Raw genomic sequence first — 288,358 nt, 5'->3', positions numbered from 1 at the left:
ACAAGAAATATCATTTAGGAAACTGCATGGGAGATTACAGAGTGCATTTCTGTAATGTTCTGCATTAATACAAAATGGTGGTTGCCTTTTAAAAAATTGAAAAGGTCAGTGCAGAGAAAATATTCTAAAACTATGTAAGTGTGTACACCACTATGTTCCTATGTATTTCTTTGAAATACTCTCCCACAGAGGCTATTTATATAGAAAAACATTTAATAAAGCCAGAGAAGTTCTGAATGTTCGTGCTCGCCTGGTGGAAATGTACACACAAATCCAAAGACACAATTTTACTCGGGTCTGCACTGGAGGGTGACACAGCCTTACCAAGCCATGCTGTTTCTAGGTTATATGGTTCATTTCCTGCGGCAGGGATGTAATAGTTTGTAAAAAGCAAATTCTGTGCTGTGCTTCGAGTGTTCACAGTGAGGAGTGCAATATGCAGTCGGAGAAGGCAGAGTGGAATATTACTGCTGCGGTGGAGCGTGGGAGCGTGGCTGGGCCGGCACAGCCTGAGCTCCTCAGGGGTGTTTGTTGGCAGTGTTCGCTAAGGATGTCCCTGGGATGCCCTGCCATTGTGACCACCTCTCTTTTCATGGCCTGTCCCACTGTGAGTTTTGCAGGTGACCAAAGCAGTAAGAATAGCTGCAATGTTTTCAGTGTCGTATACAATTCTGTTAAAATAGTTCTCATTTCAGCTAGCTCCTAGCAATTTGAAAAAATGTCCAATATTGTTTAAGCTATAGGACTCACCATGACATTTGATGAGCCATTTCAGTGTTTACTTATTTCTACTGTTAGATTTTGAGCCCTGTTTCTAGTCTGATGTTCTAATTTCTACTCTCAGCCCTTTGTTAACAAATTTATCTTCATGTAGATTCATACAAGCTGTGATCTTCCCATTCCTTAAATTCCTCTTTATTAAATGAAATCGATTAAGCTCCTTTTAAGATATCTTTTCCAATCCTTTTTTTTTTTGCATTACAGTTCTTTTTCTGATTCTTCTGCAGGTGATTCTTCTTGATCTGTAGACATTGATACTGAATTAGCTGATACTGTAGCTTATCTAAACATGCAAGTAAACAAATCTTTCTATCCCTAGATGATATTCCCTATTTTAACAGGAAAAGATCACATTAGCTTTTTGCTGCAATGTCACACATGGGAAATCATTATTACTAGATTATTTGCCTTCTCTGAATTGAGTCCTCAACCCATCTTTTGTTTGGTAAAGAGCCAAGCAGTCTTTAGTGTCTTCAGCAGATAACCTCTAATACCTAGCTCAGGTTTGGGGCTAGGAGGAGCATTTGCGAAATGTGTCTTTCCAATGAATTGCCAACAGAACGCCTTCAGAGATCTCCCATCTCACCAGCCTAACTTTACCAGACCAGATGGGGTCACAGCATGAGTTGTTGTTTCTGGAGTCTTGTGAACAGTCAGGCTGGGGAGAAAACAATATGCTTGAGTCGTCACAACAATTTGTCTGTGAGGATGGGGGCACAAAAAGGATTTTAATCAGAAATCCTTAGAATTGTGAAAGAGATTAGACTTGAGTGAGTATGAATGTTCAATAAGCGTCCTTTATTTAAATTTCACATAGAATGCTTTTTTATTGTTCACTCTCTAGGACTTTCAACAATACTTAAAATAATTTTTACTGGCTATATTCTTATTACCAGTCCATCTTTAAACACATTCAATAAGGGATACATTCAGAGGCTGGCCTATATAATCATAGTGGTTTTGCTGGCAGGAAACTCCTGATCTTGAGGAAGAGATGGTTGAATTTGGTTGCACACAAGAATGGCCCTACCAAGCCCATTGGGGAGGCTATGAGAGGTAACAAGTTGCAAAATGACACAGATTCCGAATGAGAAAACAATTGCTAAAATAGTACAGTCAGTGTTCATCTCCATATATTAAAGAGTGTAGGATTTGGGGATATAAATCTTGTTGCTGTAAGAGCTGAGAATTAGTGGAAAAATACTAAGGTAAATGCTTTTTTAAAAATTCAGAAACTGCTTTTCATAGGAGTAGATGGCAGCAGAATGAAACTTGCCTGTCAATAGATCACCAAGCTTATTTTTTAAAGGAAATGAAATCAAACTTGCCTGTCTGACGACCCAGACTTGTGCCCTGGGATCTCTTTGTAGCATGTTAACCATTAAAACTGGTGTTGCCAGTGCATGTGCTTTTTGGTGGTAAAATAGTTTGATGTTTCTGCTCAAGCTAGAATAGTGAACAGCTCATTGTATCTTGTGGTTTTTGGAGATACGCTTCCCCAACAGTTGGCGCCTACAGTCATATTGGCTTAGGTTTATTTGGCACACCAGCTTTTTTGAGAATTTAAGAGCCCATGCTACTAAAATAAGTGTAATTATTGCTCCAGCAATTAAAATGAGGTCTCGCCAAAAGAACTCAAGACACTTGATTGGGAGAAGCTTCTTACAAATTCCCAGATCATTCCCTGTCAGCTCCCCCAAGGGCTTCGTCCTCACGGGAGCTGGAGTTGCACATCTGATGTTTGCAAGAGAGGGTGCAGAGACGTCTTCTAACCAGAGTTTTAGGTACAAAATATGACAGTCGCAGTTCCAAGGATTGTCAAAGACTTTCACTTCCTCCAGGCTGCGCAAGTTGTCCAGGGCACCGGGAGGAACCGAGGTCAGGCTGTTGTTCTGTAGATAAAGCCTCTTGGTGTTAATGGGCAAGGCAGGCACTTCTGTCAGCTTCCTTGAGCTGCAGTCTATTTGCAAACCCTTCATTTCTCCCAGTGACTTACAGTTGCAGGAGGGAGGACAGACTTCAGTTTGGGTCATGTGGAACAGGAATGATATGGCAAATCCCGCAACAGTGATGAATTCTGTCTTGTTCATGCTTCAGCTACCCAGAGAATAAGAATAATAATTTGATAAGTATGATTTAGCATAGCTTTGATATCGCATGTTTCTAAATGCAGAACTACGAGAGAGCTATTTATTTCTCAGGATTACTCATACGGTTTAGAGTTTTGGGAGAAAATCTTTAGCTTTCTGTATTTCCCACAGAGACATTCTTCTTGACATTAAGTAGCATGAATGCAGCTGGGAGAGAGCACAGCGCTTCCATTTTGTCTCTAGTTCACTGCTTTTCCTTCATAATTGTATAAAATACATTATTGTTCAAAGTTCTGGAACAGAGTACCACCAGGAGATGATGGTAAAAACTAGGTTAGTTTTAGGCAAAGATTTTGAATCTGTTTCTACATCTTCACAGGTCTAGTGTTAAAATTGCGTGTTGAAGTCAGTCTTCAAAATTTAGTTTAAGAGATTGAGTAATTGTAAGTGTCTAAAAATATTCTTTCTGAGAGATGAAGATTCTAACAAGAAAGTACACATTTTTATGTGGCAGAAAGGTCTTTTTTTTGCTGCCTTGTAGCTTCAAGCATCTCTGAGAATATATGGTTTAAGATTGGGATGAATAGAAACTTGGATATTTTGCGTATCTGATACTGCTTGTCTTGTAGGGCTTAATCCTGTTTTGGGCTAGCAGGTAATTATCGCTTTTCCTATGGCATTCCCACTTCTGTCGAGTGGATCCCACTAGACTTCCACCTCAGTCATTCTGTTTGTCAGTTTAAAACCTCTAAGCTATTCCTTTCCTATATTTCCTTCTCTGCATTTGAAAATACATAGCTAGCCTTTAGACCAGATTGGAATTTGAACTACAAACTCTCTTGCACAGGTTGGGGAATTTCCAATCTTGAAACTATCTTTCTTTACAATTTTAATACAGCCCATAATTAAAATGTATTTTCTTCCTCCTTTTTTTTTTTTCCCAATTCATTTGCAATAAGTAAGTATTGAAGCAAAAATACCTGCCTGTATATTGCCTTGGATACTGCTTGGAGAATGGCAGATACTGTAAAACGTGTTGGGTTGTTATACAGTATAGGCTTAAATAAAATTCCTTTTTAACTGAAGAAGGTGAAAACAGTTGTATAGCTTTCTTGTATAGCAGGCAAGCATTAGAAGCACATAGAGTGTGATTTTAAAATTGGACTGGACAAAGCTTGAGAAATAGCAAACGGGTAGGACAGGCCTATTAACAACAACCAAAACAGAGTAAAAGAGGTTTTTACATACTAAGATGTTAAGGAGCTTAAATTACATTAATGTAGAATGGAATTTGGAAAAAAAAAAGTTCTTCAAAATAATGTTTTCAAGTGTAGAGATATTTTAGAACTCAAAAAAAAAAAAGGTTTTCCTCTTAAAAACTTAAAATAAGCTAAGACTTTTTTTTTCTCTAGAAAGTTTCATTTAATAAAGACTAAAATTGTAGGGAAAATGGATTTTTTTTAATTAATTTGCTTCAGTTTACTTATAAGGATACTTTAATTAGCTTTTCAAAATAAAGTTAGGTTTAGATTCATAATCTAAATACTACATTCCTATATTTTAAATTGGATTAATGCTACATATAATTATAAACTTCATCACAGAGAAGCTGAAATATTAATCTAAACAATCTCCTCTGTCTTCGTTAGCAAGTCTGAATATCTTTGATCTGAATCTAGGTGCTCATCTGTTGTTTTTCAATAAATCTACTAGAGCTTTTTTTTCAAAGTAGTCATCTTAAAAGGATGTCATCTGACTAAAAACAAGTTAAGCAACATCTATAGAAAAGATGATCTCTTCTGATTAATATATAAACAGCAAGAAATTCCAAATCAAAGAGAAATAAGAACTGTGGCAAAACTGCAGAAAGAAAGAGTTGGGGAAATGCCTGGCTGACACTTACCCTTATTTATTCCCTCTTCATTCCTTTCCCTCTGCCTGTAAAGTGTTGGAGTAGATACAGCAACGGGAGCTGACTTTAAATTAGAGTCAGTAAGGAAGTGTGTTAAAGAAGATGAGCTTTTTCCTATGCATAACAGGAAACCATGCCCGTTGGAAGATGCTATATATGGTGGACATGTGTCACAGCATATAGTGCTTGGTCCATTTCTGTATTTTCTGTAGACAAGAGAAAATGCTTCTGAATTTTTTAAAATGCTAATATATTTTTGCCATTAAACCTGACGATGTCTGGAAAACCTAAAATGACTCATCTGAAATCTAGTGCTTTTTCTCCTCAGCTGTGATAATCTACTGGTATAAAAGTTAAATTGAGCTTCAGCTGCTGACACCTGCGAGCCCAAGAAAGATAGAAAGGAGCTAAAGTTAGCCCATGAAATAGAGTTGTTCTGTTTTAGTCAAAGCCAGGAGTCTAATATGTATACTGAAATAACTTATGCAAGTCAGATGAGATCATTAAGGGATAGAGAAATATTAATGCCATTACATTGAAACAGTGGTGAAAAGTCACCTAAAATACAGTATTTGATTCTGGTCACCCATGTTCAAAAAAAGGTGAAGCCAACAAGTGAGAGGAAGATTTCTGTGATGATCAGGGATTTGGAGAATCTGTCTTTTGTGAAGAGGCTGAGAGTGACCTGCACCCTGCAACGTGGAGCAGTGCAGAAATACCTGAGCCAGAACGACTCGGGTAGGTAGGTGCCCCTGATACAGCCTTGGATGTGAGGAAGGGTACCTGTGTATGGATCAATGGATCCATTCCTATTTTGATTCATGTGATATCTTGTGGAATATAATTTCTTTGTAATGTACTAGTTTGGTTTAGAGCTTAGAAATAAATTCCAGAATAGTCAGGGAAGGCTCACTGGGAAAGGCTCACTGTCTCAGTTAGCATGGCTCCCCTTAATCAGCACAGCCTGGAGGACAGGGCTGGCCTTGGCCACATACACCGCCTTTCTTCCCAGTCACAGGAGCTGTGTGTAGCTCAAAAGAGGATTATGATCCTGCAGTTTTCTCCACACTCAAGTGGCTGAAGAATATCAACTGCTGAATGATAACAATGTGACATCTTAGAACATCGCACACTCTGTGTACATTTGGCTGGAAAGCCAGTAATTCAGGATGATACAAGTTTATAATATACATGTCTCTGTTTGTCTAAGTAAAGAATGCCATGTTTGTGTAAAAGAAAAACAAAAATAGAGTTTTGTTTCCACTTTTTTTTTTTGTTTGTGAAATTTTGGAGTAGAATTGAAATAAGTTTTCCTTTGCTTTAGCTACCAAACATGAACACTCTAGAATTAATATAGGAGTTGACTTTTGAAAAGCCAGTCTGTTGTGGATCTGATGTTTAATTCAGGCCAGTTTTGGTTTAGTGTGTTGTTTTGGGCAGAGGCTTTGAGTTGGGTTCTGCGCTTGGAAATGAAACCCAGGTGAGTTTCAGATGTTGCAGATGTGCAGTAGAGCCCCGCTTCTGAGCTGTTGTTTCTTTATAACATGCTGTTCTTGGGGGAAGGGAAATTTCATAGAATCATAGAATAGTTCTGGTTGGAAGTGACCTTTAAAGGTCATCTAGTTTCCAACATTTTAAATTATTCTAATATAAATTCTTATTGTTTAATTCTTGTATTTAAAGTACTTTTCTTCATTAAGTCTAATCAATTACCAGTAGCCTGAAGTTTGTTAGGATCTTCCTTAAGAAAATGACTTAATGTGTATCTCTGCTCTTTAGTATTTTAGAGGGTAATTTAGACAGTGCTGGAGGGAGAGGACAAAAATACTTCAAACCCCATTTGAATTTCAATCTTCTCTATAAGATGAGGAAAGTGATTCCTCCCGTCTTGAAATGAGAAGTCCATCTGCCTGTCAGATGTTCAACAGCTGGGTCTGTGAGTGGACTGCTAATAATGGAAAAACCCTTCTATCACAGGGATTGTTTCTTTTCTTTTCTTTTTTTTTTTTTTTTTGAAACTACATCACTAGACCATGGATTTCGTAAATGTCTGTCTTTCCTCATGCTTGTTTCCTGCATCACGCAACCTGTGCCGTATGTCTTAAGGAATGCTGCGACACAGAGTAAAAATTTTCCTATTATATGGTGAACTCGAATGCAGCATCTTTTTGCATTGAAATGGATGCAAAATATTTGGAATCCTCTGGAATCAGTTCTCAAATTCTGTGCTATGGGTGATCCTTACAGAGGTAGTCCTGCATTCCTCGGGCTGCTGTGGCACACGTGGCTGGAGAAGTAGCTGGTCATGCTGAGTCCCTGAATGTGTTACTTGTGATGAGGGCCAGTTTCTTCAGCTCTGTGTGGAGCCGAATGTATGCAGGGAGTATCTGGCAGAAGGAAAGCTTAAAATACAAGGCATTTGCATGTATGATTTCAGGACTGTAGCTTTTTATAGGCCAAATGAGGATTCTTCATTTAAGAGGATTTATTAAGAGCCAATTTGAAAAAAAAAAGTTATAATCTGCTATAATCTTATTATAGTCTGAAAACACATTTTCCACAGAGTGAATCAATTTGAACTTTTTGTGAATGAGACAGGCTCTGTCTCCTCTCAGTGGAGAGGTATTTCTGAACACTCTTGTTTCCCAAACAAAACCTCTGTCGCTACCTTACTCCCCAACAGCACATTTCTTGGGATTAATTTTCTTTTGAGGCCTTGACTTTTCCAGTCAGTTACGTGGCTGCTGTGTCTGATCGCTTATATAGGGAGAAAAAAGAGTTGAAGGGGCGTTACTAGTTTCCTTGCAGATAAATGTGCAGATGAAACGCATGACCTGCTAAGAGGAGATTCAGGCAGAATATGCCATTATTTTTTTATAGAGAGTTTTAAGGAGTTATAGTAATTCATTGCTGTCAATGGCCTGTTCTTGACCTTGAAAGACAGAAGTCTCTCTCAATACGATTTCCATTTTCACTGCTGACAAAACTTGCCACATCACATTGTCAATAGACAGCAAAAGTGCTTCTCATTTAAGTTCTATCACCTTGTTTAAATCTGTTCTTTCATATTTTCAAATAAGTTGGTGAAAGCAGAATAACCGAAATATTTCTTTATACTTTTATGTGAGTCACTGGTAATTAATGAATTATACAAATAAGCAAAAAGAAGTAAAAAAAAAATCAATCATTAAATTCATTCACACATCAAGGAATATTGCCTGCAGAAATGAATTAAAGAAAATCTGTGGTTTCTCTCACATCAGGAGTTATTGTCGCCCCAGGGCCAAAATATTCCTATTATCTACTGCACCCCAGAGAACTAGCCTGATAAAGCCTTTTTAGTATTTATACATAGGAGGACTCTGAATTTCACCCTTTCCATATTCTGCTTATTTTGTGGTTTACTGCTGCACATTTATTGTGGTTTTACCTGATTTAATTTTGCTTCTGTCAAGTCAAATATCCCATTTCCTTGGAAGATTATTACAGAGGCAATTAAACCCTTGTCATTTAGGAAATTCTTCTCCTAATGTACTCCACCCATTTTATCAAATAATTCTTTCTCCTCCCACCCATTCTCATAAGGAATCTCCCTCCTTGCTGTTTTCACTGTTCAAAACTGCACATAGTTGTTGTGCACTCATCAGCTATTGCTTGTCTCTCCTGTAGGTGTCATTCAAGTTATTTTTTTGTTAAATGTTGAGCGTATACTGTCTGAATCAGCCTTTCAAAATAATTGTCTGAAAGACTGAAATGTTACATTATTTTAGGATATTACCTTTTCCATAGCCTCCAGGATAAAAATGTAACATGTACAAAATGTGTATTATGTGATCTGTAGAAATCAGATAGTGAATCATGTGTTTGTAGTGTAATTTATGCTAAGTTGTAACAATGACAGAGGGCACATGGGGAATCTTCTAGAGAGAGTATCTCTAGGAGCCTTGTTAAAAGACCACTCTGAGGCGGTATTTCCCACCAGAAGATATTGCCTAGGCAGTTCCCTGCACTCCTGGCTCCGAACGTGCGTCGGGGAACCCGGTTGTCCTGATAGCAGTCAGAGCAGGCAGTGTATCTGTTGTGTGTTGCAGGAGCTGAATGCGATGTTGGCTCCTTGATGGGAAGTACTGGGCTTGGTAAAATGAAGTCAGCTGTGTCCCTCTCTGCCTTGCTTGCTTTGCTGAATTAAATGTTTTGCTCTAATGAATCACAGAATCATAGAATCACAGACTGGTTTGGGTTGGAAGGGACCTTCAAAGCCCATTTAATCCAACCCCCCTGCAAGGAGCAGGGACATCTCCAACCAGATCAGGTTGCTCAGAGCCCCGGCCAACCTGGCCTGGAATGTTTCCAGGGATGGGGCATCCACCGCCTCTCTGGGCAACCTGGGACAGTGCGCCACCAGCCTCAGTGGAAACAATAAAAAGTAATTAGCTTTCTAGCTTTTCATGCACAGTGACTGTTACTGAAAATACAATACCACGTTTTAGTCAAACAGTTACAACACAACACTGTGTTTATGTGAATGCTTTATTTAGGATCAGGATTGAGCTTTCAGAGCAAATGTCATGATCTTTTCCATTTTTCATGCGTGCCTTTTAGATGAAACTAAACTGCAATATTCACTCTGGACATACATCTCATTTGTTCCAGGTGCTAATGGAGGTTCAGTACTTGGGACCAGACTAAAGATAGCACCTCCTCTCCCAGTATGTGTGGTTGGATGTGGTGTCCTCAGTCCCAGATCGTTTCTTTGCCCTGATCCAGCTCCTTGGGCCATTCTGGTTGTTTATACAGACATTGTCAGGGTGACAGCCAAAGAACTGTCTGTAAATGCACCTTGTTTGAACATCCTGGTAACTACGCAGTCAAGCCTGCTAAATATATTTAAGCATCTTTACCAGGTTACTGAATAATAGCTATAGTACTGTTGTAAAATGCATTAGATTAAGCAGCACTGTGGTGGTGTTGTGTTGTCCTTGTTTAAGGAGTTTGGTGATAAACAAAATCAGCCTTCAGCCCTGTTAGCTAAAGTCCTGCTATCTTCTGCTTGAAGAGTAGGAAATGTTGAAGGCAGAGCGTTGAACTTTATTATGGTCACACTGAGCAGTTGTTCTTGGAAAGATCAATCAGAAATTAATTAGTGTCTGATGTAAAAGACTATATTGGAAAAGCCCAAGTGATGAGTTTACCATGGTAATTAATGGTAGAATTTAACTCGCTGTTCATCATTGATAAGATGGTTAGTTTTTATATTGCCATTTATAAAGCTATGACTTCATAGTTTTTGAAATAAAACAGTCAACTCTGAATATGTTTTCAATGATGAAATAATTTTTCCAGATGAGAGCAGCTGCAGTCACGTTACTCCTTCCATACTAATGCTGTATTTACAGACCATTTGTGTTGCTAAAACCTGCAGATGTGCCTGGTTATGTTCTTGTGCCACAGTGAACTGCAGAAGATGTTGCCCAGACTTCTGATCACACGAGGAGAGCCACAGAAAGTCACTGCAGACAGATCTGATGCAGTTCTGCTGAATCTCTGTTGCAAAGCAAATGGATTGTCAGGAATGCAAACCCCAGCTAAGCCATTTAGAAGATGCTGTCAAAACTGCAGAATTTTCATGTGGTTGGGAGAATAGTCAGGAACAATGCTCTCAAAAACTATATTACCACATAGTAATTGTTTTAGTGCGTGCGATAACGTTATTGCCGATCCCAGTTTTCCAATTCTTGCCTTGCATCCCCGGAGCCATGATATTTGGATTTTAAAGTGATATATGTTGATCTCTTTTTAAAACTTTTTTTTTTTTAATTTGGCTTAGTGTTTTGAGCCATTACATTTTCCAAGTTCTGCTCATAGTCATTAAGGCTAGCTATTACTAATTAAAACTGAGATTCACCTCTAATCACATGCCTCCAAGTGCTACGTTCTGAAGGAGATCTTTTATATAGTGTGACCTGTGATAAAATCACAAAAGCTGAAAATGCTGCTGTGCAAATCCTGTTATTTCCTATCACTGAATCCTAATACACAAACAGTTTGGAGAGTCAGTTTTATTAAGCTGGCACATGAATTAATCATATGGTCACATATATCAGGGAGTAAATAAGCAGTGTTCTCCTGAGGAGGATTGTAAATTCATTAAAAGGTACTGCAAGTCTCTTCCCGCATTATCTAATTCTTTCTTTGTCCTCATTTGCTCCCTCTACACAGTCTTGATGACTGTACTTCAGTGGGACTTCCTACATTTAATGGAGCTAGTTGGAGGTTATTTATAATTTATTTCTACATCAGTTTTGATGAATCTTGGTGGTTTGATGTTGTCCTGCAGTGCCTCTGATGGTGTCATTCTTTCCACGCAGACAAGCACAGAACACCCGCAGTATCTCAGCCTCTAATAGGAGAAACCAGAGCTAAAGGAAAGCTCTCTGTCCTCTTTAGTCAATGGCTTGCCCTGAGAACGCATCTGATATCAATCAACATTTGCCTGGTACCTTGCCTGCCTGCTTTCTGCAGGTTTAGCTGCAGCACCTTTAGTTACACAAGCTAAAGGACATTGTTCAGGTTTTATGACTATAGAAAGAAAATCTGTCTACTTTACTTTTTTTAATGAGGAGTCCTCACGTGACTTACTGTGAAATGGTAGGTTCTTTCAGATAAAAGGACAAAGAAAGAAAAATCCATGGGATTCCCCTTCCCATTAAGTTTTTGTGACTGGCTCCCTTCAGAAGTATTTCAAACTTTCCGCTGTTTTAATGGAGACTTTAATTATGATCTAAGTGGGTTTGTGAAATCACAGTGCTTTGCCTGAGGTTTTGCCCTGGTGCTTTGTTTTTTGCCTTTACTCATTGTCTGCATTCTTTTGGATGTTTCAGTTTGTTTCTTACTGAACCTAATTATTTTTTATTTTCTTCTTCTCCAAACTCTGTGGTGTCTCTGATAAATCTCTATGAATAAGACACAATTTATAGCAGTGAGGACTCCTTTCTAGAAGATATAGCAAGTTAAATGTCTATATACTGCCTCCAGTTTAATCATTCTTGCTGGATTACTGCAGATGAACAGAGCTTTATTACAAATCTTAGCTTTAGCTCAGTTTGCCTGTCTAGCATTTGGGAAAAAAAGTATCAAAATTCTGTTAATTCTTTCTTAATCTTGCTCTGAAAGTCAATAGGATGAAGAAGAGTGTTTCACTTCTGTGAATAAAGCTATGGGCTTAACTGAGACAGATCCTCACCTGTGGGACTTGCAGGTGCTGTTGGAGATTACAGTTATACATCCCATGTGAAAGAAGAGGTGGGGAGGAGGTTATCCCACCCCTCTACCGGCAGGAGTGTGATTTTAAAAAAAATTTAAAAAGGAAAAAGGAACAATAAAAGGAGCTAGTCAAGGTAGTGAACTAACACTCTGGGGTTTGGTTATAGGAAGCAGTGCCCATGAGAGCTCTGCAACCTAGGCACTTTCTTGAGCTTAATGTCATAGGCCAACTTCTGGCTGAAAGAGGGATTTCTGGAAGGGAAAACCAAACTAAACTGCTAGGGCTTGGACCTGGGGTTTGAGTGGCCAGGACTTTGCTGAATCATCTCAGTAAACAGGCATTATTTTTAGGGAATGGGTGAAAAAAGGTATGTTTCCTGTGGGTTGAGAAAAATGCGAATCCATTAATTTCCACAGTTCCAAAATTACATTTTTTTCCTGATGTGTCAAGCAGGGCCATCAAACCCTTGTGTTTGAAAATACTTCTTCAAGAAGCTTCTTATTTTGACTGTGATTAATAGTGGAATAAAAGAATATACAGAGCAGTCAGCAGTTTTACTCAGGGCAAAGTTCCTAGCAGATATAAATTGAACATCTGAGGAAAGAAGCCAGACGCTAATTCTCAATTCAGTGAAGATTTTCTCAGCCTTCAGGGTGTTGGATTCAACTAATAAATAGTGCAGATGTCACCTTATTTTTAGGCTTTTATTGTTTCTAAGGAAGTCTGTAAACGGGAATTCAGTATCTGTCTTTTTTTTTTGTTCAGAGCCAGCAGATAAAGTAGTGTCCACTGCACAAAGGGGAGCAACTTCTAGCAGCTTCTTACAGAAGCTACCACCGTAGCCCCCCCTCACTAAATAAAACCAGAACAAGTAGTTACATCTTACAAATCAGAGCAAGTTAGCTTTACTTAATAGGGGAAAAAAGGAAAGTTGAACAGGTTATATCTCTAGTGTTTTTCTCTAAAAAGCTCTTTCTGGCTCCTCCAGGTTTTCCATTCAGCACTGTGCTGCTATTGGAGATAGATGTCTGCTCTTCACCACTTTGGTTTTCTCTTTCGTCCTGCCATCTGTTCCACCTATTACAACTCCACTGTTTCCAGTGCAGACATATGCAATATGCAAATGTGTCCTGTTGAGGGGAGGAGACATCGTTTGTATTGATTAATAACCTGGTTCAGTCTTTATGTGGTTCCATTATTTTAAGTGTTCATTTTGTGAGTGTGTGTGTATAAAAGTTGTGTAATGTAATTTCAACAGTATATTTGTGTTTGAGAACTCTTGAAATACACGGTAAGGATTGACTCCTGTCTTTGAAATCTTCCTATTTTTGCTAACCTAAACTAGGGCAGTTCACCTTGCAAAGTAGGGGAAGGGTAGAGACCAAAAGCTAGCTGTGTGGATGGATGGCAAGTCACTGGATCTGCTGGAATCTGTACACTAAATATATTTAGTAAAAGTTAGCACTTGCTGACAAAGTTGCTCAGTGAGGCAACTCTGAAGCAGATGTGGGAGCTAACCTTCAGGTTAGCTAATCATGATAATATTAATGGTAGTTATTCCAAAGCTTACAATTGACTTGAAGGAAAAAAGGCAGAACTGAAGGACCTTCTCTATAGTATTTTGAAGGCTGCATGCAGTTTCTCTTCTTGTGCGGAAAGGGTTCATTGGCTTAGCCAGTACTGCAGCCTGAGTGCCGTGGAAGCTGTAATGCCATGAATGTGTCCTGACTGCTTCTTATAGGAAAACAAAATCAGATACTAGAGGGTTGTTGAGGTAGCCTGTTAAGTGATGTTACTGACGTTAACTACTGAGTCCATGTGCCACAGCTCTTTGAGTAGGAGTATGTTTTGCACTACTCTTTTGAAATAAATCTTTTGGCTTTTGATATTTCACCCACCACACTGTCTCAGACTGCTGAAATAAGTGAGTAGAATATGAGCAGTAATAATATTATCTGTCCAAAAAGCAAACAAAAGAAATTCTCCCCTACACCTTGACTTTGGTCTGACAAAGACCCAGTATGAGTTGGGTAAGAGATGAGACCCATCTCTTCAGTAAAAAATCAGTGACAAGGGCTCAATCCCGTTTACAGGTCTAAACCAGTGATGTTGGTGTTGCAAGTCTCAACCAAATTCCATTCAACTCTAATTTAAATTCTTGATAGACTGTTGTTTTCAGGCTAGAGGTGATTTTTTCTTTATTCATAAGAAGCTAGGTAAAAAAGGAAATAAGGATAAAAATAATTCCCAGATTCCTAACAGCTGACGGACTACTCTTTGAAACCAAGGCCTTCTTGAGCTCTCTCTAGATAAGCAGATAATACAAATTACTAGATAATGCTGATTATATGTCCTTTGGTTAGAAAGACAAACTAAAGATCTTAGCTCTTGTTTTAAGCCAGTGAAAACTGTCTTAAGTTGATTTTAAATTGCAACTTGTTTTCTACTTTTTTTTTTTTTAAATATATGGGAGCACATTAAAAAAATGTACAACTTTCTTGAATCTTAAGTCCTGAAGTTTTACATTTATTATTACGTGATGGTGAATGTTCTTGCAGGGAGACTGCATTTAAATTACTACGATTTGCAAAAGGAAATTAAAAAAAAAGAAAGAGCTTGCTTTTTTGGTGATTGTAGCATTTATTGTGTTTCTATATGCAGTTGGTTCTTGATGAGAAGGAAAATAGTATCTAAATAAATTGCATTTCTATATGGCTAGCTATTTTTGTGCCTGTTTACTGCAGCCTAACCCTGAGGCATACCACATAAGCCATAGGTAAGAGGAAATGTAAACCAGACTGGTGTTGAGTGAGTGACAGGTAAAAGTATTTAAAATATTTGAAACACTGGAATGGGAATTTTAAGTATTTGAACTAAGAATCGCCAGAAGAATTGAAAACTGTATAGGAGGAAAAAAAATACATATTTTTGCGGAAAATATGCTTGAGATCTGCAATAATTTTTAGAGATTTAAAGAGCCATTGCATAGTCTGCAAAATGTGGTGAGTACTCTTGCACAATGTGGTTTTGGCAGATATAAAGCTTTTCCTTACGTTTTGAATGATTTCGGTATGTTATTCAAATGTTTATTACAAATAAAACATCCTTCAGAATTGTGGAATGCTGGTAAATATCATTCCTAGTGTTCGATGGGTCAAATATGTTCAAGATTTTTCTGAACTAACATGACTGAGTTTTCTAAAAGTAAATGCGATGCTAATGAAGGAGCTGCGTACACAAAGCAGATAAAGTACAGGGCTCCACAAAGCAGCTTTTTCCATTCTTCCCCTTTGACTTTCCCAGGCTGTAGGATGAAAGGGTACCACTCCTCCTTACCCTTCAGTGCCCAGCCTGCGTGTACAATGGACACAAGGAAACAGCAGTGACTGGCTGTGGGGTTTGCGATGGGGAGCAACTCATTTCAGATGAGGCTTTTTTCTGTGCTAACAGTTTGCATTGTTCTTATTTAAAGCTTTATTTTAAACTGCTGTAATTAAACCGATGCAAAAGGCTGTGTGAATAGTTCTTCTTTTTCTGGGGTCAAGAAGGGAAGACTGAGTGTAAATTCCTCATTTCAGGTTTGGTTAAGTTGTTTGATCTGTTTTAGATAACTCTTATACCTTATTCAAAAAGCTGATTTAAACCGGTTTATCCCAAGAGGAGTACGTAAAGTTGAAGTGGATACCCCATTGGTCAGGGCTTTCATCTAGGATATGGGAGAGCTGGGTTTAATTCCTTGCTCTGCATAACATGCAATTATTTATGTAAAGTGGAGCAGCTCCAACAGGAAAGATTAAGAGAGAACCTAGAGGTCAGTAGTGCGATGGTCAGAGAATTTGTGATGATATGGGAGACCGAAGTTAAGTCCCTACTCAATTATATTCAGTCTTCCACCTCCTGGGTGAGTACCGTATCCCCGGACTGTTGGTTGTTCTGCAGAACTCTTGACACCGTTTATATCAACAAAATAATATTCAATTTAATGGAGTACACTTTTTATCACCAAAGTATTTCACTGGAAAATTTCTGGTCTGTTCTACTGCTACGTTTGTCGTTCCTCCAGCTGTGTGAAGGGAATGATCCATCATCTCCTCTTCCCTCTGCCACCCTGAGGACTTCACTTACTGGGTCCTCATCACTCTCTGGAAGGAGGAGCTGTTAATGTAGAGCTGCTGATCAAATTCATCAACGGTATTCTTTTTTATTTTAATGTGCTATGCAGTATACACAGTGTGAGGTCATTTCTATTTCTCCTCTCAAATTATTCTGTAGTGTTACTGTTAAATAGCAACCCATTTTAGCTTAAACATGGGTGAATAATCCTTACCGTTACTCCTCCCATCCCACAGAACCACTGCCAGGCGTAATTGTTGGGGAACCCCCAGTGCTGCTGCTGGCCCAGGGGCTGCAACGTGGCCACGCTCTCCTGCTCTTGTCCCCTTGCGCTTCCCTTCTGCTGGCTTTCAATTTGTGAAGCTGTTTAAAGGTCACTCTGCTGGAATCATTCTTCACCACAGCATAGAGTGCATTGATTTTCCACATTTCTGAGACTCCCCATGCCTGCTGTGAGCTCTCGATTTCCATAGCGCTGTGCTTAGCAATCCTTACCATGTGCAGGACTAATTTCACATTCTAGGTAGAGTATACTCACTTGCCAGACTGCATTTTTTGTAGTGTCAGGTCTACTGAAATGGCTACATCATTTTCTCCTCTATTGTCTGGTAACCCCCCCACCTGCCACCCTTTTTGTTTTGTTGTAACTTTCTGAACAGAAATAAAATTTTCTCCTCCCTATTATTCAAGCCAGAAGGTTTTTTTTAAAACTGCAAAGAAATTATACGATTTTCACCCAAGCTGAGACATTTCTTAGGGTGTCCTTGCTTCCTGCTGCCCCTGAAGTTGCAGGCCGCCAAAGCCCCTGCCCTACATACACGCGTTTCCACTCACAACCTCACTGCTGGTTTTAGATAGTTGGGACTATCTTTGCTGTTATGCTTGTCAAATACTGTTTCTGCACATGATATGAAAAGAAATGTTCCCTTGTTCTTGCATATCCAATGTTTGCTTCAGTCAGAGAAATAATTTAATATGGACTGGAAAACACAATTAGACAGGGAGATTTCACTCATGAGGAGCCGATTTCTCAGGTAACTTCTTGTGAAGATGGCGGGAGTTTTATGGGTTGGTTCATAATAAATACTGTATGCACATCAGAGCACAAAGATAAATGAGAGTTATTAGAACCAAGCAGGGGATGTAAAGCACTCACACAGGCAGGTAGGTGCCCTTGATCAGGCAGTGTAGAAGCTGTTTATTGGGAAGTATTGCTTGTCTGCCTTCTGCCAGGCAGAGAACTGTTCATTCTCCCAGTGCAAAAGCTAAGGTCAAAGGAAATAGTGAGTACTGGGGGACCTGGAACTGGGAAAGGGTAGAGACAAGTGAATGACTAAACAGGAATTTATCATTACATCGGCGTTGATGGTTAAACAGAGCAAATATGAACATGCAACACTCAAACGGTCTGAATAGCAAAATGACCTTGTGTTTAATTATGATGCGGGTGTGTGTAAACACACATACCAATGGCTAAGGATGTTTTGTGGATAATTTTTAGCCATTTATAACTATGAAAAATTAAACTTGAATCTGAATGACTTGTCTATTATGGTTGGTTTTTCTCCTGATAATAATGTAAAATGCTTTCCAAGACTTTTTTGGGAGTCTGTTTAGCAATCTTACACTGTAGCATAGTTGTAGTAGGGCCATTAAGTGACTGGTCAGCATTCCTGTATCTGTACTTGCTATAATTTGTATGGAAATTTTAATGTGGTATTGGCTGGACAAGGAGTGATAGGGAAGAAAGAAAGGAAAATGTGACTTACATTTGCTATTTGCTTGTGTGACAATTTATCAGCCAGTCAAAAGCTAAACTACAATTCCACTATCCTTCAAAGCTCTCCCACTGTTTATTTTCAGCAGAAGTTATGACCAAGTCTCCATAATGTTATCATTCAACAGCAGAAGCAGCTTTAAAACTATTTACAGAGTTTACTCATCTGTGCAGGAATGAAGTGAATCTCGAATCTGTAACAACGAATTTCCAAAGATTTCATACAAATCAGTGGAGTTAGTTCTTTCCATTTTTATTAGCAGCAGTATATGGGCCTATATGCTGACTTATGTTACTGTCTGTTTCTGCTTATCAGGCAATGTCAAATGCCTTGTAAGATTTGAAATGGCTTTTAGAAATCTTACTACTTTTTAGTTCTAAGCTCCCTTTTCCTTAGAAAATATCAACTGAGTACTAAGCTTGGAGCTACTGTTTCCTTGCATGAGCAAAAGGATAAAGAAAACCCACGTTTTTGTATTCCCAAATCTTTGAGTTTTAAAAGCCAAAATGCTAAAACAGATTAAGATTCCTCACGACATTTTTTTTTTTCCATCACAAAATGAGATTCAGTTGAAGTAGAACAGTTCAAGTGAACATAGATGTTTTGTCAAGGGTGAACTTTCTAGTGAAAGTGAGGAACACAGATTTCCCACGTTGGGATGCTGAAGGGCTATTCTGCTGTCACCTTGTTTTCTGCTATATATTTTCTGTAATACTCTCCTTGTTCATAATGTTACTAATGAAAAAAAAACTGTCAGGACATTCATCTCTGTATGTAAGAGAGACTGAGAATCGGAGAAGAGTTGAGGCTGGAGAGGACCTCTGGAGATCGTCTAGTCCAATGGCCATGCTCAAAGCAAGGTCAGCTGGAGCACGTTGCTCCCATGTCCAGTTGTGCTTTGAATATCTCCAAGGCTGGAGACTCCACAACCTCTCTGGGTAACCTGTTGCAGTGTTTGACCACTCTCACGGTAAACAAAAAAAAAAAAAAAAAAAAATCTTATGTTTAAATGGAATTTCTTGTGTTTAAATTTGTGCTTGTTGCTCTTGCATGTCAATGGGTATCTGAGAAGAGTCTGGCTCCTTCTGTTACCCCTCCATCTTTGTGGCCCCACAATGGACTTGCTTCAGCAACTCTGAGAGAACTCTCTTGAACTGGGAGCCCAGCACTCCAGCTGTCTCACCAGTGCCGAGCTGAGGGGCACAGTCCCTCAACCTGTGTTAGCATTGGTGCATTAGCTCTGCCCAGTGCAGCCCAGGATGCCACTGGCCTTCAGCCATGTTAAAAGAGACCATGATTCAAGCCCCCCTTGATTCAAAGCACAAACCTGGATTTCAGCTCCACCTTTCCCAGATTAGTACCCTGACCACTGCATTTTTCAGACTGACTGTGTGAAGGTGGGTCTCTTCTCATTACAGTGCTGCAATTTGAATGCAAAACCTGTGTCTTTGTATTGCTCCATGTTCCTCTCTGAAGATGAGGCAATCTCTCAATGGCCTATTCAATATTTAATTATTTATAATTAAACAGATTGTTAAAATATTTGGTCTTGTAGCCCTGTATGGTTTTAAAGCACAAACAAGCATGCTCTGTAGTTATTCCTCACATACTTTATCAGTCAGTAATCTATATTTACATTTATATTTAATTCTACTGATGTATATTCTCCTTAATGATTTTTCACAGCCCTTTTCCAATACTTAGCCAAGTTCTAGTAAAGTACCTTCAGAAACATTCCTCAGAAAAGGAGCAAGCAGATTTTTATCCTAACATATTATGAAATCCTTAATATTCTAGACATTTAACATGAGTGATGATAATATAGTGCTGCATTTGTATGCAGTATTGAAGTATTAAACTTTTAAGTTATTTGAAAAATTGTCCTTCAGCTTTTCTTAGTTCCACCTTGTCGACATGGTCTCAGTTCCATGTTTGCTGACATCCTTGTCTCTACAGAGGATAAAATAAAACAAAGGAAATTTCACCCTCTCCTTCTACATATTCTAGAGAGCTTTTTCTTGTACAATTTTTGTCAGCAGAATCTCCTTTTCTGTAGTCTCAGCATTGTCAAATATGTTTTATTTTAGAGTCTCAGCCATATTTTTTTCCTGTCTTCCTGTACTTTTTAATTGCTTGTGATCTCTGTCATGCTCTAACTCTCAAGAGTTTGAGAATGACTTGTGCAGTCAATGAAATCAGTCTAAGTTGAGGGCAGTCTACTATGACTTGCAACAATTTCCTTTTATGAGATCATGGTTGCCAGATATACTATTCTGCTTCTCCATTAGGGGAAAAAAACAACAACAAAGCCAACAGTTGCAAGAAAGAAAACAAATGATAGCTAGAAATATTAATGTCTTGAGGATTTGTGGCAGTTGGAACAGAGGACTGTGCCCTGCACGTAAGCTAGAAGTCCTAGACTAGAACTTTAGACTTAAGTTCTTGAGAGCAACTCATTGTTAAAATTATCACCATACATGTGTATTTTCTAGATTTATCAATGTAATGTGAGAACTTTGTTTATCTTTCTTCTTGGATTCCCTTCCCAAATTCTCTCTTGCTAAAGACATTTCCTTCACAGATCTGAACATCGTGATTAATTAAGTTAGAGTGTTTGCGAACAGTTGCTGTAAAAATTCAGTTTCTTCCTCTTGCATCAGTAACTCTTTGGTGTTCCGTGAACAGAAAAGAATCTGCTATGTAATTATTTCCTACTTCTTACGTCCTGAACTATTTCTGAATTTCAGGATTTGAAATGCCTTCTGTCTCTTTTCTGTCTCTACTCAGTATATTGTTGTTTGGTTCAATGGCTCCTTAAACCTGATTTTGTGACTCGAATTATTGGTTCTGTCAGTTTTATTTATATGTAGCTCCAGCCAGATACATAAAAGCAGCTCCAGCTGTGTTTTTCTTCTTGGTAGGGTCTCTGCAGCATTAATGATGTTCTCTACAGAATTAGTTTAACCCAAGCTGTTGGACAGCTTGAGGTACAAGATGGATGCATAGGATCAGGCAATCATTTTGCTTCCCTCACTGGAAGAAGTGTAACAGCAGAGTCTGAGCCAAGACCTCCTGCATTGTCTCTGCGTTCCTATCTTTATGCTGGTGAGAGTATGTCTTTTTTTTTGTGGTATATTATGTGTAATTACAGTCAATGTTAAGTTGGTTACTGCAATCTTAATTGAAAAGGAGTGTGCTTTAATGGTGGAGTTGGTGGTAAGACGTTTTCTCTGCTCTATTATGTAAAGGTGACCTAGAAATGGTTTCCATGGCAGTAGGATGTGCTACATGCTATTGATGGCAGGACTCAGAGGAGGCCCCAGAAGGCTCTTAGGTTTAAAATGTGAGCACATTTGAGAGCGACTTTCAAATGCCTCTCAAAACCTGGTGACAGTTTTGGGTGACTATCAATCCTTCGGTGGTGTGTCTCAGCCCTGGGCGTGACAGATGTTTGTTCCCCAGCAATTAGCAGCCGTACTGACTTCTCCTGTCATCCCGAGAGCTGATCTCTGCTGGTAAGAGCTCCAGTGCTCTACAGGAAAGAAAGCGGTATTGCTGCATTGTGCTGGACTAGCACTGTGAATGTGTAATGAATTGTACTTCCAAGATTAGTTTAAAAACAAAAAAGACCCTCCCATGGGTAATGCATATTCTTTATTTTAAAATACCATTTTTTTATCTAAGTGGTATGTTTAGGTTGAGTTGTCTTACTCTCCGTGTATTTTCTCTTTTTTTTTTTCTATTTTTTGGCCACTTTCAGAGGTAGAAAATCCCTCACAAAATACTGGACCTTGCCTTTATTAGGGAACTTTTTTCCACTTGTAGTTGTGAAAAAATCAATGGGAAATAATCAACAAAACCAGAACTATTAAACAATAAAACCTTCTTCAAGTACAGAAATTATCTGTAACCATAACAGCACACTCAGCTCTTATGACCTTTTTGCTTTGCAGCGAGGACGTGGGTGAAACCACTTGAACACTGATAATTTTTCAATGTCATCCTACAGTCCTTGTTTACCCCTTGACAAAGATAAGTTATCTCATCGTTCTTTGAGGCAGAATCATAAAACAGTTATTTATAATGTAAGTTTTATTGTGCTCGCAAAGGTACTATTCCTACGAAACAGCACAGGGAACACAGTGACTCTGGGGTTTTGCGGCCTACCCACTCTCACCGAGTAAAGCTGCCTGGCATGTGGAGATGGTGATGCTCATCCCCTGAGATAAGTCTGCAGTGAAGATACGCCCTCCCTAGGAACAGTGCTCGGAGGTCTGATCTCATTAATATGTAAATTGTGTTACCACATGGTGTGTTAAATTAAGTATTTTATGAGCCTGACGTATGCTGACCTCACTGAGTAAGGTGTGAGTTCTGAAAAATAGGGTACCCAGCTTTCGGTTAGCTGGCACACTGTCTCTTGGTAGGACCAACCCTGTACTACTTTCAGCCTCGTTATGTACCCTGGGCTGCTCACCCTCTGCTATTTCCTCAGAAATGTCTCTGTTTCTGTAGTCGCCACGGAGCAGGACTTGTATATCTCCCCCCGCCCCCGCCGCCATGGGGAGGTGTGGTGGAGTGGTGTGAGCCTGTGTTTGTGACAAATCCCATAGTTCAGCGGCATTTTCCAAGTAGTAGTGGATGGAAAGAATGGACATGCAGGATCACGGATTTCGGTCAGTAAAAGACGAGGAAAACACAGGAATAGCTAACCCGCAAGGTACCTGTGCATCGCTGCTGGGGGACCTATGGATGCTGGAGTGCAGCTACACTGACTTTCTGTTGGCAGCCTTAGGAGACCTGAGCATTCATTGTGTCCATGTCCAACATGCTGCCCAGCTGTTGCACTAGGGTCTTCTCAGCTCACAAGGAGCTGTTATGGAAGCAGTTAAACCTTCATTACCAAAACTCTAGTGAAGTCTAAACTGAGTAAGGGCTATTTCCTTCACAAATTTGAATGGCCAAGTTAAAAAGTCTGCATTCTCTAAAGCATGCATTAGTATCATGCTGAATTAATTATTTTTTGTTTCCTAGGCTATTATGTAACTTAAAAACAAACAGCTGTCTGCATTCTGTGCTCCAAGTTTTGGCAAACATGTAGAAGTTTAGGCAGACCTTTGTCTACTGATTCTGACACTCTGCTATCGTTGTGTGAGTTTCAGTAGACAAAAACATAGTTGTACTGGCAGGAGGAAGACTGGTCATGAATTGAACTTGATGTCTAACAGGTAACTTGTTCTGAAATGCCAGCTAGGATTTCCAGAATTTCCTCTGAGCCTTTTCATTCTTTTATTTTGTTTTACTGTTAATACACTCTGGAAATGGGTAGGGGATTAAATCTAGGAGCAGTCAGTCAGCCACAGAGTCTGAAATGGTTACAGTTCAGAAAAGTATAAATATTTTAGGAAATAACGTCATTTAAGACATTCATCTCAATTCAGGGGGCTTTGCTCTAATACGGAAACCCCTCCTAAGTGAAGACGTGAGTGAGCTGCATTAAACAAAGAGATTTGCTAAGGAGGAGCTCTTCTGAGAACCTGAGTACCTCACTCCAGGTGTGGTATCTGGTACTTTCGGCCTCAAGGCCAAATGTTAGTTAGAAGAAAGTAAGGGGGACAAAATGAAGTTGAGCTCTGCCAGAAAAGTGCCTCTCAGTCTTCCCAGGATTTCCACAGCTGTTGAGTAGCCTGGCCTAGAGCAGTGAGTTACTGCCCGTGGACACTCCGCTGAAGATATATATACGTGTAGCTGAAACGGGCCATGCTCTGGTGGTGTCATCTGGTGGCTTGGGGTAAAGGTGGGGGATGCTGGTCCTGTCTTCCTTCTTTTCAGGGAGGAAGCTGGGCTCAGAAGGCTCTGGTAGCATCCCCAAAGAAATGCATATTCAGTCTGACCACTTGCCTGCAACAGACTGCAGCTACTGTAACAGACAGCACCGTGGGAGGTGGGTAAGGATGTTTATGCTGGTGTATTACAGGAGAGACAGAAAAGTACAATAGAAACCAAACAGGAACTCTGAAAATCCTGGCCTCTTGAAAGTAAACTATAATTCAAGAAATAAGGAAGATTTTCAATTGAATTTCACACTAAGAAACACACTCTGTGACTTTTGTATTTTGCTGAATTATATATACAATTATTAAGCAAATAAGATAATATAATTATTAAAGGATTCAGCTCCGAAATTCCATGAAATTATAAATCTAAGAGAAACCTTTTGGCTGGTAATGTGATGTGTCACACACACGCTGTGAATGTTTATTGTCATTCTCGCCTACCAAGCAATTCTTTTTCTGCAGCACTATTTGAAAGTGTTCCCTTCTTCTTAACAGTGAGATAGAAACAAAGAATGAAATCTAAACAGCCTTTCATCATGGAAATGTACCATGTAGCAGCTTAATGGACAGTATCATGAGAAGGAGGAGATTGAATTCCAACAAATTCAGCTAATTTAAGCATACTGGTGCCAAGGATTTTTTTGCTTCCAAAAGTGTGTACAAATGCCATCAGCCTCTTGGAGCACCTCTGGCTGGAGATGGCCACACTGATTTGGTGCGAAAGTTTTGTGAATGAATGTAACATCTGTGATGAGTGGTCGCTGCCAGATACTTCCGAGAGAGCTTCAATGAAAATAAATTGGGCAATTATTGAATAACCTAATATTTCAGGTGGGCTTTAATGTACTAATAGTTAATACCTCCTAGAAAGTAAAAAAAAAATAATAAGAGGAGGAAACTCTTCTTGAAAAATGTGAGTTGTACTAGAAGTGTGCAGACTCACAGGTTATCTCGGCGAGAAATATGCCAAATGGTAAGTGAGAGGGCACTGGGAGGAGAAAGCCCTTTGAGAATGAAGTCAAATTGGAAAGCTTGTTTTGTGGAAACACAGTACACATCAGTGGAGGAAATGTCCCAGCTTCCTCCTTAGGGCCAATTTGCACTTTTAGTAGAAAATTAATGAATTAAGATGGTGAGCTTGGTCACAATTTGTGGAGATCTAGTGTTGAACTGCTATGGCTAAGGAAATGCAAACACATTATATGAGCAAAGTCTGTGAGAGAGAGAAGCTTCCAGGTTTAGGAGACACGAGCAGAAGAAAGGGCACATTCCTTGAGTCTTGTACGAGTGAGGGTTAGCAGTGCTGAGAACACTCCAGGCAGCTCATTCGAGGAAAGACTGGACACCAGTCTTTCAAGTACAGAATTGGCGAGCCTGAGGGATTTATTGCTCTGCAATTAGTGATAAAGAGAAAAGGACATACAGAAGAGGTGATGAAGAATAACTTTTTTGTTGGGGCATCTCCAGCAGATACAACAGGGAGGAAACAAACTGTCCTTTCTGTAAGAATGGAATTATTCTCGAGGGGGGAAAAAAAACCCCAAAACCTACTAGAAGGAGGAATGAGCATGCTGGGGAGGGGATGAAATCTCAAGCATGGTATAAGGCCAGAGTTCAACCAAAGTGCCTCAAAGCCAGTATAATTAGGTTGCTTTCATCCTTTTATAGATGCCCATTGGCTTTTTAACTGACAATCAAAGTAGTATAGGTCCTTCCTACAGACAAGACCTAAGTAACCCCTACCAGTTGGAAACTGTACAGCAGGGCTCTGGTCTCACCTGGGAACGTGTCACATGTACTCCTCTAAAATGGTTTTCCTACTAACAAAGAAATGTTGGGAAGGCATGCTCTGTTGGCCTTTGTCTACTTATGCAAAGTTTTAGATGGGCAATTGCGTTTACGTTTATAGCACATGCACTCTCTCTGTGATTTTTTTTCTTTACTGAGACATCAGCATGAAAGCAAATGGCCACTTACTACCATTTGGTAAGCATACAACACAATAAAGTGTTTGCAGAGATTTTGAGGTGCTGGATTTGGGGTGGTACATATTAAATGGAAGGCTTTTGAGTGTGCTTTGTTATCTTTTCAGTTTTTGTCACATAGGGAATTTTTTTTTTACAAGGTTAGTTTAAACTTGGTATATGCTTCTGGTAGAAAAAAGGTAGCTGAAATCTGCAATAATCACTTGACTTAAGCAGCTAGGTCTTTAAAAAAACACAGAGATTTGAGTTTGCTCCCCAAGATTACTGTGCAGACTCTTTTGAACAGGTTCCACACGGTAAATCAAACTGTGGAAGCCTCCTTTCTTATGAGGCAGAGCTAGAAATTTATCTGTTACATTGATTGAAAACCACATATTTATGTAGGTTCATGTAAAATAAATTTATCAGCTTCAGCAACACTGCTGACAGGCACAGCATAAAACATTCAGGTGAATATATTTAAAAAAATAATGTAACCAAAGAAGGATTCTCAACATTCAGTGCTTTGCTTTGCCTCTGATTTTCAGCAAGAATTTGACTGACGATTGTTTCTTGACCATCCTGAAGAACATATTCTTCTTATGGAAGTACTGCAAGTCTGATTTGCTCCATATTAATTGATTTTTAGCTTTTATTATTAAAAGATTAATCAGCATATGCTGATGTATGAAAAATAATTCTGATATAGGCATTTCTTAAATAAAAATGTTACAGTATTTTAAGCTAATTTAGCAAGATATGGTTTTGCTGCTTCTTAGATCAGTTAAATGCTGTTGATTTATTCACAACAGCTTCCTTTTATCTTAGCTGTGTGCATCTTCCTTAACACCAGTTTAGGTTTGCAGTGCCATTTTCTAGTTTCTAATTACAGTTCAACTGCTGCTTGGATAAGCTGTGCAGCGCTTGCTCAGATTACATTGCTTCTCCCCCATTTTAGCATTAGGACATCAGATTACTTAACAGTCTGGATTTCTAGAAATATATTAGAAAGTGAAGTAGTAACTTAGTGGTGAAAAAGATACTAAAAGTGTACAATTAGTATAGCTAATTAAGATCTACATAAGTATATATAGTACAAATACACATATGTGTGTGTATCTAGAAAGAGTGGATGCAGTAGGTAATACTAATTCAAATGATGAAAGAATCCTGGCGTGCAGGAGGATATCCATAATCAGGTCTGCACTTGCATTAGATCCTCCTCTGGAAGTGTCTCTTCTGCTAACTGTGCACAGATCGTGATTATTTACTGCTCTGCTGCGTGTTCTCTCTTTATACATACGCAGTATTCCTGGGAAAGTCTGAGAGCTGCACAAAACATAAGCTGATACCTGTTCTTGGTTTTTTAGAAGATGAACCCAAGCAGAGAACTAACGTCTGCTCATTTGGATCTGTTGCACATTTAGTGTATAGTTTTTCTAGTATATAGTATTATAATATCTACTAAGTATATTATGCTTAGTATTACATTAGTGTTATATTTACTATTAGTAGACAGTTTTATTCTTACAGGGTGAATATTGCACTATGTATGTATGTCTTGTCTAATGTATCTTTATGAAAAATTTACATTAAAAATGTATATCTATTCTTAAAGTCTTCCTCTGTTAAACCAGAAAAAAACCAAACCCAGATAAACTGCCATTGAACAGAGTTTGTTCCATGGTTAGCCAAACACCTTTTTTTTTTTCTCCTCTAAAATGAAATGAAAATATCTCTTGCAAATTTTTGTTACCAACCTGGTTCTAAATGGTAAGTAACGTATCACGGTTTTGCATGGAGGTGTGTGTAAGCTGTACAGTGTACTAAGAATAGAAGGGAATAGAAGTGGACTTCTTCCCCAGATGGCATTGTGGTACGGACCTTATTCCTGTATGAAAACCATTTTCATGGGAAAAATTCATATATGCGCAGTTCTGAATTGAATGGTCTTATTTCGTTGCTGGTATGATCTCAGGCAAGTCATTTCACATTCTTAAAAGATTTTTTAATAACGTGCATTTTTTAATAACGTAAGTTCAGTTGGATCATTTAAGAACTCTACTTCTTTTGATAGTTGAATGAAACAGCAAAAGCATCTTGGAAGCAACTTTTTTTTTTTTTTTAACTTTTCCCAGGGATTATTTTATTGCTGATTAAAATGTTACATGGCACCATGATTATGGTCAGCATTGTACATTTATTTGTCTGCAAGTGGAGCCTAGTTTGGGGCCTTTACAGTCACACTGAGGGAAATTAAATGAGAGAACAAAGTCGTGTACTGCACTTGTTTGCTGATGCAAAGTGAATTTTTCAGCCCTTCCTTTCCCTGAGAGCCTGGGAACAAGATTGCTTTGCACCTTTTTCAAGCAGTTAAATGTAACTTTTCATGTAAAATCTATTACTATTGTTGGGAAAGACTGTTGCAGATTTCTAAGGCATCTCTATAATTGCAAATATAAATTTCAGCAGAGCAATAACAAATCTAACTTCAGAGTTAAATAAGGTGAATAATTGAACCACAGACATTTTATACATGAGCCCTTAAAACTTGCACTACTGGCATACACTCGTGTGTATCTTTATAATACAGTGATTTCCTCACTTGTGTGTTAAGGAAGTGGTTTACTTGCCAGTGACAGCACCGGCTGCCTTCTGCTTTTGAATTGAGCTATCACTGTGCACAGCCAATGTGTAACCAGGGCTGTAAATCTAAGTAGGTCAGGTCAGTTGGGATTTGGGATAGTTTTTGGGATAGTTTTTATTTGGTTAACTGGTACAGTTACAGGGCCATCATACATGGATGGTAAGGCTTCCATCAGACACAGGCACTGCTACGTAATCCTCCATTGTGTGAATGCTCGTTCAGGTAAGGGAGGGCTTTGACGTTAGCCGAGGAACTGGCGCTCTTCCCAGAGGCACCATACCTTTGATGTCATGGCTGAATTATTCTGTTTCTCTTCTCCATCACTGAGCTCTGCTGAATTGGACAAATCTTTTTTGTTCATCATGCGTTTGAGTGAATGAGGGCGGCTGTTTGGCTGGTCATGTGGGTTGTAGTTGGCACTGCTGCTCAGCACGAGATGACCAGTGGGTTAGACAAGGACTGGTGACTCTGGGCCTTCTCCAGAAGCTGGCTTTGTAAGAGTTCACAGGCTGTCAGCTCGTGGTACAGAGTATCTAGGACTTCAAATAGGCAGGCTTTTCCTTTTAAAAGAAAGTTGCACGCATTATAATTTGAATAAAGACAGAACGTTGCAGTTTAACAATTGTAACACAAGCTCTTTTCTTCATAGGTGCCATTTCAGGTAATTAACATAAAATGTCTAAATTTTGAGACCAAATAATGAATTTCTGTCCCTATAAAAATAAGAGTGGAACTCGGTTCAAGGACTGTTTTCTCTACTGGTTCTCTTGCTTCATTCATTGCCCATTCACCGAGTTCTTGCACACTTGTGTGAACAAAGACTATTTCCTGTCATAATAAAGAGTTTCTAATGCAACCATCCACTTAGCCTTGTCAAAGAGGAAGATGATGTTTGCTTACAAAGACTTAGGAAAGCTGCTTAAGTCCTGTCAAGCGCACAGCCAGAAAATCGAAAGCAGAGAAGGTGAGCCCCTTATGGCAATGGTGATGCAGAATGGACAGAGCACTTCACAAAGTTACTTCACTTGTTGGTATCATTTTAGGAAGCTGAGCTGTGCTGCCGTTACAGAGGGAGGTACTTTGTTTCAGCAGCATCCCCTGGAGTACCTTCTTTTCTTTGCTTCCTCTGCAGCCATGCTGGAACAGCACAGCTTAGCTCTGGGCTGCCTGCGCCCTGAATTGCTGGCCGCTAGTAACAAGGCTTTGAAACTGCCAAAACCCAGAATCATTTGATGCTATTCTTCCTAAATCACTGATAATAATGTTCTTCAAAATTAAACCCTCAGGCCACATCCAGCCTTTTATAGCCTTGTCTTTGTCTGCTTATTAAAGCACCTCCAAGCCATGTTCTTAGGCTTGGTACAGGACGCTCATTTCTTGAAGGTAAGTACAAATGCTCTGCTAATAGGAACAAAGTAATCAAATCTGAACCTCCAGGCTGTGATCCCTCTCTGCTTCCTACCAAGGCACCTCTGGCACACCGGACCATTGTCAAGGGAGAGGACTTTGCAAGTTTAATTTTCACAAGAGGAACACAAAAGGCTATTATTAGAGGAGTACAGAAATATTCTGGTTTGTATATTTGTTTGTGTTGCAGCAGAGGAATACAACATGCAGTGGGACAGCAAACCTGATAAATAGGAGTCTTACATCCTTGGTCATGTTTTCCACTTTCTCATATCAATGAATCCCTGCAGACATTAGTGGGATACTGAATTGTTCCCCTAAGGCCAAATTCTAATTAAAATTGGTCTAAAAAAAGCCATGGATGTGTTCCTGTTTCTGATGTGTCACAGATTAGAAAGCATCACTTTCTATAGGTAATCTGTCATAGTACTTCTTTCTCCCTAGCCTGTCCCCTAATAGTCAAAATACTTTTTTCCTACTCATCTGTTCATTAGCTAGTGTTTTTCCCAAAAGGACACTTTTCATGTTTCTTGGCCTTTATACGTGATGTATTGTCTTACCAGGTTGGGGGTCACGGCAGGATTCCAAAGTGCTCAGCAAGATTTTCCCCAAGGCTCGCTTAGATATGTTCTTTAAAAAACAAAATAATATTATGGCACAAATATGCCATTCAGCAGTTTGAATGTATGCAACAAAATCTATGCGCAGTGTATTTGCATTTGAAAATTAAAACAAAATGAAAGTGAATCCTGATAATACAAGACCTGATACTAGCTTTATTTTCAAGCATTTTATCTTAGATACTGCTGAAATAATAGCTGCTTGTGGAGGGCTCCATTTCTTAATGTGGTTGTAGAAAGACAAATAGCAATTATTCAGTGGAAAAAACCCAGAATTTTCCAGAGTGTGTGCCTAAACAAATCTGGACAGCAAGGACTGTCAGCAGGGCATGCACAACAGAAGCTTGCCCAGCCCTCTGCTGGGGCTCTGGTGAAAGGTGAATGGGCAGATTTTGTGGTGTATTCTCAGAAAGGGGCTTCTTGGACCTGGCTGTTCTGTGAATCACTGGGAACCACGTTAGGTATAAACAAATTAGAAGAGATTGTATGTGTCACATATAACTGTCAGACCTCCTGTTAGCTATGTAGAGTGATGTAATGAACATTAGCCAAAGTGAGAGGACTGTAAAAACTGCTTAAGATTTGGATGGTCTTTTTCAGTGGTAGTTTTGTATTAGAAATCTGTTGGGAGTTACATAATGTGTCTAGAAAAACAAACTCTTAATTTGCTGTTGAGACACTAATGCATGCTTTCTGGGAGATGGCCCTGCAATCAGTTTAATTAGCACTTAGAGTGCCTGTATCTGCAGGGACACATTATTCTTGTTAAAACTTCAAGAAGTGAGAATAGATGGAAGCTATTCTGGAAGAAAGATGATGTACCTGCCAGCAGCCCAGGCAGTACTGGCCTTGCTTACTGCTGGTCATCTGCCTTCTACTGGTCTGCCCCAGTGGGGACTGGGGCATAGTGGGAAGCAGTTTGCAGTGGACTGGGATTACACATGACCTCTGCAACACAGTGTGAGGTTTTAATAGTCCTAACAGTGCATTTGCCTTTGGCCAGTCATTGCTTTGTACTGGATTCTGCTGCAAATTAGATGCTTGGGGTATTGAAACCATGAATGTGAATATGCTGGGGAAGTGACACCTGAAACCACAGCTTCTGATGAGTAAGTTTCTTTTGTCTGAAGCATATCCCACCAGGGATTTAGGAGATCCTTGCTAACTCTACTGGGAATGCTGTAAATTATCTTTTTCGTAGGCAGCATCATTGCCTGTATTGGTGCTGTGAGAGTTGGTGGCACGCGGTGGCTTATTTCCAGCAATGATTAGCATGAAGTGCTATCATCACTGAGATACCGCACATTGTGTGATGGATTGTCTCCTACGCAGAAATGATCTGCAATAATTCAACTGACCAGTGAATGACATGTTGAAGTCTTGACACAAAGGGTTATTATGCTTGTTGCCAGTCACAGTCTTTACGAGTTTAATCCTTCACCAGATGGTTATTGATGCATGTGCCAGACTTGCAATATGAAAGCAGAATTTCCATGTCAAGTGCTAAAATAAGTTGGCAAATTATGAGATATTGCACTTGTTCCCTAGAGTCATCAGTGGAACATGAGTATATTTCAAACAAAGTAAAGGGATCATCTGAGGAAGCATTCTCATCTCACACAGATTAGGCAGAGCTTTACTGAAAACTGAGAAGAATCCTCAGTCATTGTCAAAGAAATTAACTGCTAGCAGTCCAGAGCTGCTCCCAACATACTCCATGTTCTGCAGAATATCCAACTCACCCTTACCATTATCCTTCCCAAGCAGGAGATTTAAACTTATTTTTTCTAAAGGACTGAACTGCCATACTGGACACATATTTCTGGGATGTTATTACATCAGCTTTTATAAGTCCATGTTTGGATTATTAATTGGGTAAGAAACTTCTCAAAAAATATACCTTCTTGGTATATAGGAAGGAGTTTGATCCCTTTAATACTGACTCAGTGCCACTGTAGGATGCAGTTAAACAAAGGTCCTTTTCTAGAAGGAAAAATAATTTCATAGAATCATATAATCACAGACTGGTTTGGGTGGGAAGGGACCGTTAAAGCCCATCCAGTCCAACCCCCCTGCAAGGAGCAGGGACATCTCCAACCAGATCAGGTTGCTCAGAGCCCCGGCCCACCTGGCCTGGAATGTTTCCAGGGATGGGGCATCCACCGCCTCTCTGGGCAACCTGGGCCAGTGCTCCACAACCCTCAGCTTAAAAAATGTGTTCCTTATGTCCAGTCTGAATCTGCTTCCTTCCATTTTAAAACCATTGCCCCTTGTCCTGTCACACCGGGCCCTGCTGAACAGTCTCTCCCCACCTTTCCTGCAGCCCCCTTTGGGCACTGGGAGCCGCTCTCAGCTCTCCCCGGAGCCTCCTCTTCTCCAGGCTGAACAGCCCCAGCTCTCTCAGCCTGGCCTCACAGCAGAGCTGCTCCAGCCCTCTGATCATCTTTCTAGAATCTTTCTGAATACTAGCATTTTTGTTTTCCTTGTTTCCTCTGAAATGTTTAGAGGATAAGGAGAGCTTGGAGATCTAGATCCAGTGAGATCTCTAGGCCTCTGTTAGAAAGTCAGCGATAGAGGTCTAAAAGTTCTCTGCAATCAGCAGGCAGTTCCCAGGGCAAACACATGTGAAAAGGTTTCCTGGTGTAAAGGACTTTGTACCGAATAGAAGCTATGAACATCTTTTTTGGTTTGGAAGGGACACTATCAAAAACAGTTGTAAGTCTCTTGAACTGCTTTCTTGCCATACCAAGTCTCGAAGTTGTTGAAGAAGCTGTAAAACATCCATGAGCTTTTCTTCCACCAGTGACAGCCTAACTCTCTCAGTCTCCAACATCTGCAGCTCCATCTTCAACAATTCGGTCTCCTCCAGCTTTTGCTGCAGTTCACCTAGCAACGGGCCTTTCATCTGGACAATGACACAGGGCGTTAAAAGCAGCTAATTTCCCCCCCTCATCTGGTAAATGTCAGTTCACTCCAGAAGGTTATTTTGAAAGGAAGTACATTTCTTTAACATACTACATAAAGTGAATAATCAGTAGTTGCTAGGAAATGTGATTCTATGCTTTGCGTTTGCACATAATGGCAGTTCATTCAACACTGGATGCAAACAGATCATTCAGAAATTTTAAGTACTGGCATTACTATTTCAGTTTCCTAATTCCTGTCGTCCTCTATAAAGCATAACTAATTTGTGTGCCCTCACCAAGATGGTCATATTTTTGTCTTGCAGCTCCTGCGTATCAATTATCTGTACACTCAGTGAAACAAGAAGGTAATTAGCTATTTTGTTCTAAGTATTTTGGTTTAAAAAAAAAGAAGAAAAATAAGATTCTGGTTCTGCAAAACACTGTCATGCTTGCTTGGTGAAGCACTGGTTTGCAGCTAAGCACAGAAAAGTCAGATTCAACAGGACTTTCGAACAATACAGAAATCCTGGGCAGGAGAGGTCTCCTCAGACCGGAACCTTCCCAAGCTGAGCTGGCCTGTCCACTGTCTCAGACCTCCCTGTCAAAAAACATTTAGGACTTGAAATGTTGCTTTTGCTTCAGTGCAAAATGTAAGCGACATGTTTTGACTACAGAGCTGCCACACCATTTGCAAAAGTAACTATCTTTGCTTGTCACAAACCCAGGCCTGTCGCACATACGTGGCCAAGTTGCTAAAAAGCGCCTGAAAAGCATCCGCTGGAAAATGCGTCACTGAAATATTAATTTTGGACCTTAGAGAGCACTGACAGATTTCAGGTTTATTAATAAAAGTGAACTTATCTCTCAATGGTTACTGTGCCCAGCATTCTGAAATGTTAAATTTTTTGTAATTTCTTGTTGCAAACACAATGTAAATATATTTATTAATAGTACACTGAGAAACAGAATCCTGGGATAAGCGCCAAGTTTGCTGGCTATGAGAATCCCTTTTGGTTGTCATCTTTTATCTTTATTGCAGTTCTAAAAATAACTAAGGAGAGAGTTGAACTAGAAAAGCTGAAGGCCTTCATATGCACACTATTTAAGAGATTTTTTTTTTTTTTTTGTGGAAATTTGGATCATTTGAATAGATAGGAAGGAACTTCAGTTCCCTAAACTACAAGTGTCATCAGAGTGAAAAAATAAAACAATCCCTGATCCACACTGAGCCTTCTAGAAAGTCATCTTAGTTTCTGACAGTGCTAAAAGTAAGTATTAGTAAGCGCTTATTCGCTCATCAGATGGAAATCAGCCTGTTTCATTAGCTCTTCGGGAGCTTTGCCTTGTGAGGCCCTGCAGCTCCTCTGAGCTACGCAACAGCTACCGAAGTCTGGATCACTTAATCTGGCCCATCTGCCAAACAATGATTTCAGCCTGAAACAGCGCTTTTAGCTGGAGAGCCAGCTTTGTTACCACCAATGTGTCCGACTGCGACCTAACAAATACGCGAGAGGCTGTGGGGGGTCTTCAATGAATTCAACATGTGGTTTCCTTTACTGGATTGCAGATTGCCCTGCATTGCAAATACCGCCTGGCGTAGATATGTGCTAAACATGTGAAGGAGTCATGTTCCTGTCAGCTGAGGCAGTGTCATATCAAATATAAAAAGGTCACTATTTTTAAGCATAAAATAGACTTTCCCGATGCAATTAGACAGATGCTCATGGGAATTCCTAACAGGTGCCCGTCTACCCTGGTCCTGCACCTCTAACATCACTTATCTCCTGCTTTTAGCTGCTGCTTTAGTCATGCTGGCAAACCTGCCGTTCTTGGAAACTGCACAGGGCCTCCTCTGTCCTCTGCTGGGTGTCACTGAAGGGCTGTAGGCTGGGCAGCGGGTCTCCCAGACAAACACGAATAGGAGAAGTACAAACTTCTCTCTTGAGTATGCCGGCCACGTGAGTTTTCCATAACTGCTCAGTGTCATGACCAACTGCTTAGTTCGTATGGCCAGCGCAGGCAATAGTTGAAGACAGTGGCCCAGTGTGCCATTAAAACATTCTCCCAGATTGTTTTCCCTAGCTACGTTCCATCTAGCACCTGCTCTTGAACATTTGCATTAAGATAATGACCATAGTTAAGCATAACATATTTTTAAAACTTAGGTACTGAGGAGGGATGGTCAATAGTTAAGTGACAGGGCTCAGAGGAGTGGGTTTTGGTTTTAGCTCTGCCAAAGTCCTCCAGCAGAGCCTGATTTTGGGTCTGTGCCTTGTTTGTGAAATGGAAATACTACCTTGCCAGATACCAGTTTTGAGAAGTCAGCTGCCAATATCCAACCTTCTTATAACAGGAGGTGAATGCCACGGGGAAAATCTGAGCTCTGGAGTACTGTGTACAAATACATCTAGGACAATGAATAACTAATATGCAAAAATCCCTTAAGGAATGTAAAAGAAAAATTATTCTGTGGTATTTTCTACAAAAGTTAAGGAGACTCTCATATTAGAGCCATTTTTACAGGCAATAAACCTGAGAAACGTTTTCAAAACGGGAAGAAAACAGTAACAGAATGGCAGAACGAAGTGCTGAACTATGCTGTGCAATTTATTTTTTAAATCATTTCGCCCTCAAAGGACTGGAAGGTGGCAAATGTAGCACCATTTTTTAAGAGAGGCTGCAGAGATGATCTGAGGAACAGAAAATCACCTCAAGAGTATCAGAAATTGTCAGGCAAATTGATAGGAACTGGAATGGAGGGGGCTTGGTGAATGCACAGTTCACCAAGTAAACACAGTGAAGAATCCATTAGATGTCTTTGAAAGGGTCTATGAATATATAGGAATCATGTTAATTCACTTGATAGAGTGTATTTTGAACCTGCAAAAAGCTTTTGGTAAAATTCATCACCACAGATTTAAAAAAAAAGTAACTACCACAGGGCAGTAGTGCAGATCCTGCCATGGTTGAAAGGTTGAAAGCTGGGGACAGAGCACGGAGTAACAGCCCAGGACTGGAGTGACAGACCTCACAATGGAGGCAGAGAATCCTTAGGGTCTCACAAGGAGCTGGGTTAAGACCTGAGCTGTTCAGCATATTCATAAATGAATTTTTTTTTAAAAGGTGACTGTCAAAGTGTTTAAGTTTGCTCTCAATGTAATTTTTTTTTTGGAGGAGTAATCAAAACTAAAGCTGCCTGTGAAGAATTACAGCAGGAATTAATGATGTTGAATAGCTATGGGCAGTAAAAGATCAGAAGAAATTCACTGTCAGTAATGCAAGGTAAGGTACACAACATCGTACATACGCAGTGATGATGACTGCCACTCGGGAAGGAGATCTAGAAGAGCTGTCATCTGAACATAGCTCAGTGGTTAGAGACCAAAGATGCACACTAGGAGCTATTGGGAAAGGAACTAGGGACAAAACAGAAACTATGATTATGCCATGAAGGGCTTGCATTTGAATACTAAGCACGTTTTCAGTTCTTCTCATTCAAAAAGGGTAATAGGGCTTGAAAAGTACATGGAAGAATAAAATAAAGTAACAGGAGTACGTAGTGGTTTCTGTACCAAGAGAGCTGAGGCAGCCTGGGAGTGGTGATATTTCTGAGGCAGTGTTTCTGGTGGTAAAAGTCTGTAAAATTATGAGGGAAAGATCATTTGCTGTTTCCCAAGCACAAAAACGAGATGACGGTGGGTGAACAAGCAGCAGGTTTAAAGCTAACAAAACCAAATTCTCAAACCCTCTTCCTTTCTAACTAGTATGTGGGAGTCCTTGCCTGGAGACACCAAAAGCATCACTAGCTTTAAAGAAAGAAAAGGTAAATTAATGGTAAATAGCTCCAGTACTGGCCATTAAATATGATACTCCATGCAACATCCAGTTCAAGATGTGTCTGTCCCTAGTGTATGGGGAACCAGCTGAGTCATACCAAGAGGAAAATTCTCTGTACTCTTTCTCATTGCTTTTCTCTAAGCAGCTGCTGCTTGCCATCAGGCGCGTTATACTAGGATCACCTTTTCATTTGACCCTGTGTGGCAGGTCATGAACTAATTGTCTTTTTAATTAAGCTGACAGTTTGCATGTGAGCTTTTATAGAAAGTCAATGGCATTTCTTTGCAACACTGTAACTGGCAGCATATCACTTTATTTTTAGAATTCACTCACATTTCCTCTAACTATTATCCCCAGGTCCTGACACCATCATCACCCTGTCTTCAGTAGAAACTACTTTTAAATGTTCGGTTGTTGGAAAGCAGATCTAGACATGTCAGATTTCAGAACTGTTTTTATCCCCTGGTTTCACAGTCTTAGACTGAAGCAATTATTAATTGGTATTTGAGAGTGTTGCTCTTCACTTGCCTGCTGAGTTTGTTGCATGTTAGCTTTGTTGTTATTTGTCTAATTTTCTGCATTGAGCAGGTCCAAACAGAAGTATATAGAGCAATGTACAAAGTAGTTTTGTCAGGTGTTCAGAGAAAGTGTTCTTGGTGGTTTATTTATTAAGGCAATACACTTGTTCATGAGTTAGATGAGAGAGAGCATTTCTCAGTCTTCCAATTTGCTTTGTGTTGATTACAGGAACAGTCACCTTTTTTGAAAGGAATTACTTATTACTTGTCTGCTTTGTAGCATCAAAAAATCCCTGTAACTGCACACATGATATAAATACTGGCTAAATAAACGTAAGAAGGTTTAAGAATAATTTTCTAACAGGCTGAAAATTATTCATCCTACCGATTTTAAATTCATGTCACAGTGGGTTGGCACTCTGTCTTATTCACTTCCCTGCTTCTCTGTAAATCAAGAGCAACAGATTCCATTTCTGTCCTGGCATTTTGTATTAACGTATCGATAATGGCACATTTCTGAACAAGGTGCACAGAGCTAATATGCATCAGCACAGACTAAAAATAAGGCAATATGATACTGCCAAAGAAGATCAGTACCTCTGAATGGAAAAAAAGAAAAAGAAAGCTGACACCATCTACAGGAAGGTAGTGAAATACTGATAAAAATCAAAGGATGGCAACATGCAGAGAAGTTAAATATTTTACTCTTACTTTAAATAGTTTAGTGATTAACATAGTCCTTCCAAAACTACTGAAATCCGCTTAAAGAAGGGGTGTAAAATACTGAACAAGCATTATCTGAACCCTTAAGACAAAGCAGACCAAAGCAATGCCTATGATGGCCTATTTTTGTTTCACAGAAAGGTGGGTAGCATTTAAATTCTGTCCATCAGGGGCTGAAGTCTGCAATGTTTAAATAGTAAGGTCACATGGGACCACTAGGCTTTGAGGCCTTTAACTTCTCTGCTGAAGAAAAGTCGAACATGCTGCTAAGCCTGAGAACTATTTTTAAAATTTATAAATATATCAGTTTAAGCTCGAGAACATGCCAGAGTAAACTCAATTATTTTCTCTGAAGGATTGCAGAATGCATCACAGTCAGGTGGAGGGATTTCTTGAAAAATTACTATGCTCCCAGAGGAGCTTGGTGTCCTAGGACACATGGAGTGTTTCATCCACAGCTGAGGACCCCCTGGAAGCTGCCTATAGTAACCCTGCAGCACTATCAGTCCCAAACACAGCATCAGTGAACATCTCAAACCACTTAAGTAAGTGGAGGTTCAGGTAGGAGCCAGCCTGGAAATGCAGGTGTTACAGGAAAGCGTGAGATGTTTGAGCTGACAAACTAATGGCACGGTGAGAAACACCGGCAACAGAGAGCAGAATGACCGGAGTAAAATATAAATGTGTATGGATATAAATGCAGCTACTTAGAGATATATAACTAACTCTGTCACACTCTGCTTGGCACCTGTTACCTCTTCCATATTTGTTTCCAGTTTCTTCACTTCATGTCCTTTAAGCTCAAGCTGTTCAGTTAGTTGTGTGATCCTCTCTGTGAGCTCCGCAGGGGCTGTATCGCAGCCATCAGGATTGGTGGGCTCTAAGTAAGACGTTAGCTTTTTCCATGTTTTTTCATCACATCTATATATACATTTAAAAAAAAAAAGTTAGTGAGACCTCATGATGAAGGTGTATGTTTGTAAAAGCTGGTTTTCCTGCAAAACTCGTGGCAGCGCAGATCAGAAATTAGTATCCTAGCTGACACTGCTGAGGGTTGTTCCCAAGAGCTGTAAAAAGGCAAAGGGGCCCACTGATTTTGCTGTATAGTGTTACTGCTTTCTACTGAAGCCATGGTGCCTTCAGGTCATGAAATAATCTTTACAAAGGGTTCAAATAGCATTAATCTCAGAAACCTACCCACTGCCACAGCAAGGGAGCTTGGTCAATGTTTTCTTCATTTGGTCCACCTGAGGTGGCTGGTCTCCTGCCCACTTCTCCTCCTCTTCATCAGAAGCAGCCTGGCCCTCCACGGAACGGAACAGCTGATCCTCTGCTGGAGAAACCAACAGCCGCTTAGCAACAAAACAACAACCCCAACGGCTGCAGCTGAAACTCCTGAGACTGAGACAGAAGTGAGGTTTTAAAAACCCCAGTGTAACATGCTGCAGGGTCCTGCAGCATCCATGGGAAGGGCCTTTAAAGCTGAGGCAAAGGTGCCTCAGCAAAGATCATTATTTTAAGAGTCTTGAATGCTTCAACACTTTCATGCAGGTAATTTGTAGCTGTTTCCTTTAAATTCTTTTAAGTAGCTATAGTGTAAGGATAAGTGTGAAGGATTGGTGTGTTATTGGGGAGTGCAGTTACTGTTCATTTATACAATTGAATTAGACTTTTATACTATGCAATTGTACTTTTCAAGATGAATAAAAAACCATTGTACTGTGTAAGTTTTCTTTTTTTTTTTTTTGCATAGTCATTGTACCAGCTGAACACATATTGGGAGTGCAGGAATTTGAGATAAAGGTTCTCTAATTAATTCCCTTGCTGTGTTTTGTAGAGACAGTGATTTTAATATATAAATATGATTTTAGACCCATAGCTATCTAATGTTTAGTTACATCTTTTTTACCTCAACTTATTATCTACTCACATGCCAAATAAATTATAAATGAACTGTCTACAATACATGTAAACGTACATGAACCATTGTAGCAACACTTCAATACTTTTTTAGCTGTATCTTATAAAAACTATTGCATTTAACTGCTTTTTATCATAAGAATATATTTACTGGGACTCAGGATTGTTACAATGCTTGTAACTTACAGGGAGTCTTTGGAAACAGAGGATGGAAAGCACTGGCAACATCTTTATTCAGAACAGTAATTTTGAGCTAACATCAGGTTAAGCCAGTGTCAATTTTGTAATTATTTACCTTAATCACTGTTAGTTAATTAAACAGGTTTAATGAATTTTAACAAGTCAAATGCTGCTATTTCTTCAAACACTGAAACACATTTGACTTTGGGTAGCATTACAAGTGTTGGGCATATTTGGGTGATTCAGCACAGGTGTGTGCAAGGCGACGAGTCACCATATGACTTGTTAGTGCAATTTTCATTCCAGTCACATTTAATGTGCCTCATTTATAGGTTATCGTGTTCAATAATTTATTGCCTATGCAGGACCAAAGCTTAGTTATATGTAGTATTGTTCCATAATTAAAGAATGAACGTCTGTATTTTCATAACAGTCCTTACACTGGACAAACTAATTTTATATAAGCGCTTTGTTTCCATGAGGCTGTGCGTGCCCAAAAGAAAAAACAAGGCAAGACTTTCTGTTTTCAGTCTGTGATACATTAGTAGTGACCTTTTTCTGTCATCATTTATGTTCTTGCCATAGGAATTCAAAGGGATAATGGTCAGAGTTCACAACTGTTGCAGCAGCCATGAGAACTGATCGCCCAACACTATAGATTCCTGGAAGAGCTTCAAACTGGTATGTTTAATCCAGTACATTAATTGCGGCATCTGGCACAGCAGATGCTCAGATTAGATTTTTGAAAATAGAGGAAAAGGCACATGCATCTCAAGCTGTCTCTGTGCTAAGGTATCAAAGACACTTGTAATGTTTTGACTGTGTATGCAAAAGAGATGGTATCTTACATCCCGCTTGCAGGTTAGGATTAGGAGAACTGGAAAGCAGAGAGGAAAAGCAAAACTTCTTATGCATCTCTTTTAACTTAAAGCCAATATTTTATTAAAATTCTTCTACTAAGCTAATATTTTTAAAAAATATTCTGTCAGTAGAATCACAGAGCACTTTATTATTGTGATATTTAGGCATTAATTTGTAAGCTAACTAATGTAGAATAACTTACCCAATTCCATTGATGCAAGTGCTCTTCTGCTCTAAGAAAAATATTTATTAAAGTATATCTAAACAATTCTGTACCTAGATTTATTTCTCTAGTATACATGGGTTTATCTCAGACACTCACTTTTTTTTATTATTTGTTCAACTTTCTGCGTTATTTTCCTTTTCTGCCTAACTAATCCTTTTTATTTGATGGAACACTTTCACATTTTTAAATCTATAAACCCGTAATTTATTTGCTTGAAAAGCTTTTGCTAAAAAGCTGTTTGTACTTGAAATATGGGTAGTGTAGGTTAGACATGGAAACTGGGAGCTGGCAAAGTGTCTGCTTAGATAAAAATGTTTGTAAAAGCAGGTTTATTTTATAAGTCTAACCACATAGAGAACATGCTACTAACAAACCACTGAAGTGAAAACATTAAGTCGAACTTACCAAACTTTGCATTTGCTGTCTACTTGGCATGTAAACCACTACCCAGGGGGTGTGCATGGGGAAATATATATATTAAAAAAAAAAGTTTGGCTTCTTAGATAGCTATCTTGTGTCTCCTCATTACAGCAGCGAAATGACCCCTTCCCAAATGGCTGTTTCTTTGAGAGTTTGTGTAACTGTCTGCTCTGCGAAAGCCTAGTCGAGGTTATTGGTAGTGAGAGGCAGCCTTGGCAAACGCAGTGGTTTTGGAAGCCTTTCAAAGAATGCTTCGTGCAGCCCCATGAGAAATCGCAAGTGTGCAACGTTATGGCAGCAGTTAGTGCTCCATGTGCTAAACAGGTTGGACCTCTTTGGGGTTACTGAAGTGGCCAGGATGTTTCCAAAGAGTGTGACTGTACAGAATATTAACTGCAAATGGTTTCCTTGGAAATTATTATTTTAGCTGAAGTTCTGAGTTTTTATTTACAAAGAAATGAAAACTTCATACTTTTAAGCCAGGAAAAAGGTTTTGGCGAGTTGAACCCTATGGAAAAAAAAACAGTTTAAAATTATAGCTCTAAGTGATATGTTCAGTCTTTTATTAAACATAAAATTATGTGGGGCATGAGAAGTAGAAAGCTGAGATACTACCTTCTATTTAGGTCTAAGATTTCAAGATTCATTAAGATTGGTTTGTGGCTTTGGTTTAATATCTGAATTGGTTTTTCTGCTGAGTATCTTACAAACTAGTGAGGAAATAAAGTAAGTGGTTGGATACCATTCTCAGAAATCCCAGCTCCACCTGTGGGAGATCGTCGATCTTGTTGCACAGCAGACGGGCAGTATCTTCCATTCGGTAAGGCTGCTCCCTCTGTCTGCTCTGGCCTGCTTCCTGAGGGAACCTGGGATCTCAGAATTTTCGACCTGGAAAAGAAGGGCAAAATAAAGTTAACTTGTAGGAAATCTCAAAAAACAAGGTGAATGCACACAGCGTAGCACGTGAATGATCAAATGAAATTGTTCAGACTTGCTGTAGGGTGTTTGCCTTCAGTGCCTGTAAAATTCAACCCTCGAGGCCTGCGTTCGATTGCTCCACTGAGAATCAACGGAAGGTGGATTTCAGCTCTTCTCAGATTTCAATAATAAGAACTAAATGTTACTTATAGCTTTCAGTTCAGGTCAAAGACATCTAGAAAATATATATGGAAGCAGTCTACTCTAGCTATAAACTCCCTTCTCCACTGACAGCATGCTTTGTTTTTATCATGGGGACTCTTTTGTAATGTAGTAAGAAACTCAGTTCTGTTGGGTAAATGGCAATGTGGCATACCCATCCACACACGGAAGGCTTCTGTCAAACATTCCCTGAGGTAGGGATAAGCTGCCTCTCAGGTATGGAGCTAAATGAACATCAGGTCCAGTCCATTACAAGCTTGTGTACATTACATGTGTATGTTGTGTAATGTAATATTATATATTTTGTATAGAGTACATTTCCATAGTTTCCTTTTTTTACTATTTAGAAAATAGTTTCTTTCAGTAGTTAAATCAGGATATTTTCTTATTTAGACTGTATAATAGCATGGTTATACTTTTCCCAGTAGGAGCTGTCTTGTAATTCACAAAGAATCTATATGCAGAAGAAAGCAAACTAAATCCAGGACTTTTACAGTAAATTAAGTTCCCTCCAAATTCTTTCTAAGATTAGTTTTGGTCTGGTAAATATTGAATACTTCTTGTACTTAACATATTAAATATTCATCAACAAAAAGTGAGAGTTAAAACATTTAGCAAATCAGTCCTTACTGAAACAAGTTGTAGAACGTGATCCTTTTGTACAAATCTAAATCCTTCCTGCCTGTAAACTGAACTACTGCTAGAAACAGGACTTCAGATGTAGGAATAGAAAAGCTGGTGCCAAGTTTGAGATAAGTATCACAGAGAGCTTTTGTTTAATCTAACCCAGCTGCTGTCAGTTCCTGAAGAGCCACACCAACACTAGTTCCCTTGTTGCTTGTGGAAGTATACCAAATAACTAAGATCACGAATTTAACAGCAACAAAAGTCATTATTTCAAAATATCCATAGAGACAGAAGCTGAGGTAAACCGTGCTTAGGACAAGCACTTTTACCCCCTTGAGTAGAGCTGATTGCATAAAAACTAATGACGTATTTCACTTACAATTTATGTTATTATTTAGCGTAGCAACAATTGGATTTCCTGTAAAGTTAAGGGAAACAGCAGTCTCCAGAATGGAGCCTGGCTTGTCATTTAGCTTTGTTAGTTCTGGAACAAAAAGAATTAGAAAGTAGTGCACAAATAGCAAGCACTATTAAGCTTGGGCGTACAAGATGGGGGCTCCTGGAGCTTCAGTGTTCTAGACAGTTACTGTGGAATATAGTAGTACTTGTTTTCACAAGAATGTTATGTTTTGTTCTGAAACATGCTGATTTCCTTCATTTTAAGACAAAAATATTTTGGAATCTGGTACTTAATAAGAATTCTTTACAATATCTTGAGGACTGTAGGTGGTAGTGTGCAGATCGTTCTCTTAGTTTTGAGCTGCAGTACAATTTAGATCTGTTTGGATTTCAGAGGTTTCTAGAGTTAGTTCACATACTACAGAGATGTTGACATTTCAGTGAATATTTATTGTAGTTTCAAAGTGGGTTAGGATTTTAACCCATAAAACATTGTGAATATTCAAGTATCATGAAAATATTTTCTGGCAAAAGAGGGTAAATGCTGGGATGTTTAATGGGAGAGCTGCTGGTGGTATTGACTTCTTACATCTGGCAGCCTGGTTTCAGTTTGGCTTGCAGTCCAAGGAACATTAAGAAGTTTGGTGGAAAAAAACAATCCTTCCCATAAAATTCAGGACTCAGAATAGCTAACTCCCTCCACTTAGATGAGATTCAAGACAGACCTAACTAATAGCTTTCACTTCTCTGTAGTTCTTGTAAGGGAACTTAGAATTAGTTGCTGAAATACAAAGTAAAAACTCTGATAATTCTGTAGTAATTTTCTTGAGTGGACTTTATCAGCTCCCTCTTAATGTGGATAAATTAAGGGGTCCATACAGATGGATGTTTTGTTAGGTCTTTCTGACCAATATATTGATTAAAGACAGCCATGTCTGTCTCATTTGAAGATATTCATCTGGGAAACTAGAAAGAAATGGAAGTTTTGAGCGAGGGTGTTCAGACCCAAGTGCTCCAGAATTTAAATCTTGGTTTTGGTAGAGGCTCTATCATTTGCATCGAATCACATTGTGATTCCAATGGAAGAAATACAGTAAAGTTACTGTGCCTTATACCCTAAATGAGAAGGCAACACAGACTAAGATACAGCCCTGTTTCCTAGAACCATGCATGGGAATTTTTTTGAGGTGTTTAGGAAAGGGGCAGATTCTAAATGTGCATGAAGGAACATGTGGTCAGACTAGCTGGGATTTCGGAGCTCATCCATGCCAGATAAAAACAAAGGAAAAAAGCAAGCAGCAGCATGAGTAGATACACAAGTTTTAAAAAAAACCAAGAGATATTTTGTATTTGATCAGCTAATATATAATGTGAAGGATCCATTGGAAATAACAAAACTGGAGATCTGTCGTTTTGGTCCATCTTGCCAGGAGTCCAGTATAATGTGATGCTGGGCACTGGTTTATCCACAGTAGTGACCAGGGAAGGTGACAGGAAAGGACAGGACCAACAGCCCAGGGACAGGGGTAGAGGGAGGGGGAATGTCCTCTGCAATAGAGTTGCAAAGGAGAGATGTATAAACATGGTTGGTTTTCATTCACGTCAGCCAAAAGCAGTTTAAGGCAATAATCTGCCAGGTTTGGTGCCAGAGATGGGGAGGCAGAGCTGAAGATCTTTTTGGCTATCCAGAAATTGTGAGGAGGAGCAGGGGGCTGCTAGTAGTTCATGTAGCTGCAAGGGCAGACTTACCATTCCCTTAAATTGTAACTAGAAACTAAACAGGTTCTCCTCAGAATCGTTGCACCGCACTAGAAGGGCAGCATTAGGGATACTAATGCATCTTTGCAGTCTGTTGGAAGAAAGGGACCGTTTCCTCCTTTTAATTTTGCTGTAAATATAGGATCCTACTTTGGAGAATATTTTATATTTCTGACTGGATTGTCTCTGTTTTTTGAACTTTAAAGAAGATGCAGCCAAACAGTACAGAAGATGTTAATTCTTAGGGTTGCTTCATTCTCCTTAGTTCACGTTGTTGGAGTGCACGGCGCCTCATCCTCATTCTCAAGTGAGGTGACAGGCGTGAGTGCAGTCATGGTGATACTCTTTGGTAGCAGAACAAGGAAAAACCATGATCCCCTAATTTCTTATCATGTATTTAACCACAATGTCATGGTTTTATTTATTTATTTATTTTCCTATCGAGGAGCTTTTAATTGCCTTTAATGCCAAATCTGCACTTTTAATTTTCAACTGGCAGAGGCTTCAGGGTTTAAAGAGGAGCATAATGAAAGAGGCCAAGCGGTATGCTTGTGCTGTCACGGTAAATGCTAAAAGGAGGAATCTTCACTCATCCTTAAACATAGGTTTAATTATTTTCTCATTGGTATTCATACAGCATCAAATAGGTCTTCATAAATGAGGAGAAGAGTGAATAAACAGCACGTTTGTTGAGGGCAAAGATCAGAGGGGAAGGCAGTGCTGAAGGTGCCTGGGAAGCGTTTGTGTACAGTGCAGTGTGGCGAGGCTCCCATGGAGACAGGCAAACAGTCCACATGCATTTCAGAGCCTTTGTGCCGAGGATAATGGGCAGCTGGAGAGAAGGAAAACTGAAGAGGGGAGAGTTTGCAAAGTACTGGACCTTAAAGTAATGTCCATGACTAATTGGCTTTTAATTGGCACTCCTGTTATCGAAACTTCTAGCTGCAGCAAAACCCACCTGCTTCTGGCATGAAACAGATCTTTAACTGAAATAATTCCTGACAAATCATAAAATAACTCGGAGGAATTACTTAGCTTTGCGTTCATTGACGTTCAGCTAATCTCTTGTAGGGACACATTTGGAGCAGATCAAACAGCCAAGTGAATATGTACATTGCCCTAAGTATGGTTACACAAGCTAAGCTAGAACTTATTTTGAAAGTGTTTTTTAACTTGTGTTTTTTAACCAATCACCAAGGTGTGATTTTTTAAATTTGTGTACTATTTTACCCAAACTGTCAGAGTTCAGAGAACTCACAACAGTTTCAGTTTTGGCTTATCCCTACAGGAAATTACAGCGTTTAGAAGGTGTGCATATTGTCGATTTATTTATGACTTTTCATTTAATGTTCAGATCAGATGTTTTCACACTTGGAGCTAAGTGTCTGTGTAGGTTTTCTGAATGGATCTGGCTTTGGTTGGTGCAGTAAGCTGTGAATGTCTCACCCAGTGGAAATCGTATGAATGAACTTTCTAAGATCAGTTCAGACTTTAAATTGCTTAATCTCAGGTTTTAAATCTGAGATTTTATCTGTAAAGCATAAAATATAAATTTTTAATATATGAATTTTTAGTAGCTATAATAAAGATGACTAAATACCCTGGATTCATACTGAAATAAGAAGTTTGTAGCTAATGAGCCTCTATAATACCAGTTACAGTTCTGGGAGGTTTCCTGTTATTGGCTGATAATTTTTATTTTCTTGCCAAAATCACCATCCTCTAGACAAAAAAAAAATAATTTTGCTGATTGCAATGTGTTTTCTTGTAGAATCTTTCCATCTTTCTGCACATTGTATACAAACAGGCAAATCTCGCAATGGTACTGTCACATGTAACTATGCCTTGCTGTCATGCAGTGCGCTTCCCATGATGATTTCATGCATTTTTGAGACAAGACAAACCTTTCTGCAGACATAGTGAAATTACACAATAGAAACGTGCCTTTTATTGTCCGCACTATCCCATTCCAAAGAGCAAATTCGGTAAGCTCAGATTGTTTGGGGGAAATTGTTTTTCAGAAATTAGCTACTCTTAGTAGATGTCTTTATTGTTCATTTGTCAAGTGCTTTCTTGTTACCCCACTTCTTAGAATCTGAGATCAGATTAGAAAAACATATTTCCTGGGTGGTACCTTGGTGTTCCTGATATTTTTGATTCTCAAAGATTTAGATGCAAAGATCTTCTCTTGCATATTGCTTTCCCATGCCATTTGAATTGAATTTCTCACAATCCAAATGTTTCTTAGGCTGATCTTTTAGGTTTCAGGTAAGCAAGAATAACAGAAGTAAATACATTTTCTAAAAGGCCCTGTATCTCCTTTGTCTGGAGCACTGACTGTTTTTCTAAGAGCTCTGAAGTACTGAACATGCTCCAGTCCATGGCCATGAAGAAATACATAAAACTTGGCCAACACTTGTGAATCTCTGTTGATGCTAGGCAAGCTAGCACTAACAACCAAGAATGGAGTCAGGAAGACTTTTCCCTTTTCCACCCTCAGTGCTCTCCCTGACAAAGACACTAACACAGGGAGTGGCGGCTTTGACAAACAGGAAAGACCAGACGAGCTTTTTAGGCCTGAAAGAGTAGTTCCAAATAAATGTGGAAGACTGGAAGACTTATTTCTTATCATTTCTCTCCTTTAACACCTTGCTCCTATTCTGCATCTTCTCATACCTGGTCATATATGCTCTGAGTTGTGCAAGTGCTTGTGCTGCTATGAACTGGTTTTATGAAGTGAGGTGTGTTTAAAATCTCATCCCTCTTGTTTTTGGAGATAAATTTAAAATTTAAATTAGTATATATCCCTAAGAATTGCATTTTTAGGGGATGGCAAAATACAGCGCTGTGACAGGAGCGAGCGCGTGGAGAGACCTTTCAGTCAGGTTTTACTGCTGATGGAAACGTGATGGAATTACGTCCTGAATAGGTACAGTGTTTAAAGTGAGAATGAGAATTAGAGCAACAGCAGACTTGAACATGGAGAAAGGAGACAGGATTGGGGTGGAGATAAAGGGACAGAAGATGAAATATGCAGAAAAAAGTGCTTAAGGGCCAAACACACTCCCTGATAAAATCTAGGATGCTATCCAAGTTCTTGAAGTCTTCCATTACTGTCCTATCAGTAAATGTTTGGGAGAACCATCCACAAATGAGTTTCTCCTCCCTCCTGTACTGCAGGTCCACGTGGAAGAGGATAATTTACTGGGCTGTCTGTTGCTCAGAGCAGAAATCTATGCAAAGAATGTAGAGAATCTGACCCTCTTGGTAGAAGACACAGCTGCCAGGATGAAGCTACCTGATACAAATTCTCGTGGTTTTGGTTGTTTAAGGTTCTTGACTCACAAGATATCAGGAGATTGCCTTAACCCCTGGAGCACATGCATTACAATACAGTTATTATTTGTAAAATCACAGTTTTTCCTCTGTGACCTTTGCCTCATTCAAGGCAGGGGATGAATGATTTCTGTGGATGGAGAAAAACTTTAGAGAGGAGGAGACTTCTGCCAGGGGGTTACTTCCTCATCTACTGCAGAAGCTGTGAGTAGCAAGTCAGGTGAGATGCAGGAACAGATCGGACAGTGTCCTTTTAGCTACTAAATGCTCCTTAGAGGAAGTAGATTCTACTCCTGTCTCTGCCAGAACCCCTGCATAATGCTAGGCAAGTTACTTCAGTTAGGTTTTCTACGCATAATTACTGTGTCACATGTGTACAGATAATAACTTGATCCTGGGCGGTGGGATTTTTTTGGCATGGAATTTGAGACCATGGGGCGTGAGAACTACAGCTGAAGCATGGGACCATGGAAGTTACGATTTGTGTGGTTTGCTCTGAAATGCTAGGTACTGTGAACATTTAGATGAGTCAGAGTGGGCACCTAAAATTAGCAGAAAATTTTGATGGTAATCTTTATAGTCTGGTATATTGTACTGTGGTGAAGAGTATACTAAAAACCTAATAATTCATTTTCAACATACTGGTTAAGGTCATATTTACCATTAAGATACATATCAGTGCATTAAACAAGACCCACCTAAGTACAAAATAGATCTCTTGTGTGTGAACACACACACACACATATATGCATAAATTTATTATAAATGAATGACTAAGGGAGCTGAATTAAAACTGCATGGGCAGGTTTCGTTCTGTGGCTTACAGAATGCACTCCTTTCAGCTTGGAAATGCAGCTCAACATTTCCAAGTCTCACTTTTCAGTGTTTTCCTGAACCTTTTTTTTTGGCCTTGAAGCTTTAGTTTACCATTATTAATAAACTATTAGTCATTTGGGCTGCTCCGTGGAAGATAACATTTGATAATTAGGCTAAACACATGAGGTAGTTGTAGTGCTTTTATAAATGCTTTACCTATCCAGGGATTATATTGCATGGCAGTAGTTCTTGAGTGTATCTTTGATGAATCAGACTGCTTTTTGCTCCGTGTGGGGTATTTTGTGGTTAACAGTCACTGCACTATCCAGGAGAAACATACATCACTTTGGAATTATGTCATTCAGATATTCCTGCCCCTTAATGATTTATTTAGTGACAAAATAAAGGAAATTATTTCCAGATGTTGTTCCACTGGAATAAAGAACTCTATTGTTCTAGCTAGAACACCCTGCTAGCTAGAGATTCAGATATTTGTGCTGAAAGTCTAGAGTCTCGAAGCACACAAAGCAGACCTGAATAAAGCTAGAAAAATTAAGTACCATTTGTTCTTGATTGAACTGTTAGCATAAAAGCTATTTGCTAAAGCTTGCACAAGATTTCTTGGAAGTCTAAGTTAAAAACTTGGATTCAACTTTCCTCCTAGTCATGGAAATGGAAGTCTTTTTATCTCTTACACAGCCTGCTCTTGAATTTCCCTTCCTTCCATATTGGAACAATTACTTTAATGTAGTATAACTGAAGTTTGTTTTAAGCTGGCAATGTCAGAATTATTCCAAAAGCCCACAGGACTCAGCAGAGTGTATGTGGACCAGGACTGGTGCTAGGCCCCACAATAATGCTAAGTAGCACAGCAGTCTGTGTCTTAAGAGATGATACTGAGGGACAGCTGAAGGACCAGGAGGGCTTTATTTCGATATTGTACTGACCCACTGGCTAACTGTTGGGTAAATAGCAGCATTTCCATGTTGCACCAATATGGCTAAACCTTTTCAGCCCAGAGACCCAAATACCTGTTGGTGGACCTTCCTGACAGGCCGTGAGGGCCCAGCGGTATTTCAGAGTACCTGGCTGTGGCAGGTGAGTTAAGATGGCTTCTGCTGTTGGTTCTCATGCTGTGCCATAACAGCCACTTCAGCTGTCTTCCGTAACAGCTCTTTCCCATCCTCAACAGAAGAGAGGGCTGGGTGGCACTGCCAGTGGCCTGGAACCAGCCTGCTGGCTGCCACTTCAGTGCTTGGGTCTGTGCCAGGCTGCTTTCGCCAAATACTTCCCATCTTGTCAGCGCCCTTCCTCACCTCAGTGTCCTCCAACCCTGCTTTAGGACAGGCCATAGATCCTCCTGCCTGGAGTTTACTGAGGACTCTCTATTGGCAATACGTTAGAAGTCCATTTCAGACAAACAGTGCAAACAGTGGAATTCTCCAGGTTATCAGGAAGTATGAGTCTGAAATGAGGCTGAAGCTCATGGGAGAACAAGTTCTCACTCAAGATTTCCAGCCCTCTTCACTTCTGGTCAGGCAGACATCCCACTGGCAAAACCTCTCTCTAGATGTTTTTTGAGACTTTTATCCGAGTCCATGAGGAATAGCACCAGAGGCATGTGAAAACAAACACTCCCCCCCCACACACATATGCATGAGCTGTGTGGCTGTATTCTCCAAAGTCTATTTATCCTTCCTGATCTCCAAACTTTTATTTTTAGAATTCTCCTCTCCTGGTATCCTGACTTCTATTTTACAGAAAGATGCTTGAAAGCCTACAGCCAGAACCTAGGAACTAAAATACCATCACATTTGAGAAGACTGATAGCTACGAGCAAGATACTTGATACAGGGCATGTAAACCAGATAAAGAGCAGCAGAGCTGTGATCCTGTAGAGAATTTCCTTCTGCCATTGCTTGTATAACAAACAAACCTCGTGTATTCCTTCACGTAGATGTGTGCTCTTTAATCCCAGGGAATCCTTCCATTATCTGCTGTGTGCTAGAGGGTATGTCAGTACAGATCAAATGTCCAGTGATCCCTTTAATGTCTCCTAGATAAAGAAAAGTGTTCTTCCTAAACAGAGTCAGGGAGTACTTATCAGCAGGAGAGCCTACTGAATTCAGCTCTGAGAGTTTAACGTGTCTGATGAAACACTGGTTTTCAGTTCTCTGTTTGATGTATGCAAAACTGCAGATATCATCGCACATGGTATAAACTCTGAAAGTAGCTATTTACTGGCATGTAAATTCCTTCAGGGCTTATCTTGGAACTTCACAGATTTAGAGCCTCATGGATTTGGAGCAGCAGAAAAGGAAGATGGCTTGCTTAACAGCAGCATTGTGCCTGAAGTTGGCTGCAGGTTATTTCTGACTGGCTCTTAGTAAGCATTTGGGAAAATGACATTAATATGTTATCAGGAGGGGCTGCAAACACTGATTTTGCATCTAAGTCAGGTATTTCTGAGGCTCTCGCAGGATGACTGCGTAAAGGCCTGTCTAGTCATTTGGTCCCTGGAGTTCCCAACTGCTCCACACAGGTTATTATCCTGCGGTTAGTGCTGAGCCCAGGAGCTCAGAGCACGAAGGGAACACGTAGTTACTGAGACCTGCGCCTGAGGTGTCAGCGCCAGCAACTGTCTGCTGGGAATGTGAGGAAGTCATGGCTTCCATGTTCCTCAGATCCTGCAGCAGGAAACAAGAATAACAATTACCTCATACTGTTGTGTTTTCTGTGTCACCGATGTTTGTAAAAACATCCTGAGATGTTAGAGTGCTGTTTTTCTGTATAATTCTGCAAGCTCCTTCACATTTAAGCTCTGTGCCTGCTATTCTGATGCTTGTTTTCAAACAGTTTTAAGTTTCCTGAAAGCAGCCTGTCCTTTACTTTCTTGAAGCCTTTATTGTTCTGGTAGGTGACTCGCAAAAAATAACACTGCCTTTACAGTGATCCCAAATTAATTACTTTCCTTCCCAACTGTCCATAAGATATTTGCCAGCTCACAGAGATCAGATAGCATTCCTGCATTTATTAGGGTCCTGGGTATGTTTTGATAGCAATTATAGCAGCTTTTATTTAGTTGGTTATATAGTTGAATAACAAACACAAACATTATTTGGAGGTTGAAAAGCCAGTGACAGAAGTGTAACATAACCATAGGCAGCTGCTCTCTGCATGTAACGGCTGATTTCTGACGCTGTACGTTCAGCGCTCTGCCTCACCTGCTTTCTCCATGGGTGGACCTGTGCTTCTCTCAGCAGTACCCCCAGTTCCTTTCTCTAATGAACCTTACTCCAAGCTTACTTGAACTTCATCTAAGTTTTAAACCTTACATAATATCTTTCCTTCTGCGGCAGAGTACTTAAGCAGATGCATGATTTGAGCTAAATACATAGTCTCATTGACATAAAACCAGTTTAATTGCATTGTAGTTTCTTTGTATCAGTTGCATTCCTTATATAAATAAAGTTATACACCTCCCTAAACTTTTTAGTAGGTAAAGATTTCAGTATTACCATTTTCAAATAATTGATCCAAGTGCAGGTTATGTTTTCTGCAAGTTCATTTAACAGCTTTCCTCAAGCTTCTGGTTTATAAGGCTGTTTTTCAGTTTCTGTAATAGGATTATACTGTATAAATTTCTATGATGTTAAGTAACAGAAAATGTGAGATTTGTATGGGGCTTATGCAATCTTTAGTGCCGCCCTGGAAAAAGCACCCTCTTCTGTCAATTCGAATTGCCTGGAATTTGTAGAGTGGCAATGCTGATCATTGAAGATTTGTATAACATCAACATAAATTAACACAAATATTTACCGGAGGAAAAAAGATGTGATAACTTGTTTCTCTCTCTTTCTGGAAAACCAGATGCCATAAACGTATGATGTAGGTTAATGTATGAGTATATAGAAAAACTCTGGGATTTACAGATGCCTTCCAGTAAACGAAATACGGTATTTCAAGGTACTATAAGCTAAATCAGTTAAGCAACTAGACTATGGGAATACGCGTATATTGAAAGACAGTAAGTGGTGTAACTCGGGCACACAGCAGCCTGGCAAAGACAGAGACTAAAAATGTAATCAGAGCCATATCAGCATTAGCTGCATCCCTGGCAGTGGGTGGATGCTAATGGATTATTGGCCAGATCTTAGTGGTTTCTCATTTCTCAAGGTGGTACTGCACTATCAAGGCCAGTTTTCTGATACCCTCTTCACATGCATGTATTTTGTAAAATGTGGCTGTGTTTTTGGACCACAGGAGTGTTGGCGTAGGATATAAATGACGTAACTTACCATATGTGTGTATCGTGCCAGACCTGACCTGGTTGAAACCAGTAGGTATTAATGGGGCAAAACAAAGATCAATAATGGTCTCTATTAGGAAGAATAAAACCCAGTGCTGTTGTCGTTTATCCAGCACGGATATTGTACATCTGGAATAACGTTCTAAAATTGCATGTACGTAGATACTCCAGAGCTGCCTGGGGCGAGGTGTGTCCCTGTTAATTGGGACAATGGTACAATATGAAAGCCTGCCAGGAGCCCTTGAAAAGAACTGTAATGTAAGTGGTAATAGGACTTCTTTTTGCAGGACAAAGGAGAAGGTAGATTTTGTAGGTAACGTGCAACAACTCTCATTCTTTCCCCCGCTATTTTTTTTTTCAACTACATTTTAACTGAACAAGCAGAAAACTTGATTGAGCAAGTAGTTACTGCCCTGGAAATTGCATATAGATTATTTAACAAGGGTATGAAAAATTGAAACAAAACCCCACCTTCCATCCTTTAACAGCGCCTGTGGCTTAGTTTCTCTTTGAAATGCTCAGCCATCCAGCAGAGCTGCAATTCTTGGGGAGTAAATTTCCTCCAGATTCTGTGGGGCCTAGCAGGCTGTCAGAAACCAGAAACAGACACTAAATTACGGTGAAATACATTAAGTCCATTTTCTACTTTTGTTTTCGATTTTCTAGCTCCGCAGTCTAAAAACTTAGATGTCTAAAGCAAATCTGAGTTACATTAGGTTTACAGTTGGACTCAATGATCTTAAGGGTATTTTCCAGCCTAAATGATTCTGTGATTAAAAGCAATTGCTGTGATGCAAAAAACACTTTTGAGAGTGATTCGGTTTTGGCTGCCGTACATCTAAGGTATTGCAGAACTTACTAACATGAGGTTATTAAGAGGTACATCATGTAGGGGTAAGAGCTTTAATCATACGTGGTTCAGTGCTACTGTGTTGTACTCCCTGAGTAACGGCTGGCCGTACGTGGACATTACAGACAGTAGTGCAGCCCTGTCGTTCCTCCCTAAGAAATGAAGTGAAGGAGAGAGGAGCAGATGGAAGCTGTTACTAGGAAAATTCCTCATAGGAAGGTTGGGTAACTGGGATTCATGTTTTCTCAATCAACGTTACTGTAAATTATTCAAATTTGGCTCCTTGCTTCTCGCTCTCTTTTTTTTTTTTTTTTTCTTTTTCTTTTAAAGACAATGCTTAATTGCAGGTTTTTCCCTCCTTATTGAACTCCCCTCCATGCAGCAGACCTGGACACAGCTTGTTTGAGGGCTCACCATTCCCTCCGTGGGACACAGAGCCACTCACATCGTACACAGTCCCTACCCTCAGCAGGAGCCCCACAGTGGGTAAAGACAAGTCTTTTGGGCAATCTTACAGGTATTTAGAAACAGATACTTCCTTTTGTTTTCATAGAATTTCCTCAATAGATTTCCACAGGAAAAGAGGGAAATCTGTATGAAAAACAGGAAGCAGGTCTCAGAAGTTCTCTGTAACAGCACTACGAGGAAGACTTAAAATAAATGCACTTGTTTGAAACAGTAGATGATCACAGTTGTATTATCTTACTGTAAAAACAATGATTAAATTTAACATCATAGGGCCACAGTAGAAATAAAAACCTCAAATATTTATAAAAATATATTTAGCCTTTCATTTTTGTTCACAGTCGGTGAATATTCAAACTTCTCTAACCAGGTTTGTACGTCACCTTTTCTATTTCCACTTTATTGCCCTGGAGAACACTTCTGGAAAATGTCTCATCTGCATCAGCCTTGGATGAGATCCCAAACTTTCTAATGCCAATCCATTCCTTTTGCATCCAATATGAGACTTAATATTTTCTTTTTGACTTCCTACCATACAGTTTCAAACCTTGAGATGTATGTATTGGAAGGAGGACAGGTTAGGATAATATCTGACAAAATATGACACTCGGAAATACTTGTTAATGAAAACCTTCTAGAAATTTCACATTGAAGTTCCCTTCTGTTCCATCTTCAAACTCCCATGAAGCTTCAAATATCATGGAAAAGTTGTTCTAACTTTTACTACGACAGCTGAAAAAGGGATGAGGAAGTTTGTAACTCTCCACCTTAAAAGAAAGTCACACTGGGAAAACTTTCCAGTTGACTCCTGGCTACAGTAGGAAGCTTATTAACCCATGTAGGCTTAGGTGGCTGGAGGTGGCCCATTAGAAAGTGGGAATATAGCATGTGGGATGACAATTTTTGAGGAAGATACCATTAGATTTGTAAATACTTAGGAGGAAATTAGAGCTTTATTTTACCATCACTTTCTACATTTAATAAAGCCAAACATCAAGAAGATTATGGATTTGGCCTTCACAGAAGGTTGGTTGTATTTGAGAATCATAGGGACAATATATTCTGTGCTCATTTCTAATACAGAAATGGGTAAAAAATGAAAGCAGAAGATGTTCCTAAGGTTTTTAGTCATTAGCAATATTATATTTCAGGAGATATATGAAATAAAAGTTCAAAATCCTCACAATCCAAAAGCATCTAAACCAAAACCCCTTTTATCCATGCTACTTGGCTGGCAATGCTGCTGTTTTAATTTTTAAAGCTGTACAAGAATTTCATGGAAACACTTCAGGCATGGCATATTCTACTTTTTAAAGGTTCTGTTAGAGTGAGTGAAAAAGACTTTGTAGATCTGAAGTAGTCCCACTGAAACCAGAGCAGAAACAGGACTGTTACACTGCAGTGCTTCTCAGTTTCAGCTTAGTCCCACAATAAAGCCTGATGGGTTTTGTTTGTTGCTTGAGTTAAAACCATTGAACAGACTGGAGTTTGTCTATATATTTTTGTCTATATATTATTTTTTACACTGAGTGTGGTGGAGCACTGGCCCAGGTTGCCCAGAGAGGTGGTGGATGCCCCATCCCTGGAAACATTCCAGGCCAGGTTGGCCGGGGCTCTGAGCAACCTGATCTGGTTGGAGATGTCCCTGCTCCTGGCAGGGGGGTTGGGCTGGATGGGTTTTAACGGTCCCTTCCAACCCAAACCGTTCTGTGATTCTATATTTCACACAGAATCCAAAGATATTGTTTTATCTCAGATAATAAGCTAAAAAACCAGTGGTGGGTCTTTGTAGTGAATGTAGACTTTTCTTGGTTTCATTTTCTATAGATACTTAAACTAAATGTGTGTGTGGGGGGAAAATCAATATATTCTGTACAAAGTACAACACTGTTGTATCATTGAGCCTGACATTTATCAGTAGAGACCCCTTCCCCCTCCAAACCATCAGTTATGGTTCTTAAAATAATCTTGATTGTACTTACTACTTGAAGGGACTCACCACAATCTTTCATGAGATGATAGTTTTCCACTCTGTGGTGTGCCATGTTGTTCAATAACTGAGAGACTCTAATAGTCCTTGATGAATGAATTTTTATAGACTACAGTGATTAGGCTGGCAAAAACAGCTAACGGTAGGATTTAATGTGCTTTGCCTGAATTTTTGATTGTAAATTCCTTGAAACAGGACATAAGTACATTAAATGTCATATGTTTGGAGGGTCATTAAAAAAAAGTGCTGGCAATAAACTAAGCCAGCTGTACATTTATGTCCTCGAAGGATTAATGACAGCATCCCATGAGCATGCAGAAGTCTGGTTTGCATTAGCAAAGGCTTGTGGAATTGCATTCATCCTGGTCAGAACTGGGATATTTAGGATAAATACTGCTTATTTTCAGGTCCCCATCCTGCTGGGAATAGAAATGACCTCAGCTTCAGATGTAAGGGCCGCTATTAATGAGAAGTGTTTGAGAAGTAGCAGGCTCCAGATTTGACAAAGGGTCTAAGCTGGTAAAAAAAAAAAACAAACAACAAAACAAAACAAAAAAAACCCAACAACAAAACAACTGGTGCATACATTTCATTTTCTAGCAGAAGCATTTGTTTAAAATACCAGATCATTCCCAGACCTCTAGTTAAAACCCAAACACATCATTAGTAACAGAAAGAAAGGACATATTGCATGCAGATCTGTTTCAGATGACTTTAAAATCACGTCATGTGCAACTGCCTCAAGCAGCCTTCAGATGTCTATACCAGTGATGACAGAGGCCATCTTACTGTCAGATTTCTGGCAGCTGCTTTAGAAATTGTTATTTAAATACACGTATCAGAATAACGGGAATTCAGGCTTTTGGGTCCATGGCAGTGTAGGAGAGACATGATGGCATGCATACAAGTTCCCAGTATTCTTTAAGAGCACTGTTTACTTCAGTTGTTAGAAAGGCCACACAGGATCAAAGGTTACTTCAGAGTGTATCACCACTGTTCAGTAAAGGGCTTAGCAAAGTCTTGACCTATGGCAGAACTTCAATGCCTGCCTTCATTTCAAAAGTTTCTTGTATGCGGCCTTTTAGTCAGGTCCAGGGAATTTGAATGTGTGAAAATGTTTCAATTGCTGTATTTTCCAGCCTAGACTGTGCAGGATTCTAGGAAATTGCTTTTTCTGGCTGTGTGCAATTTGACATTGACAGTCTACTTTTATTCAGCTGAGCATATAAAATAACTTTTCTGTTGGAAATGATACCTGGATGTGGGACTCTGATAGCTGGGCTAGTAAAACAAGAGCTGGTTGTTTAACGTGTCTGCTTTGTGCACGTTGCACTGTCGATTGTGACTAACCCATGTTTATAGATGGAGACAATTGGAATATTGGTCACTGTACCATATCTGGTAACTCTGCAGAGCCATACCCATCATGTTTGAAATTTTGGGGTCTGCTACTTCTGCAACTAACTGTATTTACTTTCAAAACCAGGGAGGAGAGTCCACAGCGACAGCATTGCTCATGAAATAATGAGGCTTGGCAGCACATCCCAGTCTGAGGGGCGTGTGCTGCTTGTGTGGCCAGGATTTGTGTGACTTACTCATGCTAACATCAGCGTGGCTTCCTTGATAACTCAAAGGAGGAACTCGTACCCCTGTGCTTAGGAAATGGTAATTGAATTCTGCTGCTGTCATATTCTTTTGGCTCAAAACCTGGGAGATCAAATAGGTTTTATCTCCATTCTGCTAGTGCTACTACTTCAAAGAAATGTATTGTCTTCCTGTATTTCATATCACCTATGTAAAAAGAAAAAAAAGTTAGCCTAAGTTGCAGAAGGACTGAGGATTTCCCTGTACAATTCTAAACCCAGAGACACGGCTGTAACGTGATGTAACCACTCAGAACTTGTACGCTCAGAATATTTGTGAACATGTTCATAGCAAATGTGTCCTTGTTTGTCTGCCCACTGCCCTGTCCATTAAGCAGACACAAGCTTGTGTAAAAGTTAAATTGAGTGACCGAATGTTTACAGAGAACCTCAGAATGATATGACATTGACCTTGGTCTGGTTTTTATTGCTTTCTAAAATAGCAAGGACAGTTTTCTGGAGGACTGATTTGAATTTTAGAGGTGATGTGGAGCAGAGGTTGTTTATAAAGTTGAATGAGGACCCAATTATTATTGGGATTTTCAGTTGCTCCTCTAAAAAAAAAAAGGTAATTAAGTTTCTGTACCTTCTTAAACAGATCGAAGCCCACAAGTTGGAGCTTCATCACATAGAACCAAAATCTGATAATCATGCAAATGATATCAGTAGCTTGATCTAAGCCACTCAGAGCCTTATTTGAGTACAATTCATGATGTTATGTCACCATTACAAATAATAACAAGTTACACAAATCCAAATAAATTGTAAGGCTTACAAGAATGTCTTGATCTTTAAATGGACATAAGAAGATAAGAACTTGGGAACAACCATACTATGTTTAAGAGTTTCATCTCGTCCACTGTCCTGCCTCTGACAGGGAGCTGTAGTGGCTGCTTCAAAAAAGAAATGCAGGCACAGAGCAAGTCTGGAGCAAACTTTTCCCGCGTTCCAATAATCCGCACTTTGAAATCTCCACACACAGATTGTGCATATGGATTTCTGTGGTGTTTAATGGATGTATAAAAGCTTATCCTTATAGACATGTAAAAGCTTATCTGAGTATTTAAGCAGTTTCACAGAACTGCTTAAATTAATTTTGACAGTGTTATTCCTCCCCATTGAGAACAATACCGTTGTGGTTAACTTGTGCAGAGTGCTTGTTTTCTCTGTGTCGGTGCTCCGCACACTGAAGAGCGAGCCTGGTGTGGGTTAGAGCTGATGATTTTCAGGGGCTCCGCAGCAGCAGGCAAACAGCTGGCAGTGATTCATCCCGAGTAAACAGACCACCTCCACTTCTTGCAGTGTAATAAAACCAGACTGTGCACGTGTATGCTGCATCGGAATGTCCCAAAGGTCTCGTAGAGGACTTAAGAAAGAAATCACTTTTACTGTTTCTGAGGTCTATCTACTGCTGTGGCCCCACTGAATTGGAAAGACTCCATCTCAGCAGACAAAGTTTTGCATACAGAGTAGCCTTTTTTCCAAGGATGGGATTAGTTGACAGTTTTTTTTTATTTCTGTGAGGAAAACGGGATTTTGAACTATAGTTACGGTGCTGCCCTGTTCAGTGCAGCTCTTGTTATTGACTTCTCATGTGCCTATGTTATTACAGAAGAAAACATAAGCTGAACATTCTTAACACATTCAGGAGATGCCAGCTTGAAAGACTGTCACTGTCTACTCCTTAAAAACTTTCCAGAGATTCAGTGCCTGTAATTCTTTAAAATTTTATGATTTTGTGTTTTTATTTTTAAATAATAAGCATAATGATCATACTGTTTCTAGCAACTGCATCTTCTGTGGGCCTGTTTGGATTGCCTCACTTCATGTGGCTGATACAGCTGACAGAAAGGGGTGAGATGTACTCAGTCTTTCTGCCATCAGTGGTCTGCAAGTACCAGCACGACCTGGGGATGACGAGCACCTCTCCAAACTGTACCTGATGTTCTCTAAGAGATTCCCTAACCCTCTATAAGAAATAATGAAATCAAAGGGATGTCACTTTGAGGAAACTTACTTGACTTTAATTCTACAAGATGTATAAAAACAAAATATACACTTACAAACATCAAGTGTAATGCCAGTACAGCTCTCAAACTGCCATCAGACCAGTCTCATCTAGTGCATGGGCTCACTTCCTGAGCAGTGACTCTGGAATCCCAATTTAGGTTATCTTCATGAAATGCTTTTTCATTCCCTGCGGGTCTGCGGCAAATTAAAAAGTGCTCTAGAGGTCGATTGTGGCATCATATAGAAAACCTACCAAAAACCAGATATAAGTTTTAGTAGAGCACATGCAGTTACATATTTATACTTATTTGCCAGCAGAGCACCTATAACAACGGCAGAAAAGTTCCCTAAGTTAAAAGCACAAAACAGTCCATTAAGGAGAACTCTTGTGGGGATTACACCTGCAACTTTGTAATCCGATAAAACACGGTGTATTTTCAAAAATGACATTTTCTGAAGGGGAAAAACTACAATGCAGTGTTTACAAAACTGATGAATTCTTCTTGTAGAATAGAATAGTTCAGTTGGAAGGGACCTACAGTGATCATCTAGTTCAAGTGTAGGTCTTCTAAATTATTGTTTGCTTTTTAAATTGTCTGTATTTGATATGATGGAGTTCTCTAGAATTCATAGTATGCAGTCTTCTCCAAGACGTACCCTGCTGTGAACAGATTTCAAATGAGATTTTTCTTAATCTAAACAGATACATGAGCATGATTAAATTATCACATCTACATTTATCTAAGGCTAAAATATTCAGGATATGACCTGTACTTTATATCCTTGGCTCTGCAAGTACACAGTAATCTCTATAATAATAGATTTCTGAAATAACAAACATTAATGTCAGAGTTCAAAATATACATAAGTCCTTGGCCGTATTTGCACAGAACAAAGTAATAAGATCTACTAAGCAAACTGACTTTCTTCTCTTACCATTTCAAACAGAATAGTTATTATTCTGGTGATGTGAATTATTTCAGTGGTTGAAATAGTTCTAACAGTATAGTCTGAGTGGTTGTAGTGTATTTATTAATACAAGCCTACTGCTCTGGGAGTAGAGCAGAAGCACTATTTAAAATCAGCTCCATTGTATTCCGAAACAGCGCTGTTGGTCTAAGTTTGGAATGACTGCTCCGCTCATGAATATTAAGTGAATAATGCAAGCAGTCTGAATGTGTGCCATGTATTTAATAATTTGTATCACGTAATCAGCTTGAGCGTTCTGTTTGACAGGACAGCTATCTCAGTCTGATTCCCTTCCATTTGTATAATTAGGCTGTTCTTATACCCTCATAGGGGTTTTAAAGGAAAAGAGGGTTCTCTGTTAATACGTTTTAGAACATACTCATTCCTTTTTTTCAGTAAGATATAATGTTGTACTTCTATCTCAGGACTACCTGGACTAGAAATGAGAAAATTCCTTCTTTCCAGGGTTATAGAACACCATTTTCTCTCCCTCACAGCCCTGACAGCATGTGAGAAACCAAGTTTGACATGCATTTATGGACAGATAGAGGTAAGGCACTTGCATAGTATCACACAGCCCTCTAAATTACAGAACAGAATCTTTAATATTGCATGTATCTGCATGTACCAAGCAACTTGGAGTGAAGTGAGAAAATGTGAACAGAGAAATACCAGTGTGTGTCTGTGACAGATATCTGCAAACAGCATGAAGGCCAAGTAAATGTAAATGTTAAAGCATGTATTTTATTTCTGATAAACGTACAGTATTTTGAAAATGCTCTGCTTGCCCCCAGATCTCAGCCTGTGTTGGTAACCACTGGGCCAACACTCTTACAAATGATCTTTTTCAATTACGTAGGAAAATATTTGCTGTGCCAGCATGTCAGAAACTCTAAGCCTAGCTTTTCAGATTAAATTTTGCTGTAGGCATGAAGGGATAAAAAGGATCTTTGCAATATTGGTATGGCTGTCTCTTACACAAAACCTGACATCTCCGTTGAATAGCGTGTGCTGGTTTCCAGCTCAGCGGGGAACTTTGCTGATTTGAATGGAAATGAATTAAGCGATTTGAGACTGGACAATAGGAACCCGTCAAGCAGAGTCTAGAATGTGAAAGCATGACCTAAAGGCAGGGACTTGTGTGGGGTTTTGTCATACTAGATTTCGGTTGGACTCTTCATCTGTCTAATCCTGTGTCCTACTTGTTATGTCCCCCAAGCAAATGCTTGTGAGGAGCATGCCAGAAATCCTGTGACGGGTTGTTAATAGGGGAAAGTTTCATCTAAAGCTGACAGTCAAGAGTTTGGCTCTCACATTGAAAGAGACAGAGATTTTCCATAATTCTAGCTAATATTTATCACTATAACTCAGAAATTCTTCATACTAGAGTAATACTTCATCCATTTAAAATCCTGGTAATATCCAGGTATCGGTGATATTTTGTAGCAACAGTACTTCACCATCTTGCGTTTGGATGCACAAATAATTAAACAGCACCTATAAGCTTGTAGTTCATCTTTCCCTGTCTTAAAGGTCATTGTAGAACCATTACCTAACGTGGGTAATAGCTGCCTACCGTGGTCACTACAATCTTAACTTTTTAGATGGGGAAACTGATGTGAAGGAAAAATGTCAAAGGTTCTTCCAAAGCTATGGTCTTAAGTCCGGGTCAGGGCTAAGCTTGGAGCGTGGACCCTCCTAAATTGTAGGGATGTGAGATGAGCCTGATTCCCAGAGCAATAACCTAGGATTCTCGCAGATGAAGACAAGGTGATGTTACAGACACTTCTAAAATTAAACTGTGTTTTGTCACGTAATGTTTATGAAAAGTTCAAAGAGAATACTCATATGTTTCCCCTGACATCACGTACCCTGCTGTACCCTTAGTCCTTCCCTGGCCTTTCACCGCAGTATGTGTGTAGATTTGCTTGGTGACTCCTGTAGAGATGTCATCCCTCTATTTAATACCTGCTAAGGGGTAGGGTTTTTTTAATTGGTAGTTTGGTTGCTTTCTTAATCCACGTAACCTTTCATCAAGCGAAGCATCCTGCAGGACAGTGCTCCACAGCTGCTTTTACCCGCTGTGTAAGCACCACTCTTTGCCTGCTTTGAACCTGCTTCCTGCTTTCATGTGGTGACTCATGGTGCCTGCAGTGGAGGAGACTGAACAATTCTTCCCTATTCACCGTCCTGATCTCAACGAAAATTTTATAGACTTTTTTGTTTCTTCCCTCAGCGATCTCTTCTACATCTGCAAGAGGCTGAAACATTTCATGCCTTTTATCACGGTGTTCCCTTTTCGATGCCTTTTCCAGTTTTATTCTGGTTTAGGTGGAAGGACCATGGTTTCCTTTTTCTGATACAGATGTTCTATGAATGTGCATAATGGTTTTATTTGTATTGTTCTCTATTCCTTTCTTAATAAATTTTAGTATTATGTATGCTTTCCTCACTGCAACTCAGCAACTGAATAGATAAATTCCTGGAGTTATAAAGCTCAAAGGCATAATTCCTGAGCACTTATATGAGCTCAGAGTCCATCACTGTATCTGTTCCACTGAGGCTGGAACTGTTGGGTTTTTTCCCCGCAAAGTGCATCAGTTTTGATTAAGATGTTAACTATCACATGCTGTTATCCAGTCACTCAGTATCCTAAGGTCATTCTGCAATACTTCACAGTCGGTTCTTGTTTTTAACATCTTGAATAATTGAGTTGTTTTAAATTGTTTTCTTGTTTATTTTTATTATTGTTGTCTCTAATCACATTATAGTAGCTTTTGTCACAATGTGATACATAAACCATATTTTTCTAACCAAAATACAGACCAAACAAAACATGTTTTCAAGTACTAACCAAGGCAGACTACCAGTCATGGTTAGAATTAGGATAAAATGGAAGTTATGTGTATGACTCCCCCTCAGACAGTGGATATTCTGATCTGAGTCTAAGTTTTGTGATTCAAATGCACTTCTGGTTGAGAAATTAATCAAGTTACTGAGGTGGAACTTTACTGCTTTTAATTCCAGAGATTAATTCAGACTCACTTCTCAACTATGGTATCTTCTGCAGTGTTTTTAATGAGATTGAAACATCTTGATAATATTTTAAATGTATGACAGGGTACACTTTCTTTTAACACAAATTAACCTTTTAAAAATAAAAATCTGTAATGTATATTTTCCACTAAGGACATTAATCATGTCTGCAGTACGCATCTGTTTAACTGAGGGGGGGAAAAAAGCCCTTTAAACTTACGGAGACACACAATCTAAGCCACAGAAACTTTTTTACACTTGTTTTATAGCCCTCACCTCTGACCTGGCACTTTGTATTTATGTTCTAGGCCAGGTCACAGTTTTACAGTTCCATTTATAAAGTGATGGAAAAAAATCCATCATTTTTTAAGCATGGCAAAGCAGTGTATGTTCCCAGGGTCCTGGAAGGACTTTTGTCATTGAAAAGTTGCTTTATTTTAAGCTTGGTTAAAACACAAAACAAACAGTCAGAAGTATTGGTTTGCTTAACTTTGCCAAAAATAATAAGCACCCGAAAGTGAACTCGGGCCTCTGCAGGTTCAATTGATGGATAATTCATAAGCCTGCTTTTAAAAATAACACAGTAGAAGGTTTTCTTTCTGTATTCCAGCAGCTCTCCCAGTTTGCATTCATCGTGCCTATTGTGAGCTGTTTTACCATTCTCCCTCCAACCCAGAACTGAATCAAAATTACCCATTCTTGTTGCCAGTGTTAAGACTTTGAACCAGTACTCTGACCCCTTCAGAAGCCTGACTGATGGTAGTTCAGACCTTCATTACGCTGGTGGGCCTGCTGGACCTGCTCCCTTTGCCCAAAGGTGAATATCCATGCAGTGCAGTTGGTTTTACACACGCAGGAACCGCACAGGCTGTGTTTAGATATGTACAAGGGAGGGAATCTGTCTTCCTACGCTGGCTGTTCAAGCACCAGTCTCTGTCATAATGAAATCAAGGAAACCAGCAGCTGAGCGGTGCCTTTGGATGGGCCCCTTTTTACCGCTCTCAACAGCCTCTTTTTTTTTGTTTTTGTTTTGTACCAACTATGCAGTTTCATCATTCATTCTGACTGATTTAAGCTTCCATTCCCTGGGCCAAAAAAAGGCTGGCAAGGGAGGAAGGATGAAAGAAGGCGACACTGACAGCTCCTTTTTCACAGTAATGAGCAAAACTGCTCTTTCTTTCCCCGCTCCTGTTCACCATGGCCTTTTCTTTCTTTATAGAGCCACAAGAAGGGAAGAAATGCCAGTTCAGCTCTGCCTTCCAGGGACTGACCAGATAAACTGGAGGGCGCAGGGTGTCTTTTGTGGGCTCTGCCTATGCAGTCATTGCTTTGTTTAGGGGTTATTTTCTGTTTGTTTCCCATGTATAGTGACAGGTAAATGCAGATCGATAGAATTAAAGTTTTGACTTCAGTATGTGAGGCAGCAAAGCATCAATTGCTTCCTGGTCACTTCTGTACGTCACGCTCATTGACAAACCAGAGCTCCATGAATTTAGCTAGTCCATGCGAGTCTGGCACAGAAAAGTTCACTTTGCTTGGAAGAGGAAGAAAGAATTGCTACCTTTCCAGCATTACCAGTCTTCTGTTCCAAAAAGAACATCATTTAATAAAGAGCTAATTTAGATTGTAAGTAACCTGTATCCTAACTAGAACAGAAGACTTGTTTGATGCAAGATGTTTGCAGAAGCAGAGCCTAACTGCTAAGCTTGGAGAACTGCAATTTAAGTATAAATGACTTTTAGTACTTTACAACAAGGGCCAGGTCTCAGGGATTGACAGTTTCTCTGATTTAAAAAGTACAAGTCTGAACACCTCAAAAACCCTCAGGATTTTAGATCTTTAATCATGATTATTTGATGGGAATTCAGAGCTTAGATAATTCATATATTGCATAGAATTTACCTAAAAGGCTTTACATTTATTTACTTTTTAAAGTTCCCTATTTTAAAATGCATTTGAAGCATCCATCTTTTGGAAACTGTAAATCGTGATGAACAAAAAACAAACTGAAGAGAGCAAAGCAGAATGGTAACAACAGGAGAAGGAAAAAGTAGCAAGGGTAAGATTGACAGCAGCAGAACAGACCCAGTATATAATTCTGCTGTACAGAGATTAATCATAACTTTCCTGAAAGATACCAACCCCTGGCTACACGGAAAGGTCTTTCATTCCAAGCCAGTGCATTTACCCAGGAATATCCTGCCAGCAGTGGTAATATTTCACAGCCAGAAGAATTCTCCTGCAAACGCAGCGACATCGCAGCCAGGGCTCCAGCAGTACAGAGATAGTCTTTCTGACAATATCAGCCAAAAGCATTCTTATTTTTGGTTTTCTTATTCTTTTTCCTCTGCTAAAGGAATTATCCCTGGGGACTGTGGATAGTATTGGAAAATAAGCAGAGCTATGTACATCCATTAATGGAAACACAGATCTTCCAGACTAAGGATCAGCTTCTCGCCTACCTTTTGCTTATAGCAGTTCAAATATTTTCTTTTTTCTTTTTTTTTTTTTTTTTGTTTGGTTGAATTAGGAATTTGAGGAAAAAAGTTTTGCATCTAAGGAAGCTGCCTTTTCGACATGAAATGAAATATTTCATTTTGGTTTCATTTCTTTTTTATGTCTTAAAATAGTATTTTGAAATTCAATTTAGCTACACTGATTTAATGTCATTCGGATAGGAAAATCAGAACACTCCAGCAAGAAAACATCCAAATAAAACACCACAATTTTTCTGCTTTTCCTTTTACTTTTTGACATGTGAAATCTTGCCTGATGTAACCTAAACATGCAACTAGTTTAAACTGTTTCCAAACTGTATTTCTGGAGGATGGAACTGTTCAGCCCGAGTATTCTGCGGGGGTCTAAATGAAATCGAAGCAGTGGCTGTAGGTGAGAGCGGTCCGTCTGTTTACCTCATTCAGGCCAGTTCTGTCAGGCCACCGCGTTAAACCACTGTAAACAGCCCCCTCGATGGCTCTGTGGTCTGCAGGGGAGAGTATCTGAGACCTGTGCTTTGCAGGGTGTGCCTGGGTTGTGCAGTGCAAAGTCGGTTGAATGAATTGCAAAGAGCTAGTGTTTGTACCTGCTGTAGGTACACCGGTATTTTGCTGTGCACCAATGTGCTGACTCCCTGTGAGCCTGCTCTGGAGCAAAATACAGGCGTACCCTCAGTTACATATATACTGTTGGAAGTCCCATCTTTGGATATATGCTGAGGCAGAAATGTGTCACCTAACCTACTTTTCTACAATTTTCATAAGCATTGGCTTTGCTTTGATTGCTCACATTTCTATCTTGTGTAATTTTCTGCTAAGCAGAGTGCTCCTTAGATCTACCAGCACCAGGAGTGTGAAAATACTATACTCAGAGCTCAGCTTAAACCTGACAACGTTCTTTAAACTTGGCTAACCTCACCGCATGCAGTTCCAGATACTTTAATATTATGTGAACCAATAGCAAGGACGTGTGATGGGGTCAAGCACAGCGAATAAAAGCAGAGCAGATGTGCTGTGAATGCCAGATTTGTCAGTGTTATGATTAATGTGACATCGTGAACCTTCCCTGAAATGTTCTGCTGTGAAAAGAGACTCCTGACAAAACAGAGCACAGGGCCTAACTTTATTCTGTAGATTTATTAAAAGGTTTGGGGTCTTTCCACTGTAATCCGCTTCCTAACACTTGGCACCTCTTTTCTTGAAATGGATAATGTGTGGCGTGATGGCAATTAGCACTTGAAGCTCAGGCACCCTTCAGAGAACATTTTTTTCCACAAACACGGAGTGACTGCAACACGCAGTCAATCACAGCCTCTACACTTCATTTTTCAAGTGGTTTTAAGAATGATGTTGTGAAGGCTAAAGTTACTTGTTATAGAGAAGTAAATTTCTAACAATACATCATGCTCAAAGCTTACATTTGACATTTATTTTCCAACCTTTTGGTTTTTTTTTTTGTTGTTTTGTTTTGGTTTTTTTTTTTTCCATAAAGTACATTCCTATATGAAATGGCACTGGCAAACAGAATACAGTCGGCATCCTGTGATCTGCAAAAATGATCAATCTCCATTGCAGGCTTTAGGTTTCCAGTCTTTGAAGTTGAGCTGCAACTTTGTGATTCTTTAAGGACACATATATCTATTCACTTTTATCAGAATTAGTCAGATTTTCAGATAGGCATTATGAAAAACTATAAAATGTATCAGAATTCCCTTTCTCATCGATAAAGAAGTCTCTCTGTAAATAACAACTAAAGCCAGCCTCTTGATATATCTTACAGCTTTCAGGTTGTTTGACTTGAGCATACAGATAGGTTCCACATCTGGAATTGTGGAAATATCTCTTCGCTATAATCGACTGAAGCAAATACTTTGAGCAACTGATCCTCCTGCCCTCCTTCTTCCCAAAAAAATCTCAGTCTGTGTTTCAGTTTTCAGTTTGGGAACGTGAAGCTTTAAGATCAGGTGCAGGGACTGTTTAATCAAAGTGCAGGGCATTATTTTCTAGCTTCTAGTTTGAGGGCAGCATTTTTCTTAGGTTGTGACTGGAGTTTTTCTTAGGTTGTTTCAGTGGCTACAGTTCTGAATAGCTGAGATTCAGATTGCCAGGCAAATCTGGCGAACAGAGGAAAATATGCTGAGTATCATAAAGAGAATACCCTAAGCCAAGCACTGGGGAGGCAAATATCAGTCTGGATTTTAATCATTCTGCTAAGCAAGCAGCCAAAATGCTGATAAAGTTGAAAAAAAATGTAGTGGAGAAGGAAGGGAAGAGAACAGCACACTAAACATGGCCAGTGATTCAACAGGAGTTCTGACTGCGGGGAGAAGACGGGTGAACAGAACAAACTCCAGCAAATATTTGCAGTGCTGCTAAATAACTGTCTTGTGTCACTGAAAATACAGAAATTGCCTAGATTGTATTTCCTAACACTAGGGACCCCCAACCTGCTTGGAGTCTAGGCATTTGTAAATACAGACTGACTGTCTACTTCTATGTGAGTATCCCTGGCAGCGTCCTAAGTAACATGATGGAATTTAAAATCTTCTGATCTTGCTTGTGCTATCCCAAGGCAGGGGTTTAAGAACTTAGTTTGGCTATGGGTTTGCATTATGGCAAGTTCCCAGTGAAGTAATGGAAGCAAGTAATTTTACTTTCTAGATATTTCCCCAGGTGTCCAGATAATTCAGTATTTATATTACATAGAGGAACTTTTTGAGAATTATTGTAAGTTAATGGTGAAATAGAATGGTTGCCTGTGCATTGAAAAAAAAAAAATCCAGCATTGAAAGGTTAGATTTAACTTCCTTCTCTGGATGGCTTACTCTAACAGACAACTGGTTGAAAAAAGCTGCTGAAACAAAACGTATTTCTTGCAAATCACAGGATGTGTTGGAGTGGGATGGTCCCTCGAGCACTTCCACATTTCATGATCCCATGCTTTTTTCTGGGGCATAAATTGAAAAGGCTTTTTTGTTGAGTTTTGTTTTGTTTTTAAAGCATAACACAGTACCTGGCAGTGATGTCCTACCACCCGCGCGCTAGGACTGCCCAGCAGAAGGTACTAGGAAGCCTTTATGACAGAAAGTGGTGTACTGCTAATACTTGATATGGAAGGGTACTGTACAGGAGCTCACCCAAGTGATCCAGAGGGTTGCTATTTATAAGCTAAGGCTATTTATGAGCTAAGACCATTTCTGTTTGATTTGAGTTTTTGCATTGACAGTGAGAAAGTGATTTCTGGGAGGTGTGCTGTCAGAGCGACATAGCTTGTGATAGGGAGTCCAGTCTTAGGAAATGACTTGAAAGGAGTGGGGGGGATTGTTTTTTTTCTTTAATTTATCTTTGTGTATTAAATTAATCTTTGATTTTTTGCTGGCATAAGACAAGATGTGTTGTACCACCTAGAAAGACTGGGCAGTATAAAAGGTGTCCATTTTCTTGGGGAAAGACTATAAAAAGCCGGAGAGGTGTGAAGCTGTTTGTCAGGGCAGCCAGATGGAGAGAGGTGCACGGTAGTCACTGTGGGGGTCCACCAAGCCGCTGGCTGAATTTCCAGGCACAAATTAAAGGGAAAGTAGCTGCAGAAACACTTGACTGCACACCTTCTGGGGCAAAAATAATCTCTGGGGTATAGGAGGGGTTAGCATGATTCAAATTACACACAGAAGGGCAGGAGACAGCTTTAAAAGGCAGCTGCATGTGTCAGATACTGTGTATGAGATGACAAAAGAAACCGGTTGGCTTGAACTGTCTTTTTGTTACTGCTGACAACGGCAGGGCTTGTCTACACGTGAATCTCTTCATCCCCAGGAAGGTTCGTGCGATGGGGGCTGCTAAGTGACAGCCACAGTGGGTTCAACAACCGGTGCCTGCTTGGAGCTGTGGGAGGAAGCCTGGGACACGGCAAAAGCACGTCCACCCCAGTGAATGGGCAGCAGCCGTATGTGTGGCATTGCTATTGTGCTCGCGGTGATTTACTCCCAACACAGCAAATAAGGCAAGCCAGATGAAAAGGAGGATTTAGTGAGAAACCCGGGAAAGCCTCCCAAGAATAAATGCTGTGTAACTAAGAGCCCAGCACTGAAAAAGGCCAGAGAACTCGCTACATTTCCAAAGAGAGAATTAGCAGCTATGTACAAGCTTCCTTGTGGATAAATGCACTTGTGTTAATTTGAATGGATTCGAAGGAAAGGTTTTGCTACTGTTACAGGAAACAAACAGTAATGTTAAAAAAAATTGCAAGACGCTTCTTGCATTTGAAATAAAACTAGCCCTTCCATGGAAAGAGATCCTACACATTTTCTTCTGTGCCAAGTTAATGTATTTAAATGGCTCTGTACAGTTCTCTCTACTCCCTTTTTGTGAAATCAGAACATTCCTTTAAAGTGCTGCAAGTGAGTAGTGGTCTGATTTGCTTGTTTAGCCTCTGATTCTTCTATGACTAGAGACACGCGTAGTCTAAGCTTCATATGACAGGAACGTATTCACCTACTGCTGTTGACTTCTCGAAAAACTTGAAGTTCTGGCTTTTGGGGCAAACTTCTACATAATGTATAACTTCTTACAGACTTAAGTAGAATAAAATATTAGGTATAAGCAGAATTAGAAAAGAAAATGACATCAGTTCTTCTAGAACACTCTGTGTGAGTGCTTGTGCAGGTGGGTCTCTGCAAAGTAACGTTTTATTTTACCCTCCATGAGCTCAGTTCCCTGACTGTCACCGCTCTTACTGACTGCCATCAGTCACTGCGCCCTGCCTGTCGTTGTCTTGTCCAAGGACATACGTATCGTCTGCAGTTCTGTCCAGTCTTTCTGTGGTCCAGCACATAAACACCCACAGTCTGCATGCAAATATTGTGCCAGTTGAAATTAATTGCCAGGATGCACTTCACCTTACAACCAGCAAGGAGTTGGTATTGATGACACTAGTCAAGCAGAAAGTCGTCCGGATTTTCTTTATTTAATGTCTAATTTTTAAACAGAAGAACAGTTCTAGAATGCCTAAGTATAAAATGGGTTTCTAATTCAGAATGGAAATAACCTACTACATACACCTTCTTCTGGGGATCTGTTTGATCTTGTTGTATTTTAAAGAGTAAATGATAACCTGAAAAATTATTGAAAAAATCTGGACATGGTCCCATAAAAGAAAATTAAAATTGAACAACTTCCAACATAGGATAACCTAAAGGTTAACTTTTCTAAAAAGTTAACACTTGTGACTTTGAGAAAGAAATAAAAGGAGGAAGTTATGCTAGAGGCCTCCATCTTCGTATTTAGAAGAGAATATGAGGTGATGAAACAAGCCTCTGCATTCCATGTAAAAAGGATTCCTACTCATTAACACATATAAATGCTGATGGATAATTAAGTAATTTGGGAGACAGACCATGCATATGGCAAGGATATTTGGTATTTTATGACCCTTTTCACTGACCTATGTAATTACTGTGCTGCCGGCTAGCACAGCAACATAAAGACTCTGAACATCTCCATTATTAAGTCTGTTTCAATTCTAAATGACCTTTCATTTTTGTTTTGCTGGGATCAAAAAAAAGGTTGTTAAATTTGGTTATTCCCTCCAATGCTATTAAAGAGAAAAAAAATCTGTAAACTTTATTAAGTAATCAATTTCTAAGCCACCTACAATGTAGTGTAGAAAACAGCCAACTTATATTTGTCAAGAACAATTCACGACAAACCAATTTAATTTCCTTCTCTGACAGGGAAAGTGGCAGGATGGATAAAGAGAAGCAGTAGATGTGACATTTTTATTGTAGTAACATTTCAATATGTGGCATTGTTATAAAGAATGCTTATAAATCATAGGACTGTATTAGAATACATGGTGGTGTCACCTTGAGCTAGAGCAAAACTTACTGAAAAAAATGAGTTTAGGGAATAGCTGTTAAAGATATGCTCCACTGATAGAGTATATCAAGTAGAGGTCACCAGAGTCTGTCCTGGGACCTAGCCCGTATGTTCATTTAGGCTTCCAGCTTCTGAAAGAGAAATTACAAATGTGCAGTTGACACAAAGCTGGGAGGGAACGACAGCAATTTGGAGGTTAGTCCCAATATCATCTTGAGAAGTCCAAAAATCAAAAAGTTGAGCTTTGGTAATAACAAATGAAAAGTCCTATACTTGGGAAAATGAAATCCAGTGCACCAGTACAAAATGAGAATAACTCTTTGTGCAGCACTGCATAAAAAAAATGGGACTTGCATAACTTCCTAAACTCTTCTGTACACCGACATTGTGAATTATGGATTTTTTACAGAAAACCAATAAGAAACTTAAAACTTCTTGTGAGGTCTTCTTCCTCTGAAATGAATTTAGCTCATGCTTTTCAGTAAGGAATTTCTTGAAATTTACCTTTAAAGTATCTGAGCTGACTCAAGATATTTAAGCTGACTTAAATAGACTGAGATTAAAAAAAAACAAAACAAAACAAAAAAAACCCCCAAAACAGTGCAAATTTCTAATGGTGGAGAAAGGGGAGAAAACCCCAACACATGCATCCAGTGTAGGAGGAATGGGGTGTGCACCTTAAGACAAGAAGTATCTATAAACCATTTGGTTAACTAGGTTGAAGTAGGAACCTAATAATTGTGATAAGGACATTTCAAACCCTGATACAAGAACCTGTGCTCTGAAAAAGTTTAAGTCATACAAACTTCAGTTGGCAAACATTTACCAGAGATGTTGACAGCAATATTTTGCATTAAATCTGCCAGAATATGAATCTGTGGGCAGAAAAGGCAATTGTAATTAGGTACCTCAATCTAGGAAACCATTTAATCACTTGCAGGTACTTAAACACTCTCCTGAATAGATGCAAACTATGCTGTTTCCTGCGTTAGGGATTATAATTTAAGGTCACTGTTGTGGTTCCGGGTCTAAATGATAGCAAGTTGGTATACAATGAAGGTCTAGAAGGGGGATTTAGATGCTTAAAGAGCTTTGAGAATCTGAACCTAAAAGAAATAATTTTCTTTGCTTTATAAATATGAGAGTATAAATAGGAGCAGCATGTAAAGCTCATAAACAAGTCTCATCTTGAGTATGATACTCTCTGGACGAAATTAGACTTTGGCTGGAGTAAAATAGTGGCATACCAAGCCGGTTAAGGTGACTTCTCAGAAGACATATCTGCGATCTTAAATGCTTTCTGCAGTATACTCAAATCCCCACCCACTTCTCTCCACTGCTACCTTGCAGCGTTAGTTCTTGCCAAACCTAGATCCTCCTTACATGCTCACCAACTTTGTGTGATACTTGGAAATGGAGAAAACTGCTCACTGGAGTACTCACGTAACATTACAAGTAACACACTTGCCAATTGACAGTCTGAGAAATCTGCGGGATACAGCAGCTGTCCCTCCACCTCTGCACTTTGGCCAACTCATCAGCTTCCCCTCAACACGCACTTCCTAGCACCTCACCCAAACGACGTCCATGCATTTTGGACTTCTGCACAACAGGAGGAAGATGATTCTCTGTGAGCAGAAGTAGTTTCTGCTGTCTGTAGCACAAGTGTAAGTGAGTAAAACCAGTGGGACAAGCCATCATGCCCACGGCTGCGTAGCGTAGAGATGGCCGTGCTAGTGTTAAGCTCTTTCATCACAGTAACGCAGAGCTCCGCACTGCTTAACTAAGCTATCTTCTGCCAGTTTGGGCATCTCTGTGCCGTGCTGTGGAATACGCGGAATTACGGCACTCCATATACTGTGGAATATGACCACAGGCATGTGAATGATAACCGTGCTTAAGCGGCTCTGTTCAGGTGTTTAAGCCAAGAGCCATGTTCCATGGACAGTGCTTTACGGCTAACGTAAGATCAAGAGCCACTGAAGGATCCTGCATGAGGAAGCTAGCCTGCTCCTGTGCTAAACGTACCCTGTGGCTAAAAAAGGGATGTAGTTTCCCAGTGATTAGTCCTGCACCGTCCCTGAGCTTTACGCTCACTTTAAATTAGCATTCAATTTTGAAATAAATATTACAGATGAAGATTATCTTAAAAAGAACACATAATTTATATTTTAAAAAACTGACACTATTTGTTCTGATGTAACCCATAAAAGTTCCTGCTCTGTGAGGCCCAGTTAACATTTCTTATTGTCTTTAACTAGTTAATCTCTACCAGTTTAAAGGCAATTTTTTATGCTTCATTGTACTTTGGAAAAGCAATTCTGCAGGACAAGAACTCCTCTTAAGTCTTTGGTGCTCATGCTGTCATAGACCAGTCGAGAGGTGTGATCTGTCTCTGCACTCAGAGTTGTAGCATTCATCCAGATATCCCTGTGAATGACAATCGTCTTGGACACGATGTGCCCTCACAGTGTTTTTAAAATCCTATAGATGTTTAAATAAATGCTTTTATCTTCTGCAGCCACATAGGTATTAACACACACAATGCTCACAGAAAGACACCGGATAAAATGAGTATTTTTAGAATTTCCTCACTTCATAACCCAGTACAATAGCTATGATGCTACAAATAACTCACTATGAGTTCTTCTTATAAGCAAACAGAGGAAGTATAAGTTTAGGAAGAGACAAGGAGATCAGACTGGACAATATACCAAAATATAGTTTTAGTATAGTTAAGGAAAAATCTTAAACATTAGCTTTCCTTTAGATCAGTAAAAATATAAACATTTTATTCCATAGGTCAATTTGAACCTTGGGCAGAATTGCCTAGCACTTAATAACCATCAGTGAGTCCAAGTCTTGTCTAAGATAAAAGGCAACAAAAGCAGTGAACTATTAAATTTTTGGCCAACTTTCTGAGCTTTGGAGACACTTATGCTCTTACAAAAGTGGGGTTTAGTTGGGTGATGTATTTTTTTGTTTGGGACTCCTACTATATTATTGTGTGGTTTTAGAAAGTGTTTTAACTTTTCTCTTCTGGAGGGCATGTTCTGTCAGTGAAGAAGTGATAAAGTCACAGCAGAGTTTAAAACTGCTGGCCAGAAGTTGGCCTTGTGTGTTTTCCTCCAATTCATATGACAAGTTGAACAGCTTTGATAAGAACTGGAGCATCAGCCATCTGATTACAGCTGGCTTTGTATGCGTGACTTAGCTAGCAGGCAATGTCTGAGTTTATATTAGTTAGTTAAGGTGAAAAAATAAGCATATTCGAAATGGATTCTGAAGGACTATCAGCAATTTCTGTTGAGGCTTTCTTGAGGTATTACTACGTTGAGTCCTGTTGCTGTGTGTTGGAGGAGTAACTTCAGCGCTCTGTAGATCAGCATCCTTATTTCGGCCTACTTTCCACTGAACAGGCCCAGTTCTGTTACGGATCCCTACCAAGAAAATTAGTAAGTAGCTTCTGATTTCCCTCTGGCTGTATTTCAGAGGTGTATTTGGAGACATTTACTCAGCTACAACCAGTGACTTTCAAGCTAACATGTGTTCCAGTACTGTGATTTTACAGGGATTTTTGACAAACTTACCTATAGTGCTGCAGTTCTGATTCCAGCTGCTGAATGTGTATTTGCAGATGTGGCACTTTGTTAGCTTTCACTTCTAGCTCCTTCACTTTGCCCAGACTAGTAAGGACGGCGTGCCTCGCCTCTTCAACCTTCTTCCTCATTTCTGCTTGTTCTCTCTTCAGGTTATGGTTGCAGTCCTCCAGGCTGGCCAGAGCTTCCTGAGAGCTCTTCAGCTCTCTTTCCAATTCTTGGTTGAACCTAATCGCTTCCTCAATTTGCCCGTCCCTGGAGCTCCGGATGAGTTCCACTTCCTTCAGGACACTTTGAAGGCACTGGGTCTGGGAGTGGTTCTGCATTAACTGTCTCTTACTCCCTATAAAGCAGGTCCCCTCTTCCTTATGGTTAGCGTGGCTTTTCCGCAGTCCTACCTATAATGAACAGGAGCAGAAAGCAGGAAGAAATCGATGTGTTTTAAAGCAACTGACATTTTAATCAAGACTGAAAATGGCAGGATCTTTTTTTTTTTTTTTAATGATGTATAGTTGATCAGCGACTAATAAGCTACTTACCTTTGTGAAACACAGAGACAAGGAAACAATCCTGCAAAGTAGTTTTTGAATATGTATCTATACATTTAATTTTAAAACTACTCATTAAAGTGGAAAATTAGGTTACTGCAAAACTTTGTGTAGCTTTAATTCATTACTTGCATCTGTCCTCAGAAGGCAAGTGGTATTCTGAAAAAAATGTATTTCCAGTTATGTTTTTTAAGTCACGTAAAGTAGAAGTGAACAGAGAGCAGCTGGTGGTGTCCCAAACCTCTAATCTTTGTCCTCCTTCTTTCTGGGGCCTTTGACTGGTGACTTGTGTTTGCTTCTGCTTTTCGGATGAAAGTGGTAAAGGTGGCTTTCACCTGCCGTGCTGGACGTTGCAGATGGACGGCCGGTGAACTCAGCCCTCCTGTGCTTTGCCTGTTCTGTGCTATTTCACACCAGAGTAATGTAACTGCTGCTAAGTATGTCTGTGTTTCACTTGAGCCAGTACAGAGAGACAGATACCAGCCCCAGAATCAACAGGGCTCTGCACGGGAGCCAGGGACTGTTCATCAGCCCGTCTCCAGATCAGGCTCCGACTCTGAACTTGCGTAACCACGCTCTGAAGAAAATGCACTTTAATGTTTCTGAGGGAAAGCTCTCAGGCATTTATGACTGAGCCATTGCATGTGCTCGTGCAGGTAAGCATCCGAAAGTTTTTTCTTACTTTAGAAAAGACCCATGATGGTGCATTACTGGTGTATAACCGACTGACCGCACACGCAATAGGAAAAGCAGCAGCACACGCTGAGGTTTGTTAAACGCAGGTCTTCTACCGCTTTAACAGGCTGGCTTTCAGCACGTCCCTTAAATACGCACAGAGTCATGCTGGTGAACGCGCACCGTTTCCCCTTAAAGACCCTCTGTAACCCAACTTCGCTACTTTACCCAGGGCCGCCTTCAGCTTCCGCGGGGCGATGCCCGCGGCCTCACCTGCAGGGCCAGGCACCGCGCGTCGCTGCTCTGCAGGGCGGCCCGCATGTCCTCCACCAGCTCCCGCAGGCTGCCGTTCTCCTCCTCCAGCGCGGCGATGCGGTCCTCGGCCTGCTCCAGCGCCACGATCTCCTCGTAGCACTCCCGCGAGCAGGGCCCGGCCGCCCGCCGCCGCCCCGCCGTTGCCTCCCCGCTGGTTCCGGCCGGTTGGCGGCGGCGGCGGCGGCGGGGGCTGCGCAGGCGGATCTGGGTCTCGATGTGCTCGCTCTCCCGGCCCAGCGGCAGGCGCGGCACGGCGCGGCGCGGAGCGCTGCCCGCCTTGGTGCTGAAGTAGCCGCAGAGGCGGGCGTGGAACTGGCGGAAGGTGAGCTCGGCGGAGAGGCCCTCCCACAGCCCCGCACACTCCTCGGGGTCCGCCGCCGTCTCCGCCGCCTCCTCCAGCCCCAGCACCTGGCACAGCGTCCGGAAATCCTCGCCGGGGATCTTGCCCGCCCCGGCGCAGTCCAGGTGGTGGAAGATCTCCTGCAGGTACTGGTCCAGGCCGGTGGCCAGCACCACGATCTCGTTCTCCACGCCGCGGTCCAGCCCGTAGTGGTAGGCCAGGGCGCTCACCAGCCACTGCGTCCGCCGGGCCGGCCGCCCGTACGGGTCCCAGCCCTCAGCCGCCTCCATCGCGCTCCCCGACCATCCCGGCCCCGGGGCAGCCGCCTGCGCCCCTGCCCCGCCTCGCTGCCCGCCCCGCTCGGCGTCTGCGGGAGGGCGGGGCGGGGTCCCGGGGACGGAGCGGGGCCCCCATAGCCGCGCCGGAGACCGCCCTGCCCCCGGTGGCAGGGCCTCTCCTCCGTCCCGCCGCCTCCCCCACCGGGAGCCGCTTTCGGCGGCGGCCAAGCGCCGTCCGCTGCCTGCGGGGTTCGCTGGGCAAAGCGGGCCGGTGCCACTCCAACTCCCTCTGTCAGGAACAGGGTTTCCGCCAAGCCTGAGCTCCCAAGTTTGTTTCTGACTTCTTAACGAATTTCTTTCTGGTTCCCTTTGAACAGGAGCAAAATGATAGCATCACAGAATCGGATTTGACGAGTAACGGTTGTGATTTAGTGAGCGGTCCCATTAAATTAGTGAAACTAATGTGCTTAAAAGTTGATTGTCTTCCTGTTTGCTGAGATTTTTTCACTTCTGTAGACATGGTGTCTTTACGGTATCGGTACGCATTTCTTAGGCTATTGTCTGTGACAGAGACGCATAAACGATAAACTAGTTCAAATGACTGAGCTTTCCAAAGCAGTGATTTTTGTCACCTTTTGGCTGTGGAGCAGGACCTGCATTGCCGAACGCAGCTGTGGTCAGGGAGCAGCGTGAGCAGGGTTGTTCCGCTGGCAGGGACATGTCATGAGGCAGAGGTGACTATGGCACCGGCAGTGCCCGAGGTCTGAACAGGGTGGCAAAGTTGGGGTGTTGGTATCAGGCTCCATTAACAGCCCCAGGCAAGGCAGTGAACTAGGTCTGGGGTCCCGTCAAGAGCAGCAGCCGACAGGGCTGGTGGAAAGGGTACACTGCGGGTCCGAGGTCCATCCAGTAGACTGGGCAAGGACCAGAGATAGGTACACCTACAGCATCCCTCAGGGAAGGACGGGGGCTCAGCGCTGGGTGGAAATGGAGCTCTAGGGCAGGGAGACCCACCTGAGGTGGCGCGGGACAGGCAAGGCTCAGAGCCTGGATGCTGCTTTTACTTCCCACAGTTGCATGGGAATGGCAACTACTTCTGTGTGCTATGCATCATTAAGAAAGAGCATCCTTTGGAAGACTGTTGACGTCCTCATTACTAAAAATCAGATTTCTGATTGTTTCTGTGGTAGGCTGGCAACGTACAAGGCTGACTGGCTGCAGAGCTCCTTTTGGTTTTTCTGTTACGAGGTGTGGGCTCCCCCAGGGTACTCTGTGCTCCACGACCTCCCTACTCTTAAGGGCCAGGTTTTATCCACCAGTGATCTTCTGTGTATTTATTATCCAAAATGCTGATGCGTTTTGTAATTGTGCAGTTTTTAGAAACCTCCTGTCCAGCTCATGGATTTACTTGAGGGCTTTTTGAAAATGTATTACTGTACCTTAAATAATCTTTCTGCCATTTTCCTCTTGTTTGAAGTGGTGTATAACTTGTAACATCTGTTTTTGATTGACTCGAGGAGTGACTGGGCGAACTGGATGTGTATGTATTGCTTATTCACTCTCATAGCCACATATACCTGTAAAACTTAGTCTGGTAATGATTTAATGCAAAGAATTGACTTAGGGTCAAAGCGTCCCCGTAATGCAGCACCAGAGAGAGACAGGAAAGACAAAAACATGAACCGTGAATGGTTTTAGTAGATACTGTGTAAACCCACATCTGTTGTCCCCACACACCAAACCAACTGACCCCAGCACCAACTAAAGCATCAGGGCCCTGGAGTTAAACAATGCAACAGCCTAAACTTGTTTTTATCCAACTAGTTTTAATTGTAAAAATATTTATCGTGTGGAAATAATTGATTTAAAGGCTGCCAGAATCTTTATCAGGCTATAAACCTGTCAGCGTAAATTGTACTTCAGCACCTGCGCTTTCCAGTTGGGTTTCTTGGTGGTGTCTCTGGCTAGAAGAGAGACGTTGTTAACAGCACTGGGGAGCGTTTGGGCCTCTGTTGAATTCCCCGTTGCCCATCTGCTGGGCTCCTGGTTTGAAAGAGCAAAGGACGTAAAATGGCATGGCAAATCCTTGGCTTTCTATGTATCACTGTAATAGAGAAATGAGAATGGTGAATGTGAACTGACATCAATCTGCCAAAGTTTTGTCTCTGAAAGAAAGCAGATACTTGATACCAGCAGAACACCCCAAACCTTTGGCCGCTGAATTTTGTTTGATTTTTCAGGAAAAACTCTGACGGCTGGCCAGTTGGGCTTTGCATTGTGTTTTCTTAAAAAACAACCATCCGACCAAAGGCTTTTAAATGCTAGACAACTGCAAAAACAACTGGACCAGAGAAATCTTAAATGTTGCTGTAGCGTCCCTGTGACAAGGGGGTTGGGTTTAGCAGAAGTAAACTTTTCTTTTGCAGCTGCTTTTCTTTAAACTAAACCATGCATTGCTCTACACATAGCCTTTTGTACAGTGCAGTGCTCCCGATACCAGAGCTGCAGAAAAGCCTGGCACAGTCTGATTACAATGACTCTTGTATTTACTCCCAACTGCAGCAAGACTAAGATTTTACTCCAGACCCGGACAAGGTTTGCCTGTTCTTCGACTTACTCTCTAAACCTGCTCAGAGAGACGGCAACATTTCAGGGAGTATTGCAGGACTTTCTCTGTATTAACTTGTTTCCCATTCTGGTAATACACTGCAGTGTGGAAGTATCTTGAAAGATACTGTGGAAGGAGCTGATGGGAAAGCAGAATCTGAATGGAACAACTGTTTCTACAGTGTGGTGCTAATAGTTGGAAATTAGAAGTATATAAAATACTGCTTTTGAAATTACTTATCTGGTTTTTTTTTTAATTATTTTAAGAGGTTAAAAGGTGCCATGATCAGACTCAAGCTTGTTTGCTGACATCAATACTGGAATACTGATTTAAATTGTATTTAGGTAGCAGCATGATTACTTAGGGCATGTAAACTAAGTTTATAGAAAAAAAATGGCTTGAGCTTCAGTTAATTTTGGTTTTATTTCATAGTTTCTATATGTTGAAGGACCAAGGATCAGCACAGTTTGTGTTTCTGTCTGACCTTCCAGGATCTCAGTAGTCTGCTCTCATTAGTGTGGCAAGTTGTTGCTTGGTACAAGGAGCCAGAGAGAACTGCTGGCCTGTAGAGAATGCTCATCTTACTGAAAGATCACTTCATTATGGTAAAAAAAAATATATTTTATTCCTTGCAGACCTTCTACTGCTAAGGAAAAGAGTGAAAATGTAGTGCTAAGTACCTAAAATTTGTTTTCCAAACCCTTTCCAACAAAATCATACTGTGATGTTATTGATACTTTAAAAAATTGTTGTTCCTGAGGCAGTTGCTTTCCTAAGGAACTCCAGAGATGAGTTACAATAATATTTGTGGTGCAGTGTTGTTCTTGGCGCGTTCTTGAGGTTACTTGCGACTCCAAAAATGTTGGGCGTTGTCTTTTTTGTTTGTTAGGTCCAGTGCATTGGGCCAGCTCTGTGTATACGGTCAGACAAAGAAAGAAAAATGTGATCGAGCGTCCCCGCAGTCATGTAGTTCTGCTCCTGCCTGCAGCATGTTTTCCTCTAATGCTGACACAGACAAGAGTTTCGATGTACGCGTCCAGTGAGCGTGTAGGTAATTCTGATAAACTGCAAAAGGCTGGAAAGATGTTCTATGTGTTCAGAGCCACGGAGAGCAGGTTGGGTGGGTACCAGAAAGAGTTTCAGCGGCCAACACAGGGCACCTTAGTAAGCTTCTGAACAAAAGGGAAATGTCTGTGTGAAAAAAAGGAGAAGGACTGGTGTCTGGAGCCTCTCTTGCTGTGGAGCTGATGAGAAACCACTGAAGTTAACAAAAGACCTTACCTAACTGCAGCTTGGTGTTTCTCCTGAGTGATATTGCTAATACATCATGGTCTTTCTCTTGGTGTAAACTATGTAAAGGGAAGGAACGATGTGTTGCGTGGTCTGCAGAGGAAACAGCTGCAGCTCTCTGAGTAACCAGGTGTTGTAGTTGACATTTCTTAGCTATTCAGCATCTGGAACAGTTTTAAGGATCTTCTACAGTAATTAGAAAAGAGAAATCTACTGCTTTTAACTTTTATTTAGTGGTGGTCATGGGGTAAATGTGTGTTGGTTTTTTTAATGAACAAATTTTGGAGTAAATGGAGGGGGAATTGGAAATAGACAATAGCGTGAGACCAGGATTTGGCCTGTGGTGCTTCAGTCAGTATTACTCCTGGCTTTCTGTTTTCCTAGCCGCCAAGTTTGCCAGCAGTTCCTGCGTAGGCTGTAGGAAGCAGACGTGATCTGTGCCTCTGCTACAGCCTTTTGACTCCTGTTAAGAGTGTATATCTAAATTACTCCAGAAAAGTATTTTCCTTCCAAAACATTTGTGCTGTCTTAATTTCTGCTGTAAATTAGACCATAGATTCTCAGGATAAATGTGTATTATTTAGATTTAGCATTTTTAGAGCCTCTTTGCTCCTGGATATTCCTAAACACCAGAGATTTTGATCCTTCTGGACCTTATGTGCTTTTCAGTTTCGTATGAAAAATTCAGGTGCTGTCATTGGGTTTGTCCGACTTACCAAACCCAAGGCATAAAGGCAGCGGCAGATATGGGAATGGGGTGCAGAAATCTGTATTCTTCTGTTCATAGAATACGCCCTGAGATGTTGAAGCTTTATCTATCAGGAAAATGTTTCGCGACAATCATGTTTTACTCCATTGACATTTTAATTTCTACTCAACTGCTTTTTCTCAGACAACTGAGATGTCAGCCTGAGTTCCTAATGATGGGTTGTGACACGTAATCATGTGGGAAGACAAAGAGAACCCAAAATCTGTGAAATTAATTGTCCCACCCTTTTTCACTCCCCTTTGTGAAATATTGTCAAGCTGAGTGGACTGAAGTGGGCTTAAATAATGAGCTGTTCATATGAAAAACAGGACGTGTGGCTTGTGCAAGAAGACAAAATATTTAATTATTATTTGATATATAATTTTTGAACTAGTCCTGTAATGGTTTTGCTGCTGTCTGAGGGAAGCTGATAGGTAAGTTGTGTGTATATGGAATGGTAGTTACAGTTTAGGCAATTGGAGTCTCTGAAAAGGGAGCGCATGAAGAACAACGAACGTGCCTGAATTCACACTACGGTTTGCTGCTCAGTGGTTCGGTGTGTAGAGAATCCTGTGTTACTGTCTCCAAAAAACATCCCTCTCTGTTTCTGTCTGGTTTATTCTTATTTCTGTTGAGTCATGTGGATGGTCACGCTCTTCAGATTGTTGAAAGGTGAACATGCTTAGAGGTTTTCTTGATTTGTTAGCGGCACACATAATTGATTACCTACTATTGATTGCGGGCAATCCTTGTGTCATTCCTTTGCCCGCTCTACCGTAAATATCATCTGTGCTCAAGGCAACAAAGACAAATTTATCCAGTGGAAAAAAATATTGGAAATGTTTGAAAGGGAATGTGATTGCATTTTGAGGGGGCTTAATTCTAGGTTTACGTGGTAGTGCTTACTACATTTTCAGATTCATAAAAGCAGAGATGGGATGTGGACAGGTGTTGCCTGGCTGCAGACAGGCTGTGGTGCAGCGCTCTGTGCCACTGGCTGCTGTTGCCATTGCCGGTGCTGCAGTGGCTTCCTGCCCTGCTCCTTGCTGCGTCGGGCAGGAGTGGCACGGAGCTGGCAGGGCGTGCGAGACGTGGAGGAAATCACTTCTCCACAGCTTTAGTTCGAGTGGGTAGCGCCCACTATTCGTTACGATACACAGGCTATTCAGAAACGCTAGCAGTGGAGAAAAGCATACTAAAATGCAAGTAAGGTGTAAGCGTGTTGGCAGGGAAAGCCTACGCTGTTTGAAGGATGTGAGGAGTCAGCGCCGAGAGGTACAGATGCACTGGTGAGATGTTTTCACTCGCCACTGGAGCGAGCGGCTTTGGGAGCATCGACCTGCACGACAGCTAGTTCTGCTCTAGCACAGCTTCACAAAACAGCAGCTCCCTGGAGTTGAGCCCCCACCCGCACTTGGCTGCAGGAGCTCCTCTGCTTCCTGAAAATGCCGTGTGGTCACAACTCCACCGTCTGCTGCAGTTAGACAAGAAGCTGGCTGTTTATAGCCTCAGATGACAATCCCCCCTTGTCACTTTTTTGAGCCTTGTGTTGCTGTTTGCTGGACATGTTGAGGCACTGTTACCCTGGCTTATCACTTGGAGACTTTTGTCTGGGTTGTCCCTGTGCCTCCAAATTAATCCATTGGGTATATGTGTTACATGCATTTGGGGGTTGGACTAGGTCACCTTTAAAGGTCCCTTCCAACCCAAACTATTCTGTGATTCTGTGATGTTTCAGATGGGAATTTCTGGACCTCCTCACACTATCCTTCCTTGCTCCTGCTGTGGTTCTAGTAGTGATTTTTATATCAGCACTGAAGTCAAGATGTTTGTTTTGTTCCGTAGCCTTTGAGTCCGTTGTCTGGCTGCACATCAAGATGGCAAAGCAAAAGAAAGATGATAAAGAAGAGGTGACAGACCTTAACACAATCTGCTCTAAAAGCACTGTTGAAGCGGAAAACCTAGAGGTGCTTGGGGCTGGTGGACATCAGACCCCAGAGGGTGAAAGCAGCAGGCTCCTCCCTTCTGAAAGCAGTTGGATAGACCAGGATGGCTCCCATACTGTGACCTGCACGCTCACAATCTCACTGGCTGTCCCTGCCCTGCCTGCAGGTAAGTGCCAGACACAGGGCTTCCTAAGAACTCTTATTACTTCACAAGTTTGTGTGGCAGAGTCCTGCATGGTTTCAGGAGATAATGTTAGAAAAGATGTTAGCTGATTTGCATTGTCCTGGGTAGATTGCTCATGAAAACGGCAGTGGGACAGGGGAGCCCGTTGTCACTGGGTGATTGTCTCCAGTGACTGAAAACCCTTCCTGACTGCTGGCTCCTCAGTAGTCACGGTTATTCAAGTTGATCATCTTAGCTGGTGCTTATTAATCAGTCAGTGCATTATTAAATGAAAATAAAGGTAGTTGGTTTTTTTGTGTACCTACTCAATTTTGCTAATTATGATTTTAGGAAGTTTAAAGGTGGTATTGTCATTTTAGGAGAAGGCTTTCAGCAGACGAGGTATGATTCTCTGTGGCGTAGGGGTGTAGCAGGAGCAGGTACGTCCAGCCTTCCCCTGGGCAGTGTGGAACTCTGCCTTATGGAAGTTACTTGGGTGACAGGGCATATGTGCCTTGGGAGTTGCAATCACTGGGCATTGTGCTGCAGGAAGAGATGAAGGGGGGAGTTCCGGGAACTTTATGGACCATCACGGTAGTTAAACCTGGGTGAGAATTGCAGGATTGGGCACTGGGATAAGAGTTTGGTGTTCAGCGGTCATCCATGTTCAATCAATCATTTTTCTGTTGTCATACTGGAATGCCTGTTACCATTTGGTCATTGTGGAGAGCATTAATTCCCCGTGAAAGTATCATCTTTGGTCACCTTTAACACTTCCAAATAATTCTAATAGTCTTTCTAGGACAAAAGCAGAAGAAATCCAATCCTCCTAATACGCAAGGAAAGAGAATTCAAGTTGACAAACCAGGAGCTACTCCAAGAACGCAGCGTTACTATCACATTGAGTACTTCCTTCTACCAGATGACCGCGTACCTAGAAAACGGGATTTGGTGGTGTTTGGGGTGGTTGCAAAGCTATTTACAGAATCTGATTCCAAGGTAAAAGATGTAATAAAACTAATGAATACAAACTGTCGTATACGGAAGGTGGGAGGATGTTTTCAGACATGGAGTGATGTAGTTGCACATTGTTTTAGCAGCTGCTTAGGCCTTACTACGAACACAGGTACAGAACAGATATCAAGGACAGAATCTGATTCTGCTAGTCCAGATCAGCAGTAATAACTTACATTTGTAGTAAGAGGCTGGTGGATTTCAGAGTATTTTACTTTTATTTTCCTCTAGATTATCAGTTACTTGGGATTATAGCTTTTATCTTTCAAGTACTGAGATAATAATATAGTGATTTGAAGGCAACTCTCCATTTTATTAACAATGAAGAAAGAAATTAGCTTTATATCTCTGATCTTTGTTAAGGAGAAAAAGATTTTTAAGGTACCTGAAGAATTTTGCAAGTTTTGTTTTGTTTAGACACGTCTAGCTGAATCCTGCACATTCAAATCCAGGAACCTAAAAATTGGCTTTATTGTTTTGAATACAATGGCTGGTTGAGAAAATATTTCTTAATTTTTTTCAGAGAGAGACAGGGAGACACTTGGTTTCCAAGCAACCTGTATACTCTCAGGTTTTGTCTTTGCATGACAATCTTTGTAATGGCCCTCTGATGGCTTTGCTCTTCTTCTGAGTATCAGCTTGATGGTTTGGTTAAGCAAAATGTACTTGCAACGTTTCTGATTGAAATGTGTTATAGTGGCAACTGAGCGCTTTGTTCTTACAGGTTACCAGCATACACATGTGCTGGTGTGTTGGTTTTGTAAATAGCAATTCAGCATTTTAAAGTGTACATGCTTCTTTTACAGTATTCTATTAAGTCTTCAGTCCACAATCTCATGCTGAGCAACAGCTTAATGGCTGTTTGTTCTTACCTCAGGCCTTCATATCAGACCTTGACTTAGTAAGACTGCTTTGTCTGAATCCAACAAAATAATCCGCTCTGACACAGCGGGAGGGGGGTGGAGGGGGGCATGTAAGACCCAGCACGAGATGGAGGAATAAGAAGTGCACGCTTTGAGAGTAGTGATGGCAGCATGTGAATACAAGTTCTTCAGTACTGGTCAGCCCCTGTCAAGATTTCCATCTTTTGTTTCCATAGGCTCTTACACCATGGTTTGACAATGACAAGATGTGGATATCATGGAACCATAGTGTTGATGTCAGTGTCACTAATGAATACCTAATAAAACTAAGAGATCACAAAATAATTTTAAAAATCTGGGATACCAAGGACAAAGTTTCCTCAAAAGCGAAGCTTAGTACACCAGGCACTGCTTCTTCACTACAAAGGGGTGCAGAGGCTGTTGGTAAGTCTAATGCAAACAGGCACATTATAAAACATACCTGGAAATTGTGACTGCACCTACTGATAAGTTACTGTTGAGATTATTTGACATTCATATGTCGTTCCCACTAAAATAATCCCTGCTTGTTTGTGTTTTAATGAATGCGTGAGTCAGTTTCTGAAAATTTTGATGGCAGGAAAATATAATTAGGCCTATAATCTGAGCCTATGAAAACAAGTGAGTTATTTGAGATTGTTGGGTGGTAATGTTACTGATAAATGTATTCATTTTTCAAAGATGGATTTTGCTTTTTGTTATCCTGAGAAGGAGCAAAGCTTGTACATCCGCATTGTTATGCTGTGCATCTTTCGGTTTCATCTTCTCCCCCTTGCTGTCTCCTGCATTCCCATAACTTGAATCTATGCCTAGATTTTGGCCACACTAGCTTGCAGGTCAGTGGTTTCAAAGACAGTTATTTAATAATTTAGAATTAATTTTTAATAGTTTGGTTAATTAGAAGAGAGAGACCTTGTTAGGGCTCTTATAGACTTGTATGAAATGAGACCTTGGTCCCTAATAAATACCAGAGAACTAAGCATGAGATGAAGCCTATAGGAAATAGAGTATCCTTGGTTCTGATGGCCTGAAACTACCATTAAAATTAATTTTAGTATTAAAAAATCATAGAATGATCTGGGTTGAAAGGAACCTTAAAGAGCATCCAGTTCCAACCCCCCTGCCCTGGGCAGAGACACCTTCCATCAGACCAGGTCGCTCAGAGCCCCGTCCAGCCTGGCCTTCAACACTTCCAGAGACGGGCCATCCACAGCTTCTCTGGGCAACCTGGGCCAGCGCCTCACCACCCTCATAGTGAAGAGTTTCTTCCTTATGTCTAACCTAAATCTAGTCTCTTACAGTTTAAAGCCATTACCCCTTGTCCTGTACTATATGCCCTCATAAAAAGTCCCTCTCCAGCCTTCCTGTAGCCCCCTTTAGCCACTGGAAGGCCGCTCTAAGGTCTCCCCAGAGCCTTCTCTTCTCCAGGCTGAACAACAGAATATGCATAGTTTTTTAGTAAAATCTGTAATTCTTCTCTCTTTCCCATGTGTATCAGTGGATGGAGATTTGCTGAGGTTATAAGACTTCAATTTCTAGTTAAGAGTGGGTTGGGTTTCTTTTGATTTAACTTCTTCTAATTTCTGAGAGCATTTGATTTTTCTCTGTAAGGTAGATTGAGCGCCTGAGTAGCTGTTGTTGAGGAGTGAAGACTTGTTTGTAGTTCAGTATTTTCTGAAGAGGAGCCTTACCTTTTAGTAACAAGAGGAAGGCAGGACAAAGAATTAAAAGCTTTCCCTCCCGAAGTTGCGTGCTTTCAGAGGAGTCTGTGTGGCAGAGTCCCCTCAGCTCACTGCCAGGGCTGTTTGCCTCCTCTGCAGGCTCAGTGTTCCGGGAGTTCCTACCCGCCTCAGCTGCACCAACATTTTCTTCTGACTAAGTATTGTTGTACAGTACACAGGGAGGACATTTTATGCTAGATTCTTCTGTGGACTTTGAGGTAAATCTCAGTAACTCTGGTGATTTTCATCTCCAGATGAACAGAACTGAAGTCTAAGAGTGGCTTTTCACAGATAGTAGGAAAAGGGGAAGAGGTGCCGTGGGAAAATCATAGCTCAAAATTTGAGTGGCCCAACCAGACTAAGCGATGAAGTCTAAACCAGGGAATTTATTTTATTTTAACTTTTTTTTTTCCTGATAGATGGGGTAAAACATGCAGTGCTATTGCAGAGAAAGTTATTTGAAGACAGTGAGCCAGCACCCAGCTGTACAAAAATCAAAGCAGCAAAGGCATCCAAGGCACAGGAGTCTTCAGCCCCTCCTGTTGAAGGTATAACAGTATGGAAACTGGAACTGGCTTATGGGTGAAAAGGGAGCAGGGTGCAATGGGCCAGCAGGAACAGGGCTGAGGAATCTACTGAGGGAACAAGGTGTTGCAGGAAGAGTGATGGTATTACGGTTAGAACAAGTTTTGAATAGCTTTGGAATAGAATTGGACAGAAAAGAGATTTAGCGGGCTCACAGTTTTTAAGGGACACTAGGAAAAAGCATTGGGGTTTTCTGCTGCTTCATGTTTGTAAGTGACTGCATTACCATCTGGAGCCATGACTAGAACATAAGTTCCCAGATTCTGGAGAAGTCTGAAAGTGTATTCCCGACACTGGTGGGATCCTGATGGTATGCAGTTTTGTACTCTGGCCTTGCCTTGTGCCGGCTGAGAACCTGCTGCAGTACTGCTGCATAGAACAACAAGATCTGGCCTTGGGTCGGGTTCTCAACCTGGTGGCAGCGTGTTTGCACCCACATCTTCTTAAACCGTGCTGCTGGCTTTCCTTGTCCCTTTTGGGGCCCTGTTCACGTCTGCTCACTGGAAAGCAGGGATCTCTCTGTGCCTGGGCGCTGGTGGATTGAGCAGCCTTGCAGAGCGCTCTGCTGTGAGCTCGGAAAGCGCATGGTCCCACCTTACAGTACCTGACCAGAGATCACGGGGGTTGAGAGCTCACAACAGCTACTGAGGTCCAGAGCAAATGAACAAAAACTTAATTAATGAAAATTAAAATAAATACATAATGCTGGGAATTCTGAAAAGATGAGGTCCTTGGCTTTCCAGTGGGGCTACTAGGGTTAGTGAAAACCTTTCGCTTCATTTTTTTATACTTCGATTTTCAGTCTGCACAATGGAGATGATAATTGACATGTTACAGAAAGTGTTAAAGTTGAGAAAGCAAAAAGATGCTTTGACAATGGGTGTTACAGAACCCTCTAGGAGGACTTCAGTTCTTTTGCTATACCAGGATTACTGCTTGGGTACTTTGTAAGAAATGAAGCAAGACCTCCGTTGTGCAGTAGGAAAAAAGCTAACTTTGGAAATATTTTTTCACTGAGCAACACAATGAACAATGGTGTGCTGCCTGGGGCAGAGGACCATGGTGAAATGTGTTTAATCGTCATCTGAGGTCTCAGATACATACATGTACCAAAGGCTGAATTCAAGTAGCATAGACCTTTTCTTTTGAAATTTTCTACTTTTAGGCAGTTGGCCTTGCAATTTAATAGTTATGTTCTTAGGATGTTTTTATGAACAAAAAATGTCCAAAAAGTACTGGAAAGCAATTATTATGAAACTCTATGTTTCGACTTCAGTAGTCTTGTGAAAATGCAAACAAAATGTTTGCTTCTTTGTTTTCCTTTGTTTATTTTTTCCTTAATTTTAGATTTTTATGGTGAAAACAAAACAGCTAGGTCCTCACTGTGTGTTACAGCTGTGATTTTATTAGATCTACATACAAAAATGGACTTGCCAAATATTTAGATAGAATTATCCGAAAGGAAACCTTGTTACTGCTGTAAGGGATTCAGGAGATAATGTGATTTCCTCCTACATTAGCATCTGGTGCCGGGCTGCTCACATTCTGTTGGGGAGCACTGCGTCACCACCTTCGGTTGGTGATGTTTTTAAATTTTGTTGTTGTTGTTCTTTCTAATGATCCATGTGCCATGGATGTAGGAGTAGCTGAATTCCTGATGTCATTAGGGAGGCAGAACGCACCTGTATTTTGGTGGTAGTGCCATCTAGTGATGGGCCTAGAGAGGATCGATGGCCCAAATACTGAAGTCTGCAAAGGGAGAAAGTGTGTCCAAGGAGATAAAGGACAGGAACACAGCTTCCAGTTCAGAGTACCATATATGTGTCATAATGCATATATGCGAGGAAAGAATAGTAAAGCAGCAAAGAGAAATTTTATTTTGGTAGTTCCATGAAATTCTAATGCTTGCTGTTGCAAACTTTCTTGTAAAGTAGGGGTGCTATATCTAGCATAGTGGACTGTGCAATGGAAATTTGAGCATAGTGAAATACCAGCCTAAGTTGGCGCTAAAGTGTATAATCGACATCTTTTTCTAGGGACAATACTGAATTTTCTAGGGACAATACTGAATTATGCCACCTACTGCAGTAAATTTTAAATTACTTCTTTGATTAATTGCGACAGAATGTTTCCTCCTTCCTATCAGTCCAACGCTTCCTTCCATCAACAGGTAGAAGAGATTCTGGTCCCAAAAGAAACAATGATGCTATGGCAAAGAAGAATGGCATTGCTTCACTGCAGTTAGAGCTCATGCCTCTCCTCTCAGGTACTACTCTGTTAGGACAGGGCAGGGTGAGTGACGTGCTGGGTGTGCTCTGTGTCTCCTCCTCCGAAACACCTGTGCTGGTGGGCTTGCCTGCTGGAAACTGTTTTGAAAGATCCCTGGGAATTTCATGTTCTTGATAAAAGCTGGCTGGTTGAGAAAGATTTGCTTATTTACCTTTAACAACGAGTTTAATTATGATGAAAAGTCTCTGAACTGCTTTAATTTTTGTGTTACACAAACTGTATATTTACAGCTTCAAACAGAAATAAACTTCTCTGTGCTTTCAGCAGTCAGCCCAAATAGGAGCTCTGACACTGCTTTGAGGACTCTTCTTCCTTACTGTAAAAGATAAATAATATTTGGAGCAGCTAAAACAATACTTTTGTTTTATGTTAATAGAAATTCAGTGGAGGTTTGTAATTAATTGCATCAAATATGGGTGCCTTGATGGGATTGCTTCTATAACAGTATTTAATCTTGTATGTTTAAAAAGGAGAAAAATCCGTGATCAGTCGTCTGGCAGAAAACAATCCTAAAATTTTAGATGCTTATGTGACTTTCACTGTGGAAACGCCTCTTCTGTCTGAAAGACAAAAACATGAATTGAATCCACTGGTTATAAGGATTAAGTCAGCTACTTGCCTCCCAAACACACCTGTGCCAATAGAAGTGCTGCAGGTAACGCGTACCGCTGCTACTTTCTGAAATAGTTTCCTTGTTACCCTCAAGAAGCTTTGCTTAAAATACAGGAATGGTTTTAAAGGTAACTTTCCTTATTAGTAGCAAAATTGGAGAATATAACTGACATATTTCTGAAAAACATATGGCCAGATTAGTGCCAATGTTTTCGTAGGCACTGGCAGCAAAACAGAATCCTTGTGTTTTCCAAGGGCAATAATTTATATATAGTCATCTCGTTTTGATTTCTGAGCAGTGGATCTTGAGTAACGCAGAGAAGGTCTAGTTCAGTCACAGCACTGTATTGTTTGCAACAATTTGCTGACAAGTCAGTATGCGTTGCCTTGCTTATTAGAACAACTTCTATTCCTGTGTTAAAAATATTAACTTAAAAAAATAGTGAATGTTTCAAATCTTAAAAGATGCTGTGCACAAAAATGTTCTGTATTGGTGAGAACATAAAGTTTTTGGTCTTATATTTGTAAATTTTGAGAGATGAGTTAGAAAATATATTCTCTTGACAAATAGTTGCATTTTTAGGCCTAAAGAAATGCCATTTTTAAAAGGCTCTTTTCTGTTATTATACATGGTTGATGTGAAAATGAAATTAAGGTCAAAGACCTTTGATTTCAGGAGCTATTTTCTTGACCTGCAGCTGAGGCGGAAATTACAAGGTAATTGCATCAGCTTGATCATTAACATTAATAGTGTGTTTTGTTGTTGTTTTTGTGAAAATAGTTTTATAAATAAGAATTTGCCATAGTCCTTGACAGGTACCCTCCACCCCATGCAGGCTGCCGTAATGCTGATGGACAGTGACATGGAGGAGCCACAACAAGTATTGTGGAATGAATCCCCGTTTGCGTCCCCAGATTTGTAGACAAATGGCTGATAATGGAGACCATCCAGTCCATTCCCTACAGTATCTCTGGACGCTTGTTGAATTTCCTAAAGTGCAGCTGTAGACATTTCTTTTAGGCCTCAGATCCTACAGATGAATGCATAGGAAGAAACAAAAAAGGTCTAGAAGCCATTACAGTCCCCAGCGTGCTCCTTTAGTGATCTAGAAACAGTGATATTTTTTCTGATATATTGGGAAAGTCAACAAAGTTGAGGACAGGGGATAGTATAGTCCCAAAACTCAGAATCCAGGCATGTAGAATGGCCTCTTTCCTGCCCTGGAAGACCATAGTTTGTGCTATGAAGTACATCCCTTCTTTAGTAGAAAAGCGGGTTGTTCTCCGAGGTTACAAATAAAAAGGAAAAATGTTAACACTGCAAATATCTATTTCTCCTCATCTTTTTGTTCTTTAGAGATTGTGTGTTCCCACCTACTGCAAATACAAATTTCATAGCTTTCCAACTCATCAAACTCATGGTCAAGTCCATGGAACTCATGTCTACTTTAAGGATCTTAATATACTTCTAATGGGGCTGATGAAACCTGGGGAGTTGCAGAGGTGTCTTAGAGGTCCACCTTTGGAGATTGAAGTTCATGACCGGGACAGAAACCTGGAAAACAACACAAAAAAACCCTCTTTGTCTGGGGAAGATGAAGGAGATGAAAAAGTGGGTAAGGTGAGCCTCTCTGCTTGCAAATCCACAATCTGTAATTCTTCTACAAAGAAGGAAGTGTGGCATCCGCATGGAGTAGCTAAGGTCAGCCTAACTGATTTATTGCTGGGTAAAAAGTACTTGACTATTAGTGCTCCCATTCACAGCTGCTCAGCTCCAAATACAGCTGCTTTCAGTGAGGAGGATAAAAAAAAGAAGAAAACAGAATCAGTGATTAGTTCTTCCCTGCTGCCGATGGGACATTATCTCAAATCAGGCGCGCTTTTGAAAGTGAGAGTGGAAATAGCTGTGCCGTTGGGAACGCGTGCAGAAATGGCTGATGCTGAAGTTGACAATTGCCCCTATGGTTATTTAATCTACATTTTTGACTACAATAATTCATCTTTGTTATATGATTTGGTGGAAGAGATTACAGAAATCAATGCTAAAACCCTCCAGCTGGACTGCTGTCCTGTACCCTTAATCGGAATGGCTCTTGCTGCTTTAAAACTGAAAACCACACTTGAGAAGGTTTCTGAGATGGATATTGTTACTGGTTTCCATTTACTGGATGGAGCAACTCATCTCTTTGTCCTGGAGGGATTAAAAGACAAAGCAATCAAGAGACTATGGGATAGACACTTGGAAAGGTAGGAGAGTTTGAGGTTTTTCATCAGTTACTTCCTTAGATTCAGAGGTTTTAATTTAATTTATACCTCCCCCATCCCTTTCTGTTCAAAGATATACGGGCAAGCGTACAGCTGATGCTTTCTGTGCAGTTTTAGTGGATGTAAGTCCCAGTGGCTGCTTCACTTGAGGCATAATCTTCTCATCTTTATCACGTTAGACTGCAGATCATCCATTTAAAGTTAAAATGCGAAGGATAGTAACATGTACTTTTTTTTGTTAAGCTGCTACTTGGTTTGTGGAAACAGCACTGTAATGAGGAAGTTGCACTTCAAGCTGTTTCTTTTGAGTTTAGGGGAAAATGTGACAAATCCAAAGTGAATGTCTCCCTCAAATTTCATGCTTAGGAAAAAACTGGTATTTTTTCCAGCAGCGTAGCATATTGTTAAGCTTTTTTTTGTTTTAACCTTGTCACTGGGTACTTCGTTACAGGACTTACAGACATGAAGACGGACGAGTGGAAGTCCTGTATAACTCACAACTGTCGTTCCATCAGCGGCTGTATACAGACCTGGAATCTATCTTTTATCATTTCCGCCTCTGTCGGCCTCTCTCCACTATAGCAAAACAGCCCCTGCTTTATGTCAGAGGCAGGGTTCTTCGGGCGTGTTTCCAAGCCTTGTCCAGGTATGACCTGTCCACATTCATAGTCAAGAAATTAAGAAATTAAATGCTGACAGAGTGAGCATTTGATACACAAAATAATACTCTTGGTTATCTTTTCTCTGATGAAAGCAGTCTGTGGGCTTGATGGGGAATTCAGATTTCTGTGTGTAAGACGCAAGAACTGGGAAGGATTTACTTCTCTGCGCTGTTCTCGTGGAGGTGGTGCAGGGTGGAGCAGAGGAGGAGGCCAAATAAGGCTTGATAGGGCCAGAAAGTCTCTTGAACTAAGTGGGGAATTCCAAACACTTTTCCTATGGTTACTAGAGAAAGGAAGAGTTTTGTGAGATTTGGGAGGATTATTTCCTGTTCCTGGCTTTTTGTTGTGTGATTTATTGGTGGAGCTCTGCCAGGTTGCTCACTTTGTCAGCACGCAGGTATTCACAGCTGCTTGCTTTAAAGCGTCTTTGATACTACATCTCATGAGGTGGATTAAAGAAAAAGAAAGTGGGTGAAGTCTTTTACGCATACATCTCTATCTATCTATGTATTTTACTAATCTATTAAAATTCTATGTGCATTTTTTTTGTTTGCTTATTTGTAAATTAAGACACCCGTTGAGAGGTGGAAAAAGGTCCAGTCCGTCGTTGACATGAGCAGCTTGGGTTTAGAAAGCAGAGGTGAACTGTGATTGCTTGCTTTCTCACTAGAAATAGACTTGTTTAAATCAGCTTCTGAACTGAAATCCTGCAAAGCTGTTTTGAAAGGAATGGAGGCATTCAGTCCTGAGACAAGAAAGAGTGAATGTCTCCTAGACATCAGTCTGATTTCGTAACAAATTCTTGTTAATGTGCAACAATATACACACAATCTCATTGCAGCCTTGCACCCTGCCTTGCTTTTTGGTAAAACATCCTCAGGAAGGTGTGTTAGCTGCGGGTGACGCATCTGCGGCGGGTTTTGTTTGCCTGTGTCAAGCTGCCTGGGCAGCTGCTGAGAAATGAATGTGGTGCGTTCTGATGGAGCAGGCTGCTTTGGCATACCTGTCTGTTTGCCCTGGTTGGCTGACCCATTCAAGTTCAAGAACTGTTTGTTTGCTGATGATTAATGAAACTTAACCTCATTAAGCTAATGAAGAGCCAGGCCTTACACCTGGAGTTCTGAAGTATATTCATTCTAATGATCTCCACGTAATTTGGGTGCCTCTTCACAGACCTGTAATTTATTTTGTGTTTACTCTGGAGGTGGTGAGCAAAATAATACAATATGAAGGTGACTGGTGGCCACCGCTGGGCTGTTCTTAAAAGTCCTTTTCTCTTTTTTTTTTTTTTTTTTTTCATTGATGATTGGTGAATACCTTTCTTCCTTTAGCTACGAGCTAGCAATATTTGAGGTAGAAAATAACATAATGCTGCTTATTTTAGATCAGTAGTTAATTTTCTTGTGACATTTTATTGTAGTATCTCCTATCTAAAAAAAAAAAAATAAATAAAAAAACCCCAGCAGGTTGGCTGCCGTGCAGCACTTGCAACAGCTCAGATTCCTGCAATGAAAGTGGAAGTTTCAGGATGGCTGGCATAAGTTAAAATGTAGGAGGTTGTTTTTCCACTAGAGAGAAGTGAAGCTGCAGGAATGATCACTATACTTCATAGTTCTCATTGCTATAAAATCAGAGAGAACCTCAGTAAAAGCATCTTCAGTGGCTGAGACAGTGTCCTTCTAGACACCAGCCCTTTTCCGCAGCCCACCGTCACAGATGAGTGACTCGTGCCGGCAGGGCATTGGGTGTTAGTCCTTTTTGCTTGTTCTGCTGTGTCTGTAATTATTCAGAGACATACAAATAAATTCTTCACTGCAGTATACAGACTGTGAACTGTGTTCAATATTTCCTTCTGCTAGAATTAGACAGAAAATTAATTTTAACTGCAGAAAAACTAACGCGTGTGATCCGTGTGCACAATGGCCAATTTAATTTTTAACATACCGATATAAACTCAATTTGTGTCACTAATGCCGATGCGACTCTGAAATTGATGTTATTTATCAGTTTGCATGTATTGTTCAGAAGTAATGGTAAGAAAATAGTGTAGTTGCAGTAATTTTACAGTTAAATTCTTCTACAGCTTTACAACTTTGTAAAGTTACTTGGCCCAAATAAAGAATGGTTCTGTGATAAATGAATTAGCAAATTTCCAGTTTTGGCAAGGAGTCCTAATACTACGTTTGGCTGTTAGGTAAGTCACTTTATTTTGTGCCCTGTGCTATGGCCTGAGCCAGAGAGGCTGCAAATTTAATTTTTCGAGTGCGTGTGCACAAAGTGTGTGTCTGGTGGTCGGTCAGTAGCTGTCGTCTATTTAAAGGCTTTTGCGTGAACACTAGGCTTTGCAGGCCAAGTGGAGTGAAGAGAAGAAATCAGATGTGGGTTAAGCCTTGCCGTGAATAGTGTATGGAATGAGACCAAAACCAGAGCTAAGGCAGGAGGGATTTTAGTGGGTGTGCAACGTAGATACAGGTCATGCACTAGAGCCAGTGTGCACGAAGGGACTTTGCTTTATTGTGTTTCCAGCCAGAGGCTAGAGAAATTCAGCAACCAGTCATTAACTTGTGGCTAAATCTAGTGCCAGCAGCATTCCCAGAATATTCCTAGTAGGTTTATTAACCTGCTAACCTTCCTTATTGCCGGAGAATGGCAGCAGACATGAACTGACCTGAACTGCTTAGTAAGTAGATGTTTCAAGAAGATTGTGTCATTTTTTCCACATTCATATTAACTGCAATGATTTGGTGTCAGTAAAGTTTTTGTAAACTGATAACATGTTGATGTCTCTTTGCAGGCTCAGTTACCTCTGTCACAGCAGGAGGCTGAGGGATGTAATCCGTGGGGATCTGCTGCCCTCGGCGGAGATGATCACAGTCTTGAGTCGCGAGTATGGAGTTCCCGTAACTGAGGAGGATCTCTTCCTTCAGAAACCTCCTTTACTCTCGCTTTCCTCTGAGAATTATACAGCACCAGGAAAAGTTAACAGAGTGAAAAAGGCAGTATATTCTTCGTTAGATAACTACAATGAAATCTATGTGCAGTGGAAGAAAGAAATGGCAGAGAAAATGTCTTTTCAGAGAAACCACATCAGGGTGAGCAGATGCCAAGCCTAATAGCTGGGAAACTTCATATCCTTAATCAGCATTTCCTCCTTCTCCTGAAACAATGCCTCATTAGACTTAAACACTTTTGGTAAGGTGTTTGTAGGTATTGTGTGAGCATTTTAATACGTTCTTTTTGTGGAGTATTTTATTAACAAAGAGCTGTTGTGTAATAAATCTAGATACAAATATAGATTATGTTTTGGGGATTTCGTAAAAGTTTTTTTGCTTTAATGTTTACAGAATCATTTGCTTGTTTGTAATTTTTTGTGCCACTCTGAAATCACAATTCAGACAGAACTCACATCTCTCTTCGCAGGCTAACATTGGTGCTGTATGCCAACTCAAAGGAAAAGTGAAAAAGCCAAAGTTTGAAGCTTTCAGGATTTCTCCTGTTGATGGCAAATCTGTCTTTAACTACAGCTCTCAGAGCCTGAATTCTGCAGAACTTGCAAAGAAGCATCTTCGCCAGGAAATGGCAAAGGTAAAATGAGACACGTAACTGGAAGATCTTGGCTTGCTGTATGTAGTGCTTGAAAAAGAGAGGTGAATAAAACAGTCTGACAAGAGCAACGTCCATGTTAGCGCGTAGGAAGGGAAGCTGGGATCCAAAAAGATCTCATTCTGAGAGGTATTCTTTGTTGCTGTGTCATGTTCTGCTCTAAATGCTGTTGGTTATAGTCAAGTTGTCTCATCTCCATGGCTTGTGGTGTCATTTTGAGTGCAGACTTTGATAATGTAGGTGGTCACTTCCAGTCCTGTGTCCCACACGTTTATACGTGGAAGAATCTGAGTGATTGCAGTGTCCGTGTATGCAGTTATAATGCAGTTATTTGAAGAGCACATTTAAGAACATGTTTGAAGAATCACATTAATCTGCTTTTGTCTGAATAGCTGGCTGGAATCTTAGTAACAAATGCTGTTTTCCTGGCAGCTAGTGGAAATTAATGTGAAAACTGTTGTTTGTAATGTGAAAACTGTTCATTGTGTACCATGAACAGAGTATGAACTACAGTTCTCTTTTTGCACAAATAATATTATAAAATACTTATTTCTGTAATTATTTTACAGATCCCATTATATCATTTCTCATTAAATCCATCATTGGATCATAATCGAATTTAAAAACTTCAGAAATATTTAATGATACATAGTTTATATAATTTTGATCTATGATTACTTGCACTCTTAAGTAAAGAAATTATACTGGTTCTGTACCTTATGGGCTCCTGTCCCAGCAAAGGGGAATTTACATTAACTAACTAACTAACTAAATTATCTTTTTTTTTTTTTGTAGGAACCAAAGAAGAGATTCACTTACTGCCATGAATATCTGTCAGCCGTATTTGACCCAGTGGACGTGGTTGCTGCCTGTAAGGAATTGTTTGAAAAATCCAAGAGTATGTGGCTGTCACCAGATGGATTTGTGTTCCCTGGATTTAAGAGCAGCATTGAAAGCAACCTGCACCCTCGGATGCCTGATGAGGCACGTCTGGAGGAGTTAAGTGAGGTAAGAGAAAACTTAAATGAACAGTCCCAAGTGAACTCAAGTGTTTAAGGAGACTTGGAAGAGGCAGAGTGCTTTAGCACATGGAAGTCTCTTTTGAGGGGTGCAGCCTAGGCAGCTCTTTTGAGGGCAACACCTGTATTTGCAATTTGGGGATATCAGCATCTGGCTCACCCAGGTGATTCTTTGTTTGGATACACAAATTATACCCTGAACACATACAAAAAAAACCATTTACCAGTATTAATTGGATATTAATAGCTATTAATGAACTATAGAGTGCTTTGTTTTATGTTTACAAGTGGGGTCTGGTGTCAGAACAATAACAATATTGCGTTCCGTGACGGCTGGGTTCCGGGCTGTTCTTCATGAGCTGCCAATCTAGCTGTAGCCTTCTTTCCCGTTTCCAAATTCCCTCATTGCTTGTTTTTCCTCCATCCTTTATTTTTGGTTTGTAGTTCCAGTTTTATGGAGTGTTTGTCCTCCATCACTGTGTTCTCAGCCAGTTTCTTCCTGCTCTGTGTCCTCCCTCCCTTCTCCTGTTCTTTACTGTTTGGCTTCTAGTTCCCTGCTGTTTTACTGGACCATCACCTTGGCTGGTTTACGGTTCCCTGGTTTGAGCAGTCTCCAGCATTGTGTGTACTTGAGCATACGTGGTCTGTGTTAGACAGAAAATTTGGATGTTATTAGAGCTGGCAAGATGAGGAAATAAAGGGAGTACAACAGGGTTTTTTTTTTTGTCCGGAATCAGTAAATTCTACCAAATTAATCGAACACAGTCACAGTGCAGAGTGGAACAAGCTGAACGCTGGGAGGCTTGTTATCATATTTTGCAAGAATGTGTACATGTTCATTTAATTTCCAGGCTTTATTTATCTTACTTTTTTTTCCCCCCATACAATTAAAGTAGTTTCTCAAAAAGATTAAGAGTATAGATGAAGTGGTTAGTGAAAACAAAGTGTTTTTTTTTAATCCACGATGCTGGAGAATGTGTGTGGAGAACAAAGGAGCAAAGATTCACTGACCAAAGTAACAGAAGCCAGCCAGTGCAGTGTAATCACTGGTGCCTTTTGCCGAAGAGACAAAAAGTAGGGGATAGGCAGTGCAGGATCAAGAACTGAGAAGCTGAGAAAAGGGGTAGCAGGCTTACAGCGCAGCAGCTGAACTGAAATAAACGGGAAGTGTGATGTCGGTGTGGGAGAGGCAGTTGATGAGTGGGTTGTGTTGACCATTGGCACCTACTGACGGGATGAGAGAGGGGAAGAGAGCTGACGCCTTACCCTGAAGGGCACTAGGTGTAAGCTGCCGTACCAGTAGCTGTGTAGCATCGGTGCTGGCCATGGAGCTGAGAGAAAAGAGGAAGCAGGCTCCTGCTGCTCAAGCAGGGACCTCCCAGGCATGGCCAGCATTGTATTGGATGACGGAGATGGATTCTGCACTTACCATTCATGTTACCTGACAGGTGGAACAAGGGCAGAAAACTTTGGGTCCCATTTTGAAGCAGTCTGGTTTTAATACATTGCCTCTTGAACCATTCTGGTTTCCTTCTCAAACGCAGAATTTGAGAAGCAAATTCTTCTGTAGCACTGTCTCTTGGGAGGCAAAAAAGTTCCTGGAGTTTTTCTGCTTTCCTAAAATATCTCCATACCATTTCTGCAGTGACATCGCTATCCTTTAACTGCACAGTTTTAGGTAAAACAGTGAAAGTACAGGGCTACCAACAGTGGGGGTTAATTTGTAGCTTAGGAAGGCTGGTTTTGTCTGAAAGAATCTAACTGCTATTTCAGTCAGAGGACCACAAAAAGTTGAACTCTGTTTTGCAGTTGTGATGATGAATATCCCTGCCATGATTCCAGTGCACATGCTTCTCACCTGCTTCCTTGGGACACCTGGGCTCTCAGCCCAAGAGCCTAATACTAATGCTTGTATTTTTAGAAGCACTAGGACAGCTTCTGCTTTCTAAAAGCACTAGGCTTTAAAATGATCCTTGAGATGATACATAGCTCCCAGTGTTCTGGCAATTCCATACAGCCAGACCACTGGTTACTGTTGGGAAAAGGTAAATAACGAGGTTCTTCAGGTCTGGAGTGGATTTGTCCTCTAACAGCCTCATTGTGCAGAGGGGGGGGCATTGACACAGGGTCACATGGGTGAGAGGGCTGTTCCACGTTCGCCTGCGAGTTTAGCAGCTGCGTATGAAGTACAGGGAAGTGCACCAGACCCTTTGTATCACTGCAGAGAAATGTGACGTAAATGCGAAACTGAATCCCCTGGCAGGTATTGTGCTGTAAGTGCCTGCATGTTAGATAAGAGCTCAGCACTAGAGCATCGCAGCTTGCTCACAAAATGGATTTTTGTTCTTATTCATGAGTATCAAATACAACAAATTGAAATACTACTCACAGAGAGAAACAGTGCTGTGTAGTAAAGCCTGGACTTTGGTAATGTCCTGTTATAGGAGTTGTTAGATCTATTTTTTGATTATTTTTTGTGACTTCTCTCTGGTGAGTTTGGCCTGGCTTCTTAAAGAGACTCAATTTTCATTTAGAAATGGCAGGAGAATGCTCTGCATGGTAACAGGGAGCCAGTGCTGTCACGAGACAGATGGAGCTGGGACAAACGGCACATTGATTTTGATCTTTACAAGAAGCCACCTGAGCTCTTCAGGACAACAGCCCCACAGCCTGGTAATGGATCTGTTCAAATTAACTAATCACAAAGCTTTTAACTCAGAGCTCTGACATATTGTCCCAAAGCTCGTTCAGTTCTGCCGTCGAGAAAGGGAGTTTGAACGCAAAGAGGTTTAGCAGGGAGATCCACGTACAGCAGAGCTGTTCGTACTCAAGCAATGAAGCATCTTAAGACCTTGGCCATACTCCAGTTTTACCCCTCCATTTACCCAACTTAGTGCCTTTGTCTATAGTAAAATACGCCAGGGAGGTACAGATCCTTCTTGGCTTAGTCTTCTGTAAAGCTGGCTCTGTTGGCTGCCTCATCTTCCTTTGTACAGACTGATGACAATCAGCTTTTGCTGTTACCAAGGCCAGACAAAAAGCTGCCTTGCAGACTGTAAGCAGCACCGAATAACTGGAGCCAGTTAAATCGGCATGGTTGCAGCAGCCTGCAGCGTGCCTTGGTGAGCAGCTCGGTGTAACCCTCATGTTCTCCCAGAAATGCTAACAGATCGAGTTGTATTTCATTATCAAAAGGTATTTTGAAAAGTTTGCCGTGTGTTTCTTTTTGCCCAGAACCATCTGAGATTCACTGGAAGGCTTACAAGCAGAAAATAATAGATTTATTCTGGTTGCTAGAATCTTTAATCTTTTACAACTTTTCTGCTGCCCATTACCCTGTAACTTGCAAAACACTTGCCTAGTGCAGTTCTGCGCACATGCTTCTTACAGAGAAATGCTTTTGGAAGCAGCAGGATTAACTCCACGTTCATGTGTGTTTTATGGAGCCTACGGGACGGTGAGTTGTCTTTGCTCTGGGCACTAGCCCTTATTCCAACACCTGTATCATTTCTCCTGTGGAATCCTTGTGAGAGGGTTGTTCTTTCCAATAGCACCTTTTAGCTTGCATTTTTTTAGTTCAAAGAGCCAAAATGTATCTTTTCCATCTAACTGGTTTCTGTTGCCTGGTTTTTCTCCTACAGCATGGTGTTGGCCTCGTGAAAATGCTGCTGGGACTCTGCAGACTGTGTTTGGTGATACCAAGCTGAAAGCTCACTGGTGCTCCACAGCAGCTGAGTCACCCACACGTGGGCCAGGAGCCAGGTTTCAGCTGCAGAAGCTCCAAGGACTTCTGAAAGATGAACCTCTGAAGTTCTCGCTCAGGAGGGCAGGACCCGGTTTGAAGGTAAAGGGTAACTGTCTTGGGTACTGACCTTGTGCAACAGCCGTCCTGTGCTTTGTGGAACGCAGATAACGCGACAATTTAGCACAATACTTTCAGAAGTAAAAATATTTATTAAAATTGGTGTTAATAGCACTGGTTGACTCAGTCTTATGAAGCTCTTAGAGAAACATACCAGCCTGGGCACAAAACGATTTTTTTTTGTGTGTGTTCTTTGCTTTGATGCTCAGAGATAATGGAGGAAGGGGGAGAATTTATGTTCAATTAACTAACTTGCCCATCAGTGTGCAGTGGGTGAGAAAAGAAGAACAATTTTTGGCCAGCTGGCTTGGCAGCTCTAAAAGAAATTGTAATGTCCCTAATGAAATGTAGGGGTCGAGGCACTGCTATTGCCTAGGTGCCAAATGTCTCGCCGTGTGTTCCTTTGATTACCACAGAGCTGTATGGATTTCCTGAGCCTTCCACTTCAGCCTTTTGGTGCAAAAATCCCACACAGACACCCCAGTTTGGGAGACTAAAGGCTTTGTGCTCATTAATATGAAACGCCGTATGGGTGGCTTGCACCTGACTGTTCTTTTGTTGGCTGAATCATAGCGCTTGCATCTAAATGGCTGACCCAAACCCTGCGCGTGCTTTTAAAGCTGGTGTTGATCAAAGGGACTGAGGCTCACTGTGGGCTACAAATGCTCTAGAAAAACAACCACAGGAACTACGAGAATGTTGTTAACAAAAGCAGAGGTAAACCTTTGTGGCCAACTCACTCCCACCCGCTCCCCTCCTTTTTTTTTTCTTTTGTGTTTTTTTTTTTTTTTCTTAAATATTCCGAGTGCCAGCCCTTGTATGAAATGCCACTCAGCAGCAAGCTGCCTGGCCTCCTCAGTTTGCAGTGTCAGGCTCTAACTGGTGTCCCTTTGTGCTCTCTCTGCCTGGCCTTCTGGTTTGATTTGGCTGGTCAAACTATGAAACTTGCCCATCTTGCGCTCTTTGCCTGTTTCCTGTAATTCCAAGAAACAGCTCTTTTTTTATAGCTTGCGTATAAATACTCGTATTAGTTTATTAGATAACATACATCTTGTGCTTCATGACATTCTAATTATGGCAATCACACTAGCCTCCTTTTCCATTACAGTGTTTTTCTCCTCTGACAGAAAGAAAACTTCCTTGCTGGATGATGCCTTGGTGCAGGAACATAGACCTGAACCGCGATGGCTATATTAATGCTAAACATGCAGGGTCACGTTGTCACAGCATGATTTATTTTCTGCTTATTTTTATGTAAGACTGTTTTCAGAAGGGTGAACACAGCGTCTCAGCTCCACTAGCCAGTTTAGTGCCATTGGATTACCTCCTCCTTCACCTGATTTATTATTGTTTTTTTTTAAATCTTCTTAGCTGTAGCAGCTTAGAGCTGGTTGCTAAGTGCTGCAGCTTTTCCTCCATCCTCTAGAAGTAGTGCAATTCCCCTCCCTCTCTCCCTGCCCAGGACTCCTGGCTCTCTGATGAAAGGTGGTACCTCCGTACCGGCCTGGGCAGCACGGGAGCACAGCGGGACCCCCCGAGCTGCTCCAACTGCCCTTCCCGAGGGCCCAGGGCTCAGCTGGGTGCGCTGGGGTCCAGCTGTGCACCTCCCTCTCCCCCTCCGATTGCTGACATCGTTAGTCTGTGTTTGTGCATCGTGGGAAACAGCCATGCCTAGGTGCAGGGTTTGCGGCTCTAACGGGATTTACTTTTTGCCATAAAAGCAAACATTGACTTCGGAAATTTTAAGCCATGCAGGCTTCTTGTACCTGCTTCAGCTGCCAGACTGGCTCTCAGAGCACGTGCTTTATTTAGCCTTCTGCATCATCTGACCCACTGTTCAAATCACGCGTCTGAGTATATTTAGTCTCTCAGCTCTTGTCTGGTGCCGCTATTTGATTACTGGGATGATTTCTGCTAAATATTACTACTCCCATGTTAGGCAGGCAAACCTCCTGAGGGCTGTAGGACAGCTCTGTGGACACTGCCAAGCTTTATCTTCACTAACCTGACAGTTGTGAGTTTTTATTTGGTTGGTTTGGTGTGTGTTGTGTTTTTTTTTTTTTAAAAGTGAGCTCAAATAAAGTCTTGTAAGACCATGCGAATCTGAGCACTGCGTGCTTTAGCTGTGTGCATTTCCAAAGTTGTAGTTTGCCTGTAAGGTAAACGCTCTGGAGCTCACTTACTTATGTAAGGAAGTGCAACAGCTTTCGTTTTCTTGTCCACGTTTTTGGGGAATCTATGCGTTTAAAACTTGCCTCGCCTTGGAGCCCAAAGGCACCCGCACCTTCCCGTGCAGGCAGACATTCCTCGCCTCATAAGTTTTTAAAGCATGGCTGGCTGAGCACCTGACTGTCCGCTTGTTTTCCTGTCCCAGACTGGCCCAGCGCTGGCCAGCCAGCCCTGCGCCACCGGTTCGGATGCCCTCCCAGGAAGGAGGAAGATCATCACCAGTGCCTTTGTACCAGGCCCTGATGACGAGGACAGCGTGAAGTGGCGCAAGAATGTTATCCCTTGGCACAACAGAGAGCATGGGAAGGCTGAAAAACTCCAAGGCGCAGATTCCAAGTAAGAAAGACAAGCTCATGGCGAGGAATAGCCCCGCTAGGCCCACATCCTTTGCTGTGGCGCATGTGAAAGAGTTACGGTACGCAGACGGTATAAAAACAAATTACTCGGTCGCTAAGTTAAATTCTTAGGATGTATCCCAAAGAAACAAACCAATTATATAGGACACCTTGGCATTCTTGAGAAGTCTCCTTTTCAAGGCCAGACTCCGGAATTAAGGAATTGGGTTTGCCACTGGTAAGTGCTGGCCCTGGGTGTCTCTGTGCATTACCTGCAAGGTCACCGACTGAGCTTTCCACAGAGCTGTCAGTCGCTGACCCTTCAGCTGTGTGCCTGGCCTTATGCTGCAGAATGTAGGCTGCAGCATTTCTAATGAAAGAAATATAAATCTAAGTAAGTTCTTGAAGAGCAATTTTTACCTTTCGTTTAATTTAACTGCTAGAAATTTGAAGCAGTGTCATGTTATTTGAACTCTCTGAACTAAACTGTATCAGACAGCAAATATTACATTAACAGGAAACTTGAAGCTACTGTCTCAGTTACATATGGACCCATGTAAAGTGGTGGTGTCACTGGTCTTTTGCTCTTTATTGTGGGAGACGCGTTCTGGCCTTTGTTTTGCAGTCATGCCATTGCATAGTCTAAGATCCTGCTTCGCGCCGTCTACCTATTCAGTTCTTCCAGCAGTGTAACCCTTCAGAATCCCACGCTAGATGGAAATCATGCCTAACAAGGTCAGAGTTCAGCCCTTTGAGTGCCACCTTGTGCAATGATGACTCGTTAGCTCCCGTGTTGAACCGGGCCTTTTGCTGGGTTGAACACTGGATTTGTCATCTCACAGCTGGCCTCCATCTCCCAGAGCAAGGCAGGTGCATCTCTAAGAACACAGGGTGTTAGCTAACAAAATTACTGTGTTAGCTGATTCAGACCCACTACGTGGTTAGCAAATTTTGCCAGAGCCCACCCCAGTCAGGTAAAACACCTGATGGCAGCATCCCTTATTCAAATCACGCTTCTCCGAAGAGTTGTTGAGCAGCAAGAACGAAGTAACACAGTAACTGATAAACGTGGTGAGCTCAGTGCCTGTTACAGTCGATTCAGTGGTGTTTAGTAAACAGCTTTAATTAAAACATTGCAACTCTGATTATTAGGAATGTGTGGATAAAGAGATACAGCTGGAGCTAAGCAGCCACTTTCATTCCAGATTACTGTGCTATAAACATTCATTTGTTTTCAAGACAGACCAAGCTGCAAGAGCAGGAGGATGCACCACCACCCTCGCCCACCAGGACCCTCTCCAGAATCACAGACTAGAGGGACGTTGTTCTGGATACAGGTACCCGGGTAAACAGAGAGCACTCCCTGCACAGCTGACGGGTAGTGTTACCTGGGACCCAAAATAGCTGCCTTCCTCCGGAGCCCTGGCCAGCTGGGAATTCCAGAGGGCAAGCGTGGGACACTGGTGAAGTGTGTCACTGGATAAAACCCACCTCGCAGGGACAGAGACAGCTAACTGATGTCTGGGGATTAGCAAGAGGGTTGGGGAAAAAACCGTGTAAACTGTCAACACGTCTGAATAATGCCCATGAAAAAATCTATTGTCGCGAGACTTTTTTTAAACAAGGTGACAGCTTATATTTAAATAATTATATAAACAATATTTTAATTAATTATTGTTTAAAAAAAAAAACCAAAACAAAACAAAGCAAAGAGGCCAGTGTAAGGCTTAAGATCAAGGCCAAGAACAGAAGATGGAGAAGTTCTGATTAAATACAAGAAAAACGTTTAAATGGGAGCTCAGAGAGACAGTGACCCCCCCATCCTTAGAGACACCCCAAACCCACCCGCACAAGGCAGTGCTGACTGCAGTTGGCACTGCACACGATGGCCTCCTGAAGTCCCTTCCCTGCTGCACTGTTCTGGTTCTGCAAGTCTTCCAGAGCTTCTCTAAAGGCACACAAGTAGCTGACTGAAGCCTGGAGATACCTACAGGAACACCCCACATCCCTTCCCTGGGGACACACCTCTCACCCTCCAAACACCAACGGTCTTTATCTACATCCCATGAGGTAACTGCTGATTTCAGCAGAATGCCTTTACGTATCCTCTTTATATGAAGGTGTGTTTAGAAGTTTTATTTTACACAATTACAGCTAATTACATTTGGTAAACTCATTAAACAGTTATTTTTAAGCTGTCAAATACTTGAACTGCAGAAGATTAGTCACCGATTTACAGTCACCAGTATTTGCAGTCAGGGGTGACTAGAACGTCCTGTCCAGGGGATGAGAACAGATATAGGCTCTCTTCTCCAGCACCTGCTTTGCTGCTTTTTTAATACAGTCATCCAGATTTTCATCTGCATCTGCAGAGAAACAGAAAGAAACTTAACTCAACTCCTTTTAGAATACAAATGCAGGTGTCTGTTCTTCAGTGCAGGGAAATAATGTAACAAACATTATCTTCTAAAAAAGACTGATTATTGCAGACCAAGTTTCACCGAGCAAGTGCCCGATTGGTAAAGTACTAATGCTTTCTTGACAGGCGGATTTGTTACTGATAGATGTTATGTTCCCCCCCAGAGCTGGAAAAAAGAATCACTGCAGTTTGTTTTTAATCTATTAAATTAAGAGACTCTTTATTTTCAGCTGGCACCAGTTCTGGTCTTCATCCGAACTAAAAGCAGAGCAAAACTATTCTGTTGGTCACATCAAAACCACCTGCTTTTGGTTAGAATCTGTGACAGCTGTAAGAGTATAAAAATGGTTTTATTTTTATAGAACTTACTTACATTTTTGTAATTGAGCCATGGCATAATTATTCTTGAAATACGCTTCTGTGCAGAAGATATTTGTAAGAAGCACCTGAGAAAATAGTAAAACACAGCTGAACACTAGTGAATGAATAAACAAATCATAAACAAAATATAATAATAATAATAAAGAATCATAAACAAACCAATGTAAAAATAAATACTGTCATTTAAACCTCTGGAAGTCTAGTTTTGTCGCTTGCTAATGCAGCCCTGCAAGCTGGTAATGGCTGCTGCAAGCTTAGCTGTTGTTTTTTTCCCCACAGCAACTGAGTGTTGGAGTTGGGATGGCCCCTTCACTCAGAACTAACGAGAAGACATTTTTGGTAACAAATCCAGAAGTGGCTCACGCACACCAAACAGAAGTCTCCAGGCCAGTGAAGACAAAGGTTAATCAGCTTGCATTTGTCTAACTTAATTGTAGCAAATTGTTACCATGAAACATTAAATGAGCTACTATACACTCACCAGGGTGTCAAACTCTCACTTTACTGTCAATAAATTTGTTGATAAAATACTGTTGTTATATGTTACTATTTATTAATGATTGTATGGAAAGAGTTTGGGAAGAACTGCATTTCAGTAGCAGGTTTAAAAGAACATGCAGCTTTGTAATTAATTCATAAATGTGTCTGTGTGTGTTAAAATGTTCTGAACACTTGATAGCATGCAGCTCCAAAGTTCAGAGCACCTGAGAGGCAACGGGCAAGGTTACTGCACTCCTGCACCAGTCAGCTCAGAAATGTTCTGGTGCGCTGTCGGTTCTACAGGAGAGTTTGCTGTGGTAGGTGACAGACATTTTTAACAAATGTAGAGCGTACTACCAAGTGAAATGAAAGCTATTTGTCACTGAGATTTTGTGAAGTCTGAGACATGAGCACGCAATGCCTCCTGGTTTAGAGCACTCTTTTAGGACAGCACCGTGCTCGTCACGTTTCGGAGCTGAAGGGAAAGTCGGCTCATCAAGGCCAAAGCGGCTGGTTAGAGCACGGTAAAATGTAGGGAGGCTGCAACGCTGCAAGAAGTCTGAGGCTGGACAGTGCCTCTTTAGCGCAAAACACTGAGTGAGGCAGGATGGCACTAAATGCTGATTTTACGCTGCGCGATCCACAGGGCGCAGGCACCGGAGGGGTACGACTGATACTCAAGTACACTTACCTCATGGTCGTGGTTTCTGAGCCCGATGCTGATGGACCGGCTCGCTCTGGAAATAGCCGCTGTCATTGCATATAAATTAATGATTATATCTGCCACCCTCTTCAGAACCAACTGCTCATCCACGATTGTCTGGAAGAGTAAAAATGAGTATTAGCTTGTAGCTCATCAGTTCAAAACTTGAACCAAGCTTTTTTTTTTTTTTTCATTCTTTGTACTTAGTTCATACTTATTTAGCATAGACAGGTAAGCTGTTACATAGAATTGCTACCCTAAGTCAGAAAGTTTTGGCTTAAGTATGCTCCGCCTTTTAACCATTTTGGATTAACTAACTGTGTTTAAACTACTAGGTTTTGGATTAAGTATGTTCCACCTTTTAATAGTCTGTCTGGCTGCAGCCGACAGTAGAATTGCTATGTCTTCAAACCACTTTGGTAAATGCCAAACCCAAGGAAATTCAAGTACCAACCTTATTAAGCCTGTTCAAAAGATGTCTTAGTTAGGGTGGAATGTGGCAGGGCCTAATCTGATAAGCACTCAGAATGCATCAGATTAACTGTAATAAAATGGAAAATCCAGAGTATTCCAAGTTCAGTTCTCCTATTTAACTACATCAGTTTGCGTGGCACAACGATGGACCTGTGTGCTGTACAAGATGGATGGACAGCACACATTCACAACGGCTGGTACAGCTCTTCCTTTGGCAACAGAGACGTGGCTTCCAGTGACTGCTCACAGCAAAATACTTAACAGTCACTGCAGCAGGCAGATTTGTGCTTGCAGAGGTGGGAGAAAACAACTATTGCACCGAGATGGCTGGACAAGAGAAAAAATAATGGTTACCTTGCCAAACCTAGTTAGCAGGCCTCTCACTGTGGTGCCAAAATAATAAATGTTTTCTTCAAGTTTCTTGCCACTTTCCTGTAAGATAAAACAGAAAATACAACAATTTGAGCAGTCGTCTAAGGGGAAAAACCACGCACCTTCCATCCCCTTGAAGCAGAGACTTTTTAAGCTGCACACCACGGATCTGACCAGGAAGCACCTACGGGCAGTACGTGCTACTCCTGGGCTGCCCAGCCGGTAACCAAGATCTTGGGCGACACCAGCTTCTGCCTGAGCAAGCGGCTGCTCTGCCCACACGGCCCCGGGCCTCTGTGGTCTGGCTGCAGGAGCAGGATGAGCAACTCCTGCTAGCAAATCCCCGTACCTGTGTGCCTGAAACAGCTGACCTGGAGGACAGCTATGCTGACAGAACAGGAAAAATAATTTTGTTACCCTTTTTTTTTTTTTAAAATTGCTAACAAAACATCGGAGGGCAGGGGAACCACAAACCCAAACCAAAAAAAAAACCAAAAAACAAAAAAACACACCACCACCACCCAAAAAACCCAACAAACCAAAAAAAAAAAAAAAAAACAAAAAAAAACCAAAAAAAACACCTTATAATTTTTCTATTAACAGAACGTTCATCTTTGGTCATGAAAAAATTACTTACCAAGTGATTAAGCAAGTGTGTGGGGGGTGGGTGTGTGTGTATCTATCTATCTATCTGTCTATATATCCCACAGCAATTCTTACCTAAAACTGTTATACTATAAAACAGGAAAAAGAAAAACAAAACCCTGTGATTTGTAACTGAGCTTACGATGAAGGGCAGCAACAGACCATCACAAACAAAGCCTTTAATACTGTGAAGGCTCAATGGATTACTAAAATGGAGATAAACCTGGATTTGGTATAAATACAGAATTAAAGCTGCCTTCGTTTTACCTTGATATGTATCTTTCTTTATAATAAATAGCTGGCTACAACTAAGTCAGTCCTTACCCCTGAAATGCTATCAATGTCTGCTTAAATTTGTAAATCTCACCATTCCCAAGATTCACTTTGTTCTGCCTAAACAGGATCCGGAGTTGTGACGAGCAGTGAGGGAATCAAGTATGAAAGCCCAGTGCCAGGCTCTGATCAGAGCACTGTGTGCCCCTCCCCTTACCTGGAGGCTGGGATGCACCACTCCGCGATCGCCAACCAGCCCGTAATCCACTCTTCTGCCCATCGAATCCCGTAATTTGTTTAGAAACTCCCCCAGCGCCACGCCCACGTTTCCTTTCTTGATTTCTCTAAAATGTGGGTAAACAACAGCTGTTAAAGGCCACTTCCTGCTTTGCAAGGGAAGTTTCAGGAGCTCCAGCTAACAGCTGAAAGTCTCAATGCTTCACCACAACACCTGCAGTTTGTCCATGAATCATCCAGCCTTTGTTCCATTTTAATGTGGTCTGGAGAATAATTATGCGGCCTTAAAAGTATACGGCGTGGCTCATCTTCAGTTCCTCTCAAAAAATACAATAGTTCCAGAGAGAGACCACTGTATGTATTCAATATGCTGTCTTATCCGTAAAAACCTTGTTATAAAATCTTAAGTTAGTTAGTTACAAAAATTTTAATTACTGGTCTTGTAAGAAAGAATTTTACAGAAGTTGAAATTGTAAGATAAAATACAATAAGGCCAAGATTCCTAAAGCTATAAAACATCCAATCAAAAAAAAAGAAAAAAGAAAAACCCCACACAAAACCACCCCCCCGTAACACTGAATAAAAATACTGCAGTCTTTTTCTTACAGCCTGCCTTCTTATCTGTACTTCAGCAGTTATCAGATTCTGTTTATTAAAAACTATTAACAATAAATAAGAACATACTTACTTAATTTTGTCCGTTAAGATTTTCCCTGCGTATTGCATACCCGTCAAAGCAATATACATTCGCAGAATTTCATTTGTTCCCTGTAAAAAAAAAAAAAAAAAAAAAAAAAAAAGGTGAAGTCAGTATCAAGTACAAAGTATTTTTTTAGTATTTCAAAAATACAGATATGGTGTGCTAACATTTTCTATACTTTCCTCCTTCCTTCCCCCAAAACTGCTTTTAATGGCTAAATAACTTACGCACTGCGCTTTTCCTTTAAATGTTCTAGAATACATTTGGACTTTTGTGGGATAAAATTCTTTTCTTTTGAGAGCTCTACATAAGACAAGAGATGATCACCACTCGTAAGGAAAGTGCGCTTACGCCCCAGCTGAGTCTGCCTAAGCGAAGAGAAGGAGGGGAGGACGCAGGGCTGCAGAGGGTCAGGGATACCGGAACCAAGCAACAAAAATGAAACACTCTATTAACATTTTTTTTAAAGAAGTATATGTATAATTTGGAAGACAGGATCTTTAGCTAACTATTTACTTACATACAGTTTACAACATTAATGTTTTCTAAGCAGGTCTGTCTGCCAGTCTTCCCTTTCTGTTGCTCTAGTATTAAAAGATTCATCCACCCATAAATGTTTGATATCTTCTGCTTTACCTCAATTATGAATTCTGATTCCATTTAGCTGAGAAGAAGTTGAGTCTCTCATTATTAAACATACTTACTTATGTATCATAATGAAAAAGAAACCAGACTAAATGCATTTTGAGTAAAAAGGTCTGGACTGTTCCAGTAAAGAAACATTTAAATAGTTGTAAAACTGCTCAGTGTGCCTGTTTGGAAAGCAAATACAGACCAAGGAATGAAGATGATACTGTACAATTTGATGTCTGGGAATCTGTTGTAGGATTGTTTTAATAGAGACAGCTGAAGAATAAAGATCAAAACACAGAAGGCTGGTCAGAGAGGGAAAGCACCTGGAGTACTACATCAGATCTACTTGCCCAGAGAGCTGGTGGATGCCCCATCCCTGGAAACATTCCAGGCCAGGTTGGCTGGGGCTCTGAGCAACCTGATCTGGTTGGAGATGTCCCTGCTCCGTGCAGGGGGGTTGGACTGGGTGGGCTTTAACGGTCCCTTCCCACCCAAACCAGTCTGTGATTCTACCAGTGTCAAACCTGTAACGACCCAGTGACAGGCCAAGGGACAACGAGGCTACAAGTAAAAGAAAAAGCGCTGGTCTGTACTGACACTAAGCGGGAAGTCTTGACGGGGCACAGGCACGGCACAGCCCACCTTTTGGTTGGACAAGAGAAACAGATCCTGGACGAGTACTCTGTCCCTGGCTGCAGCAAACTGCATGTATCTGGCCTGCCTGCAGGGCCCTTATAGACAGGTGAAGACAGACGACGAGGTAAGCACACCCTTCTTGCTTTAGCAGAAGAGTAACTTCATGCAACTGCTGGGCTCAGTGAGAAATGAGCTGCATTACAGGAACCCCACTGGCGTGGGGGTTTGGTTTTTTAAACAAGACTCCCTATAACCTGTTCAATGTGAAAGGGCGTCTGCTTCAGCCAGTCTAGGAAGGGCTCACACATCTGGCTCGGATTTTTCTATTCAGAATGTCAGACTCATAAACACCTAACCCCACAGGATGCAGGAGGAGGACCTTTCAGGTTGGTTGGTCTTCCCCTTTAATCAATATTGGAATTGAGTCTCACACGAGATCACAAACACATTTGCAAGAGCAGCTAGGTGACTGCTATGCACTGAACTGCAGTTTGAAAATTCCTGCTTGCACTAATTTGCAGTTGAGGTCTTTGCTGTCTTGACACCAGGACGTAAACGGTCATTCTGAATGGTCCATCAAGAAAAATCAAGGCTGGAAGCCTCACTCGGGCATACAGATGAATGTTCCCTGATAATCCATCTTGGAGACTGAATAAATTTCACAACCAACATTTTTTATTTTAAATAAATGCACATCAGTAAGTTAAACTTCTAAATTAATCTTTTGTGAGTTTCCCTACTTTACTTGTGAGAAGCACACACGAGGAAAGGTTACTCGAGTCTAGGCACCAACAGAGCAGCTTGGCCACAAAAATTAAAAAATGAAAACCCTTTTAGAGAAATCTGTTTAAAAACTAAAATTTTGCCCATATCTCTTATCAGATCCTATCACATACATTCGTACAGACACAGGAGAATAAAAGCAGCAAAAAGGGTTTCAACGTATGCTCGATACAAAGCAAGATGGCCACTTCATTCTCATAAGGCTCTTGCTTAGGCAGGGAGAGCGCTCTGATCTCCTCGTGAGTCAGCGCATGCAATGACAACTGCATATGTTACTGAACATAAACTGATGAATTACTTTTGTCAACTAAAATAGTTTTAGGCTTTTATGCTAATTTAGAATCCTTTAGTCTGTTCAAAACAACAAACCCAAGCCATCAACTGGAACTGTTTTTTCTCATGACAGTGTATTTAAAACAGCTGCGTATTTTGTTGAAAACATCCAGAAAGCTTCTAAATATTTAAGAAGAAACTGTATATACACTACCAGGATATATATAAAACCGAGTATTTACTATCGTGCGCGCGCATGTAACGAGTAAGTTCTTTCCAGAGGCAAAGCTGGTGCCAGTTCCTACTGCAACTCACACTTTCTGGTTAGTGTATAAAAGCCATCGTACCTTATTTTATTACAGGAAAGAACTATCCGTATCTCCAAAGTAAACAAGATGAGTTCTTCAGTCTCATTCTAGCTCTGACAGACTTCACAGCGAAACAAGTAAAGGCCTATTCAACTCAGTGCTTGGGTTTCAGCTCAGGTTTTCAGAATGAGAGAGTGAATCTCAGTTACAGTAAAACCAGTCTATTCACACTTGCCTCAAAAATCAGAAGGATCCTGGTGTCTCTGAGATAGCGTTCATAGGGGTAATCTTTCATATAGCCAAGGCCTCCAAGGATTTGCAGTGCTTCGCTTACGCAAGCCCAGGCGCCTTCAGAACTGAACACCTGCCGACGAACAGTATTTTAGTCACTGAGCCCCGTTCCTACAGCTATGCGACGTTGCTGCAGTATTTTGCACTGCCGTGACAACAGTCCTGTTGAAAGCCTGCCCAAACAGTATCCTGATGGCTCAGGGTGTGTGCTTTGGTCAAACTGAAATACTTTCCTGCAAGCCACAAAAACGTCTGCGTAAGGAAATGCCCATGGGAGAGTCGGAGCCACAAACCCAAAGAACAGCTGCAGCTGGTTGGTGGAGCCCTTCATGTCTCCCCAGATTCACGGGAACACGAATTCTTTTGAACTGCCTGCACGGGAATGGACTGTCGACACGGGCTGAAAACCCGTGGGCTCTCCTCGAGGGCGGCTGCCAGCCAGCAGCACCCAGCCCTGCCCCGCGCCGCAGCCCTGCCTTCACAGGGACGCTCCAGCAGAGAGGGCCTGGCTCTTTCTCACAATACATTTTGCAACCAGTTCCAAGTTAAAGCCAGCTCAGCAGCTGGGGTTATAACTGAGTGTCTTTCTGCTACTGCCAGCGTGTAAGGCTGCATAAAACCAGAAGTCAAGAGGACCCTGATACTCCAAATCTGTTGTACGCAGTTTTTGTTTCCTATGGTGACAAAAGCCTGAACCTGATGTAATCAACAGGACGTTGGGAGTAAAAGAAAACAGTAATGTCTACCTTTTTTCCTCTAACTGAGGATTTGTATTGGGTCTAAATATAATACCTGAGTCTCACGGCAATCTGGAATGTAGACTGAAAACAGGAGAGGTGTTACTCTGTATTAGCTTAAAGCCGCAGGCAAGTCTTTCAGTAAAATTAATTACCTTGACCATGGCTGCCTCCACGGAGCAGTCTGGAAACCCCGGCCTGTCCATCATTCCTGCAGTGAGGTAAGCCATACTCTCCATGACATATGCTTTCACTGCCATAAAACAAAACTTCTCCTGTCAAACAGTAATGCGAGGAATCACACAGTAATTCAGAAACAAAGTCCCACAGTCAACCCTGAAACTTAAGAGCAGGGTTGTACGTTTAACATATTATCGTACGTTTAACATATTATCAAATACTAATTAATAAAAAGTACTACTGCAAAACAATCATGAAAAAAATCTAAAAAAACCCCAAACCATTACATTTATCATTCCAGACATTTAAAAGATCAGTGTACAGAAGTCTGCACTAAGTTTACACAAATTAAATACCTCTAGCAATTTCTTTAAATCAGTACAGCCAGGAGAACCCCAACATAATGTATGTCCTTGCACTTAGTCAACACAAAGCACAGAGATTTAGGTTTCTCATGTTTTATTACCTGAATCAATCCAAATTCGCTCAGTCTCTTATTGAATTGTTTCCTGGTACAAGCAAACTCTGCTGTCATTTCTAAAAAAAAAAAAAAAAAAATGTGTCTCAGAAGAGCAGAACCGTAACCGTGCCAGACCATTCCTGCTGGTAGCGCCTTTCCATTCCCTGTTTCGGACACTTCAGCCACTACACAGTGAACCCCTCGCCGCTTCAGAGCAGCAGCTTGTGAAAAACACCCTCAAACAACGACCTTGATCCATTCTGGGAACACTGTGCCAAAGGTTTTTAAAGAAGAATCTGAGGTGTGAACCTGTGTACTCTTAGGGAAGGCACATTTTAGTGTGAATTAATTACTTTAGAGGGATTTCTGTTACTATTTTTGGTAACTATTGGTAGAAATAAATTTTATTATTTATTGCTGTGTGTAAGCCTTGAGCCAGCTATTCAAGCTGGAAATTTTTAGGGAGATGATACCTTCTAAAAGGAACAGGATGTAGGTTATTCTCTCGGTAGGAATATTTCACCTCAGAAAAATTCAACGGAAGCAGTAACTTCCCACTCTGTGAACTGAAAAAAATTCAGTGTTTTACAGGCTTTTAATAAAAATGTTAAATAAGAATAATTTTAGTGTTTTAAAGAACTCAAAGCATGTTATGACTGACATAGCGATGTTGTTATGATCAAGACCTGTGTTTCTATTTTGAATTAACTGCATTCTATACCTTACAGAGAGCAGGGTTTTTGCACGGCATCCAGCAATCCAGAGCACCTAACTCACCCACCTATCAATTTTTTAATCATTCCAGCAGATGCACTGCCCATGCTAAATCTTCCACTGTTTAGGATGTTCATGGCAACCTGTGAAGAAAATGAATATTTTTTTAGGCACAAATGTTTCTGCCACAAAATTTCTCCTTAGGTCATGATGGTCACTGCCCCTTGCTTCATGGTCTAGTGCATTCCTGGATTTCACTCGTCCCTGGCGCACACCTCCTGTCTTGGGACACTCGCCCTCGTATCGCTCAGCACAGCATTCTGCATCCCAGCAATAACGCTTCAAAACTAGGCTTGTAAGGTGACCTACCGCATCCCATTTCATCTTTGGTACAATTTTCAGATACCGATGATCCAGTGACCTGGAAGTTATCCCCTATTTGAACTACACTCAGGTAAAATGTAGATAAAAATGTATTTATCTGCAACTACACAAACAACGTTCAAACTAGACAGCACTCCTGAAGTTTATGAAGCAGACAGAGAAGAAAAACAGAATACTGCTCAGTGTGTGTACACAACAGCCAAATACAAAAATCTCTGCAGCTGACCTGCAACAGATGCTTTCCTGCTTCAGATACCCTTCAGCAACACACAAGAACAGGGAATGAGAATGAAAGGTGCAGAAACAAAATACAGATCAACGATGTACAAAAGTAGATTTTGAAATCTAGTATTCTTGTTTCCTAACAAAAGAAACATGGGTGACTCATTTCAAAGACTGTTAAGAAATTTAGCATTGTTCCTTCATTTTAATTTGTGATAATTATCTGAAGAAGAAACTATAAAAATAATCTTTTGCTATGTTTACTACATAAAGGAAAATTGTTTTATTTAGCATTTAAGTCTGGACTTCCCTGCTACAGAAGGAGTAAGAAAACTGAGGAGGATCACTAAGAACAGTTTTGCCAATCCACACCTCTTGAAGAAAGGTTACAACAGCACAGCGTTATCTTTATTGGCATCACACTTCTCTGAGGCAATGAAGGGAACCGACCCACAGACAGCTTTTCGATGTACTCCTCTTGTGATTTTCTTGTGCTGTAATTAACCCTGGAAAACCAGGAGACTTTGGATAGCATCTGGACTTTCCCTGAACCACATCCTGTTACACTCAATTTTTCTCCCCTTTTCTACATAGCCCACAATTCCGGCTGTAGAAAACAGCAGAAGACATTTCCCTGATTCGATTCAGAAGGTCTGTTGAAAAAGTTCCTCCTTTTTCTGAAGAGCACAGTATACCACGAAAAGCATTAAAAAGCCAAACAGACAGCAGAACCAGCTCTAAAACTGCACTGAGCAGACAGACATCAAAGCTGAGATTATGGCACGCTCGTGCAGTGTGCCAATGAAGCCAATTAATACACAGCGCACAAGGTAAACAGAGAAGTCCACTGAAGCGTTGTTCAGTTTGGCAACGTTCATACTACCAATAAGGAAACTTCACTAGACGGGAAAAAAAAATCAAGATGTCTCCTTCAGGCTTTTAAAAATTATCAGTAGTTATTCTTGACTGCTTACCTTAAATCCCCCTCCTACTTCTCCAATTACATTCTCTATAGGCACCTTTGTGTTTTCAAAATGTACTTCACAGGCTGAAACACAGAGTTAATAGGTGTTGAATTATTATGCAGAAATATTTAACAGACATTCAGGAACATAACTGACTCTTTTTGTAACAAAAAGTAAAGTCTTCCTACTGCACTGTTTCTGACAGGATTACATGTGCTTTACCAAAGAAGTTAGAATTTGGGAAAAGACTGTAGTCGACATCAAGTACCGATGTAAAATATTCAAAATCTAATTAATGTACACTCTGTAAGGAGAAAACTATCGTATTGTCTCTATTTTAAGGAACTGATACAGCAGTCCAAACATCTGAGTAATTTCTTTCACTGCACAGTTAGGGAAGCGTCACATGTGCAGAAAAGAATTACACCACATGGATTTTCTTCCTGCATTAGGAAGGGCACACAGGAAAAGCTAGGTAAAGAAACACGAGACTTATGCTATTGTATGGAATAGATATTGATTTGCCTCTGAATTCAGATGATCTAAACAAATTAAAACATTAAAATACTAAAACCATTTCTGTTAACAATTTTAAGTGATTCTTACTATTGGATCCTCGAATGCCTAACTTATCCTCAGGTTTCCCGTGGGTGACTCCACCAAAATCCCGCTCTACAATGAAAGCAGTGATTTTGTCTTTTACTTGTCCATCTTTATCAACAACCTCAGTCCTAGCAAATACTGTGAAAATATTAGCAAGGCCGCCGTTTGATATCCAAACCTGTTTTGAGAGAGGAAAGATAAGAGATATATCTGTTCTGATTTTGTGAGCACAAAATCTTAAATGTTTTGTAAGAGATCAGCATAAAACAGAGCAGTGAAAAATTGCTGCTTCTTCCCTTAAAATTCTCATGAATGTTCTGCCACTAGTTTTGCCTCTTGTGAACCCATTTCCAAGGGAAGCTGACCACAGAATGGTAAGTTTACTATAAAACCATAAAAATAAGTTGCAATATAGATTTGAATTAAATTCAAATCCATGGTGCTGACCACAGAATGGTGTTTACTATAAAACTATAAAAACAAGTTGCAATATAGATTTGAATTAAATTCAAATCCATGGTGCACCTGCACAAAAGCTTGCATATTCTGCTACTTACAGCACGTGAGGGATACAAGGCTAATACGGACTGTAGACCCACTTTGCCCAAAAGAATTTCAACTCTGATGAGAAATTCTCTGAATCAGGCCACATACGTACGGCCTCTCCCACAGGCTGGGTCTCTTCACACCACAGACAAATATTTCAGCAACTACAGATCAAGCCTGTACCAAATGTTGTTGAACCCACTACACCTCTACATTTCTTCAAGATTTTATTCTGCCACTGTTTCTTTTAGCAGAAATGTTCCAAGTAGCCTTATTTCAAATTTACTGTCGAGTTTTAATTCAAAAAAAACCTACAAAATCCGGCATGAAGAATGAAGAGAGGGGAAAACATAGTTTTAGTTTCTTTTTGCCTATGCTGTCACAGAGGAGGACCCTCCCTGTGACCCTCCCTGAAGCTGAACACCATGAGCTGGTGATACAGAGAAGGAAACTTAAGAGTGGCTTTTCTTGTCTTTCTTACCAGGAGTTTTGTGAAGGTTATTCCCTGATCAGTGTGCTTTTCTATTCTCTGTGGCCCTAAACCAACATGGGTTGTCATTTTGACATGGTCATTCTCCACCAGCTTGGAAACCTCAAAATTCTGATGCAGCTGCCAAGACCGCTTCTTACTTAGCAAAACCGACTGATTGCAATGCTGCAGAAGATGAACTTGTAACAAAAACCTGTCACATTTGCAGTCTGGGAGTGGGTACCTTGGAGCCATTTAATAAGAAGTATTTCCCATCTTCACTGAGGGTTGCTCTTGTCTGGATGGACGCAGCATCACTTCCACTAAAAGACAAACAAGTTACTAATGGTTAAAGAAATAAACATGCTTTAAAAAAAACCCTACATCTTTTCCCTCTTCTCATCCTTTTAAAAAGGAACGTTTACAGTTGTATTAAATAGTGGTATATAAATTTTGGTATTCAACTGAGAAGGAAACTTAAGAGATTCAACAGCTCTACAGAAATCTACTTCTTAAGTTACCTGAGGGGACATTTTTGCTGATTTAACATGTCTGTTACCAATCTTGCGACCTGACCAGAATGTTCAGAATGCCTCCTGGCTGGGAGGTATCTCAACATGAAAATTAGCAAGGAAGTCAAATGCTCATTGCAAGTCATTCTAGCAGACAAAAATTCAGAACAGACAAGTTTCAAACTATAGTTTTGTATGGGCAAGCAAGATTCAACCTCAAACCTTCAACTGATCTCAGTCCTTCAATCAGTTTGCAGTAAACCATGTGCCTGTATGTTTTTAAGAAAACTGCACCTCTTCTATGTTAACAGAATTTGCAACATTAGCAACAGTCAATGAATAAACATAATAAATAGAACTTCATCTATAAAATGAAGTTGCTGCTACAAAGATGCCTTTTCTAAACTCTAAGGAAAGACCAGAATTTATTCCTGTTATTTTTGGTAGCTCCTTCAAGATAGGCTTTTATAATTTTGCAAAAGAATTGAAAGCATCCTAGAACAGTCACAGCACATTATTTCTAACATAGCACAAAGCATCCTTTCCATTCATATTCAGTAATGCCAGAAATTAAGTGGATGAATTCCTGGGATGAGAAGAAAAACTGTTAGTGATTTCATGGAAACTGTCATAAACAGCACATTGGAGAAAGATAAATTACATGATTTAAAGTGTAGCTTTTTTAAAAAAAAGAAAAAATTGCCCGATATACTGAAGTCACAAGCACTAAATAATAAAGATTTAACATATTAACCAAACAACCACTATAATGAAGACAAAAATAACTAAAAAATCATTTAGGTGGTGTGGTGCTCTCTGAAGCCTTTATGATTACAAAACCAGTACCTTCCAGGTTCAGTGAGACAGAAAGCTGCAATGTGCTCCCCAGACGCCAGTCTAGGCAGGTACTTTGCTTTCTGCTCATCAGTGCCAGCAATGAGGATTCCCTAAATAAAGAATTAATAGAAAACTTTTCAGCATCAATCTGTAAAAAGAAATAAAGCTGACAAGCTTTGCCAAGTCCAGGAAGCTCAGTTTGCAAATTTTACGCATAACAAGAGACAGTTTAATAAACCATGGACATTATTATTTACCAGACATTGAACTATGTCAGTCACCATCACACAGCTGCACAAATGCCCACAGGAAATGCCTTATCGTAAAGACTGGAAGGCTTCACTGTATTTATGCTTAAGTGAAGACTTAATTATTGCTCTGAAATGCACTGAGATAGTCCTCCCTTTATAATTTGTCATATCTTCATTACTGTCACTATAATTTTATTTTAATAACCCAGAAAGCTCCTAATCAGAGAACAGAACATATGCTTTACTTAGCTTCCAAATTATTTCATTACATAGGCATTCAACAACTTCTTGTGAGACTGCATTTATTTTAATTCTCTCTGCTGTATTTATTTTTTTACAGCAGGTTTCTTACAAAGGACAAACAAAATTAAAAAAAAATTATAAAGATAAATAGTTGTTAAATAGTTAAGATACAGTTACTCAACAGAATTAGTCTTAACCCCAGCTGACCCAGAGTGGCCGCAGCAGGAGAGCGACAGCAGTTGTGCCTCACACTACGCCTCTCATCAGACCGCTTTACAGATCACCCCAGCTCACTAGCCCTGTGCTACAGACAATGAAATTCTAAATAAGGTGAGGAATAAATATGTATTTTTAAATTAGCATTGTCTGCTCAATTCCAGGAAGAGTTTTTTCTCATTATAACGCACTTACTGCTCTTTTAAGCTTCAGACTACTACCATCCATCCACTGTAACATACACTCAAAGGCAGATACCTAAGGCTATAGCAAACAGAAAGGGAGTTTAAAATTCGTGTGCTTACTATAGCACATTGATCTTGGGTAAGTTTTCTTCTTTAAGCTCCCAATATGCAGCCTCATTCAGCTAGAAAAGGTTGCATCTTTCTGAATTCTCTGCATGGCTGCCCCACCTCCCCATAATTTTAGCCCCTCCCTGATATTTTATTTATTTCAATATTCAATCCAGCTACTTTTATCGAGTTTGCTCAATTTAAAAAACAGGGTATCATTTAAGGTATTTTTTTCTAAGAATTATTATTTTGGTGTTTCCCAGACTCATTATTTTCTTGTGTACTTCACATTTGGTCTTCGTGCTGCCTGGAGGTCCTACACCGAGCCCCTGGCAGAGCGTGCTGGGAGCATGATCAACCTGACCTCAGAATGTTCCACCTGATCTACGCTTCGCTGGTAATTCTTATTTGTTACACTCACACGTCACACTTAAACAAACTTCACCTCACTTTTTCTACGCAAGTTGTGTGGAACTACTTAACATGAAAGAAGAGCCTTACCTTAAGCCCAATAGCTTGATGAGCTGCCAGAGTAACTGCGATAGATCCATCTAAAGCAGTGATTTCTCCCAGACGTGCATACATGGTATTCGATAGGCCAAGACCACCTGGAACAAATACTACGTTTTATTCTAAGTAGATACCTTACAATTTAACTTGCCCCCTGCACCCCCAAAATTTCTTTCAAGTACAGAAACATCAGGAATACACCACAGTTAACTGGGGAGCATCTTAGTGTAGACTGCATACAATACACCCACAAATAAGTACCACACTGCTGCAGTGGTGCCAGAAGAACGCATTTTGAAAACAGTAACTTCTAATAAGCATGGGTTGTGCTGAATTTTGTTCTATTCAGAAAGCAGATGTGTTTGCGTTCAAGCATGCACGCACAGAGCAAATACAGCATAATCCATCAAATGGTAGCAAACAGCTTGTTGAAAACACTCTGTATGTGAAAATGGTAAAAGATTTGCTATGAAAATTGCTCCAGTTGGATTTCCTGTGCTTATAGGATAAAATGAATTTTTTGGTGACATTTCCAATGCTACATTACAAAGCCAGACAATTAACCCAGACACAGCTTTACAGCTGCCCAGCTGCAGGCCAAGCAGCAGCGGGAGCGGTGCTGGACAAGCCTCAGGAGAGGGCTGGGTGGTATTGATACACAGACAGCCGGGCTGCCCCCAGTGTCACTGGAAACGGGGCAGAAAATGACACAGACAACAAAACTGCCACAAATTAAGTTTCCCAATCTTTCTTCCAGACTGATACTGAAGGAGTATAAAATATACCACTTGAAAAATATCTTTAATACAAATATGTGAATAGATCAAGAAACAAACTTGATGCTAGCACATCATTTTTGGAGAAATTTTGTGATCTGCTGATGCAAATACAGAGACTATTGTAAGGAGCCTGAAAAGAACAGAAGTAGGATAAATCAAAGCTGCATCTGTATGAGTCTAATGTTCAAGAATTTTATGTCATCAGGAGTAGAAGTCCTGCTCCCTGTAATTTAAGAGTATTTTGCGTATCATTGCTGAATAAAGAACTTTATCTAATCAAGATAATTTTGTGTCCAGGATAATAATTTCCCATGTGGGACAGCGGTGTAAGTCAGGACAATGAACACCTTATTTCAGCAGATGTCTCAATAGTCCTACCATTTTATGCGTACCCAATAAATGCAGGAGCAAGTCTCCCGATACCATTAATTCATATCACTGCCTCCTACACCCTTTTCCTTCAGAGCATGCTTACACGAATTTAAACGCGCACTCCTCCTAGCTATACACTCTTACTTCTTCCCTTTCTCAGAGGTGCTGGGTTCAACATTCAGCTTGGAGACTACATATCAATTCCAGCAATGCCCATATTAGAGAGGACCATTATTCCATGATTTATTCCATTTGCTTATTGTAAGGGGATAGCTTCCCATCTTCTGTTTTTTTATGCAGCACACATGTTTACAAGACAACAGGACTATGACGTTCTACAAGTATGCTGCACGGACTGCAACCTTTTACAAACTGGAAGCTGAGAATTACCTCACAAGCTTCAAAACTATACAAGATCAGAACAACATAACATTTTATTAAAGTATGATTTCTAAGTCAAATACATTGCCTTTCAGACTCTCAAAAAAAAAAAAAACAAAACTGAGTGGGAAATTATTTCAATAATCAATAATAGTAAGTTATTATTATTATTATTTCAATAATCAATAGTAAGTTACACTTCCAATATCATGATACTTTCTAATGCTCTGCTCTGAGTTCAGTCCTTTGTTCTCCGCTTCCAGCACCTCCTTTCAGTGGACATTGACTTCCTGTCTTCTGCCAATATATTTCCTAATTCTTAAATACCTCTCTCTCCTCATCTGGGTTAAGGTGCTCTGTCCAGACCTTTCTCCTCCCCAGACACTACCCTGAAGAGAAGAACTTCAAAGAGCTTGCAAAACTCCTTTCTGTCTTATTCTCAACATCACCCTGCCTAGTTCTGAATATGCATAAAAAACATTTAATACCATTTCAAATGCATTTCAAAAGCATTAATTAATCAACAGACCATGTAATGTTACAATACATGCAAGTTGCCCAATATACTTCAATGAATTTGTATAAACACACTTTATTCAAAGAACTGCAATCAGTGCAACACAGCAACACTGGTTATGTTGCCTAGCACAATAAACAAAAAAGGTGTAGCAAAAAATGCTATGGAAAATAGGGTATTACTTTAGCACCAAGTAAATGCTGAGTATGTCTCCAGCTTTATACAATATTACTGTAATCACTGAAAAAAAGATATTGTTTCACACTACTCAAAAATTAGGTATCTTCCCCACTGAAACTATCTTCTGCAGATGGTCAAACACAGTTCTGTCTTCTTCTCAGTTGTTCTCTTTAAAGTCTCCTTTTATAACAGAAAGCAGACAATGCAATGACCTAATTTCTTTATAAATTTCATGTAAAATATTAGGTTAAATCCCAATTTTTATTTTATGCCCAAGAATATGGTCAACATTTTATTGAAAATTCCTTTGCAAGTTTAAGGGTTAATCCACTGAGCAACTCGCGTCCCTGATCTCAATTGGCACTATGATGTCCTCTTAAAACATATACCTTTTGTTCAGTATTGCATAGGAAAGACTTTATACCAAAGCTGTATTTTTAATAAACAGACATTATACTTTTACAGTTCTATATGGTGAAACACATTCCAATCTGCCAGTGACAGGTGACAGCCGCGACAGATCAGTTCCAAGAGACACTGCGGTTTGGACCCAGTATAGTTTTAGGAACCGCCAGCAAGAACTGCAAGTCCTGCAGAATGTCAAGCTATTCTACCGCATCCAAAAAAAAGAACAAAAAGGAAAACGCTATGCCAAGAGGACTTTACACCATCTATAATTAGTTATCTCACTCAGGCGCCCCAGGGAAGAGTATGCGGAGCACTCTACACAGTCCACAGACACTCCTGGTGCCTGCATCTCTCAGTAACTAGGGGGAAGCCTCAGCTCCTAATTTAGACATCCAAGTCAAATGACTACATGTGGAATAGCACAGACACATTCTGTAAGACCCCAAAATGCACTACTTAATATAGACTACTGGGTTATTCTTTTGTGAGCATTTACTCACCATATTCCTCTGGAATCTGCATGCCAAAGAGACCCAAGTCCTTCAGTCCTTTTAAAGTTTCAGGTGGGATTTTTGCATCTTGATCAATCTTCTTAGAGTCCACTACAAATACAGAAGGTTTTATAATTTAAAACTGTGTTTCTTAGTGCAGAAAAGATCTCTGAGACTGCAGTGTTCTCAAATTAGAGCCAAGGTCACTGCATGCGCATGATCTCTAAGCTAGCTATCAGTCTGAGAGCCCAGACCTGAAGAACAGAAGTAACTCACACAAAAAGTCCCAGTTTGGTTTCTGGAGAACAATGTTACTACTTAATTAGCTCACCTTGTTACACCATCAAAGTCAAAATATGGAGTTCCAAGAACACCGATTATGGCTGTAAAGTCACAACATATACAGGAAAAGGACTTGGGAAGTGGGGAAAATCTGGTTTTCATTTCATTTTCTCAAACACTTCCATGTGTACAGGTCGTATGTGCGCATATCAGCAGATTCCATGACTGGAATAAGCAAAGTATTTCCAGGATTTCTTATCTGAACTATGTCTAGGTCATGATTAAAAAAAAAAAGTCCATAAGCGAGTTAGTTACAACAATTTCGTTCTCGTGAGTTATTTAAATTCTTACGGGATTAGAAGAGCTGTTCTGCAGACTCGTACCAGGCAGCTCAGGAAGGCCATAAGCTGCAGCAAAAGGAACACAAGCCATCCTTCCAAAAAGTACACAAAAAGAAGAAACTCTGCAAAAGCAATGGAGCTTTCCCAAAGAAACCTCACGTTCACCCCTGTTAAACGATCCTGTAACTTTTGTACGGAATATAATAGGGGGAGGCAATGAAACATTTAGAATCACAGAATCACAGAATGGTTTGGGTGGGAAGGGACCTTCAAAGCCCACCCAGCCCAACCCCCCTGCCAGGAGCAGGGACATCTCCAACCAGATCAGGTCGCTCAGAGCCCCGGCCAACCTGGCCTGGAATGTTTCCAGGGATGGGGCATCCACCACCTCTCTGGGCAACCTGGGCCAATGTTTCTCCACTACCCTCAGTGTAAAAAAATCTTTTCCTAATATCCAATCTGAATCTACCTCCCGCTATTTTAAAACCATGACCCCTTGTTCTGTCACACCAGGCCCTGCTGAACAACCTCTCCTCATCTTTCCCCATTTGATGCTCTTTTAAGAGAGAAAATGGATTTTAAAAAACACTTTTGTTCCCCATGCTGGTTTTTAGCTACATAGTATCAGACACGTATTTGTGGTATGCCACCAGCTGTTCTGGGGAGAGAAAGGTGTTTTTTTACCTCTTCCTCCATTATGCCCATACAGACCTATCCGTGGTGTCTGGACGTTGTCAAGCTTCGTAATGACTCTGCTGAGATGAATTCCCTTACCCAGTGCCAATCATATGAAGTTTCTAACTGTTTAAGGCTGCTCTTCTAACCTATTTTTACCACACTCCTAAGTTAACCTCAATAACTAAACAGAAATAGTTGTGAATTCAAACAAAGATGAGCAATTTCCACCTTCAGTTTTGACATTCTTATTCCTCACTTAAATATCAGGTTATTTACTCAATAAGTGATGTTCTCCAACAGAGCAAAGAATGAAAAAATGTAACCTGCATACATTCTTAATTTACTGTCAGTGAGCAACACTATAATTTTACAGTTAAAACTACCTGGATCTCATAAATTGTGATCTGTGACAATCACAGGCTTCTTCAAACTCCTGCAGTGTTTGGCAATATAGACCTACTATCTTTGTCAGCGGGAGATATGAGACGATACCGCTTAACTGTCTCACAAATTGCTGTCTGTAAACCACAATTTTCTACAATTGTTCTAGAATTGTCTTACCTATTGCACCAGTGACAGCAGAAACACCTTGCAACCTTATCTGGAACGGTTATGGCTAACATGACTTTTCCCAAACAGAATCTCTTTTTTCCCCAAACAGAATCTCTAATGTTGAAAAAATAAATGCTTTTGATTTTTCATAGCTTCTCAACGAGTCATCATCCATGAACAGCTCTGCTGAATTTTGTAAAACCAGTTTTATTACAGTAGGACAGTTTAAAAGTTTCAAAAAAAATTCACAATATATGAAATTGTAAATAGCATTATTCAACTCTGTTAAAAACAATTTCAAATCCTACCTCTCTCCCAGAATTCTTTTGCTTCCTTTTTTTTTCCTGTTTTCAAGATCTGTTTTCTCATCAACATCCAAATACTCCACATAAAAAAGTCATAAATGAACACGCCTATAGAACCAGCAGCACTGTATGACTAGCAATAAATGCATAACATAAACATTTGAAGTATAATAATCTTATTCGACTGCTACGGTTAAACCATTTTTTAACCGCTAAATCACTTGCATGAATAAGAAACTAATAAGTATACCTTCTTCATTGAAGAATTTTTCTACAGGTCCTACAAACTGGTTGATCTCCTCTAGTTCTTCATTGCTAATTTCTGGATAAGGGAAAACTTCTTCCTAAAACAAAAGGCATTTTTTAAAAAAAAGCATGAATCATGCAACTGAACTAAAAGTTCAAGAACATACGCCTTTCAGATACGAGACTCTAAAAAACTGTCAAAATTAAGAATTGTGGAAAATGTTCAGAAACAGAAACAGCCTGATCTGATGAAATCCACAGGACTCAACTTTAATATGTACTAAAAACAAATCAGAAGGTATTACCTGAAAAGCAGAAACACAGATTTTAGGAACTATAAGGATGCAAAAATTCTTCATCAACCATGAATTTTGTCAATGTAATTCCATTTTGTGATTAAGAAAATAGTTACTTTTAATTTCTATCAGAAGCAATTTCCTGTTACAACGTTTTCACACCTCGGCCCACAAGTCCTGCCCCTTGGAAACACACAGCACATTCCACCTGTTTAATGTCACTAGTACAAAGGTGAGCGAGTTCCATACCGCTCCTTATCATCACCCTGGTATTCTGGTCATAAACTAGAAGCCGTATGACCTGATGGGCTTGAATAAATAAAGAAATCCACGCAACTAACAAACACAGTCAAAGGCTAGGCAAGAAGCACGCTTCTAATTTTTACCATCTTTCCCCTTTTAAGTAGAAGAGTCTACCTCTGCCAAACAAAACCGTTCAGGCTAGTCTGAAGAATCATGTCCGCTCCAAAAATTCAGGATCTAGTAAACGCTACAGTTTTTCAGAAAACTGCTGTATTGACATTTGAGAGAGGGGACAAAACAGACACATATGAACAGGGGTTTAATGTGATGGCGTCCAACCGCTAACTGTCATAACACTTTACCTGACAAGGTCTGTTCTGGGAGACTTTACTGTTCAACTAATTTCAGTGAATTGAGTTACTCCTTCTTTAAGTTTATCTAACCCTGTAATCTCTGATAAATGCATACTCCAAACCCTGGACTGGTTTAATACATTGTTATATCTCAAATTTGTAACTTCTTTTTGCAGTGGCATCTCAAGACACAACAAGAACTTCAATCTTTCCTATTAAAAACTGTAAGCAGAAGTTTACAACAAGTCTTGTTTCTTGGAGTACGGAGGATAAACTGACATAAGACTTGCAGGGTGCGGTTGTTCAATGCCCAGAGCCCAGTGCAATCAGACAACGCGGGTTTCTGCAGGGAATTTGCGAGGATTGCAAGAGCGGGTGACTGGGTCAGAGCGGGTGACTGACTGGTTTGGAGCAGGTGACTGACTGGTTTGGAGCAGCCCTTCGGCGCCCGGCTGTTGCGAGCACTCACAACCACACCGCGCTCAGGTGCAACCAGGCCGATTCACCTCACCCAGCTCCAGCTGCGCGGCCCCGGAGAGCGAGCAGGCCCGGCCTGCAGCGGGGAGCCGCGGTGGCACCGGCACGGCCTTCAGGGCGCTGCACGGCCCTACCACATCCTCCCCGCTCGCTACGGCCGGTAACGGGCGGCGGGAGCCAGGCCCGCACCCGGGCGCCGCTCACCGCTTAACAACCGGCCGGCAACCCCGCATCGCTGCCGCCCGGGCGCGGAGCCCGCTCCCCCCACCGCCGCGGGCCGCCCCTCAGGCCGGAGCAGCGCCACCCCGCCACGGGCCCCTCACCTTCCGCAGCGTCCCCAGGAAGAGCTCCTTGGCGAAGGCGGGGCGCGGCGCGGCGGTGCGCAGGCGGCGCACGGGCGCAGGCAGCGCGGCGCGCAGGGCGCGCAGCAGGATGCCCGCGCTCATGGCCGCGCTCATGGCCGCCACCTCCCTCCCGCCGCCCGCGCGCCGCTTCCCGGCAGGCCCCGCGCCGAGGCGGGGCGGGGCTGGGGGCGGTGCCTGCCCTTCGCCCCCCCGCCGGGCCGGGCCGCGGTCCCCCACACACCCGCACGCCGCGTAACGCGGCCACAGGCGCGGGCGCTGCCCAGGAACCGCCGCAGAGGCGGGGCCGCTGTGCACTAAAGCCTCTTCACCCCGCTTTCCTTGCCCCTCCGCGTCCCCAGCCTCCCCCCGACGCAGCCACGAGGCCCAGCCCGGGGCGGGCGGACAGGATTTGGGGCACCGCTGACGCGGTCGGCGCCCCTCCTCCTCCTCCTCCTCCTCCTCCACCTTTGGGCCCAGCCCTCACCTAGCAGTAGCTATAGAAAGCTAGACAACGGGAGCACCTGACAAAAAAAAAAAAAAAAAAAAAAAAGGTATTTTTTGGAGCACACAGGATGTTTCTGAATCATCCCTCCACAGCACGGGCGCAGGCCAGGAGGGGGAACAGGAGCGCCTGCCCCAGACCAGGGGGCTCGCTCCATCCCCAGCTGAGACCGGGCTGGCGCGATAACTGCACACCGGCTGATGGTCATCACCACACCATCTCCGTCAAGGCCCAGCTCCTCATCCCGGGGTCTCTGGAGGCAGGAGCAGGATTATGGCGGAAGCTGGCAGCCCTCACCTGAGCTGCCCTTCGCTGCTGTAGCTGTTTCCACAGACAACTAAGTGCCACAGACAAACACCACTCCTGGGACCTGAGGCAAATACTGCGCTGCACTGAGGATGTTCAGGTTTATATTCCTCTTTTGCTTTCATCTGCCATGCCTGAGAGCGGCTTCTGTTTCATTAAAAAAAAAACAAGTGATAAAACCATGACAGGTGCCTGGGCCGGTTACCTAAATACCTGGATCAGGTTAGGAATTACACACGGCTCTGTTTCTGTACCAAAGGTCACTGGTCAGGTTTGTTGCATCACCACCCAGTACCTACTGTTCTCATCTGCAGCTGGGTGAGAGTGCTCACTGACACTGAAGTACTTATGAATACTAAACTTCATTTACACAAGGGTGGAATTAACTTGTTTGAAATATTTCTTTCAAGTCCTTCAAAGGCTGTCTTTACGCTCTCGTTTTAAGGATCCCCATGTCCTGCTGCCCTTCATTCTTCAGCTGCCCTCGTTTTGTTCTGTGAAAAGACTTTCAGAATGCTAAGGGTTTAACAAAATGGAATTTAACAAAAGAACAAGTACTAAAGGTAAACATAGGTCTAAGAAACTACCTTGCTCAAAAAGAAATTACTTTGCTTACTTATTTGGTTACTTTACTTGTGACTTGTAAAATGTAAATCCTTTAATCTTGCCTCTCAGGCACCTTATTGCAACTTGGGAATGGGAAAGGACTCTGAGGGTGAAAGGGAAAAGGAAAGAAAATGTATCTGTTCTCCAGCTCAAGCAGCTTTGCTCACTTTTTTTAAAAATTATTTCTGTACGTATAGATGTATTTGCATTGTGGGAATTCTCAGATCCTAAGGATCTGCAAGCAGACAGGTGTCTGTCAGAGCCCTGCGTGCACTGACCAAAGCCATCACGCTAGTACGCAATGCTGTACATCTGGGAGGAGGCGAGAAAGATTTCATTCATTTGGTTGGTGAGTCAGCCAGCAGCGTCGAGTCCAAACACGTGTGGAACTCTGAGGAAACAAACCCATCTCAGCCAGAAAGGTTTCCTTCTCATGGACTCCTTGATCCCGTGAATCGTAACTATTTCTTGGGGATAAGATGAAACTGCTGCGTGCTCACTTCGTGAAGGGTGGCTGGGATGGCTGCAGCACTTTGCAGTCTTTGAGGTGGAGTGGTAACACGTTACTGCCTCTATGGGGTGCTTATAGCTCTAGGTGCTTGATGGTATGGATTGTAAGAGTAAAAAGCCTGCTCTGCTGCTCAGCCTCGTGACACTTGGGGTTAATTGAGCAGAAGGCCTTCCCACATGGTGTCACTTAGAGGGAACCGGTCTGGCACTGTGGTGAACTGGTGGAGTGTGGAAGAGAGGGTGACGCCACACCAGGGCCACATCCCAGCTCTGGGTAGCTCAGACATTCTCCAGGGGGTCAGGGAAGAGGTGTGGGTCCAGTGACATTCTCCCCAGACTTAATATGCTAAGGAGGAAAGGACAAAAGTGCTAAAGCTGAGGCCACCTTCTGCTGGACAAGCCAGGCTAGTTCTGGTCAGTACCAAAGGGGTGATCTGGCAACTTTTAAAGAAAGGATAAACAAAGAGCACAGTAAAAGACTGCTTGAAGAAAATGATCCAAAGAGTGAAGACAAGGCGAGGCAGCTGGGAAACAGCAGGAAAAAGTTGCCTCAGCAGGAAGTTCAAAAGAATTGAAACAGCAGCCAGCACGCTCCACCCTGCGCGTTCATTTACTAAGCATGAGAATGCTATTGTGAGCATATCCTAAAGAAACACCCGATTTTTTTTCCCAGTTGCAGAACAAATCCCAGTGGATGATAGCATATCCACAGCATGAAACTACAAGCAGACTATGACTTGCACATAGAGAATTGTCTGTTTCTGCACTGACACAAACGGTATCACGCCATTTGTTTTGCCCCATGCACGCAACTCTTCCTAATGTTGTATGTAACTGCAGTTGAAAGCACACTCCTGGCAGCTGCAGTTCTCTGCAACTCTCTGTGACACTCAATTCCACCACTGTGAGCTACAAACATCTTCAAACTGCATTGCACTCTGCAACTCTCTGTGACACTCAATTCCACCACTGTGAGCTACAAACATCTTCAAACTGCATTGCACAGACTGCAGAATATGCTGCTAAAAAAAAAATAATAATTTTTTTACCTTCTGCTTCAGCAACATGCCTAACCTTTTTCTTTCCCACTTTTATTTACACCTCATCTCTTCTGTCTCTGCCACTCAGCTGTTCATCCACACACTCATATAATTTCAGCTTCCTTTGAAATCATTACACCACTCTCCACTACCTTCCTGGACCACCTAATACCTGAGCTGTTAGAGAGCTCTTCCTAACTCACATTTTGTGATCAACCGCGAGTTCCACACTGATATCCATTTCAGACTATTCCACATGAAATTGCTTTCTTGAGAAGGAATTAATACAAAAGAGATATAGATCAGCAAATGAGTATCATTAAATTACCCGACAGTTTTCCTTTCCTTTTTACTCTACCACATTTTTCAGTAGCTGCTTAAAAATTGGTATTCAATAATATAAACATCCGATAATATTTAGCTCCTTGAGACATGGGTATTTTACTTACTGAAAAAGTGACACTGTTGGTCTAAATTACTTTATAAAAATATTCACTAGTCTTTGCAGCACTTCTGGAACATACAATTCCTTTAGTAGCCTCTCCTGCCTTTATGCAATTGTAGTTTTCTCCTTTTCAAGCAGACAGATGGTAGGAAAATTTTGCACTTGAAAGTCATCATTGTCTTCCCCGTGGGCATGTGATGATGTGCTCATTGCATCATCATCTCCTGTCTCTGAACATTTTAAAAACGTTGGCTGACAAATTAAATCTTGGGAAAGGTGAGCGCAGGAACTGGTATTTCCACTTTTGCTGCTGGTACAATGCTGTGGAAGTAACGCAATGGGTTTGCAACACAGACGGTAACACGGTCACTGCATACCTCTGTTTGTCCAAGCTAGCGTGCATCCAGAATTATTGTACTGGGGCTATCGCAAGAAGCACCGGGAAGAGAAAGATACGTCCTGTCAGTGAAAGGGATTTCTCACAACTTAAGGTGGCACTTATAGGCAAATCATCAGTTAGCTCTGTCACGTTAGATTAAAAGGAAGCACTAAATTATATTTTTCAATATTTTATTTTCTGAAGAAGTATTTTATTCCAAATAATAAAGGGTTATTAATTTTTCTTTCCAGCCACATCAGCTTTAATTTTTCAAGAGAGAGAAAACAGGCAAAACACTGTATTGAAACCAAGTATAATTCTTGCTTTGTGAAAGAAAAAACCTGAACTCTTAGTCAAGGAAACAAGCTGTTACTGTGGGGTTCTGTACAAGCACATTTGTGGATGAAGAGCAGTGAGCCGGCCTGGATAGCACAGGGCTTATATCGCACAAAAATGGCAATGGTAACTGAGAGAACAAGGGTGGCCATAAGAAGTCCTTGCAGTAACTGCATAAAGCACATCTTGGCAATATCAATGAATACAGAAGGGAGATGGGTCAAGAGCCTCTTTGCCAAAATAAATTTTATATTCTGATGTTGGAGAGTAAGGAAGGAGCTCCATGATCTCAGGAACATTTTATGAATATTTTTTTTTTAGTCCAATAATTTGCTTCATCCTGGATGAGGAATCTGTTTCTCCCCTCTCATATGTGGAAAGAGAAACAGATGACTCACAGGTGCAAGTGCTTTTTCACCAGCTTTTTCAAGTTATTTCAAATCCACACAGTCAGAGGAATTGTTCAGGATACCTCCCCTGTGACTCACTGCTAACGTACAGACGCCTTTTCTGCATAAAGCTATGCTGGCAGTTTGCAAATACGTTAACAAAGTCACGAAATATTCCAATAGTCCAGAAAATCAAATGCTGTGATAACAGAAAAAAAAAATAGAGAGTAGAAACAAAGTTTCTTCTACCTTTAGGTATAAAATATATGTGCAAACTATTTTGAAAATTTACAAATTGCTGTAGCAGAAGTGTTAGCACATAATCAAAGACATTTTTAAGAACTGCTGAAATGCTATGGAAATTCAGGGCTATAAACACATCGGATGCTTAAAGTCCTACTTAGAATACTCAGTACACATTTCTCACTGGGCTAGAAAACATTACTTCTTGTCACTGCTCTTCAAAACTCAAGTTTTCAAGCATAACAGAAGTATTTCAAAACTATGGCCATTGTCGTTTTTTTGTGGGTTTTGGTGGTGAGGTTTTTTGATTGATTTTTGTTTGATTTTTAAATTTTATGTTTAAAGGCAGTTTTTGAGGGGAAAAAAAAAAGCAAAGGCATTTTTGGAGCCTGGGATAAGGGCGGAGGCAGAAGCAGACATGGGATTACCAGAAAGATGGAAAAGACAATATATAGGATGAATCATTAAAGAAAAATGTTCTTCTCTGTTGTTGCAGATGGATATAAAGGAATATTAGCCAGTAAAATGAAAACAGCAATCAGTCAAGAGCATATGGTGAGCTTATGGAGGAGGAAAATGCTCACAGGGGTTGTGCCCCACTGCACGAGTGCCGTCCTGCCAAGATCATGCATCCAGCACGAGAGATGCTCCCTTGCTTCTTTCCTCCCTCACCCTCAGCGCAGCATTTGCTTTCAGCACTCACAAAAGGCACACTGCGCTCTGTCCTGCTCCCCGGCCTGGCCCACAGCTCAGCTGCACCTGGGGCACCAGGACCTCCAGAGGGAGAGGGACCGCTGGTCTGTGCAGCCTCAGGAAATGAGGTGTTCCTGTCCAAGGACCCTGCACAAAGGGAAGGCTGCGCATCCTCAGTTCAGCTGGATCCAAGTGTTTAAAAGTCAGATTGCTTCCTCATTAAAAAAAAAAAAAATTAAAAAAAAATCATAATGGTAATGATTAATTAATTTCCAGCTTTGGTTCATTGTGATATCATTGCTGAATAACAGCCTCCTAACCCAAAACACCTGCGTAGTCCTTGCTTTTTCCATTTCCTAGACAAAAAAAAACAAAGCCCATTTCTTTGTGAAACAGTTGTTAACGTATTATTTTCTAGCAGAAAATGAGACGTTGTAGAGAGAAATCATTTTTCACTACGCATGCATAATATTTCATTTGCATGAGAATGAATTTACCCTATTTCTGTTATTAAAGACAGATTTTTTTTTCTTTGCTCATTATATATACCTGTTTAAATCACTAAGTCTAAATATGAAGAAATAAATGGAAGCTGAAGTTGTGTATGTCGTTTTACAATGGAGCTGATGAATTGTATGCTTCTGTGACTTGTTCGAGCTGGCTGTGTCTTGTGAACCATGCTGCTAATTTCACATCTCAGTTATTGCAAAAATGCTAAATAAAGGGGATTCTTTTTCCACAACATTTTATCCCTAAAAATATGCATTTATACTTATGGTAGAAATAATAAATCTAATCAGTGGAAAAAAGTGATGGTTTCAAGTCAACATCACCCACATGACTTTCATTGGGGTCTTATTTAGCTTAGGGCGTACTTCAAGCAGAGATCTTAATTTAAGCATCTCCTAAATTCATCATCAGACTCATCCTGCAGTTGATTTAGTTTTGCCAAGACAGGATTTGGCTTTAATTGAAATAATAGGAAACAAAAAGAAAGTCTACTAAAAAACCGCATCTAAATTGAAGCTGTTTTCCATCATTTGTGTATTTTAGATATTTCTATGAAGTTAGCTGTGCTATTTTCTCCTCTAGGAATTTTATATCAACAAAATATAGCAAGAATCACTAGGAGGCTAGTCAGTAGGCTAAAAATGCAGTATTCTTCCTCTTGAAAAAGGTGTGTTTAATGCAGCTGTACTACCAGGAAAGATTTATTATGGCATGTTACTGTAAGCACATTGTTCATCTTATGGAAGTACGTTTGTTAGTACATACGCACGCTGAAATACGATTTATCACACAATCCTAGCAGCGTGGTAATTCCGATATCTTGTGACAGTTTGAATGGCTGCAGAAAAAAACCCCTAGATGTTGCCTTAATGTTTCGAACTCAATCTAAAAAGCTGAGGGATAAGCAATAGTGTATGGAAGATATTCTGGACTCTGTGTGACCAGGGCCTGCGATACTGTGCAAGAAACTGAAAAACAATTAAGGCTCCCAAATCTCACCCTGTGCACAGGACATAGCTGATGAATAAAACATCACCAACTATTACATATACTCCAAATAAATATATAGTAAAATGCTACTAACACCGGAAACTCCTGAATGAAAAATCAATCTTTAAAGCCAACTGGAAAAAAAAAAACATTAAATAGAATTAATGAGATTTTTAAGTCAACAAAAACCTGAAGGGAGATGCAGACAAAACGTATTTTAGAAGTAAACCATACAAAGTTCTTTAGTTTGTTCCTGTAATTTCAATATTGCATTTATTTCAACCAAAATAATATGGAAAATACCTGGAAAGTAACCTCCTTGTAAGATGCTATCTTGAAGAGCTTGAAGTAACTTGTTATTGCATGACAGTTCATTCATGCAGTTACTGTCTGTGCTGATACATGCACACAAGCACCTAAAATGCACAAACATAGGACAGAGGTTAGGAAAAGTTTTCAAACATTAGACTTCTGACTTGCAAAATACATGATTTTCTGTTACAAATTATGACAGAAAACCTTGACCTTTTTCTTAATATTAGGGTAAGATTGCCTATCCCCAGCAAGAAGGCCATATAACTTCTTAAATGAAGGCATTTTTCACTAGATCTGTATGTACAAGCTTTATCAGACACTTAAGGAAGGCAATTCCATTACGATGAGCATCTCAAACAAATAAGAATATTAAAATTTAAAGAAACCCATAAACAACTGTGAGCTATTAGACTATCTCATGCTTAACCTATTTAATTGCGTTACTTGCCATTGCTGCAACGAGTGCTAATCTATCCCAAAAACCACATCTGCTGCTGAGGTTCCTTTGGCTGTTTATTTTTCTTCAGTAGTGCCAGATCATAAACGCTTTCAACCTAGTCTTGGTTTAGGTAGGAAGCAGCAGCATTTAGACATATTATTTAGGTCCTATTTTTAAAATGGATCAGACATATATCAGACATCCTTGTATCAGACATAACAAAAAAATTCTTTAGTGTGAGAGTGGTGAGCCACTGGCCCAGGTTGCCCAGAGAGGCGGTGGATGCCCCATCCCTGGAAACATTCCAGGCCAGGTTGGCCGGGGCTCTGAGCAACCTGATCTGGTTGGAGATGTCCCTGCTCCTGGCAGGGGGGTTCGACTGGATGGGCTTTAACGGTCCTTTCCCACCCAAACCCTTCTGTGATTCTGTTAAAAAAACCCCCAGATTTATAACAACATTTGCAGGGCCTGAGAGTTAAATTAGAGAGGACAGACTCTTTGCCTTCTCAAAATGTAGATGTAGGAAAATTCTTAAAATCATAGTTTCTAAAACAGGAATAGAAGTACCAGAAAAGAACATCACTACAAATTCTTCTGTTTCCACTAAAATAAAGTTTTGAGGCATCGATCATCTCCTAATGGGTCGCAAAACTCAGAAGGAAGGCACACTGGAAGTATCTAGTGATAAACAGGTACTTGCCTATCAAAAAAATCATTGATCAAGATGTACATCGTGGAATTGCAGCCACTCAGAAATAGGTCATAGTTGACTATTCCCACAAAATAATTCAAGAATCTCCCAAAATTCATAGAAAAAAACCAAGCAAACACTATTTAGTTTGTGATAGCTAAGCGTTCATTTTAACAGGCTTTCCAGACACACTATAATCCCCTTCAAATCTAGAAATGCACAAAAATAAGAACACAATCAAGTATGCTACAGGTTATTATCTAAAGTAATTGCAGGAGAGTAACATCAAATACTGTGAAGGGCATGCGTGGCAAACTCGCCTTCGTAGCGACCCTTCTGTGGTACAAATTAAGACACACAACAGATGAATACAGGTACAAGCATAACGGGATAAGATTAGGCAGTTACATCACTTACTGGAGTATGACGGTGGCTCCCTGCCAGTGGCGCACAGCAGCAGTGAGTACTCCCGAATCGCAATCCATAGGTAAACGAAGGGCTGCGTCCCTGGGAAGGAGAAACTTGGAACACTTGAGTCAAGGGCAGACAGTCATCTGCACACAAGCTCCTAAGGCAATGTGGCAGCCAGAAGACTAATGGAATCTGTTGGATGCGCCGGACAGCTCACGTTTAAGAAGATTCAAAATCTGCTTACTGTTTTTCAACATTAGAATGTTTTGACAAATAGTACACCAAAGTGCCTCTTCAAGGTTACCTCTCACTGCCTGCAGATCTAGGTGTTGTACTTACTGCTCTTTATCATACTTTGGAATTAAATATGTTTACAGCACTGCCAAACAAATCCAAACCTATTGAGAAGGGATCACAGTCTCCACAGTACTCACTACCATTTCCACCAACTTATCTTTAAGTTAAGTTGACGATTGAAATCTTGGCCCCTTTGAGTGAGCAGCAGAAGTCCCATTGACTCAGCGGGGCCAGGATACCTTTGGAAGGAATTTCCTTCATTTCAAGTCTGAAGAGCTGAAGTTCTTGGATTACACAAAATGAGAAACAAAGAGTTTTAAATGATTTATTTGATTTCTCCACATGATCACAGTTATAGTTTTACATCAATAGGGTCCGTTACTACTTACAAACAGAATGCATATTAAAATGAAAGCACTCCTTTCTTCCTCATAGTTACAAAAGGGGTCTCAAGCCTCCCCAGAACAGAAGCTTCTTGTAAGCATAATGTTTTTGAAGTCTTTAACAGTCTGCATTCAAGACCTAATTCTAACAGTTTAATACAACTCAAAGCTGATTTAAGTTCCTAGCAGGAGATAGGCAACCTCAAAGTGACTGCAGACTTATAGTAATACTAATTTACACACTATGTACAATTTAGAGAGTATCTATTCCCCCGACTGGTCCCATTTTCACCACCCCCTTTTCTCTTTTCCAAATTTAATCTTGTTATTGGTTCCACTTTTCTTTTAAATATATACACAATAATCCATTTTGCAGGCAAGAAGTGCGATGGTATTTTACAACGGAACAGCAAAGTGCATGCTTAACTGCAGAAAACACACAGCTTCATATGGAACAGCAAGTCAACATCTAGAGAGTCATTGTTTAAATATCTGCTGACTGTCTCTCAGCTCATTTTATCAAGAACAAGAGGCTTCTGCTGCATGCAGTACATGATGGGAAAATCATTCTACACTGTATGTTAGACTTGGTTTTGTTTTTTAGCAATACAAGACGCACATTATATTAGGATGAACCTTGTTTTTTGTTTTACATTTCATTCTTAACTTAAAAAAATAAAAACCCCAAATATATATTTGATTGTTGTCCCAGAAAAGATTTTTGTTGCCACACCTTCATTCTTTATGTTTCCCTTTCATTTTTTCAAATCAGCATTACTACTTTGCCACATCATTTATGGGAAAAGAGAAACATCGTCACTCAGTGCAGTTCTGTACCAGTTTTTATTGGCAATGGCATTTGAGAAAAAACTCTCTCAATTCTACTCCTGCCTGCAGGCTCAAAAAATTGTCTTAACCACACGCAGTGTTGAAGTACCATCATTTTCCTATTCTAGGAAATTTCCTATTCATGATCCGCACTGCTCTAAGCAACTGTTAATCAAGGACGGAGTCAGAGAGGTTACACCACAACCCTAAACAAGCAGCAAAGTTCTTAAGACTTGTGCTGACATCAAGACACATTTGTTTCTTTAAAGTACATACAAACACATAGTTTAAAAAAAAATAGAAAAAAAAAATCAAGCCCACTGTTTCTCCTTATTGACTTGAAAAAACAGAGTTTACAAATACTGTGCTCTTATATGACCAGTTTTGTTTTTTAAACTGGCCTCAAAACGATCTGTGATTTTACACATGCAACTTAATGCACCTAGAGTGCAGGCACAAATTCTTTCCCCACTTGTACATGAAATCATGTGTAAATGTTTTTTTGCATGCACATTTGTGACATCTCCTGAACATTTCACTCATTGCACATGGAAATTCAGTGGTCAAGCATTAAAATGTGGCTTACTGTGTAAGTTCAGAATACTCAGATGTAACTCTAATTTAAATGAATGAAAGGGGTTTTAAAACATAAAGCAAATGCAGATCTGGGAGATTTAATACTATCATTGTTAATTAATGCAGCTACAGTCAGATTTTCCTCTCCACTGCTACTGCGTATTCTGCATTTATTCCATACACAGGCAATTTTACTTACACCGTAACTCTGCATCTGAAACAAGTACAGCCTCCATCACTCGGTGAAGAGGAGCATTCTTACCTCTGTTTAATTAAAAGATGCAGTTTCTGAAAGATGTTTGTACCTGAATGGTTCTTTATCTTTTCTGGAACAACCTATAAATTACAGTTAGACTCTACTATTGGTACAGATGTATGAAGAAAAGTCTACATATTGAAATATGTTATCACTTTACTTCAACTAATATCAACAGTAACACTGATATATTTTGCAAATATACAATATGTAGAGTGTCGCCTCACACTAGTAACATTAGATGACATGCAGACAGTTCTACTTTCCCTTATAAGAACAGCATATATTTTTTTAAACTGCAAGGAAACAGAGCCTCAGGGGACCCGTACGAGCCCTCTTAAGGTAAGCCGCAGAATTTAGAATACTACGAGTGATACTTAAAAATAATAATGTAATTACTAGATTTCTTTTCTCGTCGTGGAGATAATTTAGAGGAAAAGGAGCAGAAGGGGAAACCATATTGCACATGTGTGAAACAAACGTGGACAGCTTTAAACAAAAGGCTAAACTCTAGATTGCTGTATTTGCTCTCTGTGGAGGCTAACAAAGTGCTCAGTTTGCAGTTTTGCTGGTATCGTGATATCAATGGTATGAAAGGGAAAAAATCACTCAACCTCTCCCCCCTCCCACCCCCAAATATTAGAAATGCCATGAGCAATATGAAAAGTCCCTCTCGTTCTGATGGCCTCATTACTTCTGACAATTTCAGTACTGCGAAACAGAAAATCGACGGGCTGTTATTATTATTACTTTTACCCATCTCACACTGGAACTTTTTGCTCATCCTCTTCAAGGTTTGCTTTTAGGCTGGTACAGTTTTGCAGTTGTGATTCCTTTGTCTCTACTGTTTAGGTGTAAAGTCCTTGCAGTGGCTCAAAATGCTGAAACTACAAAGTAGGCGCCATGTATGACTTTGTACCGGAGTTTGGGATAAAAATTGTATATAAATTTGCAAATGGTTCGATTACAACACATAAGCAACAACAGCACAGCCTGTTTTTATGTGATGTCTTGCGACTAACTGGACTATGGAAGTGAGGGTTTGAGCATCAACTCAGCCTGCTGAGTGCTGGGAGCTTCCAAACTAACAAATGTGATGAGTAAAAATGGTGAAGCCACTTTGTTGCTAGCACATGGCTACATGGAATTACATATTTTTTAATATATATATATATAAAAACCCTATATTAAATTCTAAAACAAACCTTCAAGTTTTAGAGCACTTCCACCTGGAAACACTCTGACTAGAATTCAGCTTCATCGGGGGTAAAAATGAGAAATTATGGTAAACAGGAAACAAAGTAGCTGAGAAAGATGGAAGTTTGCCATTTTCATGTCTGAGATGAATGTTTTTGCAGTGTATACATGCACCTGTCGTAACTCTTCACGTGTGTTCGTTAAATCGTATGCATACAAAAGAAACGTGGATCATGTAAATTCACAGTTATCACAGCCTTTAAAGTGTCTAAGAATTTGTGTGACCAATGCTCGAAGATGACCACTGGTAAATGGCCATCCTACATTGCTACGGTATAATTACTGCATCTTAACGAGTTTGCTTACCTGAAATAGCAGAGCAGTTATAATACTGATTACGTATGATATTATCGTGTTAATAAAATAAGGATTTATACAAAGCAGTATTTGACTACAACATTTAAATGCTATGTTACTTGGCACGTTTAGTAATGATTGCTTAGAAATCTTAGCGAGTCCAGAGGACTTGTAATGAAAATACTGAAATGTCTGAAATTCCTTTCTAAGGTTTTATGTTTTTGGTCTACTCTTTCATATGCTATTCATCTATTATACTGTCCTATCAAGTAAGTGGAATTTCTTGTAAAGTCTATATTGCTAGTTTTGTGGACTGAAAAAATTTCTTTCCAAGCACAAATGTTAACTATACAGTATATATATATATATTTATATGTATATATTTATATTATATAAAGTTTACTTACGTACTTTCATCAACCATATCAGGTCTACTTATTTTTTTTGCCCATTGACAATAAAAGAGCAAGAATGCAACACTTGGTTCTGTATCACTTTTTTCCTTTTTTCATCGACTAAGTTTTTATTACGCATGTAAAATTGTCAAGGGATTTGGTGTAAAAGGTAGCTTTACTCATATTCAGCAAGCAGCATCTTTTCAAGGCAGTTTGTAAAGAAGAAGTAACCAGATGGTAAATGTCTATTGAGTAGATAAGTAAAACCAGTATCGACTGCGCTAACTTGAATTATTTTATTTAGTAACAGCAAGCCTTTAAGCTCACACAACTCAAATTGTCTAGGTAAAAACTGACAATATTATTTGTTGCTTCCTGTAAGTGCCTTTGTAGCTTTGTTTAAAACTATAGTTATATCAGGAGGGTCAGTACGCTCTAGACTATTGTGCTGATGCCACTGTGTTTGGGCTTGGTGCTGGCTGAAGTGGAGGGAGGTGGTGGCGGTCCATGGTGATGCTGGGGGTGCTGGGGATGAGAGGAGTGCCCCGGGTGCGGAGGGGGCAGCGGCGTGTGAGGAGAGTGGGCGTGCTGCGCGTGGGGGTGCTGCATGTAAGGAGCGTGCTGGGCGTGAGCCGCGTGCTGGGAATGGGGCACGTGTTGGTGATACTGGTGGGGGTGCTGGATGTGCTGGGGAGGGTGGTAGTGGTGGTGGTGGTGGTAGGGCGGGGGATTCTGCTGCATGTGACAGTACTGCGAGTGGTGAGAGTGCACTTGCGCCTGCGTCTGCCCCTCCGCTGGCCCTGCGTGATGCATGGCAGAAGGATGCTGTGAGTGTTGCTGATGTGGGATTACTGGAGGGTGCGGAGGTTGCTGGGATGAGCCAGATGGTGGATGGCCTTGGGAAGGTGGCTTTCCCCTTTTACTACCAAATAAGGAACCTAGGAGTGAGGAGGAGTTAGGCATAGTCTGGTGAGGGCGAGATGGACACTCTCGGGTTGATGTAGCTCTTCGGCGCATGTGAGGACTGCTAATGATGGACCCCTAAAAAGAAATTAATAGAAATAAAAATTAAAAAAATCTTAAAATGTTTAAAAGAAAAAGTTCACACTGACCCACAAACTCCTCCTTCAGTGTTCACATGGGTGGACTATGTTAAGAGTTCCAGGAAAAAAATTATTTCCAGCTTCTCTAAGCTGCCAATGAGGCATTCATGCCCTTCTTGGGGTATTTTAAGCATTAAATGTTTTTCTCTCAGTACTTTAATATCAAAATCTATGACTTCAAATAAGAAAAATGTCACAAAGGAGTAACATGACATGAGATCTAGGAGTGTATTTTTAAAGGAAAAATACATTTTAAAATACTGTGAAAAATACCATACTTGCTTTTTTAAAACAACAAAAAATCCCTACATTAAATTCAACCTAAATACTTAAACACACAGCAGCAAAGATTACCGTTACAATTCAGATTTCAAAACAGTAAACTTTTTTTTTTAGTAGTAGTTTTCCACTACTATATGCCACAGTGCTGCTTCTCAAGCCTACCTCTGAATCATGTGTTAAATGGAACCGTACCATTTCTGCCACTAAGGTTTCTATGGGATTGTGTTCTTCTGACCTGCGGTCCAACGTTCTCTATGACTTAGCCTGGCATGGTGTATTTAGTTTCTGAAAGTTTGGGGTTTGTATTTTTTAAAAAGAGTTATGGGACACAACAGTACTTAGGCAAAGTGTGCTAGATTTAAACTGCAATCTACCTAAAGCAAACACAAAGAAAAAAAAAAAAAGAGGGAAAAAAGAAAAAAAAATCTGCAAGCTGAATTCAGAGACATGAACAGTATATATAAATGGTTTGAAGATGAATGAAATCTCATGAAATCCACATTGAATTCACCTGTCTTAGTAATTTTTGCCTCCCATGCCCTGTCTGTGCAATTCCATGGTGTCATGACTGCATACATTTAGCAATTTAACTTGAAAATAAGCAATGGGAATGGTTGAGCATGACAGTCAACAGTTGTAGCTAAATATCAAACAGCAAGAACAGTGTACTTCGTAACAAAGAGCAAGTGGGCTTTTAAGCTGGGACCAGACTGAAATGGTGGCAAAAGGACACGTCATATTCATTGAACCATGCTTGCAGGAACAAAGGGAACAAGGTTAGCTCAAACCAAAAATGGCATCGGTCTAAAACAAGCTGTCAGTGCTTTTTAAGCTGGAAGAATACAGAGTGAGTAGCCTAGGCATGCATTGTATTTGAGGCAGGCAGGTTATATGTTAGAAGAAAAAAGAGCAAAAAAATATGTATATAAAAGAAAGGTTTGAAATGCACATCATCACATCCAGCTAGACATCAGGAACTTCCTACTTACTTCCATATTGCTGTCTAGCGATCCTGCACTGCTGCGTCGCCCACGCTTGCCTGCCCAGGACATGCAACACCATAGATTAGAGACTGAGACAAGACCCGGGTGAAGAACAGCCGCTTCCCTGAATCACTACGGGGGTCTACACGCAACTAGAGGGGCTGAGGGGGTTCGCACTGTGCGGGACCGGCACGGCAGCTACGAAGGCAGAAACTGAGATTTTTAAGGCCATTAGCTGTATTAAGTTTCTGTACCTGGCTAATTTTTAAGAGGTATTGTTGTTGTGAATCAACTATCATTAGCGGGGTGTGATTTTTAAAATTTGTACAACTCTCCAAATACATGTATTTTAGCGTCTGTATTTAGTAGTATGGTTATGAGGTTGACCTGCAACAATTTAAAATTGTTTGATTTCTTGGAATCTACTTGTCTATGAAGTTTCCTTCTTTCTTTCTTTAAAGACTGGTAGCATTGATACATACTTGTGGGGTGGTATTAATTTAAATACAAAATTTAATCTTGGCATATTTTGAACTTTAGTGTGGGGGATTGGTGAGGGGCATCATTTTTGTAATTTCATTTTCAGTTTTGAACCTCAGTGGATTTCATATAATCTTCTTTCATGAGGTTTAAAAAAAACTAAACTTAATTTTTGATCAGTAAATCTGGAATCTGTCTTGACATTATGGCTAGATTTTGTCTGTTTAGCTGTGCAGTGCTTTGTCTTCAAGTATGATGGATTTATTCTCCAGCATTCTCAAATTGCCAAAGACATTTGCCTAAAACTACAGATGAAACACCAGACTGTTTGCCTGAAGAGCCAGAACACCTCAGTGGCTATATATAGGACACAGGATCCCAGATTTTTCCTCTCATTTCACGGGAGAGAAAATAGCATATGGCTGCAGTGGAAATATGCAAAGTTTCATTGCTTTGCAAAGTTTCAAAATACTTTACTGGCAGGGCATGTAAACAAAGCTAATCTTTGAAGAGCGGTCGTGTTCTCAAAGCTTCTCTAAAACCTGCATGTGTTTTAAGTTCTCCCAGTGCTTTCCCCAGCTTTCCTGCAAGGCCAAATATCAGACGATCTCCACGCTGCATTGGCACATTGGTGCCTTCACCTTCTACTCTAACAGGTGGTGCTGGGGAGGAATGTGAAGATCTCAGCATCACTGAACGTACGAGCCACAGACCCTCATCCTGAGAAGCCCAAAAGCCACACAGTATCAGAGCCAGAGAGAACAACTTTGGGACTGGTCTGTAAGTGGGACAGAACAGCGATTGCTGGGAGGTTCACCCTTTTACTTTCTGACATACCCTTTCATAGACCAATTCAGGCTACTCCTAGGTCTTATAAGACCTTATATACCACTTACTGGATCCATAAGCATAGATTTGACCTGGCTGGTGATGGGATGCTGCCCTGCAACACAAGAGCTACAGTTCTCTAGACTACTGTAACATTTCCCCCTCATCACCAGGAGTCACTCCCCAGCACAAACCCCTCGACCCTGACACTCAATGGAAGGGAAGGGGTTTGTGGTCAAGGTGTTTCGTTCCGCTTGTTAAATTTGTTGGGATTTTGAACAATTCCCCTACGCAAGCTCTTTGCAAAAGCTTGGCGCTTCATCTCTTGCTGCAGTTTTAGCCTCACTAAAACAATAACTGTGATAACTTATGAACCCCTCAAGACAAACTGGCTTTGATAATTCCTTATTTTAACTTCTAGTCAGGCTTTGATATTTTTCTGCTCTGCTACTGGGATTAGTACTGATTAACACTCAAATCACTCTTGCTTGCTGATACACAGAGGAAAATAGCCATCTCTTAACTTAGCAGTCAATACTGCAAATAAGAGCTGCCACAAGTCATTAAATGTGGCCAAAAAATGAAGGAAAACAGGAAAATCTAATACTTCTTGCATATGGCAAAATCTGTAACAAAATAACCATGACCACGGTCTATACACAGGATACACGGACAGAGAGAGACAGAGGGATTTTTGCTTAGAGTGACTTCAGGGCAAAGTAGTACTAGCGAAGCCAAGAACAAACAGAAAATCCTGCTTAAAACACCTGCAATTTCCCTCAAATAGCTGCTATCACAATAAAGAGCACTTGGTTTAGTTTCTTAAAAACAAACGGAACCCAGTTCTGTACTGACTTACAGGGTGACAGGAAAGCTCGGCAGTAAACCCTCCAGAGCGTTCCCTTGCCAACGCGTGTTATACGAGCCCGTTCTCTGCTCTCTGAGGTGGCGTCCCATCTCGGGGAGGTTTCCCTAGAGCTGCAGTGTTCAAACGCGGCTCAAGAAAATGGTGACTCTCACCTAGAATTGTATGTAAGCGTAACTCTGTACTCAGGTAACAATTAACTGCTGTGGTATAAAGCAACATTCATCAAATCTGAAGACTGGTTTTGTTTAATAAACTACTGATCTACTTGAAATTTTTAAGGATGTTAGAGTGGTTTTTAATTTATTTTTATAAAATGAAATTTTAGTTAATCTAATCTTTTCTGATTCATTCCAACAATTCATTGATATTAGATATGAATATTCTTTCTAATAAATATCTTTAACTTACATAAGTGTAATATGTCCCATATAAGTACAGGCATTATATGGGACTAAGAATATTTCAAATTTATAGTGGAAATGTTAAGTGATCAAAATATTTTCACAAATGTAAACATTCCAAAAGGAAATACAGAGTTTCATTAATAAAATTCCATTTTACCTTGCAGAAATTGATCTCACAGATGTGCAGCTCATTATAGTAAATGCAAATATTTCTCACTGCTACCCTGTATTTTTTGAGACTGTTCTATGCTAGTGAGATACACTGACATCTAAACAATGTATTATGATCTGCCTTTCTATGTCTTGAGAAAAAAAAGTTTGGAAAAAAGTTGTAAATTAAGGGTTTTGGTAAAGCAAACTGATGTAGCAGTTCTTATAATGACGAGTCGTTACATTTGCAGCAGCAGCAGAATCTGTAGCCATCTAGCTACTGAGCTTACAGGTATTATCCAACCTGACTTGCTCAAAATTTCTAAACAATATGCTCTGATTTCATTATTATTATTGTTATTTTAGAGAGACCACTTTCCAAGGTGAGAAGGCTCTCTATAACCTTCACATTTTCATCTTGCTTTCTGGGTGAAACAGGTGTAGTCTTAAGATCACACACCAATTGTGAAAATAGTCTCTTGGCACCTTCAGATGGATTATTCTCAAAATAATGATTAAGCCCCAGGAGATGAGAAAACTGCGTAACCACACCTCGCCGCGCTGAACTCCTCTTTCACTGGAAAAGCAAACAGTGTCTCTTCCGTAAGACAGAAAAGTTGATGATACAAAGGTGTTTATATACCATGCGGGGTGTCTCTGTACAACATACTTGTAAAATGTTTTGGTATTAACGTACACATATCACAAAAGTCTTGATTCATACGAATCTGTTTTATATAAAACCCAGTAAATTCTATCATGCCCATTACTGTAGCTATTCCATTGAAGAATAGGAAAAATAACAGCGACAAGGGAAGAGACAGAAAAAAAATCTCTCCCTACTTGAAAAGCTCTTCTAATAGGGGAGAAGAAAGCCTGCTAGTATCCTCTGTCCTATATAGCGCAGCAGAATCCATGGGAAAGACAAAATAACCCAGGAACCCTGCCTGCATCGGATGAGGGATGAGCCAAGGGGCTGCACCATCCCCTCACAGATGATTCTACACATTCAGGGACTCTAACTGAATGAATTCAATAGTCTTTTAAAAGGAATTACACAGCTACGAAGTTGCACAATCCTTTCCTTTACTTTTTGGGATACAGGAAATTTTTAAAAATACATGATTAAATTGTTTAAAAAAAAAAAAAGAAAAGAAATATATAAAAAGTTAAAGGTTGACGACTGAGATTATATGCAACATACAAATAGAATTATTTTAATTCTGGAACTACTTTATGTTTTTGTTTTGAGGTTTGTTTTTTTTTTTTTCGTTAAAGTACTCTGTACTGGTCTGCGATTGTTTTGGGACAGCTCAGGAGATTATGGGTCAAGCACAACTTCTATTAATAGTCACCATGATCCCATCCCGCACTGCTGTGCAGACTCCAGTATTACATAGGTATGCCGCTTCTATATTATCAAGGCAAACTATAAAATTACAATTTTTAAACCAGTGCAGTGTGTGAATATTATTCTCCCCTTACAGGTTAGGGATGGGGGGAATAAAGCTTGATTTCCACAGGTGCTCACCACTGTAAACTCAACGTGAAAGCACTGGGTCGTCCAGCAATTCAAAGTCACTGGAACTCAGATTCACTAGCCTAAAATCAGTCAAGAAACCCGAGAGAGATATAGAATGAGAAAGGCAACCAGTCTAATCCTCCATGCTCTGCTTCATACCTTTCACACCTTTCTGGAAACCTTATATAATTGTGTATGGAGTAAGTGGTGAAATGTCCAGAATTCTATCGGAATCTGTAAAACTCAGCTGCATTTAACTGCATTAAAATTTGTTTGTCTTCTATTATTTTAATGTAAATCAATAATTTCAAAGCCTGTGACAGATAAAGTAAGTTCTTCCTTGACTATAGCTCAAGAATGTGTAATAAAAATGATATATTTTTCTTTTGAGAAAAACAAACCCCTAAATACTTTTGACATTCACATCTTGGAACAGTCGGTTGCCACATTCTGCTTTTTTAGTCCCTGGAAAGAACTGTCAATCCACAACGAACAGTACTATTTAAAATCAAGAGACCTTCATTCACATTCTTTTTTTGAAATTATGATTTAAACTATTGTGGCAAATACATGGAATAACAACCACCAGGAAACTATTCCTGACATTCTTTCCTGACAGAGAAATCTTCCCTTTCCCCTAGAGCTTAGGAGTCAGAATCATTCAGGGCATCAACATTCATTAGATGTAAGTAGCTTATGAATCATCACTCTTGTCCAAGAGATAAATTTAAAATCACTTTCCACAGCTACCACTTACTACTGTGATATCTGGTATAGAGGAATGGACTGTTTTCTTTAACAGTTTTGTCATATACCCATGCAACCAAAACACTGTTCAATCAAATTTCCCCTTAATCGAATAACTATTTTAAAATTTTCAATTGTTTTTGCAATGTTCATTGGGCAATTATCTGCCTTACTGCATGAATACGCAACCAGGCAAATTTCTCATGTTTATTAGATTTATTTCTGTTTAAATGTAGAAAGAACTCTCTAAAAATCCACTTTCATCATGCCTTTCCCTACAAAAAAACAACACACATCCACACACAGTCCCACTACTCTTGTTCCTCCTCCTTTTTGATCCTGTGTTTCACCCACAAAAAGCAATTTAGTATGGGATAGTCACTGGGATGCCATATCTTGCTAGCCGAAAGAGATTTCTTTGGTTTTTTTATGGATCATCTGTCAACAAAATCAGTCTCACATGCAAGCTATTCACTGAGAACAGGCAGAGAAGACATGTATAATTTCACTGAAATTACACCAAGTAACAAAGCAAATAACAGATATGGAATTTCTCAAGTCAGTTGCACTGCACAAGACCAAACAGAAACTCTCCATAATTCTCAGCTCGTTGAAGTTAAAATTAAGTTTAGTTGGGTTTAACAAACTAATTGATAAACCCTGCAGTCTGTGATTTCTACTTTTTATTACGGAAAAAGGTTATTTTTTCAGTAACAAGCATGCCAACTGTAGGCATGCCCTGTTGAAACGTGAAATGTTTTCATATGACAAATACTTTTTTATTGCATAAAACCCATAACATGAATTTAAATACATGGCAATGTTTTAAAGACAGGGATGAAAAATTCCTAGGGCATGAAAAAAATAAATCAGAAATCAGATACCCACTGAACTCACATATTCAATAATATGGTAGTTCTCATTCTAATGAAATAAAAACAGAACAACAAAAAAGGATGATGGAATTATCCTCAAATCTGAGATATCATAGTGGTGAAGACTAGTGGCTTGATCCAAAATCCACTGAAGCCAATCAAGCTCCAATATTTGACTTCAGCCTGATTTTGGATCAAGGTGCTAGGTCTTTGTAATGAAGCAAATGGATGTATGAGTATGAAAGCCTAAACAGAGAACAAAATAACTGAAAGAGCTCACTCTCTACATGTTTGTATGCACATAGATATACCCACAAAAGACAGGCTATAATTTCAGTTTACAACAATTTTATTTATTGCAGCATAGCTAAAATCTCCTCTTTAGTTAAAAAAAAGGAAAAAGTTTAGTGTCTACAACCATAGATACACATAGCATTGAAATTATTACTGTACTGTAAATCATCACTGCAATTAAAAGAAAAATCAGAGTATGTAACACAGATTATGAACTAAAATAAGAATAAAAATACATAGAGTTGCTACTGTCCTCGGAAGTACTTTCTGAGTGCTTAGTAAGTAGTGGGCATGGTGATCAGATACAACTTCTTGTAAACGCCAGGAATCCCATTTAACACGGAAAGCCAAGGTTACTACCCACGGCAGCCTGTATTACATGGGTATGCCGGTTGTGTATTACCGAGGCAAACCATCAAATTAAACATACCAAACTTCCTATGGCTTTTCTTTGGCTAAAAAAAAAAATCACACCACCACTCCTTTCCAGTCTTTAGCTATATTAATTGTTACTAAATCTTAAGATTCATCAGTGGTTTTGTGGGCTATCACTATTCTCATCCATTACCATTAGGGCTTCCTTTAGTATATTGGCAGCAGCATTCCACAACAACCTCTTCTGTAAGAACTGGGGACTATATCTGGAGTTACAAAACAATAAAAGAGCACCAGGGACACACTACATCTGAATTGCGTAGCTCTAGGCAGAATTTAGTAGGGCTTCACTCAATTTCATTCATCGATGTGGTAACACAGGTACACTTGAGCACAAAATACACAGAAAGCGGTCATTACACACAGACCAGTTTCTTTTCTGTTCTTTCTAAGCCTATTGTATGAAGGGGAAGAGGCAAAGGGGAAGAAAAAAAGAAAGCAAAACTACGTGGGTTACTCCTAGCACAAGTCTACCATTTTTTTAATAAAACACTTACAATTTTTCCTCTGTCTTCACTGTCCTTTAAGAGTATATATAGCAATCTATAACAGTTTAAATGCTTTCAAATAGTGGTTGCTTAATAGAACAAGGGTGAAAAACAAACAGAAATTAAAGACAAACTATAAAAGAGGAGCTATTCCAAATGCTTGACGTTTCAGCATTACTAGTTCTGCAAGCCCACTGTGAACTGAGCTTTATCGGCATCATTCACGCGTCTTTGCATGCACTAGTCTGAGCAAGGCACACAGGCAGCGCTTACCTGCTTCAGACAGGTCTCGAAGGGAGCTGCTCAGCGCGCTTCGTTTCAGCCCTTCTCCGGTGGCATAGCTGTCGTCCAGGCAAGCTCTGTTCAGGGTCCCATTGCCGGAATCTTTTTTCAGGCTGGAGCACTGAGACATGCTTGGACGCACCACACCCTTCTGTTTCTCTAGCTCAGCTGAAACAAAGAGAATAAATTTGCAATTCATATTTATTGACGAGAATGGAGGACATGGGAACATCACAAGTTCTGTATGTGATCCCATATTACCATGAATAATAGACGAGTTCATTTTGGCACTGAAAGGAGCTTCAACTCTGTACTAACAGCTTTACATGACAACATACAGGATGAAAGGCTATTCCTCTTTTGGGAAAACACAAGATAAAATTCCATTTTAGACACTCGTGTAACTTTCCAGCAAAATATATCCCTTTGTCCTATGGCTATCTAATTGAGAGATTATCAACATGGAAATGAAGAAAAATTCAGGGAAATTTATTTGAAGGGCCACCACTGAGAATTTCAGTGATGTAAATTATCCCTAAAATTCCTACTGTAATTTATACTACAAATTACAAATCCATCTCTCCTCTGTTCATTGCTATTTGCAGTTTGTCCAGGCTAAATTTCCAGTGCAGCTACACTGCAATAAATAATAGTCAATGAACTCAGCTGGGGCTTAAGGTATCATTGAGTTTTCCCTCTTTCTAGAATCAAAGCCATGGGAAAAAAAAACACATTATTTTTTAACTTTTAAAAGAGTTCTAATGGGTTACACACATATTCAAGATTTTCTTGTTTTGATTAGCTTGAAAACACTCTATTATATGTACCTTTGTACTTACACTCTATTCTGTGCTTTTCCATTTCTTGAACCTCTGCAATTGACTCCCTCAAATCATCTGTAAACTTTTTCCTGTCCTGAGGATTTGGTGCATTGAAATTTATTAGTACTTTGATATCTGCTCCCGGAACAGCTGATGTGAGCCGAATCCCATTTGGATAATCTAGAAGAAAGGGTCAAGAAAAACTAAGCTCTGATTATTCCAATTACTTTTCTTTTTATTAAAAAAACCCAACCAAACAAAAAAACCCAACCCAACAACTGACGGCTTTTTACTAATATTACCATGTAGGGGAGAAGGTCAGAGAAATAAAAGTCTAAAGGCACAGAATTAGAATGAAAACCCTAAGACACATTGGAACTGCTTAATTGTGAAGATATCAAATAAATATTGAAAGACAGTCTTTATGCAGCTGTTACCCTTAAGGAACCACGTACAATATAAAACAAAAATACCAGAAATCCCCCTTGAAAATCAAGACGATAACTTTTGTTCATGGAACAGATTCCATTACCTACCTCACTCAATTGTGACCAAAGTTTTGCTGAATAAAGACTACTTGAATACATCTCAAGTACTAGAAACTGTCTTATACTTTTAACTTAACGTTTCCAAGAAGACAAACACACTAGCATGTACAGCTTTTAGTATTTCTTACTAAATTGTGTTCCCTGGATATCCTATTTTCACTTTTTTTCCCTAAAAACAAAGTTAAAATTCTCTGTGAAATTACATACTGAGGAAGTAAAAGGGGTGGCCTTGGCCATATTATGAACATCTTCACAATAAAAAGCAGTTTTTTCAGTAAAATGTCTTTGCCTCTTTTTCTGCTGCACATCTGAGAATGCAAATTTTAACAGCTGGTCAAAAGTATCTCCTGGTTGAGACAAAAGGTTCATTTACACAAAGACAGCTTTTAATGGAGATACGTTCTGCTGCAGAAAACAGACTCAGCCTTTGCTTGAAGCACAGGCCTGTAGAAATGGGGTCTCAGAAAACCTAAAAACGTGCACTCTAACTCACAGTGTTTTCTTTTACTCAACCGCCTGACTTTATTGGTTTGCTAAAGCTCTCAAATATTTACTTAAGTATCCAATCTCAAGTTCAAGTGCTCCCATGTACTAAAAATTAACTCCCTCAAGAACCAGCAGATGATGTAAGGTAGTCTTCCTCAAAGTCATTGGGTTTCAACAATACACAAACTTAAAATATTAAGAAACAAGTGCAAATGCTATGCTTTTAACAAAAGCAATACCTTAACTTCCAAATCAGATTTGCAAGGAAAGTGAAGCAAGTCTATTTATCATTCTCAGGTGAAAAAAGGCGCTAACTACTGCAAGCTTCAAAGAGTACAGAGGGGAAGGAGGGAGCAAGAATTTGGGGCTTCTGGCAGGGCCTGACATTGACATCTTGCACAGCAGCAATGTATAGCTGATCTACTTCTGACCACATGACAATCACCTGCCTTCAAACAAAAAAACACAGCTGCCTCAAGTTGTGTGCGGCTGCGGCCGTTCAGAGCACAGCCGAACGGCCAAAAGCGCAAAGGAGGCCGGTGCAGGCAAGCTAACACGTGGAGAGCACGGTCTAACAGCACGCGCTGGTCTGAACACTGAGACTGGATACGCAGCAACAGCTCTAAAAAGTGCACCACTTGAAATTAGAAAAAAAAGTTTATGAAATCCAACAAGGCAACTTAGTAACCTCAAAGTCACATGGGCTACCTGCACCTACGAACAAAGCATGAATCTGCACATACCGAACAAACAAAAATATTCTATTACCAGAGATATTTCTCTACATCGTATTGATTAAGCATCAGGAAACACTCATTGAAGTATTTATTGGTTTCAGATACACTCTCTGAAGTGATCTGCTCACCCTTTATATTTTTGTCACTGATTTTGACTGAAAATGTGAAATATACTTCCCTTATGGCCTATTTACTAAGGATATAAGATACATGACATTATTTTCCCTTTTGAAGCTCAGCCATCCCTCAAGGTAATTTACTTCTGTCATTAGAAGTCAATTCTTCTATCGTCAATGCCAGCCATGTTGTTCAACCTCACCAGTAGCCAAACCAGTATTTTTGTTGCCTCTGCTTTAGTGACAATAAATTTTATTCCCTTGAAACCAGCTGATTCTGACAGCTGCTACACACAGATTTACTGAATGGCATGATGGCTCTGGCCAAAATACCCTAAAGCTTGCTGGCGACAGGGGAAACCGAGGATATGAATTTTACAAACCAGAGGAGAAGAATACTTCTCTCTCCCTGCTGGAAAACACTGCATTCCCCCTGACAGGCACCGATATTAGAGGTACAGTCAGCTCACTGATTTGCCGCAGGGAATTCACCTTAGGACCCCAACTATGTCTGCTGAAGTGTCTCAGTTAAAATGCCTCCAGTTAGTTCATTGCGAGGAATCCAGCCCTTGACTCCTCGTTTCCCTAGAAATATTTTAAAGTTTACTTGAAGTGTTTCTAGTTAGCATGCTTATGAGATTTTACAAAAAATTTATTTAGCTTGACATCAGAGGAATTATATATTCTTCTATTCTTAGTAGAATCCAGGATAGAAATATTTGGCCTTCCTCTCTAAAAATGAATTTTCTATGATATAATGTGTGCGTAAGAGAGAGAATGAATGTGTATGCATAGACATAATCTGCAGGCTATATTGCTGCTGCAAGCTCTACAAAATCTTCCCTTTTGAAATCTCCAGATGCTTTCACTCAATTAACAGCAATTTCTTTTGAGTCAGATGAGCATTGGGGCACATTCTCAAGGACAAGCGAAAATGAAGAGCCTTCCACATCAGAAAAACACAGAAACTACGGAATGTCCCGCTGAACTGTATCCAATTTATCATGAAGCTCAAGGTTTGGTTTTAAAACCATTAAGTTAGGTCAAATAGACTGTGTTCCTCTGCACCATACAAACAATTATGCTCTGCTCCATCATTATTGATGCTGTCTCTGGGCTTAAAATGAGGACCTTAGCAAACTATTTGCTTTCTGTTGGGGTTTTATCTGCTAAGACTAAGCTTGACAAGCATTAAAGATAAAAAGAATATTGGATTGACGCAGATTACAACTGCCATAAACAAAAGGTGTCAGAAAACACAAACTTTAAGCCAGACTCTCTGCTCTGTATTTCTGTTTGAATGAGTGTACATTACCTAGGCACAAAGTTAAGATAAAGATCAGGAAAATAGATACAACAGTGTTTTGAATTACACCTATCATTATAGAAGTCATTATTTATTATCATACATTCAGTTACCGCCAACTATACCTTGACTCAGCAACAGATACAAGATTTTTGTTTCTTTACAAACATTTTACGCTTTAGAAGTATTCACAACACATTTGGCTAGGTTTGGCTGCTGACTACAACCAAAAAAATCTAACAGTAGTCTTGCTGTTTCTTATGCTGACATCATCTTGATTTAAAGTTAAAATTCAGAGCAATTTTATTCCTAAATTCAGAACCAAGTTCTGTCCATCTCTTTCACTCACGCAATTTTAAATTTTATTTTATTTATAAATAAAATGATCATCTAAAAAGAGAGAAAAGACTTACACTGGTTCTCAAAAAGAAGAACTTGCATTCCATAGAGAGAAAACGACTGTCGAAAACTGTATGTAACTGAGTTCTTCTTCTTTTGAAAAATCTTGGTCACCTGAAAGTTATCAAATAAACAAAGTGAAATATCCCTTTTGCCATATTTGTTTGTGTAAAATTAGTGGTCCTAACATACCAGAAACATATTATGCCAAAGACAGCTACAATCTTCCAGAAAATATGAACTTGTAATTTTTTCTTTATGTAAAAATTACACACAATAAAATTGTGCATCTGAAGCGTGCCTTTTTTGTAACAAAACATGTAATATTTAGTTTAGTTCTTAGTTCTCAGGTAAAAGCCAAATACATTCCAAATAGAGTGCATTTTTAAGAGTAAATCAACCACATAATTCCAAGCTGTCACTAGTTTTGTATACCTGGTTCTCAAAAGACTGAGTCAAGTTAAACACACACTAAAAAGTAAAGTCAACTGCAGAACATATTTCAACATATCCTAAATGAACCTATCTGGTTCATAGAACATCTGGGGAATACGAAGTAGTACGTCATTTTGTAACAAGTAACCTGAATTCATTTTTCATGGAATAAAGAATGACTGCATTGACCCATTAGAGAAATGGGTAAACTGGAGGCAATTTTTGTTCTTTATAGTCAAAGCTATTGCACCAAAGCACTTTCTTACAATACAGTGTAGCAATCAATAAAAGGCTTCGGTTTAAAAGCAAATAATACATAACGAAGAAAACTGAGAAAAATTAAATCTTAATCATCCCAAGATTTTTGGAGTACAGAGGTAATACATATTTATTTTTAGGAATGCTCATGCACTTAATCACCACTGATTTCATGGAGATCGGCATTTCTAAATACCTCACTAGAAGTCTATCCACCTGAAAATACATACCACAAGAAGATCATTAAATAAAAATATTTCTCGCTGGTGCAATCCAAGCTTCTGAGGTTTATTTGGATCTGGAACTTCAAACAGCCTACAGTAGCAAACAAGCCTCCGGTGGGGTAGCGAGAGGACCTATGGTAATACAAAAGTTCACAGTTAATCCAGCAGTACTTAGCAAAGAAAGAGCATCTTTCATACCCAGAGTCCTTTTTTGAGTACTTCAAATATTTTTTACCTCTAAGCCCACTAGACTTTGTCATCAAAGGACCAACAACAGAAAAATAAAGATTTATATGCCACAAACTTGGCATATAAATGTCAAAAATCTGACATTCAAACTTCAAGTTCTTATATAAAATATTCTCTAACAGCTTGCATTCCCGTACATAGATGCCAATGAAAGTTTTACTGGGGATAGAGTTTTACTTTGTGACATGATAAAACCTTGAAATAACTCAAGATGAAGCAAGTGGGAGCTCAAAGCAAAAGATGTTTGCTATCCTGAGCATTTTTACGTATCTTTATTAGAAGAAAGGATGTAAAGCAACTTTAGCTTTTGTGAGATGAATACACTGATGTTGCAGATTATTTTTTTGCTGGAGTTAATTCAATTTGGTGATTCCTTAATACGAAGGAAATTGTGACATCAGGAAAAAGTAAATGCATTTCCAGTCTGACTTATTTTCACATGCCAGCACGAAAACCAAGAACAATTTTCCATTTTCTTATTTGAAACGTCTGCTGAAGCTATCTCTACAGCTGCTGTTTTCAATGTAGCGAGACTTAATTTCTTTAAAATGCAAATAATGGTATCTTGGCAACAATATTAAAAGAAATCCTTTAAACTTTAAAAATTTGAAGTAGAGAATATTCTTTGGTAACTAGACACATATTTCATTTACATATTATATTTCTTTATAATTCCTGATTCTCCACAGGAATTATGAGATTTACTAGGCAAAGAAAACCAGTCAAAAACCATTAATGCTTCTTCTTCCTCTATATGAGTGGGGAGGGGCGGGGAAGAGGCAGAAAAATATTTAGGATTCACTGTCTGCCCTCGTTCCTGGTTGGTTATCAAGTCCTTTGGCGAGATTTCAGTTTTCCCCTCAAATCCAGTGACAACTATACCAATAACAGATAAAATGCTAATAGCATTTAATTTATGTATGGCATTAGCTTAATTACCTTCCCTGAATGTGCAAGGAGAATTATTTAAGAAAAAATCTGACATGTTCTAAAGGAGCCAGTGTGGTGAAGAATGCTGGAGAAGTCAGTGATTTCTATTTTCAGGCTACTCTGGTAACTGAACAGCTTCCACGGGCTGTCGGTGAAGAGGCAGGAATAAATGTCGCATGTTCTCATTCTCTCCTGCCTCCAGACTTACTTTCCCCAGCACTTGGCAGTCTGAGATTCGCTACAGCAAGCTAACAAAACCCGAGGGTAGTCACTGAGCCTATGAACTTATAAACAGCTATGGTGAGCTCTGGTATTCAAGTTTAACGATAGTCAATGCTTTCATTCATAGCAATAGATGATCTGGTAAGGTTCCCTGCCACCAGATTTCAGAAAGGTCACACATTTCAGTTTGTTTTGCAGTCCAGCGGTACTGCTAGAGACGCATCCATGAATCACTGGCAGGTGCTTCACGTAGGAATATCAAACTAGCTTTGCGTTATTTTAATTGTTTACACAGAAAAAGCAGAAATAGAAGACTGAAAAAACAAATGAAAGCTTAAAGTTCTTTCTCTGGATTGTCCTGAGTGAAGATGCTAATGCACGGTGCAGTTATAATTGGGGGGGGGAGAGGGGAATCATTAGGATCAAATTTGTATAAGGTTTTCAGAGCACAAGGTGCATTCATCTGCTACAAAGTGGTTTCTCTGTTCAAAACTACTACCAAGAATGACACTGGGAAATTAAAGTACATGGAACACTGCATTAGAGAATAGTTTTAGGATTGTTATTGAATATGTCTATAACTTAAATCTGCAACCAAAATTTTCTATGTTCAACTACCTTTCAGAAGAGACCTGTTAAATGAACTGGCAGTATCTTTGCAGGGTACCATTCAACGCTGAACGGCCCAGAAAGAATAAGCACGGCAGGGCCCAGGTGGAGGAGTGAGGCATGCTGTAATTTTAGTTAGCTATTTATTCTTCACTGGGTGGCTAACTTCTACAGTGGTAACAGCATTTGGTGGTAATAGCATTTGGAATGCATGAAAAGTTTTGTAAAAAAAGGTCTAGAAAACTCTTGGCAATAAATTAAGCAGTCTCCCTGGGAAATAAATTTTTTAAGAAAATCTTTATACTTTGGAGAGTTGTTACTACAACAATAGGAAAATTTTTCTTGAAAGTAGTCCAATTTTTCAAAAAGCAAAAAATGTAACAGAATGCATTATTGCCAGTTAAAGAAAAAGCTGCCCGATAAAACAACTACAGACTTTGAAGGAATATGAGAGAAATACGTACACAACCAAGTCCATGATGCAGAGATCCAATCTACAGTAGAAAGACACATACAAGTTCATTAAACTTCAGAGAAACACAGTACTGTATCATAGCAAGTAAATACGGCACGGTCTTACTATGACTAAATGCCTATAAAGTAAAAACAAATATTTCTATCAATAAAGACTGCTGGCTATTTCCTACATGTTCTTTCACACAGTTATAAAGTCTCTCAACAGAAGAATCCTTGAACCTAGGGCTTCATTGAGGGCACTCTATTTACAAGGTCAGGATTAATTTTAGGATTTGAATTGCTACATGCCTGAATAAAAAAAGCACCAGGGAAAAATCCCATCTCCCACAGATGCCTATATATAAACTTAAATCTCCAAACAATTATGGAAAATAAGCTTTGTATGAAAGTATAAGTAACTGTAAAATACTGACTTTAGAATACTTATTTCCCTTCTGCTCAAAAATATGTAAAAGGTTTTATTAAGAAAATTTTGTTTTCTCTCTCCTCTGCTTCTTCCAAGAGATCTCCTCAATATTTCCTTACTGGGAAACAGAAGTAAATTGGATTTTCTTTTTCTGGTGGTCCTTCATTCCCTTCCCCTCTCTCCCCACATTGAGGCTTGTCTGAGAAGAGATTACAATTCAAAGTTCTTTAATAGTAACAGGGAGAATCTTCAGACCCATGCTCTTTTTCCTAATAAACATCCCCCAATCCATCAGTCCCTTCACCAGTAAAGTTCCCCAGAGCTGATAAAAAACCTGATGTAGGACTTCAAGAACGTGCAAGTCTAGTCTTTTTTTCCCTTTGTTCTGGGCTGCCTTTGTGACTATTAACGTGAACATTTTCAGAAGATGACTCTAGGACTTGAGTTCAGGAAGGCTGAGCATCCGTTGTCCCTCTCCCCATTAGATACAAGTGTTAGCATGTAAAATACTGGTCTTAACAGGTCTATGTTCACTCAGCTCCTAAAATAAAGGGGAAAATGCTGTGGCCTTTTTTTTTTTCTCTCCTTTTCCAACAGATGCTTTGAAGACTAATTTATATAGCACAGCATTTTCGGATTTTTCCCACAGAAAGCAAGAGGTATCACTGGATGCTCAAACCCAGCATTAGAATCCCTGGGACCTGACTTCCAGATAAGTTCCAAGACACAGTGACAAAATCTCCCCTTACAGATACCAGTTCACAGAGCTAGCCGCAAAGGTGAGAAAGGTGCTGACGTGAACATACGTTCTCTATTACTCTTGAAAATTATGGAGCGAGAACTGACAGCGTAGATGTTGAAATACGATTCTCTACAACATCATTTTAACAACACACTTCAATTCTCTTGAAACGAACATGAGAACTGGCTAAAATGCAGATATTTCAGTATAATTTCAGAACTGCAAAGCTTCATATAGAGAAAACAGTTTTAGACTCATAACATCATCACTCATGAATACCAGACTGCAACAACAAAATTCATCTGCACTGTGAATGCTCCAAAATTAAAACCAACTTTATAGCAAATTACTATTTTGACAGTTTCTGCCTTTTGCCATTTATCAGCCAATTTATACTTGTAAGTAACATACTTCTGTATTGTTCTGTACTGTACATTGCCCTACATCTCCCTAGTAACTGACAGGCAGTGTGAAGTGAACTTACCGGTTTCTTTCCTACTATGAGTTTTTCAACCTTCTGGACTTGGGATACATGATCCTCGTTCGTCTTCAGTTCCCGTTTGCGGATTCGCTCATAAATGCCAATCAGCATTTCTCGTGGGATATCCTCACCATCATCCACACCTGCAGAAGCCAACAGTTTCTGTTATTGCTCTGGCCCTGAAGGATCTGACTAACAAACACTGTTGCTTGTCAGCAACGCAGGCTTCTCAGCAAGGAGAAGATAAAACCATGGGCAATCCTTGTTTCCTCTGCTAACAGTAACACCAATGTTGCCCAAGGCTGCTGATGTACTTGTTTACAAGTTTACAGCATTCTGTCAGCTAACATCTCCTATGCTGTCCTCGTGTCTGCCCTACCAAAGCAGCAGAGGATATGTTACTCAGTACTGAAGCATTGATCTTTGTCCAAAAGCTTGCTGCCCTGTCCAGCTCTGGGGCCCCCAACATCAGAAGGACATGGACCAGTTGGAGAGGGTCCAGAGGAGGCCATGAAGATGATGAGAGGGCTGGAGCAGCTCTGCTGTGAGGCCAGGCTGAGAGAGCTGGGGCCGTTCAGCCTGGAGAAGAGGAGGCTCCGTGGAGACCTGAGAGCGGCTCCCAGTGCCCAAAGGGGGCTGCAGGGAAGATGGGGAGAGACTCTTCAGCAGGGCCTGTTGTGACAGGACGAGGGGTCATGGTTTTAAAATAGAGGGAGGCAGATTCAGGCTGGACATAAGGAAGACACTTTTTTACACTGAGGGTGGTGGAGCACTGGCCCAGGTTGCCCAGAGAGGTGGTGGATGCCCCATCCCTGGAAACATTCCAGGCCAGGTTGGCCGGGGCTCTGCGCAACCTGATCTGGTTGGAGATGTCCCTGCTCCTGGCAGGGGGGTTGGACTGGGTGGGCTTTGAAGGTCCCTTCCAACCCTAACTATCCCATGATTCTATATGCCAAGACATTGATGGAAGTTACTCAGGTTTTTTGTTTTAAATTACTAATGTAAAACTAAGCCATAACAAAGCTAATTTTTTTTTTTTAAAAGTTTCCTCTGTTTGGTATCACAGCTCAAATGAGTTAAACAACCCTGCAGACACTAAAATCTCCATATGACCCTCTCCTAACAATGTACCACTGGGGGGGAAACAGAACAACCACTCTGTTTTGCCTGTGTCCCAGTACTACTCAGCACTGTTCATTAAATAATTTCCTACAAGAGAACCTTATGAACATCTAGTAAAATTAATTTAACTGATATTTCCTGTATGAGTTAAAAACCAATTAATTTACTCTGGAAAAACAAATCAACAAAATAGCCTAGCTACAATATTATTGTGTAGCAATGTGTGATTAGCATTGGCATGTCAGTATTACAACAAACGCCACAGTGTCTTGAATGCTCGATCCTGAATTTTTAATAGCAGTGGAAGGAGTCCAGTTTCAATAACTGACTTAAAGCTGGATTTCCTGGGGACAGGGAGATGCATGTCTATTTTTTAAACAGGTTTTAAAGCAATAACCTGTTATCTCCCATTCAGAAGCCAAAATAGAATATATTGTCACCCAGTGGAACAACTGCTCATGTAAAAAATACTGTGATAAAATACAGCTTCTTTGCAAGCAGAAGCAAGCAAAACTGCCTCTGTTCTGTTCCACACCAGCACGTCTTCCACAGACCACCCTTTGCGATCCCATCATTTAAAGTTACAGACAAGGTAGCCTGTTACAAAAATGCCTACAAGAAGAAATTGCTGGCATCCAGGTTGGATTTCAGAGAGAATATACTGTATTTAATACAACAAATGTAACTGTAGTATTATGGTAAGAGATGAATGGCAGGCCTCGTTTAATCTTTGTGGACTTTACAATAAAATCTCAACACTAACTTGAATTTTGCTAAGCTAAAACATCTGCTAAGCATAGATCCTTCATTGCGGTCTTATACAAATCTAAGGGAATAAAATCACCAAACAGGACTTTCATTTTCAAGATCTGAAATTCCAGAACACCACAAGTATTTCGGTTTTACTGCTACTAAAATGAAAGTCCCACATGCACACACGAATACAAACTGCCATATATTCGAGATGCGACAATACATTTTTATACATTTAGCGACTTGATTCTGTCTTTCTGCCATTCAGGCCACTTTCAGCTATCTCTGAGAAAATGCCCGTTAAACAATACATCAGCACTTGCTGGTGCCTGCAGCAGTGAGCCTGTTCTACTACCACGCTGCTGCCTCCATTGTTACCAAAAGAAGAGAGGCTGTGCACTAAGCTGTGCTTAAAAGCAGGGGAAGGAGGAGGAGGAGAGGTCTGCAATGGCCAAGCACACAATTTTCCTGGCCTTTGCACAAACACAAAGTAATGGAACTAGAGTAAAACCTGTTTTTTCCCTATGGGCACAAACTGTCTTAAAGGAAAAAATGGGATGGAGACTTTGGCCTCATTTTATTTCTCTGACATCTGAGTGCTCTTCTGTGATACAAGGTAAGTGCTGCCTGATCCCTTCTCCTTGAGTGCCCAGAACAACAGGAGGTACCATCTCCCCACCTTCCTCCTCTGCTCGACAGTCACTACTGCCTGAGCGGATACTTCATAAAAATCTTCTTTTTCACCAGAAAGAACCAGATAGGAAGATGAGATACAGACTGGAAAAGATATCTGTATTTTTTTTTTTTGCAATCTAATTGCCAGCTTACATGTGCCATATGCTGGCAAATAGTTTCTTGGTCAGAAAATACACCAATGCAGAAATAAAAATGAAATTTCTGTGCTGTTTACTGTGTACCTTTCAGGAAGGTTTTGGACCTGGATTTTTCTTTCTCCACCGAGAATTTTAAATCTTGAGTTTATTTCCAAAAGTCCTCATCATGCACAGTGATTTCTGTCCCTTAATATATATACATATATGGGAATAGAAGGACCCGACAATACATCCACTCACAAAAGACAAGATAAAAATGACAAAATACTCCATGCTTAGTTCTGTTGTCACTGTTCCAGAAATAACTAAAGCCTATAAAAATGACAGTTTTAAAGTAGGTGAAATCAGAATCAAGTGCCCTGTATTTTGTCTTTTTCCCAGAAGATACATGGTGTCCCTCCAATGGCAGTTACAGGGAAAGGCTTTCAGGACCTTCATCGTTAGAGTTTGCCTACCCCTTAGATTCTTGACAAAATCTTCTAGCTTCATTTTGCGTTCTGGTTTCACATTTGGGCTGTACATATCTGTGTTTAACAGTATGATGGCAAAAGCTAGAATGAAGATGGTATCAGGATTTCTAAATTGTCTCACAACACCTGGATTGCAGATACAGTATCGTTGGCTGTAAAAAAGCAAAGAGGGGAAGCCGTCAGAGCTATGAATTACTACTCTAATTCCACCACATAAACCAACTGCTACATTCCAGAAGCTGAGTAAGCTATTATTCACGTTCCATACATATATAGTTTCTGTCCACATATTTTCATAAGCCAATCCAAGAACATGGAAGGCTTTTGTTTGCTACTACCACTGTAACTTCACTTCTTAGTACAGATTCTGAGCTATAACAACTCCAGTATTTCATTTTTTTTTCCTGTGAGTAATACCCATTGACACCAAGTAGGAATACAGCATTGGTTTTAGCTTACTGCCACATTTACATCTCATTCTGCCCTGGATAAAGGATGCTTGTGTTAGTATTAATAAGTTAATGCTCTTTATTCCACTATTATTGAAATACTTAATGAAAGGCTGAGAGCGTGTATATATACTCTAAAGTGTAAATGGTCTTGTAATTCCACTCATGTAAACTCTTATATGCAAATACTTTGTTAGAGACATTCCAAAATCCTTGAGTATCTTTTCAACTGATGCCAGAGAGAACTATTAATTGAGAAACCTCACTATGTTGATACAAATGACATATATGAACAGCACCAGTGAATAAATCCACAAATGACATGCTGTATTTGAAACTGCATGTGGCTCACAAGGACACTGCAGATAAGCAGGGAAGTGACTTTGATGCACTCAACTTCCCCAGTTCTCCAGTGTGACCGTTAGACAACAGCAGGTTTTGGGTGACTGAATAATTTATTTCAGCTTCATACCTAAAAGCTTCAATGAGCCGTTCTACTTTCTGGGCTTCTCCTTGAACACGGATATGAGCCTGAAATTTCCTGAGTGCTTCATCCAATTCCATTGTTGAGAAGTCCATCTCATCCACAACACAGCTAGGATAAAAACATAGCGTCATTATGTCTTTGAATTTCTAACAATATGGTACTAAGGGTAAGATTTTGAGACCAAAAAAACTTTGCAATTTTCCATCTCTTGTCGAAATTTATGGAGAGTTTTTAAACATTCAGCAGCAATTGCAATAACTGTCGGTAAGCTGTGAAGGAAGGATTGCCAATAATAGGTCAATGAGAATGCGTATCTGTAAGCAGGCTCGCTCTTTTTTTTTTTTTTTTTAATAGAAGAGCTGCTGGAATGACAAATGTCTGACGAACTTAAGCGACATACCATTGCCAAGAACAATTATTGGTTTTGTGCTTTCAAGACAATCAATTATTACAATGTCTATAATAATAATAATAATAATAAAAAATAGTTTATTCTGCTCAAAATATCAAATCTCAAACAGCCTGCAGCAAGCACAATCTATACCAAATGGCTCTGTCTAGAATGTTCTTACATACTGAGAAAAAAGAATACTCTTGTTTGGATACTCTCCTACTATCACTGTAATTCTCATCTCCTCATCACTTGCCATGTCTTTCAGTTAACATTTATGGAGAAATCATTACTTTACTGATCTGACAATACAGTGCTAATAAAAAATAAAAGAGGAATGAGTTTAATATAATCAACAACGAGAACTGTGTCATTCTAACGCTCTGTTTAAAGACTGCTTTAAAATCAGAAGCTTATAAATGTTCTTTCTTTAAACATAGCTTTCAGCTTTTAAATAACCAGACACGAATCACTGCAAGTAACAGCACCATAATGCAGAAACCACAGAAAGAAAGCACAAGCCAGTTTTAAAAGCCTTTTCTTAAATGTATAGCTATACAATAATAAATTACAGTAAGTCACATTTTTCTTCTAGTAACACTGCAGCTAATAGAGATTAATACCTAAGCAATTTAGTCACTTTGCCTTAAATATTTTTCCTTTTATGCAGAATTGCAAGGGAAGAAACAAACAAGCTTGGCGTTTCTCACGCCCTCTGCAATCCACACCTAAAAACCCATTATCAGTTCTGCAGTAACATTCAGAGTCTTCCCACCTATTGCAAGTTCTGTAACACTTTCAAAAGCTCTTTGCTCCTTCAAAGGTGTAAAGCACATGTGCAGACAAGCTGGAGTCAAAATGAAGTAATTAGAGCAATTAAGGACCTCCAGAAATGTGCTGGCCAACAACATAATGGGGAGGGGTCTTAAAAAAATTTAGCTAGGTCATTATAGCAACTGAAAACATGAAAGTAAGATCAGACACACATGTTCAGTTTTTGCTAATGATAGTTAACAAAATGATAGCCCTTGATAATAATATCCTGATCATAATGATGAAGAGAACATGATTAAATGGACATCAGTCACTGCAGGAGGCCTTGAGCACGCATGTACTGTGCTGAACGACCACACCTTGGCTATTACAGTTACACATCCCAGACAGGTAACAGCAAGGAGCAGCTGGGCTTCACCACTTCTAGGCAGGCAGAGAATTGAAACTTCTTCCTGGGAACTATCTCCTGCTTACCACCTCTCTACAGAATTTAGGCAGGAAGAGTGGAATATAGCATTTGCTGGGCCAACGTAGCTACAACTGCCTGGATTCTCTGCTGTACCACCTGATTGTACTCTCACACGTAACTGTATAGTGTAAGGAACTGAAATGAGAGTCCCGCACAAAGCAACGGAATGTCATCCTTTCCCTCTCTCTTTTAACAGTGCTCTTCACGATGGTTTTATTTTATTCATTCTTTGAGTGACTACATTTTTGTTTTCTAATGCAAAGTCAAGACACAGTAGAAGGTCAGATCCTCAGCTACATCTCCACTACATCAAGCGCTCATTGGTCAGGCAGGGAGAGAAAGCTGAGGCTCACAGCATAACAGCAGTGCTTCAGAAAGCGTGCCTGATGTGCCCCAAATGTTGGCCAGGGCAACATCAACACCAGCGATGCCAGCCCCACACGCCCCAAACAATGCCTTTACAGTTGACGGCCACCAGGTAGCAACTACAGTAGGCTCAGAATTCAGCTCTTGGTAAAAAATGTAGGCTACTTGCTTGAATATTTTCCAAGCTCCTAGGAAAAGAGGATTTCAGTTAAAACACCTTAATTTACAGAATTTACGGAAAACTGAACAAAAAAAGAAAGCAAGTCACTTGAAATAAAATTGTGTAACAGAATTTTCATTTGAAAAATCTTTTCTGTGCAACAATCTGGAGTTCTTATCAGTTCTACAAAATCTTCCTCCAATTTGTAAAAGTGATATTTAAGATGAAATGCTATTCTGTTGTCTCTTTTTAAGAAAAAAAAAAAAAAAAAAAAAGCCTTGTTCCTATTTGCAGGCAAGGTTCTGAACACTACCAAGAGAACTGCACCATTCAGAGTGTTTCCCTTCCACCTCCCAAAGCACAGCTGAAACAGCCTATTTAAGAATAGATTAATTTCAATAAAAGGATAATTGTGGGGTTGTAGGTAGGTGACGATGACCTTACTCTTAACAATTCACCTCATCACAGATGCAGTGCCTGGCTTAGCAGAGCCACACTTCTACTTACCCACATGCTGCTAGTCTGAGGTGGTGAGGGCAAACAATTTGTTCAAGATCACAAAATGGACCATCTAGGATTATAAATCATCTTGTCATGAGCCTGTACTGTTTTCTACTAAAAAATTTAGAAAATACACACTACTTGGAAAGTCTTCACCCTTGATTGACTCAGAATTGCAAAACCCAGACGATTATTGCAAGTAGCTAATCATGACTCAGGCTGAGCAGGGACTGCATCACAACCAAGCCGTACGCTATTTCTCTGTAGTGTAGGGCTGGCTGCTACACTTCACTGCTTGCTTGGTACAGAGCCTCCGCTGCTGCTTTCTGCTAAGTATTGTGCTGCTGTAGAAAGCAGCCTTTAACAAGGCACAGGAAAGAGAAAAGACCTCTAAAAATAGGTCCGTGGTGTATATACACATGCCATTAGCTGTATTAATACAGTGCTCAAGCTTGTAATTTGAGACGCATAAATTCTGACAGCATGCTAGTAAGATCAGGATGGCTGTAAGGAACGTGACCAACAGCTTTGCAGTATGAAGCTAATGAGAGCAGTCTAAGAAATATCAGATTAAAAAAAAAAAAGTCCCCAAAGAATACTTGTTTTAAATGAACACCCTCTTAAAATAAAGCCACTTCTGTATATATGCTGTATATAAGGTTCACAAATTTATGACCAAGCTGCTAAAAGTCTAATTTTCTGCTTTGAATTTCTTTGGGTTTTAAACCAGTTTTTGTTTATCTGATCTTTTGGAAAAGAACAGTTTGTATAGATCTTGTCAGCATATGTCTGTACACGCTGAAATCTCCGTTTATCTAACATCTGAGCCATTTGGCTGTAATAATTATTTTCATGTGCTGTTACTGATGAAGCCTTATGTTGCGTATAGTATTTTCTTTTATTCAGTAAATTATTAGAGAGCCTGAGGAAGGAAAAAGACTTCGAAATAAGATACTCTATACAACAATGATATTAAAACATGAATTTAGAATAAATGTACATAACTGCAGGGAATATAAACGCTTGTAAGTATCTTGTTGGATCAATAACAGAAATAGTAACTTAGCTGCAAAGCAAAGAAATAGATATCTGCTCATTATGTCTGTTTTCTTTCTTAACCCTTGGAGTCTGGTTTCCCCTTCCTTCAGAACAAGACCCAGAGACAAGCACAAAACATCCAGAAACCATCACCACCTCTACCTTGACAAAGCGCCTTACTTGAACATTAAATCTCCTCCCCACACAGAATACTCACTCTAGTACATCCCGGTTGAACTGCTTCTGTCGGTTTCCCAGAAATTCTCCAATCATCTGTCTGCTGAGCCCTTTCCTTTGCAGGAGAAAGTGGGCAACGCCAACTGGAGTATCTGGCACAAAACCTCGCTCAATTAGGTACTGGACTCCTTTTTCAGGTTTTCTGAGGAGAAAGGAGAATGCAAAACTATTAATTTTCTTCCATTGTACCTGAAGGCATCTGATAAAAATTTTACAACAATTTTGCCCGTCGCTTTTGACTAACATACTACTAGTGTGGGCTAGTATAGTTTCAGGATAAACATAACCATCCCACAGAACATACCATTCACTGTTAATAGCTTACTAGCTTTGAAACACAGCTTTGCATGTTATTACACATTTCCCTGCTCCATAGCCCTTCCAAAGAGAAGTTTATATGCAAGCAGCTTCAGGCGTGAAAGTCAAAACACTTGTCAATGCAAAAGGCAAGCCCAACATCAGCTCCTAAGTGCTCCTGCTGCTGGGAGAGATGTACCTTCCAAAAACGGAACTAAAAAGCTGCTGCTGACAAACAAGAAACCCACAACACCTCTGACCCCCCGCCCATCTCCTGTCAGAAGTTAAACTTGGTGAACAAAAGCATCATCTGAAAAGGTGTAGCTTGCAAGCTGAGAATACAAAAAATAAGGGGAAAACATAAAGTCAGTCATGCAAAAAGAAGCAATTAAAAATAGTGGAGCTCCCATCTAATTTAGATTATTTTGTTCTTTAACACACTCATTGCCCCAGATTTCCCTCCCTCAGACGAGCATCTTCATAGTTTCTGGAGTACTTTACATCTCTCTGTACATCATCTCCAGATGTAGCTGTAACCATTTTCAGATCTCAAAACAAAGCAAGTCGAAGCTACTCATTTTAAGAAGTGTGCGTTGGGGAGGAGAATTGGGGATGGAATTGATTTCTGGCAATAAACTCTACTGCTTATAAAGGCAAATTGCTGCTTATATTTTTAAGTGATGCAAAATTCCCTTCCCAGCACATATTGTATACTGTGTCTCTAGCAGTGCGATACAACAGAAAACTTCTAAAGACATTAAAGGGATACCTTTACAGAACCAGTAATTCCATCATCATCTCTTTTTTGTAAGTCATTATAATATAATGTCCACCTATAGGAGTGAATGATTTGCACATGCGGGATGACCTGAAAGATACTTCCTTTAAGGCATGCAAAATCAATTTCAACGGACAAGGTGACCCTACCATTTTCATACAAGGTTGATCATACAACCATAACACTTCCTCAGGGTTACAAATTCTTAATTGCAAATAACACTACTAAACACATCACCATTCAGTTCCTCTACTCTTTTACATTACAGGATTACACACTTAATACTCTATAAAGAGTTCGATAGGTCAGAGGAAGAGATATAATTTAATCAAAAGGGAGTTCTCAAATATCAATTTCTTGCATCAGGCTTTGTGGCTCTTTTCATCTGAAATAAGATTACACGTACGGTTCCTGCTCTGGAAGTCTAGCTTGCCAACAAAATTTCTTAATTTTTTGTTTTTGATGATCGGAAACCTTGAATTCATTCAAGACTCTTGACCAAGAAATTGAATTTAATATGAACTAAATTTTATCAAACATCTTACTGGAAGAACAATCTCCCCTTGTTTTTTTTTTTAAATCACCTTGCAAGCTAGAGAGGATCAGCTTTATTGCTGTTGCAGGTTCCCGCCCATCCCCACACCCATTGTGACACTACAGTATTCAACAGGAAAAGTACTTACTAGAAAACTGTGACTTCGTAAGAGCATTCTGAAATGTTTTATTTCCAAAGAAGTTTTAATTAAAAAGTGAAGCTAACAATAGGTTAAGAGGAAAACGTACACGGAAGCGCCTTCCCTCTCTGTCTTTAAACACAAGTGATATGTTCCCTCTTTTCAAATTCAGAGAAACTGAAGAACTAGTCATCTTCACCATCACAAATTTCAAACGATACCAAGTATGAAGGAATTGCCTGAAATGCATCAAGAGAATACGTAGGTTGTGGTGTTGCCTATCAGCAAACTACCTGAAACTAATTTGCTCCTTTCCAATGAAAGGCAAAAAACACCAGGCAGCTGAGAGGGAGGGCAGGTTTTAAAAGACAACACAAGCAAAGAGGGATTCTACTGCTGGAAAAACCAGCTGGTTTGAATTGGATGAACTTTATTTTTCACCAAACCCTAATCTTCCTGAAGTGCATGACTGGATGCAGAAGGGAGTGGGACATGAAAGGGTCATGGATTTAACGTGAGCTAGGACATCTGACGTGTTATCCTTGTTTCTGCCTACTCAGAATTAAGCAGAGACCGTTTTGTACTTACAACTAAGAGCCTTTTGTGATTAGGAAAATTCCCAGTGATGGCTTGTGTCGTAGTTCAGCCCCGATCGGACCAGACTACGCAGTCTCTCTCTCACTCCCCCCACCTTCTGAGAGAACAGGGAGAGAAAATATAAGGAAAAACGGCTCGAGGTTTGAGATAAGGACAGGGAGAAATCCTTAAAGTTACCGTCACGGGCAAAACAGACTCAACTTGGGGAAAACTATTCATTTATTACTACAAACAGCAGGATAATGAGACAGAGAACAAGATAACCTCCCCCCACCCCTCCGTCTTCCCAAGCTTAACATTATCTCTACTACCTTCCCCTCCCGAGCGGCACAGGGGGGAGGAAGAGGGAATGGGGGTTGCAGTCAGTTCATCATACGTTGTTTCACACCGCTGCTTCATGGTCGGGGGAAGAACTCCTCACATTCCTCCCCTGCTCCATTGTGGGGTCCCTCCCACGGGCCACAGTCCTTCATGGAACTGCTCCGGCGTGGGTCATCTCTTCCACAGGTGCAGTCTCTCCAGAACAGCTGTCCCAGCGGGCCCTCCACGGGCCACAGCTGCCTTCAGGCATCCACCTCCCCCAGTATGGGGTCCTTCACGGGCTCCAAGTGGATCTCTGCTCCTCCGTGGACCTCCATGGGCTGCAGGGGGACAACCTGCTCCACCATGGTCGTCACCACAGGCTGCAGGGGAATCTTGGCCAGGAGCCGCATTACTCCTCCCCCTCCTTCTGAACTGACCTTGGCGTCTGCAGCCGTTCCTCACAACAGGCTGGTAGATGTCTCTCAGGATCTTTTTTTGCATCTTATTCACTTCTCATCTCCTCTCCACTTCTTGCAGCCGGGCTGGACCGAGTCGGGCCCAGTCGGCCACCTGGCGAGAGGCCAGAGGGTGAGGCCTGCAAGGCCCACAAGGCTCGCGCCTCCCCCTCTGCGCCTCTGCCCCTGCTCAGCTTCTTCACATCTTCTCTTCTCTCTCTTTTTTTTCTGTTTTCCCATTCTTAAATACGTTATCGCAGAGGCGTTATCACGAGACATTCTGCTACCAATCGGCTTGGCCTTGGCCAGCAGCAGGTCCGCCCTGGGCCCGGCCGAGTCCACTGAACAAAGGGGAGCGACTACTAGCAGTTTCCTACAGAAGCTGCCACCTTAGGCCCCCCCTTACTAACAAAACCACGACAGCTTGTTAATTACACCTACCAATAACAAGGAAGATGAGAAGTCTATAAATAGCAATCGGGGAGGCTGCATAAGCAGAGTATTTATTTTCAGATTTGAATACATTAACTAATACCAAAATACACCCTCTAAAGCTAGCACCTTACACAGCTGATGATACACATATTTAGAGAACTTCTTGTATTTACAGAATTGATTCCAAAATAAAGCTTAAAAAGGTCTTCTATCTCAAAAAAAAAACAACCAAAAAACCCAAAAAACCAAAACAAACCCAAAAGAACAACCCAACCACAAATCAAAAGGAATCTACTGAAAGGAAAAAAAAAAATAATCCAACTAACACAAAAAGATGTCCAAAACCAGATTTACATAAGGTTTTCAGATGCTGCATAAAGTGCTAAGGAATCTGCCAGAAACTGATTAATAACACGACCTTTAGGATGGTTTAAAGTGACTTTTAGGGGAAAAACATTGATGGTGAAAGTAATGCAAATGTCAAAATAACAGATCAAATCAGTATATTCTAATAAGCTCGCTTCCGAGGGAGTATGGGTCAGATGCAGTAGAAATGCTGTCTGTGTGTGTTTCTGAAGACAGGTTGGATCCTGCAGCAATTTTTGGAAACTGACATCTTTCAGAGGAAGCCAATTCCAGGAACGGAGAGTGCAGCAAAACCACACACAGACAACAGTTAAAAAAACCAAAGAGCAAACCTCCCCCCGCCCCATCCCAGTCCCTCAAAAGCCAAGACAATAGTAAACCCCTGCACATCACTGCTGTTTTGTGTAGTCAGTATTATGCCTTTCCTTCCTAGGGAAAATAATAACTAGGAGATGGCTTATTTAGCCACGTGAAGCTGAGGATGAGCTGTTTTGGTTTTTGGGTTTGTTTTTTTTTTTTTTTTTTTTTTTTTTAACAGCTATGCAGGTTGAATCTGGAAAAGTCACATAAAGGTCAGCATGTTTAGGAGTTTTGCTAACGTAAGTGGTGTACGAGGGTCTCCTAAGAATGAGCTCTCCTTTGGAGTATGGGGTAGAAGTGAAAAGAAGAACAATAAACAGGGTAATAAAATCAAAGCTGGTACATTCCTGAGAGAAGTGTCCCTTCTCCAAGTTAAGAATATATAGAAAGAAAGAAAAAAAAAAAAGAACAGTATTTTTTTTTAATTAGACTAAAACCTACATGAACACAAGAAGCACAGCATCTTTAGAAGAGCACTGCATTCCTAATATTATTGTTGTCATGAGCAAATTAGTAAGGAGAGCAGTGATGCAGACACCTGTAATTCCGCATGTGTCATTGCTTGTCTCAGTTAACTTTCACCTGGTCAGGGGAACCAACTGACAGACAACTTTAGGAGATGTTATTACAAACACTTACACCATGTGAGGATATCATCAGCCTGCAAAGACAACCACCAAGTAGCTGTTGCAGAAAACCTGGATTGGCAATGATAAAAACCAGCCCTAAAGTTCCATGGATTCCTAAATATGGACTGTGAAAATCTCGTAACTTGAGTCCCTGGTTTGACATTTCCTCTGCTGGAATTGTGTTTTCAGAGGTGCTCAAGACCTGCCAGAGCTGGAGAAAGCAGGAAAGCAGGGTCAGAAGTAGCTCCTCCTTTGAAAAGGGGAGGGATAACTGCATCTGCTGACTGGCTTCCCAAGTGAGTTCACAGCAAAGCCGCTCGCACAGCCCAGCAGGCAGGGTAGGACAGGACAGACACACAGGTTGCTGTTAAAGCCACAAGAGGAAACACGGTTAGAAATACACCACCCTATGCTGTTGTCGGACACAGTAACACCGGACTCCAAGTTACACCGGACTCCAAGTACTTGGGAAATACGGCTTTGCATTACACCTGGATATTCAAAATGTTCTCTTTCAAATCGCAGGAAATACTATTTTTTTTTGCAAAAACACTGCAGTGGGTTTGAAAAGTGAACTTGGTAGAGGAAAAGCTTTTAGTCAGATTCCAGAAGATAAGAAAGAGATCAGCACTAGCTTAGCACTGTTATCTACCAGACTTACTGGTACAGCCAGTCTTGCTGCAAAGCGCGTTAAACCTCAGCGCTGCGTCAGGTGAGCGCCTCGGTGCAGCGCCAGCGCGGGCACCAGCCTCGGCTCGTTCCTGCTGCTGGTTCGGACGTCCTGACAGACTGAACTAGGAGGAAAAGGAGTTTTGCTGTTTTGTGTATGTGGCTTTTTTTGGTGGTTTGGGGTTTTTTTGTGGTGATTTGTTTTGGTGGGGTTTTTTTGGTTTTGTGGGGTTTTGTTTTTGTTTTTGTTTTGTTTTTTTCCTCCAGGTCCAGTCATGTTCCCCTGTAGCTGCAGAACCATTGTACTACCCAAGCCACAGTGTGGATGAAGTACCTATGTCCACGCGGGCCAACAAGAGAAGACAACAGCAAGCACCACCTCAAAAAGAAACATTCAACAAAACCACAGTACGAAAGTGTATGAAGCCTTCCCTATTTTTGCCTTGTAAACACATCTTACAAGCATCCAAAACCACATGAAATCTTTGTCTTTCCTTTTAGATGCTCAGACAATAGCGGAGCTGTAAAATGGAAGCATTAACAAACAAATGAGCCCAGAAAGCAGCTTGCCCAAGCCTAGGTTTCCAATACCCAGCCATGCCAAAAGCACCTTTTGAGGTAAGCTACGGGTTTGTTCCCAGAACGTAAATAACCACAAACATACTGTTCTTACAGCGGCCCCAGACACGGCGGATAAAGTGAGCCTGACCAAAAACGAGCAGCTCAGTGAAACATCTAGAAAACTTCAGCATTTCTGAGGGCTCAGCTATGCTTTTTGGTTTCTCATCCACGCTTGGGCACGCACACACAGACTGCACTGAAAGGACCATAAGCTGACAGAATCTGGAAAACAAGCAACTCAGAACTACAAACATTTCTTAGAGTCTGTCAACACTGCAACAGAAACAGCTCACAACTGTGCTGCTGCCAAATAAATCTTTTCATGTCTGGGGGTGGAGAATTCAATGCAGCTATGATGCCAGCCCTCTGTTAAAAGAAAATAATCTTCCTTGCCTTTGATACTAGAGATTCCATTTTGAATATATTTACAGTTGCCACAAAACTAAGCATTACTTTAACATTAAAATCCAGGGATGGCTTTTTCAGTAGCACAAATCTAAGACTTTTCTTAGAATCGTTTAAGAAGTTAAATATTTTTAAACAGCCAAGTTGGCCATAACAAGCTAGTTGAAACATTCTCCTTAGTTTGGCAGACAGCTAAATTTTGTTTTTATGGTTGTACTTCTTCCTTCACTTTTGCTGAATATCTTACTGCTGCCTCAACAAAGCTAAGAGAATCACTATGCCTATTTTAAACCTTCTGGGAAAGAAGAGAAAATCCAATATCCTTAAAATACTACCAAACCTAGTGCCAAAACAACTGTCAGAGTTCACTCAACTGTGCAGCCAGGCAAGAAAGGGACTGAAAGGAGATAAATTAAGAGAAACTGACTGGGAAGCCTGATCTGTGTTTTCCTCATGTTACACAACTGTTTGATGAAGAGGAAGAACTAGGTGTAAATTGCATCTTCTGGTAGTTAAAGAGAGTCTCTGGGCCAGGAAAATAAGCCAAGAAACAGCACGTTTCCCACAGCTTATTTCTCTGCATCTCCTGGAAACAGGGAGATCGTTTTCACATTATTCACATCACACACATCAGGAACTACAGTTTCTCCCACAGTGAGGAAGACTTCTCCCCACTCCATCATGATGTGTTAATCCTCTCAGGTTCATTCAAGACCAAACCAAAAAACTACCAGCAGGGATGTGCAGGTCACAGCTTACTTGCAATTACACCACACTACCTGCAGTAATCTCCATTCAGTGAAAGTTCATTTAGACTCATGTCACTAACAAAAGAATTTACGAGGAAGTGATCTCACTGCCCAGTTTTATTTGGTGGGGGAGCAAAATAAAGGGAGGAAATTGTAGACATCTGTTTTCACAAAACTGGGTAACTGACCTGAACAGTTCTACCGCTACTTTCCATCTGATCCGTCGGTTTCTTTATGTCCCCATCTCCCAGTAAAGTGCCAGGAAATGACACATTACTGCTGCTACTGAATGTTTAGGCTTATCTGAAAATTATCGCCTGAATCAGAGCCGATTACAAAACTGGAAAAAGTGTACAGAAGGCAGCTAAAGGGTCCAAGCAGAAAGTCTGGGTTATTCTAATAAAGGAGGACAAATAGTTTAAAGCTATTTCAGAAATAGGATTTTTCCACACGAGAAGCATCGGCCGTGAGGAACGAAGCAGTTAGCCCGGTGAAGAGAACCATAAGGCACGGCCCAAGCAGATGCAATGCAGTAGCTGGACACGTCCTAGTGAGTAAAAACAACCCTGAGTCATCATGCTATAGCAGATTCTGCAGCTCCTCTCTTGGCAGGGGACAGTTTGCTTTTTTTCCCCCCTGCTCCTTCATTCCTCCCGAGAAAGGAAATATTTTAGTTAAACAAACAGACCAAAACACTCTACGAGGATTTTCTCACCTCCTCCAATCCCTTTCCATCTCTGCATTTCTCAGAGTAGGGAAAAGAGTCTGTAGCTGTCAGCAGAGCCAAATGCACTCCGCTTTGAGACAAGACACGTGAAAAACCTGCCAGCTGTCTCAGAACTATTTGCCAGGGCCCAGCATTGCTTTCATGTTTATGGAACTGCAGTCAGGAATGAGACATTAAGATGACTATGTCCTTGAAACTGAGGAACAGTTCCTGTCATAATGTTATCTCGTGTCCCTGCCCTAAATTCTCTTTCCACACCCTCACATCTTTCCCCCTCAAAATTTGGTCACTAGGGTTTTGGCATCCAGAGTCTCATCAGATGCTCGTCTGGGAACTGCTCGCCCAAGTCAAATTCCTCCATTCATGGAGCCATTTTCTAACAACCGACCGTATCCCGAGCATGCACCCAGGCACTGTCAGAGCAAACCAGTTACAGATTCCTGGCACGTAGCAGCAGGAGGGAGATGTGTGCCCAGAATGTTGAGGGGCAGGCGGAGCTGGTGGCAGAGGATGAGGTAATGGCTCTTTCAGGGTTCCAGGGCCGCTGGCGCAGTCGCTGCTGGCCACAGTGCAACCTTTCAAAAGCTAGATTTGCTCTCAACATTTGGTAAAGTTTATACTCCCTTTAAATGGCAATAAAGGGAATCCTTGTGCCCGTATTTGAAACCAGTGCTTAAATGTACTATTGGCTGAGTTCTCACAGGTGTACATTTGAGCTGGTTTTTATGGGCAGGACATAATGTATGCTAATCAAAGCACCCATTTTGGAAAAAATAGAACAAAAAATGAGTCCTCAGGGAGAAAAGATACAACAGGCACAGAACAAAGCAAAACACACAGAGGGTTGGTTTTTTTTCTTTTTTTTTTTTTCCTTCGGGTGTTGTCACTTAGGGCTAAACATTTTTAGAAATAATGAGAGTCACACTAAGAACATTCTTCTCTTCTTACTAACTCCTCGGCATGTTGGAGGACAAGCTACACGGACTGCTTTGATTTTAATTTTTGTTGGAACTGTCTGTGGCTGAATAATCTCCAGTCCAGATGTTGTAACAACAGTAAAGTCCCTCTCAGTGTATACACGAGGATGGCAAATGGCTCTGTTGTGAAATTCTGTACGAGCCTCCTGTCTTCCCTTCCCTTTTCCTGTTTAATCATTCAAAAAAATCTCAGAAGAGACACGATTTGCAAAGATACTAGAGATCAGCTGGCAAAGTAAAATAAATAGTTCAAAGGTAAAGAGAACCAACTTAGTTTGATTTACACCTTCTCCCTCCTACTCAGTCTGCACTTACGCAGTCTAAAATAATTAGAAATGTTTCCAATAAGCTTTCCACTTACAATTCTAAGGGAGACAGTCTAAAAATACATGTTTTCAGACCAGATGTTATAATGCCAAATGGATGCTGTGAGACCTAAAAGCAATGCAGAGAGTACGTTCAGCATCTTAACTGAAATTCACTAGGCATGTGATTGGTGTGAATGGAGGAACGTTTGATTAGTACACTTATTACAATATTTAAACTAATGGCTACTTGTGAAATTTCTTTAAAAAATTAATAATGTCTGTCAATTTTTAAGGATTTCAAATGGAAAAGGTTTGCAGTACTTTCTGAATGTAATAGTACTTGGCAATCCAAGTTACCTTCAATCTCTGTCTACATGTTAATGATAGAAATCAAATATCTGTTAAACAGTTAAAGCTGCTTCACGGAGAATGAAAAATGTACCTTCTAACAAATATTATTGTTATGCATCTCAGATTTCCAACAATAATTTCTTTAGAAACTGTAATTTGCAATTTTCTATTTGGTATAATCCCGCCAGCGCTCGGCAAATTCCTCTCACATCTGCTTAGTAAAATAAAGAAATACTTAAATTAATATCCAAAGGAGTCTAGACATGTTTTAAAAAGTCTGTTCCTGGAATTAGTATCCAAATAATATCAATAGCGATTTAAAAATTTCAAATAAAATCATCCCCATCATGCAATAAATGAAGCCGGCAGGGCTTTCAAGGTTTACAGGTCAAAAGATGGTACGTCGCTGCATAATGCAAACAGATACTGATGACGTTTTAGCTCTGTCAATAAATCCTTTGAGAGAAATTTGGAAGAGTGGGAGCCCTGATAATAGCCCGTTATGAAGGAAGCAACAGAAAACTTCACTGTAATGGACTGAGGACACATGGGGAATGGTTTTCCATCTGTCACTACTCTTTCCACAAAGTAAGAGGACAAAAAGGGAGGCTGGAGATGAAAGGCATCGAGAAAACTTATTGTATAAATTAGTTACAGCCTAGCTTCTGCTCTTCTACCTTAAGGGGTGTCACATCCATTCACCTCCAAGGTGTACATGCAAGATTAGGCCCCAAGACCTTCAACAAACCACCACACAAAAAGAGCCCTCAACAGAATTACGCCACAGCATAAGTAGTAGAGCAGCACGGTACAAATGGCCCACAAGCTGTACTTCACAGTCCCTCTTCAGCGGCAATGTCAGAAACTGGCACCAGCACGGCTTCTCCCGTGGCAAGAAATCACAGTCCCACAGGAACACTGCCACAGGAGAGGACACGTGAAAGTGTCTTCCAATAGCTGACATCCCAAAAGAGATACTCTATATTACTCTAGTGTCTGCTGGATTAACAAACCACTCTGAGAAACACAAGCTTTTATCTCCCATATTCTACAACACTAGGCACAGTCACACCAAATTTTCATACCACTCTAACGTTGTCCAAGTTTTGTTGAAAATATTTCATTAATACAGAAAGTGTGCAGAGCCCCTTGCCCAAGAGAATGCTGAATAATCACTACGCCGTACCCTGTCTGACATGGCCGGTTGGGTGTGTCACTGCAGCGTGAGGAGACCGTAACCGAGGGCAGCGTTCCCAACAAACATACCTGGTAGCCACAAATATTTGGCAAGGGGACAGAGTTACTGCCACTGGCACAAGAGAAGGGAACATGGCAATACACTTCTTCCTACACACGCACAGCTCTGTGCAGCATTACAGTCTGCTACTACCGACTGCAAAGCTGACCCAAGTGCAGGACATGTTCCCTCAGCCTGCTCGGGTTAAAAACCAACGATCCCATGTAATCTGTTGGAACCATCAGTGCACCGGTGGCAGAATGGAACCTGAAAATCCGACCAGAGTGGGCTGCAGCAACTGGTAAACCTGGTATTTCCAGCCTGCAGTCAAAACAAACATGAGAATAAAATCACAGTCCTTTTTACCTTTTTTTTTTCCCTTCTTCCTTTTTTTTTTTTTTTTAAGCAGCAGTGAAAAGCCCTCTTGAAGTCTTGTTTATAAGCAAACCAGTCTCAAGGGCTGGATTTGCACTGGCAGGGCTTCGAGCCTGCAAAATAAACCTTTCTAGGTAGTGTTTTCCTTCTGCCTCTAAGGGAGGAATGGTTTCTAGTGTAATTTCTCCCAGACTACATCCCTTTCAAAACACACTGAAGAAAATGCTTAATTCAACACAGCTGGCCTGACCAAGCTTCCCTGGGAGCCTCCGCGCTCCGGGCACGCACCTGCAGTCCTTCCTTTCGGAAGGCAATGAATGGTGACACACCATCTGACAGCCCATTGACAGGGTGGCATCACTACTGCCATTCAAAACCAGGAGAATGTACAGAAGCTGCTACTTTCTTTGGCACAAATCATTCTGTTTGGGCGATGCTGTATATTCCAATATAGCAGATACCACAAAATACCTTTTAAAAAGTATACTTCTTTAATCAACTCTAGGGCTCCAAACTGAGTGCCAAGTTACAGTTTGAAACAAATCCTATGATCAAGTGACAAAACTTCTAGAGAAACGGTTTTCAGTTACCTACAGGTTTTTCTCTACTGTCCTGTGTTCTCCACTCTCTAAGGACCTTTGCGCTACTGATGTTTTGTGTATAACAGTGATTAAGTGAACCAGACCACCAGTAGTGCTCAACTTTTACTCCACCCATAACCAGCTATTCTAACAAATGGCCTCTGGTAAGAAAACTGCACTTTGGCTTCTGAAAATTCCTACTGTAATAGGAAAGCAGAACAATTATAAAGCATCTGTTGAAACTTCAACTGTGAGGATAGTGACTTTTCATACTTTTAAAAACTTCATTCTTTCAACACTTGTAGTGAACAAAGAAGTATTTACTACAACTCATGCGCTTCTTTAAGGTTTTAAACACTCTGCATTTCACCCAAGCCTCCTGTACCAGAAAGAAATAACATTATTATTTTTAATTAAGTTTTGGGATCTTAATTTGCAAGAAAAACTTCAAAGACGTAATGAAATTAACATGAACTTCTTGTAAAAGACATCCCTAAAATTTCCTCTGGTGGATGCAGACATTTGGAAAAAACTTGGCTTCTTGTAATAGGTAACTTCAAAGCTGCCTCTTTCAGTTCTGCGTGCAGTCCTTCCGCATGGGTGGAGCACACATCCTCTCAGGAGCTCGCTGCCAAGGCTTGTACTGCTCCCTCATTTTAGGATCGTGTGTCACGAAAGACCACGTGGTCAAAAGACATCTAAATGATTCTGCTGCATGGACTTGGACACTGGAGAGCAGATGGAAAAATGTGTCCCCTCACATCACGGGTGTACATCCGGTCACTCAACAGGAAGCACAAGCAGTTTGCAACACAGGACTGAATGTGTAGGGAGACCCTTGCTCCCATAAGATGGAGGGCAGTTGCATTTCTGCTATGTGATGAGGGAGAAACTGTGAAGACAGGACTGATTTGCAGGAAGTCCATCTGACCTGCAGACCCATGTCTAACCAGGCTGGGCAATCCTCCTTCACGCTGTTCTGCACATGAAACAGCACCCTTCGCCAAGGAAGCCGCCATCAAGGACCTGGCTTTCTTTCCAAAAAACATTTAGACACACAAGATGCTGTGACACAATTCACGTGCTACAAACAAAGAGCATGATGCTCAGAAGTTAAGTGAAACTAATGCATCTGTACACAGCACGTATCTAAACAGAAAAGGATTCTTCGTCTTGAAGAAATCATCATTTGTAAATCTTGGCAAGTGCCTGAACACAGTCTCTCTCGTTCACTTACCTCACAAAAGACAATTTGCTGTCCCACCTGACACACTCTTAAGAGTCTCCTTCTGAAATTTTTAAGCAATAAAGCTTTGGAAGTTTCTCGGCTCCCTTTTCAAAAGTTTACAGATTCATGCACCATCACATTCTACGAGGGTTCAATAGCTGACATTGCACAGAGGGGAAAGAAGGCTATTAATGAAAATGTCACAATCTGCGGACTTGAAGAGCCATAATCAAAACCAAGACAGACAGGATCCTCAGGGGCTGTCTGAGCTATCAATAGAAACAGAGCGACGCAGCAGGAGGTAATGAGAATCTTCAGTTCTATCAATACTAGAGATAAAACGCAGTGGGAGAATGAAACAATCACAGACAGCAAAAGATCACACACGGAGGTGCTGCCTGCAGTTCTGCGCAGTGCTATCTCCTAGAACTCACAGCTAAGAAACTGCAAGGCATCTTACAACCAGCCCGTATATAAAAAAGGTTCACCTCTGTTCAAGGCCATGCAGCAAGATCACTCAGATGTGTTTCAAATAACAGTCTATTCCTCTCCATTCCTGATGTTGATTTTTCACTTTCAGCCTCCTACTGATACAGCGTGTGACACTTACAACTCATTCATTCATCCCTGCATGCTGCTTGAGCACTTTTTCCACGCACCTTTTTCCTTGCCATTCTGCAATTGACTCAAAAGACTGTACAATCAAGCCTGAAGTTTGCTGATCGCTGACTGCTCAAGGCTTAGTTACTGTGCCAAAATCCTCAGCCAAACAGTACCAGCATTCTCCTCCCCACCCCTCCACACCAAAGATGTTAATATTTTCAAATCTTCTAGAAAAAGCACATTGATGTATCTTCCTACCCAGCCTACTTCACGAGCAGCAAAAGCTGCAGAGATCCTGACTGACTGACTTCCAATTGTTTAAAAGCTTCCGTAAAGGCCTATTAACTTTTCACAAAGATAAAAAACCAAACCTGAAAGTTCTTACAGCCAAACTTGGCCAATCCACACTTAGCATTGTAATGCACAGCCTCACGTAATGACATCCAAAAGTTTTAATAATCTGCAGTGTTACAACATACTATTCTATGGGTGAACCACTGAGCTATACTGCTTAGAGCAGTATATTGTTACCATCTATTGTAATATTCATGGTTTTCTACAGCCACATGGCATTGTCCAAAGAGGAGAGTATTTCAATATACCAAAGAAACTTAACAAAGTTATTTTATAGAACTTTTAAACAACTCCATACATGGGAAAATTAAGTCATAGGCAGAAATACAAATTTTATGGTAATTTTATGATAAATAATATTTATTTAGTATAAAAATATTCAGCACATTGTTTTTTAGTATCAAAGTTTTGATGAAACCTAGTGAAAGACTTGCAGGCCCTGCCTGGAGTTAAACAGGAAACTCACCTTACACTGCTTGTTATTTCGAATTCCTATATGATGACTTTTACAACACCTACATGATGAGGGCAGGAAGCAATCTGAATTTGTTACAACACCAAAAATGGATCGGGATTAAGCCACCATACTTTTCAACAAGAAAGAAATTTGATCCATCATCTTCAAGAGCTTACTACCATGCATGTACACAAAATTATATTTTTTCTCTTCCCCTGGACCTGTTTAACCATGAAGATGTCAACTTGTAAGTACTCTAACATGAACAGTCACCATGAGCAGCTTATTTTTTCACTGAAAAGTCAGTATTTACACCAGTCTTACTTATCTGATACAAGAAAAATATTCCAGGTTCAGTGGCTGTGTTTCCACCAAACACAGAGAGAAAAGGAGGAAACGCTGTACTTACTTGTTGAAAAGATTCAGGCCAATCCTATAATGGCGTTTCCTGATAACATCGTTACTGAAGGCAGGGGAATCCCAGCTGTTGCGAGTTTCTTTGTGGTATGTTTGTTTGCTCAAGGTTTGCTCCCTTAGGCTGTCTCTAGAAGAAGATTCTGAGCTGCAGTTTATCGTATCATTAGAGTTGGAAGTGCTGTTGATGCTGTCATTGTCTCCATCGGAATAATCAGACTCCGATTTGCTTTGCCTGTTTGCTGTGCCATTGATAGCTAAGTGACTATCTATAGGCCTAGCCCTGTGTCTTGCCTCCTGCTCCTCTCGGGATATAATCTTAGCAGGAATACTGTGAGGGATGTGCTTTGGGCTCCCTTGTTGACTAGTGATCCCTCGGTCATACGCATTTTGTCTCTTTAATGACCCTCTCTCTGAGCGATCACTCAAGTCCACTGAGCTGTCACTGGGTGGCTCTATAGTCAGCAATGGAAGATGATCCATCCTCATCCTCTGCTCTGGACATTCCAGCGACGGGGTACTCCTGCAGCTCGTATCAGTGTCTATCTTATCATCTTTGTGGGTCATGGACCAGTACTCTTGAGAAGAGTTCACAGACCGGAGCCTCAAATCAGATTCAGTGCTGGACGGTCTGTCTACTGACTGGGAAAGCGGAAGGGGTGGAGATAACTCTTCCTCATCAATATATAACGTAACATCACTGTATGACGCTGTCATCTCATCAAGCTTCCTGTGATCCACATTGTGCATTGCTGGTTTAGTTTGAGCACAACTATCCCTTTCCATTTCACGACTTCTGACTTGGTCCGGAGTTTGGACTTCATCAGAATGTAGACTACGGCAATTCAGTGCGTCATCTATGGACTCTGCGAGGGATTTCACTTGCCTGGAAAAAGCATCCTCCAGTTCTGTTATAGCATCAGAAAAATCAGTAGATGCTGCTGGAGACTTCATTGTAGCTGACTCTCCAAGGTCACTGCATTCGGACTGTACCAGGGATCCCAGCTTTGACCCATCATTTGTAACAGAAACTTGTTTTCCTTCAAAGTAAGAGCTGTGGACTTTCTCAGGTCCTTCAAAGGAAAACTGCATTCTCATATTGGACAGTACAATGCGCCTTGACATACGATTTTCAGACATAGAACTTCTAAGACGCTCAAAATTTTTGTTCATCTGATACTGACGAAAAGCCGTTTGTATGGTACGAGCAGCATGTCTAGTTATGAGACGGCCTCCATATTTCCGTTCTAGCATTTCCACCTGTGAAAGGGTGAACACGATTACTTTGTAACTTGATGTAGGTTAGAACAAGGTTAATGTATAACAAAAAAACCCCAATTATTTTAACAACTTTCATTTTCAGAAATTTTTTAAAGCATAATTTACTGGGTTTGAAAGTAAAATGTCAAAGCTCCAGACTAACTGCTGCACAAATAGAGAACCAAATAATCATCTGCGAATTCCATCATAAAAATATAGACAAAAATATGACTATGTAAATACTGTCATATAAAATTAAGGCATTGGCAATTTGTGGGTGTTTAAATTTTGGGTTTCTCATTAGCACTGGTATGCACATATCAAATAGACAAGCAAGCACTAATGCAGCATAATGTAGTCATTCTTTCTCTGTAGGGAGAACTGCAAAGAAGTGAGATTAAAGTATAATGCAAATTGTCATGTTTTGAGAGTAAATTCTAAACGTGGCCATCACCTTTCCAGGCACGCATCACTTTCTACAGGACTAAAAACCTATTGTTTCACCCCGGTCTGATATCAAAGCAAAACCGAGCCTCCCAGACCACGTGCTCCCAGAGAGGCTTCTCTGATGGAATATCCACACACGCAGTCTTCCTCAAACCAAGAACAAATTTCAGACTTTCTAAATACAAATTCATCCTTGTAATTACACCCAACATTGTCAGTGTTTCCAATTAACAGGCCGAATATGAAAAATGAATACATTACAGATGCTAGCAATTTAACCTAGTGAAAATGACCTGTCAGTACTTTTGGAATACTCATCAGATATTTTCAAACCTTTCCTTCTAAAACATGAAAAATATTGCCTATTTAAAAAACATTGAACAAGATTAATAACTAGATTTATTTCAATGTATTTCCCAATATTTAATTGCTGTTCTGATCAGCCTTTGCTGGATCCATGTTATTCACAAACACATCTATCACAAATCATTACATTTAGTACTACAATTAAAACCACCATTTTTCCAGCAGCATTTTTGTGTAATTCCATGCAATTTTCATAAAGCTCCAATGATTCAAAAGTAATTTCTACTTGCTTGCAAAACCAGGTACCTTTTTTCATTAGACAGCATATTTTCATTAATCATGTTTCATGCACACGCACACACAACCTTTCCCCCTCACACTTTCGAGATCTCTCCAAGTAACCATTAGGTTCAGATATTGATGTGCAGAGGAGCTTCATATCCCTTCTATGGAAGAAACTAAATGCTACTAAAAAATATTTTCTAGTCCATTATGTCTGGGGAGTAGTTGACATTTTTCTTTCAGTACTACTGCCAGGTTCAGCACCTTCCATTCCCTTTCCACATTAAAGGTGATCTCTGTTTTGGATCGGTGTTTTTAAACGTGAATCACTCATATATATGTATTTAATTCTAGATGCAAAAATATTATGCACAGTTTTTGGCATAAACTAAGCAGGCCAGCTTCTCAGATGCGCTTAGATCAGTGTTACTGCCAAGGAATTGTTCTTCTGGCTGTATCCTGAAACTTCTTTTAACTAAGCTCAAAAAGCTGTGACTGGTCTCTGAGCTGTATCTGTAATCTGTAAATTTCTGCATAATTTTCTATAGTTTGCCTTTAAAAAAAAAAAACACTTAGCCTTTCACCTCCAAATGGGGGTTATATTACCCCCACATTTGCACATGTCAAAGCACCTTGAGGTTACTTGTAACGCATTCTGAAAATTAAAAAAGTTTTTAAGAACTTCTATCACAATCCTGCTACTGCTGCCACACATTTGCTACTGTTTCTATCCATGGTTTACATTAGGTCACATGTGTTTAAACAAATTGTAAGAGATAATTTTGCTGGACTGATCTCAAAACAAATTATGAATTCTTGTTGTAGTTGTCCTCTCAAAATGAAATGTCAATCCTAAAGAAAAGAAAACTGGCATAGCTGTTGTGGAAAAATAAAACAAAAACTAATATTCTGTAAAATAAATTATCTGGACTTTGTTCTTGCAAACAGACTGTTGTCCTTCAAGTTTACAGAGAAAATGACATCATCATTGATTATCATAAATTAGAGGGTTTTAGTGGGAATTTTAATTGAGAGTAGTTTGGAATTTGGCTAGGTGATTTACTAGACTTGTGACTAATATTTCTAACAAATTTTAATGCATAATTAATGCACCTTTAAAGTGCATATTTAATGCACATTGCCTTCAGGTAAAGCCTTGGACACTTTCCTAAACAGTTTTTAAGTATCTTCTGAGATTTCAAGGAGAGCTTTCCAAGAGCAGTAAGTAACTGTCCAGTATCAAGCTTCCTTTATGTATCATTGTCACTTTTTATTGTGTAGGACTCCCTGAACAAATACAAAATAACATCTGCAGTCCTCATTCTCTATCAAACCGGCATGAAAGGACAGATGGAATTAGGCTCTGTGGAATATCTGCGGTGCAGGAGACCTCTTTAGTAAGCCTTACACTCTATATCAATCCCTTATGAGGCATCCAGCAAAAATGACTGCCAAAGGTGGGAAAGGAAATAACATTTCAGACCTCACAAGGAGGTCCAATTTAATAGCAGAGCTGGCATAACGTAGATCAAAAACCAGGAACTTGATATGTCCCCTCTCCAATATAGAACTTGGTGAGCATAAAGGCTAAACTAAACTCATATTTGCTATCCCAAATATTGGCTTCAAGTTGGAGCTCAAGTTATGTTCTTCCAGGTCTCTCTGGAACAAATTTACATGATTCTCCACCGTGAAATTTTAGAACATCAAACAGAGGGCAAATGAGACTTAGCCCCTGTAAATTTCACTGTCAATATGCAGTTGATAATCAGGAGTCGTTCACTTCCTGTCTGCGCTATTTTGCCTGCTTTCACTTTTCCCATGTTAACATACAAGTTGGAGTGACTATGCAAGATAGAAGAATGATTCACAATAAATAAAATATTTTGTGACAAGAAAGATCTCTAACAACAACAACAAAAAGCCACCAGCCAGAAAACATTGATGTATCAGCTACTGTTCATCTATCAGTGAAAGCCAGTGCATCCTGCGTATTTGCTTACCTTAAGCTATTACAGAATAATTTCCACATGATAAATATGAACTTATACAGCAAAAAAATATCTTTCAAATAGGACTACATTCAGAATAAAGCTTAATAGGAATGGCCGAGGCTGGCTGTCTTACAGAATGCCTTTTTAGGGGACAAGGGCTTTGAACATCCACATAGCTTCCATCCAGCTCTTTGTGAAGCATATGGGAGCTTTGCCTCATTGAGTAAAAACCAATTAAGACCTTGAACTCAGATTTGAGTGCATCAGTCACGGTAAGTTCTTCCTTTCTTTCAGCAACAACAAAGATACCTAGGTTTCAAAATGACTTCCTTTCTTAGAAAAATGTTCTGCATTATTACATTCTAGTATTTGTCCCAAGCACAAAACCACAATTCCTAGTAAAACTGTTTTTCACTTCTAAGACTTTTAAGATATCTTTTAGGTGCTTCTTCAGGAAGGGTGGAAGGGGTGTGGGATATAGGGCTGACATAGAAAGAGAGGGTTAGAAGCCTAAGAAATGCTGAGGTATGACTACTTTGAACTAGGTTGCAGGAAAAAAGAAGTTATTTTCAGCATCACAACTGCAGTGATGCTAGGAAATATTTTTCCCAGCTTGCAGACACGTTGCTGTTGTCATAAATTAGGTAACAAAGCTCAAATACCTGCTTATCTTGTAGGTCTGAAGAGAGTTCATAGCTCTCAGAAAGTGATCTTGACCTTTTAATAGCGTCTTCCTCTGCTTGTTTTCGCAGTATGGATGTTGAGTGCTGAAGTTTCGGTCTCCGAGATCTTTGTTGTCCAGGGGAGACAGAATATAGCCCGTAAGCGGAATGATCGTAATGGTCCGGACTTATAGCTGAACTGTGTGTTATAGGTCCTTGATGGTAAGTAGATGGGCTGTCCAAAGACGTGCCAGTTTCACTGCTGGGAGCTTCGCCCTCAACACTAGACAGAATGAAAAGACAGGAAAATCCTCGGGTGAGCATTGTATACCAAAATTCTCATCAACAAATATCATAGTATTACTTTGCATCATTTGATGTAGACATCCAGCACATTTTGTTCAAATGCAGTTCATAGAAGGTAACGTGGCTTTCATGTCAAACAGCAGCCTTTTCACCATAATCAGAGGTCATCGTTAGAGCATGGGTGGAGCAGGAGAGTGGAGATGTCAAGCATTATTCCACTTTATACAGTAATTACTAACAACATCCTGAATAAGTCACTCAGCAACTACTGTGTAAAATAAATGAAAAATTTTAATTTCTTGTAAGATTGCTCATTCCCAAGTTGTTCCACTGCAAAATGACAGATACTTATTTTTGTCTTTCCCTGCTTTGAGAAATAAAAGCACTACTCTTACTGTTCTATTACTGTTTGAGATAAAAGGATTACTTTCACGTTACTCAACGGAGATTTGGGATTTAACGGATCTTGTGAGCTACTGTGTTTCTAGAAACTGAAGTTAGGAAAAAGTACCTACAAGAGAAATCTCGTTTATTGCTCTGTTAGTGAAATATTGCTCCCATGAGGTACTTTTGGTGTGCTTTGTAGTAAAGCATCCCAAGGGATGGTGCTTCTAGCTAATGAAAGCAAGATAGTTTTAGGTAGGGAAAACACAATAGGAGCTATCTGGAAAACAAAATACTTCATTTTCACATGAATGCTGTTATTGCTAAGGAATAAAAGAAAGAAAAAACCCTCTATGTTAACAGAGCTGTACACAATAGAAAACATTTTAAAACTGAGTCCCAGTCAAGGTTTATCCTGAAGTACCAATGACTAATCGTAATTTGTATTTGTTTTATATTTACAGTAGGGCATTCTCACATTGCAATACGGTATGCACTTTCATTCTTCCATCTTTTTCATATCTTCCACAGAAATATTTACTATCCGCCTCATCATGTGTACATAGAGCATCGACAGAAAAACTAAATTTTACTTTTTTTTAATCACTTAAAAGACTTAAGAAACAGTCCATACACACATGAATATAAGCATTTGTAGCACTTCCCCTACCTTTTGTTTTAGGAACAGGTACATCCAAACTCTAAAGCAGTAAAACTCCACGTTCCCAGCACGCCCTGTAATTCTTATTTTGATTTCATTCACATGTATACAAACATAAAAAATAAAGCCCTTCTGTCGTCGCCCAGAAGCGGAACGCTGTGACCCTTGCCGCACACATACCACAGCAGTCCCTTGCACAGTTCAAAGTACAGAGCTATTTCTGAAAGAACGTTCTCCCCGGGACCGCGGTGCCGGAAGAGATCAAGGTTACCGCTGGCAAAACTCTCCTAGCTTGAACAGCGTGTACTTTTCAAAGTGAAGGAGAAAAAAGCCCCTTTAGATTTCCCAAAATATTTCTATAAACTCGTAAAACTGAAAGCAAGTCCTCTTTCTTCGCCCATTAAAATATGACTCTACCCACAAGGTATTTTCAAGCATACTTTACCCAAGCTGGAAATATTTTCAGTGTGCACACATCACTTTTTCCAAAGAGGAAGCTGACAGGAAACTAGTCCCTTTCCCTCTGTGATACAGCTGGCTTTCAACTTAAAAATGATAAATTCTCCACAGTTTTGCTAGTGACATTGAAACTCTGTAACCGCCCATTAAAAACAAACAAATCATTCTCTCTGAAGTATCCATTAAAGAAATTCCTACCATAGTGAACTGCTTCAGCATTCTCTCTCTAAATACTAAAATACGTTTCTCTGTTCTGCTGAACTGTGAGGCCACACGATTTTGTACATCACAGGCTCCTAATTCCAAGCCTTTTTGTAAGTGTTTTTCATACAAGTATGGTAAATTTGTTTGCAATAGGAAGTCAGGAATTATCACTGTTTTCTCCTTCTTAGGTTCTGTGATTGTTTTGCCTTCCTTGTCCTTAAATTGCGAACTATTCAATAACCCTTCTACATTGATTATAATCTCATGTTGACATTTTAATAAGGATACCTTCAATGGATCACTTAACCTTTTCATCAACAGAAAGGGTACTGCCCTAATCAGAAAAAAATCGGAACGGAGTTTGCCTGTGGTTCTGATTAAAGTTACACATTTCTTCTTTATTTTTAGTTTGTCTTTCATACTTTTTCCAGACGTAACCATAATCCCTGACTGGAACGCATGATCTTATTTTGCTCATAGGCCTGTTCCCTGCCATCACATCTGACCTTTGAAGCGGGGAAGTAATTATCTCTTCCCACAGGCAGCCTCCTGCACAGTAGGACTGCAGCCCTCTAAAGCGAACCAGCGTGCACAGTCAGTACTGCACATCTGAAGGCTTCCTCCCATTCAGCTCTTCCTTGTCTCTTAAGTTAAGAGCAGCTGAAGCGTCATACAAATTATTTGTAAAAATGAAACTCCACTGATAAAGAAAAGCAGCTTGCTTTCTTCTTCTTACTACTTTACATATATTTGGAAAAGAAGAATATTTGTGAAGCTTTAAGGATGACAAAGGATGCTCCCCTACGGAGGAAGCGCAGGCAGAGCATTGTGGAACGGGGGTACGGAACTGAGAATCATCCTGCCCGTGTCTGTTTTGAAAGAGCGTATGCTTAATACCTCTGCTTCAAAACCAGCTCAGGACATGAGCCAGTCACTGCAGGGTTAGAAGGGTGGTTTTTAATCGATCCACTTATTAAAAATTGCAATACAGAGAAACTTCAGGGACTCTGCTCCAGGCTAGCACCAAGAATTAGAGTAAGGCCCCTATGACCACGGGAGTAGTTAGACACTTCTCTAGCACTACGTCACTTTCAGTAGCCACCCTGGACAGTTTTTCTCAGAAAGGTGAGACATTAAGTACATTGCAAAAATGGGCAATATAACACTTGACCCAGTCCCAACTGGAATTAGAAAGAACTTATTAGGGAAGGTCTCTGCTTTGAGGCATCTGCCACCTACTAGACACATCTAGTAGAAATACTGATAATTTCAGTGCTTAAAAAAAAAATAATCTAGTGGATGAATTTGGTTCATCTCCCTGCAATGTGCAATGGCATATTACTAGGGAGACTGGCAATATGTTGAGTATTCCAATTATGTAATATTGGGAGAATGCAAAATGGTTGAAATAAACCTTTCATTTTCAGAACTCTTGATTGTTTTATCACACTTCTGTTTCTGCAGAAAACAGACATTCATCATCTGCCAAGCCAGAAAAAGAGAAAGGTTCTTTACCAGTATTTTACAAAGAAGTAGAGAATGGATCAGCTAAAAGAGTGAAAATGGAAATTAAATATTAAAAAATAACTAGTACTATTAATATGACTTTGCATGAACAAAACTTTAAAATGGAGCCATGGAAAAACTTTGTTTCTTTGTATATCTAAACTACTTTTTTGAAATAGTGGCCAGCAGTGACAGAATCGGTATTTTACCAGAAAATGACACTGGAAATTTCTCCCTGCATTAACCTCAACTTGTAATACTGTTAAAAAAACCTCCAGCACACCACTGTATCAAGGAACAACGGGGAAGAAGAGAGGCTCACAAAAAAATGGAAACAGATGAGTACAGTATTTTTAACATATCACGATAGATATGTAAAATTATTGGTGACAATCAGAATAATTTTACTTTGTCTAATGACTATAAACCAGTGTTAAATACTAAACACAGACGGATTTGGCATTTTCTTTTGGTGTGTGCATGGCTCTAGCTCTCCTGCAAGAGCTAAGCCACGCAGTCTGCAAACACTTTTAAATTAAAATACGTCCGCTGAAGTGGCATATGTGCACGCAAGTAGGATCTGCGGGCTTCATCCGCAGAGCAGCGAGATGAGGGTCATCCCTGCCGCGCAGCGAACGCTGTGTTTACCCATGAAGCACACTGCGCTCCACCAGCCACAGAATCACAGCGCTCTGCTCGCTCTCAAAGACTAATACCAACGCGGCTGCCAAAAGCTGCTTTTCTAACCAACGTGCCTAGATGTCAAAGCTGAGCGACACGGTGCACGGCTGTATCTCTGGACTAAAGCAGCATACAACAGATCCAAGCTGACCGAGCGTGAAGTAGATCTTGTTGCTCGCTAGAAAAAGGCTGCATTTTTTACAGTTATTTCCCACTATTCAGGTGATAACTTCATTTAAAGAATTACCTAATGAGAAAAAGCTCTGTCTCCTTCTTCCCTCTGTCTAATTGCCAAATGTAGTTGTGTGGTTAGCCACGACCAAAACAAAACGCTCTCTGGGCATTTCAGCAGCAGAAGCCTGGCAGGTCTGTTCTTCACTGTCTCTCATTTCATACTTTCAGTTATTACTTCTGATCACAAAGGCTGTAATTAGTAAACAGTAAACCAAACCCAGTATCACATTTTAAAACAACATGTTATTCAGAATGTTCGAATATCTACTGTTATTCTTTGATTTATTTTTTCATTTTTATTCACACCTTCCTTTTCCTTCAAATCTTGGCAAAACCAAGCACAATAAAGACAAAATTCTGAAAAACAAGAAAACTTCAATGCTGGAGCTTAAATGGAAATTGCAAAGTCCTCCAGGCCTAAATTTCAGTAAATAGAGAACTCCAAGCTTTTCCTTGAGTACAGACTTACTTGTTCCACTGACAATAATGGCAAAACGATCAGAGAAGCTGCAGGTTTGGATCCACAGGCACAAGCATTTATCTCTCAGAGAGAGAGACTATACCATGAAACAAAGAGAGATGATAACCAGAAAAGCAGAAACTCCCTTTTTACTGAAACTCTTATCTTTAAACCTCCGTGCATGTAAAGGGGAAGTATGTAATGGTATCATCAGATGCTAGCAATTATTCAGTATTCCCACTCACCCCAGAAACCTCACAGTTTACAAAGTAAAGAAGTGTCCCAATGCATTTATAGGGCTAAAATACTAAGATAATGAGAACATATGCTTACAGAAATCACCCAGATGTTCAAACCAGTATGCTGCAGATTTAGTTTGGAACCAAAAGCAACAAAGAAATTCAGCATGCTTCTAAATAATGTAAATGCCAAACCAAAATTGCATGCAGCGTTTTAAAATAGAACCAAAAGATCCTCCCAGCAACACTGAGTAAATACTTGAGAAATTACTTTACCAATGAAAATTCTCTGAAATCACTAGTTATTTTCATCATTCATTTAGAATGGACTTTCAACAGTGTAATACAGAGACATGAAATTGAAAACAGGCCCTAACAACTGCATGGTACACGCATGAGAACCAGTCAGCATTATATTCACCCTGTAAAACAATTTGTATTGGACATAAAGAGAAGTATGACAATATAATAAGTTTGTGCTGCTACATCTTAAAGATTTTCCCATAGCATTTTAGATCCTTAAAAGTATGAACACAAGTTCAAAGGTACACAGAATAAATTCCTTTTCTTCTAAATTGTGGAAAGTATGCACAAGTAATATGAATACAGTAAGAAAAACAGGGTCAACTTAACATTCTAGTCAGCACGAGACTATAAAACCACTTGGCCTCGCCATCCCACTGCAAGTGCTCCGTTCTTTAGAAGCAGGCAGTTCTTAAAGCATAACTGTGGCAGAGCATCACTAGCCAGAGACAGCAGTCAAAACTCCAGGTAGTCTGCACAATCTGAATTCAAATAGAACTTAACGAAGTATTTATGTTTATTTTGTTTGTTGCAACACTGAAGCATTTGCATGAGTATTCCTTCCGAAATTCCTCAAACCCATCCCCTCTCTAACTTGTCTATTTTTCCCTGAATCCACGTCATCTGTTCCCCTCTTCAGGAAAAATGCATGTAAACCTGGCTCCCTTTAAGTCATATCTATTAATAGAACAAATCAGCAAGTTTATTTTCTTCCCTTGTTTGTCCCAGAAACTTTGCTGTCCATAGACATTGACATGATATCTACAGATGAAGTATCTAGGTACCTAGCGACTCTGCTATATGATTTATAAGACGGACTTAAATGCAAACCAAAGAGTGAAGCTTTTCATATTAAAGCCTCATTTCATAACATGATTCCCAGTAAAACTTCTGTCTCACTCAAAAATACCTACCCTATATAAATAGTCCCAAATGCCCAGGAAGGAAGATGTGCTACTCATCTGTTTTACACCAACTACCTTGTTTTAAAATTTGGAGGTTAAAAAAGTCAAATTCTGATCATAACTCCTAATTATAGATACCCACTTGAAATAGATCCAGATTCTCTACCTAGCTCAAAGAACGCAGACCAGAAGTCGCCCATGGAACAAACTCTGAGTAACAGAGAGAAGCACGATGGCAGCTGCTAGAGCAGCTGCTATGCTCAGGCACTTCCAACATGAAGCCTGCAAAAACCCCATTATATGGGAAAAATGCTTAGGTCACATCTAGGCATTTCACATAGGAACAAACCTCTACAGAAGGTAATTTCTTGCATATAACTTTGTCTTCACAAGTGCAAGAAAGCCCTAATTTGAATGTGAAATTTTAAACGACAATTAGAAACATACCACTGCTAACTAAAGCGATGACTCCCTATACACAACTTAATCTGAACACAAGCATTCGTTTGACACGAGGGTGCATCCCACTGCTTCGAAGCTGGCTTGCACAGTTCAGAACCTGCCGTGCTTTCTGCCATAAACTAGGTGTATTTAATTAAAGCTCTGATGAATGCATAGTACCATCTCAAATTACTCTCAACAAAAAGTTCTTAATGTAACTTCTTAAAATGCAAAACTACCCACACGTAGTTCAAACAGACTAGTTTTTTCAGTGTTTTTCTTCCCCTCTCCATTACAATATTCCCCAATGGAGTGAGAACATTTGAGCAGAAACATATTATTAGTACAATTTGCAACAGATTAGCATCTAGTTCTTACTGCCATGTCTGTTTTGTACTGTCTAGTAAACAAAAGTCAATTATATTAAGAACCTCCACAAATCCCCAAATTCAATAAATGCAATAACATTAACACACCAATCTACCTTCAAATACACACAGTCAAAAGTTCAAAGCCATTATGACGGACAACAGCATTCACAGGCTCTGACCAAAGCTCTGATCCAGGAAGATGTATTGACCAACTTCTTTTACTTAGAATGCACTCTCAATTCAGCCGTTTCTGTTAAAACCAAATGAAACCTTTGAATGCACATCAAAGTACCGTCCCAGGTAATTCATCTCACTGAAGTTACATATCACAGCAAGAAAAATGCAGACAAAATTTGCATGTGTCTCAGAAGCGAGCACTAGCAAAGCAACCGCTTCATTCTGTAATGTTCTGTGTAACAGAGTGCCAATAGCAGCCAGCTTCAGTTCAAACACACTCTGACGACCACTGGCAGAGCGACCCGGGTTCCGCAGACAAGTACCACTATGTGCACTGCAAACCTTCATTTGCGCTCTGGTCCGAGCCCTGGATTCAAAATTGCAGAAAAACCCCAACATCTACTCACTTGGACAGTACCAACTTTTAATTCTCACTAAATAACCCGATAGAAGGCATTAACAAAAATGCTTAATAAAAAAAGGGCATTTGGACACACAGCCTTATACACTATTAGAGTAACAAAGAGTAGGGGAAGAAACAGGAGAGATTTTCTCCATACCAAAACAGAACGTAGGAATTAACACACTGTGTCTTCTGAAATGAAGGTGCACGCTAATGAGATGAAAAGAGAGACAAACGAAAATCTCCCCAGTTTCTTCATTTTAGGGAACAACCTTTATAACAGATTTAAGAACTAAGAATATCCATTTGAGAAGAGCTTACTTGAGATTACCTTCAGCTCCCAGGGAGGAGAAGGAGGGTTAAACACCTCACGTACCACCTTTGTCTAAGTCAAACAGTGGCAGCATATTGGCTAGCAGACATTAGCATTTACTACAGAAGGGTCAGACAAACCAACCCCCCCTCACCCAGTACCCATTCAATGCCTTACGAAGCCTACCTGCTAAAGGCAAAGCTGTATTTTATTTTCATTATTTAGCAGCTGGAAAGCAACAAAGGAGACTGACAGCATCACCAGAACTTCAGTGCAGCTTGCAAATGTTAGCTTCCATCTCAGGTAAAGACAGACGTCATTCCCTGCTAATCTGCATTAATCATCACCCAGCACATGTTTATTCAGCAGTGACTGTATTCCATACTTCAAAGTCTTTAAAAAATGGATAAAATATTATTTAAAAGATGAATATGGCACTAATTTGAGGCTTGTCGCTGGAAGAAGAGTTCTCAAATTTATCAGCCCAATTTTTAGAATTTTTAGAGTGTTTTTTTATGGCCAGCTCTTCCTCTTGATGTGTCAGCATAAAACATGCTAACATCGGAAAATGTCATGTGTGCTTCAAAAGGATGCTTACCTGCTTATAGAGACTAAAGTTAAAAATTTTTAGGTGTAACTGTGGTATCTGACCATTTCACAAAATCTGTGAAGGTCTACGTACCACTGCAGACTTTGTCCTGTTCCTCCTATGTAAACTCTTACACAATAGGCTAAGCTTCAGAAATCTATGGGGTTTCTCAACGCAGCTGTGGTAGAATTCGACCTCAACTATTTATTACTTGTTCAGATATACCATTCAGCAACTGGAATCCTCTTATTTAGCATATCTACACTACATACGACATGTATTTAAGACAGTAAGATATTAATACACATTCTACCGTTTATATCTTGACAAGACCTTTATACAATGCTAATTTTAAAAAGGAAGATTTAGCTTCTGCAGATGAGAAAAAAAAACCTGATTTGCAAGCACAGCTGAAGCAGCATTTGATACAATGCAAAAATCCTTGGTGTCCCACACCAGCCATCCTGGCATTTCACCTCTGTTGTGGCTTCAGCTGTTCTGTCGAGCCCACCAGAGGAAGAGGGGTCAGAGAACGGCACTGCTGAGAAATCAGCTTGCTGGCAAGCAGGTTCTGTAAGAGACTAAATACTAGTTTCCTCTCCCCATTCAGGCCTTAGTGGATCATACTCTTCTTTCCCCTCTTACATACTGTATATTATACAAACATGAATTAGTTTAAAGATCCTTAACAAAATCCTGTTTACTGAGTAAATAAAATGTGTCAGGCATTGAAATGTCATACCCAGAACAAAACTATAGTATCATCTTACATCAAATATACTGGATAAGCCTATCATTTGACTCATTTTAAGGTTTTGCTGCTTTACTATTCAAAATGACTACAAATAAAATGCAGTATAGAGAGCTGACAACAATTTTTGTGCAGGTCAGCCCTTCCCTTCAAGTATGTCTGTGTGCCTGGGGAGAGGGAAATTAAGAATCACCATAAATTCAAGAGCACGCAGAAGGTCCACGCAGCAGAAATGGCAACAAACCCATCTTTTGGTATTGGACATTGTATCAGGTAGTCACAGATCACATCAAAACTGTATTAATATACATCATATTTTCACTTAAGTAGCAAATGAACATTATACAAAAAGATCTTTTTAAAACTACCAAGGGATTCCATTACAATTACTTAATAATACGTTGTTATTCTCCAGTGAGGTGTGCTTTAAAACAATGTCACTGATAAGCATTAAATACTTTGTTCTCTCACTTGGATTTCAGAAGTAGTTGGCTAAAGTTCTCCCCTTTTAAAATCAGAAAGAAAGGGCTTGTTCAGCTTTCAGTGATTGTTTGACTTCTCTCTGAAGTTACAGATAAACCTCATAACATTATAGAGCAACATACTTAAAGCCAATCCAAGTCAAGGATGGACTGTTAAAAGTCTGATCAGAGAAAGACCTTTTACTGATCCAACTGATCTAGGTGTAGATATCATAAAAGTATCGCTCAATTTTAAACACTGCATAAACCCTGCACTTTGACTGCCAACCACCTTGTGCCAAGTCTAAAAAAAAAAAAAAAAAACAAAACAAACCAAAAACAAACAATCCCAAAGACAAAGAAACCCTACTAGTTTTCTCTAAGGGGAAACAACATAATTTCAATATGCAAATGGGCACAGAAAACTCACCAGGTAGAAAAGAAAACTGATGAGAACATAGAACTCTTGTTCCTGCTTCCAGAGAAGCTCACAAGTGTCACTACCAAGTTCTTGAGAATGGGAACTGGCCTTGAGCACTCTGCACGCACCGAAAGAGGTCTGTGTTGTAAATTACTGGAACAGAATCACTGCTAACCAGTCTTTAATCACATACATCCTTTTAAAAGTGAGATTTTTATCCTCTGCAACACACCCAAAGCTGATATCAAAGTGTACAGAACATAATGTTTAAGGAAACACAATGGTAAGAGATCTTTTGTTGGAAGTATGGAGTTTGGTGGAAAAGAGAATGTTTTAGATGTTAGTTAGACTCAAGGCAATGCGTTCAAATACCAAAGATATTTGCAGACATACTCAGAAAGATTTTCTGTCTTACTACGTGAAAGTCTTCACTCTTAGGATAAACGAGAGCTCAGAATATTGCTTACTAACTCTAAATCAGTTAAAGAGCTGACAGATGCTTTTTCTCATCCAAACTTCCTTCCTTTTACATTTCCTCTCTGTTATGCTGAGTCTACATATTTGACAGTTCTGTCTCTGTTAGTGAGGAATTAAATGCAGGCTTTCAGTAGGACTTCTGACGCATCTCACTGATCACAATAAAAAAGTAACACGGGTAGGAATTCCTGTCTTGGAAACCTATAAATGCTCTTTCAAAGCTTACTATAAGCCAAGAGCTTTCTCCTTACAAAGCTCACCTATTATCAAATTTTAAGACCTACTGTATGTTCTAAATAATTTTATTAGCTACTTCCAACCATTACCTAAACCCAGAAGATTTACTGCACATACACAGAGCAGGAGTAATTGTTAGCGTACAGCAGCTTCATTTTGATGCAGCCCACAGATGCCCGGTACGGCTCTGCCACTCTTGCTCCCAGAAGCACCGACAATCTGCACTGACTTCTGCTGACACAGCTTGCCTCAGCTGGGGGCTGCACGTGAGGCTGCTCAACCACAAAAGAACATTGCGTTTAAAATAGAGAACTCAGACCATTCTTAGAATTTATAGGCTCTTTACCATGACTTAATTCATAGATCTTTCCACAATGGAAAATGGTCTTCCAGGACAAGGGTAGTAGTCCAGTTCCTGAAAACAAGAGTCACCATTTTGTGAACTGAAAATTAAATATTGTGCAAAGTCAGATTTTGAAAACGTCATAGACAGTTGGAAGTTATCTTGTGCAACATTGCTGCACTGTGGCAGCACAGGAAAACCCCAAATCCTTATTTTCTTCTAGGCTAACCTAATAAAAAACATCTAATAATGTTTTAATAATTAAAAAAAAATAGTCCAAGATTGCAAAAGATTGTCACCATTTGGGACAATTTCAAATAAATGCTGGGCAATCCTCTGTTCTCTCTCAATTTCACAAAGCATTAACTGCTAGTATGAATAGGACACTATTAGCTGTAAAGTCCCATTCTCCCAAAACTTGAACCATTAGAATCAGCTCCTTTCTTGAAACCAGTTTCTACTAAATGCTCCACATCACTGGTATCTTCTAAAGAGGGTTCACAGAATAAAACATAAGAAAAGAATACATAAACAACAACAATGAAATGTCTTTCAAGAATCTGAGAACAGCTGAAAATATTATCTAACATTCACCACCCTGTGAAATATTGTTAACTTCAAAGCATGAGAAACACCCCAGACACCTCTAGAATGGAAATTCAGCAGCTGCTTTACAGCACATTGCAATAACGCAGAACCACGCAAGAAAGAAAAATAAAGATAAGTTTTATTCCCAACGGAAAGGGCAGAGGGAAGCTAGATTGAGAAAAAAAGCTATTATTAAGCTGAAATATGACCAGAGCCAGGGGCTGATACAGGCCTGTTCTGTTACACGCACTATCAGAGGCAGGAACACTGCTGTCCATCGCATTTGAATGCTGACTTCCTCAGCACAGCCTCCACGTGTGATGAGGGAAACCCCATCTTTGGTATTATCTTGAAAGGCAGGAGTGCTTCCAACTAAATCATCCATTCTTTCCTGAAGATTTTTTTTCCTTGGAGTTCTGCGCAAGTACTGACATGGCCTACCCTGACTTGACTCACGGAAACTGAAGGGATCACGAGGAGAATCATTACGGCTGTAGGCCGTTCTAAAAAGAATGCGCTAAAGCCAAGTTAAACGCAGCCCAATGGAGAGCTAAGCTGCAACGCCCGCAACCACTGCTGTATTTAACGCTCCGCGTGATCCGAGATTAAGTTTGGTCCACTCGACTATAAAAGTGGGGAGTGAAAACTAAAGTCGAATTGTGAACTTTCCTGCAGTGCAGCTTTAGGACTGGCTGCAAACATCCCCTGTAACAGAAAATCCACCAGGCTTGCATCCTTGCTTCCCTTACACTGCAGAAAGATGACCTGAAAGGTCATGCATATATCAACAAACAGAAGGAAGTTATTTTTTTTTTTTTCCCTCTGTTCTTACACAACATTTAAACTCATGACACATCCATCCTTGTTAACCTGGTGAGTTTCAGGAACACCTTAAATTTTTTTGGACTAAACAATGCAAGCATCTCTCAAAGCTCAAGGGTTTTTTTCCTATTGCCCTCCCCTGTATGTAGCCACTTATGTAAAAGGAAGTAAAATCATAACTGCTGCTCTGTGTTTGTGCTTGCACAACATAAGGCAACAGGGAATTGAGTCCTTTGTTTTAATCACAAATGTAACTCGGGTGACACTGAACTACTGAAAGAATCTGATTAACAGATATACTACATCCATTTCCTGTACTAAAGGCTATCAAAGCCATTCACTCTAATTTTCTGCTTCTCCCGCAGGGACAAGAGGGTTTGATTTTCTATCGTATCAAAGCCTGACTTTTTAACTTTATTTTTATTAAAGACATCTTCACAATAATTTTATGAAAATGTTTCTAGTCTTTTGTCTATTGTAAGGAGGCAAAAGAAGATTTATTTAGCTAAATTTGCAGTCCCCTTTAACGTAATACTAGGGCTTTGTGCTACAGTGGATTAAAGCAGCATCTGTTCTTCTCTGGAAACCTGGAGACAAATCACAGCAGTGCAGTAAACTTGCCATCTCTGTTTGTACCCTAACCAGAATCGTCCTTCCTCCAAACGGAATGCAAATTAATTCCTGAAAGACACAAGAAGGGCTATGGCTATCTAACTAAAATATTTTTGGTTAATAAGTCTTGCTAAAAGCCCATGAACAGCAACTACTTTTGCATAACAAAGATGTACGAATTAAGCAGAATCTGTATTTACAGAAGTTTTAACATAAAAGGACAATATACAGGATGCTAAAAAATGAACTTCCAAATCCAGGGCCTGATTTTGCTCTCATAACTACACAGTCTTGCTTGAAAACAGAAAGAGAAGAAAAATTGGGAATATTAATCTGGCTTGCGGCCCATACTCTGTTAAACATAAATGAAATCTGAACAAAGAAAGGTAATAAAAACAACACACCAACACACTTTCTCGCCAAAGTCCATATTCATCTCTTCATAATTCCAGTTGTGCTGTTGATCAGGCAGTGTCTGGGTTAAGGGTACCTCCTCACAAACTTAATGTAACAAATAGAGCAATCAGAGCTCCATCTTGATTACAGTGTCTGAGATCTCCTGCAGTTATGTTATTAAATAAACATAAAAAGCAATAATTGATTGACAGCTACTCCGATTAAAATATACCTGGCTTTGAAATTAATGGTAAAATTGCTGTCAATTCTGACAGAAAAAGAACTATGTAAGCGCTGAAAGAGCAAGAAAATTGCATCCTTAATGTCTGTCATAAATTATGTTAAATCCTTGTGATGAAGAGGCACAACAGACACAACCACCCAGCTAATCTACGGCCATGTATCATAATGCTCAAGGCAACAAAGTGGGTTTTTTCTCCTCAAATTGTGATCTTCCCTGTTTGTTTTTTTTTTTTTTTTTTTTTAAATATAATACTCAAAAATACAGTAACTGGAACCATTTCTTTGCACCTGTCAGAATCAGGCAGGAACCGAAAGCCGCATGGGTTTACAACAAAGAGGGTGCATTGCTCAGGATCTTGAGATTCTATGCAGGCCTACTGGATAATTCCCAGGACATCTTCATGGTATTAATATTTCCAAAAGAAAGTCACCATGACAGCAGGCTAAATCCAGTCATACTCACTGAGAGTCACACAGCTGAGGCTACAAAGCTAAGGCAATGCAGTGTCTTGAATTTCAGCTGGAGCACCACACAGTCGGCAAAGGAGCAGGTTTTACCAGGAAAACAGTATCTCGCTTCTAGCACTCCTGTTCCCAGTGTTCTGCTAGAGATGCTTGAAGTTCAAGTATCAGTGGTGTTAAACATCAGGAAACACAACTGAAATTTGTGAGGAGATGTTAACGTACCTACAGATAGCAGCACCTCCACAAGTGTTGGTTTGGTTTAGGATGACACCTTGCATCCACCAGCAGAGGACTGGCTACGTTTAGGCCAGCTTTTATAACGCACAGCTACTTCTTACTGCTGTTCAGGGCAACTACAGTTTGCAAGCATGATTAATCACCTAAGTGTGCTAATCAGTTCCACAATTATGAGATCTTGCTCCTAGAAAAATTCGATCCTTAAATTGCCATCTTTATACTTCAGAACACATGATCAGTATAAAGGCGAACTTATTTCAAAGTAGTTGTTCCACCCAAAGTCCTAGCACCTAACCTCTAGATCCTCAAAGGCACGAAACAATCCCAGCCTCCGAGTGACAGAAAAGTATTCTCACCAAGACTCAATATTTGGAGGAATACTTTCCATAGCCATATGAATAGAAACCCAACTCTCTTGGGATAATTTTTATTTTGCAAATGTGAAATGGTCACAGGGCGAGAAAAACCATGTAAGGCCACAGGGCCGCCTATCCTGAGAAATCACTTCCCAGTTGTCAAGAGGAACCCCTGCTAACTGCTAGTGAAGACACCTTCTCCAGCAGAGGGGCCTGCCTGGCCTGCGGTAACTCACTGTGTCAACTCCTAGCAACCCTCCTATATAGATCTGTAACAAAGACAACAAATCAGAGTTACTGTTCCACTTGCTATTTGTACTTTTCAGGGAAAAACTGAATCCTTCGGGTTTCCGTACCTAAAAGTTGCAAATTATTCAATGAAATGGAACTGCAAATTGTTTATTAACTGCACTACGATTCCCAGAGAGCTTCTAAAGACAAAAAAAACCTGAACTAAACGCTGTTGATACGCTGAGTGCTATAATTTTAACTCGTTAGCTCCAGCTCTTGCTCTATAGTTAATATCTTTGATGACAATGAATTATTTCAAATTAGTAAAAATAAGAAAAAAAAAAGGATAATGTTTGAATTCACACATGAAACCTCAACACTGAGCACCTGTTTAACTAAGGAAAAAACCCAGCTGACTACAATATAACAGTACTCTCAATATCTAGAATTTCAGGAACTAGAACAGAACATCGCAACAACAAAACAAATCTGGTACAGAAGTAGAAGTGAAATGGGAAAAGGGTAATTTTATTCAGCACAGCTTAAGTTCTCCCACAGCACCAGACAGATGTAATGAATTCTGTGTTTATATGAAGGCTATCTGCCACAAGAATAGACACAGTTAAATACTAAGTGCTCAGCAATTCCTCTTGTAACATATCAGACAGAACAATCAAGTTCAGCTGAAAGGAAGTGCAGAGCAGTGTGCAAATGGAGGAAAAAAGTCGGAAACAATGACTGAATAGCAGAATGTAACTGTGAATACAGGCAGATCTGTCACTACAGTAACAGTTACAAATTATTTTTTGTAGCAAGTCATGTAAATGTTATGCCACTTCTGCAAACATTACCAACTCCACACAGAAACTAAGCAGCTCAACTTTATTAATTTCCGTAAGGGTAAAAATGGGCTAAGGATCATTAAATGTCTGACTAAACCGTACTACAAGAAATTTTTCTTTATCAAAAACCATTTTTTCCTTTCTTTTCCAGAAAAGACACTGTTGCATTCATATGCAGTTACACTGAATCCAGTCACTTCCTCCTTTTATGTTTTTCCACACACGCACACACCCAATTTAAGATGTTGCCTATCTTTACTTAAATCAAACATTTCTTTAACAGTCGATCCGCTCTGAATTTCGTCTAATTATTTGGTGGAATAAACTTTCACGATGCATCAGAGAGAATTTCACACTGCAGGTGCGCTTGCCAGGATAACTATTTTAGCCTATCATCATCTACGCAGAGTGCTGCACAAGAAAGAATAGTTTCTACATATAGTTTTCGAGTGGCTCATATAACAGAGCAGTGTGCTCTTGTAATTTTGACGTATGTTATTTCAGTCGTTAACAACAACATCATAACATCATCATCATGGTTGATGCCCCATCCCTGGAACGATTCCAGGCCAGGTTGGCCGGGGCTGTGAGCAACCTGGTCTGGTTGGAGATGTCCCTGCTCCTTGCAGGGGGGTTGGACTGGGTGGGCTTTAACGGTCCCTTCCCACCCAAACCGTTCTGTGGTTCTATGATTCTATAACGATAGAGACCATGCATGACAAATCTTATTTTCTATTTTTCTTCCATCAGTTCGCATCCTTACCTTCAAGGTCTTTCAACTAAACTTCTTGTTTTTTTTTTTTCTTTTTCTTTATTTTATTTTCCCTGGACGAGAGCACGGGCGGCAGATGGGACCCCACCCTAAGCGCCCTCACGGAATTCGCCGCCCCCACCCCGGCAGTTACGGCGGCGGGGCTCCTGCCCCCACCCCCCCACCCCCCCGCTCGGTTTGGGACCCAGAGCACAGGACGTACCGGAGCTTTTGAAGCACAACTCGCCGCTTGTTTGACACCGCTCATGCGATTCTCGCGCTGCACCGAACCGGCCGAAAAGAAGCCGTTTCACGCGCGGGCGCCGCGGAGACCCCGGTTAAAGGACGGCGACTCAAACACGGCCGAGGGGACGGCGGTTCCCCCCTCGCGGGACAGCAGCTCCTCAGCAAACCGTCCGTTGGCGACCGCTGCCAAGCCCCGGAGACAAAAGCGGGGGTGAACCCCGGCGGCCAGCCTGGCGCTGGGGAGCGGCGGCGGCCCTTTGTGCTCCAGGACGGGGCTTCCCGCCGAACAGGGCCGGGACCCCCCCCCCCCCCCCAAAAAAAAAAAAAACAAAACAAAAACCCAAAACACAGTGCTTACCAGCTGTCGAGCTCCAACTCCAGCAGCGACTGGGTCCTCTCCGAGCTGCAGTGCAGGCACCACATGGCCGGGCCGAAGTGGCGGGCGGGGAGCACCGCACCGCCACCATAGCCGCCCCCCTCGGGCCGCCCCGCCCCAGCCCCGCTCTCCCCCCCGCCTCCCCAACTCCTCCAGTGCAAGGGCGGCTGGCGGGAGGGGGCAGCACGCATGCGCAGAGGGCGGTTTCCCGGGGAACGCCAGGCGCCAACGGCCGCCGTACCGGTCGCCTTCACTGTGCCGGGGGCCTCTTTTATATTATTTTAGGTGAAAAAGTGTGTACAGATAGTGGAGGCATCTGAGAGAGGAAGATAAACTCCCTCCGATGAAGGGTGCGGCTCCGTTTGGTGAAGGCTTCTGGCCTGAAGCTCCCAGAGATGTCCGCGGCAAGAGCAAGACGGAACAGTAAAGCTAAAAATATATTTCGTATGCACCAGAGTAAGAACACGAAGAAAGAATTTAGCTTGTTAAAAAAAAAAAACAACCCCAAACAAAACTAACTTGAGGCAATGGCAGCAGCTGTGCTGGCAGCAAATATTCCAGCTCTTGAACCCCACGCTTCTTCCCAGGCGAGGAGATGGAGCAACTTATTCAACATCACATGCGCTCAAAACACCATCTAAACTTCCCTGTTGTTGCTTTGAATGCTAGCACAATAATCCAAATCCCGTTTACTTTCCATAAAACATTGGTTTTTACATGTCTTACACTCGTATGAGATCACAGCATCATAGAATCATAGAATGGTTTGGGTTGGAAGGGACCTTCAAAGCCCACCCAGTCCGACCCCCCTGCAAGGAGCAGGGACATCTCCAACCAGATCAGGTTGCTCAGAGCCTCATCCAGCCTGGCCTCGAACATTTCCAGGGATGGGGCATCCACCACCTTTCTGGGCAACCTGTTCCAGTGTTCTATAACTCGCATCGTAAAAAATTTTTTCCTAATTTCCAATCTAAATCTACCCCCCTCTATTTTAAAACCATCACCCCTCGTCCTATCGCAACAGGCCCTACTGAACAGCCTTTCCCCATCTTTCTTGTAGGGGTCACAATTGCCAGGCAGAATCGTGAACTGGTGCTGTGAAACGTGCAGAAAGCAAACACACACTAGGTAATGACATGTCTGGTGACAGAACAACAATTTTTGGAAGAGTGGTTGATTTATTATGAAAAAAAGAAACACTATCAGAATTTTGGATAAAAACAAGTAATTAAAAAATATTTTAACTATTCTCCTTTGTTGCTCCACAGAAACCTGACCTAGAAAGCTTGTGGATTTTGCTGTATCATGTCCTCAGCATTTGTAAATGGGAATGGAAGGAAACCTCCACCTCCTCCAAACACACAGTAGCTCACTAGTAACGCTGGTTCTGGAAAACAAGAATTCGTCACTAGAATTAAAAAAAAACAACCAACCAAACAAAAAAAACCAACAAAAAAGCCCAACTCCTCAAAACCCCCACACCAACTGAATTTCATCATTGCAGTATTTGACACATGAATAACAATCCTTGCTAATTTTTTTCAAGCAGATTCACCATGCAGTGATTAAAGTATTGCAAGAAATCAAGTCTAAACAAAGTTAATTGTAACTTAGTAATTCATAAATGAAAACCATCTCATCTCCTAGAATACTGTAAAAGGTGCTTTAATTTATATATACGCCTCTCATGTAGAAACCACACACCTGCAAATGAGAACATTGAAATGATAGAATTTTCTCACATTAACAATTTACACGCATACTTGAACAAAAATGCTTATGCTTCACGATGCTTTCCTAGCCCGCCTCCCCCAGGGCCTAGAAAAGAGAAGGGTTGGCAGTGTTTCTGGGAGGTTAAACTCAGTGCTAAAGAACGAAGGAGTCAGCCAGTTCCAGGGAACTTGTCCCCAGGGAATATCACCTTATCAACCCCCTGCTCCTGTTCAAAACGCAGCCCGAGTTCCCCCGCTGATCCGAACCACAAATGGTTTAGAAGAGTACTTGCTAAGCCATAGTTTCTTTGGTAGGCTACTCCTACAGCAGTTTTAGCTTTACAAGTTAGGAGAACAGCTGAACTGCATCATAAAACCAGCAGATAAACACTGCTGCCTATAGGTACAAAGAAATCAGTGTTGCACAAAATAGTAAGGCCCGTATGATTAATATCCTGTAATAACACAAGAAAGCAAGGCAAGTTTTAACTTTCGGGTTTCCTGTTTCATGGAACCGTCAAAACAACTTGCTTTCCAAATTGGGTTTCCCTTCGTCAAAATAAGCATCGTGTCTATGTAAGCTGGCAAGCTGTCTAACCACAGACACTCCTTGTCTTCGTTTAGATGCCAGGGTACTGCAGAAGGGGAAGCTAAGGAAGCTAATTAAGAAAACAACCGTTCTTGGAGGGTGGGGTTGGGTGAGAGCAGTTGGTAAGTTTACCACTAAAAGCTTAATTCATAACCACTTGCACAAGATTTACGGTAGTTTTGTGTAGGGAGAGAGCAATTTGCACTATACTTTTAAGGAATGGAAGTACTCTAGCACATAAAATCAGCACTGGCTGATCTCTGTAGTCTGGGGAAACTCAGAAGTTTAGTGAGAAACTAAAAATGCTGCTCAAAGAAATCAGGTACCAGAAAGGGCACGGTGAAAGGCCCGGCTGTGCCCTGGTGCTGTATATACAACAGACCCATATTTACAATACATACCGTGAGAGCTGCCAGATCTTCCTGGATGATAAAAAGAATCAAAGCAACTTTACTCAGACCCAGTTAAACACTTGGATCGAGTGTGCATTTTGCATAGTTTCCTAAGGAGGCATTAGGCATGGATTCCAACAAGGCTGGGTTTAACTAGCTTTCAGTGAAACTCAAATATGTTAAGGGAGGACACACCTACACCAGCTGTTTTGACAGTAATGTCACTGCAAGTCTATGACCGGAGACTATTTACACTGCAATGCCTACTTTCCACATCCACTGGTTATCCAGACAGCCTCTTCCCTACAGAAGAGTCTTTGACCTCCCAGGACAGACAGATGCGACAACAATCTCACATTTTTCCAGTCCTGACTCAACACCCTCCTGCACCAAGCTTCATCTCTACTTGTAAACAGAGACAAACCCAAAGCAGACACAAGCAGTCCACAAAAGTCAACTGCTAAACGGAAACTGGTTTCCAAAGGAGAAACCAAGCGCAGCCAGTTTTAGCGTGGGCCGTGAAGGAGGGTACATATTGGAAAGGGCGGCTGAGAAGCTCTGACCTCAAATGCAGTCACAGAATTTTCTAAAACATGTCCTTTCCTGAACGCGTTTCAAATGGAATCTTCCTTCCATGGACACAAACGAACACACTACACAAGAACACAACCAAGCAACACTAACACGTCCCGTTTCCAATACTACATGGATAATTGTTACAGCTTTCTCCCCCTCAGCATCAAAAATCCCAAATTCTCAATTTTGTTTCGACCATCCTGCTACAAAGTTTTTCTTAAATCACCTCTTGATTTAGTAAGTCCCCAAAATCCAAAGTAGAGATTAAATGTCAAAATCATCTACGTATTTAAGATCATGCATGTATTCTAACAGGGGAAATTAAACACAGAAAAACAAATTCTTGCTGCACTACGCAGTTGGTATTGCGGTTTCTGCATCAAGGCACCCTGATGCAATTATTTTTGAAGTGGGTTTCTGTTTATGTTTCAACATTCCCAAACCATCTTCATTGAACCATAATCCACAGTGCATAAACCAGTCTCCCGCAGGTAATAGTAACCATAATCCATACTGTGTAATCCGTTATCACTCTGGGAACTGGTGGTGATTTTTCATAGACATCTAGACTTGAGTTTTTAGGACAGCTTTGTTCTAAAAAGATATATGTCCCAATGCAGAAATATGTAGTGCAGGATAAGGAATAGGAAAGTATTTTTTCATATCTTAGTATCCTTATTCCTGGCAATTTGTTGGAGTACAACTAATAGTACAAAGTTATCTTTGCTCCATTAAAAAAAAATAATCGACTTAAGAAAAAATTAGGGAACTAAGGAATCTCTGTGCAAGAGGAAGTAAACAAAGATTTCAAACTCACTCAGTCCAGAAGTTGAAGGTAAATAATTCTGAAGCAAGCCACGGGAAGAGCTTACTGTTGACAACCGGCTCAGTCACTCTAGCTGCTGGTTCATTCACTTCGCACCGCTGTAGTTTTCGGTCAGTGTGACCAGTAAATACTGCTGACACGCTTAAAAAGGCAGCTCCAGTTTTGTCACCATTATCACGTTGAACGCTATCTCAGTAGTGAATGTTAGCCTAGTCAATCTTCCTTGCTAATGCTAACCCTATGTTATTTCTAATGCAGAAATAGAATTAAACCTTAGATTAAGCACAACACTGAAATTTTGCTTTATCCAGTAATTGACATAAATCATTGTTATTTAATGTGTTAATAGCTAAGATAAAGTTTATAAACCCCCAGAGTGCAACAAACTCAATTTGTAATTATGAGCACACAGCACTTTGTGTAACATGCCATCCAGATCTGCAGTAATTATGACCCTGCTTAAGGGTAATTCCCAACTTAATCGCATTTAATACACCATTATTTCCAAGATCCAAAAGGCTGAAATGGGCATTTATCGTGCATTTTGCTTGAATAAAAGCAGAGGGTTTCCCAGGGGAAAAAAAAAAAAAAAAAAAAAAAAAAAAAAAGAAGGGAAGAAGCTACTAGGGAATAGTTCTCTTCCTGCGGAGTATAAATACAGCCATGCAGGACTGTATAATAAAATGCGTACACGAGTCAAAATACATGCTATTCCTCTCACAGTGGGCTTTGAGGGGATATTAATCCAATTCATCCCTTGAAAAAAATATTCTAACCCATATAGATCCTCTACCTCCTCCCTCCTATGATGAATTCTCTGCTTCTCACAACCTCCCTCCACTCGCATCTAACGAAAACTAAGTAGCCTTTAACAAATCCTGGGACACGATATGCCCACGATATGTTTTACGGGCGTACAGCACAGTGCTCTTTCACAATATTCTCTTTCGGTGCATGAGGAGAATTACCAATAGACAGCAACTGATTCTACAACTGTATAAAATATAGCGTATTGTGTGAATTTTCCCACATGACCTGGAATTACACAGGAATTCTCAAGTACGTCCAGTAGTTCTTTGAAAGCTAACACGTTACTGTACTTATCCCAGTTTTGTGTCCTCCAAAACAGATTTCTTATCTTCTCCTATATACATGTCTTCATTTCCCATGGCTGTGTACAAGTTCTCCTATTTTTTTTTATGCTGATATACAAAAATCTGCATTAAAACAGCAGCTACAACTTCAGCTAATCTTTTAAACTGAACTTATAAAGCCTTTAAACAAACACATCTGGGAAAAAAGGCTTTATGGTGTCGGTTGCTATGGAGCAGGCAAAACAATGAATCTTTGTAGTTATTTTGCTCTCCTAAGAACGGATCCGAAGCCTATTTAAGGCAAAGGAAACCTTCACTGACCTCAAGGGTTTCCAGACTCAAAGTTTTACTTTTCAACCACCTACCTCAACCTCCCCCACCTTTACTAAATATAAAACCACATTATCCCCCTGTGAAGGATGCGGATATCAAAGCACAGAATATAAACCACAGCAGAGAAAAATTAGAATAACTTTTCACAGTCAGGGGGAGAACTGAAAATGAAACAGGTCTACACGTTCTGCTTCTTTACCCCCCCCATCAAACAAGACACTCATCTCTACAGAGGGAGAAAAGAAGGGGGCCTGCCAGGAGCCCCTCCAAAGAAACCCTGCCAGTGAAAGGCTGCACTCCACAGCAAACTCTCTCCTCAGCCCCGGCTACAAGATCTGGATAAGTGGTCTGATTTTGAAACAAAAAAGGAAATTCCACAATGCTAACAATGTTTAAAAATGCTAAGTTGCACTGATTTATCCAACGTCAGAGCACTCAAACCAGACAACCCTGTTTACTAAAGCAAATTGTAAAACACATACACAAAACCTCAGCAATGAGAAAAATAAAGCATAAAGAGGATTAGCTCGCAGTCCAACCATCAGACCAAAGCCAGGACTCCTGACTCAAAATTCTCTGCTGTCAACACTCTGACCTGGTTTTCACAGAATCATTACGGTTGGAAAAGGCCTCTGAGATCACCAAGTCCAGCTGTCAACGCTTTGTCCCCCAAAGTCAGTAGCCGATCCTGCAAACCCTCACTTGTGCCGGGAGCTTTTGTAAACTCTGTTGTTAGGTGCGCTGCCACACTGGCTGACTACTTACATCCACAGGCACAACACTGGAAAAAATAACATTAGGCAGAGCTTTTATTTAGTCCAGTATCTAGGTATTTCTCTGAGAGAATGCTGGAACATTGGTCACACTGCTTCCGAGCAGATGTTTGGTTTTGCTTTTGCACAAAATTCATCAGTTAGTAACTATATTTCATAGATCTGTTAGATAACTACATTTCTTTATAATACTATCAAGATATTTAAAATTTCTCTCAACAGATTCACAGGCATGTGAAACATTTGGGGTTTTTTGTGCAAATTCCATGCAACTCCCCTTTAAAAAAAAAAAAAATTAGCAGAGGGCTTTCAGCAGCCATCAATGTTGCCATGACTCACCCCAGCAGTGAAGCGATAGCTGAGAAGCTGAAGCTGCAATCTAGGTCAATCGGCACCGAGCGGCAGTTCTTCAAGAGAAAACACCTTCTTCTCACAAATCCATGGACAGAAGGCTGGTGGGTACTTGGAAATCCCCCAAAGAAAATAGAGAGGCTGACAAGGAGCCAGACAGCCCCTTTAGAAATAAGTTCATCTGCACGCCAAGAAGGCCACTCTGCTATTGCCAGAAATTGCAGATCAAAATAGAGGAAAAGGGAAAGGGAAACCTTTAATCTGCATTCTTGGGGCAATAAAGGCAGGACTCTGTACCGCGGGTACAAGGTGACTGCAATTACAAGTTTGCTGATACCATTATACAAATAATAGTCCTTGTCTCTTAAGAGTAAAATACATATGAGAGAGGCTCCTTCGCCTTCCTCACCTGGAGCGCCACGTTGTCTGACGGACCCCCGGCTCCAACGGCTCAGGGCACACCAAGGCATTTGCAACACTGAGTCATCGGGTTCCAGGATTCCACTGCCCGCACGTTCGGTGCCACTGCCGAGCAACGGTGGTGGTGGGTACGAGTTCATGCGGCTCAAGACTGAGACACTCGGGATGTAAGGAAGAAATCCTGGTGCTCTAAACCAGCAGAGCTCACAGAGAGAAAGCTGAAGCCCTGAGTTCCCTCTTCCAGACTGTTCCGTAGTCACAATAAAGGACTGAAAAAGTGAAGTAACTCTCCTTTACTGGAGAAACAGTGCAGATTATTATGATTTGAGACTTTTTAATATCACAGAGCACCACTGCTAGAAGGCCATAAGAAAATCCACTGGCACCAGATGACTGAAAGCTCCGTATCCTGCCTACACACCAATTAGCAAACTTCTCACCGAATAAAACATCTTTAAACGAGGCTGGACAGAACACGACCATTGAGGTGACTCACACAATGCCGGTAGCTACTACACAGTGTATGAATGCTCTTGAAACACCCTGTGTAAACCAACTGAAACCGAACCATCCTTTAAAAATACGCCACAGCACACGGCTCCCCACAGCCTCCTCTTTCTGCTGCTTTGATTCTACGGCAGTAATAACACGCTTCTGCAAAAAGCATTTCTTTGGGATTAACGGACAGCCGAGATTAACAATGCTTAGTTATGCTTCACGTCATCATCTCCAAAGCTCTCAATCCCCAAGAAAAGCAGTTTTGTTGGCTTGGTATTTATATTTTTGAGCGATTCACAGATTTAGTAAGATGAGTGAGCTTGTGTGCGCACATTGGGTTTTCTGCACACACCAATCAAGTAGAAAAATACATGACTGATTTTAACAGGGCTTTACTCATGTTTTCTAATTCGGGAAAATACAGAATTGTATTTCTTTAAACAAAACTGTGAAAGAATCACAAATCCCACAAACAGTGACTGAAAGCTTGTGAAAATAATTACTTGCCAGTATTACAGTAAATAACTGAACGTTGCTAATTTATGTTCTGTACAGAACTGTCTGTCTGCCAGCATTTGTGACATCTGGCTCAGTACCACGTGCTATATTGAGAAACCATTTGCACGCTGCCCACCATGGAGAAGCACATATTTTCCATGACTTCTCTTTCTGGAAGCACCATTCTAAACCCAGGAACTTCTCTACTTGAAGCTCAGATTTTGTTACAGTGATTTATTTTGATGGCAACCACTAAGTTTAAACTGATACTAAAATGAGAAGCATAATTAAAATGTCCCATATATAAATAAAAACAATTAAGCAAAATCCAATTCTAAGGCAAAGAAATCACTATCTTACTGACTGCATATTTAAAGACGAAGGTTATAAGCAAAGTCTTATTATTGACCTAATAAAGCCAGATTTAAAGGTATTTTACGAAAATATTTTTGTGGCTTCTGTATTAGTGTATGACTGAACATGACAGTTTTTATTTCAGGAAGGACATTTATCTATGTTCACATTTTGTCGAATGCATCAGCACGGAGATGCACTGTATCACTCAGAAGACAATTCAAACACGGAAATATTTACAGATGTGGCACCTCTTTTGGCAGCTGGACATCCTTCCGGTGATACGGCGAGCCAGTGTGCCGGCACTGTGGAGGTTCTGTGTATAACGCAAAGGGTGATCGCTACGGAAAGCCAAACCCACAAACCCACCTTCCCCAGCAACGATCACATCGCAAACGAGATTCTGCACCAAGGCCACCCTATCTATGCACACAACGCAGGAAACGGCTGCGGCACCGACAGTGCCTCTGCGCGTGGTAACAAAGTGAGCCTTCGCTGCCTGACTTAAGTCTCTGTAACCATAAAAACTCAATCCCAGCGTAAATTACGCAAATATTGACTTGTGCCATGGTAACCTTTATAGCTAATAGAAACTTCGAATGGTGTTTTGAGCCAGATATAAAGCAAACAAACAGGCAAGGAACAAATAAACACACAATTCAGCAGGGAAATGCTCCGCACTAACACGGAACGAAGCGCATTTAAGAAGGGGTATTTTTGTTCTGCAGTTTCCTGCACCAGAGCCCGGAGAGCAGCACAGCGCGTTTCCGCGTCCTCTCCATGGAACGTGACGAACTCTCAGGAAAAGGTTGGGCAATGCTGGCTGCTGTCACGCCAAGATGGGACACGGTCCCCCGTCCCCTGAGCGCACACGCGCCAGCGCGGCCCAGGGTCTCAGCAGAGCAGAGCTGGACAAGGCCTGGCAGCCTGTCCAGGCAGCTCCCAGCCAGCTCTGCACTCTCATACCCGAAAATACATCTTCTGTACAGCTCTACAGAGTAGGAAAACATTACATTGCCTTTCCAGGCATTATTAGCCAAGAGGGAAGAAATGATCAGAAAATACCAAATTTAAATTATAGCACTGGATTTTACATGCAATGCGTCAGGGATTTAATAGGCAGGTTACCTATTGCTACAGAGTGATAAATTCAAGCACAAGGAGACTCCAATATTTGTTCCATCATGCTCATTTAGAGATTCCTCCCTAATGTCGTTCCTTTTTGCGTCACACTGAGCACACCAGCATACAACACAGACATGTCGCCACCAGCACGTGGATGAAAGCATCCTTTCAAATTGTCTTCTTTACAATACTGACCTATACAGGTATGCTAAGGTAAAAAAGAACCAGGAAAATTCCTCTTTGAAACTCTTCAGTGTAGAAGACTAATCACATTTGCTACGTTAAGCGGAAGAAAAGCCGTGCATCCCCGCGGTTAGATCCACCGCTGCGTGTCACACCGGCCAGTCTGCCCACAACCCAGCGTCCTCTCAGCAGCCCTCCACCTCTCTGAAGGGAAATTTCCACCAAACACCAACCATCACTTGCCCCACAAGGTGAGTAATAAGGGACCTGTATCATAAACCAAAGCAGATTTAAAATCCCTGCCTTCAAATAGCAAAAATAGCAAAAGAAATAACATTTTTGTCGCCCAGAACAAAAGGATTACTTTGCAATAAGCTACATTACTGAAGGCACTTTTGATTGACTTCTTGTCCTGTTCCAGAAACATTTAATAAATTAAGTCTCATCTAAATCTTAGACAAAAAGCAAATAAAAAGCCATTATGCTAATTAATTACATGGTATAGTTAAGGGTAGGTACCCTTTCAAAGGCAAACAATTTACAATAAGAACCACCCCAGGTGTCTTCGGAAAAGCTGCTAATCAATCTGGAGATTAGAAACGGGAAGTCATTTCAAATGCAAATTTATTTTCTTTACCACCACAAAATCTCCTTTCCCCCTGCCAATCCAGATGCCCATGTCACAAACTGCAGTAACTTAGCAAATAAAAATGACCCTGAGGCAATAAGAGAGATGAAGAACGTATGGTAAATGAGTGATCTTTGGCACCCTACGTAAGACCAGTAAACTAGTTTATATCAATGTTACTTATCTTCATTAACATGGAGAAAATACACTCTGGATCACAGGGACTCCAACTCCTCACACAGCTTAACACACACAGGGCTGCAAGAGCACTGGCAATTTAATCAGTTTGACTCCTTTCATGTTAGCTCTAGGGAGATTTCCTCCTTCTCTAGGGTAGAATTTACCCCGGTGTGCTCAAAGCTCCGTTTGTCGAGAATCCAGAAAACTAAATTAAACTAAATTGCAACAAACATTTCAGTTTGGGGTAGTAACTGAGGGCAGAGCACGGCCAGGTACCAGCTACAACAGACATCGTGGGTGAGAGAGGATGGACGCCAGGCAGTCCCAGCCAGCATTGCTCTGCGGAAACCCGACGACGGCTTTCCCCTCCAACGAGCCTGACGGGTGCTGAAAGTACAGATGAAGATGGTAACAGGCTATTTCATAGACCAGAAGTCATTCAGAGTCCTCAGAAGCTTTCTAGTAGGAACAATGTTTTTACAGACTGCAGATCTGAACTCCTACCCTAAATTAAGTTTAAAGCCAAGATTAAGGTGCAAAACCCACTATGGATACCCACAGGAGATCGCAGCACGCTGCCAGGGGAACCAAAACGGGGGCGAAACCAAAGAGGCGGCACAATCCAACACTTGCTTGGCAAATCTGCTTTCAGATATTGCAAATACTTTATTCTTGAACAAGCACAAGGATAAATTTGACTCTTGGTGGAAACCTGAGACCGAGTGAAGGGTGGCCTATGCGCCGAACAGCCTGACCCCTCCAAATTCCCCAGCCGAGTTTGAGGACATAATGTAGCAGCGCTGTGCAGGGACCAGGCCTCAAGGCTGTAACACAGAACCAACGTCCTGAGCTTGCTGTCTGACTGCTGACGTGCTCGCCGTGTAACCTGAGGAGCACACACGTGTACTGCAACGCAAGCGTGCCCTTAAACCCACGGTTATTCCCACAGCCCACGGTTTCCTGTATGTGCGTAATGCGATGGTTACTCCTGTCTGCAACCTCACTGAAAAGGAGGAAAAAACCACAGGATAAGCACTTACATGTTTAGTTATCAATTGGAAAAAAAAAAAAAAAAAAAAAAAAAGAAGAAAAGCATTTAAGTCTCAGAAAAGACTTATCTTCCTAGAGACAGAAAAAAAATGAAGACAACTAGCTGAAAAAGAAGTGCTAGAAACCTTTTACATTTACTTGATTGGATCACCAGCTTGGATATTATGCCATCTTTCGTTTAAATTATGAACTGCAAAGTAATTGAAATGTGAGGTATTGCTCAATCAGTTCAAAATTTCATCTCAAGAAATTCTGCCTCACTTGATTTAAAGTAATGTTATTTTTCTTCCTACCAAAAGAAAAAACACCAGAGAAATTAAGAATTTTTAATCTTGCTAATCTGTATTGTTTTCAGAATAACTTTCAGACACTCCTAACTGGCAACAAAATCCTCTAGTTTTTTATAGGTAGATGATTACAGAAAACTTCACAAAAATAATTGCAAAAATAGTTCACTGTGTCCAAAGGGTATCCGTTTTTGCTTAACAATCATTTCAGTCATTTTTCTCCTACAGCACTTCACAGTCTTTTGTCACCCATCACAAGTTTCCACAAGTAGCTATCTTCAGATGCACGACAGGTCTTTAACTTGAACTGGCAGCAAAGATGCAACTTATTTACACGGTTCTTTCTCCATACTGCAGACAAGGTATTTACTTGGGCTAAATATAAATGAGATCATTCATTGCGCTTTGACCTTGCTTATAAAGTCAGCAGGGCCTATCCTGATATGCTGTATTTGGTGACGTTTCCTTGCATTTATGTTATATTAACTGTCTACTTAGAAGCATACTCTAGCTACTAAGGGTGAAAGGTACTCTCAGTACTGATAGCAGGAAGGTGATTGTTATGCTTTGGGGTTTCCATTGATCAGATCAGCTTTCACTAATGATGAATACTCAGCGCATCCCTTTTTGTACTGCCCTGAAACCTCTCCCATGAGCCGGAAGGAATGAAACAACCAAACAATCCAAGCTGCAGTTATTTCAAATGGATTCTTCTGGAAATTCACAGGGAAGAAGTACATTTTGAAGACTGTGGAAAGATCATCCGAGTGTGAAGGACAACCTAAAACTCTTTTTTTTTTTTTCTCCTCCCCCTAAAATGGGTATTTTGTGTAAGTGCAAGTGGCAGCTCTCGAGCCTCTCCCAAGACAGACTAACCTCAGAAGATGACAACTGCCCATTTCTGCACAAACACCTGGTTGGTACCACGTTGAGCTGCGGGATGAAACCACAGACAGACAAGACTCCCCAGTCACATAGATATGAAAACGGAAAGGAAGCATAAATGCTTCCTGGGCACCCATATTTCAAAGCTCCTGCCATTACCTTTCAATGATACAGAGTTGAGAAGTTGAGTTTTTTGGTTTAAGTCTGAAGAAAGCATTGGAACAGTGACACACACCGCTAGTACTGCATACATTATTCCATGTGTAGCATCAGGACTGTTGAAAGGAGGTTGCAGCTTAGAAGAGTTGAACAGAAGAAGCAACATTAACATTAAAGAAAGGTGAAACCTTCCACGCTGAATCTTCGGTGCCACTGTGACCCCTTCCAGCTGGCCTCAATCAGCTGCTGCTTGCCCTGGGAGCTCTGACAAAAACTGCCCCCTTCACAGACCGAAATTTACCCTCCCTACAATGCAAACAAAAACACGGAAAGAAAAAACCCCTAAATGTTTAAAATGAAACGTGCTGAATTCCAGCCTCACAAGCACTGACCACAGCAGTACTCCATGCAGAAACCGGATTCAGTGCAATTGCTGTTTCTGTCCGGATGCTCAGAAATAGGATTTCTCTTTCAAATGGTAACGGTGCTACAACTGTCAATGCTGCTCACGGACAGGCCACAGAGCACACGTGCTAATAAGAAAAACATCAGTCATCGTTTCTCCCAAATTTTCCAATGTTATTTCACTGTGCAGTGCCATACACCATCCCAGGTCATTCTCCTCCTTCCTTCCTCCGCCCAAACACAGGTTGAACGGCCTGTCACAGATTACTGTCTCCTTGTAACTCCACGATACACTCTTAAGCAGACATCTGCTAAAAATTTCTGCATATGCTCTGCGTGGCTCTACGCAACGCTACGGTGGTTCTGCAGGGAATTACAGTGGCACGTATACTCTTCAGTTAATTCATTTCTAAAAATGAAGGATTAATTATTTAAAATCCGTTAATAAAGAAGTCCAGACATTCCTGCAACGCTTTTGAAATAAAAATATCTTCTTGACTGTTACAGATTTTATTATACCAAGCCATTCACCATGTAAAAATCTCAGATTTTCACTCTTTCCTCAGACTAACCCCAACTGCGTGCCAGATTTTCCCTACCCAGAACACATTTCCCTTAGAATACTCCACTGTATTGACAGGGCTTTGTGCCCATGCCCACACACACCTGAATTCTACACAAAGCATTACATAAGAGCGTCTACAGGTATGTGCTACCAACATAAAGAGGGAGGTAATTTAAAAAATAGAAATCACAGATAGTTTTTTCAGAACAGGCTGACTCACGTGCACGGTTGTGGTCGACAGACCAGCACCTCCTTCAGAGGTGGCGATTCCCTCCGCGTTTGTGAGGGAAGCAGAGAAGACCTGACTTCCCATGAAAGCAAAAGCTGCAGAACTCAGATACAAATGGCAGCTACCAAGGCTTTCTGGCTGTCTGGTAACCAGTCAGTGCTTTGAACAGCTCTGCTAGCGGAGAAGAGTTTGGCAAAATCCCAGATGGGGGACAAATGCCTGAAGCAAGTTAGCTTCTGCTACAGGGAGTGTCCGGAAAGACACTGACTGTTTGAGGTCTGTATCCTTCAAAACATAATTTAATCAATTTACCAAACCCATTAGAATGTTCCCCTCTGGGTGAAAGGCAATGGCTCAAAAAAAAAAAGCTTCTCATCTTGGCTTATTTCTGTAAAGTGTGGTCAGACACACTCTAATCAAGAAGCCAGGCAACAACAAGCATGATGCTGAAATTAAGTTTTCCTTGCTGCTCTAGTAAGAGAATTTAAGATGTGATTTTTATTTGATGTATGCACTGTTAGCTGGTAGGTGTAGCCACGTTTTGACAGCTTTCTCTGCACCATTCCCTCTTCTTGGGCCTCAGTGTGCTCATTAGAATTAAGTCCCCCAGACTCTCTCTGCCGTGCTGTCGATGCAACAGTTCCATAAACCTGCCTGCGTTTTATTGGTGGTGTTCTCAAAGCAGGAGGCTGTGAGCCGATCTTGCTACCGCAGACAGTTCTGAAAGAATTTCAGTATTCCACGGGCTCAGCCAACAGGCACACCAGCGGTGCCAGTCACGCCCAGAATTCAGGGAAGCTGGCCCGCTCAGCGCTCAAGGCAGGCTTGCGCTGCCTGGCTCAGGCTCTGCAGAGAAATTGGGACAGGACTGAGACACCCACCTCAGCAACAACGCCTGTATCCATCAAGACAGCCACACGGCTACTCATCAGCAGATCAGCTCAAATGAGTGACGATAACGATGCTCGACATGATGGCTCTATATACAGCTAAAGCATAACATACCAGGCTTATACCCCAAAATCCATACACAGCCCTTGGCAACTGTCCCCAAAAGTTGTAATTCTAAAGCTCTATAAGTAGCAAGCAACCTCAAAAGTTTGCTGGGGGAAACACCCTCTTCACTTAGTCTTCCAATTCTATTTAAACAGTGCAAATAATATGGATTTTCCAGTTAATTATATTAAAATAGATAACATTTATGATAAAAGGCTCAATATGGATGCACGTTTTTATTTTGTAGCATGGAAAGACTGGTGTATAAATAAACCAAGCAGCCTTTCAGGTTGAACCAAGCAACACAATGTTATCATTCCTCAAGTAGGATAACACACCTCGTAGCTGACAGTAAGCACAGTAACCTTAAAGGCTTGAGACAGGTGCTGAGAAAAGCTGGAACAAAGCCGCTGCTGAAATAGCTCAGTATTCACACCCAGCTCCCGTAAGAGTAAGAGATGAAACTTAACTACCTCTGCTAGATGAAAGAAGAAACAGATCTAGCTTTGAGAAACACGTCTATCTCTGCTTCTTCCTGCTCACGTCAATCTGGCATTTCAGATTAAAATTCTACAGCCAGGTAGATGGGGTATTATTTACCTGAGGCTGCTGAAGAGCATTTGGGTCAGTCTGCATAAAGAGTCCGCACTTGCCTGATGTCAGCTTTCTGGCACCGCCTGCCTTTGAACGGGTTCTCCTGCTGTGCTCTGATAAAGCTGTCATTCTCCCAGAGCAGAGAATTTAAGATCAGGCGACAGCCTATGCATTTTGCTTAGGTTGTATTATTGTAGAAAAGTGAAAGTCTATCAGTATTTACTTTGGAAAATGCTTTTCCTCAGATCCCTCAGACACATCTTGCTGGAACTCACTCCTGGCTGGCAAGCGAGCACTGTGTAGGTGCTGTCAGAGTGACGAGGTGAGGCACCATTAACAGGTCTGCGCTGAAACAATCCTGCCGCGGTGCGGGCACACGGCACAGCAGCTTCCCTAAAGCCTTCCCTGAGCAAAAGGTGTAAGCAGCTTTAGATACTCCGCCTTATCCTAAGATGAGGAGAGTATTCTGGATGTACAAACATACATACATATAACGCGACATGGTACTTCATGTCCTAAAAACTCCCTGGAGATTATTATTATTAGCAGTATTATTTATCTGTGTTCTCCCAGTGTGGCTTGTTTCAGAGTTGCTCTTGATTTACAGACGAATAATGAAACAGGCGTGCACCTTATTGAAGCAAAAGCATACAAAATGAAGAGAAAAACATTGATGAATGAGACAAAAATACCATAAATGTTAATTTACAGTAAACAAATACAGCAATGTCCAACACTTGCATAAAACGTTGTAATTCCACTGAATTATCTGTTGATAATAGCCAGGTTTCACCCTGGCTGGGGTAGCAGGTGAAACTACAGCAGCACGTGTGATTTTCCATCCCTGAACTAGAAACCCGAGCTCTCCTGTTCCTCCAAGGCCAAAGAAGGCCAAGCCCACAGCTCTCCTCTGGGGCGGCGATCTGGAGACAACCCAACTGGTTTAACTTCTCACTTCCACCATCACCAAAACATTCAGGGAAAGGATGAATGGAAAATGAGGTACTAAGAATGTAACTCCGTAAGAAGAATACTTTCCGCGTTGCAGGGATAATGGAAGTAATTTATAATGGCCTTGAAAGGACTATTTATTCCTTCACCCCAGCTACCATGAGGTATGGCGGTGGGTTTTGTCCCTTGTATCTGTCACTCAGTGTATTAGTTAAGAAATAGCAGCACGGAAAGAAGAACACAGCATAAAAGAAAGAGCCGATGCGGGCTGTGACTCAAAGCAAGCATCTTAAAAAGCAAAGCATTTAGGATGAAATGGGACTAAAGAAAATTCTTCTGTTTAATCAAACTGCCACTCTGCCTAGGCCGACTCCTGCATCATCAGCGGTAAATACCTGCTGATTTGGCAGATAATCACACTGTCACATCACCTGCATCAACAAATTCTCCTCAGATATTTTCTAAACCAGTAAATAAACAACAACATAACATCCTAATTCTCAGGTATAAACATGCAGGCTAATGAAGATGAACTGCATATTGTGCTATTAAACTCTTTACGTACAATTTACAGTTAATTGCCTTTCACAGTGGGAGGAAAAAAAAAAAAATCCCCCCACGACCAGCTCCATGCCAGCTTCCCCAAGCTGTAGCTGCTTACTCAAACCGGGATGGGAGGCCAAGGGGAATCTCAAGCATTACGTTCAACAACAGCAGCTCAGCAGAAGTGCCCTGTTTTAGTATTTTTCTTTGCTGCAGGCCAAGAGTTACAGGGAGTGAAAGCCTTCTGTCTTCTGTTTCTCATTAAGCGTTGGTTTGCCATTGTAATTAGAAAATAACATCAGAGAGGCCTTGCAGGCCTTTTCCAACTCCAAAAGGCAGTGGAGACTTCTTATTTCATAAACAGAAAACTGAAATAGGTAGGAATGGTGCTTTAATATATTCCTTGTGGAATATTAAGACTGTATTTATGAGATGCCACGTTACTTGTGCCCCACAATCCACATGGCTACTCCGCTCCAGTCACTTCCTCACCACTGGAGCGAACCAGCGTTCGCTCCGGGGTCTGGAAAGTGCCGGAGCTAAGCGGAGTCTTCTTAGCCCTGAACTGCCCATGGCGTTGTGCCCAAGTCTTTCATACTGACTAAATTCCTTTAAAAAACAGCATTTTAGTCTCTCTGTTTTGTGTGTGTGTATGTAATTTCGCAGACATGCATAATGTGCCTTTTTTTCCCTCTTGCTCTCAAACCCCAAGGATGAAGCAAACGAGAGCAGTGCAGGGTTGGACACAACAGTATTTTTAAATTATGCTGCAGTTGACTTGAGAGCAGCATGCGAAATAGTGTCCTTAGAACAGCTGAGAGGTCTTTAATAAATTCCAAAGGAAAAACATTTCCTTCTGAATTTTCCATTAAGCAGGTGCCCAAAATGCTGCTGTGCACACTGCTGCTGTGCACATAGGACATAGTTATGTCCTATGAATTATAATAGAGAGAGAAATAATTTACAAGATAAGCAAGCTCCACAATTTGTGCTGTGTATCTTCCTGTTGCAGGCCACACACTGCAGCAGACTGCCTGGCTATTTTTAGAAAAGTACTTTTGCTAACATATTTTATTTTACCCCATGTGCAGAGACATAAGTGTCTTCCAGCTCTCAGCAGCTCTTCACCTGCACCAACTGTTCCTCTTCCGCAGGCTGTAAGGCTGTCATTACTCCAGACCACGTTTATTTTCAGGTCAAGTTTCCTATGGCACTATCCATATCCTCCTTTCCCTACCAGTTTTATGTTGGTAATCTGCTTTCACTACCTCCAAAATAAGCTGTAAAACTGCATTTAAAAGCCCTCACTCCAAATTTATTTACACAGCGTGGATATATAGACTGGAATAAAAACTTGGCAAGTCCTCATCTCACTTGCTCTCTGGAAGGAACAATAAAACTGCCCCGTCCCCTGCGTGATGCTGCTCAGTTTCCTTTGTGAGATTCTAGGATGTACTCCTGGTTTTGCCACACAGCATAGTAAGGACCAGACGGTTTTGGATACCAGCACTGCCACACGTCAGCCCATTCAGAAAGGAGCCAATTTGAGTAAAACTGAAATCTCTTCTATCCTTTGCCCTTAGCCTCCATCCCTCCTCCATGAAATGAACTCTGTGGGAGCCAGCTCACGGTGTAGGGGAACAAAGGTTACATCTCTGCTTGGAAAGCCTTTCTTGGGCCTCCTCTCTTCCCTGTGCCTGCTCTGCATTTCACTGTGCCAAGAAAGGGGTGAGAGGGAGAATTATCCACCTGGCATGAGCTAAGGGATCAGCCTGTGCAAGCCGGCAGTTGTTCCGTTTGCATGCTGACGCAGTGCTTCCTTCTCAACAGCAGCGACGGTGCCTCGGCAACATGGGACAGCTGCTCCAGGTTTGTAGAGCTGCAAGAATTCAGGCTCCTCCGAGGGGAAAGCAGCTGCAGAAGTTAATCTCCACCCAGCAGAGCCTGTGGCAATTTTAGGAATCGGGAATAAAAATCTGAACCCCTTTTGCCTTGAAGCCATGACCCAACAGATCAGATTCACATGGGCTGGAAGACAGAGCTCCAGTGCCTGGGTGTCCAAAACAAACCCAAACGCGTACTAACTCCACTGCAGCACGCTCCAAGTCTAACACGGGTGCTTATGAATCGCTTTATTTAATCCGACTAAAGAGGCTGCCCACGATGCTGGGCTGCGAGAGCAGCTTGTCAAAGGTATTTTTTGAAAGGACTCCTCCAAGCCAGTCGGCCTTCCTCAACTTGTTATGCCTACAAATAGCTCGTTCAGCGCAGCCCTGAGGATCAGTCCTGTTTGGCTGGACACTTGGTGATTAGTCCTCGCCAAGCAGCAGTGTGATAAAGGCATTCCTCAGATTTGCTGACGGGAAGAACCCGCTGCCAGAAGTCAACCAAATATGTAAGCTTTCAGAACACAGCGTTTCCTTTAGACGCTCAAAATGTCTATTCACTGCTGCTCCTCATGGCAGTTACATCAGGCAACCTCACAGGCACTTGTCACCAAACGCCAGCTCCCTCGCCGGAGAACACTTAAGGTGGCGTTTCAATCCTATCGCAAGCGACAGTTCAGGGTCAGCGCCTGGCCACGGCTGAAGTAAACTGTAGAGAGGAGAATTCCACCCTGCTAGCGATAAAAAGGGCTCTGCTGCAGATTTTAGCAGCAGTTTTCTCAGAAGTAAAGCAACCATTAAGCTTTCAGTGACTAGGAATGGTGTAGTCTTGACTACCTGCCCATAGATGCACATTTAATTACTGTAGACCCACAAAAGAATCAATCATATTCCAATTTCAACTCCCTCTCTTGTTTCTGCCCTTTAATGTGCTGAAAAATAAAAGCATGAAATCATTTGTATTCATCATCAGAACAGCTGGGAGAAGTTCAGAAGCGCAGAGATGCAACCAGGCCAGGACAAAATTGTTCATACTCGTGGGGGAATTTTAATTGCGGATTTTTGGCACCAGCTAATAAGGAATCTGTGCTGAGACTGCAAGAAAAAAATACTCCGAGAATTCTGTTCTAAATTTACAGAATTAAAAAAATGATGAGCATTGAATTAGGATTACGTCACGGCTGAACATACAGCCAGCAGCTCATAGCTCTTGCTGGTGGTGATCTCAGACAGAAATCTCACTACTCCACCCTGCTTTGGCAAATAAAAATAAGCAGTTGTTTGCAGCTTTTATGAATATTGAAAATGTATTTCCTCACACTCTCATTAAATGTTGCTCTTTTTTCTGATAAAAATGAAAAGACCTTCAGTTATTAATAGAAATGCTTTCTAGGCTCTCTACGGATGTTACAGGGTCTGGGGACAGTTTCTGGAACCTTGCAGAGAGGGATCCAACCTGCTTTTGTAAAGTCTTGCTTCAGAAGAACTCCACGTTAAGACACACATATCCGTTATTCTAACAAACATTCCTTCCTCTTAACTTAAAGGTCCAGAAACGTGCAGCGCTCTGGCAGCCAAACAACATGGGTATTTTTACTTAAAGAAACCATTCTTAATCGTTACAGAAAGAGTCCTGGCAAGCATCTGCAGCAAAGCATCCATCGGGAGCTAAAACCGGTATTACACTTCAGAGAATCTGCCTGGTGGCTCCTCCACACTGACAGCGCAGCTATGTCATTTGGGGGTGGAGGGTAAACTCTGCTGGAAAATTAATTGTTTAGTGTAGGAGTCAGCTCTGCAAATGAAGTCAGATGGTTTGCCCTCATGCAGAACGTCGTACTGAGCCTCTGCTTGACAGTCGGCAGTTCTGTCCCCCTCGGCGAGGTCTGTGCGATTCTCGCTGACCATGCTCTCTCCGAGATGTCGCAGAGCTAGTACGGTTTAGCGTGATAACAGCCGTGCTTCACAAGAACATCGCTCAAGTACTTCAATCAGCAAGACAAACACGTTTGTATAATTAAAGCGCCCGTTCAACAGAAAGCTGTCTTTGTGGTTTCTGGCCCGTGAGGATGTCACACAACTCTCTGGCCACGCCACCACACAAGCGTACCCTTATTCCAAAGCTGTGCTGCTGTAGCTGTACCGCTTCACGACATACTTACGCGCAGCCCCACCAGCAATCTGGGGAGAGGAAACCTGCTCTCTGCTCCTGGATCAGAACGGCCCGGTCCCAGACGTCACCACAGAAAGTGTCTCAGCTGGCCAGACATGATCTCGCCTGGGGTTAGGGAAGGGTTTCTCGAGCTGGGTTTGACAGAATTTGGCAGATGAAGGTCAAATTCAGAGAAGGGAGTTAGATACTGCACAGACATAACTCAATGCCTTCCAGAGCTGTTCCACCGTTCTTCAGCTAACAGCACGGCTATTTAAAGACAGAAGGCTCTTTGCAGTCATCCAATCATTTTGAACAGGACTGCTCTGTGCCCAGCTTTGATCACAGATTTCTCTATTCTTATTTAGGGAACAAAGACCATCTAGTTATTTCTGCACAACCGACTAGATCAATTAAAATATTAATTGCCATGAGTTCTGATTCTCTAGAATACTTCCAGACAGAGCCCCATCAGAACCAAACCAAAGGTGGCACAGTGCTCAGGGAGGGATGAATGGTTTGCTCTTAAGTCTCTTAGATATTTTCATTTCACTTTGTGCTTGCAAGCCTTGATTTCTTTTACATTACCAAGAAGAGGCAGTCTCTGCTCAGGGCTGTGAGGAGAGAGTCACAAATTAGTGTCTCCAGCGTTAGTGAAATGGTGCTTTGACAGGTACAGTCAGGCAAGGCAAGCCCTCTCATTGAGTGTTCCAGATGTATGAAAACAGGCAGGCTTTTCTTCCTCTGGAACCGAAGGAATTAAAACACACCCAATTTAGCTGTGAAAGATCACATATGCACACTGAAGAGACCTGGGTAAGCGTGGGAGGAGATGTCCACAACATTACCTCAGAACTTCACTACTGTTGCTAATATTTAGACTGCTAGGAAATATATTCAGAGGTACAAACCACAAAATATCACGGAGCAAGTCTAAACTCCCCTTCCTGCAGGAAGGGTAACTTGCATTTCCTGACAGTTCGTATCCAGTGGCTTTAGGACATTATAAGCTTATTATTTGACCAACTGACCTCTGTAGAGTTCTGTTTTTAACACTACCCGCTGCTCTAGATTAAACACAGTTTCTCCTCCTCTTTCTACCAGCACACTTTTGCCAATAAGCGTGCCCCAGGAGGAGAGATGCTCTGTACATCCTGAGTGGACAGAAACTTTTTCCAGACGCCACAGTCCTCTCCCACGCTGGTACCATCCACAGCACGCGGTACTTATTGCAGCAAGTTTCAGGGAACGCCACCACTGCTGTACTCTACTGATCAGCTGCTTGTACAAAGCAATCAATGAAGGTTGCAGGCTGGCTGGCTAACAAAGGCTAGAAAAGAAAATCCTGCTAGATCTTCTTTAAAAGTATGACCATTTCTCCACTTTGGTATGCTTCCTTATTTTCTGTACTGCTTTGGGCTGTAAAGTTCATGCAGCAGCCTCATTCTTCATCTCCTGCATCTCAAATTCAATAAGGGTTATGCGAGAAACAAATGTACCTTCGGCTGTTATTCCAAACAGAGAGGTCAGCAGACACTTTCACCCACCAACGTGGGTGCCGTACCTACCTTTGAGTGCACCCAGGAACCCGTGACGCTTGTGCTGAGGCGCGGAAGGATGCACTTTCAGCTACGTCTCTGCAGCCACTTTAACACAGCAGGAGGGACAAAGAGCAAACAGTGCTAGTGATGAACTACTCATCACTGTTCTCAGCTTTTTGCTTTTGCCTCGCATTGCCATCTGTGGTTGCTTAAGCCTATCCCTATACCAAAAAAAGACAGGCAACACCTTCACGGGAAGAAACAGGCACACTGAACTTGATTCTGAAAGTCTAAGGTGAGAGAAGGCATGAAGCAGTATGCAGTAACAGCTCAAATCTGGAGAGGAGAAAACACCTTGCAGCCCAGGAACTGACAGACATAAGCCTCACACCGTCTCACTGGAGTCTCCATGTAGGAAATTACACAGAAAACCGGTCCTACATATGAGCTACACATTAGAATATATTTTTTCTCTCATGTCCCCCAGTAACCTGGACTGGACATAAGGAAGACATTTTTTTATGCTGAGGGTGGTAGAACACTGGCCCAGGTTGCCCAGAGGGGTGGTGGGTGCCCCATCCCTGGAACCATTCCAGGCCAGGTTGGCTGGGGCTCTGAGCAACCTGATCTGGTTGGAGATGTCCCTGCTCCTGGCAGGGGGGTTGGGCTGGATGTGTTTTAAAGGTCCCTTCCCACCCAAACCAGTCTGTGATTCCACCATCACAGTGAATTTAACTCAGGTCCAACGATGGAGAGAGCAGACCACACAGTTCCCTAGAAAGCTGGAGAACCAAGACCAACAAAGGATCGTCAGAGACCACGAAAACAGCACAGGTACAGATGACTCCAAAATCGTCGTATCTACTCTATTCATAGGTTTTCAGAAGCTTTTAGAAAAATTTTGTTGCATGCCAGATATTGTTTACACCCGACAAAATACGTATTTATGTAAAAAAGCTGACTTTTTCAATATCCGAAAGCATGGTAAAACAATAAAACCAATACTAGGCCTATAATCTTAGATGTATATGTTTAAAAAGTGTACAGAAGAGTTAATATTTGAGTTACCCCATCTGACCTACTGCCTTACATTTTACAGTTTGTTGTGCCAGGTAACGCATCTCTATTAGACACAAGCCTATATTTAATATAAAGCACCCAGACAATAACTAGACAGTCCATGAAGTTGAGAGACAGAATTTCCTCAATTCCATTTTAATTTCTATTGTGTATAAAAGTGCTTGGAGTGTGAGCCTGGCTCAGAGATGACAGAATATCATTACATAGTAATTCAAACGCTTTAAAGGCGGCTAAGAAACCTCCACTGAAATGACAGGTCTTGTGAAGCGCTTAGAAATGCCGTTTCATCCGTTCGAGACGGGTTTAGGATAAGAAAATTCATATAATAAGATCATATATTTACAGCACACAGGCTAGCCTTTAAACTGTTTCTGTAATCATATTATCCAGAATGGGATAAGACTTGCAGCACTGGGATCACATGGTCTTTCTGAATTAAGGTTTTTTAGTTGGTTATGAGAACCAGAAAATCCGAGAGGACGTTCTTGCAAGGTGGCATGGTTCTTACCCACAGTCCTTCTAGCAAGTGGCCTGAAATTCTTCAGCAGGAGTGAACATTGGCTTCCTCTAAAAACACTGAGCTCGGGAAAGGGGAAACAGCTTGACTTTGTATTTACGTGCCAAGATAAACAGAAGTGTCAGAGGAAGGGAACGTTTTATAAGACTGGGTAAACACACCCAAAGAGGGTGGCTCACTGCTCCGAGATTGTTCAAATACTCTCACTTTTTTTTTTCTTCTTCCCCCATAAGAAAACCAACTGAAAATAAAATCTATTCAATGGTACAATTCTACTGTGATTACAAGTGAACAAAAGAATCCAGCCTCCATCCGAGACACAATTTGGTCCGATCACATTTGATAGTGTCTCTTTTCATCAGCGCCTGGTTTTCTTTTCCTACGACCACGTTCTCACCATGGCGTATGTCGCACCTACCTCCTGCTTTGTGTTGTCCAAAACTGCAGTCACCTGAAAGTGTGATTTACTCCTGATCAGAGCGGCAATCTTTCACAGTTCAGCCGAGATATTAGTCAACCTCGGCAGTAAACATTACACACAGCTTTATCTGTTGACATCTGAGCAACAGAGAAGGAAGACAAATCACAGTACACAGTTCTTCAGCTTTCAATCAGCGAGTGCATCCCTTCCCATCATAGTTTGTCCTACTCTAAGACTAAAGTTGAGACCTAAAAGATCTTATGATACTCACCGAAAGATAGCCTTCAGAAACTTATATATCAATATTTTGTTAATCTTGGTCTTGAATGCTGCTTTCCCTTTCACAGACAAACAAATAAAAGTCAACTTTCTACAAATCTCCACATCTCCGCTGCCATACTTGCACTGTACTTTCCAGTTTATGCTCTCAGGACAAAACAAAAAATTCTACTCATTTGCTGGTTTGGTTCATAACATAGATTTCTTCAAGAAGTCCTGTTTGGCTTCCAGGAACCTGTTGAGTCCGGTAGAAGCTGGGAAATTTTGCTGGGTGCTGAAATTTGTTGTAGTGGGCAAAGATATTCTGGTCAGATATTCTGAGCAGAGGAACGTGCAAAAGGACTAAGTGAACAACATACCCCACACCATCCTTCTCTCTAAACTGGAGAGATACAGATCTGATGGGTGGAATGTTCGGTGGATGAGGAACTGGCTGGATGGTCACATCCAGAGGGCAGCGGTCAACAGCTCAATGTCCAGATGGAGACTGGTGACAAGTGGTGTCTCTCAGGGGTCCGTACTGGGACCAGTACTGTTTGACATCTTCATCAGTGACATAGACAGTGGGATCGAGTGCACCCTCAGTAAATTTGGAGATCACACCAAGCTGAGCAGTGCAGTTGATACACCTAAGGGATGGGATGCCAGCCAGAGGGACCTGGACAAGCTCAAGAAGTGGGTCCACGTGAACCTCATGAGGTTCAGTAAGACCAAGTGTAGGTCCTGCACCTGGGTCGGGGCGACCTCTGTTATCAGTCCAGGCTGGGGGATGAAGGGATTGAGAGTAGCCCTGCCAAGACTTGGGAGTACTGTTGGATGAAAAGCTGGACATGAGCCGGCAACGTGCGCATGCAGTCCAGAAAGCCAACCACATCCTGGGCTGCATCCAGAGCAGTGTGGCCAGCAGGTCGAAGGAGGGGATTCTGCCCCTCTGCTCCGGTCTGGTGAAACCCCACCTGCAGCACTGCGTCCAGCTCTGGAGCCCCCAACACCAGAAGGATGAGAAGAGAAGAGAAGAGAAGAGAAGGCTCCAGGGAGACCTGAGAGCGGCCTCCCATTACCTAAAGGGGGCTGCAGGAAAGATGGAGAGAAACTCTTCAACAGGGCCTGTTGTGACAGGACAAGGAGTAACGGCTTTAAATTAGAAGGAGACTAGATTCAGACTGGACATAAGGAAAAATTTTTTTACGCTGAGGGTGGTGGAGCACTGTCCCAGGTTGCCCAGAGAGGCGGTGGATGCCCCATCCCTGGAACCATTCCAGGCCAGGTTGGCCGGGGCTCTGAGCAACCTGATCTGGTTGGAGATGTCCCTGCTCCTTGCAGGGGGTTGGACTGGGTGGGCTTTGAAGGTCCCTTCCAACCCAAACCAGTCTGTGATTCTATGATTAACAGCACCCAGAAGACAGTATGGGAGGTAACAGCATTCAGACAGATAACTGGGGTTCACAAGAGGTGAAAGCAAAGCAAACAGAAGGACTAATTGCACACACAAGTGTTTCAAACTCTGATATTGCTCCTGACCTCGAGCACCAGTTATGCCATGCGTCAGATGCAAGCTAGAAAACACTTCTGGCATTGGTATGCAAACAGGCACAGCAGGCATCTCGCTTTATTTCAGACTTTCCAGATCCGACACTGCTGTAGCAAACAGCTTTTACTGGGATGCAGAAACTTCAGCAGCAATGTGGATTGCTTGGGTTTTGCTCCTTCTGCATACTAATACTGTGTATTCTCTTACAGCTGACAGCTCCTTCCTTCCCTTCGCTGATGTCTGAGCTCTGGAGCAAAGCAGAAGTCGCACATAAATCTCCTCTGTGGGTTTCCTTATCTTAAAAAAAAAAATAAAAGTGGGTACAAAGGCTAAACAGGAAAGCTAGAACTGGGCTTTTGTTCAGTCCCCTGCAGAAATGAGGACAAGAATAAAATAAAATGAAAGCTCTAGCTTCTGTGAAGGCTCCGGCTGTAGGCATCTGTTCCAGGCTCACTTTTAGTCAGAACCACAGCGTGACCACCGTGCTCGAGCGCACCCGTGTGCTGCAGAAGCCGGGAGGATACACCAATTCCAGCCCCAATTCGGACTGCTGACTGTGTAAGTAAGCATTTGTGAAGAAATAAAAGTCCTCTGCATTTCTGTTCCTTTTCTGTCCTGCTTTCTGCTTCAGAAACGTTTGGATTGGGAGTTTTGTGGGGCAGCTGGACGGACAGCTGAATATGGTATGGTCAATAGCAGGAGAAGTCACCCCAGTGAGCTCCACGCTCCGCAGTGGCTGATCCCACCGGAAAAGCTGGCTCCATCCTGGGAGCCCGCAGCACACATCTGCTATAGGGCCCTGCTACACCAAACCCTCCTCATCCTCACACGAAGAAGGCCATTCCTTGCCAGGCATTTCTGTCCGGGTCCCTTTGCCGAGCGGGGCAGGCAGCCAGAATGCCGGGCGGTGGGAGCAACTGGATCACGACGAGCAGCTGTGCTTTGGGGAGGGGAGCGTGCACACCGGCTTGCCGCTGTATGTTTTGCTGAGCGAGGAGATCAGGATTTCTGAAGTGTGGTGCAGTGTGGTGAGATGAAGAGAGCGGCCCAGCAAGCACCATGGGCAGCTATGAAGTCCAGGGCAAGCACTGGGGTGGGACAAAGCGACAAGACGAATGGGATTACAGGGGAGTCCCGCAACAACAGGCCTCAGGGCAACGCACAGACAGGAAGGGGAGGAAGGAGGAAAAGGTAGCCGAGTGAAACTTAACCACGCCATTATTTTCTTTGGCGTATTTCCTTTCCGCCCAGCCTTTCATACTCCTGTTAGCAGGCTGATGTTACTATCACTCTGATCCCCAAGCAAGGCTTTTGAAATCCATGCACACCACGAATTTAAGAGCAGAACGGCACACATAAGCTATTTATGAGATACAAATGCCTTATGCTCAGACACTGAGAGGGTGTCCCTCTCCCCTCCCCGTTTCCCATCTCATCCGTTCTGCTACTGATAACGCAATGGTGTTTTATTTTTCCATAGGTCTATTCATCACACTGACCAAGAGATACAAAACATCACAGTTATGCTAACGTGTCCTTCAGATAGTATCCAGCTAGGAAGGTCGTGTTACCAGGAAATATTTTCCTATGGCCCTTCACTGGAAAGAAACACATCTGAAGCCAGCCTGCTTTGGCAGCAGCTATCACACAAGGAAAAAGAGAGCAGTGTCTAAAAGGCAATGTATTTCTTTCCCTCCTTTTTGGAACGGAATCCAAGAATATTTTCCGGCTGAAGCCCTGCGGAAGGGGCACGCAGCTGAACCAACACCCTTCACTGCGCACTCTGAGTACCACAATAAACGCACGCCGCACAACAGGCCACTTCTCGGGCCACATTCTCTGAGCCCTAGGTCCTCTGCTGATTGCTGCCTTGCAGACTGCCTCAATTGGTTCTGTTCTTGGCTCAAATCTTAGCAAAATACTGCTGGAGTGCACAACACCAGTATGAAACCCTGCCTCAGGCCGGAACAGCTCGTCATAATCAACCCCTCGCCTCCCAGGAAGCTGGGTTCTCCCCCCCGTCCTGCAGTGTAATTGCATCATAATTGCGCTGCTCAGCTGTGGTTCAGCTGATGCTCTCCGTGTCCGCACAGTGGACCGCAGCATCGCACTGCACTTGGGAAACTGGAAAGACTAAAAATACATTTTCATGAGTTTCCTTTTTCTGTTTGTCTGCGAATATTAGCTGTTCACACTATTTTAATCGTTCAAGGCAGTCCAGCTAAGTTGCCCCTGCATTTTAGTACCACACAGAAGTAATAAGTGGGGTGCATTAAGTTACGCTGTAATGCACAACATGCTTACACCCATTTAATAACACCGTCCATCCAGCGCTGGCTGCAGGACACCGAGCATAACTTGAAAGAGCTGAAAATGTTTGCCAAACACCGTATTCTGCAGCTGTCAGGTACACAGGATGTACAGACACACAAAATCACACTTAAAAAATAAATTTCCCTCTCTCATTGTCCAAGCACATGAAATGGGTAGTGCCCAGCGTTCGCGGGCAGCTGCGCGAGCACAGCACCGCGAGCGAGGGTTTCTAGAATCTAACTGCCTCTGCTATCAACTTTCCTTCACAGCTGAACAAACCGTTCTCTCCCTTCCTCTCCCTCAGCCTTTCCATCTGGAAAAACAAAGGCATTTGCATCTGTACCATGGATGCCCGTGCTGCGCAGATAAATCAGGAAATGTTTGTTAAAATTATTTGAAGATGAAAAGTTAGTTATTTCTGATTTAATGCCTTTACTTATGTTTTTGCAGAACAACCCCCAAAACAACAAACCCCCCAAACCTGCCTTCATTAAGGATGTGATCCAGAGTCCATGAAACCCAATTCCCTTCATGTTATAGCACAGGAACCTCACGCCTGATATTAAATATGAAGGAGTTCTCATTGCAACCTGAGATTAACATCTACCAGCGATCACAGCAGAAAAAAATGATTACAAAAGGCAGCAGACAGCTCTCCTGCCCAGGTCCTACCCCTGACTGCTGCTACACCGTGTAACGACCACAGCACCCAGAGCAGCATGCCTTACTACCGCCTGCTACTACACACCAGCTTCCAAAAACCCTCAGACAGCATCACGTTCACATTAGAAAACTAAGCTTTCTCACAAAGTGGCTAAAACATTTCCTAAACTCCAGGCCACTCAGTCTTCACAGGTATAGGCCTGTGATTTGTTTTTCTGAGACCTAAAAGAACAAGGAGCCTGGGTTAAACTGAATTTCAGCAGTATTTTTCACTCTGGCACATGTGGCCGGTTGACGTACTCAGCTAGGCTGTTTCTTCTAAGAGGCACAGATACATAGCTTGGCCTTGCTGAAAAGCAAGTACTTGTTTAAAAATTCAGGTATTTTTTCTCTTTTCCCCTTTCACCTCCCTTCTTACGCTTTGGGAAGTAACTTAATTTTCCAACAGGCACAGCACAGCAGGCTGATAACCTTCCACACTTTGACAAAACTGAAGTTCCTGCTTCTGGAGCCCTCTCCAACAAATGCAGTGGCTTCTGCCGGGGGGGAATCTCGAAATAAGATCCAATTTGCCTGAAATTGGTTTTTTCCTTAGTCAGAATTCTCTCCTGGAAAATCTGAATTTCCTTCGGAAGCTTTTCAGTACTCTGAAGACTAAGCATTGGGAACGCAGTGATGTCCAAGTATTAGATCAGCATTATCATTACATAATTTGCCTATTTAAACTTCCAGCTGCCTCCATGTACACTGAAATTCCTGGCTGTTCTCACTTACGATGCATTTCTTATCGTGACAGCGTTGCTATTTACAGGTAATAGTCTTATAAAAATTACGACTGGCCATGCGCTGCCCTGCAGCCACCGCCAGTACAGGCCAGAAAATGCTCCTTCCCTCGCCTCGCCGCACGGCCTCTCTCACAGCGCTGCCCAGCACGAGCCTCCTTTGTTCCCCAGCAGCACGGGAGCGAAGGACACCAGCCACGCCGAACCACTCGCTACTGCAGCAACCAGCAATGCCCTGCCTGCACGTCAAAGCAAAACTACTTACACTAAAAGAAAATTAATCTAAATTTGTTGATAGAGTAATGAAAAAAAACGCTCTGACTTCCCGTGGCGGCTGATGCATGGTTTGCCCTTCACCAGCGTTGTTCCAGACTGGCGACTGTCTGTGTAAATGAAGGGTTTATTGCTTCACCGCTGTTCGGCATGGGGGCCATTCGCTTTTTCCTGGAGTTCCCTGGCAGAAAGAGCATGACTTGACTAGCAATGAGACGTGCCTCTATAAAAATAATGATTTCATCGAAAAGGAGTGACGTTCCCCAAGGTACCCCCCTCAATTTGTGTAATGAATCCAACACTTTTACATCCAACGTGCACAATCCTTACAGTAAAACCAAAAACATCCTCCGGATCTTCAAACACCCAACCGTGTAGATAACTACAAGCACAAATACTAATGAACGATAACACAATTCTAATGAAGCGCTGCACACTTATAAATTCAAGATTCATAATTTTTCCTTAAGTTACAAAACAGTATATTTTATTCTCATTTAATTTAGAAAAAAATGTTTTAAATTATTTATTTCAGAAAAAGGAATTAGGAAAAAAACCCTACATTAATGCTTTTAAATGGTACCATGTTTAAAACTAAAGGACAATTTAGTGAAAGAAAAGTCATATTTACTAATACTTAGCAGTATTTTTCTCTTCCTCAAGCCCTTAAAAAAAGCACGGCACAGAGTTCCTCATCTGGGCCCAGGATGCCGCACAGCGACGTGCTGTGAGCAGAGCGGCCCGCGCTCCAGCAGCCACGCGGGCGGATGCTCCCCAAAGCGCCGAGCCGAGCGCCACACGAGGCACGGCAAAGCACTGGCATGAGCGCGGACGTACAGAACCCAATCTGCATTCCTCTGCCTCCGACCTTCCCAAAGCGAGCGAGGCCCCCATCCCCAAACACCCGACAATCCAGAGGCCGTGCCGCTGACACCGCTCGGCCTGCTCACAGGAACGCCAGCCTCACTCACCCCCCAGCCCAATGGCTTTCACAGCATACAAAACTTAGGCCCAAATCTACTGGCTCTGTACCATCCCTAGCTACTCTACAGCAGAGAAACATTGCTGAGCGTTCGGTGAGCCAAGGTATTTTTCATTCTGTTTATAGCGATTCCCATGAAACAGCAACCTGGCTATGAATTTTAACTTTAATAGGCTTACGACTTCAGGGTATTTTCCATTCCTTTACTTCCAGCTGTGTGTAAACATCAGAAGGTCCAACAGACCACCATCTCCATCTCAAACTACTACAGAAACACGTCCTGGCGAGCAGCAGGCACGGGAGCTTTGGTTTTCAAACGGGAACCTCACAACTTCCTGCCCGGGGTGCTGGTGGCAGGAGGCTTTCCGCTTCACTGGTCCTAACCATTCCTCAGCTTGGACAGAACACAGCCAAACCCAATCCAAAGCAGTTTAAATTCACCGGTACTCGGAAAAAACAGCAACGATTAATACCCCATTAGAGTAAGAAGATATTATCTAGTATCGTTAATCTAGTATCTTTTAAATCCGATGATGCTGACAGGAATTAACAAATTTGTTTCAAAAAACCAGTAAGCACAAGAAATCTATTACATGGACTAAGAGATATACAAAAAATAAGGTAACCCCCTCACTCCCAGCCACCTCACCCCCACTCTCAGGCTAGCCATTATGTAATCCCAAACCACGGGTGCACACAGGCCAGACCCAGAGCTCCGCCGGGGAACTCTGGCAGGAATCTATTTACCTGTCCGTCCTACGAGTCCACACGCTCCCGCGTGCAAGACAGACACGAGCCTGGCTTTTTAAAAACCTGACGCACACGCGTGGTTTGGATGAAAACCCCTCCTTTAACGACTGCATAGACCGCCTGCGATTCCACAGAAAGATTCCTCTTCCCGAAACACTCTGCTCCCTCTGCTGTAGGACTGTTTATTGTTCTGACGATTTATTTCAAAGCAAATACACAAAGAAGAATAAATATACCCAGCAACAAAACCAACAGAAATTCTCCAGAAGGGACTCAGGGTGGGCACAGCCTTGATTGACTGAATGCAAATAAGAAACCTGAACCCGCAGCCCAGAATCAGCACTGGCAATCTACATCACACAGTGCAGCAGCTGCGACGATTAACAGCCTTATTTTTTTTTTTTGCTGAGAACTCGATATGCATTTATAAGAATGAAACCCGACATTCCGCTCTAGCAAGTGAAATAGATAGCTCTGCCTTGCCAAGGCTGGATTTCTGTCATTTTAAGAAAAGCAAAACCTTTGTACATGACTACTTCAGGCATAACAGAAAGCTGTACAATTAGAAAACGTCATCTGCTGCACCTCGAAAGCCTTGTTTTACCTCACCCCCTGCCCAATCCATGCACCAACAGAATTTATCAGTATTTTCCTCCGCCGTTAGCCCGATACATTAAATCATCATCGCTGTAGCTGAAGCTACTGCTGCAGCAACTTCCTGCACTGCATCATTCACCTACCTCTGACTTCATTGTTCCGCGGGCCATGAATAAATAAAACCAAACATCCAGGTGGAGCTGTCACGGCTTCCCTTTGCGGTGGACGTGCAGCAATAACACAAACCGAGCCGGCTGGTCCGACGCGAGGATGAAGCTGGGTCAGCGCCTCGATGTGGAGCAGGCGAGCGCAGGGCTCTTCGCTGACGGATACACTGTACTGATCAGCAAATTCACCTACCGGCGCGGGGATGGGCCGGACCTCGCAGCTTCTGCTCAGCAGCTTTCAACCCGGACGGACCCGGAGACATACCACAGCTCTGTGGCAGTGCTGGCCAGTAAGCCAGCTCAGCGCAAGGTCAGTGCTCTTTTTTCAGCCCTACAAGACGTATCGGACAGCTTAAGCAGCAGATGCTGGGCTGTATGAAAATGATGACGTTACGTGTGCTTTCCCAGAACCAAAGCGCTTTCTCAATTTGATGCTAATTCTCAGCTAATATGCAGCTCCTACACCCCAAAATGAGGTATATCACTGACTTACAGCTCACAAATTGCAACAATACCAGTGATGCATAAGCATTAAATACTGTAGCATAACTTTTATGCCTAAGCAGAAAGTATTTTATCTTCTAGTCATAATTTTATTCATGATTTCCCCGCCCCCTCAGATTATCCTCTTACACATCACCAAGCAGACAGAACACATACCAGCCTCCCCGCGCTCCCACGGTTTCCCTGAACTCTGCCCATCGCCTCTGTCAGACTTTGGCACGTCGCTGGAAGTGCTGAAGTGCAGCTCTTCCCGACCGTATCAACATGGATGGCTGCTCAGCACCTTCCACTGAAACAATTATTGCTCAGGTTTCTCCAGCCTTCAGAGGAAATAACTTTCCCCACCTCTTTTTTCCTGCAGAAGCATCTCCCTTAACAGCGAAATGCATGTTCCGTGCTTGCTGGTGCTGTGGTATTTTCAACACATCTTGAAACAAACCCCAAAGCACGGGCTAGATTGCTGAGATTTCTCTGTGTAGGACAGCCCAAAGTAGTTTAGGTTTTAAAATAATAAATTACACAAAAAAGCAATGCTCTTTATGCTGTTTCCATCTAACTCACGAACTGGAGCTAAGCTTTTACTCAAGTTCAGGTGCCCTTTAGAATGATCTCAGTACAGACAAATACCGCCAAGCCAAGCCCAGCCAACGCTCACTACTTGCCATTGTTCAAACGGCAGCACATCACAGACACATAACGAGAAAAAGTAAACCAGGATCTGTTCAACCAAATGCCCCATCTTTTCCACTATTTTGCAAGAGGCTGATCTCCCTTGAAAATGCAAGTTTTTGAACAAAAATTTCTAAAACTACTTTTTTTTTTTGGAGTTTCGTATGTAGATATAGATCAGGAGCTTTATATTAGCAGCAGAATAAATAGAAATAACACATGAAGTGTTACACACAGCTCTTCTGCCTCTCAGATACCTGTATAGCACGTGTTACGACAGCATCTGACTGCGCAATGCAGCACTGTACCGCGCCTGAGAAACACCCAAGTGCCCCGTCCTCGCCTGGGACGGAAATGCCGCGAGTTCAGCTGGACTGAAATGGAGCCCAAGGCTTTTTACAATCGTTTTCCCAAATTTGAGAAAGAGTTACTGTATACTGCTTCACTTGTTACTTACCCACACTTCTCTGATGATAAAATTATTTCATTCAGCTCTTTGAGTTTTCTGGGGTGGTTACTGTCAAAGAGTCTGACAACAGAGGAGGACTGGAAGCTCTTTCAAGAACTGGGAGGTATGGCAGAAGTTCAGTGTAATTCAGGGTACACAGACAGGGTTTTCCCCTTTCGACAAATGGTACTGAACAGTAAACCACACGGTATCTGAAAAGCAGACTGTCCTACCAGGCTGTCAATCTCAAACCCCCTGCATCAAACCACGCATGTCGTCCATGGGCTGCGCACGCTCCTTCCCCACTTTGTACACCTCCTCTCCCCGTCACCTCCTCGCTGACAGGAGACCGTTACGGTTTGCTGTCCCGGGGCTCTCCCCCCAAAACGTGCCCTCGCACCATTCCAACCCTTCGGTTCACCTCTGCAGGGCTGCATCAAGTGGGTGCTATTTATGAGACAGAAATAGCGCGTTCAAGGGGCTAGAGCGCTGCCATGCATTTTCAGACAAATTCCTCGTGCAGCCAGCGCTGTAGAGCCACGGCTGGGAGCAGTCAGTACGTTTCTAACATGTAAACCTGGCCACACAAAAACATTACAAAGATAATTCAACCAGGATAGGAAACGCAGAGGATACACAAGCAGGCCTGCATGTTGGGCTTCTATCTTGCTCTCTCCATCATTCCCAAGCATTCCTTCAGTGTAAGTCCAAGATCTCGTCACTGCCTCCCTACACAAGATCTTTCCGTTAGAAGACAGTGTGCCCAGAGAGAACTTCTCAGCACATTTCTGCATAAAAGCGTGACAGCTTCCCTGCCGTACAATTCCTTCATCATCTTCGACACATAGTTTGTCACCAAATAACAGAGCACATCCTCTTCTGGAGAGTTCAAGGTCAAAACAGACACAAACCAAAACCTTGTGCATGACCTTCCCCTGAGGGGCGCGCAGGCCAAGCAACCTCCTGCACCCAGGCCGTGCATCACTGCCTCTGCAATGGCCTTCCAGTAGAGAGGTCAAAAAAAAAAAAAAAAAAAAAAAAAAAAAAAAAAGAACAGGGGAAACAACAACAAAAACCCTAAATTCAAAATCTATGTGTGTTGCCTCTCCAAAACCCACACCAGAAGTTCTTAAAACCTTGCTTCAGCTTTCCCTGTGGGAAAACTGGAGATAATTTTCACTCCCTTTTGTTAAACAGTTCTGAGATTTCCAATGAAAAGATGCTGAACAAATGCAAAATATTATTGAAATACACATTGGTAACAACAGTGTATATTACTCCCACAATGACAACATCACAAAGACTGTCAAGCCTGCATGCTTCAAGACCAGCTGGAGCTGGGAAGAGATCTTCTGGTATGAGGTTCTCTAATCAGCTGGCCAAGGGCTGAGCGGAGGAAGGCATTCATCCTCCTGCTCCGTCAGACCCCATCAGCTGCAGGCCTGGTCAGTCTCACGCTCTGGGAACAGCTTGCTTGGCGTTATTTTTACTGCACTGCTGAAGCTGCTTGGGAGATGGAGGAGGTCATCATTTCGTAAGAGCTGATTTACTTCTCCTGATGTTTTCTACTTGAAATCCCCTAATAGTTCAGTGACCTCAGCTTGTTTTCAAGCAAGTGAGCTGTGACATCACTAGGAGGAGTTTGACCTTCAGAGACAGAAAACATCATCCTGTGGAGCTCAGACCCCTGGGATCAGGCACAGGTGCACGGAAAAGCAGTTGCGGCATGAGGAAGCCAAAAGGGCTCTGTGGCCCCAGGAGAAGGAGTGTTCACAGAAAACTGATAAAAGTTGTGTGAATGACACTGATGTACGCAGTTTGCTTTTACACTGCATCATTTGCTCCCCTTACATGAGCTAAATGTCTAGCACCTTCTCAGGTAAGTCCCCCTGAAAGTCAAAGCGGAAAAAGCTCAGCATCACTTTATTTATTTCCGTACAGTCAGGGCAATACTCATTTGCACTTCTCAGAATTATCCTTGTCCTAAACCAGACCCTTCCACAAGATAAAAAGTGCCAGGAAGCTCTGCCCTGAATGGATGCAGATTGCAATTTGCAGCTAAAAGGGCGTTCGTCTGAACTGCACTATGCTTCCTTTCTCCGCTTGGACTCGCACAATCCATCTGGACAGGTCACGTTCCGCGTGCCTGCCGCCTCCAGGCTGGTGAAGGGTGCCAGATGGACAGTTCTGGTTCTGTTTAGCCACGGAACAACATCCGTACACAAACCCTCTCGACTCTGCCTCGGGCATGCACACATACATACAAAACACAGTGTGTGTTCTTTCATATTTTAACACATCCTCAGGAAACGATTCCAAGTTCTTCCCCAACGAGAACGTGTCTTACAAAAGCACTACTTTCTCTTCGGCAGTCTTGCAACCAGGCGAGCCAACCCACCTGCTGTACCATCACTGACCACTGCTCTGATCTCCACGAGGGCAAAAAGAGACCAACCAATTCTGGCACCCCTTAAGCACGCTTGTTTTCTTGGGAAAACTTAGCCTGGAACGTTGGATCCCAGCCTTGGTCCTCCAGTCCAACTGACAGCACTCCAGAGCCAAAATACTCCAGCTCAGTCTGTCCAATTCACAAATCTATCCTATATGTTACATAAACACACAAATAAAAGCAAATAAACTCTACGCCAATGTTACCTGCCAGGTGCAACAATTATAGCCTTTAGTAGTTGTAAGAAGGAAACTAATTCTCTCTCAAAGAGTAATTTATTTTGATTACCATTTTTTTTTCACCAGAATCTCACATGATTTAATTTTTAAGATAAATTCAAACCAATTTGTTTCTGTTCTGGGTTAGTGACTGCCAAAACAAAGCTGAAGGTAACCTGTACAAGCTGTCACATACAGTGTGATTTTAATTACCTTTAGAATAATGCCCAGTCAAGTGGTAAGAAATTACTACATCGCAGGTCTGAAATCAGAGGACAGACAGAGCAGTTTCAGCTACATTGCTGGGAATGATCTGGCACTAGCAATGCAGATATAAAAGAACATCAAAGATGATGATTTCATTGCTGCTTTCTGTGAAAACAGTAATGAATCCTGCACGCTGACACCTTCCCTGCCAGCCTGCCCAGAGGAGAAACTGCTGGGAAATGAAGCAAACTGTACCGCTACTGTGCTACGTGCAAACTGGTGTCTTTGGGAAATGAGAGACAAATGGATACTGTTCCTTATAGAATTGGTTTTTTTCCATTTTAATTGCAGAAGAAACAGTAAATGGCCAGAGACCAGACTCAAAGCACGTTACAGCAGCCGACTGAAAGAGGCACTAGCTTCTATCATTGTCTGTCTTTCAAAGGTGGGGAAACTGAGGCAAAAAGACAATCAGTGGCAAGAATTTGGGTTAAAAATGGGGAATTGCTGCACATCCTTTTCCTTCGTTAGAAATAAACCAAAACCAAGTAGCATGTCTTCAAACGCTGAACAGCCGTAGCAGTTTGAGCAGAATAATCCTGATGGCGTCTGGAGTTCGTACCCCGCTCTCACACAGGTGAATAACTGCATTTTTAAAGACACTTTCCTACCTGCAGTGTATGGCCAGGGTGACGCCAGGCATTTTTTCACGTATGAAAATAATCATTATCCCCATTGTTTGGAATGATATTCCCTTTCCAGAGAAAGAAGTCAATTTGCCCATGTATGGGTAAAGCCATTAGCTTCCTCAAGTTGGAAGCTGTCGCAGTCACTTGTAAAATTATCACTGCTGGCTTTGGAGAGAGACTTGCTGTCATTTTGCTGTACTTTATTTGATATACATTCGTTTCTGCAGCGATGCAGTCTCAACCACATTCTCCTTATTTCCCAATTGGAAGCTTAATTGCTGGCAGGGTGTACATTTAGGGGGGGTGAGAGGCAAGGAAGACAAGCCTGACCGCAGTCATTACACGCTGTGATCAGAGTAATCATAGATAAGCCAAACCCACCTGAGGTTAATAGAAAAACTGTCATAACTGTAGAAAAAATATAATTTGAAAGACAAAGCAGATTCAGATGTAGACACAAATATATAAGAAGAAATGCACCAAATAGTTATCTGGTAACATTTTCAGCGCAGTATGGTTTAAATTGGGGTCTAACAATTAGGTACTTACCTCTGACTTAACGCAAGCAGCCCACGTTTCTAAATAGCCAAGTCTTTTGCAGAGATTTATCCCCTGTTATTTGGTTGATTTCTGCTTAGAGAGGAGGCTGCTCATCCTCAGTAACCATTCCTCCTCCCTCACGTACCTGTGCCCCAGCACCTCCCCAAAGAAGGGTTGTTCCATGGATTCTCTCTCCACCTCGGGCAGCGTCGCATGTTTTACAGTGCCTGACCCCATCCTTAGCTTCTGCAGATCTCCGCTCCCCATCTTTCACCTTATTGCTCTACAGAGCTCATTTACACCAAAACCCCAGGGGATTTTTCACTGTCGCTTCGCACTGGTGCCTTTTCCATTCTTGCCGCTTCCAACTTCTCACAGGGCGCTTCCCTGTCACGTCTCATTTGCTCCCGGTTCCTCATCTCCTCTCCCCAGGGCTTTGGAAGTCTCATCAACCTCCCTCACAGGTACCGCACCTCAAGCATTCTCTAAGAATTAAAGTTACTGCGGCCGCTACCCATTTCCTTTGATTTTTCCTCAGAATTGGTCCAAAACCCCAGTTACAGAAAGTCATCAGTAGAACCTGTATCCCATCACTATGCAGTGATGATTGATACAGAATTTTAAAAGCCAACTGTGACTAAACGAGATAAGCATATCACAAAGAATGAGGTTTATAATAAAAGCCATTATACAAGGTCCAATTTGTAAAAAGCACTGAATTTCTTTCACAAAGGGAACATCACTCTGACTTGAAAATAAGTTTTTTAATCTGAATCATTCAGATTTTTTTTTTGTTCCTGAGATTTTCAGTCTTTTTTTTTAAACTAATTTGTTTAGAAAAAGGAGGCTCAGATGAAGAATGGCCCAAAGAAAAAAAAAAATGCATGAGGAAAATACTGTCCCACAATTAAGAAAATGTGAAGTTCAACAGAAATTCTTATATTTTCTTACAAACAGCATTACCTCTGTAAACAACTGGGGCACTTCTGCATCCTGGGCTTGACTGATTTCAACAGAAGGCCCAGCAGTCACAAGACGGTCAAAGTTCAACAGACTGCAACAAAATGAGTCGTACCGCACTATGATCTGGGAGACAATAGTCTGGCCACCTAGGCTGAACTAAATGTTGTGTGATGATGCCTTTATCTTGGGTGGGTTGTTATTTTGTGCACATTAAAAGCAGTCTACTGCAGGTAGTTTTGAAGTAACGCCATTTTAATCCCATCAGGTGGCTGATGGAGAAGGGCCGTCCCTATGTCTGCTCAAGGCCAAAACTTTGTGGATGGCTTTTGCTTTGCTGGACAATTGGATTGATTGACTTGACCAGAGTCTTGTGTAGTTCAAGGAAGCCACACTACCTAAAAGATAAATATTTTGAGGAATATATTTTCAAATATTTTCTTCCTCATTTCCAAATAAGGCATATGCAACACAGCAAGGCTAACATTTTGCCATGTCTCTGCAGGCACGTTTGGGCTGCTGCACAATGACATCAATCAGGCAGCTCTTCTGGCTGAAGAAACACCCCTCCTCCTTCTCCATCACCACCTTTTTGCCTTTTCTTTTTTTTTTTTTTTTTTTGTTCCAGCTGGATCAGCTCCCCACCCGGCTGATGGTCCTGCCTCACACCAGCACGACAGCACCAGGAACTGCTCGTTTTGGGAGGCAGCGCCCAGTTAAATGTACGTCACACTATGACATCGCTTGCCAAATAGCAATTATCAGCCAGCCGCAAAGCTAGAAATAGAACTCGTGTCTCTTCAATCCTTGCTATAATAATTAATTTTTATTCACTTTCAATAACTTTAAATAACCCTTCTTCTCTTCCTGCTAAGTAAAGAAGAGATGGTCTGTTTCCATCTTTACAAAAAGAAAAAGCTAGGGCAATAGAGCTAAATAAATTAATAAAAAGTATCAATATTTGAAAAGTATTTAGAATTCTGCTTGCACACAGACTGCTCACGAAGCTGTATTCCCCCTCCTTTCAGGAACAGGCCTTCACATGCCTAATGCATTATGATGCATAAGTTACTTTTAGAAACCTGCGAGTTTCAGTGCATTTTAATTGAAAACTATTAGAAAAATTGCCAAAAAAATAGTATTTCCATCAAGACCAAAATTGCCTAAAGGACAAATGAACCAGGTAGGCAGAGTGCTCCTTCCTTCACCTGAACCCCTTGTATTTTCTGACTGATGGGCTTTTAATTGCAGCCTCCTCTTTCCCCTCCCTCCCAAAAGCTTCAGACAACTTGATTGATTTTTCAGCAGTTACGTTGCATACAACATGTTAAAGGACTGATCTATGAAATCACAGCCCACGCAGCAAGTGCTGCGACATGGGTCTGTCGACAGAATCTACGCTTACCCATGTAGAGATGACAGCCACGTCCACAAAGAGCTCTGAACTCAGCTCAGCTGTTCCTTGCAGCGAAGAGTAACCAAAAGCACTGTATTTTGCCACAGACCATACGCTAGGGTTGTCAGACAAGCAGTGACTTGGTGTCTACACTACAGACCATCTCCGTTAGCCTTGCTGTTTTTACCTATTTGAGGTGTAAGAAAGCAAAACAGCGTGTTACACAGCTACAAATACACGGCAGTTCCACGAATCCTCATAGAAACAACTCAAGCCACAAACTGTGCCTACCTGCATTTCCCAGCACAATGAAATTACTTGTATGTACATGCGAGTAAAACGTGGGCTCTACAAATTAAGAAAGGTCCTTCATGTCCTAATTAAACTATTCAAAATGGTGCTTTATGCCATTCACATTATTTAGCAGCACATCTTGTGAACCAGTCTTCTATTTCCCTCCGCTCCCTCACAGAAAGAGGGCCTGGCGGTCCAGGCAGTCCTACCTCAATGCACTCCATCCAACTGGGGAGGCACGGCTAATCCAACAGGTATGACTGCCTTGTCCTTCAAACACAACCGGTGTTTGACTTTTTAGCACCAGAAGTCGCCAAAAATAGTAGTAGAATTACTCTGTCGCCTGCGCTTGCTTGCTTGCTAATGACAGTGTCAGCATCTCTTTTAGGCGTTCATCTCCACTCGAAAAACCTCGCAAGGGTCAAGTCTGTTGGTGAAAACCCTTTCAAGGGCAGACTGCAGCACCACACTTGTCCATCTTCTGTGCTAATGCTCTGCATCATCTGCTGTGACAAGAGGAGATGTTTTGGAGCAAAAGATCCAACTTATTTCCAAGGTTCCTCAAGACTTCACTTCTTAAAATTTATTTAAAGTGAAGAAACAGAAAGATTGCATTTCTAAATAACTGTGTGCATACATGTACATATATACAGTTCCTACAGTTTATGATGTGTTTATTGTACTTCCCTGGCTGAGATCCCACAGCACTAAAAATCTGAGAGAAACAGATAAGGCAGGATAATATTACTGTGGGGATTTTATGGTACCTTTACTGGAAACATCAAACCAGTAGTTGTAAAAATTATGTGCCGTGGGGAAAGGTTTGTTTCTTTTTTCGGTATAAGTGTCAACTCAAGATGCAGGGATATAAGGAAAAGCCTAGGCATTAAAAAAACCTAAAGATATTCACGTCAGACTGCCAAAAGGCAGCCTGGCAAGAAGCGATTCTACTGGAAGCCACAGAAAACACTGCAGGCAGCCATCTCATTTTTCAGCGGCCACCAGTTCTCCAGCAAGACACTCTCACTGAGTTGCTTCCCTCTGGGAACACCGGCCGCTCTTGCTGTTTATTTCAACTTCACCACCACGCCTGTTCTTCAGCAACGTGCTTTTTAAACGGTGAGACCTCGTCGAGAATAACTGCACAGGTCTTCCAGACTGAAGTAGAAGCAAATCAAACTTTGCCCTGGGTGCAGAGGAGGCCTCTTTGGATGCCTGAAGAAATGGAAAGCTGCTCTGGCAACTGTGGCCAGCAAAAGATGCACTCACTGAGTCTGATGGAGCCCTGGAAAAGGATAAGAATTGCTCTTCCAATGCATACTGGTGGGGTGAGCACGTGGGCTGGAAACGAAAAATTAGTATTGCACAAGAAGAAACGTGCACAAGCTGAAACTGAATCAAGACAGAAATAAAGAGATTTCTAGCTCTGTGCACAGAAAAAATTGTGGAAAATTACTGGATTATGAGAAGAGAACATACATACAACATGCTTGCCTTTGGTAGAAGGGAAACTCCCACCTCAGTCCTACCTTCCCATAACTGCTGCTGTTTTTAACGTTTTTTAAGCACCCAGCAGTATCTTTGTCTATAGTTTACTCCTCACAAGTGTCAGGAATCGGTCTGGCCTCAGCAAGCATCGCTCTTTTCAGTCTCCTCCTGCCAATGGATGGAAGGGCTGGAGACCAGCTTTGGCGTCTGTTAAACCTGCCAGGTCCTCCTGAGTTTAGCAGGCACTCATGTACGTGGGTCCCCTTTCCTGCACCACCCACACCTCCATTTCCCCATAAATACCACGTCACAGCGTCACGCTGTGCCTACATGCACGACTTCATGAGGAGTACCTGTGCACCAGGAATCTCCAGCGTGATCCTTGGGAGAGGATGGAGACGGAGTGCTGTTGCTAAAAAAATATTCAATGCATCTTGAAAAGAAAATGTAGGCATTGATGACTTGAGCTGCTGCACTCTTTCCAAAGGAATAAATGCTCTTTGGAAATAAATACCAGCAAGTACAACCAACGAGATGGGAAGAACATCAGCTTTTCCATTTCCCTCTTGATGAGTGTGGCTTTATAACCCACCCATCCAGTACATAGATAGATATATATATATATATCTCTTCCCAGTTGTGATACTCATTAGAAAGATCAATCCTTTAGCTTGATCTGTTAGGAAAAAAAAAAGTTTTGTTGTTCTACCAGTCCTTTCTTCCTAAAATTGCTTTTAAGAAACTTGATGGTACACACAAATTCAGCAAGCTATTAAAGAAAGAACATAACTTTCCCTTGTCTGTGCTACTCATGTCTGTGTATTGGTTGTATGCTCGTGCGGAATCAAGTATAAGACCTGGATCATGACAAATGCTTGGTATACACAGCAAATCGGAATTCATTCTTTGTTTTGGAATCAGGTCAGCTTTACAAACTCCTCCTGTTAACATGCCAAATAGTCAGTTAAAGAATAAAAACACAGCAAGAATGATGCTAATTCACAGTTCCTAAAAATATAAGCACTTTAAAAAGGGCATTTAAGTTAACCAGATAAAGATCGGTCTGGTGTCATCTCACTACACTTTGCCATATTTTCAAAATCCCACCAGAGATCACTTCAAACAGCCATTCTGCAGCCTCATGCAGCCTTCAAAGGACAGACGTCAAAGCTATTCAAAAAGCCCAGGGCTGCAGTGAACTTTAGGGCAGCTTTTCCAATTTTATTTCCAAATGGTGATCGTTATGTGCCTATGGAAAGACCTCAGTTCCCAATTAACTCTGCATGACCTGTAACTTCATTTCATGAACTTTCTTACAGAAGGTATCAAGTTTGTCAGTAGAAAACAGAATATCATTGGCGAGAACAGAGAAAAGCTAAAGGGCCACACTAAAAAAGCGTTATTGAAACTGGTTCTGTGATGAGTTTGCAGAATCGGCAGCCTCTCCCCTACCTTCGCTGAATGGACAGCATTAATCTTCCCTTCATGCTCTTCAAAAAGCTTTTTCACTGGTGTGTGAATCAGCAAAACCAGCAGCTTGCCAATGTTTTCACAACAAGGAACCTATTCTGTTGTAAATATTGAGAGAGGCAATAAACCTTAATTTCTTTGTGATGTTAGGCTAAAACTGAATTTACAGCAAAGGACACAGCACACGTAAGCATGTATTTTTAACACCGGGTGCCATGACCACCAATACCAGTGCTGAGCACCCTCAGTGTCAGCATCTTTATGGAGACACCAACCTCCTCAGGACCTCCAGGATGGATTATTTTTTTCTTTTTATGATGAAATACTGATGTAAGTAATAAAAGTTAGCAATGCTTAAGCTTGGTGTTAAAGTAAAATGATTTGGGTTAAGGTGTTCAGAATTAATTATAAGGTATGAGAAAGATATTACCCCTCATTTAGTGATTTACTGCCTTGGCACCTAGTAAAACCTGGTCTTAGGCAGTTGTAAAGGATTTGATTTGTCACTAGAGGAAACTGCTAAAAAAAAAAAAAAAGAAAAATTGTCCTCAAATCCTCAATCAGGGCTTCTTGTGCAGCCTAAGATTTCAGTTCTAAGAGTATCAACAAGCCATGAAGTCATTTGTTTCAAGTAGCAACTGATGACACGGCACTCTGAAGCCACGTGTACAGTATGTCAGATCTGTAATTGCCTCTAAAAAATTTCACCATATGTGTGGTGAGTTATTAATGAAACTGTCTACAGACAACAGAAAATAGGAATCTTGTCAGCAATTTGTTCTGATATCTGAAAACATATCCTAGACCGAGCAGCTTCCAAAGTTAGAAGCTACCAAAATTACTTCAGCCTTGTTAAATGCTGAAAACAGAGCAAAGCAGTTCTCGTTGCCGCTACCCAAAGCTCAGTTTGCTCATTGCTCAGCATGAATGCCCACACCTTGACCCAACCCACTCCTTGGGACAGAGTCCCCACTCCCCAAAGCGCGGGCTTCAGCCCTGCTTGACAGACATTCAGCTTTTCATTCTAATGTATGAAAATGCGCACGTCATCTGCTTGCGCCCTACTGACCAAACTATCCTACAGCTGGTCTCTTTGGCCCTGTATTTGTGTCATCTACAGATTTTACAATTATTTTACTAATAGAATGTTAAAATTTATGTACTGCAACATCCCTAGGACTCCACTTAAACTCACCTGCTCTGCAATAATGTTTTGAAAATGATAAGAATTACATCTACCAAGAGGATTTATCGATTCTAGTTGCTTGGACCAGTGGTCTCCAAAGTGGGGTGCACATCCCCCGGGGCTTGCGTGATGATCCACTTTGGTGGCGGAAGGCGACCGCAGATCTGCAGTAGCACACGGATATAACTACCAATATACACACTGACATTGGGAGTGCGTGCTCAAACATATTTACTGATGGTGTGCTCGATCAAAAAAGTTTGGACACCACTGGCTTGGACAACTCGCACACGGTACAAATCCACAGCAAGCAATGCTACCTCAAATACACAAACCCCGTCTGTTAGAAACAGAGATCAAGTCCTTTTATGTTTCAATTTATGTCTATAAATGCCATGGCAATTAAAGACAAAGGAGAACATAATTAAGGTGCATACTGGCTGTTCCACAATTCCATCAAAAAACAGCAGCAGGCTCACACAGATGATCAATTGAATCGTTCCTTTCTTCTCAAAGGCGGATATCACATTAACTTACACTGTTATGGCTTCTGTTTTCTCCACCCCCATGAAATAATTAAATATTACCTGCTGGAGAGAATCTGTTGGCCAGCTCTTCTAAAAGCACGTGGATACATTTATCCAGACGTGCTGCTTGGACAAGTGCTCTGTGTCTTCTGGAAACACAGACTAGAAAATACTACTTCGTAAGATGTGAAAATATTTTCTAATTTGGTTTCCAAAGCTCAATATATAAGATTAATTCACTTTTTCTGCCCTTGCTGACAAATTTACCAGCTGTAATTAATACCATTAGAATTTTTTTTGTTTAATACTTAAAATGTTGCCCCTAACTGTGGTGGCACAGATTTGCATTCCTTTGCTTCACTCACCATTCAGAACAGGTTCTTACTTGTACAACACATTCATCGGAGGCACCTGATGCAACTTACATTTGTAGGTACTTTGATTTTCACAGGTACTTCCAGCACCCCGAGCTACTTGGATAACAACAAGGCCCCGTGACCAGCACAGACTTTTACTTGGTCAAAACGTAGTAACTGCTCTCCAGAAATTAATAATCACCACTCACCACCTCTAGTTTACATTCCTAAACAAAGTAACATAGTTTATAAACCCTGTGACTGCAACTTTAAGCACCTTACCACTTAATATTTAGACGAATCAAGAATACAGGACTGATTTTTAGGCGTTTTTGTCAGAGGAAATGAAATGTTCCTTACTCCTGACAAATCAAGACGTGTTTAGATCAAATGAAACAAGAATCTAGTGTCTACATTTAAATTTCAAGCAGATTTACAAAATAAAACTGGCCAAGTCTGTTACGGTTGAAGTTTGATAAATGCCTTTAATACAGACCACTCGCGAAGAAGGGAGAACCCGCGGGGCTACGCGTGCCGGCCTGGGCGCGTCAGACGGGTCACTGGCCCAGCAGCACCACCTTCGGCCTCGCTGCCAGCACTGGGCTGCCTGGGACACGGTCAAGGGGTTGGACTGAAAGTCATTTCTGTTCCCACAAACATCCCTTCTGTAAGCATCATCCGTGCTACCGCATTGATTTCCACGGGAATTCACTTTTTCACTAGCCAACTAGGAACATATGCATTGCTCATAAAATAAAACATATTTAACTGTTAGAAGTTATTTTCAATTTTTGGCATATACGTTCAAATAAAGCATATTTGTCTTGCACGCGACCTCCTGAATGCATGACACGGCCGTACAATTCTAATTATTATAATGATACAGATATATTTGCACTAAAATAAACCTACTTCAAAAATTAAAACTATTTTGTAGGACCAAATCCTCGAGTTCTGAAGGTCTCCTGAATGAGTGCGAGCACGGGACGGAGGGTTTTACACCACGGTGGCAGAGCACTTAAGCAGCAGCTGAAACGCAGGAGTAATTCCCATCGCCAGGGACGCTCTGGATACCGCACGGGGAGCAGCAGCACTGCCTGTCTCTGTACATTAGCTGTTGAGCTGTGCCATTTCACATTTCATATTCCTGCTAAATAAAAAATTGCCCTCTTAGATGCTACAGCACCTATATTTTAATTTTAATTCTAATTTTACAGCTGACCCACTCATTACATTTTTAACTAGAAACAGGCCTGAACCAAAGCTCAGTCCTCCAGTCTATCCCAGTTGACCTACGGGTGTCAGCCTGGACCCTTGAGCTAACTGAGAAAGGTTTCCAGAGACACTGCTGCATCTCAAGAATTTAACAGACGAGGGTAAACATCAAATATCCAGCTCGGAGAGCTGCCATGCCAGTCTTCACATTTCCTTAGCTGTGCAGGTGATAGAAATATGGAACGGAATGAATTTGATCTCACCTTGAAACAGTAAGGCTTTCTTCTGGAAACTGTTACATATTGCCTTACAGGTAAACACACACAGACACACCGACAGACACAAATAAACACACGGACTGCTCTCCCTTACCCGCGGCAGTCAGAATGCTATTCTACAGGCTGTATGCAATATTTAATCTGCAAACACCTTTCAGATCTCCACACATTTTTTTCTATCTCCAGAATAAATTCCACTAGGCAGATACGTAATCGACTAAATGCCTGTAATTAATAATTTTTACCTCTGTCAAGCAGTATAATTGCTTGTGGCTTCTGTTGCACAGATGCAACTATCTGCCATCTGAAAACACACTATTTCATTTCAAACCACCAAAATATCCGTATTATGTTTCACTGCAGTGTAGCACAGTGGAAGAATCCCATTTTGCAGAGCCATATAACGCAAGGGAGGGCTTTTTAACTCAGTAACAAAGACTGAGGGCTTAACATGATTCACTTCAGTTCCTCAAGAGATTTGTGGTCCCCCCACGCACCTAGCTCCCCACTTCGTCCAGGGCCCTGTTCTGAGCTTGCATTACCTCTCCCAGGTGCCAGTACTTGGTTCTGCTCCCTTTTTCACTTTTTCTGTTCAGTATTAAATCACAGTGAAGGAATAATGTCCTGAATCACATGGCTGAAACCAATCTGACCGCCCAAATTTACGGTTAGCCCCTTGCTTTGGTTTAGCTCCACCTGAGAGGGTTGTAATTCTTTCAGATAATCTGTTTAGAGAGACAGGAGAGGTGTGGAGAGAAGAAAAGGCCGTAGTTCTCTGTGCTCCTCAACACGTGCAAAATCAACCCTACCCTGAGTTCCCCTCGGGAATGTGCCTGGATGTGGGGGAAAGCCTTGGCAGAGCCTCAGCCAGACCATATCGTGCTGTATTTACGCTCTTCAGTATCGTACAACACTCCCATGAACCCCTCCAGTGAAACGTGGCACAGCACACAGCAACTCCGAGCGTACCGTACCCGTTCCTATGCCGACCGCGAGCACCCGCAGCTGCTCCCAACAGCTCATGGAAAGGCAAAGGTCTGAATCACCCACAAACCTGCTCAGCACCAGAGCCCTCCTTCCCTGGCACCTGGGGAATAGTATTTATTTTGGCCCAAAATTGTTAAACACACAAAACCCCCAAACTAGCAGAGACCAGCAGTAGATGAGGATGTATCAGAATCCCAAGTTTCCATTGCCGACAAAACACCTGCAACTTCATTACATGAAGATTTTGACAGCTTGCTCACCGTAATATAAATTAATAGCCATACAAATTACATAAGACATCCAATTATTGCTTTATCATTAAACTATAAACATTAATTTATAGATTCTGCAGTCTCTGGGTGAAGTCTGTGCAGTAAGATGACAATTTTCCACACACATTACGTTCTTATAACATCTGCAGCTGTGGGAACGAAGGAACTGATTTACGTGCCACACAGTTACAGTATCTGACATTCAAATATTGTCTTGATAGAATTTCCAAACAATTCCGTGGACGCTCGAGATGTGCTTGGGAATACTGAAGGAGGAAGGAGGGATACTTTGAAGAGGGAAACAGATATAAAAGCTATGCAAGTTCACGGCAAGTGCTGGAAAAAGTAATTATCCCAATGTCTCGGTCCCAAAGCACCAGAAGTCATTTTTCAGTGGGAAAGGACATTGAGGCACGGGGTAGGTTAAAAAGTAACGCCATGAAATAGCAGAAAAATTAAAGGAAAAACAAGAAACATACATCTCTTGCAGCATTATCTCACAGCACCCTGAATTTCAGCCTTCATGCTGTCAGCGTAGCCACGTGAGGCATGGGACAGAGGAGCCGCAGCTTAAGCTTAACCCTGTGCAACACCACAGCTTCAAGGCTAACATTTAGCATCTTCTGTTGCTCAAAAATGAGCTGGGTTTAGAACACTTCCTATTGAACGGGGGTAATTTTTAGAAAATAACTGTTCCTTTCTGAATCCCAGAACACAAAATGATAGGATGCATGTCCTCTTGCCTTCCTATACTCTTTGTTCTCCGCATCCCTTGCACCGTCTTGTTCCCCAGCTAATCGTATGCTGAAACTGGTTTTAGCCGGGGAAGACAGATTGCTGAGTGTGGGCCACCAAGAGGGAGCAGGGTTTAGCTGGTGTTAAAACCACGAGGTGGGCCCACCAGCTGCCCAGGCAGCTTGTTAGTCCCCTCCAGTACTACAAGCAATCAGAAAGTTAAACACATGGCTTTTGTTTTTAGAGCCCAGTTAAAAAAAACAACAAACACCACGCCCCCCACTCCCCCCCCAAAACCAGGAGGCATCATCTGTAGAACAGGCAGCTGATGACATTCAGCGTGACCGCCATTTGGGAAGGACCTTCACAAAGCACACAGACCCGGTCACCTGGTAACAGGGTTGATCACTGTGAAAGCAACTAAAAATGTCAAATAAATGGCATCGTTTAGTACTAAAAAAGAGAAAAGAGAAAACAGGGATGGGAGGACTGAGGACAACAGGGACCAAACAAAAAAACAAGATTCCCAAAGCTCACCCGTTAAGCATCCCCTGTAGATCAGCAGAAGCTGAAGTGCTCCTACGAGGGTTCTTATTTGTGTTCTGTTCCTCTCCCAAGTCTTAACACACCCAGGCTTTTTTTTCAGTTCTTCCTTCCAGGCCAGTTTTGGGTAAATAATTTAAAAGCTTGTGAGTTGGAAGCTGTATGACTACAGAAAGACTGGGAAGCTAGGATGGAAAGCTCTGTGGAACTGCCTGTCAGCTTTCACATCACTTTTCCAATTAAGCACATTAACTATAATTAAAGGAGATTATCAGCCACCTGTGCTTATAGCTCCAGCAAGGTGCTCGGTACGTTAGAAGAGATACAGGGCTTAGCCCACATCCGCAGGCGGCCTGTGGACCGAGAGGAAACCCGAGTGGCAGCGTTCGGAAATGCACAGCAGAGCCGGTTGCACAAAGCACACTGATGGTTGCGCACAGCGTGTTCACAGCCGGAGGGAAGAACACAGCAACAGCGTTTGTCACCCATACGCGTAGTACGTCTAAGTCAGGTTTACTGCTGCACATCTATATATAGAAAAAGAACTCCTTAAAGACAGAACACCACATCAGTTTTTGTGGCCTGCCTTACACAGTATTCTGTAACCCAACTTTGGATTCTCCACGTCTTTAAACGCATTCTTTACAGCACGTTAACGTATTTACTCAGAAATACCTTTATACCACGAGCCCAGGTGACGGTTTGTTGAGAACTCTCAGGATGGCTTCAGTGACATTTTTGCTGCCCCGACAGACACGGTCTGCTTCAGGTTCCTAAACCTACTTAAAGAAACGAAGCAATATTGCACAAAATAACCTTTGTCTCTTCATTAAAGTGCTTAGCTCTGAGGTTTGCTGTGGCATTCAGCACACCCAAATCCAATTGTGTAAGTGGCTTTTTGTGAGGACGTGTCTACAGCAATCGCCGCATTTCTGCCTCTGAGCAGTAAGGACATTGTGAGAGGGCACAGAAGAAAAGATGGAAAGGTCTCCCCTTGTGAAGATCACTGAAGGGAAAGTTTCTCCAGGTCAGTATCATGTTATATGCATTTAATTGAATCTACACCTCTATTATCTCAAGCTAAAAAAGACACAGTAAAATTAGCAGAAGAGACGCCACAAAGTTGGCCAAATGAGTAGAAATTGTTAACTGTAGAGAATAAAGAGGCTCTTCCACACATCCTGTAACCAAACCAACTCCTTCAGCTTCGGACAGCAGTTTATTTCTAACGGTTCCTCTCCAGTTCTGTACGCTCAGAACAGACTAGCTCACAAAGTAGTCAATGTAAAAATATTTTATTCTATTGTAGCTTGAGTTCCAAAGTCTGCTTTATATTTAAAACCAAAGGAAAAATAAAGATAACTGAAAACCGTAAGACAGCAGAATTATGCCCAAAGCCATCAGTGTAAGGATGCTAAGATTAGGCACACTTTGTATCATTTTCCAAGTTGATGAGTTCCCTCCTGAGGGCAAAAGTGAAATCCTTGCTGAGGTCAGTGGGAGCTTCCCCACTGAATTTCAATGGCAGCAAATCAGTTCCTTATTTATTGCATTTATCATTCCCTTGCACCACATTTAAAGAGCAGGTATATTTAGAGATGGATTAAAGAAAAGACTGATCACAGTACCTGTAAGAAGGAAAATTCATCCTTATTCCTAACTCCAAGTGCAGCATACAACTAGCATGAAAAACCTACCACAGAGCATCTGCAAGTGTACTGGCAAATCCACCAGCTTTGGGAGAAACATTCAAGCTGAGTAAACTCAGGCAAATTCATCTTCCAGGTTTATGGAAGCTTAAATTTTAAAAGTGTGTGTGTGGGATTGGTTGGTTTTCTTCCCCCCTTTTTTTTTTCCCTTTCCCAAGAATCTTGTACCTTTCAAACACAAACCACAGAAGATCTAAACCAGCATTTCTCTAAACCATTTAATTCCGTTTCTAACCTAACTTAGACTTTGAACCTGAAGTTTTGAAGGGATTTTGAATACTAACCACAGTTTGAGAATACCACCTGTTTGACCTCTGTACTTAATGCAGTGTAAAATGGATTACAGAGAAGTAATGAACGCAGTGCTCAGCTTCTGCTCGGTTAAGCCCTTCTTGCCACATTTGCTAGAGTTAAGAGTCTGTTTCTGTCTTGCTTACTGCTTATATGTGAACTCCTGAATCGCTCTGGTTTCGGAATTTGAACCAGAAGAAACTGTAACCTCCTAGCATGTAGTCTTCCAAAACCCAAAAAGGCTAGAAACACCAGGAATTAGAAATCTAAGCCCTCACCTCCGTAAGAAAGCTCGCTCTACAATATTTAAGATCTATTTTAAAACCACACAATTAAATCAACATGTCACCATTTGCATTACCCATGCTGTTTTATAAAAGGACATAATAAAAAATAAACCCAGAGACAGACACTATACTGCTGTATTTTTATATAGCTACCAGTGATGACTAGCTTTGTAGTCAGCCTGTGCATCATCAGTGGCAACCATCAAAATTGTTTTAAATTTCTACTGATTGTCCTATCAAAGCAGATAGGCTTTAACCATCCACAGAAACAGCAACGTTACCCCTCTTTCTCCTCGCCCACACCATCAAGCGCCTTTTATTCCTGTCCAGTTTTTAGGTCACCCTTGGAGACTCTGACTGTGGAAACGGATGGGAAGGGAACGCTGAACACAGTACCCTCCAGCAGCAGAGCGTACGCTCTGGGGACACCTCTCCTCCTAGCTAAATAACTCTCAGCAAAAGTCAACAGAAAAACAATATAAATATTTGATAGGAATATAACAAATTGCCTTAATACTGGAAGGGTGGGAGAGAAGAATAAAGAATCCAGCGGAACATTTGAACCCATCTGGTAGATAAGTCATGTACAGATATCGACCATCTGGGATCTGAACTCTGTACCTGACCCTCGGCTGGGCGGCGGTTGTTGCCGTAGCTGTTTAATTAGAAGGATCTCCAGCTTGAAGAGAAAGAAACACTTGAAAAACATTTGCCAAAGAACAATATGCCTTCGATTGAGATTTTTCCAGTGTCTTCCTTCTATTCAAGAACTAACATAATTACATTTATTTGCACGTGAACTGATTATGTTAAATCTTTTGCAGCCTTTCTCAGGAACTACTTTGTGACACATACGTCAAGGGAGGGGGGGTAAAAAAAAGTCTTCATCAGCAGCAAATTCCCAAGACACACCACTGATTCATTCAACCAAAGTAATTACTTTAGCAAATGTTGGTGTATTTTCACGCCAAGAGGAGGATTCCAGGTATTTTTAAAGCTGGTTAGAGCTTGTCAGTCTAGCTGATACCCAGAAACTTCTAGTCCCTGTGATGTAAAATTGACACACCACTCAATCAGAAAAATAGAATGTTTCTCTGATGAAAGGTTTTGTATCTATAACAAATATTACATTTCATTCTTATTAATGTATTCAGTCCTGACATCATGTGGTCTCTACAATTCCCCTGGAGGTACAGGTTTTAAAAGTCCAGAGGGAAATTATAATACCATACACTGATTTGTTGACATACGAGCTCTGAAATTACCGTTGGAAAAAAAAAATCCGAAGGCCTGCAAAGATAATTTCACAACCCAAAGTGCATCCTAGCCCTGTGCTTCGGAGTTTTAAAAGCTTTTTGAAAGGAAAGTTATGAAGAATAAATGAGTAGCACACATAGAGGTCAAATTTTAAAGAAATTTTTTAAAGCGTTGAGCAAAGTTCATCTTTTAAAATGAATATCGACTGTTTGGACAAAATGTTTCCCTCCCTTCCCCCTCAGAGTCTTTAGACATAGTAAAACCCATCTTTTGTGCTTTGATAGATGTGAAAAATTAGAGACAGATATGGAAAAGGCTGAGATTACCATCACAGGTCTTTTATTTTCTTCCCAGTCTCATCTGTTTTCGACACATATGGACATCAGTACCCTAAGGACACAGACACACTTTCTCTGTTTCTTTGATGGAAAAGTAGGCACGCAGGTCCTCTTCTTAACAGCATCATTAGCCACTGGTACGGAGGAGCAAAGACCACGGATCTGACCTCAGCACTCAGAAAATGAAAGACAGAATAGCCCCAGTGAGCTAATGGTTCTGAGCAGGCACCAGTACACAGCAGGTCATCGCCTTGCCAAAAAATGTCTCTTGAAAGGTTAGACATAAGGGAGGGAAGTGCGTTAGTGGTACTTTTTCATTCCCTAGAAGTGTAACAAAGTCATGAAAGGTTTTCTTCCACTCTTGAACTTATTTATTTTCATTTTAGAAAATACAGCTTTACACTACCCCAGAATTACTACTTCAGAAAAGCAGATAGTCCAGGAGACTACACACCTTCACAGCCTGAATTCAGATCATTGACGGTCACCAATAACCAGACAAAAAAATTCTGTTAAATGCTGAGTTGTTTGTACTTCAAGACACCCTGTTCTGAGAGCTTCCTTAGCCCTCATTCTGGGGTCTCCTAACACAACTATCTAAATGACCCAACTACAAAGCCACCAGCAAACCAGCAACCCTTCCATATATTTACAAGTATGGACCAAGCATCTCTCCTTGCCTCGATACTGACCACTCATGCAGCTTTCCCAGTGCGCTCAGAGCTTTCCCGTGAGGCCTGCGGCATCCTGTCTTCTCTCTGAAGTCTGAGGAAATGACCAAATATTGATACAAAACACTACTAAGGCAGTAAGCTTATTTAACAGTTGAATACATACTATGAAATATAGAGTATCAGATTTAGAAATATTTGTGTGTGTGGTTTTTGATTGCTTGGTTTTGTTTTTTGGTTTAAAGAAGCAGCTGAACAGCCCCACGCCTGCTACGACTGCTTCTCAATGCTTGAGTCCCCTCTGAACAGTCCTGGCACTTGTATTAATGAGAGACCTGCATGTCTTTCAGCAACTGTATGATTTTCATTTTGGATATCTTCGCTTTGATACGGCACATATGGCACATACACTTTAAGGAAACCCACTCCCGATTTCTTTCAAAGCTTCATTGTTTCACTGTTTTGGAGGAAAAGGCCCTGCCAGCGTGGTTATGCCCTTGTTTGCTGAGCCTTTCCACCAGAAGCGACAATGGTGTAGGAAGCCCTGATCAGGCTAACCCATTAGCCCTGACTCATTTTTTTGGCAGCCTATTTTTACTGCGGATTCTTTTCCTTATCTATCACCACGTAGCACAAGGGATTGTTACACCCACAGAACCAACGCGTCGGGGCAATCGGATGAGAGGAAGCAGGCTAGCACAGCATAGGCACAAAAAGTACTTGGGAACCGTCACTTACACTGCTTTCAGCACCATTTCTCACTCCCCACCCCATTCTTACCCCAAGAAGCACCAAGGCTCTGCCTGTCCCTGCAAGCCAGGCATCAGGTGGAACAGCCTGACGAGGCGCCGGCACAAGCTGCTGTGCAAGGCTCAATCTGAGTAACAGGTCTGCTCAAGTACTTAGAAGATGCAGGTGGAATAACCAGTAAAATGCAGCAGTTTCGGAGCCTGAAAGAGGATAAACAACTCAGGACAAGTTTTTCAAGAGGCGGCCTTTAAGGTTTGAGTTCTTTTCCATGTGTTTGTTTTTGAAGAATTAACACCGGCCATTTGGAAAGAATTCAAGTATGTATCTCCATCGCACTGGCCCCCTTCCTCCACAAGTGTTTGTTACATTAACTTGAAAATATACAGACAGTGAAATTTTATCATCGGGCCTTTGCACACATGTCCAGAAAAACCACCCAGCCGAGCACACCGCGGGACAGAAGGCTGGAGCATTGCTGCCTGTGGAAAAGTGCTTCAGTGCAGAGCCGTGTGCCGCCCGCAGTCCAGACTAAGCTCCCCCAACAGTCAGATTAAAAAGTATGCTTTTCAGAATGCCTAGTTTTCACTTATTTTGAACTATCAAAAGCTAATTTCAGACCGATAATAAGCTATCATAAAGACCAATCTGCTGCTATTTCATTGATTTGGTGGAACAGTTCATTCTTCCCGATTTAAAGAGGAAAGGGAATTAGGCCACGCAGACATCTGCTGATACAAGTACAGCCACCTATGCAGAACTCACACTTAGCAGCACACAGGCCTGCAGGCATTTTGGGGACATCCAGCAATTCTACGTAAATTGCAACTGAGCTTTAAATCCAAGCAGAATGCCTAAGATTAAAAACATGCAATTTAACAAATGGGAACTGCTGATGTGGTTCCCAAACTTCTGTTACATCAGCTTCCATTTCCTTAGGAACATAATAAAAACCAACAATAACAGCGTCAAAGCTGGTTTTATGGCTTTTATGAAGCTTTTTTATAACTGTATCTGCCAATAATATCTATTATTTCTACCCACTTCTTCCAAAGGCAAGCAGGACTCACTCTTGGATGAGGATCCAAGGCAAAAGTACACACGTGCCTTTTATCTTCTGGGAGGCACCAGGGGCTCAGCATCTCCTTCCTGCAACGCCCTACTCATCGCCACAGCGGCCAGGCACCCGGTGCTCTTCCCAGCTGGACTGGTGCCCAACAAACACCTTGTGAGGAAGGACTGACCGCAGACACACGCTGCCCCCCAGCAGCTACTGAGAGGGGAGAAATAGCCGGAGAGTCAGCTAAAAGTCAGAAAACTTGAGATGAAGAGATCTTCTTCCAAGGCTTGCGGGCAACAGACAAATCACAGTGTCTGTAGGGACAGTAATTCCTGGCTGAGACTGCAACCTCACCAACCTTTTAGTAGAAACATGTATGATCTGTAAGACTTATAACACATTCTGAAGGCTCCCAAGCAGCAGAAAGGTCTTACTTCCCTCTGCACCAGCCTGCGCTGCCTTTTTGACAGAGCTATCACAACCCGCTCATATTTCTGGAACTATCTCTTGCTTTAACGCCAAAACCACCAGACTTGCAGGTGAAATATTATTATCAGATCTCTGCCAAAGGTCACAGCGAAACGCCCCTTGTCAAGGAAGTGGCAGCGCGCGCAGCTAACACTAACTGCAGAACGGAGCACAGACAGGGGTGCAGCGTCTCGCACAACCGCGCTGTCACACCACTTTGGCTTCACGTACGGCGTTCAGCCAGCTGGCAGAGAGCAGATGTCACAGGTACTACACAGTCACAGCAGCTCGCATCACCTTCACTCAGCAGCGGAAGTGGCCGGGATGCTTCATCAAGGATCTCTATTGAAAGACTGCATTTCTTGATACCCAAATAATGCAAAGTTACGCTCAGGGAAGCAAACGGCGACAGAACTGTGGCTGTGAACATCACCTGCTCCTCAAGATGATATGGTAAACAATTGTGTCTAAGATCACTGCCATATTAGAAAAACAATTGATCTGAAAATAAATAACTTCCAGGAGAGCTGGACCAGAACACTTCACGTCAGGGCGGTGATTCCTCCTGTGTAATTTGCAGTCACGGTGCTGCTCCCTGTACAACCCAGGCCCCATCGGCGCATGAAAGCAGCCCCCTGACGATACGAAAGAATACTCATTACTCTGATATCACAGACTAATGAGAATTCATTAAATGCAAGACGCCGTGCATGCTGCCCAGACTTTTCCAGAAGATCAGCGCAGGTGTGACTAACTCAAGAGCATATTGAATTTTTAATTGATTAGTTTGCAGCACGCAGGCCTACCCCTCAGCACGCTCAGCATGGCAAAGCTCCACGAGCGCGGAGCGGGTCAGGCAATCGTGCCTTGCCTACCTCAAAGTTCTGCTTAAGTTTCATTAACCAGCCAGATTTGAGGGTCCAAAGTAAATACGCAGACGGTGAGCTTTGATTTTTTTTTTTTTATTTGCCTGTTACTGTAGCTGTCATGAGACTCTAAACTCTCCTAATTAAGCAGTTCTGCCATCCCTCCCACCAGCGGTGAGCACAGGAAAAACCTCAACAACAAACCCTTCCAACACTTAAGTCACTGGCACCTGTCAGGCAGTTAATTACACGATGAATTTATTGTCTCCTGCTAAAAGATGACTGAACACAGGATGCTTTGCTTACTGCATAAATTCCTGCTGGTTTTATGATCATTGTCAAAGAAAATGATTAATAGGCAGCTATTGCATGGAGAACAGCGAAAGATTATTGACACAGTATTCAAAAAACAGATCAAGAATTAAAAATTAGGCTTGTGTAGCAAAATGGATTCCTATTAGAATGCCTTTACCAGGCATTTAAGCAAAGTCTTTTTCGTCGAAATAATTTCGTGTACCATGCTTTTCATTTCATGATCAATTCACAGCATTCACTGCTGTTAATCATACGATTCATAAGCATCAAATTAATCAGGACTCACCAATTACTAAAACGTCATCTGCCTCCTCCTGGAAAATGCACGATCTTCTTAAAACCCAATAAGCTCAGGGCTTTATTTTCTCACTACCTAATTTGCTTTACAGTCCACTGGAAGACAGCCCTGTTCAAACTGAAGAGCAGGTAACACTTCCACACGGATGGAATAACTTCTTATCTATGTGCTCAGAGCAGAAAGACACAAGCTGAAAGGCTGCTTCAGGAGTTCTTAAAACATAAAAAATACAAACCAAACAACTGCGTAACCCAAGAGCAACAACAGAAGCGGTATCCTTTCAAAACAAATCATTTATAATTTTATCACGTGCATCACCTACAGCAAGCAGTAAAACACAAAAAGCCACCTAAAATGCAGTTGAACTCCCTCATCACTAGACAAAGAATTTCACCAGCTCGATGACCTATGGTTCTGGATCAACAAGCTCTTTTGCAGGGTCCGTGTAAATAAATAATAAAACAGCCTGTTAACTCCTCTGGACTGCCTTGGATTAGGTTTCTGACTCCTAGGGTTTCAATGCATGTCATTATAGCCCGCGTCGCGAAAGGACAGAGCTTCGGCATAGTTTAAACCCAGGGCTGCTCTTTGCCCAAACTAGAGGTTTGAGCTGAACACTGACACAACTATTTTAATGTAAAGACATGAAAACTCAGACGGGGGCTAGAAGTTGATTCCATTTTTAGCTAATTACCTAAGCTGGCTTCTGGTCCTTGTATACCAGAACAGCTCAGTAGACTCAGCCTTAAAGTAAAAGAACAACACTTTTAGAATAAAACTGATGTGGGCACTCACTAAAACCAGCCTTCAGGTCTCATGCTGGTCCGTTATTTCCACGTTTTGCAATTATTTGACATTTCTAAAAAACCACACAACCTTCAGGTTCCTAAGGTACCTTGCCTTTAGTACAGGACGGCACCCAAACCAGCAGCACCGCGGCTGGGCAGGCAGCTTCTGTACGCCTCCAAGGCAGCTGATCCTCGCCTGGGAGTTTCTATCTGAAGAAAGGCTTAATTATGTGCAAATATTGCAACTTCTGTAGTAGCTTTTACACTAAAACTCAAGCAATGGTTCGACTGAAATAACCTATGGTCTCCAACAGCCCCTGCCTACACATTTCAGCTTTTAGCAATAATATAGCAAATTGTGCACAAAGACAAAGAGAGGACGGTATAAGACAAAGAGCACGTGAAAAGTAGGAGCGTTTTAACAAGTGCTCATAGCAAAAAAAACTTTCGAAAGGAGCTGATGAGGTTCTGGTCCTCTGCTCTAACAGATCTGTAACCCGTAACCTGTTCAAGCTCACTGTACCCTTCCTGAACTTACATCACAAACCGCTAATTTACATTAACAACCAGTCTGAAATAATCCAGCCGTGCAAACACAGATACGCCCTGGTTGAACAGAAACAACATTTAAAGACTGTTAAATGAGTTTTAAAAAATATCAATCCAAACCAAACCAAAGCAATGTGTAATTCACCTCTCGAACAAGTCTGCTTCAGGTACAGCAACTGAGCTCAGAGCAATTAATGCCCTAATGATTTCCTCTTCAGATTCCTAGGCGCAGACCAGAGACAACAGGAGAATACAGTACATTTTACCCAAACAATGTATTTTAGTATGCAAAGTGCACAGGACACATCCACACGTTGAACGCAGGTTTCTGAAGATACCAGCTTCATCCTAACCTCACAATGATTTGTTATACTGGCATCAAGAGACTGTTAAAAATTCATTAAGTGCTGTCTGGCTATTGGCACTGTCATTTTGAGGAGATCTTTTAACCCAAAGGAAGGCTTGCACTAGGATAATTACAGCCGCACTATATTAAATACAATACTAACGGCTACAGAAAGCCGTGCACTGTATGAAGATTAAAGCATCCAGACCACTCACGATGACTTGCGTCCTGTTTTGTCATGAAGCTTCTCAAAGGCAGCATTTTGCAGATGACAAAATCACAGACTGGTTTGGGTGGGAAGGGACCGTTAAAGCCCATCCAGCCCAACCCCCCTGCAAGGAGCAGGGACATCTCCAACCAGATCAGGTTGCTCAGAGCCCCGGCCAACCTGGCCTGGAACGTTTGCAGGGATGGGGCATCCACCACCTCTCTAGGCAACCTGGGACAGTGCTCCACCACCCTCAGCACAAAAAGTGTCTTCTGTATGTCCAGTCTGAATCTGGCACCCTCCACTTTAAAACCATTGCCCCTTGTCCTGTCACACCAGGCCCTGCTGAACAGTCTCTCCCCACCTTTCCTGCAGCCCCCTTTGGGCACTGGGAGCCACTCTCAGGTCTCCCCGGAGCCTCCTCTTCTCCAGGCTGAACAGCCCCAGCTCTCCCAGCCTGGCCTCACAGCAGAGCTGCTCCAGCCCTCTCAGCATCTGCGTGGCCTCCTCTGGGCCCTCTCCAACAGCTCCGCGTCCTCATGTAGAATCAACATAAGGACCAAAATAAAAAATCAACACATTCTGGAGATACAGGAGCCAACATGGAATATTTTTTTTTAATATCTTAGAAGTGAATATTTAGTAATTCCTGTTAGTGTTTAAGCCATAAGACAGCTATAGGAAAATCACTTTGTTAACATCCAATCTTAATGAAAGACGTCAACTCTACGATTACTACTGTAACAATACATAACATATTCTCCTTTTCTGAGATAAGTTTCACAAACATTAACTGCGTAGGTGTCAGGAGGAATATCTGAGGTGGGTATTCTAGCTTCCATTTCAGACAAAAATGGAAATGCATACATCAAACATTTGATTATATACCCCATTACTGTTGGTTACATGTGAAAGTTAAATACCCGTAAGAAGAGAACGCTGCTGCTATTTGCCAATGAACTAGAGCAAACCATCTCTAGCCGTGGCTCTTAGTCCTGTCTCTTCAGACCATACATCTCCCCTAAGGCTAAGTCCCGCTTCAGCTGCAGGAGCACTGTGTCCCCTCGCTCTCCCACCATCAGGTAGGCCCACACAAGACACACCAAGATGACTTTATGTGCTTCGGACTTCCACAACCACCCCTCCCCTACACAGCTACAGTAGCTCGTGCCACCCAAAACGCAATTAAAGCCCATCTGAGACCCTTCCACATCTAAGGGTGTTATTTTTCCCTTGACGAAAACGCAGCACTGTTCTGTCAGCCTTCAGGAAAAAACCCAAAGCAGACAACTAAAAATAAAGTGTGACTGAACCAAGACGGAAAATGTTTGTAGCAGAAGGAAAATAAGAGAAGAAACTCCATGACAACTCATACTGAGGACTAATTCTTACTTTTTTCCAGATGTGTAGAGCACGAAGAACTAACTATTGACTGTTTTCCTCCATTACTTGCAAATGGAACTTGAAGATGCAAGCTGAAAAGTATGTGTTACATTATTATAAACCCTTTAATTTATTCTCTGTGGGCTGTGGATCTGCTGATTCAGATGGCTGCAGTCTGCTCCTCTCACCACTAACCCCACCCGTCCAGGCTGCCTGGCATGTAGCATGACACCGAGGGAAGGAGCAACTCCGCGTGCAGCTCATCTGCTCCCCGTCTTTACACAACGCGCGTTCCTCTCTTTTAATGCTGACATGACCCTGTAAATACAACGGCTAACCTGAACACGTCGACAGTTTTCTAATTAAATATTTGCCTATCCCCCATCTGTGGTGGGTTACAAAATGTAACTTTAACAGAAGTAGATGACTGCTGATGCTCTACCCCCAGTTCTGCTTTCATGCTTTGCCAGCTCTCTGATTTTGGGAAAGTTTTCCACCTGCAAATATCATCACAAGCGGAGATTCAGCAGCAGAGGAAAGCACCGTTATTCAACGCAATATTTCCTCACAGCGAACTTGAGAGGAGCGGGAAGGGCTCTGCTCCTCACTCGGGAACAGTGCTGCTGATAAACACCCTGATTCCCATTTCCAGGAATATCGGAGACAAATGACAGTGCCCTGGGCAGGAACGCTGAACACCTCTTGCGCAGGTAGTGACCGCTCTCGCCAAGGAGAGTCCAAAATACCACGGTGCGGCATGAGTCACTGCCGGCCTCGCGGCGGACCGGCCCGGCCAAGGGAAGAGGCTAATGATCCCGTATCCCAGAAGGTGGAATTGCAGGGCAAATTGGCCAGGAACAGCAACTCTCCCCCTGGATAGCTGGGAACACCAGCTCAGGGCGGACTCAGGGATCACCCCACTGCGTGGTCTGTGTTTTGGGGGTGGAGGCAGACCCTGCCTCTTCCAGCGTGCCTTGCAAGATCACCTGGTAACGGGCTTAGAGAACGGAGCTCCCTCAAAGGACAGAGGTTTCATGTTAAGTGCCACGAGCTCAGCTTTGGTACATTAGTGAAGAAATCTCTTCATCGCCGTAATTTTTGCAGTTTTCCTCAGGGAGTAGGCCAACACCCCACAGAAGAAAAAAAAAAAATAGACATCATTTAGACAGTGCCATGTATTTCCACATTACACCATCCTGCTCTCTCCCCAGCTTATTCCAGCACTATCTAAAGTTCCCCTACGCAAAAAGCAAACCACGGCATTCTCCCCTAGTACCACACACGTATTGCTCCTCGCTACCAGGCAGGACCTATGATTTTAAGGTCTAGTCATGTAACTTCAACACATACGCATGGATGTAGACGATCTCTCTGTCCCCAAGGCACACAGTAATTAAAAAAAGACAACACAGACTCAGTCAAATATGGTTTTTTTTAAGCTGTTGGAGTCCAATGGAAACAAGACCAACCCCAAAGCCCGGTTAATAACAATTTTCCTTTTGGAGCGGGACTGTTTTCTCAGCAAGGCATAAAACCCCTCATTGAGGCCCTGTGCATACGCAAGGAGCTGGAGCACAACTGGGCCAGTGTGGTCAACGCCGAACACTGCTGTTCAGTGTGGCGGCACTCAGGGTGTAGAAATGTTTTTAGCAGGGCAGCTTACATGCAGAGGGGAAAAACGAATTCTCTCTACCAGTATAAACCACACCAGGCTGATGTGCATCGCCATCAGGGGCTGCACAGCCTTCTGCAAAGGGGAGGAGGCAGGGAGGCAGAGAGACTGGGATAGCCTCATACTTGACAGATAAGAACAGGAGCCAGAACAGTTACTAAAGCCTTCCAAAACACAGGGAGAGGTTCAGGATGGCTGGAGGATATCAGAAAAGCAAACTAAGGTGGCAGAGATCTTTTTCCACAAAGGAAAAATTCCCTTTTTATGCTCTCAAACTCATTGGTGTCACTGCCAAAGAAAAGAGGATCAGTCAAAACAACCCAAAACATGAACTGAAAATACTCACAGTGCTGTAACAAAGAGGAACGTTACTCTGCATTCTGCTCGCTGCGGGAGCCAGCAAGCTGCTCTATAAATAAGCCCTGCTGTAAGCAATTAAGCTAATATTCAACCTACATATTCTGAACAGTAGTAAGGTCACTGAGAAAAGACAGAAGTGGCTGTTTCCAGGTGAGCACAACTCGCAGGCTGAACTTCAGAAAAGCAGCCACACCCGAGTGCTCCCAGGAACCTTTGAAGCTCAGTCCGAGTAGCAACGGACACCTTGATAACCTACTGGTTTTTTTCCCAGGACTTCTCGGACATTTCCAGCAGCACTGAGGTCAGGGTGCACATCTGTGTTGCAAAGACTCTTTCTCTGCATTTAAGCACTGATCCATTTTGTTTCAGGCTTTCCCTCTGCTTCTAAACCCAGATCATAAATAAAATTACTCTTCTCTTAACCAAATCCTCTCTCCGGGATTATGTCCAGTTTCTGTTACATTGACTCACTAGCTGGTGGGAATGAAGGGACTTTTTAGCTTTATTTTGGTATCCTGATGATAAAAAGCTCTCCACAGTCTCATTCTGGCTGTAATGAAAGTTCGTGCAGGAATTCAGGCTCTCTAAACTATTTCCTCAGCACAGAATAATTATGCAGTGTGAAATGCAGTAATTACTTAGATTATGTGATTTCTCAAGGGAAGCTCGCATGACAAAACGTACCATTCAAATCATATAACCGTGTAACGTGAAGAAATTATAGCTTGCTATTTTTAAATACATAAAATTGCCATACGAACGGACAATCACCAAGCATCTCACTTAATAGCTCCATTCCTGGAACAAACTCTCCTGGAATCCACAACAACTGCGCTTGGCAGGGAGCAGGCAGCATGTCAAACGCGAACCACTCAAAGAATGCGACCGGCGATGCACAGCAGCCACCGCCTGTCATCTGAGTGAAGTCGGCTGCGTTTTCGCATACCGCACACAGGTAAGATTGTGGCACTGCACAACCTCAGAGACATCTGAAACCTCTGAGTTTTATTCCGCTATAAAAGCCACCTCCTTTTCTCCCCACTTCCTCCTTGTCTGAAGCAAACAATGCTTGCGGTACACTGAGAACACATGCTGTATTGCTGGATTTGGGAGATATAATAAACAGAAGATAATGATAGGCAAGCATCCATGAAAATAAGGTTTCTTTCATATTCCAACGTCTGCCTGCTTCTAAATGAGACAGAGGGATTTTCACGACTCTGAAATCATGAAAACTCCACTTTCCTTGAAGATTTTTTGCAATAACCCTGTATTTTTCTTTTCACAGCTCCAGTATAAGGACAAGTAAGAATCTAGCCTAATAATCATCTCGGAGAAAGAGTTAACTGTGCAGGGTGAAAGAACACAAGTAGGACAGATGATCTTTAACACATGCAGTCTTCAGCATTACCACAAAATACAGTTCAATATACTCTCACCATACCTGATAGTCCTGACAGAAATGCAGTATTTCCACATCAGATTCCACATGGCACTGCCATCTCCCTTCATGACCTCCTCTGAAGCAGTTGCAAAGTGAAAAAGATTCCAAGTAACTCAAGGAACAAGTAAGTTTAGCAGCGCACGACAAAGTTAGTCCAAGGTTCACGCAGCAGCCAGGCACTGATTCACGATTTCCAAGTGATTCCTCCGACCTCCACTCAAAGGAACTCCGAGAGAAGCCAGCTTTCTCATCTGAAGTCTCGGGTTACTCCTTTCTTCATGATTTACTAGACTCACTGTTTACATTATTTGCAAGCCAGAAGAGATTATTAGAGGCTGTTCAGAAAACGACATATAATATTGCTCTAAGTTGTCACGTAAGAAAATCCTACCTATACAGCACCTTCGAAAAGTTATCCTCATTTCTTTCGCTTCAAAAAAAGTCCAGTAACACAGCCCTAGAAAATCACTCACGAGAACTGTAAATGCTTACCAAATAGACACTAAATCAAATGGTTGAGGCTGAGTAAACTCTCAAATGTTTGCAAAATTTCTTGTGTGCTGTGATAAACTTTTCAGTGCCAAGAGGAGTAATGAGTCATTTTCCAACGCCGTATTTGAACACACATGAAGTTATGACTTTCAACAGTGGATATCAGCTGTGACAGCTATAAATCACACAAAAAGTGAAATGGCAAGATTTGATAAAAAAAAAAAAAAAAAAAAAAACCCAAAGCCAAAAAATCAAACCAAACCCCAACTTAGTCATGATGCATATGAAATTCTCTTACTGTGCTGAAAGTTTATGGACAGGTAAAAGATAATGGGCTTTTGTCTTCGTGATGGAATATATCCCTCAGAAAACCCCAAACCCCATCCACGAGGCAGCATGCAGTTTCCCCGTGATGACGGGGATTTACGAGCAAATATTTACACTGATTTTTTTTTTTAATATCAAGCTGAAGAATTTTGCACATAGCTTTTCTAGGAGTAAGTTTAAACACACAGCATTTATTGCCAGAAGTCTGAGTAGCTCTCGGGCGGCAACGTACACTCACATGGAATCAGCCTTAGAGAGAAGTATTATTGTTGCTGTTGTAATTATTAATCTCGTTAACTGAAGGACAAGCCCTTTAAATTCTGCCCTGGTTTCTCCGAGACCACCCTGAAACTTAGAGTAGTTGCTGCCAGATTACAACTTCCTAAGCCTTTGCCAGCCCACCAGACCACACTCTCGTCTCCCCAAAGAGGTCAACAGCGCGATTACCAGGGGCTCTTCTGGATGAAAACACTAGATACATGTTTATATTATAAAACTTAATTAAGCAAGAAACTAAGTTCATGCCACTTCTTCATAGAACAGTACGCTTTCATGACTGAATGTCTGTTTTCTGTTGCACAACTTCATTCTGTATAAGACTTTTATCTAGGATCTCATGACCGTTACTACTCTTCTGAAACACATTCTGTTTCGGGGGGGTTCTGACAACTGCTCCTGGAGCAAGCTATTGATGGCTCATTAAAAAAGTCAGAATACTGTACATTTTAAATCAGCAGCTTAATGGAGAAGAATGACATTAAAAAACTTATACATCTGTTCTAGCATAATCATGGAAATACACTTCCATGATGGAAAAAGCTTCAGGTAGATCAGCTGAACCTTGTCCATTACCTTGACTTGCAAATTTGAGCGATGAAGCGTCTACAAAATAGCTTTTCTGATTTTGGTGTGGTGTACACTTGAAATATTTCATTTAGCATAAATAAGCTCATTATATACAGAATATAAAACTAGTATTCATCTTCTGCATAGTATAAAGGTATCAAATCACATGCTGAGTTGTGTCAGCTACATCTCTCTGAGCTTATGGTTGAGGCTTCAGTGTAATGGATTTATTTAGATTATAGATTCCTTGATTCACCTTCAGTTGCAATACTTTGATACTACCAGCATCTGCAGGAACAGTATTTTTATCTGTCTATCTAAAGATAGATTAGGGTGGATGAGAACTGCAAGAGAACATTATTTTAATCACCACCTTCATCTATGTTTCTAAAATCTGTGCACCACCTGTGACCAAACGGATTAAAATAAGGTGTCATAGCATCACCGGACAGCAGTGAGATGCTGTGGGGTGGTTCATCTGGGGGTGGTCGTTTTTTTTTAAACCATTGCTGCAGCATTTCCCAGGGTAAGGAGACTATTTATGAAATAGTGCAGAGACTATCTCAACCCCTGTCCTGATGAGCTGAGTTTGTCCACTAATTCCCAGTGAGACCAGGGAAAATCAAGGTAGCCCTCCACCAAGCAAGCGTTAATTCTGTAGGGAACGGCGGGCCCAAATTTGGACGAGCAAAGATCAAATAATATATGTCCAGAAAATGCAGAATACTATGCAAATCACATAATGAGTTAATAGGACCTGGTATTTCAGTTCTATGATTAAATCTCAGATGTAAATAAACGTTATTTATTCTGAGGTGAATAGGAAGAACAGATGGCGGTGGAACGCTCCTTGAAACGACACCGGAGAGGTAACGCTTAAACCCAATGGCATCCAGTGAAGCTTTGGGGGGGCAGGGAGAGCAACGCTGGGTTGGAGCAGGCGCAGGCACTGATAGCACCAGCTAATAGCCGCTGATTTCTGTACACACACAGATGTGAAGAACTGGTGATTAATCAAAACCTACGGCTAATTCTGTCTCTCATAATGGGCTGCCTTTTCTAAAAACAGCTCCTCTGTAATATTACCAAGGAGGCAACAGAACAGATATGAAAGAGGAACCTGACTGATCAACTATTTCTCACTATTAAGAAAAATCCTACTCAGGAGTAGAGGAACTTTTCCAGCAGCAGTAAGCCAGTAATTCCCTTTTGTTTTAGCTGTTGCCTTTCTTCCCCTTTGTTCGCAGCGACATTACTGTGCCTGAAACAAGGTGCAGATTAGCATATCAAATGATCTCCCTGTTTTGAAGCCCTGTTTGCTTTCGCTGTATGACAAGTCAAGATGAGCCCTGGCGCTGCAGGGGCCTTTTGGCATCATGTCTGCCTGTGACATGGAGTTTCCATTTTGTACATCCATCACAGCCTATTGTGATGATTCCAGTGACGATCTTCTCCCACGCTCACACGTTTGGCCAAGAAATCCCAGCCAGTGCAGAGCCTGTGGGCTGGTAACAGGGGCTGTTTGGAGACAGTTGCTGCCTGGCTGGTTTATTATTCCTCTTTGGGTGTGGCAATGAAAACTCCAGTTATCTCTTCCCCTTGAAATAAAACAACAGATTCCATTCCTAGGACATCACTGCATCCACCCAGTCACACTGCATATGGGACCACGCTCTGTATGAGGCAGAACGCCCCAAACAGATATTCCTAATTTGCTGATTCCTCTCACATTGTACTCCCTGGAAACCTTTATGAGCTGTGCCCTGCTTGCAAGCATCTACAGCACAGCTGTCATTCTCAGTGGCTGTGTCAGCCCTGCTGTGTCTGGACCCACAACAGTGTCCTGCTAATGGTTCCCGTACTACAAGCTGTCTTCGTCCTGCCAACATGCAACAGAAGGGCGCAAGAAGTTCTGCCTCCTTCCAAAATGTCTTCCCACTTCAGTACACTGGCTTTTCCAACCCCAGCATCATTATGTCTCCCTAGGATACCGAGTGACCGCTTTATTTGCGGCGGATGTATTAACAGGCATAATCACAAAGTGCTGCCGCCTGCATCTGAAGGTCACATTGTTCTTAGGTTTTCCCCAAGTTTACTTCCACACTTGTACAAGTGGACAGACCAGGTCTCTTGGGGCTGTATTTCACCATCTGTAAAACAGGGAAAGCAATTCTCAACTTTGTCAAACATTTTGCATCTTTTTTAGGAAGAGATCTTTAAATCAAACAGCTGCAATCACTAAGTCAAAGATGATGCTATGATACTGGTGCTCTCAGGTGGCTTAAGAGGACTGAGCGAACAGCTGGGGCAACCACAGAGGCGTCCGTTCTGAGCCATCCCTGCCTTGCTGACGGGTTACTGCTGCCTATTGCAATGTCAGCACAAAGGACTGGCTGCTGCCGAGCCGCTCCGAGCTGCAGTCTGCAGCACCGGCTGGAGCTGCTGATGCAGGTGAGTTTGCACCAAGACGACCTGAACAGCTGAGACAGGCACACATTTTTTGTTTTGCTGAGTGTACACAAAAGCAGTGAGCTGTTGCAAAGGAGTAAAAACAATAGGAATAATCAATATATCAAAAATACTGGAACAAAATTCACAGGAAGTTGTTTGTCAGAGCCCTCAACTTGGCCACTTTCAAGCACGTATCACACACCTCAGCAATAACAACAGGATTCTCCCAATGTTTTTGACTGCTGAGAGAATCCAGCAGTCAAAAAAAAAGAAGAAAAAAAAATTAGAGGTGAGGGTAGAGGGTAATGGACAGTAAAGAACTGGAGGATTTAAATCTATTTTCTATTTTTTACACTGGAAACAAAGCTGCTGTCGGCAAAGATATTAGAGGGGACATAAATCACTCTAAGTATATAAAATTGCTAGAGCTAAGGTTCCTTTACAAGTTGTAAGTGGTGGATTACTTTTAAATGATATTAATAGAAAGGCAGCGTTTCATCTGGAGTCTCGCATTCTGTTCTCCCCCTCCTGAGTTTCATTCATACTTTGCGTAAGAGCCCGCACGATAAGCAGAGGGCTCTGCTGGCACAGCCAGGGAGAGGAGCTGCGAGTGAAAAGCCCCTGTGGTGGAACTTACAGTGAAGCGGCTCCAGGAACCAGGCACCCAGAACACCTCATCTGATTTGCTTTTTGATAAAGTCACGTGCTCCGGATGCACACATCACTTTACACATGACACGCTTGCAGCCAAGATAATCTTACCACTTTAACGGTGCACTGGCTCATCCTAAATTAGGTTAGTGTAACGTTCCTGCGAAGAGGGAAACCTGTGAACTGCAGCCGTCAAGAGCGGAGAGGGCAATTTGCTTATTTTCCTGAAGTTTCTACCAGGACAAAATGATCACAAATGTTATGTAGATTATATTTATAGGTCATTTGACACAAGGAAAATGTGAATGTTAGAGCTAGCATGGTTTTGGTTGTCAGGACTGTTCCAGACCTATTTTTAACTTAGGTACCATTCCCTTTATACAACAGCTATTACCAATTAAGGATTGAAAGGAGTCTTACAAATAGATGGGTTTTAAATTTTTAGATTGAAAAGCATCCTGGCTTTTTAGGCAATTTAGGGTATCTTTAAACCTTCAACTTGTAACAAGTCAACATTTTTAGCAGACAGGACTGGAGGCTTAAATAAAATACTTTCACCACACTTTTTCCTTGACCTTCACTGTATTGTCTTTCCTTCCCTTTTAAACTTCCTTTTCTGATTTTCCACAAACATTCCTAACAGTCTGCAAAGCACAGTGCTTCCTGGGAGTTTACAGCAGGGACATCCACATACCAGGCCTTCTGTGGAACAAAGTCAGCATCATTTTGGCATTTTGATAAAGGGCATCCCCTCCCATCCCCAACAAGCTGGCAAGTTTGCATTGCTTCCAAGAGGCCCCTCCAGCAGCCTTCCAGCTGCGGCTTCTAACAGACTCCTCGTACGTCTCCAGGCCTCCACTGTGCTCCCAGGCTCCCTTTTCTGTGACTTAATCTTGGAAGACCATCAAAGGAAACTCAGAAAGCTTCCAATCCCCCTCTGCAGGGCACATGGCCAAACACACAATTAAAATGTGATTGCTCTAGGGTCTGCCCATCAGCTGCATCTAAATACAGCAGAGACCAGATATGGGAAGAAGAGCCTGGCAAACAACGTGCTCTCTAGGGGCACAGCTAAAGGGCAGATACCACCGGCTCCGCATCTGTGAGAGCCTCAGCACAGACACCACACTTCTTCAAAATCTATGAATCTCTGAAGCTGTGTTTGTGGAAGGCTAAAGTTTGCACAGGTGTGAAGAACGGAAAACCTGAGGACTCACAGATGGTTCCTGGGTGAAGAAAAGGAAGGTTTCAGAAAGGCTAGGGACTTGACTCACTGAGAACCACGGAGAGGCAGAAAAAAAAGGCAGGCACATGCACAAAGAACTGCTTCCGGTGTGAAATGCACTTTACCAGTCACAGCGGATGCAGGAGGCATCAGGCAGCCCTGTGTATTTGTGCAGGGTTTCTGCTCAGCAGTGCCCAAGTCCCGCAGCACACCTCGCTGAAATCACAGGACGGAAAGTTAAGGGATCCCGTAAGGTGCTTGTCCACCAGGCAGGAAGGAAGACCAGCCGGGAAAGTTACGGCAAACCAGGAGCAGGAATTTAAGGCAAAGGAACAACACATTTTGAACACTTGCATTAATTACATTACAATGAAGACTTCAACCAGATTAACAGGTGTTTGGGGTATTTTAATTTACATTTCTCAGCTTGAAATCACTTCACTTCCCTGAGTGCAGACAAGTCCTCTGATTGTTTTTAAGGCAATTTGCTACTTCATGCATTTATTTGAAGGCTTCCTATTAATAATTTTTATGCTGGATGTGGGAATATTGCAACCTGCACTGTTTTCAGGCTGTTCTTTAAGAGGATGGTGGATTCCGGGGGATAAGGAGGAGAGAATTGTATGCTCTCAGCTGCTCTGCAGTTGCAGAACCGTTGCCAAGACGAATCTCCGGAGAGAGCGCGCTGTGCTATAGGCGTGTGACTCAGCCCTGCTCTGGATGAAGTCACTGTCAAGTGAAAGCAAACTATTTGTTTCTAACAACATATATGGTGAACTCTCAACGCAAGTTCAAGACCAAAGCCTCAGAAATTTTTCCCACCCACTTTGTTATTGTTTTCTTTAAGATATTGCAAAGGAGCTCATGATTTAAATGACAGCAAGGAAAAAAGCAACCCAACTGACATCCCTGTCTGTCAGCGCTCAACAGAAGTTTCCTGCTTTCATGAACTAGGACCTAAGGGTTTTTTTTTCCCCCTGCTCACTGTTACTGATATTTGTCACTAGTATACAGCTATTATTTCCAGGAATACAGGAGTATAGGTTGTATATAACACACTACCTATTTTTTCTCCTTTAAGTCTGGTTTTACATATTGAATTTAATTGTCTGTAGCAATTAATGACCATTGAGTTCTTCACATCTTTTTTTATGCTGCATGTTACTCAAAGGAAACAGCGGTGTGCTCTGTGCCTGTTAGCAAGCATGTTATCTGCTACATCTGAACCCACCTCACACAATCCCAGAAGCAGAGTGCATGCTGTTAACACCAGAAACGAGGAACAAAGGCCATCAAAGTGCATTCTTTGTAACAAAGAGTTAACCTAGAGGACAATCCTGACATAGATCATTTAAAGCACATGCGCTGTCTTTGAAACTGCATCTAAATTAAGGCTGGCAATTCCTTTAATGGCTTCAAATGCCACAAATTTATCTTGGATAACAGGGTGGGAAAGGGGATGAGCACAGAGCTGCAGGTGCCCTGCGGAGCACGGTGTTCGAGGGGCTTTAACAAGCTTCTGACGCTCACTGTGTGATAATTCTAGTGTGGCAGCAATCAGCTGCTCCTACCAAGCAAATTCACCAGGCATTTTCATTTATAATCACCACTGAAACATCCTCATGGGACTGTATCATATACCAAAATATAGACCTGTTCTTGCCCAGAGACGGGCGTAAGCGCATGATTCAATCTGTCCTAAATCACAATGTTGGAACTGCTAGTCCCAGTTGAAGACTAGCAGCAACTTCAACTAATCCCTGCTTCAAACAAGCAGTCACCTCTCACTTTTCTTACTCCACTGGGGTGGCTGCACTCGGATCCTTGGTAGCAATGGCCCTGCTAGTTCTGTAAGAGACTCATGCCTTCCTTAGAGAGACCACACTGATGGAAGAAAAATGAAAAGCGAGAGGCAGTAATTTAAAAACTTTTGTTTGTCAAGCAACGGGGTTCCAGTAAAGGACCCTTTACAAACTTGGCACTTTCTTTATATTTTTTAAAATACTCTTATTTTAGCAAGAGGAGGGATGATGTTCCAGGAGGAAAAATCTCCCCAAAACCGCAGATTATAGTCGCCTTCATTGCCAGTCACAAATTTTCTCACCTTAGGCTTTATCTTTAATGCAATGCTAATGGTAACAATTTCTCGCTCGGGCTGTTACACACCAGCTGGCAGGAGCACAGCACGATGCGCCCACTGGCTAAAGAAAATCTGCACTTTCACATGCTAAACCTGAAGTCACGTGATTTTATAATAATCCATTGAGCAAAGCATAAGACATTGATCCTCAAAATCCCACAGAAACCCTACAGCGATGCGCTCATCTTATGCTTTGATCTGTTACAGAAACACATCTCTACACTTTCAGCATTTGTATTGAAAGGATGCCGACACCCAGCACCGAGTCGGGGGTTACACAGCACCGACCAAAACATGCTCAGTGTTTAGATACCCATTACTGGAGGCATCAGCATCGTTACCTCGCACTAACTTTGTTCTGTGAACATACCTGTGACGGGCAAAGTCCTGGCGACCGAAGCTGCTGCCAGATTTAAGAAGTGGACTAAAAGTGCAGTTGGTTATTTCCCCCTTTCCCTTGCTGTGTTGAGGAAACACACCTCACTGAATTGGCTCTCAAAGGACTGCAAACTCTACAGAAGCCCACTGCTCCAGGCTGGGCCGCTGCCCTTCACTGGGCTCCTCTCTAGGAACGCCGCATGCATAGCTTGTTGTAAGGAGTTTTGGAATTGGATTTTTACCTTGTATACCTGAATACATTTGAAAATTAGCACTTCAAAAGGCAAAAATTGTCCTAGTTTTACTCTGCCCCACCATCCAGTGCCCCAGCTGGCACTCACCTCCAGGCAGGGATGGGGACTGGGTCATTTGCCCTGTTCTCCAACCTTGCTCCCAGCCCTGTGGCTTGGGGCAGCAGGGACAGGCCACCACCGCACTCCGCCTGGGTCTCTCAGGAGAGTCTTGTTCTCAAGGGTTTGAGGAGGAACACTTCCCAAACAGCAACGTAGCCCTGCCACTCCGCTCCATACGTTCTGAGCGTATGTGTTCCCTGTGCAAAACTTGCAAGACCTAACACACCCTGCGTGGACTTCTCTTGAAGTCCCTGAATTTCAACACAGAAGCACAGTTCCATGCAAGTGGCTCCCAGTGCAAGACAAAAATTACACCATAAATCAGAATTGTCCAAGCCAGGCAACAGACATGATCTTACAAGACTTCCCTGAGTCACAAAAGCCAAAAACCACAGCTCGATTTCTGAACGTGGAGCAGCAAGCCACAGAGCTTCTGAAGCAACAAGAAACATTCACCAGAGTTTTGAGCACTGACTGCAACTGAAAATAAAAGTCATGCTCTGCTCAGACAGTCCACAAAAGGAAAGAGAAGAGTCACATTTCTTGTCATGTACGGCTTGCTAAGCGCTGCTGGGGAGGGAGAGCGCACAAGGAGCGATGAGTAGAGCTCTGCTGGCCAAGCAACGAGTCTGAGTCACCCCACAGGATCAGGAACACGTGGCTCAAGGGGGAGGCGGGCAGCTCTTCCACAGCATCCCTACTGCTGCTCCAAAAAGTCATCTGCTGTCATCGCACTGCCCGTACGCAGGGAAGGCTGTGAGTTTGGTACTTCTTCCCCCATGACTTGTTACTGCACCCCTTCACCTGAAGCCACAGCAGGTCACCAGGTACGAGCACTGGCACAAGGGAACGTCATACAGGGATGTCTGAAGGTTGCTCCTGCCCACGTTCTCTGACACATCTTCCTCCACACCAGCAAGGTGTAACAGAAGGCAGGCAACAGCCCTACTGCTAACACCAAACATTCATGTAGTAGGATCCGTGTAATGGAAATGTTACTGGAGTCCTGATTTGGTTATCTCATTTTATATTAAAAAAAAAAAAAAATTATATATATATACACACACACACATCCCCACCCCCCAGGCACACACAAAACTCTTCCCCACCGCCCCTTGGCTCTTTTCCAAGAGCACTTTAAACAACCTACAATTAGTAATAAACGTAATTGAAAGTAAGTCTCAAGAAATCTTTCTTTTTAAGATGAACCCCCTCAAATTCAGGGTTGTTATTCTGGACTGTTTGCTTTTCACACTTGTTTGTCACTGTGCTTTAGTCATGAAATTATTTCATTTAAAATGTGAGAAAGTTGCAACTTTCCTTCAACTCTTCTGTTCTCAAAATGATGAGCACAAAGAGCTTCTATCTGATATTTAAGTGCTTAAGTCCTCTTTTTACTTCTGTTCACCCAAACACACTGCAGGAGGAGGGCTCCAGCAATCCAGGTTTTGATGACAAATAAATTAACTATCTGGAGGGAAATAAATGGCCAGTCCTTAGCTAGTGCAGAGGCTGCCATCAGGAAATGTAGAATAACTCCACAGTACTCATTTGCAACAAAGCTGGGATTTCGCCAGGAACCCAAGACATAAAGCTTTAGTTCAGTTGTATTTGTGTCAGAACAGTCTGGCTACATTTCGATGATTTTATATGGTTTCTCAGCAAGGAAGACATTACAATGGGCTGGGAATAGGTTGGAAATTTTTTTGGCTTAGAAATGAAATCTGTGAAAAGCTGCAAGAGGAGGAGAATAAAGCTATCTTTTGAAACTTCACAAGCCAGTGGTCACAGATGAGGGTCCTATATTACTCAATGCCAGAAAGTGCGGGGCACCCCTTAAACCCTGAAAAAGATTGGAACAGTTCCCTTTTCCAGCCTTCAGTCACCGCATGAAAAATTCAACTGCAATTAGCATTTAGTACAAAGCACTTTCTGTAGGCTGACAATAGGTAGTCAGAACAGAAAGTGTACATAACAAGAACAGAATCCTATTTTAAAGAATTGCATGAAGCAATCCCCACTTTTTCCCCAGAAAATTCAAATAGAAATAATTCCCTCTGCTTAGCAGTGTAAATCAAGAGCAAGAAAACAGAAGTTTAGATTAAAAAGCAGCAGGATAAGTTCAGGGACATGTTAAACGGAATTGCTTATTTTGCTGTTCCATTAAATAGGCGAGCTGAATGCATCTGACACCCAGCGCTATTCTTTATCATCACTATTCACCATCCATCATTTCAGCCGCGCGTCAGACCTGCCTGGTGAAGTGCCCGCTGCTCTGAACGACTGTGATGTGCACTTTGTGCTGGGAGGGAGATGAAAGATGAACTATTATATTACTAAATATCTCAGGGAAAAAAAAAGGATCTTCTCTGCATTACATAAATTTCCATGACATTTCAATTAATCTCCCAGTGCTGTTTACAGTCTGTACACAACACAAGCTACCGTGCCTAAGGATAAAATACCAGAGAAGAAAGAGCGCTAATCGAGTCTGAGCTGAGACGATGGGACTTAAAGTAAATGTTAAAGCCAAACAGCATCATCACCTTTCACATCCACATGCACAGAGACAAAAGTGGCTGATAAGTAATGCAATAAAGAAGCAGCTTTACAATCTTTGTCACAAGTTCTCATTAATTCCCTACCACTCCCTTTCCCCCCGCATATTTGCCTTTCAGCAATCGAGTAGAACAGCAAGTAACAGCACTGGTGGCATCATGTGCAGCCACCCCGTTCTGAACAGCATTTCAGAGTTAATGTTTTCTTACCTTTTATAGAAACCGTGAAGAGGCTGGAGACATAAAAACTGCCAGTAATCCAAGCAGAAGGCCTTTAACTTCAGCATTTTCTCCTGCAGCTGTAGTCTGCAGCTAGGTTTGAACACCACAAGACTTCTTTTTGTTATGATTTGAATGACTCCAACCCAGTCCAACACACTCCTCTCCTTGCTGCAGCAGAAGTGTTTCTGATCACTAGCAACGCAGGCAGCAAGGCACGCACATGGCACAGCACCTGCACCGTGCAGCACCCCACTTTCCTACAAAGAGCCAGCCGCACAAAGGACAGGCATTCTTTGTACCGCTCTTTGATCCCAGGCGCAGTTTGTCTTTCCCAAAGTCCCCAATACTGCCGGGATAACCGTTATTACGCAGAAATCCCACTTCTCCTTTTGGCTATTTTAGGCCATTCTGAAAGCCCTCTGGTCAAGCAGCACGTATAGATTCCAGTTAAGGTTTTTGAAGGACCTCTGGAAAGCATTCTTAAAACTTCGGAAAATGCAAGCAATTATCTCAATCAGATCTGACAACAACTGCCCTATAATCACAGCAGCGCTATGATCACATCGCATGGGAGCTGCAGGCTTTTTTCCTTTATCTTTTTTTTTTTTTTTTTTTTTTAAAGAGCAGCACACAACTCTGTTAATCAGCTCCTCCTGTGTAAATCACATCAGCTCCATTGTCTGCCAGCACCTATGAAAACCGTGGGCTCCTTATGACAGAGGAGAGAAAAAAAAAAAAGGAAGAAAAAAAAAAAAAAAAAAAAAAAGAGACAACAGGCAGGCAGGCAGACCCTCCCCTCTCACAAACCCTATTATGCTTATCTTATTCCCAGCACACTTTGCCAGTTAGCGCTGTGTGAAGACGACCAATCACCCCAGAGCCGCTCAGTGCCGCCCAGCGACAAGGGCCAGGGCCGTGGGAGCCACTGGTACCGGACAGCGGGGCGGGGGGACAGTGGGCGGCCCCGGCCGGGGCGCAGGGCGAAGGCCTTGCAGGGAGTGCGAAGCCATCGGCTGCTGGCTGCTTTAACTGGAACGTCGACATTGGCAGC

The 288,358-nt window shown here is 41.4% G+C and overlaps 6 protein-coding genes across 15 annotated transcripts; 2 read left to right on the top strand and 4 right to left on the bottom strand.

The window, feature by feature from the left end:
- Nucleotides 1-2,011: 2,011 nt before the first annotated feature.
- On the bottom strand, nucleotides 2,012-4,815 carry GP9 (glycoprotein IX platelet). Its single transcript, XM_010125959.2, has 2 exons — nucleotides 4,774-4,815; nucleotides 2,012-2,877 (listed from the first exon to the last, which is right to left on the bottom strand). Exon 2 carries the CDS (start codon nucleotides 2,868-2,870, stop codon nucleotides 2,244-2,246), a length of 627 nt encoding a protein of 208 aa, XP_010124261.2. The 5' UTR covers nucleotides 2,871-2,877; nucleotides 4,774-4,815; the 3' UTR covers nucleotides 2,012-2,243.
- A 23,019-nt stretch (nucleotides 4,816-27,834) lies between these two features.
- EFCC1 (EF-hand and coiled-coil domain containing 1) lies at nucleotides 27,835-79,557 on the bottom strand. 6 transcript variants are annotated; one of them, XM_086755257.1, is made up of 8 exons: nucleotides 78,816-79,557; nucleotides 77,311-77,717; nucleotides 42,746-42,891; nucleotides 39,594-39,726; nucleotides 39,133-39,317; nucleotides 33,159-33,310; nucleotides 30,353-30,422; nucleotides 27,835-28,945 (listed from the first exon to the last, which is right to left on the bottom strand). In XM_086755257.1, the coding sequence occupies exons 1-8, from the start codon at nucleotides 79,485-79,487 to the stop codon at nucleotides 28,812-28,814; spliced, it is 1,899 nt and encodes a 632-aa protein (XP_086611383.1). In that variant the 5' UTR covers nucleotides 79,488-79,557; the 3' UTR covers nucleotides 27,835-28,811. The 6 variants fall into 6 exon arrangements, with proteins under 6 accessions (XP_086611383.1, XP_086611386.1, XP_086611382.1 ...); XM_086755260.1 differs by having other exon boundaries at nucleotides 33,159-33,317; nucleotides 39,152-39,317; XM_086755256.1 differs by having other exon boundaries at nucleotides 39,594-39,729; nucleotides 78,816-79,555.
- LOC147599453 (uncharacterized protein CFAP92-like) lies at nucleotides 79,240-90,453 on the top strand. The gene is made up of 5 exons (XM_086755832.1): nucleotides 79,240-79,343; nucleotides 85,967-86,233; nucleotides 87,033-87,229; nucleotides 88,344-88,551; nucleotides 90,287-90,453. The coding sequence occupies exons 2-5, from the start codon at nucleotides 85,999-86,001 to the stop codon at nucleotides 90,451-90,453; spliced, it is 807 nt and encodes a 268-aa protein (XP_086611958.1). The 5' UTR covers nucleotides 79,240-79,343; nucleotides 85,967-85,998.
- A 2,173-nt stretch (nucleotides 90,454-92,626) lies between these two features.
- On the top strand, nucleotides 92,627-110,608 carry CFAP92 (cilia and flagella associated protein 92 (putative)). The gene is made up of 12 exons (XM_086755255.1): nucleotides 92,627-92,718; nucleotides 93,212-93,396; nucleotides 94,711-95,600; nucleotides 96,070-96,264; nucleotides 99,075-99,372; nucleotides 99,701-99,865; nucleotides 100,679-100,891; nucleotides 103,437-103,575; nucleotides 104,544-104,746; nucleotides 107,139-107,329; nucleotides 108,534-108,665; nucleotides 110,408-110,608. Exons 1-12 carry the CDS (start codon nucleotides 92,661-92,663, stop codon nucleotides 110,412-110,414), a joined length of 2,676 nt encoding a protein of 891 aa, XP_086611381.1. The 5' UTR covers nucleotides 92,627-92,660; the 3' UTR covers nucleotides 110,415-110,608.
- Nucleotides 109,450-132,462, bottom strand: ACAD9 (acyl-CoA dehydrogenase family member 9). Its single transcript, XM_086755263.1, has 18 exons — nucleotides 132,303-132,462; nucleotides 130,615-130,708; nucleotides 128,216-128,317; nucleotides 125,070-125,176; nucleotides 123,575-123,675; nucleotides 122,461-122,539; nucleotides 121,205-121,379; nucleotides 120,608-120,681; nucleotides 119,095-119,170; nucleotides 118,320-118,390; nucleotides 117,829-117,948; nucleotides 116,881-117,009; nucleotides 114,001-114,080; nucleotides 113,293-113,419; nucleotides 112,140-112,217; nucleotides 111,300-111,428; nucleotides 110,121-110,193; nucleotides 109,450-109,694 (listed from the first exon to the last, which is right to left on the bottom strand). The coding sequence occupies exons 1-18, from the start codon at nucleotides 132,435-132,437 to the stop codon at nucleotides 109,594-109,596; spliced, it is 1,851 nt and encodes a 616-aa protein (XP_086611389.1). The 5' UTR covers nucleotides 132,438-132,462; the 3' UTR covers nucleotides 109,450-109,593.
- Nucleotides 132,463-141,736: 9,274 nt separating this feature from the next.
- IQSEC1 (IQ motif and Sec7 domain ArfGEF 1) lies at nucleotides 141,737-287,965 on the bottom strand. Of its 5 annotated transcripts, none has more exons than XM_086755443.1 (14): nucleotides 287,296-287,965; nucleotides 192,556-192,838; nucleotides 187,600-188,864; nucleotides 172,635-172,796; nucleotides 168,704-168,826; nucleotides 167,768-167,934; nucleotides 164,608-164,747; nucleotides 162,963-162,992; nucleotides 160,495-160,620; nucleotides 159,586-159,685; nucleotides 155,998-156,159; nucleotides 155,150-155,326; nucleotides 147,792-147,841; nucleotides 141,737-146,458 (listed from the first exon to the last, which is right to left on the bottom strand). In XM_086755443.1, exons 1-14 carry the CDS (start codon nucleotides 287,370-287,372, stop codon nucleotides 145,853-145,855), a joined length of 3,468 nt encoding a protein of 1,155 aa, XP_086611569.1. In that variant the 5' UTR covers nucleotides 287,373-287,965; the 3' UTR covers nucleotides 141,737-145,852. The 5 variants fall into 5 exon arrangements, with proteins under 5 accessions (XP_086611569.1, XP_086611570.1, XP_086611573.1 ...); XM_086755444.1 differs by lacking the exon at nucleotides 287,296-287,965 and adding an exon at nucleotides 275,665-275,771; XM_086755447.1 differs by lacking the exon at nucleotides 287,296-287,965 and adding an exon at nucleotides 214,133-214,238.
- Nucleotides 287,966-288,358: the final 393 nt, after the last annotated feature.

The sequence above is a fragment of the Chlamydotis macqueenii genome, chromosome 10, assembly GCF_036417535.1.
Source record: "Chlamydotis macqueenii isolate bChlMac1 chromosome 10, bChlMac1.mat, whole genome shotgun sequence".
In the NCBI taxonomy this organism is placed as follows: Eukaryota; Metazoa; Chordata; class Aves; order Otidiformes; family Otididae; genus Chlamydotis; species Chlamydotis macqueenii.
This window is presented reverse-complemented; position numbering and strand designations above follow the sequence as displayed.

Excerpts from the sequence above, each read along its gene's own strand:
- GP9 (XM_010125959.2), bottom strand. The coding sequence starts at position 2,870 with ATGAACAAGACAGAATTCATCACTGTTGCGGGATTTGCCATATCATTC.
- EFCC1 (XM_086755256.1), bottom strand. The coding sequence starts at position 79,487 with ATGGAGGCGGCTGAGGGCTGGGACCCGTACGGGCGGCCGGCCCGGCGG. Across the intron at positions 42,892-77,310 it reads TCAGAACTGCAGCACTATAG|GTCGAAAATTCTGAGATCCC; the intron begins GTAAGTTTGTCA and ends CTTCTTTTCCAG. Across the intron at positions 30,423-33,158 it reads TTCAACAACTTCGAGACTTG|AACATATCTAAGCGAGCCTT; the intron begins GTATGGCAAGAA and ends TGTTTTTTAAAG.
- LOC147599453 (XM_086755832.1), top strand. The coding sequence starts at position 85,999 with ATGGCAAAGCAAAAGAAAGATGATAAAGAAGAGGTGACAGACCTTAAC. Across the intron at positions 87,230-88,343 it reads TTACAGAATCTGATTCCAAG|GCTCTTACACCATGGTTTGA; the intron begins GTAAAAGATGTA and ends TTGTTTCCATAG. Across the intron at positions 88,552-90,286 it reads AAGGGGTGCAGAGGCTGTTG|ATGGGGTAAAACATGCAGTG; the intron begins GTAAGTCTAATG and ends TTTTCCTGATAG.
- CFAP92 (XM_086755255.1), top strand. The coding sequence starts at position 92,661 with ATGGCAAAGAAGAATGGCATTGCTTCACTGCAGTTAGAGCTCATGCCT. Across the intron at positions 93,397-94,710 it reads TGCCAATAGAAGTGCTGCAG|AGATTGTGTGTTCCCACCTA; the intron begins GTAACGCGTACC and ends TTTGTTCTTTAG. Across the intron at positions 96,265-99,074 it reads TGTTTCCAAGCCTTGTCCAG|GCTCAGTTACCTCTGTCACA; the intron begins GTATGACCTGTC and ends GTCTCTTTGCAG.
- ACAD9 (XM_086755263.1), bottom strand. The coding sequence starts at position 132,437 with ATGAGCGCGGCCATGAGCGCGGGCATCCTGCTGCGCGCCCTGCGCGCC. Across the intron at positions 121,380-122,460 it reads TCTTATTAAATGGCTCCAAG|GTTTGGATATCAAACGGCGG; the intron begins GTACCCACTCCC and ends CTCTCAAAACAG. Across the intron at positions 120,682-121,204 it reads AGGCATTCGAGGATCCAATA|CCTGTGAAGTACATTTTGAA; the intron begins GTAAGAATCACT and ends TCTGTGTTTCAG.
- IQSEC1 (XM_086755443.1), bottom strand. The coding sequence starts at position 287,372 with ATGCTGAAGTTAAAGGCCTTCTGCTTGGATTACTGGCAGTTTTTATGT. Across the intron at positions 188,865-192,555 it reads CAGACCTACAAGATAAGCAG|GTGGAAATGCTAGAACGGAA; the intron begins GTATTTGAGCTT and ends ACCCTTTCACAG. Across the intron at positions 159,686-160,494 it reads TATTTAATGATCTTCTTGTG|GTGACCAAGATTTTTCAAAA; the intron begins GTATGTATTTTC and ends GATAACTTTCAG.